At 43.0% G+C, this 288,358-nt stretch overlaps 1 protein-coding gene across 1 annotated transcript; it reads left to right on the top strand.

The window, feature by feature from the left end:
• The first annotated feature begins 109,822 nt into the window (after window positions 1-109,822).
• Window positions 109,823-253,989, top strand: NWD2 (NACHT and WD repeat domain containing 2). Its single transcript, XM_065405818.1, has 7 exons — window positions 109,823-109,973; window positions 163,695-163,783; window positions 179,573-179,689; window positions 245,309-245,512; window positions 247,751-247,895; window positions 248,557-249,146; window positions 250,054-253,989. Exons 1-7 carry the CDS (start codon window positions 109,823-109,825, stop codon window positions 253,987-253,989), a joined length of 5,232 nt encoding a protein of 1,743 aa, XP_065261890.1.
• Window positions 253,990-288,358: the final 34,369 nt, after the last annotated feature.

The raw sequence follows: 288,358 nt of genomic DNA, 5'->3' as shown, positions 1-288,358 counted from the left end.
GGGAAGTGCAAAGGCTGCTACTGAGTTGTTCCCTGTCACAGTTACTGGGCTAACTCCAATTCTGACCCCTCCTGGTCTCTTTGAATGCACCCCACATCTTGTCTCAGGCCTCAAGCCATCACCTCTTTCCTGGTCTAGAATTACATTATTCTCCCCTCGCCGACTGAGCCCTGGACTACAGTCCCCTACAATTAACCATGGTTATCTGACTTGCATGTCTGTCCCTTCCAGGAACAATGACACTGGTATCCAGTAACCAAACAGCCTTCTTAAATTAAAGTATTAATTATTTAGAATAAAGGTATTATAGAGAAAGCAGATCTTAAAACAATAAACCCAACTATTCATAAGAACATAAGAAGTGTTCTCTCTCCTGCCATCCATCTCCATCCTCTGACAAACAGAGGCTAGGGACACCATTCCTTACCCATCCTGGCTAATAGCCATTAATGGACTTAACTACCATGAATTTATCCTGTTCTCTTTTAAACGCTGTTATAGTCCTAGCCTTCACAACCTCCTCAGGTAAGGAGTTCCACAAGTTGACTGTGCGCTGTGTGAAGAACTTCCTTGTATTTGTTTTAAACCTGCTGCCTATTAATTTCATTTGGTGACCCCTAGTTCTTGTATTATGGGAATAAGTAAATAACTTTTCCTTATCCACTTTCTCCACATCACTCATGATTTTATATACCTCTATCATATCCCCCCTTAGTCTCCTCTTTTCCAAGCTGAAGAGTCCTAGCCTCTTTAATCTCTCCTCATATGGGACCCGTTCCAAACCCCTAATCATTTTAGTTGCCCTTTTCTGAACCTTTTCTAGCGCCAGTATATCTTTTTTGAGATGAGGAGACCACATCTGTATGCAGTATTCGAGATGCGGGCGTACCATCGATTTATATAAGGACAATATATATTCTCAGTCTTATTCTCTAGCCCCTTTTTAATGATCCCTAACATCCTGTTTGCTTTTTTGACCGCCTCTGCACACTGCATGGACATCTTCAGAGAACTATCCACGATGACGCCAAGATCTTTTTCCTGACTCGTTGTAGCTAAATTAGCCCCCATCATGTTGTATGTATAGTTGGGGTTATTTTTTCCAATGTGCATTACTTTACATTTATCCACATTAAATTTCATTTGCCATTTTGTTGCCCAATCACTTAGTTTTGTGAGATCTTTTTGAAGTTCGTCACAGTCTGCTTTGGTCTTAACTATCTTGAGCAGTTTAGTATCATCTGCAAACTTTGCCACCTCACTGTTTACCCCTTTCTCCAGATCATTTATAAATTAGTTGAATAGGATTGGTCCGAGGACTGACCCTTGGGGAACACCACTAGTTACCCCTCTCCATTCTGAGAATTTACCATTAATTCCTACCCTTTGTTCCCGGTTGTGACGGTTTACGCCCCTCGTCACAGGGCAGTACGGCCTAATGGCCATAGTCCAGGGAATTAGGCCTTGGCTACAGGGCAACATGGCCTAGTGGCCATAGTCCATAGAACAAGCCTGTGACGGTATACACCCCCCGTCACAGGGCAGCATGGCCTAATGGCCAGAGTCCATAGAACAAGCCTGTGACGGTTTACGCCCCTCGTCACAAGGCAGCACGGCCTAATGGCCAGAGTCCAGGGAATTAGCCCTTGGTTACAGGGCAGCACGGCCTAGTGGCCAAAGTCCATAGAACAAGCCTGTGACAGTATGCGCCCCTCATCACAGGGCAGTACGGCCTAATGGCCAGAGTCCAGAGAATTAGCCCTTGGCTACAGGGCATCACGGCCTAGTGGCCAAAGTCCATAGCATGAGCCTGTGACGGTATACGTCCCTCGTCACAGGGCAGCACGGCCTAATGGCCAGAGTCCATAGAACAAGCCTGTGACGGTTTATGCCCCTCGTCACAGGGCAGCACGGCCTAATGGCCAGAATCCAGGGAATTAGCCCTTGGTTACAGGGCAGCACGGCCTAGTGGCCAAAGTCCATAGAATAAGCCCTTGGTTACAGGGCAGCAGGACCTTACTGCTGGCTTAGCGGCGGGGGTGGTCCTACCGAAACACACTGAGGCTTACCGGGGGCAAGGTACCAGTCTGTCACACACACCCCCCCCCGGGTCGGTTCCTACCGGTTTGGGAGTCGGGGTCGCCCACGAATCCCAGGGTCCTCCGCGGGTCTCCAGGGACATCGCCTCCTCTGGTTCCTCCCCCGGTAGGGGTTCGTGCCGGTCAGAAGAAGCCTCCTCTCCGAGCGGCTCTGAGAGCGTCGGCTGGTCCTCTGCAGGAGCTGCCCGGTTACGTCCTTCAGCTGCCAGCCCAGACTGAGCTGAGTTCCCTCCTTTTATACTCACGGAGCATTTGGAGCATGCCCAGTATGGGCGGGGCGGGACTTCCGCTGACAGAGCTACCTGTCTGTCACTTCCGGGGCTAGTGCGGGGCGGAGCTGCCCTGTCACACCGGTCTTTTAACCAGTTCTCAATCCATGAAAGGACCTTCCCTTTTATCCCATGACAGCTTAATTTACGTAAGAGCCTTTGGTGAGGGACCTTGTCAAAGGCTTTCTGGAAATCTAAGTACACTATGTCCACTGGATCCCCCTTGTCCACATGTTTGTTGACCCCTTCAAAGAATTCTAATAGATTAGTAAGACATGATTTCCCTTTACAGAAACCATGTTGACTATTGCTCAACAGTTTACGTTTTTCTATGTGTCTGACAATTTTATTCTTAACTATTGTTTCGACTAATTTGCCCGGTACCGACGTTAGACTTACAGGTCTGTAATTGCCGGGATCACCTCTAGAGCCCTTTTTAAATATTGGCGTTACATTAGCTAACTTCCAGTCATTGGGTACAGAAGCTGATTTAAAGGACAGGTTACAAACCTTAGTTAATAGTTCCACAACTTCACATTTGAGTTCTTTCAGAACTCTTGGGTGAATACCATCTGGTCCCGGTGACTTGTTAATGTTAAGTTTATCAATTAATTCCAAAACCTCCTCTAGTGACACTTCAATCTGTGACAGTTCCTCAGATTTGTCACCTACAAAAGCCGGCTCAAGTTTGGGAATCTCCCTAACATCCTCAGCCGTGAAGACTGAAGCAAAGAATCCATTTAGTTTCTCCGCAATGACTTTATCGTCTTTAAGCGCTCCTTTTGTATCTCGATCATCAAGGGGCCCCACTGGTTGTTTAGCAGGCTTCCTGCTTCTGATGTACTTAAAAAACATTTTGTTATTACCTTTGGAGTTTTGGGCTAGCCGTTCTTCAAACTCCTCTTTGGCTTTTCTTATTACATTCTTGCACTTAATTTGGCAGTGTTTATGCTCCTTTCTATTTGCCTCACTAGGATTTGACTTCCACTTTTTAAAGGAAGTCTTTTTATCTCTCACAGCTTCTTTTACATGGTTGTTAAGCCACGGTGGCTCTTTTTTAGTTCTTTTACTGTGTTTCTTAATTTGGGGTATACATTGAAGTTGGGCCTCTATTATGGTGTCTTTAAAAAGCGCCCATGCAGCTTGCAGGGATTTCACTTTGGTCACTGTACTTTTTAACTTCTGTTTAACTAACCCCCTCATTTTTGCATAGTTCCCCCTTTTGAAATTAAATGCCACAGTGTTGGGCTGTTGAGATGTTCTTCCCACCACAGGGATGTTGAATGCTATTGTATTATGGTCACTATTTCCAAGCGGTCCTGTTATAGTTACCTCTTGGACCAGCTCCTGCGCTCCACTCAGGACTAAATCTAGAGTTGCCTCTCCCCTTGTGGGTTCCCATACCAGCTGCTTCATGAAGCAGTCATTTAAAGTATCGAGAAATTTTATCTCTGCATTTCGTCCTGAAGTGAAATGTTCCCAGTCAATATGGGGATAATTGAAATCCCCCACTATTATTGGGTTCGTAATTTTGATAGCCTCTCTAATTTCCCTTAGCATTTCATCATCACTATCACTGTCCTGGTCAGGTGGTCTATAATAGATCCCTAATGTTATATTCTTATTACAGCATGAAATTTCTATCCATAGAGATTCTATGGAACATGTAGATTCACTTAAGATTTTTACTTCATTTGATTCTACATTTTCTTTCACATATAGTGCCACTCCCCCCCCCCCCTGCACAACCTGTTCTGTCCTTCCGATATATTTTGTACCCCGGAATGATTGTGTCCCATTGATTGCTCAGTCCACCAGGTTTCTGTGATGCCTATTATATCAATATCCTCCTTTATCATGAGGCACTCTAGTTCACCCATCTTATTATTTAGACTTCTAGCACTTGTGTACAAGCATTTTAAAAACTTGTCACTGTTTATTTGTCTGCCCTTTTCTGATGTGTTAGATTCTTTTTTATGTGAATGTTTATCATCTGATCTGGCCCTTACATTATCCTCCTCCATCCTCTGCTCCTGACTATAACATGGAGATTCTCTATCATTAGACTCTCCCCTAAGAGAAGTCTCTGTCCGATCCAAATGCTCCTCTGCAGCAGTCAGCTTTCCCCCATCTCCTAGTTAAAAAGGTTGTAGAACAGTTTTTAAATGTTTAGTGCCAGCAGTCTGGTTCCACTTTGGTTTAGGTGGAGCCCATCTCTCCTGTATAGGCTCCCCCCATCCCAAAAGTTTCCCCAGTTCCTAATGAATGTAAACCCCTCCTCTCTACACCATCGTCTCATCTGAAGCTCTGCCTGCCTACCTGGCCCTGCGCGTGGAACTGGGAGCATTTCTGAGAATGCCACCATAGAGGTCCTAGATTTCAGTCTCTTCCCTAGCAGCCTAAATTTGGCCTCCAGGACATCTCTCCTATCCTTCCCTATGACATTGGTACCTACATGTACCACGGCTCCTCCCCAGCACTATACATAAGTCTGTCTAGATGCCTCGAGAGATCCGCAACCTTCGCCCCAGGCAGGCAAGTCACCATGCGGTTCTCCCGGTCATCACAAACCCAGCTATCTACATTTCTAATGATCGAATCTCCCATTACTAACACCTGCCTTTTCCTAGCAACTGGAGTTCCCTTCCCCGGAGAGGTAACCTCAGTGCGAGAGGATACCCCAGCACCATCTGGAAGGAGGGGCCCAACTATGGGAAGGTTTCCCTCTGCTCCCGTTGACTGCTCTGCTTCCCTGGGCCTTTCAACCTCCTAAACTGCGCAGGGGCTGTCTGACCAGAGGTGGGACGATTCTACAGTGTCCCGGAAAGCCTCATCAACATACCTCTCTGCCTCCCTTAGCTCCTCCAGTTCCGCTACTCTGGCATCCAAAGTCCATACGTGGTTTCTGAGAGCCAGGAGCTCCTTGCACCGAATGCACACATATGCCACCCACCCACAGGGCAGGTAATCATACATGCTGCACTCAGTGCAATAAACTGGATAGCCCCCACTCTGCAGCTGGGCTTCTGCCTGCATTGTCTCCTAGTTAATGAAAGGGTTGTTTAAGCAAGAAGTTTTGAATGTAGTTTGGTTTATAGGTTTTAAGGGGAATAAAGGGACCCCCGCTCCCTTCCAAACTCCCTTGCAAAACTCCCTGTTAGCAGCCCCTGGTCGCAAAAGCTCCCTGGTCGCTTGTGCGTTGCTTTATAAAGCCCTGGCCTGTGTGAATGCCCTGCCCACTGATTAAGGCTCAGCCAATTACCAGAGGCTTCTAGCTTTCAGACCTTCCTTTGAAGCTCACAGCTTCCAACTGCCAGCCACAGCACACGGTCCTTCAAACAAACAAACAGACTGACAAACACAAGCTCAGCACACAGCAAGTAACCCCCAAACACAAACAAACACACACTATAGACAGTCACTTACCCCAATGGTGCTGTATTGCTCCTCCTTCACCTGGAGGACTCCCTTGTGAAACTCCCTGTTAGCAGCCCCTGGTCGCAAAAAAAATGCTCACCTCTTTCTAAAACTTACCATTCCCTGGATCTAGGAAGGCCCAACTTCTTTCGACTCCTGCCACAGAGCCTCTCTGTGTGTGTCAGCCCGTCCCCCTAGTCAGTCCCCCAGTATGGATCCTCTCACCCCATTTATCTCCTGAGAGGGCTCTTTAACTTTACCTGGGAAGCAGTAACTCTGAAAAGGACTTGGGGAGCCTGGTATATAATCAGCTGAACATGAGCTCCCAGTATGGCCAAAAGGGCTGTGGATGTATAAACAGGGGGATCTTGAGGAGGAGCAGAGAGGTTATATTACCTCTGTATTTGGCACTGGTGTGACTACTACTGAAATACTGTATCCAGTTTTAGTACCCACACTTCAAGAAGGATGTTGATAAAGTAGAGACAGTTCAGAGAAGAGCCACAAGAGTGATTAAAGGATTGGAAAATCTGCCTTCTAGACAGATTGAAGGAGCTTGATCTGTTTAGCTTAACAAAGAGAAGGTGAAGGAGTGACATGATCACAGTATGTAAGTACCTACATGCTGAACATACATTTGATAACAGAGGGCTCTTTAATCTAGCACACAAATAGCTACCAGGATCCAATGGCTGGAAGTTGAAGCTAGACAAACTGAGAGTGGAAATAAGGCAGAAGTTTTTAACAGTGAGGGTAATTAACCACTCGAACAACTTACAAAAGGGTTGCTGTGGATTCTCTATCACTGGAGATCTTTATAGCATTTCTCCCAGCTATGTTCTACTTCAAACAGGATTTTTTTAACTCAGCATTATGTTAGCTATCCTCCATTTATCTGATACAGAGGCTGATTTAAGCGATAGGTAACATACCACCATTATTAGTTCTGCAATTTCATCTGAGTTCCTTCAGAGCTCTTGGTTGAACACCATCTGGTCTTGGTGCCTTCTTACTGTTAAATTTATCAGTTAGTTCCAAAACCTCCTCTATTGACTTCCCACTTCAATCTGGGATAGTTCCTCAGTTTTGTCACCTAAAAAGTATGACTCAGATGTGTGAATCTCCCTCAAGTCTTCAGATAAACAGACCCAGGGTTTTTTTTTAATCTCTCCTTAGGTGGAAGTTGTTCCATATCTTTAATAATTTTTAGTGCCCTTCTCTGAAGACCGATGCAAAGAATTCTGTTAGCTTCTCCACAACAGCCTTGTCTTCCTTGAGTGCTCCCTTAACACTTGGATCATCCAGTGGCCCCGCTGACTCTTAGGCAGGCTTCCTGCTTCTGTTGTACTTAAAAAAAAAATTACGATTAGTGTTTTTCTTTTGCTAGATGCTCTTCAATTTTTTATTTTTTGGCCTGCCTAAATATACTCTTACACTTGACTTGCCACAGTTTATGCACCTTTCTCTGTACCTTAGGAAGATCTGACTGCCAATTTTTAAATGATGTCTTTTTGCCTCTAACCACCTGTTTTACTCTGTTTAGCCACAGTGGCATACTTTTGTTCCTCTTACTATTTTTTTTTAATTTGGGCTATATGTATGATTTGAGTCTCTATTTCGGTGTTTTTAAAAAGTTTTCCTACTTCTGCAGACATTTCATTCTTGTGACTGCTCCTTTTCATTTCTGTTTAACTAGCTTCCTCATTTTTGTGTAGTTCCCCTTTTTGAAGTTTAATGCTATTGTGATGAGTTTCTTTGGTATTTTCCTCCCTACAAGGATGTTAAATTTAATTATATTATGGTTGCTATTACTAAGTGGTTCAGCTATATTCACCTCTTGGACTAGATCCTGCACGCCACTTAGAACTAAAGCAAAAATTGTGTTTCCCTTTGTGGGTTGCAGGACCAGCTGCTCCAAGAAGCACTCATTTATGATGTCTAGAAATTTTATCACTGCATTCCATCTGGAGGTCAAATGTTTCCACTCATTATGGGGATAGTTGAAATTCTCCACTATTGCTGGGTTTTCTGTTTTGGAAGCTGTGACACATGGCTAGAAAAGGTTAAACAGCTTGCAAGCTGAATGACCCAAAGCCTACCTTTAAAGTCATGTTAGAAAGTATGTGAATGATAATTAGGGCCATTCATGCTAAATAGGCTAGAACTTTGAAATGCAAACCTTTATTGTTAGAAGTAATACTAATTGTCTGTATCTTAGATGCTACCCATAAACAGACAGTTCCTGTCTGTCACTATAACTATTGATTCAGAGATCAAAAGGGAATATTAACATTTAGATGAATCTTGGGTAAAATAATGTCAATGTCTATATGTTTCTTTGAAGTTTGTAATGGACTGTCTAATGGATAAATTGCCCTATGTTAATTTGCGTAACTAATTACTGGTGGTGTTTAGAAAGCAAAAGGTTACATCAAAAGCCTATTGTTTAACCAGGACTGTGTGGTCAAGTGGATGTTAGAACACTGTATAAAAAGACCCTTGGGTCCTGATCCTGTTCATCTCAGATCTGCTTAGGCTTCATCAGTGGAAGTTTGAGTCGCAAGACTGAGGTCCCAGTTATGCTGGTATGCCCCAAATATGAGATTTGGACATTGGACTGTACCCTATGGACTATTTCTAAAAGAACTCTTTGCAGTTACAAAGCTCACCATCTCTGCTATGAATCTGCACCTAAATGAATTGAACTCATGTCTGCATGTATATTGATCATTTAACCATTCTCTCTCTTTGTTTTTTAATAAAGTTTAGTTTACTTTAGTTAGTAAGAATTGGCTGTAGCATGTATTTGGGTAAGATCTGGAATATTCAATAATCTGGGAGGTCATGTGTCTGATCCTTTAGGATTGGTAGAACCTTTTCTTTTATATGATGAAATAAGATTTACAGAAATTTTCATCGTATTTGATGTGGGTACCTGGATGGAGGTCTGAGGCTGGATCACTTTAAGGGAACTGTGTTGTTTGGACTTCTGAGTAACCAGTAAAGTAATAAAGAAACCATTTTATGATGGCTTGGTAAATTTAAGTATTGAAATATCCACCAATTTTATGGGGATTGTCTGCCCCAATCTTTGCAGTTCACCCTAATTGAGTGACCATAGCTGTCCCACACTGGGACACCAGTCACAAAAGCCTCCCTGAGCATTTCACGATCACTGTCACCCTTAGGGTTGCCAACCCTTCAGGATTGTCCGGGAGTCTCCAGGAATTAAAGATTAATTTTTAATTAGAAATTATGCCATAAAATGAAACCTCCAGAAATACGTCCAACCAAAATTGGCAACCCTAGTCACCATACTGGTCAAGTGGTTGGTAGCATATTCCTACTGCTATACTCTTATTGTTCAAGCACGGAATTTCTATTCATTGATATTCTATGGTACTGTTTGATTCATTTCAGATTTTTACTATGTTTTACTCTATGCTTTGTTTCACATATAGTGCCATCCCAACACCAGTGCAATCTCTGTCATTCCCATATATTTTGTACCATGGTATTACATTGATTATCATAATTCCACCAAATTTCTGTGATACCTATTATATCAATATCCTCACTTAATACCAGGCAGTCAAGTTCACCCAGCTTAGTATTTAGACTTCTTGTGTTTGTATATAAGTACTTATAAAATTTGTCAGTTTTTAATTGTCTACCTTCTTGTGATAAGCAACAGAGGGTCCTGTGGCACCTTTAAGACTAACAGAAGTATTGGGAGCATAAGCTTTCGTGGGTAAGAACCTCACTTCTTCAGATGCAAGACATCTGTGATGTAATTGAATTGGACTCTTTTTTTCATTTGACTGTTTTTCTTTAGTTCCAAGCTGTACTTTAGTAACATCTATCCTCTCCTCTTTACTAGGTTATAGGGGAGGATTTATTAAAGGGGATACTCTAAAGGAGGTCTCTGTCAAAACCATGTGCTTCTCTGCACCCGTCAGCTTTCCCCTAGCTCATAGTTTAAAAGTTCCTCTGTGACCTTTCTAATCTTACACACCAGCACTCTGATTCTGTTTTTGGTTTAGGTGGAGCCCATCCTTACTGCATAGGTTTTCCTATCCCACAAGGTTCCCCAGTTCCTAATAAACCTAAATCCTACTCTGAACACCATCGTCTCATCCATGCATTGGGAACCTGCAGTTCTGCCCATCTAATTGGCCCTACATGTGGAACTGGAAGCATTTCAGAGAAAGCTACCATGGAGGTGGTGAACTTTAATCTCTTACTTAGGCAGCTTAAAAGTAGCCTCCAACCTTAAATGGACCTCTCTCCAACTTTTCCCTAGGTCAGTTGGTACCTACCTATACCATGACCACTGGCTCCTCCCCAGCACTGCAGATAAGTCTGTCTAGATGTCTCAAGTGGTCTTTGCAAAGAGACAATCCTGGCAATTACAGGCCAGTAAGCCTAACTTAAGTACCAGACAAATTGGTTGAAACATTAGGTAAAGAACACAATTTCAGACACACAGACGAACAAGATATGTTGTGGAAGTGTCAACACAGCTTTTGTAAAAAGGAAATCATGCCTCACCAATCTATTAGAATTCTTTGAGGGGGTCAAACAAGCATGTGTACAAGGGTAATCCAACTGATATAGTGTACTTGAACTTTTAGAAAACCTTTGACAAGGTCCCTCAACAAAGCCTCATAAGCAACGTAGGCAGTCATGGTATAAGAGGGAAGGTCCGCACATGGATCAGTAACTGATTAAAAGATAGGAAACAAAGGGTAGGAATAGATGGTCAGTTTTCACTGTGGAGAGAGGTAAAGGATCTGCACTGGTACCAGTGCTGTTCGACATATTCATAAATGATCTGGAAAAAGGAGTTAACAGTGAGATGGCAAAGTTGTCAGACAAACAAAACTACTCAAGACAATTCAGTCCAAAGCTGACTGTGAAGAGTTACAAAGGGATCTCACTAAATTGGGTGACTGGGGAACAAAATGGCAGATGAAATTCAATGTTGATAATGCCAAGTAATGCACATTGGAAAACATAATCCCAACTATACATAAAATATGATGGAGTCTAAACTGGATGTTGCCACTCAAGAAAGATCTTGGAGTCATTGTGAATAGTTCTCTGAAAACAACCGCTGAATGTGCAGCTGCAGTAAAAAAATGCTAACAGCGTGTTAGGAACCATTACTAAGGCTAAGATTTTGTCACGATTATTTTTAGTAAAAGTCACAGACAGGTCACAGGCAACAAACAAAAATTCATGGGCCATAACTTTTACTAAAAATAACCTTACAAGCTGTGGCAGAGGTGCACAGCCCCAGCTGCAGCCCCCACCGCGGATCAGGGGTGCTCGCCGTGGCAATGGCCTCAAGCCGCGGGGCAGGAGCACACGGCCCCAGCGGTGGCCCTCGGCGCAAGCCGCAGGTCAGGGGTGCATGGCCCCGGCGGTGGCCCCTGGTGCAAGGGGCAGGGGCGCAGGGCCCCAGCGGTGGCAGGGCAGGGGCGCAGGGCCCTGGTGGTGGCCCCTGGCTCAAGCAGCAGGGCAGAAGCGCACAGCCCCGGCAGCGGCCCCTACAATGGGGCTATGTGGGGACCATAGCCCCGGCTCCAGCCCCAGCCATGGCTCCAGCCATGGCTTCAGCTGCTGACAGTTGAAGCTGAAGAAGTCATGGAGGTAAGGTAAAGGCATGGAATCTGTGACGGCCGTGACCTCCGTGACTAAATCGGAGCCTTAACATTATAAAAGAGATAGATAAGAAGAAAGTAAATATCATAATGCCACTATATAAATCCATGTCAAGTATCAGGGGGTAGCTGTGTTAGTCTGTATCCACAAAAACAACAAGAAGTCCGGTGGCACCTTAAAGACTAACAGATTTATTTGGGCATAAGCTTTCGTGGATAAAAAAACCTCACTTCTTCAAATCCATGGTACGCTCACACCATGAATACTGCATGCTGTCCTCGTTGCCCAAGTTCAAAAAAAAGATATTAGAAATGGAAAAGGCACAGGGAAGGGCAACAAAATGATTAAAGATATGGAACAGCTTCCACCTGAGGAGAGAATAAAAAGACTACATCTGTTGAGTTGAGAAAAGATATGGGGCGATATGATAGAGGTCTATAAAATCATGAACGGTGTGGAGAAAGTGTATAAGAAAGTGTTATTTACTCCTTCGTGTAACACAAGAAGCAGGAGTTTCCCAATGAAATTAATAAGCAGCATGTTTAAAAACAAATATAAGGAAATACTTTACACAATACACAGCCAATCTGTGGAATTTGTTGCCAGGGATGTTCTGAAGGCCAAAAGTATTACTGGGTTTAAAAAAAGAATTAGATAAATTCATGGAGGATAGGTGGTCCATCGATGGGTATTAGCCAAGATAGTCAGGGGAACAACCCATGCACTGGCTGTCCCTAAACCTCTGACTGACAGAAGCTGGGACTGGATCATTTGATAAATTGCCCTGTTTTGTTCATTCCCTCTGAAGCATCTGGCACCGGTCACTGTCAGAAGTGAGGATACTGGGCTATATGGACCATTGGTCTTACCCAGTATCGGCATTCTTATGTTTTTAGGATTAGGCTGTTGGAAATTAAGCTCCGGATCCAACATTCAGAAATAGACAGTTTTCATTAGTCACAAAGATGGTTACAGCAATGGCAATACTAATCTGACACTACAGAGAAATGGACACTTGTTATTCATTAAAACGTTTTTGACTATGACAGCTAATCATAGTAATAGCTGGATGCATATTTTCCCTGCATTTCCCTTTATTGTTATGATGAACAGAAAACTGAATTCCTCAGACATGGAAGCATCAATCTTGTAATTTCTGGCGCATTAGCAAAGAGATTACATGGATTAAGTGTTCAAATATTTAATGACTTTACTGTAGCTGACTCATCCACTTCAGAAGACTTAGGTAAAGCACTAATTCATTTCTCATTTTGAAGTGAAAATTTTTGCTTGTGAAGTAATTGCTCTGTAAGAAGAAATATAGTCTCAAACTGCAAAACTGATTGGATTTGTATTTGGAATATCACAGAGTTTGGGAGTGTCCAGATGAAGAGCTTTTATTTAGTCCATTATTCAACTGGAGGCTACCAACTAAATTCAGTTGTGGATTTGGGTTTAGATTTTGAAACATTGTGCTCTTTCTCCACACCAAAAATACTGTCAAGGCTGCTTGCATTTGATGGGGGCTTATCTCTACCTGTGATGAGTTTTTGTGGCTACGTCATTTTAGCCAGCAATACAGACAACATATTTTAAGTGCATTATTTCACAATAGCAAATACTATGGACAAGCACCAAGGGTTCGTGCTATGTACTACTAACATAACAAACCAGATCCAAAGCTGGTCTAAATTAGTGTAGCACAGAGATGGGCAAACTACATCCGGCCCGCAGGACCCTCCTTCCCGGCCCCTGAGCTCCTGGCCCGGGAGGCTCGCCCCCGGCCCTCCCCCACTGTTTCCCCTCCCCTGCACCCCCAGCTCCACCCGCCGCCGGCACAATGCTCTGGGCGGCGGGGCGGTGAGCTCCTGGGCACTGCAGCTGCAGAGCCCAGCCTGACCCGGTGCTCTGTGCTGGGTGGTGCGTGGCTGGGTCCAGCCGGGCGACGCGGCTGTAGCGCTGCCAGCCACCGGTGCTCCAAATAGCATGGTAAGGGGGCAGGGAGCAGGGGGCAGGAGGTGCGGGGGTTGGATAGAGGGCAGGGGAGTTCGGGGTGGTGCTCAGGAGGTGGGAGTGTGGATAGGGGTCAGGGCGGTCATAGGGCAGGGAACGGGGGGTTGAATGGGGGCAGGGGTCCGGGGGGGGCAGTCAGAAAGGGGGGGGTGGATGGGGCAGAGATCCCAGGGGGGCTGTCAGGGAACAGGGGGGTTTGGATGGGCCAGGAGTCCGGGGGGGGGCTGTCAGGGGGCCAGAAGGGGGATGGATAGGGGGTGGGGGCCGGGCCATGCCCCCCCTCCCCTAACCGGCCCTCCATACTATTTCACTGGTCTACAATTTTTGAGAAGTCGTCTGCCTCAGAGATAAAATGTGCTATTTATTATGTATTTTGATGTGCTGAATTCAAATATGACAATTAAAACAACTGATTGGCTACTGTTTCTAAGATATTTAAGTTTTTACATTTTATGTCTATGTATATTGTGTAGATAGTAGAGTTTTAATCATAAATTGTAAACCTAGGTCTTTTCATGTGTTTATGGTTGCTTTACATGATAATATTTCACCTGTCCTGTTTATGTAACATTTTAAAAATCAGCAAAAGGGTTATATAAATAAAATTTATTATGAAACAAAAGGCAAAAAACTATTATGTACATAGTTTAGTCCTATTCAGTGTCTACTCGGCGCTTCTTGGCTTGTCTCTTGTATTCATTAAATGGAGCATCTCTTGTCACTGTTCAGCAATAGTCTGCAAGCATTGATGGGCTCCATTTGCCCTGATAGCGTTTCTCCATTGTTGCAATGTCCTGGTGAAATCACTCGCCGTGCTCGTCGCTCACTGCTCCACAGTTCGGTGGAAAAAAATCTAGATGAGAGTGCAAAAAATTTATCTTTAGTGACATGTTGCAACCCAGGCTTTTGTATGCCTTGAGGAGGTTTTCCACCAACAACCTGTAGTTGTCTGCCTTGTTGTTTCCGAGAAAATTTATTGCCACTAACTGGAAGGCTTTCCATGCCGTCTTTTCCTTGCCACACAGTGCATGGTCAAATGCATCATCTCGAAGAAGTTCACGAATCTGAGGACCAACAAAGACACCGTCCTTTATCTTAGCTTCACTTAACCTTGGAAATTTTCCACGGAGGTACTTGAAAGCTGCTTGTGTTTTGTCAATGGCCTTGACAAAGTTCTTCATCAGACCCAGCTTGATGTGTAAGGGTGGTAACAAAATCTTCCTTGATTCAACAAGTGGTGGATGCTGAACACTTTTCCTCCCAGGCTCCAATGACTGTCGGAGTGGCCAATCTTTCTTGATGTAGTGGGAATCTCTTGCACGACTATCCCATTCGCAGAGAAAACAGCAGTACTTTGTGTATCCAGTCTGCAGACCAAGCAAGAGAGCAACAACCTTTAAATCGCCACAAAGCTGCCACTGATGTTGGTCATAGTTTATGCACCTCAAAAGTTGTTTCATGTTGTCATAGGTTTCCTTCATATGGACTGCATGACCAACTGGAATTGATGGCAAAACATTGCCATTATGCAGTAAAACAGCTTTAAGACTCATCTTCGATGAATCAATGAACAGTCTCCACTCATCTGGATCGTGAACGATGTTGAGGGCTGCCATCACACCATCGATGTTGTTGCAGGCTACAAGATCACCTTCCATGAAGAAGAATGGGACAAGATCCTTTTGATGGTCACAGAACATGGAAACCCTAACATCACCTGCCAGGAGATTCCACTAGGGTTCTTACCTGCTCCTTTTAGGATCCTTTTCAACCGCAGGTCCACATCCCGTATCTTAGCACCCGGTAGACAGCACACCCTTCTGTTCTCTGGGTCCGCCCTGGTCACAGGCCTGTCTAACCTCCTCAGTAAGGAGTCCCCAATCACATAAACCTGCCTTTGCCTGGTGACAGTGCGATCTACTAATCTATCCCCTGTTCCCTCTAGTTGCAACCCTGTCCGTTAGTGGCAATAAATTTTCTCGGAAACAAGGCAGACAACTACAGGTTGTTGGTGGAAAACCTCCTCAAGGCATACAAAAGCCTTGGTTGCAACATGTCACTAAAGATACATTTTTTGCACTCTCATCTAGATTTTTTTCCACTGAACTGCGGAGCAGTGAGCGACGAGCACGGCGAGCGATTTCACCAGGACATTGCAACAATGGAGAAACGCTATCAGGGCAAATGGAGCCCATCAATGCTTGCAGACTATTGCTGGACAGTGACAAGAGATGCTCCATTTAATGAATACAAGAGACAAGCCAAGAAGCGCCGAGTAGACACTGAATAGGACTAAACTATGTACAGAATAGTTTTTTGCCTTTTGTTTCATAATAAATTTTATTTATATAACCCTTTTGCTGATTTTTAAAGTGTTACATAAACAGGACAGGTGAAATATTATCATGTAAAGCAACCATAAACACATGAAAAGACCTAGGTTTACAATTTATAATTAAAACTCTACTAGCTACACAATATACATAGACATAAAATGTAAAAACTTAAATATCTTAGAAACAGTAGCCAATCAGTTGTTTTAATTGTCATATTTGAATTCAGCACATCAAAATACATAATAGCACATTTTATCTCTGAAGCGGATGACTTCTCAAAAATTGTAGACCAGTGTTGTCAGTGCATTATGTGAAGAAGTATTTCCTTATGTTTGTTTTAAGCCTGCTGCCTATTAATTTCATTGGGGTTGTGTGAAAGGGTAAATAACACTTCCTTATTCGCTTTCTCCACCGCATTCTTGATTTTATAGACATGTGTCATATACCCCTTTAGTTGTCTATTTTCTAAACTGAACAGTCCCAGACTTTTTAATCTCTCCTCAGATGGAAACTGTTCCACCCCCTTCCCCCCCAACCATTTTTGTTGCCCTTCTCTGTACTTTTTCCAATTCTAATATAACTTTTTTGAGCTGGAGCGACCAGAACTGCACACAGTATTCAAGGTACCATGGATTTGTATAGTGGCATTATGACATTTTCTGTCTTCCTATCTATCCTTTTCCTAATGATTCCTAATATTATGTTAGCTTTCTTGACTGCAGCTGTACATTGAGCAGATGTTTTCAGAGAACTATTCACAGTGACTCCAAGATCTTTCCTGAGTGTGAACAGCTAATTTAGACCCCATCATTTTGTATGTATAGTTGGGAATACGTTTTCCAATTAGCATTACTTTGCATTTATCAGCATTGAATTTCATCTGCCATTTTGTTCCCCATTTTTGTGAGATCCCTTTGTAATTCTTCACAGTATGCTTTGGACTAACTATCTTTGGTAATTTTGTATTGTGTGAAAACTTTGCCACCTCACCATTTACCCATTTTTCCAGGTAATTTATTAATATGTTGAACAACACTGGTCCCTGTACAGATCCTTGTGGGACCCAGTTATTTACCTTCCTTCACTATGAAAACTGATAATTTATTTCTACCTTTGGTTTCCTATCTTTTAACCAATTACTCAACCATGAGAGGACCTTCCTTCTTATTCCATGACTCCTTACTTTTCTTAAGAACCTTTGGTGAGGGACCCTGTCACAGGCTTTCCAAAAGTCCACATACACTATATCAACTGGATCACCCTTGTCCACATTTTGTTGATCCCTCAAAGAATTCTAGTAGATTGGTGAGGCATGATTTCCCTTTACAAAAGCCATGCTGACACTTCCTCATCATATCCTGTTCATCTGTGTGTCTGATAATTGTGTTCTTTAACTAATGTTTCAACCAGTTTGCCAGGTACAGAAAGTAGGCTTACCAGACTATAATTGTCAGGATTGCCTCTGGAACCTTTTTTAAAAATCAGTGTCAAATTAAGTTATCTGTCAGTCATCTGATACAAAGGCTGATTTAAGCAATTGGTTACTTATCAAAATTAGTAGTTTGCAATTTCATCTGAGTGCTTCAGAGCTTTTGGGTGAAAACCATCTGATCGTGGTGAGTTATTACTGTTTAATTTATCCATTTGTTTCTAAACCTCCTCTATTCACACCTTAATATGTGACAGTTCCTTAGATCTGTCACCTAAAAAGAACGGCTCAGGTATGGGAATGTCCCTCACATCCTCTGCGGTGAAGACTGATGAAAAGAATTCATTTAGCTTCTCCTCAACAGCCTTGTCTTCACTGAGCGCTCCTTTAGCACCTTGATCTTCCAGTAGCCACACACATTGTTTGGCAGAGTCCCTGCTTCTGATGGGCTTTAAAAAATTATGCTGTTAGTTTTTGTGTCTTTTGCTAGTTGCTCTTCAAATTATTTTTTGGCCTGCCTAATTATACCTTTACACTTGACTTGCCAAAGTTTATTGTCCTTTCTATTAGAGCATAAGCTTTTGTGGGCTACAACCCACTTCTTCGGATGCATATATGCATATATGCATCCGAAGAAGTGGGTTGTAGCCCACGAAAGCTTATGCTCTAATAAATTTGTTAGTCTCTAAGGTGCCACAAGTACTCCTGTTCTTTTTGCGGATACAGACTAACAAGGCTGCTACTCTGAAAATTGTCCTTTCTATTATCCTTACGAGGTTTTGACTTCCAATTGTTAAAGGATGCCTTTGTCTCTAACCACCTCATTTACTCTGCTGTTTAGCCATAGTGGCTTTTTTTTTTGTTGGTTCTGTTGCTGTTGTTTTTTTTTAAATGAGGTGTATACATATATTTTGAGCCTCTATCATGGGCGGCAGGTGAAACCCCGCTCTGGGGACTCTAACCTGCTGGCCCTGCCCCTTCCTCTGGAGGCCCCACCCCTGAGGCCAGAAACCCCAAACGACCACCCCTTAACAGGAGGAGCACTATGAGGCCCCCCACAACCGGAGGAGCCCCGGCCACACCAGGCTGCCAGCCTGGCCCCAGTGCTAAGCCAAGCCCTCCCACCCCCACCCTCCGAGCACAGGCTGAACCGCTGGCCCCCTATGTCCCTGAAACCCCCCAGCCTAGCCGCCGCCCCCCCAAGCACCAGGCAGCTGGTCCAAGCTGAGCGCCAGGCCGAGCCACCAGCCCCCATGCCCCTGAAGGCCCTCCCCAGCCGAGCCAGGCCACCAGCCCCCCAAACACAGGGCCGCCCCCCCATCCCTGAGCGCAGGCCGAGCCACCAGCCCCCCCTGCCTCTGCCCCTGAAGAACCCCCAACTGAGCCGCCACCGCCCCCTGGCCACCAGCCCCCCCCCCTCCCAAACCACCTGCACTGGGACAGCCCCAGTGCGTGGCTGAGCTGCCTCACTTCCCCACCAAACGCCCCTGCCTGCCCGCCGGCCACTCGCTGGCTTGCCATGTCCCTCCTCACTCCCCCTCGAAAGAAGAGGAGGAGGGACGCGGCGAGCTAGCAGCGGGGACTTCCAGGGGGGTAATAGAGTGGAGGGCAGGCAGCAGCAGGGGTGCCTTGGAGTCGGGGAAAGAGCAGGGCCACCGCGGCCCCCCAGGTGTCCAGTGGCAGGTCAGCTGCAGTTGTGCCATGCTTAGCCTTCCCTGGTCTAATATACCCGCCGCCCATGGCCTCTACTATGGTGTTTTTTAAAAGGTTCAATTCAGCTTTCAGGCATTTCACTTTTTTGACTGTTCCCTTTAATTTCTGTTTAACTTCCTCATTTTTGTGTCACTCCCCTTTTTGAAGTTAAATGTAGGGGTTTCTTTAGTATTTTTCCCCTATAAGGATATTAAATTTATTACATTATGGTCACTATTACCAAGCGGTTTAGCTATAATCACCTCTTGGACCAGATCCTGTGTGCCACTTAGGACTAAATCAAGAATTGCTTCTCCCCTTGTGAGTTCCAGGACTGGCTGTTCCAAGAAACAGTCATTAATTAAAAATTAATCTTCAAGATGCTGCACTGCGAAAGGTGACGTACTCTATAAGCGGGTTGGACGGACCCAGTGCTTAAGAAAACGGTGTCTACATTCTACAAAATTTGTTCCGAGCTCACTGTGAAGACATGTGCTACTCGACATCGCTTATGCAGATGAGCCCACCCAGATGATCATTCTAACCACTTTATTCGCTCTGTTTGGCCTATCAGAGAGCCTTGTTTCAGACAATGGGGCACCTTTTGTATCAAGAGAGTTTGAAGGCTTTCTGACAAGTATTGGTACAGTACATTATAAATCTGTTCTATACCATCCCCAAGGAAATGGGATAATGGAGTCACTGCATGGGAATCTGAAGAAAGATATAGTTTGTTGACCTAACTGGTTCATGGTTATTACATGTTTTGATTGAGAACCTAGCTGCATGTCTTGCTTCACTTTTTTTTGTGTGTTTTTGGATTGCTATTCTGGGCTGCATCGGAGTGTAACAGGCAAACAGGATACTTTACTAAGGCTTGGTCTACACTAGAAACGTATGTTGGTATAACTGTGTCACTCAGGGGTGCTCAAAATCCACACCCCTGAGCAATGTAGTTATACCGACCTAGCCCCCAATGTAGACAATGCTGTCAACAGGAGGGCTTCTCCCCTCAACATAACTACTGCCTTTTAGGGAGGTGGAGTGCCTATGCCGATGGGAGAATCTCTCCCATCAGTGTAAGTAGCTTCTTCACTGAAATGCTACAGCAGCTCAGCTACACCGGCTGCAGTGTTCTAAGTGTAGACCTGCCCTAAATGTATTTCCCTAAGTAGTCGAACAATCCAAAAGCTTTAATAGAAAAGATAAGCCACAAACACTCCCAAAAAAGTTAACAAAGCAGCCCTTGGAGAGACAACACACAGACTCCTAGTGTCTTTGCTCTCTGGCTAATTCTAAGTCTGAATAAACCAAAAGTATCCTAAACAAATCTACTACACTCTGGTGAGGGAAGGGGTTTAAATACAATCTCATCAAAGTGTCTCTGCTCGACCTCATTTATTTCACAGAATGGTTGAGTTTGATTTAATATGAAAAAAATCACTTCAGCTTTAAGTAACTGAAACCACATTGAACCAAATTTCTTCAAGTTTGACTTATTTTGTTGAACTGATTGAGATTTAGAAATCAAGTGGAGTTTGAAGAATGCATATACTTATTGTAATTTAATATCGGTAACATTGCATTTTATAGTTGATTTACAAAGGCTATATAGATACCATACTTTAAATATGAGGGGCAGAGTGAAGGTTTAACTTTCAACCTTAATTCTAGATTTTCTGGATTTTGAGTGGTGATTTTAGAGAGTTTTGCATGGAATAACGGAACATTTCTATTAATGCATGCTGGTCATGTTACATTTATAAACTCAGATCTGCAATGGTTTTTTTTATAGCTATAAGTTTACCAAAAACATTAATAAAACTTCATCAAGAAGAAAGTCCTCTAAAAGGGAAGAGTTTGTAATTATCTCAGAGCTTCCACATTTTAAATTTTAATTCTCACATTGTTGTAGACACTATTTCTAGATCATGCTTAATGAAAATAAGTACAGATAGCTGTCATATATTAGGTGGGCTAAATTTACCTGGTGCAGAAAACCTTGTCAAATAATTTCCCATTAGCAACAAAATATTTTAATACATATACTATAGCAGAGGTGGGCAAACTTTTTGGGCTAGGGGCCACATCTGGGTGGAAAAATTGTATGCAGGGCCGGGGCAGGGGGTTGGGGTGCATGAGGGAGTGCGGGGTGTGGGAAGGAGTGCAGTGTGCAGGAAGGGGCTCAGGGCAAGGGATTGGGGCAGAGGAGGGGTACGAGGTGTATGAGGGGGCTCAGGGAAGGGGGTTGGAGTGCAGGAGGGGTGCGGGGTGTACGAGGGGGCTCAGGGCAAGGGTGCAGGAGGGGTGCGGACTGTGGGAGGAGGCTCAGGGCAGGGGGTTGGGGTGCAGGAGGGGTGCAGGGTGCAGCAGGGAGCTCAGGGCAGGGTGCAGGAGGGGTGCGGGGTGCACAAGGGGGCTCAGGGCAGGGAGTTGGGGTGAAGGAGGGGTGCGAGGTACAGTCAGGGGGCTTAGGTCAGGGAGTTGAGGGGCGGGGTACAGGAGGGGTTCGGGCTCTGGCCTGGCGCCGCTTACCTCAAGCGGCTCCGGGATGGCAGTGGCGTGCACCAGGGCCAGGGCAGGCTCCCTGCCCTGGCCCTGGCCCTGGCCCTGGCCCTGGCCCCGGCCCCGCGCCGCTCCCGGAAGTGCTGCAGACCCTGGGGGAGGGGGGCAGAGGGCTCCGTATGCACTGCCCTTGCCGCACCTCCAGGTACCTCCCCCGAAGCTCCCATTGGCCGCAGTTCCCCGTTCCCGGCAATGGGAGCTGTGGGGGGCGGTGCCTGGAGGCAACACACGGAGCCCTCTGCCCCCCCCCCCGCACCTGGGGGCCGCAGGGACGTGGTGCTGGCGGCGCCGCGGGCCAGATCCAAAACCCTGAGGGGCCACCCCTGTGTTAGGTAAAAAGCAAGTCCTTACTCACCTCTCCAGCACCCGAGTTCGTGCGGAGTTGGTATGGGCTCACAATCTGTCAGAGACCAGACACCAATTCGTTGATCAACGGGCTCACACTATCCTTAGCTTAAAAGGCTTCAGAGTAATGTGGCAAGTTTATTAGGGGTGAGCATCAATATTTATACACAGAAGTAAACAAAGTGATTAACAGATCATAATGGTCATGCATAATCAATCAAGATTCTACAGGATAAAACAGGTTAAAACGTAGATTCAAAAAGACAAAAGGGGAGATGGCTACTTAAGGGGAAGAGGGTGTCATGAGTAGTTCGCAGGTCAGAGCTTTGATTAAAAGTTCAGACAGAGACATCAAGTCTGGGTTAAGTTTAAGCTCATCAAAAGTTCAGACTCAACATTCCTCCATTTGTAGCTTTGGGATAACTATTTACCAAAAGCTACACCCCATTTTAAGGAGCCAAGGGCCGCTTGGCAATTTCAGCCTGGGCCAACTCGAAGAGAGTAAGGCCCTTGGCTGAAGTAGGAAAAGAATAAACTGACCCACATGAGTCTATGAGGGAGGGGACACACTGAATACAGCAACACAGTATTATAAGGATTACTATGGCCCCAACAATACCCACCAAGAGTTTTTTAACCCACCCAAATCCAGGCAGCCAATTCCATAAGGCTCCCCACCAATCATAAGGTGGCTGGCCAGAGGAGTAGTTCTTAGCCATTTCCCTTAGATGTTTGGTACGTTGAAAAGTGTCAGAGTAGGTGTCATTTACAAAAACACAGCATTCTTCATTTATGAGGGCGCAAGTTCCTCCCTGGGCTGCTAACATTATGTCTAAAGCCATTCGGTTTTGCAAAGCTAACTGGCGCAGCTGGGACATTTCCCCGGCCTGATTCTCAAATAGGGTCGCAGTTTCATTGGTTAAAGATTCTAGTAGTCCCTGTAGACGGATGACACCACCCCTCAAGCTAATGAGACCAGCCCACCGCTGCCACGACAAACCATCACGGATATTAATATCTCTGAAGGTTTCACGGATGTTACGAACGTGGGGAAAATGAGGGGGAGTGAGGGAGATGCGAGAAGGCGGTGTTAGCCACGCTAAATAACATGACCCTGCCCAATCAGGGGAGAGAAAGTAATAAGCTTTGGGCCCGCACACCCAGTATGTTCCATACAATGCGTTTCGGGTATTCCATTGCTCAAAGTAGGAGGTAACCCACCACCCGTTGGACCATTGTTCCCCTGGTAACGCAGAGGGGTCGTTGTGCGAACTGCAGAGGCACAGTTTGGTAGTGGTGTTTTCAAAGGGCAGTGTAGTATTGCTTGAGCAGTTGTAGAAGGCAATCGTATATCCCTTAGCAATTAGTTGGACACCCTTGTGATCTGAGCAGGGCTTCTTAAAAGCTGACTCTGAAGGCTTGCCCACCCATGAAAAAGTTGGATCGGGGTGAGGGATCCACATATGGGATAAGTGGGATGCGCAAGGCTTGAAGCCAAGATTTTTACTAAAGGCGGTGCCATTAAAATACATGTTGCATTTACTTGTTCCCACAAAAGTTGACCCCTTTTCTTTAACAAAACACAGTGATCCTGTCTGATTGGTTACCCTGAGATATCTGTTAATTGGCACTCCTGTTTTGTCCCATGTAAGATTGTGTTGGACTGGATTTTTTTCTCTAGCCGGTGGCATCCAAGTCATATTAGCAGTGGTCAGGGGAATGGGTGTGAAGGGGAGTCCCTGTTCTGCATTTACTGGAAATTGAGTACATACCCAGCAATTACTTCTATTTCCTAAAATACGAGTTTTAACCTCGTGGGAATATCTAATAAAAGCATTATCTTCATAAGCAGAAAATAAACTAAAAAGGCATAATAAAAAACATACAGTTGTCAGAATAAAAGGTTCTCTCATTTTTGCCGAGTCAATTTAAGTCTGATGTCTGAAAGAGGTAAGCTGGTCCACTGGTCGGAGGCAGTGTCCTCAGTGGTGGCAAGAGCTGCTGGTCCGTCACTGTGGTCCACTACGGCTGGCTTGACGTGGAAGTGGTGGATCCAGGATTTGCGTCCTTCCAGGAACACTGCAGTCTGGGTTGTTAAAAGAACCTGGTGGGGTCCAGTAAACCTCGGCTGGAGGGTGTCGCCACGAACGAACTTTTTGGCCCAGACGAAGTCCCCTGGTTGGAACGGGTGGATCTGTTCTTCCAGCGGCACGGTCTGGGAAAACTGCGAGGCTTTCCAAAGGGTACGGAGGCGAGCCTGTAGGGAGAGAAACTGGCACGCGGTCATATGATCCCCTCCCAATAGTGAAACATCAGCACGTGGTAGCGCCCCGCCTTTGAAAGGGGGGTGTCCATAGAGCAGTTCAAAGGGGGATAATCCCAATACACAGGTTGGGCGAGTATGAAGGTGAAACAGGACCAAGGGAAGTACCTGAGGCCACTTTAACCCTGTTTCCTGACAGTATTTAGCCAATGTAAACTTAAGCTCCCTATTCATACGCTCAACTTTCCCGCTAGACTGGGGGTGGTAGGGTGTATGAAAGGAGTGTGAAATGCCCAGTCCTTGTTCTAAACGGCCAAGGACATGACCAGTAAAGTGAGGTCCGCGATCTGAGTCAAGCACGAGAGGGATGCCAAAACGGGGTACAATGTCTCTAAGGAGAATCTTCGCCACTGTGGCAGCAGTACAATTAGCAGTAGGAAAAGCTTCGACCCAGGAAGTCAGAGGGTAAACCAAAACAAGGAGGTACTTTTTCCCAAAAGCCTTTGGCATATCTGCAAAGTCAATTTGAAGATGTTGAAATGGAGCAGCAGGCGGAGGTCTTCCACCCTTAATTTTGTTAAGAGGCGGAGCAGGTCCATTACGCTGACATGTGCTGCATGCTTTCACTATTGACAGGCAGTAGGGTTGAATGCCTGGAGCATACCAAAAGCGAGCGATGGTGTCCACAAGGGCGTGCGTGCCGTAGTGACCCCCCTTATCATGGTGCCAGCGAACTGCCACGGGGTATGTGGAGCGAGGGAGGCAGGCTTGGCCATCCGGCATAAGCCAGGTCCCTTTGACCAGAGTGGCTCCGAGGCTCTCCCACGACTGTAGTTCAGCAGCGGGTACTGGTACGGGGTGCGGTGGAGTAAAGGAGGAGGCTGCAATAGCCAACGTGGGCATGGCTAAGGGTAAGACGGCAGCCGTCTTGGCGGAGGCGTCAGCCAAGGCATTCCCACGGGTGACGGGGCTATCATCTTTAGTATGGGCCCGGCAGTGAACTACAGCCAGGACCGAGGGTTCTTGGAGGGCGTCCAAAAGCTTGTGGATGAGGGGGAGGTGCTGAATGGGTTTTCCGGCAGCTGTCTGGAAACCTCGAAACTTCCAGAGGTGGATGTGACAATGCACAACTCCAAAAGCATACTTGCTATCAGTAAAAATGGTAACGGTCTTACCAGCGGCCAACTGGCAAGCTCGGGCCAGGGCATAGAGTTCGGCGGCTTGGGCTCCCCAGTTGCCTGGCAGTGAGGCGGCCTCTTGAATGTCCCATTCAGAGGTGACTGCATAACCGGTGAAACGCTTGCCATCAACATAGAAGGAGCTTCCGTCCGAGAAGAGGATGCAATCAGGGTTGTCCAGTGGCACGTCAAACAGGTTGTCCCTTATCTGTAAGATGCTATAAACTACTTCCACACAGTCGTGCTGATCCTGGAGGACTGGCAGGTCAGGAAGCAAGGTAGCTGGATTAAGGGGCCCACACCTTTCAAAAATTAGGTTAGTGTCTTCTAAGAGTTCGGCCTCTAGCTAGTGCTGACGATGGGCCGAAAAGACTTGGGTTGTGCCCCTACGCAGAAGGGCTGACAAGGCATGAGAGGTCCAAACCGTGGTAAAATGACCCAGGGTCAGGCTCTTTGCCTTTGTGATCAGCAGGGCAGCTGCTGCCAGAGTCCGGGTGCAGGATGGGGTTCCCTGAGCGACAGGGTCGATCTGCTGAGAGTAAAAAGCAAGCGGGAAATGGTGGGGCCCGCTCAGCTGGGTAAGGACGCCACTAGCAATTCCACCCCTCTCGTGGACAAAAAGGTGAAAGGGTTTGCTGTAATTGGGGGGGCGGAGAGACATGGAGGAGGCCACACTGTCCTTGAGTAACTGAAAGGCTTGGATCGTGTCCGGGGACCACTGCAAAGGGTCAGGAGCAAGGTTAGCAGTGAGTCGGTGGAGCGGTTTGCTTAACTCCCCGCAGGACGGCAACCAGGGGCGACAGAAGCCAATTAATCCTAAGAAACCTCGAAGTTGTTTCTTGGTGTTTGGCAGAGGGCAGTTTTGGATAGTCTTTATGCGGACTGGGTCCATTTGTCTCCCCTCTGGGGTTAATAGGAAGCCCAGATATCGGACCTTCTGTGAGACCCACTGAATCTTGTTAGGGTCTACCTTGTGGCCTCTGGTGTGTAGGTATAATAAAAGTGCCTTACCATCGATGCGGAGGGCAGCTTCTTCGCGGTTACCTAGTAGGATGTCATCTACGTATAGGACTAACGTGGATCCCTGCGGACTGGTGAAGCCTTCCAAGTCGTGGCGGAGGCATTGGCTGAAAATCGTGGGGCTGTCTCTGTAGCCTTGAGGAAGTCGTTGCCAGACATAACTTTGTCCCTCCCAGGTGAAACCAAAGAGATACTGAGAGTCTGGGTGCACAGGAATGCTGAAAAAGGCTGATTTTAAGTCAATAACAGTGAACCACTCAGCATCCCAGGGGATTTGGCTGATGATAGTAGCTGGATCAGGAACTACTGCATGAAGAGGGACCACATACTGATTAACAACCCGTAGATCCTGTACAAAGCGCCAACGAATAGGGTCTCCATCCTTTTTAGGAGGCTTTTTGACAGGCAGTATAGGGGTGTTACAGGGAGTGCGCTGAGGGCGGACTAGCTTTTGTGCAATGAATCCCTCGATAATGGGGCGGATGCCCTCCCGGGCTTCCAGCGACAGGGGGTATTGAGGGACTGACGGGGGGGTTAAGGAGGGCTTCACTTGAATCCTTACTGGCTCTGCCGAAAGGAGCAGGCCAACATCAGTGTCAGAAATTCCCCAGAGGGTTAAAGGCAAGTCAGTGAGGTCAGGGGAGAGAGAGGGGGGGGTTTCCCAATTACCCTGAGTTGGGGCCGAATCTCCTAACACTGTCATCAATAATCCTACCCCTTCAGGAGTGCAGGTTAAAGTAGCCTCAAGCTTACAGAGTAAATCCCGGCCCATCAAAGGGATCGGACAAGCTGGGGAAAAAAGAAAATGGTGAGAAAAACATTTATCAGCATAAATAACATTTAGAGGCAAAGTGAGTCCCAGAGACTGTGGGTTGCCCTCCACCCCAGTTGCAGTTTTAACCTCAGAGGATAGCCAGGGAGAGGGGGCATGATTTAAAAGAGAGAAAGTAGCTCCAGTATCAATGAGGAAGGAGACAGGCAGTCCTTGGACTGAAAGGGTTAGACGAGGCTCTTTGCTGGGAGGGGAGAAAGTGAGGAAGGAGCCGGCTAAAGACATTAAGGAAATAAGACCATCACATTGTTTGCCTTCGCCCCCGGGGTACCGTCATTGAGGAGGCTGAGTTTGCTGCAGCTGCTGCTGTTGCCCGTAGTTGATCCAGGCCTGGGGAACGGGCTGAGCTGGTGGTGCAGGGGTGTATTCGTCCCTGGTGTAAGTATCTGCGGATGCGACCGGACCCTCTGGGCGTCCCCAGGGGCATTCACGTTTAAAGTGACCGGGCTGTCCGCACTGAAAACAATTTCCTGGTGGCTGGGGTTGCCAGGACCCTCTTCCCCGAGCACCCTGAAATCCCCTGCCACGGCCACGGCCTCTGCCTCGAACACCGCCGCGAAAAGCTAAAGCCATCAACTTATATTCTTCCTTTTTCTCTTTCTTTTTACTACTTTCCCTTTCTTTCTCCCATGCAAAATCAGCTACGTCCAACACTGAAGTGACTGACTCACCTCCCCAACCAGGGCGAAACTTTAAGAAATAATCCCTTACAGGGGGCACTGACTGATTCACAAAAAATGAAATAAGAGTAGGGTGGTCTGCTTCTCTCTCAGGATCCATCTGAGTGAACATTCGGGCCCCCTCCAATAGCCTCGACCAGAACTTTCTGGGTGGCTCATCAGATTCCTGCCGAATCTGCATGAACTTAGCCTGATTAGGCGAGCGGCGAGCCATTTCTTTGAGTCTCTCTAACAATCGCTCTCAATCTGTTCGCAGCTGAGTCAGCCTTGGCTGATTCCAGTCTAGGGGATTCCAGCCAGCGGCTTGATCCCGCCTATCCATCCAAGTAGTATTAACCGCATCGCTATCCCCCCATGTCCTTTCTGCCATCCACAATCTACTACGTTCCTCTCCGGTCAAAACTCTACTTAACAACTGATCTACATCCGTATAAGTAGGATTATGACTTGAAAACAATCTTTCTAAAAGTTCTGTGATCTTTCGGGGATTTTCCCCAAAGGACCCTGACAACCGTCCCCACTCTTTCAAGTCCCATTCTAGCCATCCTTTATATTCCACAATATTAGTATGTTGTAACTGGCCATTATTGTCCACAAAAGGTTGGTCGTGCACCTGTAAAGGCATTTCTCTTACACCTTTATCACTCACAAAAGGTTTGGCGGAGGCAGCCTCTGGGCTATCCTCAGGGGAGGGATATGCAACCTGCTGCATCTGCTTGATCTTTTGCCTAGTAATTACTCCTCCCGAGGTGTGCCCTTCCATTTCCCCTTTATCCCTCTGCAGAGATTCCGATCTGGAGTCCTGCAGATTCCCCTCTGCACTCTGGAGAGAGTCCCCCTGCGGAGGAATAGGGGCAGGTGCAGTGGGGACCAACTGACGAGTCAAAACACGCCGTGGTTTACACCCTTCATTGAAATAACATGGAGGGGGTTCACTCTCGGGAGAGTACCTGACTGCCATAATTTTTAAAGATTTCCACAGCTCTGCTGCTGTGTCCCAACAAAACCAGTAACATAACTGTCCCGGATGGTCTTTTTCGATCTGGCTCCTTACTCCTCTTAAGGCAGCCTGTTCGAAAGAGCCATACGAAGGCCACCTCATCTCCGGGTCGGCCAATACCGCGGTATACCCAGTCCAATTCCTTACACACAGTGTGTACAACTTCCTCCTAGACATTCCTGTCTGTACTGGGAGTTTCCCTTCGTTCCATAACTTATTTACAATCCCCAACGGACTCTCAAGAGGCACGCTAGTCCCTTGACCCATGGTGTCTGACAGGAGCCCTCCAACTGGCGTTTATCCTGCTGTCCAGTACACGACCCCTCAATATTGAATTGGCTGGGAGAAATCTCCCGTGGCGCCTGCCAATTCGTATATGAGTGGTCTGACCACTGGACAGAGGCACCGCACCAGAAGGAAATCCCGGACGAGCCCCCAAATTGTTAGGTAAAAAGCAAGTCCTTACTCACCTCTCCAGCACCCGAGTTCGTGCGGAGTTGGTATGGGCTCACAATCTGTCAGAGACCAGACACCAATTCGTTGATCAACGGGCTCACACTATCCTTAGCTTAAAAGGCTTCAGAGTAATGTGGCAAGTTTATTAGGGGTGAGCATCAATATTTATACACAGAAGTAAACAAAGTGATTAACAGATCATAATGGTCATGCATAATCAATCAAGATTCTACAGGATAAAACAGGTTAAAATGTAGATTCAAAAAGACAAAAGGGGAGATGGCTACTTAAGGGGAAGAGGGTGTCATGAGTAGTTCGCAGGTCAGAGCTTTGATTAAAAGTTCAGACAGAGACATCAAGTCTGGGTTAAGTTTAAGCTCATCAAAAGTTCAGACTCAACACCTGTACTACAGTTATATAGAAAAAGTCAGTCTTGCTATACTTTACTTAAAGGTTGAACTGTATGAAAAATGTTTCACCTCTAATAAATTTGGTTGAGATTAATGGTTCAACCAGATTAGCATAAAGTGAAAATTTGGCCTTTTCATTCATTTTGTTTTCCATAGAAAAATAAGGCTAAGTGAATATTTGCCAACAGTGAAAGCAGGAAGATTTTTTTGGCACACAGAACACCCCCTTGGTTACAGAACAGTGAAACTAGCTAGGATCCAGCCTTTCATGTCCTTGTAGGCCCAAGCTTGGAGAAAGTGCAAAACACTTTTGCAGATTTTATGAATGGGATGTTTTCTACAAACAGAGGGCTAGATTGTGGCTGGATACAGGAATTGCCATACTGGATCACACCCAAAGTCTATCTAGTTGAGTATTCTGTCTCTGACAGGGGCTAGCACCAAATGCTTTAGGAGAAAGTGCAAGAAACCCCACAATAGGCAGATGTGGGATATACTGACTCTCACCTTAGGTTTCATCCTGATCTCTAATAGGTAGAGGTCAGCTTAAACCCTGAAGCATGAGGTTTAACATCCTTTCCAAATTTTTTATCAGCATCAACTATTTATCACTCTAGATATTGTTGTTATCCATATAAGTGTTATATTCTTATGCTTTTTGCCCTTGACTTCCCATGGCAATGAACACCACAATCTAATTCCTCATTGGAACTGGTTGCAAAGCTATAACAGGAGATGTTGCTTTGTCTGTGTGTGCGGTCTTCTTAAGCATTGTCTACATGAGAAAGCTGCACAGATTTAACATAAATCAGTTTTTAAACATTTTTTTGTTAAATTGGTGCAAGTCCCTGCATGGATATTCTGATTTCAGTTTAAAAGTGGCTTATTTTGCTTTAGCTTAAACCTGTTCCTAATACATTTAAGCACTGGTTTAACAAAATCAGTTTAAAACCACACTTTATTTATTATTTAATATTGGCAGTGGTAGTATAAGTATAGTATTGCAGGAGACCAAGGGACCCAATCATAGATCTGGACCCCTTTATTCAGATACTGTACAGATTGTAAGCTCCTCAGGGACTCTAAGTATAAGACAAGAGACAACATATGAGGGAAAGCACAAGGATACAATGAAATAATATCAGTCAGCATGAAAAGCCATGGTCACAGCACATCAGCTGCTACCAGTGTTGAGTTTTAGGTGTCATAGCAAAAGAGGGCTTTGAAGGAGGACAATGAGGTTGTTTCTTGGATGTTTACTGGGAGCTCCTCCCATGCATGAGGGTCAGCAAGGGAGAAAACATGAAGATGCTTGTTTGAAAATGTAACAAGTGTGCGACGAAGGCTGGCATCACCATCAGAGCGGAGGCGGGAACCAACATCTCAACAGTGTACAAGAGATGACAGATAGGATGGAGACAGGCCATGAAGGGTCTCAAAAATAAAGTCATTTGTGTTTCATGTGATGGAGAAATGGAGGGATACAAAAATGAGGTGTGAGATGGCCAAAGCAAGGAGCCCAGAAAATGATCTTTGCAGCAAATGGACCTAAGTGAGGTAAGATTGCATTTGTCAAGGGCAGAGGGGAGGATGTTGCAGTAAACAAGATGATGAGGGCTTGGACAAGAAACTTAGCTGCACAGACAATACGAAAAGGCCAGAACTTAGAGATGTTATTCAGGAAGCACTGACAAGATTTAGACACAGCCTGAATGTGAGGGTCTGGAGAGTGGGTCAAGTCAAAGATAACACCCAGGTTACAGCCCTTTATGTGAGGAAGCATGCCCATACTAATCTGTTAGTTAAACCAGTACAGCTTTCTTTTGTAGACCAGGCCTTAGGCTGGGACCTTTTGCTTTTTATATGTTGGCAAAGTGGCATGCGCTTTTGGATGCTATATTAACAATAATAAATAATAATTTATTAACTAACATTATTAACTATTACATAATTAGGTGTGGGGGGAAGGAATTGGAAGATCTAAATGTCTGTTGATTGATAGATGAATTCCCGATAACTAGAATAGTGGCTGAATTCCCTTAGCCCCAAGATACATTATGTTGTATCCTTTAAAGGAAAAGAGTTGTGGAGTATGTTAAAATAAATTTTAGTATTCTAAAAGTAGATTCAGATCTGGCCTGTTTATGATACTGTCAACCAAGGGTGCATTTAAGATGTCACTGAGACTGACAACTATGTTACAATGCATATTCTTATAACCTCCTTTGGTCAGGCATATATGACAGCTTACCTAGCAATTCTGTTGCTCTTTATAAGTTAGATATAACACATTCAGCTGTGAGTGATAGCCAACCATCCAAAAATCCAGGATTTTAACAAAGCTGACAGTTCTGAGCATCATGGGGTAGGAGGAGAGTTCAGATTTTGTACGTTTTCATTTAAATGCAGGTGATGACAATCTTCTTGTGGGCTGCCTTTTTATGTGCTAAGGCACAACAAATGTCATCAAATCGGCATCCCAACATCACTGAGTGAAGCCCTGGATTGAACAGGAATGGAAAGAGTTGCCCTGCACGAAAAATTATTCCTTCCAGAGCTACTTTGACAGAACTACAGGTTTATATGATAACACACATGACCCTATCAGGGCTGCTGAATAGCAGCGCAGAGCCATCAGCCATCCCACAGATCTGGGGTCTAATCCGCACAGAACCTCACACAATGTTACCAAATGAACACGTGGATTTCCAGCCAGGCCACAGCTGCACCAACCATTATTATAAGAAATGTGTAAATCTCATTCAGAAAATGACAGGAATGACCTGGGGAGCTGATGCAAAAACTCTCTGGACGTCTTCATTGGCTCTTGTCTACTCTACTGCAGAATACTACTCATCTGTATGGACACACAGCTCCCACACATCACTTGTCAACTCTCAACTTAACACTGGCATGTGGGCACAGTAAAATCAATGCCACAACTCTGGCTTCCCACACTGGTGCACATCTACTCACCCCAAATTCATCGCAACCTGATAATCCTTCAGAATTCATTGTATCAGAGGGACAAGGATGTTCCAATATATGAAGACCTAAACAACATATTGAGATTTCTACCCAAATCCAGAAACCTTTTTGGCTTGCAGTGCAAGAGCTCAAAGACTTGGGGTTGTCCCCAAAGATCAATGGCAAGCAAGACGGAAGGATGCCAACATCCCAAACAAACCTCTCATCAATGACCCAATCAAAGAACCCAGTGGTTTTTCATTCCCAGGGAAAATATGGTCCACTTTGAACTGCATCCACACATCATATGGATGATGCACCTACTTCCTCCATAAATGGAGACTGAGACCCAATCCTATTTGTTACTGCAGAAACACACTTCAAACTATGGAATGACTAATCAACTAATGTCCCAAACAAGTATAGCCTGGTGATATCTCTGCCATGTGCTCTGCATCACCTCAGACAATCAACTGGATTGCCAATTTAGACTTGGACAAGTAACATTGCTGATTTTAAGTAATACAAAAGAAAAAGAAAGGAGAATATGTGCAATATAAGTTTTCTGTTCTGACGCTAACTTTAATATTTGTTAAATAGATAGCCGCTTATTTTTGTTTTGAACATTTCCTTTTCTTTTCATTGGATAATAGTTTTTTTTGCAACTGATAATATAATATAATATAATATAATATAATATAATATAATATAATATAATATAATATAATATAATATAATCTAATCTAATCCAAGGATTAGAGTATTCAGAAAATTCCAATTACTGGGGCTCATGGTCAAAATGCTGCTTCAAAGCCTCCCTAATTCAAATAGCCTTCTCAACCCTCCCCCATTGAGCCCCTCTAATAGCACTAGTGTCTGACTGCTGAAAATCAGCAGCCAGGCAATCCACCTCAGTGCTCCCCGGGGAACTTTCCCTCCTTGGCTTCACAAATGTTATGCAGAGCACAGCAAGCTGCTATGACCATGGGAATATTTTCCTCACTGCGGTCTAACTTGCCAAAAAAGGCAGCACCAGCAACCCTTTAATCTGTGAAACACGCATTCTACAGTCATTCTGCAGCTGCTGAGCCTGTTGTTGAAGCACTCCTTGCTGCTGGCAAGGCTTCTGATGTATGCCCTTCTGGTCTGGAAAGAAAGTCCCTGCATTCAGCTTTCTATACAGGCCAGAGATCCTGAAGATGCGTGCATCATACATCTTCCCTGACCACTCCACATTAATGGCAGTGAAACAACTCCGGTGATCCATCAGCACCTGCAATACCATAGAGAAGAGGCCTTTCTGTTGATGTACTCTGTCTCAAGATGGTCTGGGACCAAAATAGGGATGTGCGTGCCATCTATCGCCCCGGCACAGTTAGGAAATCCCATTGCTGCAAAGCCATCCACTATTGCTCAGAGTCACAGTCCTTCATAGCAGGAGGTGATTCATGGCCCTGCACGCTTGCATCACCACAACCCTCACTGTCAACTTCCCAACTCCAAACTGATTCACAACTCACCAGTAGCAGTCTGGAGTTGCCAGCTTCCACACAGAATTGTCACTCGCTTTTCCAGCATTTGGGCAGCTCTCATTTTGGTGTCCTTGTGCTGCAGGGTAGGGGCGAGCTCTGCACACAGTTCAAGGAAGATGGCTTTGTGCATTCAAAAGTACTGCAGCCACTGCTCATCATCCCAGACCTGCATCGCAATCCAATCCCACCACTAGGTGCTTGTTTCCCAAGCCCAATAGTGACAGTCCACCCATGTGCGGCTGCTCCATGAATGTCAACATCAATCTTGAATTGTTTCTTTCCATGGCACACAGCAGGGCAGGCAGCATGTATTCCTGTTCAGATTCGCGGCTCATGAAATACTGCAGGATTAGCTGTGTTGTGTTTATAACGCTTATCACAAGACTGTCAGGATCCATGCTTTCAGGCAGAGGTGCCAGGCGCAAAGTTTACAGGGGCAGTTGAAAAATGGCACGAAATGCAGTCTGAAGCCCTTGGAATTATGGGACAGAGAAAACTGCATCATTGGGCAGTGATGCCGTCCCATGATGCACAGTGATCCATTCCCAGAATTCCTAGCAGGAGAAGGTAGCAATTTGCACAGTGGTGCAAGATGCACTGCTCTCTGTGTTGGTGCTAGAGCACCAACTGTGGATGCACTCTGCTGACACATTGAGAATTGTGTGGACATGCAAAAGTAATTTAATTACAACAGTTTATGATCATCAACATAACTTAAGTCAACTTAACTCTGTAGTGTACACATGGCTTGAACGTGCTGAAATCTACAACCTGACATGGACAAAAAGATCCAATGAAGCATCAGCTGGTCTCCTGAATCACACTGGACTGTCTGTGACTTACTTTTACTTGGCCTGTATTTGAGACCTGATCAAAAACCCATTGAAGTCAACAGGAGTCTTTTTGTTAACTTCAGTGGTCTGTGGATTAGGCCTGTAGTTGATAAAGGGGTCACACACAAAAGAGAAGTCTGTTAAATTATCCTGAAAGAAATTATTACTTATAGGAGTATACACAAACTTTGGTTTTCCCCCTTGACTTCATTGCTATGAAATAGCTGTGATATAGAAAACCATTCTGACTATTGTCATGTACATGAGCACATTGTGTCTCAGTTTGCTTCTTAAATTCTCAGAGAGTTCTAGAAGGAACAAACTCTAGAATTCTTAAAGGGAAAGAGTGCCCTTTTAATTTGTTCGGCAATTTTAAAGCCTGGCCCTAAAAATTCTTATTTGCCACATGTGCTGTATTCATGCTGCTGCCTCCAAATGTGGTTAGGTGTGGCCGGAATTCACATGGCAGCAATATAACCTAGGGTAACAAAGGCGTGGACTACAGCTTGCATCCAACAGAGTATGGTAGCTTCTTTCTGGCCAAATGTAGATGAAGGAGGGCTCTCCCAGTCACCGCTGCTAACTGATCATCAAACAACTAACTGGGAATCCAACAGTATCCCAAACTCTGAACTCACATAATGGATGGTTGGCACTTGCCCTGAATTTATATTAATTTGTATAACAATCCTTATTTTGTTTTTGTTGTATCCAAGTACTCAGAAGTTCCTCTAGCCACTGGTAACTTATTCTTTAGCAGTCTGACTAGTGATGATAACGAATACAGGACACTGGCACACTGTCTGTTTTAAAATTACTGAGATGGGCAGGAAAGCATCAAATGTCATCAGTAACCCTGGAGTGCTTTCATGCAACACTTTTTTTCTTGCAGTAAAAACTGTGTTGACTCTCCACACTATGTTAATACAGCATCATCAATTCTGCTGAGGATAAATGTGCCCTTGGACTGCTATGAAGCAACTGTCAATTTTCATTCTTTATTTATTTCCTTTCAAAATAAAATTCATTTTGTCAAGAGAGCCTAGCAGATGGCAGCGGAGGCAGATTTCATGAATGGCAGCTAACAAAGGAGATGTGCTGTGAAAGGCTGCTCTTGAAACCTATGTACATTGGGTTTTCTTTTGGAACACACTGAGTGGTTAATACTCTGATATAAGAGAATGAATGAACCCAAAAAAGGCTGTTGGTTTAAATGAAGAAGCTGAAGCAGTGGGTTAGCTGATTTCTAGGGTTTAAATCTCAGTTCATTCAGACAGTACAATGAGAGACTGGCATTTCCACAAAGGCAAATATCAGAGTGTCTTAGTGTAAAATTGACTCACATCATCCACAAAAGTTACTCCATAGTGTTCAAGCATCTCTTTTATGCAAGATCATTAAAACTCTTCCCACAGCAATATGTATCCTTTCAAATAAACCCTTGTAACCTAGTTTACTTTGCAACCCCTTCCAATGCTTTTTTCCCCAGCTGTGCTTAGTGAGGCTACAATATCTGTTTTTAATATTGGCCTCACTATAGTTATCCCTGCTTTTGTCACCTCATATTTGGTCTACTACTATGCACTCTATAGGGGGTCACACTTCAAGATGCTTCAGAATAATTCATTGGCTAAAATCCTGGCCTCATTGAAATTAATGGCAAAACTCCCATTGACTACAAGGAGGCCACATTTCACCTTTAGTATAGAAAGCAGTGCATTGCAGAGGACCTTACATTGGGGCCCTATAGTCTGCTTGGTTTCCAGTAAGTTTCTGGGTTGCATTCAGGATATTGGAATTGAGAATACTCATAATCTTTGTCAGGATTGTGTAGCGGAACCACAAAAGCCCTAAACAATTGGGTCCTGCCTTCCACAAAGACCTTTCCCCTGGAGTGATACCACAGCAGCTTTAATCAGTAGAGGAATTAATCATGGTCCTTTAAAAGTGAGGGCACATTTTCCATTAAGAGTCTCTTCATCTCTGGAACTCATTTCCACAAGTGATCCAACAGCGTCCAGAATGAAGACAGGAAATATAAAATTTTCTCTTACTTGATTCTCACCTTTACAATAATACCCCTTCACTTGACTAGGAGTTGAATCATATCAGCAATTCACATTCCTGACTCAGGCAAGACAGGGACATGTTTATTACAGTAAAAAAGGCTAATTGGATGCGGCATCCCTCTTCCTTCTGGTAAGTCAATTTTTATTCCCTCCAAGAATCTGCTAATCCATTTGCCTCTGACTTGACTTTCACACTGCTCATGTTTGTCCCTTACGGTATGTCTACACTGTAATAAAATACCTGTAGCTGGATAGTGTCATCTGACTCCAGCTACGGGGCTTAGGCTGCGGGGCTACAAAACTGTAATGTAGATATTCGGGCTCAGGCTGGAGCCCAAACGTCTACACTGCAGTTTTATAGCCCTGCAGCCCAAGCCCTGCAAGCCCAAGTCAGCTGACACGGGCCAGCTGTGGGTATTTACTGCAGTGTAGACATACTCTTAGTTTCCATCTGTGCTGAACACTGTGGGGCGACCTTGCCATGATGTTTATATGCAGATAGTTAGGTTAAGAAAAAGCCCCTGAGGCCAGGACATTGCCTTTAAAGTCCCAGGCAAATATCTAACTTCTGAAAGAGAGAAATCCTGTTTATATTAACTTTGTGCCTATGAGAAATTCTCCTCGTGGCATCACACTTTTATACTGACTTTTTTCAGTGTATGACCTTCACCACCACACCACCCATTTGCAGCACTGGGTCTGAAGACCTTCCAGAACTGATACCAATGCATTCACTCTCTAAACTGACCACTGGGGTCACCTTCCAAAGCCTCAGGCTAGGTCTACACTACAGCGGGGGTCCGACCTAAGATACGCAACTTCAGCTACGTGAATACCGTAGCTGAAGTTGCGTATTTTAGGTCGGCTTACCTAGCGGTGAGGACGCGGGAAAGTCGACCGCTGCCGCGCTGCCGCCGACTCCGCTGCCGCCTCCTGCCGAGGTGGATTTCCGGAGTCGACTGCAGAGTGATCAGGGATCGATTTTACCGCGTCTTCACCAGACGCGGTAAGTCGATCCCCGATAAACCGATTGCTACCCGCCGGATCGGCGGGTAGTGAAGACAAAGCCTTAGAAATATTGGAAATAGGAAGACAACTCTCCTAATGTTTGCTCGATCTTTCTCTTGTTTTTATTTATTTATTTTTGCTTTATTGCTAATTCCCTTTTCACTGCCATTGTTCCTTTCGCCCAGTAAATGTATCACCCTTGTCCTTTGTTCTAAGAATTCCAACCATACACACTTCATCTGATTCACTGAATGCTCAACCCACTTTTTAAGCCAAAGGGTGCTATTTCTGCAAGCAATCAGCACTGGCCCAAGTCTATTCCCACTGAAGTCAATTGATTGTATTAGTCAATTGATTAGCATTGATTGTATTAACTTCAGTGTGAGCAAAGTTAAGCAAAGACTAAGCACCTTTGAAAATTCCACCCATATCTTATATTGGAATTGCACTCAGAGGCAGTACATTATTCAATGTCTGAGGCTATGTCTGCACTGCACAGCTCTTGTGAAAACATAGGGTATGTGTAGCCGCGGCCAAACGCTGCAGTGAAAAGCACAGTGCAGGGTGCAGCTACAAGTCAGTGAAAGGCTCTGGCAAGATGAGGAAATGGGGAACTCCCAGAACCTGTCCCTGCTGCCTCCTCACTGCTACAGTCATTCCCTGCTACCAGGGTCTTTCCTTGTGGCAGGGAAAGATTCTGGCAGGTCCCTGCAGCGGGGAAAGGTTCCAGCAGTGGGGAACTGATGGAGATTTTCCCCACTGTCTCTCTGTTGCCAGAGCCTCTCTCTGCTGCCACAGTCTTTCCCTGATGTGAGGAAAGACTCCAGCAGCAGGGAGACAACTGTGGGACAATACATTGCTAAAAATAGCAGTGTAGACAGGGAGGCATTGCCGGGTGAGTAATGAGCCATATAGGGTAAATAGCCAGGTACCTACCCATATGATTCATGTCTTTAATCCACTTGCTTAACTAGTGCCTCACTGTTTACACTGCTATTTATACTTGTGCTAGGAGAGCATGTAGCGTATGTATTCTACATACCATCAAAAGGGATGTGCAGTGTAGTCATACCTTAAATGTATTCATGAGAGTGGGAGGCACTGGGAATCTAGTAGGAATGGATTTTATCCATTGATGAGAGAGATTTTTAGATGGACTAGTCATATCTATAAAGGAGAAAAGCATCTGCAGCTCCACAAGCTAAGATTAAATTACAAGGGCTAACTATCCTCATACTTCAGGCATAAATTCATCACACTAACATCAGGAAGAAATTTTCCTCATGGTACAATACCAGCGGTGCATTATAAGCAGGAAGAGTTAGTGCCTTACTCCAGGGGTTCTCAACCTTTTTTGAATCATGCCCCTCAACTTTTATTTAACGTGGAGCCCTCCCCTTACAAAATGGGACTTTCCTATGTAATCTTGATGGAACCAGAGCTATTAATATATTGATTCCAATAAATGGGATTCTATTTTAAATAAATCAGCCCTTTGATCCTGCTGTCTAACTGTGCATAGGATAGGAAACTTTTTAAAGCATATATTTCTCAATTTCAGCATCAAAGAGTACTAGCACCCCCCACACACACACACACACACCAGGTCGCAATGGCAGGTCAGGTGCAATGATGGAGAGGCAGCAGGGCCAAATTTGTGTTTGCACTGTTGCAACCCTGCAAGTGGGAAGGCCTAAAACATTCTAAAACCCAGGTCAGGCCCAATGGTGAATTTGTTTCTCCTCTCATCTTCACCTACTCAAAACTAAAACAAGCCAATAATTAGTTCACTTTTTAAAGCCTCTGGGACCTTTGGATTTATCAAAAAAAAAAGTAAATAAATTATTTATACCATTTCCTAAAGGTTTTTCAACAGGGCTAAAGTGCTTATTTTAATCTTTTTAATAGTAATAAATGAGTTGTTACACTCCAGAGGTAAATGTAAAAAAACCATGTCTTCACACACAGAATAAGGAAAAATGATCTTCTAAATGGAAAGGTGTAGCAATACATTTAAAACCAGGGATGAAATGTATTGTACAAATTATTGTACAGAAATCCTGAAAGACTAAGACTGAGATTTTCAGGAGAGTCTAATGAAGCTAAATGCCCAAATCCCCTTGGAATTCAGTGAGATTTAGGCACCTAATTACTTAAGCTCCTTTGAAAATCTCCACCTGAGGTCTGCCTTCAAATGAGATAGAAGCTCACTATTACTTAGTAGAAGGCTGTCCAAAGCACTTCCATCAAAAACTGTTAGACTTAATGTTGGGTTTTCAGCTAAACTATTTTTGGAGGGTTTTTTTGTTTTTGTTTTGCTTTGTTTCTTTTGCAGAAAGTGGCTACCTTCGGTGGAAATTTTCTATTTTTCACTGAAAATTCCCTGTGACTGGGTGCCTGGATAGGCCACACTGAGAATGCCACACTCATGGCAGGCTGCAAGAAACAGGGCAGATAATTCCCCAAAACTGGTGGTTTACTCTAAAATTAGATTCATCAAACCAGTATCAAAAGAATCATAGAAGATTAGGGTTGGAAAAGACCTCAGGAGGTCATCTAGTCCAACCCCCTGCTCAAAGCAGCACCAACCCCAACTAAATCATCCCATATTTGCTATTCTTTCTGCACATCAGGATTGTTTGTTCCTATGCCCTCAGTAAGACTTCTTTTAAATACAGCCAGCTCTCCTGGACTCCTTCCCCCGCTTTCCCCCTCATATTAGCCTCCCAGTGGATCCTGCCCATTAGTTCCCTGAGGGAGTCAAAGTCTGCTTTTCTGAAGTCCAGGGTCTGTATTCTGATGGTCTCCTTTCTTCCTTTTGTCAGGATCCTGAACTCGACCATCTCAAAGTCACTGCTGCCCAGGTTGCCACCCACTTCTACTTCCCCTATCAATTCTTCCCTGTTTGTAAGCAGAAAGTCAAGAGGAACACAGCCCCTACCTGGTTCCTCCAGCACTTGCACCAGAAAGTTGTCCCCAACACTCTCCAAAAACTTCCTGGATTGTCTGTGCACTGCTGTATTGCTCTCCCAGCAGATGTCAGGGTGATTGAAGACCCCCATGAGAACCAGGGCCTGTGATCTGGAAACTTCTGTTAGTTGTCTGAAGAAATCCTTGTCTACCTCATCCTCCTGGTCTGGTGGTCTATAGCAGATGCCCACCATGACATCATCCTTGTTGCTGTCACCTCTAAACTTAATCCAAAGACTCTCAACAGGCTTTTCTCCAGTTTCAGACTGGAGCTCTGAACAATCATACTGCTCTTAGATACAGTGCAACTCCTCCACCTTTTCTCCCCTGCCTGTCCTTCCTGAACAGTTTATACCCATCCATGACAGTGCTCCAGTCATGTGAGTTACCCTACCAAGTCTCTGTTATTCCAATCACATCATAGTTCCTTGACTGTGCCAGGATTTCCAATTCTTCCTGTTTGTTTCCCAGGCTTCTTGCATTCGTGTACAGGCACCTAAGATAACTAGCCAATTGCCCTGCTTTCTCAGTATGAATCAGGAGGCCTTCCCTGTTGCACCCTCCTCCTTGTGTTTCCTCCTGACGTCCCACTCCCCACTTACCTCAGGGCTTAGGTCACCATCCCCCAGTGAACCTAGTTAAAGCCCTCCTCACTAAGTTAGCAAGCCTGCCTGCGAAGATGCTCTTCCCTCTCTTCGTTAGGTGAATCCCATCTCTTCCTAGCAATCCTTCTCCCTGGAACAACATCCCATGGTCGAAGAATCCAAAGCCCTCTCTCCAACACCATGCATTTACCGCCACAATTCAATAGTCCCTACCTGGCCTTTTCTTTCAACAGGGAGCATGGATGAGAACACAACTTGTGCCTCAAACTCCTTTATCCTTCTTCCCAGAGCCACGTAGTCTGCAGTGACCCACTCACGGTCATTCTTGGCAGTATCATTGATACCCACGTGGAGAAGTAGGAAGGGGTAGCAGTCCGAAGGCTTGATCAGTCTTGGCAGACACTCCGTCACATCTGTCACAAAGAGCTTCTATAGTACCACGCTGGTTAACAAGAAGCCAAACACACTCCCCTTTAAGCATTCCAGTCCTTGCTCCTCTCTAGGTAAACAGGTCTCATATAGTGAGGGGTTATTGAAAACCCTGTTCACCATACTTAAAGCTCTACCAATCCCAATGGATCGGACACTTACCCTCGGGTCAATATATATTTCAGATCTTACCCAAATATCATGCTGTCGGCCAATCCTTAGTAAACTAACTAAAGATTTATTAATATGTAACTTTAGCACCTTCGTGGTGAAGATTGAGTCTGCTCTACAGGCAGTTCTGGCCAAGAGAAAGCGTGTGCAGGAATGCAGCCGGGAAAGTCCCTTCCACCCCAGGGGCACCTGTTCCAAACCCCGCAGCATGATCACACACTGGAAAAGTACAATGAATATAGGAATGGGAAATACTGTATTTATTTACACAGGGATGAATGGAGAAAAGCAACAGTGGGAAATATAGGGGGAGCTGGGTCTGCCAGTGTCATAGTCCCCAAAAAGTTTGTGGTTTTCACCTGAAAACTTAAATATTTCTGATGAAAAGTCTGACAAACTGAAATATTTCAGTTTAAATATGCCACCATTGTGCCTCATGGGAGATGTAGTCCAGTTGTCGCATGTCCCCATTCTCCTCTATGAGCTTAGGTTCCCATCTGAACTTCATCTTCTATCATTCACCATAGACATGCAACTTCCATAATACACTGCCTCCCCTTCCCAAGAGAGAAGATGGTCATTCATGAGTGTAGTCTGAAAGGGGAACACAGCCCACAGAGGAGAGTCCAGAACCACTACTCCCCTGAGGCACTGTTGAGGAATTTCTGAATCAAAAATATTTTGGGTTTTAGATAAAATATTCAGTTTCACCAAAAAGCTGGATTTTTTGTGGGGGCGGAGGGGAATCCATTTTCCAGCTCTACTCATTAGGCCTATAATTAGGCTGGAAGTCAATCTGAATTCTGCCCTGACAGCCAAAGCATAATTTTGTCCTATCTTTTTAGTACAATGAGCAGCTGAAAGCTAAACAGCAACAAAGATGACGAGGCCTGATTCTGCCAACTCTTACTCATTGTTTGAAATGTTGTTGTAGCTGTGTTGGTCCCAGGATATGAGAGAGACAGGGTTGGTGAGGCAATATCTTTTATTGGACCAGCTTCTCAAAAGTTTGTCTCTTCCACCAACAGAAGTTGTTCCAATAAAAAATATTACCTCAGCCACCTTATCTAACTCTTGCTCATGTGAGTAGTCCCATTAAAATCAATAGGAATGTCTGAGAAAGTAAATGTTGGCAGGATTATCCTTCAGCCCTGTCTTGCAATATGAGCACATTATATATTGACAAATGGGGAACTGGCAGTATAAAAGGCATTGTTACACCAGGTACCAAATATCAAGATACGTAGGAGCAGGTAACCTCAAAGCACCTAACTCACCTTGAAGATAATCTGAATAATGTTGGCATGGATGGACACCTTTCTTTTTCATCAGTCCTGGAAATTAAGATAGTGCTAGGATGAGGCTTCAGAGAAACAACCAATCAGCATCTTAGATGATGCAATGTTTCCCCAGAATTGCCACTCTTAGAGGCAATATTTGCTGGAAAGATGGAAAACTAATAGAGACTGGAAGTACTACAGGTGTCAACAGCCTGATCTATTCACAAGTTTCTAAATATCTGGATCAGAATTATCTACATTGGGCTGTATGTCAGCTTAGATCTGCACAGAGAAGTCCTGTGGTTCTAGGTTCATACATAGACTATTATGCTGAACCTGTTTGGAATCTCCAGTTAGACATCTGTACTCTCTCCAGCATTTTATTATTGATAGACTAAAATTAAGATCTGTTTCCTTTTCCACACTAGTAAAGACTTATTTAGAGCCTGATTCAACACCCATTAAAGACAATTGGAATCTTTCCAGTTTTTGGAAATTCTTTGCTATAGGAAGTAATCCTTTTTCTGATACATAATTGATATTCTGATGTTCAAAATGAGTATGATCTAATTTCTTATATCATATTGCAATACACAGAAGAAACATTCAACATTGTGATAGAAATTATGGGCTAGAACCACAAAAGGGACTTAACTATTAGGTGCCGCAATGCTGAGTTTAGGCACCTGGCTCTCTCTAGATTCTAGTGAAATCTACAGCCATGAGCTAGCTACCCAGGCTTCCCATACAATGAATGGGGAAGAACACCCTCCTCCTGGATTTCAATGCAAAGGCCAGGTCAGTTTGAGGAGTCCAGTGGTTTGCGCACTCAGCTGGGATGTGGAAGACCAGCATTCAAATTCCACCTCTGAATCAGAGGAGGGACTGGAACCTGGGTCTCCTACCTGCTATCTGAGTACCCTAAATCTAAAGGGTATTCTGGGGTATCTTTCTATCAATCTCTGCTGTTGAAGCTGTTCTATTTTGTATAAAATACTTGAATATCTATTGGAGCAGGGCCTGGTCTCCCAGGTAGGTATCCTAAGCTACAGTCACTCTCACATAATGGTCCCTTATGGACTTGGAATCTATGAATCTATTAAACTCTTTCTCTGACACCCCTACCGCTTCCTTCTCAGCAGCTGTTTTGTGCAGAACCCAATCTGTGAAGTTCTCTCAGACCACACTAACCGGATGGTGCCGTACAGGGGAGATGGGCATGGGAATGCCTAGTTTGAGGATTCTACTGGGGCTTAGATGTGAGCTAGACGCCAAGCAACTCAGTGGCATCAGGACTTCAGCAGCTGTGCACATGTCCACCAGCAGAAATGTGGGGCTTCAGGAACTTTACCAGTGGAAACTCAGATGCCTACAGTTTTAAGCAACAGCTGAACGGGGGTTGTGAGGATCTAAATTTTGGATTTTAGGTACCTAAAGTGGTAGTCGGGCACCTAAATCACTTTCTAGATCCAGCCCTCACTAAACTAAAGATAAGCTGTAAAGGTTCAGTGTGGAAAGCAAAGGCTATTTATAATAGGATAAAACTTATTGAGGCAAAAATACTTTCCTGTAGCAAGCAATGACAAAAGGAAATTTAAGAAGCACACAAGTTCGAATTGCTTTTGCTGCTTACCAAATTTGTCCAAATGTGGAATTCTAATGGATTTCAACCTAAGTTTTAATTCCCCCTGAAGCTAACAGTGGTTTGTACTATTTATACCAGTGCTATAAATACTCACTCCTTCAAAGGATATCTTCAAGTCCGTGGATGTGAAGGATTTTCTTCCAAAGCATGATATTCTTGGCACTGTTATACTGTGTACACTGCAGTACAATAAAGTGATTGTGTAATACTGAATATGTTGGTGATTAACCATTTTGCCACTCACTCCAACAGACACTTAAAAAGGGGCTCTTAAGCTTTTTTGCCTTGTAAATCATGGCAGTGTGTCGGAGAGACCAGTAAAAGCATCACACTTAGCAGTACAGTAGTTCTGCTCTCAAGGGCACACATCAGTTGCAGTCTTTAACTCAAAATGCAATACACTGAGTCTGAGCCTCCACTGCTTTGCACCTTGTGTGGTCACTTACACTTGTGCAAATTGAGTGTAAAGAGGGTGTGAAGTGTTGCCATATCAAAATGGCAATGGTTTACATCTATTCTGCACATGTGGAAATGACTACATGAGGTGCAGGGCAATGGAGAATCAGCCCCATGTTCTCTAGCTGTGCATACCTTTGGTTGTGCTATAATATTGCTGTATTTCCTTCCTTGTGTATTAACAGCATGTTCATGAAAGCTGAACAGGGCTCAGATTTCATCCTAACCCTCCTTCATTCATCTGTTATCTTTCAGGATTGTCACATCAGAGGAAAATCTGATCCGTGAAAAATATCTTCTCACATTATAAACTGTCAATGACTCCTACAGGGAATGACTCCCCTGCTCCAGTTTCTTAGATGAGTCCCAGTGGCATGCATTGTGCATAAATACTGCCCACCATTGTGCTTCACAGGCTGATAAGTGATGTCTGATTTTAAACAAAATGCTTCAGAACAGGCTAGTCTGTCACAGTTTCAATAGTGTATGGTATGTCTGAGCAGCTTAGAAATAGCATTAAATACCTTGTTCAAAGAAAGAAAAATGCAAAGCTATGGACTCATTAAGATTCCATGTACTTTAAAGGAGCTAGAAATGAGTGTATTGGATATACTCTGTTGCAGTGAGACACAGACAGCAATGCAACCTGCTACTCCCTGTGGCTAGAGAGATAAATGGGTTGGATGCCCTCCAATAATTTAAATAAGACTTAAGCATGATCATTGTCATGATCAGGCTAAGCTGACTAAGTTGGCTAGCTCCTGTCACTGAAGGGAATTCCTGCTGTGTGAAGGTGACTTTCCCTGGCCTGTATTTTTTTTTAAAACACAACTCAGTTAATTCTAACGAGATCTCTTTAAGGATATCTTTTATGGATCAAAGTGATATTTCTTCCACGCTGTCCAGTAGTGTTTAAATGGTCCAGTTTTAAAACCCTAGCCTAGGAGGTAGGAAACTTGGGTTCAAATCCCTGTTTTCCCATAGATTTCCTAGTGACCTTGGGCAAGTGATCTAGCCCCTCACTTCCCCGTTTGTAAAATGGGGGGAAATAGGGCTGTCATAAGGATAACTACATTAAAGATTGTGAAGTGATTTGAGATCTACTGATGAAAAGTGCTATATAAGAGCTAGAATTATAAATATATAAAGGAGAGTTTACATCTCACTAAGTATTACTACAGAAACTGGGATATACATTTTCTTAGGGCCTGATCCAATGCCCATAGAAATGAGTGAAAAGACGCCCTTGGACTTCACTGGGCTTTGGATCAGACCTTTATTTCCCCAGATGCATAATGTTACGTTTTCTATGGTATTCCCTATACCTTTGCAGCTAATGACGAAAGCTTGAAGAAAAGATTAAGTTAACTGGAAGACATTTTAAATACAGTTATTCAAAACCTGCATGGTTCCAGTTGAAAATTAAACTTGCATGTTACTCAGACATTGCTAGCTTGAGCCCTTGCCATAATAGAACACTTAAATCTTTGATGGAACAACACATCAGCATTTTTTCTTAATGTATAAATGCAGAACTTATTTTTATGGTGAGACAAAAAAAGTAATGTGGAAATTTTACTGTGGTTTTGGGCAGAGGTTGGCAGTGGCCAGGGAATAGACTGCCAGCTATTTCTTCCTCTGATACCAAGCACAGCACTGAAAATTTAATCACCGCTGCTGTTAATTCGCTTCCAAATGATTTTATGGTTAAAACCAAAACTATATCTTCTCTTTTCATTGAGTCCATTGGGACTAGCTGTTCATTTTAAAAGATAACATCTCACATTGTTACGGCTCTATACGATGGACCAGGTGTAGGAAGGCCATAATTGTTAAACAGCACACTTTGTGGCTCACACTAGTGGAAAAGGGAATTAAGAATGTGGGGGAATTTGCAATTTGCAAAGCTGGAAGGTCCTGGACCTTGGGCACCACATAAAATTAATAATTTGACAGTGCCAATTATGATTGCTGTTCCTAGATGGACAGGGAATCCTAAAGAATTGGTATATTTTAATAGTATAGGTCCCAAGCATGAAGACAGCAACACAAGGAAAAGAGGAAACAAACACAGCCTACAGTAAATAAATCAAGCACAGATGATTCTGTAAACATTCAGCATGAATGAACCTGGCCACAGTGAGGGAGGTTGGGCCCAACTAATCACTAAAGAGAGAGTAAAGGAGGTGGTATGGCTCAGGGACACAGTATGTGCTCTGGGGTACCACAACTTTTTGGTGGGGACAACCAAATGCCAGGGGAGCCTGGATGGATTTTGTCTGAACCTCACCTCTCTGACTCAGATTGGGACCCATGTCCTATGGCCAAGTGTGCAGATGAAGGAGAATGTGACAAATGCCATGGCAGACAGCACTGAATGGGAGTCTCTGGTGACCAATCTCTTTGCACCCATACCGCCCGGGGCCATTAACACCACTGATTTAATATAAAGGAAAATAAAGAAATCGGTACCCATTGCCCAACTAATAGCTGAGCAACAGAAAAGTGTGGACAATAGTGTATGGGCAGTGGAGACACCCTGGTGGGCTGTACCAGAGATGGGGAGCGTGCACCTCTTGGCTTGTACTTTAAGCTTAATTTTAATGGTGGTTCAACTAATTACATCTACTGTAGTCCTGGGAATGAGTCGATGGGCAATAATCTTGAAAAAGAAAGCACAAAAAACCAGAAATATAATGCAAATCAAACAAATGCTAATATAAAAAAGAAAAACAAAGATAGTGAAATGTTGGTAGGCTTGGCTTGACATGAGTAATTAAACACTTAGGGGGAGGCCTCATCCTTTGGACAATAGGATTAGGGAGATAAAATCATCATGCTGAAAATAGATTGTTTGTGCTAACTAAGGCTATGTCTACACTACAGACCTTACAGAGGCACAGCTGTACCGCCGCTCTAAGGTCTCCCGTGTAGCTGCTCTATGCTGACGGGCGAGACCTCACCGGTTGGCATAATGAAACCACCCACAATGAGCAGCAGTATCTATGTCAACAGGAGAGCATCTCTCACCAATATAGCGCTGTCCACACCAGCACTTTTGTCAGTGAAACATATGTCATGTCGCTCCAGAGAGCAGTGATGGCAGCTGCATAGGGAGGGAAGCAGGGATCTGGCGAGCAGCAACGCCAGCCACACAGGGGGGAGGGAGGCAGGGATCAGGTGAATGGCAATGCCAGTTCTGTGTGGAGTGGGAGCAGCAGGAGCGACACCAGCCCCAAGCAGGGAGCAGGCTGGGCTCGGACAAGAGCCGTGCACGTGGGGGAGGCAGGGCTTGGGCCAGTGATTCGGGTCGGCCCTGTGCATGGGGAGGGCAGGGCAGGGCAGGGCATGGGCCAGCCCCATGTGCAGGGGGGGGAAGGGCCGGGCACAGGCAAGCGGCTTAGGCCAGTCCTGAGAGATGTCCCATTTTCCCTTTGGGAAATATGGTCACCCTGTGTGCCCTGCATCCATCCTCACTGCATCTGAGTCTGATCAACACAGCGTAGCGTTGGTGTATGCCAAATAAAAATACCTGAGTGACAAAGGCTGGAGTCTGTCTGAGTTCTTTGGAAGCTGAGTGGAAAGAGGTCTCTGGGCAAACACTGACAATGCTATTTTGACCCTTTTGTACACTCACTCAAACAAATAATTTCTATTTACATTTAAACTTAAATTTCTATCTGCTACAAATGCCATTTTAATTACCAAAATACTTAGAGAAATGTTACTGGTTTACATTAAGAGAAATTGAAACTGTTTTGTAACTGGCTCTTTGGCAATGATGCTAACCAAAATGTTTAAGGAGAAAATCCTTAACAAGGGTTTAATATGTCTCTGTTCGTGTGTGCAGCTACATACACACATGAAATACAGTGTTGTCTGTGTCACAGTTTGCTTCTTTTTGTTCTCAGAAAGTGAATGTAGTGCTCTGTTCATCAAAAGCTCAGTGCTCATGTGGAGCAGCCAGAAGAAACTTAAGAAATACTTGATTCCCACCAGTCTCAGGAGTTTTTGGACTTCTGAATGTAGCATATTTTCCCATATATGCATTGATTTAAAGGAGAACGGCTTCTCTGGGTGTTCTGACTCTGAGTGAGGCTCTATGCCTGGTGCTGTGCAGAAGATCAGACTAGATCAGGGGTTGGCAACCTTTCAGAAGTGGTGTGCCGAGTCTTCATTTATTCACTCTAATTTAAGGTTTCGCGTGCCAGTAATACAATGAATGTTTTTGGAAGGTCTCTTTCTATAAGTCTTCAATATATAACTAAACTGTTGTACGTAAAGTAAATAAGGTTTTTAAAATGGTTAAGAGGATTTATTTAAAATTAAATTAAAATGCAGAGCCCCCCAGACCAGTGTCCAGGACCCAGGCAGTGTGAGTGCCACTGAAAATCAGCTCACGTGCCGCCTTCGGCATGCGTGCCATAGGTTGCCTACCCCTGGACTAGATCGTCATAATAATCTCTTCTGGCCTTAAAAACCTTTGAGATGGTTGGTAGGTTTCTATTCAATAAAATATCTAAAGTTTTGATACTTGGGGGGGGAAATGTCCAGTTGTGGACATTGATGCTATTTGGAGTATTTTTTTCTTCCTTTTTCTATCTGACTATTTCTTTTATGAAATATTTGCTGTGCATAATTGTCAATAATCTTCTTCTCTTGGCAGTGAAAGGTGAATTTTTTTAGATCCAATAGTAGCCTTTAGTACTGTTGACCAGGATATTTTGTTTACTTGCCTATAGACACTGGTAGAAGTCAATGGACTGGCAATGTTCCATGTGTTCCTTCCCAAGAAGTCCCTAAAAGTGGGACTGGACAATTGCTCATCTTCCCCAAATGTTCTCTTGTGTGGGTATGACCTGGTTCCATTGTATCACTCTGTGATGGGATGCTCTACTCACCACAGGATGGTGCCTCCTCCTAGACGTTCTGGGGATTAGCTCTGCACAGCTGGAACTCCTTCCTACAATTGCACTCATTCTCCTTTTCCCTCTGAGGCCCCTCTCTTGCTCCAGGAACCTTAGCATCCTCTTCGTGACTCAGCTCTCCAGCCAGGTCACTGTGTGGTTTCCCCTTCCGGGGATGTGTATCAAAGTCCCTGCTCACACACAGTCTCAGGCAGCCTCCCATTCACTGCCCCAGGTACCACTCTCTCAGTGGCTGGTAGGGGAACCCGGGCCTGCCCTCTACTCCGGGTTCTGGCTCAGGGACTCTCTAAACAGTAGCCAGGGAACAGGTGTGGTTCCCTCCTGCACCTCGCCAGCTTTCCCCTTGCCTCTTCCTTGCCTCCTGGCCTTCCCTCATCTGGGTTTGCCAGCCTCTCAAGTCCCAGAGAGTAACTGTGGGCTACTTATCTCTATACCTCTCCAAACACCTCCATCCTCCCAGGGAGTGACTGCAGACTAACTCCCTTCAGCCTCCTTTCTTCCAATTTTCTGTCTTTATATAAGCTCCACCTGTTCCCACACAGGTGAGCTCCCCTAATTAGGGCTTTCCTCCCAGGCTTAAGTCTCCCAGATTGCAGCCTAATGGACTGATTGGGCCCACTTCACCCAATTCAGCTCTTTCAGGACCAGTCTGAGGACCCCATCAATCACACACCCCTACCCCTACCATCACACACCCCTACCGTTCAACATGCATGGAAGGCCCCTAAGACAGATAATGAGATGATTTGGACTAAGGATAGTAATGTCTCATGTCTCTTTTCATCAGACCTGAATGGTGTTTCCCTGGATGGCTAAGAGGGTCCTGAATGAGAGAAAATTTACTTAAGCTCAGGCAAGATGGAGGTGATATTAGGAGGTAAGTGGAAGCCTCTGGAAGATATGGGGGTATTTTCTATTTCTCTGCCTGAGGGGGTGTGCTCACCATTTGGCCGTGAATTTGTAATCTGAACGGATCTTCAACCCCAATTTCTCAAATAGCTGAGAATTGCAAAAACGCCTTTTCATGCTCCATTTCATCAGACCTTTAAGAGCTCTCTGACCTCCAGGTTGAATTAGTGCAATGAACTTTACATGGAACTACCTTTGAAACCCTCTTGGAAGCTTCAGCTAGTACAGGATGTGACTGTTCACTTACTTAGACGTGTTGGTGGCATAGCACGTGTTGCACCTGTTCTCTCAACCCTAAATCGGCTTCCAGTTTATTTCTCATGCAATCAAAGGTGTCAATTTGTATCTATAAAACCTTACATGTTTGATTCCTAGCTAGCTCATGTCCCAATCCTGAAAAAGTATCCAAATGTGGCAATTCTTATGCTCACACAGACCAATGAATCCAACAGACTCACCCGTCCATACTGATGCTTTTGCAAGATCCGTGTCTTAAAGACTATTTTCCTTCTTATTTACCTGTCAGGCAGTTGACAGCAGCCGGTATACTCGTGCTATAAGTCTCCAGATTTTTAGCTCTGGAGACCCAGGCATAGGAAATTCTTGGTGAAGGGCTCTCACACCTGGAACTTTCTCCCCTTACTTTTGTGGAACTTCAGGAATGGTCTGAGGTTATCAGTTTCGCTTCAGTAGGATGGCTGTGGGATGGATTAAGGTATTTTGCAGGGGAGCTGATATTTTTAACATTTCTTCTTGTACATGGTACTAGATGTTTAATGATGGGCAGATTTTTTTTATTAATCACAAATTCAAATGTAATAAATAGTCATTTGGTAGGAAAAATTCTCCCCTTTGTAAAAAGGGAATGAGGTGGTAGCTGAAGCAATTTTATCACAATGCATTGAGATGCTTTACAGTGGACCTATTAAACATATTATCTTTGTTCTACCAGTGACAGATATGATGTCCCTTGTATTACAAGGGCTGGCCAGCAATGGGATGCCCTGCAGTTAGGCATGGCAAAGAGAAATATGTTTAAAATTTAAACATATTTGGAAAACTCAAAGTTAAACCATGGGACTTTCATGGAAGCAAATCCAGATGCCTAGGGTTAGAAAGGACCTAGAGCATATGATAGTAGGTCATCTAAATCAACACCCTGCTTTTCTTACAAACCTCTTTAAGACCATTTACTTTAAAAGACCATGTAAAGAAGAGTCCCGAGGAGAAAAATATAAGGTGGTTTAACCCACTGTATGTGACATTATGATATTTATTTACTTTTCACCAACCTACATGCTTCATATTTTTGAGCATTTTATTTAACTTCAAGTAAAAACTCCTTTCCCCTAAAGTCTGATCTGTTGGGCCAAATTCTGATATCATTAAACCAGTTTAAATCCATTAAATCAGAGTTACTCCAATTTTACGCCATTTAAGAATCTGGCGCTTGGCCTTTTATGACTGCATATTCTCCACAAGCAGCCACTTTCCCCCCAGCTGCTCCCCATTTCTTTTGCTACACCTTGAGTTCCAAGAAAAGCCTTATGGAGTAATAGATTGCTCTATTATAGCTTTTGCCGGTAGCAAAAGCTATAGTTAAGGCTGCCTATTCTTCTCTTGAAGCTATTTTTAAATCCACTTACCCAAACGTGAACATTACTCAGTTTATAGGATCCCCACAAGGAGTTATGCTAAAATGAGATTTTGTTCTGTATTACGTGATTGTGTCTTGTGTGAAATGCACTCTAGCCAACAAAAATATGTTTGTGATTTTAAGTAACTGAATATTATTCGTAACACTGGAAGCATTTGTTTAGCATGAATATGTATATCTATGGATGTGCGTTTGTGTAAAGCAAAGCAGACTACAATGATAAAAGGTCAAATTTCATGTGCTGGAAAAAATGCCTTGCAGCTCCTCAAAATGAGTTTGAGTTTTCTTCAAAGGTTAAGGTCATCATGACCTATTTCAATTTTCTTTCTAATAGGCCTTGAGCTTCTTTGAAATATCACTGCTTTAGGCATTGTGGGGAACTCTTAAGATTGGTACAAATTTGCCATTGTGTCTCTAGCCTGGTACAACTAAAAGTCATAAATACATCTTATAGCATATTATTTTAGCTGCACTGTCAGGAATTATTGTTTTTTCTATAACGTATTGAACATCTTTGCACAGCAAATTACAGATCCTTTTTTCCTTTGTAAATAAATAATATTTCCCAAAAGTATTTTTCAACCAGCTGTAGCCAGTGGCTGAAAAGCTCCTGAGTAAGCCATGGGGGATTGGCTCCAGTGACAGTTGTCATAGAATCCAAAGAAGTCCCTGAATACATTAGCGTGTCTGTGCTGATAGAAGCGACACCACCTGCCCCTTCCATGTGGCTGTAAATCCCTCTCCCTGGGACAGAATGACATATTGAAAACCCCACACTAAATTACACTGAATTTTTGATATAAATTTGTCCCTTACATGGGATGCCCAAGGCACGCTGAGGTCCTTTGAAAGAGTTAAAGGCAATTTCACTGGAATTCTAAGCCCTCCTTAACACTCACAAAGTGTTGTTTTCTATTTGCAGACTGGTTTGTTCCTCTGGTAGGGGACATGTAAACAGAAAAATCCTGCTCCATCTCTGCGAAGAAAATAACTTCCAGAAGAGCTAGGCTAAAGATAGTGTCTTCACTGAACAGCTGACCTGGACTTTTACACAGGTTTTATCCCAAACCTCCCTACTACCCACATAGAAAAATCTGACCGCAGTTTGGAGGTGCTTTGCGCCCATGCTAGCTTACCCAGCTGGGGGTGTAAGTTAGAAACTGGGCTCTGTTTTCACTAGGCAGGAACCCCCGCACACTTTGCAGTGAGATGGCAGGCAAAATCATTTGAGTGCTGGTAGTCCTCCAATGCCCTTCCCACAGCTCCCCCTGAAGAGCAGACAAGTTCTCCCACAATTGACAGGGAAAGAATGCTAGAGCATCTCAGCTCAAATGACCATGGGATATGCCCCCGGACACACAAGAGCAAGTGCAGAAAGAATGAGGCTGCAGTAACACTGGTAGGGCTGGTGGGAGCACTCACACCTGGGTTAAGCTAACCCAGGTGCCAATCACCTTGGTTAACTGGGCAGTGAAAACATATCCTAAGTGTGCAGATGTGATTAATTTCCCATCTACCTTGTATGATTATTATTCTCCTGTGACAGATGGAGCCACTGAGGTCCAAATTAACCGAGCTCTGCTTGCTAATTGTCTGTTGAAAGTCAATGAGATTTGTGGTGTTAGTGGTGAATGTTTATAGCAGCCACTAGGGGGCATAGAGCAAGTAAGAGTTTGCATAAACAGGAAATAAAGATGGTCTTGCATTCCCCCCATACATGCAGGATTTGATGTGTCTAAACCTTCTAAGACAGATAGCTATCCAGCCTCTTTTTGAGAACCTCCAATGAAGGAGATTCCACGACTTTCCTAGGCAGTTTGTTCCATAGGTTGTCCTACTGTTCTTACAGTTAGGAGGTTTTTCCTGAGATTTAATTTAAAACTGCTGTGCTGTAGTTTGAACCCACTGTCTCTTGTCCTGCCCTCTGTGGCAAGAGAACAATTTGTCTCCATCTTTTTTACGGCAGCCTTTTAAGTATTTGAAGACCACTATCATATCCCCCCTTAATCTCCTCTTTTCCACACTAAACATAATCTCCTCTTTTCCAAACTAAACATACTCAGTTCCTTCAGCTTTGCTCATATGGCCTGAATTCCATCCCTTTGATCATCTTTGTTGCTTGCCTCTGGATCCTTTCCAGTTTCTCTAAATCTTTCTATACATTGGTGACCAAAATTGGACACAGTACTCCAGCTGAGGCCTAACCAGCACCAAGTACTGAGCTACCTCTCCTCTCTTGACAAAGGGTCCTTTTTAATCCTTCCAGAGTCTGTTTATTCCTCCATGTTCATGAGCCTTTTCCTGCCCTGATCCAATCTGTAGGTTGATCGGAGACAGAGCAAAGACATAAAAGCTTATTGTTCTGGCATTGTCCCTAAATCTTAGTATTAGTATTAGTAAATCCTAAGTATTTGCTGAGAGGCAGCTATTAGAACTGGCTAAGAATGACAATTCTGTTTTGTGATAACCTGCAAGGTTTTGAAATTCATTTTCATTACACATTGGAACAAAACCAAAACCTTTCCAACATTTTCATGAAACAGTTGTGTCACAACATTCATTTTTGGATCAAAAAAGGCCAAATTTCTGTTTCAAGGTATCTCTGGAAGTGACTGGAGAGTCCACCTGGGCCTCAGGAAACTTCCCTTCAAATACTTCAAAATCAAAATGTCATCACAAAACATTTTGGCTTTGATGAAACAAAATATTTTGATGACAACACATTTAGTCAAAAAATGTTCCAACCAGCTGTAGTGGCTATCTTCAGCCATTCTTTCCCTTCCTGCCTGTTTTTCCAGGCAAGTTCCAGTTGAGTTAAACTAATATAATCATACAGACAACATCCCCGTACACGAGCCAACATACAATATTCGCAAAAAGAACAGGAGTACTTGTGGCACCTTAGAGACTAACAAATTTATTAGAGCATAAGCTTTCGTGGGCTACAACCCACTTCTTCGGATGCATATAGAGTGAAACATATATTGAGGAGATATATATACACACACATACAGAGAGCATGAACAGGTGGGAGTTGTCTTACCAACTCTGAAAGGCCAATTAAGTAAGAAAAAAAAAAACTTTTGAAGTGATAATCAAGATGGCTCAGTACAGACAGTTTGATAAGAAGCAAGTGTGAAAATACTTACAAGGGGAGATAGATTCAATGTTTGTAATGGCTCAGCCATTCCCAGTCTTTATTTAATCCTGTGTTGATTGTGTCTAGTTTGCATATCAATTCCAGCTCAGCAGTCTCTCGTTGGAGTCTGTTTTTGAAGTTTTTCTGTTTTAAGATAGCCACCCGCAGGTCTGTCATAGAATGGCCAGACAGGTTAAAGTGTTCTCCCACTGGTTTTTGAGTATTATGATTCCTGATGTCAGATTTGTGTCCATTAATTCTTTTGCATAGAGACTGTCCGGTTTGGCCAATGTACATGGCAGAGGGGCATTGCTGGCACATGATGGCATATATCACATTGGTAGATGTGCAGGTGAACGAGCCCCTGATGGTATGGCTGATGTGATTAGGCCCTATGATGATGTCACTTGAATAGATATGTGGACAGAGTTGGCATCGGGCTTTGTTACAAGGATAGGTTCCTGGGTCAGTGTTTTTGTTCAGTGATGTGTGGTTGCTGGTGAGTATTTGCTTTAGGTTGGGGGGTTGTCTGTAAGCGAGGACAGGTCTGTCTCCCAAGATCTGTGAGAGTAAAGGATCATCTTTGGGGACAATATATACCTTCAAGTCAGCGGCACTGCTATGGGTACCCGCATGGCCCCACAGTATGCCAACATTTTTATGGCTGACTTAGAACAACGCTTCCTTAGCTCTCGTCCCCTAACGCCCCTACTCTACTTGCGCTACATTGATGACATCTTCATCATCTGGACCCATGGAAAAGAAGCCCTTGAGGAATTCCACCATGATTTCAATAATTTCCATCCCACCATCAACCTCAGCCTAGATCAATCCACACAAGCGGTCCATTTCCTGGACACTACTGTGCTAATAAGCGATGGTCACATAAATACCACCCTATACCGGAAACCTACTGACCGCTACACTTACCTACATGCCTCTAGCTTCCATCCAGGACACACCACACGATCCATTGTCTACAGCCAAGCTCTAAGATATAACCGCATTTGCTCCAATCCCTCAGATAGAGACAAGCACCTACAAGATCTCTATCAAGCATTCTTAAAACTACAATACCCACCTGCTGAAGTGAAAAAACAGATTGACACCTTGTTAGTCTCTAAGGTGCCACAAGTACTCCTGTTCTTTTTGCGGATACAGACTAACACGGCTGCTACTCTGAAACAATATTCGTACATTATCACAGAGCAGCTCCAAATCTGTCACAGGACACAGTATAGAAAAGCAGCAACTCCCCAGCATACTCCCCATTCCTGCTCCAACAGGAGGTACTCCATGTATGCACTTCATCTACTGGACTCCTTGGCTGGGCTGAAGGTGGTGTGAGGGTGACAGCATCCTGGAGCTATGATGCTATGGGAGTGTACTGAAATATTATGTGCATGAGAATGCTGAATTCCTTGCACATTCTGCGGACAATACTCATTCCCCCAATGGAATGAGTTGAAGAAAACTCCAAGTCCAGTTTCCTATTCCCTAAATGGCTTTTTCTCAATGAAAGTCAGAATTTGGTCCATAGAGTTGACAGTATTGATAACTGGATGGGATAAGAGCTTGTGGGAGCTGGCTAAGCCAAAATACAAGATTGCCTTTAGAAATCACCACATTTTTCCCCACTGCAGTTTGTTATTCATGTATTAAATAAATAACTGTAAATAAGATTGAGCTACATGCAGTTGTCCAAGTTTTCAGTATTAAGTGACCTGAAAGGAAACAGGGGAAACAACTTTCTAATGCCTAATGTGTCCTGGCTGTCTGCTGTGCATTGTGTTCACAACTGTGCAGTGGAAGTTTTCCTGACTTTTCCTCCAGACCTACCATGATACAATGGAACCTTTTTTTTTTTTTCTTTTTTAGAAAAAGAGTTTCCCTGGTAACATAGCAACTACAAAAGAAATCTAGGAAGAGATTCTTGTATAACTTTTTAGTACCAATATGGACTCACATGGTGACACATCACATTCACTGATTTCTAGAGCACCAAATTTGTTCATCTCTGATTGCAGAAATGTCATTTGCACTATTTATTTATATTGCAATATTATTTTAAATGTCCTTAAGTGCTATGAACACAAGTGGGTTCCCCCCCCCAAATTAAGTGCTTTTTTGTGATTTTAGAGAAAATAGAAAAAATGTTGTACAAAGAATAGAGTTTTATAGTAATGTTTCTATTACTGGTGTATAATTTATGAAAATACATCTTAGGGCAAGGCAAAATTTTGGTGTAACTCATCTTTTAGCATAATGTAATGATAAATGGCATTGAACGAACACCTCTCTCTGGATAAAAACAACGAGGAGTCCTTGTGGCACTTGAGAGGCTAACACATTTATTTGGGCATAAGCTTTCATGGGCTAAAACCCACTTCATCAGATGCATGGAGTGAAAAATACTGTAAGCAGAATATATATCATAGCACATGAAAAGATGGGAGTTGCCTTTCCAAGTGGGGGGGTCAGTGCTAACGAGCCAATTCAGTTAAGGTGGAAGTGGCCTATTCTCAACAGCTGACAAGAAGGGGTGAATATCAAGAGAGGGGAAATTACTTTTGTAGTGCTAATGAGGCCAATGCAAGCAGGATGGCCCATTTCAAACAGTTGACAAGAAGGTGTGAGTATCAGCAGAGGGAAAATTACTTTTTGTAGTGACCCATCCACTCCCAGTCTTTATTCAGGCCTAATTTGATGGTGTCCAGTTTGCAAATTAATTCCAGTTCTGCAGTTTCTTGTTGGAGTCTTTTTTTGTTGAAGAATTGCTACTTTTAAATCTGTTATTGAGTGTCCAGGGAGATTGAAGTGTTCTCCGACTAGTTTCTGAATGTTACAATTCTTGATGTCTGATTTGTGTCCATTTATTCTTTTGCGTAGAGTCTGTCCGGTTTGGCCAATGTATATGGCAGAGGGACATGGATGGCACATGATGGCATATATCACATTGGTAGATGTGCAGGTGAACGAGCCCCTGATGGTGTGGATGATGTGGTTAGGTCCTATGATGGTGTCCCTTGAATAGATATGCAGACAGATTTGGCAACGGGGTTTGTTGCAGGGATTGGTTCCTGGGTTAGTGTTTTTGTTGTATGGTGTGTAATTTCTGGTGAGTATTTGCTTCAGGTTCAGGGCCAGCTCCAGCTTTTTTGCTGCCCCAAGCAGCGAAGCGAAAAAATAAAAATAAAAAAAAGATAAAGCTGTGATCTCTACCGCGCCGCTTCATTCTTCGGTGGCAATTCGGCGGCGGGTCCTTCCCTCCGAGCAGGACGGAGGGACCCGCCGCCGAATTGCCGCCGGACGTGCCGCCCCTCTCCATTGGCTGCCCCAAGCACCTGCTTCCTTCGCTGGTGCCTAGAGCCGGCCCTGTTCAGGTTGGGGGGCTGTTTGTAAGCGAGGACTGGCCTATCTCCCAAGGTCTGTGAGAGTGAGGGATCATCCTTCAGGATAGGTTGTAGATCCTTGATGATGCACTGGAGAGGTTTTAGTTGGGGGCTGTAGGTGACAGCTAGTGGCGTTCTGTTACTTTCTTTGTTGGGCCTGTCCTGTAGTAGGTGACTTCTGGGTACTCTTCTGGCTCTGTCAATCTGTTTCTTCACTTCACCAGGTGGGTATTGTAGTTTTAAGAATGCTTGATAGAGATCCTGTAAGTGTTTGTCTCTGTCTAAGGGATTGGAGCAAATGCGGTTGTATCTTAGAGCTTGGCTGTAGACAATGTATCATGGGATGTGGTCTGGATGAAAGCTGGAGGCATGTAGGTAAGTATAGCGGTCAGTAGGTTTCCAGTATAGGGTGATGTTTATGTCACCATTGCTTATTAGTACTGTAGTATCCAGTACATCTTGTGTGGACTGGTCCAGGCTGAGGTTGATGGTGGGGTGGAAATTGTTGAAATCCTGGTGGAATTCCTCTTCTTGTCAACTGTTGAAAATAGGCCAATTCCACCAGGACAGTGACAGTGATTGTGAAATTCTCAGGGAAATTAGAGAGGCTACAAAAACAGAAAACCTAATAATAATGGGGGATTTCAACTATCCCCATATTGACTTGGAAATGTCACCTCAGGACAGGATGCATATATAAAATTTCTAGACACTATTAATGACTGCTTCTTGGAGCCGCTAGTCCTGGAACCCACAAAGGGAAAGGCAATTTTTATTTAGTCCTAAGTGGTGCACAGAATCTGGTCCAAGAGGTGAATATAGCTTAACTGCTCATTAATAAATCAACCGTAATGCAATTAAATTTAATGTCATTGTAAGGGGGAAAATATCAAAGAAACTCACCACAATAGCATTTAACTTCAAAAAGAGGAAGTATACAAAAATGAGGAAACTAAAAGGAACAGTTACAAGAGCGAAATGCCTGTAAGCTGCACGGAAACTATTTAAAAGCATAATAATAGAGGCTCAAACTAAATATATACCGCCCCCCCTCAAAAAAAATAGTAAGAGAGCAAAAAAAAATGCCACCATGGCTAACATTACAATCATCTGCAGTTCCCTCTTTCCAAAGCCCGGAACACAACACACCTCCTTCCTTCACTTCATCCCCAGAGTGCCCTGCTTCATCAGCGACCTATGCCAAACAAAGGCAAGTAATTAGTGCAAAGGTACCACAAGTCCTGCTCAGAATCCAGCGATCTGTAACACACGGAGATCCTGCAAGCCTGTTCTGCAACTACCAGAGAGACTAAGAGGTCCATTTTCTTCTCTGCCATACAGTGGTGTAACAAAGCCCTAGAGGGCCCTGGTGCAAGAATAGGTTAGAGGCCCCCTTCCTGATTCTGAAAACTAAAATTTTGCTTAAGCCCCATCCTCACAGTCACCAGTATTCCCCATTCCCCCCAACTCACCCCACCATCCCCTCCAAAAGCCCCCCCACACACACTCTCCACTTGCCCCATAGCCCCATTCATCACCCCCAGGATCTTCCTGGCCACTCACCAGCACCTCCTCCCAGCTCAGCACTCTGCTCCTATGCTGGCCTAGGGTGGCTCCTCCTGATCCTGGCTACCCAGTGACTCTGCTCATTCTTATCACCTGTCCCCACTCACACAACGAGGGCCAAATTTGAATGATGATGTTGTGACCCCATGCTCCAAGTTGCTCCACCACTCACTCAAATTTGCACACATACACACACCCCTATCATGATGGAGGGGCAGATGGGCCAAACCTGAGTGGTGCTGCGACTGCCGCACACCTGGTCACAATGCCACTCAGATTTGGCCTGACCACCTCTCTGTCCGACAGAGGGGGCACAAATTTGAGTGAGTACTGTTGCAACTTGACCTTGGCGCAGCTGCACCACTTGCACTATTGTAGCTATGCCAGTGCATCTACAAAATCTTTCAGACAGTGGGTCACCAAATAAACTTCAAACCCAGACCCATCTGACTTCTCATGCAACAAGGGCTCATCCTATTTTGCGGGAAAGATTAACAGTATCTGAGATGATCTTGCTCAACCTGAGAAAAGAGAAGCAGATGAGAAAGTGGTGAACACACCACATTCCCTGACAGAGTTCAGCCCAATCATGAGAGATCAATGAACCGTTAGAGGAGAACATTAAATGCTATCGGAAACAGTGACCCCAGGGGATTTCAGTGGAAGTCGCTCACATACAATATTTGTTGTATCCGGGCCCTGGCTCTCTTTTTTAATTCAGAGGTTTCTCATTACTGAGATTTTGACCGAATTCTTCTTCTTTTTTTTTGGTAAACAATACCCAGATATAGGGATAGCTTCCACATTACGGAGATATATCACTCCTTAGTAAGACCCAAAACAATGTAGGCTGTATTCAACCAAGTCAAACTGATCTAGATTTCTTAAAAACATGTTTAGAAACCAGGGCCGGCTCCAGGCACCAGCCTACCAAGCACGTGCTTGGGGCGGCACCTGGAGGGGGGCAGCACTCACCTGGGGAGAGTGGAGCCACAGCAGGCTCGCCGCCCTCCCCCGGCGCTCCGGCCGCCGGGGAGAGTGGAGCCGCGGCGGGCTCGCCGCCCTCCCCCGGCGCTCCGGCTGGCCGGGGAGAGCGGGGCCGCGGCCGGGCTTGCCGCCCTCCCCCTGGCGCTCCGGCCGGTCGGGGAGAGCGGGGCCCCGGCCGGGCTCGCCGCCCTCCCCTGCCGTGCTCTCCGCCGGGGGGCGGGGGGCGGCGGGAGGCTTTTTTGCCTGGGGCGGCAAAAAAGCCAGAGCCGGCCCTGTTAGAAACACCAACATGCAAAAGACAGGAAGGCGCTTGCTGTACTTTTTTCAAATTCCCCTTTTAGTATGATCTCATAATGCCTCATACATATCTAAAAACACCTTGCTTGTGAAATAATTCACAAGTTCCCATCCAAAATTTGTCTATCCTTTATAGCTTCTGTACTGACACTCTGCCAAGTAACATCAGAGAACTAGCAATACATGCCCCATTCTAAGAACTCTTGCAGAAAGAAATATCATCCACAGCAGATTCCTTTGTTTTCTGTTTCTAAATACTTGTGTAAATTGTGGTTTCTGTGCATTCCTATATAGAATTGTCTTTATTTCCCCACAAAAACTTACATCACCTACTGAAAACATTGTCTTGGGAAAACAGTATAGAAGATACAGTTCAAGCAGCCTGTGACATTTCTGAATCAGGGGTATTGCTGACTAGTCTTCTTTTACTGACTGGACCCGGCTCCCATCCTGGAATTTTAAAGATTTATTAGCGAGATTCTGAATCTTGAGCTAACCAGAAAAGAATTCATACAGTAAGCCTTAATAGGAAAACTTGATGTGGAAGCACAGTGGTACATTAACTCCAGCCAAGACTAATCTTCCAGTACAGAAGGACTGACCCAGGTGATTTAACTCTTAACCCCAGCACATTGTGGTTTCAGCTCAATTATTACTTGGCAGTCTCGCTCTTCAGCTAACACAAGGCATTAAAAGGACACATTTCAATTTGCTCCCCCTCAAAAAACACATTAGAATGACAGGCTGACATTTGAAACAATGCTTAAGTTGCTGCTATTTTTTAAGTGCTCTTCAACTAACAAATATACAGTATTTAAAAATTCAACACTAGCGTTCATTAGCTGAGGTGTAGGATCTCTTCATAGCTGATAACATGGATTCGTTGATAGAAAGTGTAGCTATTGAATTTTCTTGAAATGCTGTGATGCCTAATCATGTGTGCACAAATGTTATCTGACTGCCAGCAAGTGGGAAAATATGCCAGTATTTTGATATCAAATAGAAAAGGGATCTGCAGGAGAAGTCTGTCGTAATTCAATATACTGTGCAGTGCAACACAAACATGAACATTCATTGCCTTGAAGTTTAGTGCAGGGAACAATGTGTCAGAACTGTCTGTCAATCCTGTCAATGGATGAGTTTCCCTTACAGCACTATCCCCCATCATGCTTTCTGTTCAGTTAATTCCATCCGCAAAACAGGCCGATTCCAGAAATGGAGTCCACTGAAGGACAAAAATAATCACAAGATTTTTCTAACCAGCCGTCAGAGCTTTCTGAGCACAGGGGCGCAATCTTAAAGTGGGAATTTGGGATGCAAGATCTTACTCCTGAAAGGAGCGAAACTCTAAGAAAAATCAGACCCCATCGATCTCAAATAATGCATACACAGAGTCTTTTCATCTTTGGTTCTGCTTGTGTTAAAGCTGTTTGGTGATGCATTAAGAACTGAACAACACATCCTCTGTTTAGATTCACCTTACTAAGTATCCCAACAGTAAGCTGAAAGCTTATAACTTGCTATAAACAGTGTCAGCAGAGGTCATAGGAACAGGGGATGAGTGTGGTAATCTAATGAGACATTTGCAGCATGCTCATGCTGCTGCATTATTCCTACAGCCACTGCTCCTGCTTCTGGGTCATCCATGCTGACTCCTTTACCCTTCTACTGATTCATCTGTGATTTCTCTGATATGGCCGCCAAACGAACAATTCAGATGTCAAGAATTGCTTACGACCAAGATAGAGACTGCTCACCAAGAGGTACTGCCACCCTTTTAACAGTGCAACTGATTGGGGACGTTATTGATCTGGCTTGACACGTGCTTCAGAAGGCTGCTGGAAGAATTAAATTGCAAACACAGCAGCATTACATCTCAATTCCATTTGGGTCACAGTGCTATCCCTAGTATGTAAGAGGTTGTGAAAATCAAAGTTGGGGCATATTTGGAAGAGGAGGCGAATTCATTTCATTGCTAACATAGTGACCGGTGCGGCCAGTATCTGAACCATATGGGTGAGCCACACAGAGGGGTTTGCCAGAGCCCACTTTCTAAAAATCATGTTCCAAAAAAGCACTTATAGGCTAAATTGCAAGTTGTATAAGGTCTCACAGCCCATCCCAAGACCAACTCACAAAGTGAAAAGACATTTTAAATTTGATTTTATAAATTTCCAAAACATAGGGGATCTCCTCCAAAGCACTTGCAATCCAAGATTGTGACTAGTAGCCACTGGGTCCCATTATACGACTACTAAAAGAATTACCGCTTTCTTCCAAAACGTAACTCCTTTTCAGCCAATGTGACTGTATAATACCTGAAGTTAAAAACTTTGATTATTTTTACTTCACAACTTGACAACTTAATTTTTTTCTACTCAAAGCCATCATTTTAGGGCCTGCTCTTTTGATAGTCAATAGCAAATCTTCCACTAAAAACAGTAGAAGCAGAATCCAGCCTTTAGGGGGGAAAAGCCAATATTTTTATTACTTTTTTTTTCTTCCCGTGTCCACGACCTAGAAGAATGAACACAGGGTTGGGAACCCAGAACTCCAGAAAGCTAGTCCCGTCTCTGTTACTGATTGGCCTCAATAATACTTTACAAATATCATTAGGAAGTTTTACAAAATCCCTGTGAAGTAGTTAATATCATTATACCCACTTTACAGATTAAAACAGGTTAAAACTGAGGTGCAGACTGGTGAAAGGTCATATGTATAGTAACAAAAACTGGGATTGTGCCCATTTTTCCTTCTTTGTGCTGTATAAACAAGGTTTGCAAGTTTCTCAAAAAGGGTGATATGTATTTGTTTTGTATATTAGATATTTCTGCCCTGAAGGCTCTATGCTGATTTTACAGCAAGTGAAAATACAACATCACAAGAGTCAGAGAGTGAAAACAGATCCGTTGAAAAGGGAAAGGATTTTCAGTAAGACTGAGAAACTCTTTGTTTTTATAAACACATATTTAACTCCAGGGTCTACTGTGAATTTAGAATTTTAAAAGTCTTTGTTAAAAATCCAAAACAACAATCCCTTTCTTCAATTAAAGTATGACAGCTCACAATAAATATCTGAGACCAGAAGAAGTCCTTAGCAGAACCAAGGAAGGCCAGACTTTATATTCTTGCTATTTGTAAGGTAAAAAAGAAGCAGAAAAAGATACTTAAATATAAAACTCCTATTGCCAATGGATCAGACCATTGTGGTGGCAAAGGTACACCATTCCACAGGATCTTAGATCAACCACACAAACCTTTTAGAGGCAGTGCTAGCCCATTGGGGGCCCTAAGGAAGAATATTCCACCCCCCAACACATACTAAAAAAGTGAGGGGGAGCCCTTGAGCGGCTCGGGACCCTAAGCAATTGCTTAGTCTGCTGATGCCTAGCGCTGGCTCTGCTTTTACATTGAGATTCCCACAATAACTCACCTAAGAGGGGAGGTGACTTTAAAAAAAAGTGCCGTTACCACATATACAGTCTCAGCGTGTCATGAAACAAAGAGGAGAGCAGTATTTGGGTGACAAGTATGTATGTTTTCATAATTATGATGCACTCAGATCCCATGCTGACTTGAGTGCATTATAAATACAGAGACAGATAGAACATGCACAAGTAAAACTATATTATAACAAGTGTAACAAAATATCCAAAACCCTATGACAAAAATCACAAGATTTGTTTGCAGTTACTTCTAATTTTATTAAACAAAAGCAGAGTGAGTATGTAATAGCACAAGAGCACTCAAAAATGTTAGGAGTTAGTTTGCCGTCTTGTACTTCTTATTGTCTAGAGTGTCCAAGTTTTTATGAGTCAACAGTCTCATTTCTCTGCAAAATTAAGGAAGCACAAAACAAATATGGGGCCTGATGCTGATTTCAGTGGGGGCCACGGAATCACAGCACCATTGAGGAGTTGCTCAGCATTTTGCAGAATTGGATCCCCTCTTTGCCCAAATCATTGTGCTTAGGTAAATTTATTAATTAATTGTTGTTATTATTAAATCACAACTGAATTCCATAAGATTTACAAAGCATTTTGTTACCAGATCAGCTACTTACACAACACTAACAATACTGGTGCAGCTTGCAAAAATTCTATAAATATTCTCCAACATACAATATTGTTTATGTACCACAGTGCATGACAAATGACTTCACGTTGCATGTGCAGACATGTCTGCAGGGAATTGAGTGAACGCTGCCACCTGTTGGTGAATTAAATACAACTGGGTGCAATGCTGGAATATAAATACGCCATATGCATTTGGTTAACATACTAATGAGAATTTTTTCATTTTCTAACAGATACTTTGTGTCATGCCTTTGTGTCCCATTGTTTAAACTGAAATATTTAGTGGCGGAAATAAGTACAAAAATACTTGTAGTTTGACACTGTCAGCAGCTGCTAAAATGCTTTAAGGATTCTACAGAATCTTCTGAAGTGTCCAGCATTATAGAATTTTCAAGGAGAAAGTTCTGTGCCCACAAAGGTTAAGCAGCATTGTCAACCTCTGTTCAGAAATATCTCCAGCACTGTCAAAAGACAACACTAGTTGGGATGACACCGTGTTCATTCGAAGACAATGGTACATCCTGGAATGACATCAAAAAGAGTGCCCCTAGCAGCTGTGTCTGTAGGTAGGTCAAATATCTCAGGGAATGGATATTTCGGTCTTGGCCCATCACTGTGAAGTCCTTTGTAAACTTTCTCTTAAATATAAAACACATTTGATTCCTGATAATGCTAAAGCCATGAAGAGATGTTACAGTGGAATCATATCGATAACATTTAGCACACACTGTCCAATACATCCTAGGTGTATTTTATTTATATTACACATTTTTCTTCTTTTTACAGGTGAAATACTGGATCATCTCACCCAAAGTTGTCCACCTCAATTTGATTTGTTTGCCTTCATTGCCTCTAATTTGAGTGTTTTCAGACTTCCTTGTTCCTTATTAAACCTGGGTGTTTGTGACTGCTAAAATCCCTGAAGCAGCAGTTGCAGCACTGCAAGGCTACTGCAGGTTTCCCCACCAGAGACCTTTACAGTGCAAACCCCACCAATCTAACGATGTTTAACACAAGGTATCATTATCAGTAATCATTTGAAATAATACATTTGTTTTATTATATATAATATATTTGTTTTATTTCTTTCATAAGTAATCTTAGCCCAGATGCTCCTTAGAGCTCACTAACACAACAGCTAACTGAAAGCAATAATAAGATATTTCATTATTCCTTTGGGCAAAACCAGCACACAGTTATTATACAAATGTAGTGATCAATGAAAATGCCAAAGATTTTTGTTTCTGTTGTGTTCCTGCATAGCTAGAAATTAGTAGGATTTATTCAGCCTATCAGCACAGGAAGACAAAACTAAACTGATAAGAGGAATCTCATTGAAACTTCTGTTATTCTGTCAGCAGGGGCACAACAGGTTTATTAGCTCCTTAACACACACCCCACCATACTATTTCTACTTAGGCTATGTCTACACTGGCAATTGAATGACAAAACTTTTGTCTTTCAGAGGTCTTAAACCCCACCCCCAAACCCCCCAAAAGACAAAAGTTTTGCTGCGACAAGTGCTAGTGTGAACAGCACGTTGTTGGCAGGAGCGATTTTCTGCCGACAACACAAACACTGCTCGTTGGGGGTGGAAGTTTTTTGTCAGCAGGAGATCCAGCAAACAGCAGCTACACTGCCCGACTTTTAGTGACACGGCTGTAGTGACACAGACGTTTCGCTAAAAGCTGTGTACTGTAGACAAGCCCTAACACTTTGCATTGCTGTAGCACATTTTATCAGAGGATGCCATGGGATGTAGGTTTATGCACCTTGTTAGGTTAAGACCATCAGAATAAATAAGCAAGAGGCAACAGAGGCTAGGGACACCACCCTGCTCATCCTGGCTAATAGCCATTGATGGACCTATCCTCCATGAATTTATCTAGTTCTTTTTTTAACCCTGTTATACTCGTGGCCTTCACAATGTCCTCTGGCAAAGAGTTCCACAGGTTGACTGAGCATTGTGTGAAGAAATACTTCCTTTTGTTTGTTTTAAACCTGCTGCCTATTAATTTCATTTGGTGACCCCTACTTCTTATATTATAAGAAGGAGTAAATAACACTTCCTTATTTACTTTCTCCACACCCGTCATGATTTTATAGACCTCTATCATGTCCTTCCTTAGTCATCTCTTTTCCAAGCTGAAAAGTCCCAGACTTATTAATCTCTCCTCATACGGAAGCTGTTCCATACCCCTAATAATTTTTGTTGCCCTTTTCTGAAACTTTTCCAATTCCAATTTATCTTTTTTGAGATGAGGCGACCACATCTGCACTCAGTATTCAAGATGTGGGCGTACCATGATTTATATAGAGGCAATATGATATTTTCTGTCTTATTATCTATCCCTTTCTTAATAGCTCCCAACATTCTGTTTGCTTTTTTGACTGCCGCTGCACATTGAGTGAATGTTTTCAGAGAACTATCCACAATGACTCCAAGATCTATTTCTTGAGTGGTAACAGCTAATTTAGACCCCATCATTTTTTATGTATAGTTAGGATTATGTTTTCCAATGTGCATTACTTTGCATTTATCAACATTGAATTTCATCTGCCATTTTGTTGCCCAGTCACCCAATTTTGAGAGATCCTTTTGTAGCTCTTCGCAGTCTGCCTGGGACTTTACTATCTTGAGTAGTTTTGTATCATCTGCAAATTTTCCCACCTCACTGCTTACCCCTTTTTCCAGATCATTTATGAATATATTCAATAGGACTCGTCTCAGTACAGATCCCTGTGGGACAACACTATTTATTTACCTCTCTCTGGCCATTTATTCCTACCCTTTGTTTCCTATCTTTTAACCAGTTACCAATTCATGAGAGTACCTTCCCTCTTATCCCATGACAGCTTACTTTTCTTAAGAGGGTGAGGGACCTTGTCTTAGGCTTTCTGAAAATCTACGTACACTATATCCCCTTGTCCGCTTGCTTGTTGACCCCCTCAAAGAATTCTAGCAGATTAGTGAAGCATGATTTCCCTTTACAAAAACCATGTTGACTCTTCCCCAACAAATTATGTTCATCTATATGTCTGACAATTTTGTTCTTTACTATAGTTTAAACCAGTTTGCCCAGTACTGAAGTCAGACCTGTAATTGCCGGGATCACCTCTGGAGCCCTTTTTTAAAATTGGCGTCACATTAGCTATCCTCCAGTCATCTGGTACAGAAGCTGATTTAAATGATAGGTTACAGACTACAGTTAGTAGTTCTGCAATTTCACATTTGAGTTCCTTCAGAACTCTTGGGTGAATACCATCTGGTCCTGGTGATTTATTACTTTTAGTTTATCAATTTGTTTCAAAACCTTCTCTAATGACACCTCAATCTGGGACAGTTCCTCAGATTTGTCACCTAAAAAGAATGGCTCAGGTTTGGGAATCTCCTTCAGATCCTCAGCCAGGAAGACTGATGCAAAGAATTCATTTAGTTTCTCCGCAATGGCCTTCTCGTCCTTGAGTGCTCCTTTAGCATCTCGATGATCAGTGGCCCCACTGGTTGTTTAGCACGCTTCCTGCTTCTGATGTACAGTACTTAAAAAAAAATTGCTATTACTTTTTGAGTCTTTGGCTAGCTGTTCTTCAAATTCTTTTTTGGCCTTCCTAATTATATTTTTACATTTCATTTGCCAGAGTTTATGCTCCTTTCTATTTTCCTCACTAGGATTTAACTTCCACTTTTTAAAGGATGCCTTTTTGCCTCTCACTGCTTCTTTTACTTTGTTGTTTAGCCACGGTGGCACTTTTTTGGTTCTATTACTATGTTTTTTAATTTGGGGTATACCTTTAAGTTGAGCTTCTATTATGGTGTCTTTAAAAAGTTTCCATGCAGCTTGCAGGGATTTCACTTTTGGCGCTGTACCTTTTAATTTCTGTTTCACTAACCTCCTCATTTTTGTGTAGTTCCCCTTTCTGAAATTAAATGCTACAGTGTTAGGCTGCTGAGATGTTTTCCCCACCACAGGGCTGTTCAAATTTAAATATATTATGGTCACTGTTACCAAAGGGTCCAGCTATATTCGCCTCTTGGACCAGATCCTGTGCTCCACTTAGGACTAAATCAAGAATTGCCTCTCCTCTTGTGGGTTCCAGGACTAGCTGCTCCAAGAAGCAGTCTTTTAAGATGTCAAGAAACTTTATCTCTGCATCCCATCCTGAGGTGACACGTACCCAGTCAATATGGGGATAGTTGAAATCCCCCATTATTATTGAGTTTTTTATTTTAATAGCCTCTCTAATCTCCCTGAACATGTCACAGGTTCTATTTAAACCTAAAGGGCCAGACCCAGGTAAATCACGGAAGTCAGTGAAGCTCCACTGACCAGATACTTTGGGCCAAAGAGACAAGCTGAGTAAATACTCAGACAGCTGTTTGTAGCCTATAGGCATTAAGTGTTTTAGTGGGAGCTAGCATTACTGGAAGTTTCTGCACCAGAATAAGAAGTTTTTACGTATCATTTATGTTAAATCCTGGGGTAGAAAGGAAAGAAGTCTGGACCTGCAAAGCCCCAGTGGAGGAAATGCTGAATAGGCCTATAGAAAGTATGGCCTATCCCTGGTCAAAATAATTGCTTTGATAAAGTTATGAGGCTTTGAAGGTGCCAAATTGAATCTATATTCATCACTTGTTGAGTTACATTAGGAAATGTGCCCCCAATTCTCTGCAACTTCTAACTGGAAAAGTGATACCTGGTCATTATGCAGTAAAGAAAAGCTTTTCATCTTATTGAAATGCGTAGCATGGTTAGTCTAATATGCTAGTATAAGTAAGTCTCCAAAGGAATAGGTTACTAGCCATACTTTGGATTAAGTAAAAAATACTTTAAAAAGCATGGCTGGTAAAGAGACATTGAAGAACAATTTCCACTACAGACATGCCTGGCCAAATAAGAAATGAACTAATCTACTCAGAGTAGAAATAATTGTGCTTTTACTACAGACAGCATTTAAACTGTACTGTGGGTTCTGGAACTAATATTTCAGAGAAGCTCTCTCTTGTGCAGTATGATTTAGCATAATAATAGCCAACTGGTCCACAATTAATTTTGTTTTCTGCACACAACTCCCATCAAAATTTGCAACTAGGTTATAGAATCACAATGGAAACACTGTCAACTCTCAGAGTTTAGTTTTACAACAGTAATGCTTTTCCTAGGAGCATGACACGTTCAAGTATCCTCTTGGAATTCTGCTTTCTGGACTACTGAGTATGAATTACTTCTACAGGCTGAATAGCTCCCTCAGCAAACATTTTTGCATTATTTATAGCTGACTTGGTTTGGCCTGCTAGATTTAGAGCTTACTCCAATGTAAGTTCAAGTAACAGACTTTCATGAGTTTATGCAATCATAAGCCTTTTCCAATAACTGGCCTCTGAGCATTAAGTATATCATACCTCTAAATTCACATGCACCTACCACAGCACACAGAGCCACCATGTACTGCCAGGCATTGGAACACTCCTGGAAAAATGTAACCGTGTCACAGGGCCAGCCACCTCCCACAGGACCCCGCATGGCTGGGGTACCTCTGCAGCACCCAGACTCCGTTTTCCCTCTTCAAGACTTAAGAACTCCACATAGTCTTTTTCATGGCTAATGCCATGACCCCTGCCTGGGGCTGGTGTAATAACAGTAACAGTTCAAAGCAATCCTTAAGCCCCCAAAATAAAGTCCATCACCACAACAAAAGGTTCATACTCAGCTATGGCATCTTCTATCACACCAAGAGCTCTTCTTCCGTCCCAGTTTGCTCTTCAGAAAACCACCACTCCCAGCCTTTCCTAGCTGGAGCTCAGCCTTCTGGCTCTGGCTTCCAGGACCCAACCCTTCTCCCAGGCAAGGTCTCCTGCTCACCGCAGCTCTCCTCTGCCAGAGCTTCCTCTTCCTGTTTCCTTTGCCTTTGACATTCTTTATTTTTTGGCATAGCGATCTCATTATATGAGGTTATGTCCACCACTTTCGTCATTCATTTTTAGCCAAAGTGTGTGTGTGGTTTGTTGGTTTGTTTTTTATGATCCTTTCACTCACTTTAGTATCCTTAAGGAAACACATCAAGTTTTGTTTTGTTTTGTTTTTGCACTACTGCATTTCCCTTTAGGGAAAAATATTTGATTCCAAGCTGACTCCATTTTTCATAAAGAAACTTTCTTTCCATAGAATATTGCCCACAATGCCATAGAACATGATGAACAGTTTCTGTGGTTTTGTACACATTACACATGTAACCCTTCTGTCAGGTGAAGCCAGCAGCAACAAGGTCGGGTTCAATATCTAGGGGTTCCTTTTCAACAATACAACACAGAACCGTCTTGAGCCCCCACCCAGTGACCGGGACAATTACACACCGCCCCATGGGCACCTATAAGAGGCAATACTTCCCCTCTCACAAGCACAGAGTATGAGTGTAGCAAAAACTTGTAATAAAAAGGAAGGAATTAACTCAGCATTCATTTGTGAAAACACCGCAATTAGGGCTCATAAACACAAACCGTGAGCAAAAGACCCACCCCCAAATAAGTTGGGCAGTGTCCTTTTCCCCTCAGGGTCTTAAGTCCAGTAACCTAAAAATCCCTTTAACGTGCCCGTCCCTTCTCTGTACCCCACTCACAGTTGCTGTCGTTGGCCAGTGCAGCCCCAGAGTTCAGAGGTTCATCCACAGAGTTCACCTCCCACCCTGTGTGGAAGGGGGAGGGGTAAGGAGGCACCTTACATGCTGCACTGCTTGGGCACTCGCTCGTCGCCCCAACAGCTGATTGCAGGGCTCTGCTCTGGCCCTTTCCACCAGCTTCTCTGCCAGCCGCCTTGCTGGCCATGCCTCTCCGCCAGCCGCCCTGCAGGCCACGCCTCTCCGCCAGCCGCACCTCTCTGCCAGCCGCCCTGCTGGCCACTCACCAAGATGTCTTCAGGGCCCCTCCCCACTTGACACAGCTCTCAGTGATTTCAGCTGTTAGTGGGGGAGCCTCACTGCTGGTGCACACTGGGCAGTTTCTTGCAATAGAGACACTGTCCCAAAGCAGGTCTACTACTTAGACCTAGGTATCATTGATTTCAGCTCTGTAGCATGTAATAAGACTCCCAGTTGAGTCTAAATTAGCTCTTTTATTATACCATGGAGATAGGAAGGGTCAAATGGTGTCTAGGACCCTTAAACAGGGCCCACACCACCAGGTACAAGTACCTGTCCCCACCCTCTCTCAACACATTGGGCTTTGGAACCCATGCCCCCTGCTTAGCAAGTGCCGTTCAGTTGAGCGTGAGTCCCTCCATTGGGGTATGCCACATACAGTTCTGCTGCCCTCGGTTCACACAACAAGGATAACAACCCTTTATTACTCCTGCCCCAATAACAAGGAGACTGGGGATCCAACACCAGCCACAAGTCATCATTTGGGCAAGCAATTCCATCATGCTGAGCACTTAGGCAGGGTGGCTGTGTCCATGCAAACGAGATCAGCTTCTGAAGTCTTTTTCCACAGCTCACTAGTAGATGACAGGGGAGAGCTCATTCAGACTCTGCTTACACACAGCCCATCTTTATGTCTTTTTAATAAGTTTAACTTATCATTTAAGGTATCATACATCGTAGAAACTTTGTCCTTTTGTTTCCTTAGCCCATAGTTCTTGCCATTCCTTCTCAAGCTCCTGCATGACCAGACTTTTAAAGTCTTGTCTATCTTACTATCCAACTCCTCATTTTTGTAGAGCATGTTTTGTTGCTTTGTCAGCCATTTCATTTCCAGTTATTCCGATATGTGCTAGAATCCATGCATTTGTTACACAGATACCCGTTTGCATTATTTCCATAGTTAGGAACATTATTTCACTTATTTATGTCATTTCTGCTTTCCGAAGCCCCTGTTCTAGTTATCATTATGCCTGACAAGGAATAAGATAAAATTATAACTATAGCCAATTGTACATCTCTTATCTAGGTTAGTACCAACATTACCCTCATTAGATTAGCTCAGTGTGTCTTGTTCATATGTGGGATCTTATCACTTCTGGAACCAGCTGATGTGAAGTTTGGGAGGTCTGGATTGCCTTTAGCAGGTCAACAGGTTCCTAGCTGGAAATGCAGACCATTTGGGATTTGGTACACAGAAACTACTTTTATCTTTGGAACAAAAATGAATTTTCAGTGTAGTAACAGCAAAAGCAAATGTATCTTTCAGATCTGGTTAGGTATTAAAATGTTATCCTTCTGTGACCAAGCCAGGTAGCAAAAGTAGCTCAGTTATATCAGGCCATGCTTGCCCAGTACAATCAGAATCACAGAAGATAATTCTGAAATACTCTTATCTATATTTTAAAGTAAACTAGCAAGAAGCAGAGCAGTAGCTATAGACATTGTCATCAACAATTTGTGGAGTCCAAATGGGTTAGCAAAGCAAAGCCAGATGGCAATGGAAACTTCAATATAGAACTGCAATATATTTCTTTAGAATAACTACAGCTGCCTAAAAAAAATTATTATAAAATTGATTTTCAGGGCCTCAGGGAAGCATTTTTTGGAATTATTGGGTGCCTTATTTATAATTAATCCAAACTATAATGATCCTTGTTCATGAACTACGCTCCAAATAGTGGAACACTATCAAGTTTTACTATTGGGAAATTCCAAGATACTTTTATTATAAAAGTTGCATTTAATTTTAACTAGATTAATGCAGCTAAATCAGTCCATTGCCCATAGAAGCTTTCAGATATATAACAACTTGTGAGGATAACAGTCTATCCTCTCAAGTAGGTAAGTTAATTATATGACCCCTCTATTATCAGTCTCCATGAGTATTATCCACTGTTCTTGGATTTATTTAATATTCTCTTTTCCTGTGCTTTAGCCTGCCATGAACTCCCCATACTGCAGCAGAAGGGGAGGATGTTAGGTCAAGATGCAATGTCTTTTTAAAAAATATGCTTTACCTCAACCAGAATTTATGGCCTTGATGCAAGAATCACCTGAAGGAGTTCTATGGCCTGTGTTATTCAGGAGGTCAGACTAGATTACAATAATCTCCCAGTGCTTAATTTATGCCAGGGTTTGCCACGGCTGAGCCCTGGCACCTCTTTTATTACAAATTAAGCACTGTAATCACCCCTTCTGGCCTTAAAATCTGAAAAGATGGTCTTGTGGTAAAGACCTTGGACTGGGATTCAGGAGAGCTGGATTGAATTCCCATTTTAGCCAAAGACTTTCTGTGCAAACGTAAGCAAGTCAATTAATCTATCTTGTGTCTCAGCTCCCCCCATGTAAAAATGGAGATAATACCCCCTCCACCACATGGGTGTAATGAGGATAAAATCCATTAATGGCTGTTTCAGGTCAAATGCTATGACACTCAGGGCCTATAAATGTTGAAACAGACAGATAGTGCAAGGTCCTTTCCAGCGTGAGACACCATATGAAGTATTACATACTCTATCTTTAAAAGTTATCAATATCAGTGCTGTTTTATTAACTTTCTAAAATGTGTCCACCTAAAACTTTATCATAGTAGGCAAATATGAATTTCTGATTAAGGGTAAGATATATCAGCTTCTGAGTATTGTGTAATTTAGTTGCTCTTCTAGGGACAATCTTGTATCCTCATGCAGGCACTACAATGGCTGTCTTTCTTAGTTATGATCATTCCTATTTACAGCTGCAAGAGATTAAAATGGCAAAATAAAAAACAAGATTAGAAGAGAAAACACGTGACTGAAGTGGTGATGAAAAAAAAGTTACACAAAAGGATATAGTTGAAAGGACAGCTGGCAAGCTGCCTGAGCAATTATAGATCAACTTTTGTTCCTATTTCATCTTCAGAATCACTGCAAGTTCACAATGTATTTCTTTACATTGTCTATCCCAAGGTCTAGACATACTCCCCGTCAGTACCCGGCCTGGGCCCGGGTAGCTAATGATTCAACCAGTGGACCAAATTTGGTGATGAATCCTCGTCACATGCCACCTGAGGCAGGCTGTGCATACACTACGAAGAAGTAGTCCTTCTATTATACCTGCCTCCGGACTTTCTTTCAGACAGTCCCCTATGTCTGGAAAACCCCTTTCTGGCCACATCCATCATTCTTCTGAGTAAGCATTGCAAACAGGAGGGGAAGTCCTATTGCTAGCAGTGCTCAAAACAGGACTGTGTCCATGCACCCTTCTACATTAACTAGCAGACCTGGGCTGCCATTGTGGGAAAGTAATGCTACAGCCAGAGTCTCCAGGCCAAATGCCTCCAGGAAGTGCTTCTCGGGTGTGTTTTGATTCAATAAAGCACGTGAGCACATGATTAATTTTAATGTGTTTAAGTCTCATAAAAGTGCAAAGCTTAAAGTTAAACACATGCTTAAGTATTGTCCTGAATTTAGATGTTTTTTTGAATCTGGACCATGATGCACCTGTAACGCTCCTGTGTACCCTCTCCGGTATCTGATGTTCCTGCCTCTGCTCACTGTCAGCTCTGCCCTGCTAATCCCAACACGTCTCTCCTTGATACCCCTCCATAAACTTTCTTTCGACTTACATTGCTTGTTACTGGTCTCCTCCCTCCCCTTCATCCTCATCCGCTCTCTCTCTCATTTGCTCCTTCCCTTCAACATACAAGTATGTACTTGTATTCTCTGTCTTCAAAAAAGGCCCTTAACTCCCCCTCATTCTTCATCTACCATTATTATTGTTTATTTGTACTGCAGTAGCACCTAGATATGATGGTCCCATAAGAACATAACGGCCATAGTGGGTCAGACCCAGGGTCCATCTAGCCCAGTATCCTATCCTGTCTTCTAACAGTGGCCAATGCCAGGTGCTTCAGAGGGAATGAACAGAACAGGTAATCATCAAGTGATCCATCCCCTGTCGCCCATTCCCAGCTTCCAGCAAACAGAGGCTATGGACACCATCCCTGCCCATCCTGGCTAATAGCCATTGATGGACCTATCCTCCATGAATTTATCTAGTTCTTTTTTGAACCCTGTTATACTCATGGCCTTCACAATATCCTCTGCCAAAGAGTTCCACAGGTGACTATGCGCTGAGCAAAGAAATACTTCCTTTTTGTTTGTTTTAAACCTGCTGCCTATTAATTTCATTTGGTGACCCCTAGTTCTTGTGTTATGGGAAGGAGTAAACAACACTTCCTTATATACTTTCTCCACATCAGTCATGATTTTATTGAGCTCTAGCATATCCTGCCCCCCCCAGGTGAAAAGTCCCAGTCTTACTAGTCTCTCCTCATATGGCAGCCATTCCATACCCCTAATAATTTTTGTTGCCCTTTTCTGAACCTTTTCCAATATAACTTTTTTGAGATGGGCTGACCAGATCTTCACAAAGTATTCAAGATGTGGGTGTAGCATGAATTTATATAGAGGCAATATGATATTTTCTGCCTTATTATGTATCCCTTTCCTAATGATTCCCAACGTTCTGTTAGCTTTTTTGACTAACGCTGAACATTGAGTTGATGTTTTCAGAGAGCTATCCAAAATGACTTCAAGACCTTTCTTGAGTGGTAACAGCTAATTTAGACCCCATCATTTTATATGTAGAATTGGGATTATGTTTTCCCAATGTGCATTACTTTGCATTTATCAACACTGAATTTCATCTGCCATTTTGTTGCCCAGTCACCCAGTTTATTGGGTCCCTTTGTAACTCTTTGCAGTCTGCTTTGGACTTAACTATCTGGAGTAGTTTTGTATCATCTGCAAATTTTGCAACCTCCCTGTTTACCCCCTTTATCCAGATCATTTATGAATATGTTGAACAGTACTGATCCCAGTACAGACCCCTTCAGGGCACCACTATTTACCTCTCTTCATTCTAAAAACTAACCATTTATTCCTACCCTTTGTTTCCTATCTTTTAACCAGTTCCTGATCCATAGGAGGACCTTCCCTCTTATCCCATGACAGCTTACTTTGCTTAAGAGTCTTTGGTGAGGGACCTTGTCGAAGGCTTTCTAAAAATCAAAGTACACTATTGTGACGGGTTGGATCACAGAAACCCCCTTGGGAGCTGCCAACTGATGTGCCAAGGCTACCTCTGCTCCTGTTTTCCCTGCCAGCTCAGGACTCCAGCACCCTGTCTTGCTGAGCCAGACACTCCCGTCTGCTCCAACACAGACCCAAGGTCTGAATTACTTGCCCCAAAGCTGCAGGTTTACCTGAAAACAGCTCACAGAAGTGTGCTTGTCTTTAGCACTCAGATGCCCAACTCCCAATGGGGTCTAAACCCAAATAAATCCGTTTTACCCTGTATAAAGCTTATGCAGGGTAAATTCATAAATTGTTCGCCCTCTATAACACTGATAAAGAGATATACACAGTTGCTTGCTCCCCCCAGGTATTAATACATACTCTGAGTTAATTAATAAGTAAAAAGTGATTTTATTAAATACAGAAAGTAAGATTTAAGTGGTTCCAAGTAGTAACAGACAGAACAAAGTAAGTCACCAAGCAAAATAAAATAAAATGCGCAAATCTATGTCTAATCAAACTAAATACAGATAATCTCACCCTTAGAGATGTTTCAGTAAGTTTTTTCCTCAGACTGGACACCTTCCAGACCTGGGCACAATTCTTTCCCCTGGTACAGCTCTTGTTCCAGCTTAGGTGGTAGCTAGGGGATTCTTCATGATGGCTCCTCTCTCCTCTCTCTGTTCTGTTCCACCCCTTTATATATCTTTTGCGTAAGGCAGGAACCCTTTGTCCTTCTGGGTTTCCATCCCCCCTCACTGGAAAAGCACCAGGTTAAAGATGGATTCCAGTTCAGGTGACGTGATCACATGTCACTGCAAGACTTCATTACCCACTTGCCAGCACACACATATACAGGAAGACTTACAAGTAAAACAGAGCCATCTGCAGACAATGGTCCTGGTTAATGGGAGTCATCAAGATTCCAAACCACCATTAATGGCCCACACTTTGCATAATTACAATAGGCCCTCAGAGTTATATTTTATATTTCTAGTTTTAGATACAAGAGTGATACATTTATACAAATAGGATGATCACACTCAGTAGATAATAAGCTTTGTAATGATACCTTACAAGAGACCTTTTGCATGAAGCATATTCCAGTTACATTATATTCACTTATCAGGTTTTTATAAAACTATTCCAGTTACATTATATTCACTTATTATCATGTTTTTATAAAACCATATAGACGGCACAACGTCACAACTATATCCACTGGACCACCCTTGTCCACATGCTTGTTGACCCCCTCAAAGAATTCTAGCAGATTGGTGAGGCATGATTTCCCTTTACAAAAACCATGTTGACTCTTCCCCAATAAATCACGTTCATCTATATGTCTGATAATTCTGTTCTTTACTATAGTTTCAACCAGTTTGCCCAGTATTAAACTTAGGCTTGCTGGCCTTTAATTGCCGGATCACTTCTGGAGCCTTTTTTAAAAATTGGAATCACATTTTAGCTATCGTCCAGTCATCTGGTACAGCAGCTGATTTAAATGGTAAGTTACATACCACAGTTAGTAGTTCTGCATTTTCACATTTGAGCTCCTTCAGAACTCTTGGGTGAATACTGTCTGGTCCTGGTGATTTATTACTGTTTAATTTATAAATTTGTTCCAAAACCTCCTCTAATAACACCTCAATCTGCAACAATGCCTCAGATTTGTCACCTAAAAAGAATGGCTCGGGTTTAAGAATCTCCCTCACATCCTCAGCCATGAAGACTGATGCAAAGAATTCATTTAGTTTTGCCGCAGTAGCCTTATCCTCCACAAACATATATCAAAAAGACAGTCTCTGGTTCCTCTCCAACTCTAAACTCCTTGAAAAGGGCATGTACAATTACTGCCCTGATTTCCATTCCTTCAGATTCTTCATGGAATACTTCTACAGCACCTGTCATTTTGGTATTGGAATGCCACTTAATGTTACACCTCCCTTTGACTGAAGCATAGCAAGTAAGTGTAAATAGCTGCATATTGGTGTCGAAATAAATAATCCAAATTATGGCTATTTTCCTTGGGATGTTGCATATAAGCCTCCTTTCAACAGGATTCCTTGCATTTTTAAACCCATTTTTTAAATATTTCATGGAGTTATGAGATGCAAAATTGTTGCTAACGAATTCCAGTCCCTGTTCTCACATACAGCACTTGCCCCAGTATCATAATTAAACAGTTCAGAAGGGTGAATCTTAATGGGAAGAGGTGCTCATAGTCACTATCAGCACATCATGGCAGACAAGTTGAGAAATGTACTTTAGGCAGACTTTTAATGTGTTCCCTTTAAATTATGGTGACATATACATTTATAACTATCTTGTTGTGCAATCTCTTTGCTGATGCTTAACAGATTCATCTCCATGCTAGGAGCACTGTGTGGTCATTTATCTGAATGACATAATTGGGTCTAAAGTGGTTGATTTAGATAATAAAAGAAGAGCTTCCATTTTTGTAGGTTAAACTTGCATGTGATAGATATTATGACTGAGTTGAACAGTATTCTGCAGTATTACAGATCTGTCTCCTGCATATACAGAAGCAGAAGACCACTTGAAAAAGACACTGAGCCACATCATCCTCTTCCTAGAAAAATCATGCAGACGGGGGATAATTACTTGCAAAACTATACCTGGTTGCAGGGGTGTCTCTATGTATTTTGCCGCCCCAAGCACGGCAGTCAGGCGGCTTTCGGCGGCGCGCCTGCGGGAGGTCTGCTGTTCCCGCGGCTTCGACATACCCGCCACCGAATTGCTGCCGAAGCCGCAGGACCGGCGGACCTCCCGCAGGCATGCCGCCGAAGGCTCCCTGACTGCCGCCCCCACAGCGACCGGCAGGCTGCCCCCCGCGGCTTGCTGCCCCAGGCATGCGCTTGGTGCACTGGTGCCTGGAGCCGCCCCTGCCTGGTTGTAATCATGCCCTAGCGGTAGCACCCTGCCCTTGTGAAAGAGGCTTTCTAACCAAGCCGACATTGAGGATTCTACAGGGAATCTTGGCCCCAAGCCCATGGATCTCAGAATACCTTTGCAGCAGAGGTGATAATGGGAAAGGGGGCAGAGTGAGGGCAGTCGGCTTCAGCAGGGTTACTGGGCATGCTCAAGTGCAAGCCAAGCAGCAAATTGGGGGGAGGGAGAACTTGACCCCACATGTCGCCTCTGCAAGTTTGCAGAGTGCTTGTCTCCTACATGCACCACCCTGACCTCCTCCTCTGGAGCTGGCTTCTCAATGGTGGTGTACAACCTTTGAGGGGGTGATAAAAGCTGGGCTGTGGAAGTTAGTGCTGCAGAAGGAGACATAAACTTGCCTGTGACGTATTGTATAGAGCTTTTGGCCCTGTAATCACCCCACAACTCTGAATAATTTGAACATGCTGAGTTGCTGTGACAAGAGCTGCTGACTGCTACACAGTGGCGGGTAGCATGTCATATAGCCACTACCATCATCGTTGCATGCTCCTAAGCCAGAGTTCACTGTAATTTAGACATTGATCTTTTGCCTACTGAGATTTTGGCACAGAGAGAAAAAAACAGGATATGATTATCAGAAGGGTATCCCACTGGCAGACTTGTGGTTCTTTTTAGTCTCTCTCCCTATTTTTAGCGGAAAACACATCATTATTTTTAAAGTCTGTAAGAGAGTCACCATCCCAGAGCTCCCCCTCACAGCAAGGCCTGGCATTGCAGCAACTTCACCCCATCTCCTCCTTCAGGCTCCAGTGGTCTGGTTTGGTGACTTAGCCTTCCAGCCATGTCACATGTGGTTCTCGGTCTTCTCTCCTTTAATTTCAAGCACTCTCCTGCCCAGGCTCTGGGCTCAACTTTCACCCTCCTCAGGCTCTTTTCCATCTCTCCCTTCAGTCCCTCCTGGGCTCCTCTGGTTGCTCCCTGCTCTTTCCTGAGCCTTCCTACCTAAAGTCTTCCACAGGCATCTGTCTGCCTTGTGCTCTCTGCTGGCTCCTCATAGCCTTGTGCTCTCTTCTCCTCTCCAGCCAGCTCTCAGCAACGGGGCTTCCTTCCTCTGAAGTCCAACACAGAGCACAGATGTAGCAGGGAAGAACTAACTGAACAGGGATGACTGGCCCAAGATCTCCTGGCTCTTAAAGGTACAAGTCATCGCTGCTACAAGGTCCTTTTAAAAATCCTTCCTAATCAAGTTTGCTTAAATTCAGAGTATGTTTCTACCCAAATATTTTATATCCATGATGCTATTCCAGATCTAAGTCATTGTGAGAACAAAATTTGGCCCCGTACGTTTCTTCATATTCTCTTTCACTGAAACTGCAACAAGGCCCTTCTAATTTGTCTTGCTTTTCCCCTATAGCTTTCACTACCATGCAGTTTTACATTGCCACTCAAATCAACTTATTTGTAAAATATCATATTATTTCTATTCATGTGGAAAAAACCCTCATTAACCCCAGTGGAATGCCATTCAACACTTTATTTCTCATATGAACACAATTCTTCTTATAACAGGATGTTAATTGAAGAGCTACATTGTGTCCTTGCCATCTTAAGCAATTCAACCACAGTCTGTCATATGGCACTGTATCAAATGCTGACTGGAAACTGAAGAAAATGGCTGTAGGTTATCCAGAGTGCCGGATGAGAAACAAGCCCACAATTTCTTCAAAAGTGAGAGAGGAGAATTATGCAAATCCTCTTTCACATCCATTATGAGAATATTAAATATGAAATGTCCAATTATCAATAAGACAGAAAGCTATAGCGAAACATATAGGACATGTAGATTATGGCCAACATATTGAAAAGTATTCCTTTATTTTGGATGCCTCAGTTTTTGGGTGCCCAACTTGAGACACATGGGACTCTCTGAATATCAGCACCAAAATGTTTCAAGTTTGACATCCAAAATCACTGACCACTTCTGAAAATGCGTGGGGCCCCTTGTGGAGGTCACAGTGCTCATGACTTTATTCTGCAGACAACAGGGCCTTGTTGCCTTTAGCAGGCAGACCTCATGAAGACTGCTGTGCAATTTCCCTCAGCTAATGAACTATGATTTGTGCTGGTTTAGGGTATACAGGCTGGGTTTTGAAACCACACCCCCATATGTCTGAGAAACTGGTTATCTTGCAGGTGTAACGATGTGCTGTGGAACAAGTTAAGATGCAGATTTTTCACACAGATTTCTGCAGATGTTGATACACTTTTTTAACGTGAGAAGTGCATCATAAAGTCCATGAATTTCACTCTACAAATGGTAAGACAGCCCTCTCATCTGGGCAGGCTGCCCAGCAGTGAAGCCTCTCTTATCTGGTATAACTAATGGCTGCCTCTGTCACCTCTTCCCTTCAATTATTTAGGCTTCCCCCACACTTACTGGCTTCCTGCTGACAGTATTGTGGACTGTGTCTATTAATCATTAACTGTCACTGTGCTTTAAAAAAAATTGCTCAGGTCCAAAAATAGAACATTCTTTTTTTCCTGCCGAAAAAATGAGAACTATATGCTACAAGACTTTACACAGATATTCAAAAATGCCCTGGTAGACATGCACATACAGTACATATGAACTGAACATATATGAACATTCAGACATTATTGCAGAGGTGTCACCAGTAGCAATTATGGTTAAAGTTGCAAAACAGTTTCCACTATAACTCCTTGTTTTCACTCACAACATTCTCCAAAGTTCATCTTCGAAAATAAAATTTTTGTGCCTACCTTTTCTTAAAAAAGAAAAACTCTTAGGAAAAATCCCTGTTGAGATTTGAGACAATGAAAAGAGAATGTGTGTTTTTCTGATTGTGAAAATATTATGACCCACTGGGAAGAAATAGAATACTTTCCCAGTATTTGTGCCTCCATTTCCCTGAAAACAATGATTATCAATGAGCCAGCAGGGTGAGCTGGCACTTTTGAATCTCCACACAAAGCAAAAAGTTTTCCCTTTCCAGGGAAAAAGAAAGATCCCAAACAAACAAAACTTCCACAGACAAGTTCTTCAGCCCCTAAATGCAGGTGCTCCCAGTTTTTCCCCTTTTATCAGGCATTGAACAGGGTCTCTGTTGTAAGGCTTTGCAGTTCTTTGCCCTCTTTAGGCTTAACAGTCTCTCTCTCCTCAGGTCAGGAATTTCTGCACCATCTCCCTAAGAGGCTTCATGGTGGGGCAGAGGGAAGGATATGATCTCTCTCTGCTACAGGCATCAGCCCTGGAATCCTAAACCATCAGGAAGCAATCTGCCCTAAACCCAAATCTGGCCTGCTCTACTATCTCTAAGGGTCATTTCCTACATTGTCTGTTCTGGGTCTGGCCTTTCCCCTGGTCCTTTCCCAGGCAATCCTGTTCCAAACCTCACTCAGGCTCCTTCCCTGGGTCCCTCTCTACAGAGTACCCAGCACAGGTCCCACCCTATCACCTTCTCTCTCAGAAGCCCAACCGTTGGCTCCAAAGCTGCCCTTATTCTGAGCACTTGGAGCTCTTCTGTCTCATTTTCCCAGAAGGCCTTGTTCCCTCTCAGTCATGTGCTCCATCACTGAGGGCTACAAATGTCCTGAATGCTCAATCTTAGTAAAGCAAGCACTGGCCAGGCTCTGCCCTTAAAGGACCCATATATCTTGTTATGCCAACTCAAAAATAACAGAATACTGGTGCTTCCAAATCAACATATAAATAGCCCTTCATAATACAATTGCTTTGCCCCTTAACAACTTAGAATTCACAATAAGCAAGTCATATTAAATTGCTTATGTCCACTGCACACTCGCCTGGCTATTATAATCAATCTTACCACCAAACTTGATCCTACTGCATCCATGAATAACCCCTGGCAGCTCTCACCCTGATCTTTCTCCAAATGCTCCAGAAAAAAAACCAAAACATGACCTCTACCAAGTTATGAACATCTGCGCATTCATAGTGGAAAATGCCATTACATTCTCAACTGTGTAATTTCTGATAGACACAAAGGCCAGCTCTCCAACTGGTGTGAGTACAGCTCAAATGACTTTAATGGAGCTATACCAATTTACCCCAGGGCCCTCATCCAAAGCCGATTGAAGTTGATGGAAAGACTCTCATTGATAAGTTTTGCTCATTAAAGGCCAATTTTATGAGGCCCAACAATAAAAAGGGGGTTGTAAAATTATTCAGAGATAATGCATCTGCAATTCAAAAAGGTTAAGCAAAACACAAACAGCGGCCCTAGAAAGAGGCATAGAGCTTGTGACTGTAAATACATTAGCAAAGGAACGGGGAAAATGCCAAATTTATGAGCAACTGAAAAAGTGACTTAGAATGGATGCTGAAACGCAACCTTGATTATACCATCTGCCACCAGCAACTCTTTGTGTGTGTGTGTGTGTGCATGCGCATATAGTACCTGTGTGTGTGTGTGTGAATCCATGTATCTATATGTAAGTGTGTATATGTATTAGGGCCATCAAGCGATTAAAAAAATTAATCATGATTAATCGCACTGTTAAACAATAATAGAATACCATTTATTTAAATATTTTTGGATGTTTTCTACATTTTCAAATATATTGATTTCAATTATAACAGAATACAAAGTGTACATTTATTTTTTATTACAAATATTTGCACTGTAAAAAACAAAAGAAATAGCATTTTTCAATTAATCTAATACAAGTACTGTAGTCTACGTTCCCTGTAAGGTGCGCAACCGCGTCGCAATCTGCTTAGCGCCGCGCAGGCGCTCAGGAAACCGGCCTTAGAGGTGGCTGCATTTCAATTGTGTTCGTATTAGTTTGGTTGTAAAAGTGATCTGAGACCCCCACAGTGAAACATATCCCTGGCCCTTTTCAATACTCATTTGTCTGTTAAGTGTAAAGTGATTGTTTATTTGCTGGAAAAAAATAACTCAAACATAGTCATGTAGATACCCATTAAGAAACTAATTAAATCATACCATAGGTATGCTAACTAATTAATTCCTACCTACGGGGAGGATGGTTAATTAAATCAGACTTTCTCTGGAATACACATGAAATTAAATTTCTCAGACTGAGAAAAAGTCTCTCAATCACTCAGACTAAATTTTGCTGAAAACACAAGAAGATTCTGGAATGTAACAGCTGCAGCATCCCACCTATTTCTAAAATTACTGCAAAATATTATAGAAAGCTCTCAGCAATGCAATACAGCAGCAAATAGTTATGTGCATTTAACTCTGATAAATAATCAGTTATGAATCATATTTGGATGTTATAATTCCCAGTAATTTTCAACCATTGCAGTATTGTTTTCTCTTACAGCCATGTTTTCATTGCCTTGCAATCTTAGCTGAGCAGACATAGCAAGCTATTTGCTCAATGGATCGCTTGGCAGTGTGCACTGTCTGAGCAGTTCGGCTGGCCTCCTTCCCTGGAGATCAAGCAAACAGCCTCTGTGACATCACTAGTCTGAAGAGTGAGACTTTAATTCATTCCTTAATTCAAGCCACCTGCCTTTCAGGGCACAGAGCACCTCCACTCTACTGACTTGCCAAATTTGCATCACATTACTCAAACAAAAAGTCCCACTGAAGTTTAATAGGACGACTCCTGAGTAAGCGGATCACAACTGGGCCCATAATGTTTGAGGTTTGTGTATTATACAAAAAAAGGGTGATAAGAAATGTTAAGTCTTTTCGTGTCTGATTTTAAACTTGTCCATACACAGTGTGGAAAAGCAAAAATAAAAATGGATAAGTAAGTAAACAAACATAATGCCCCAAGCAGCGACTTGTAAGAAATCACTAGCTAAGCAGAGTTATGGCTGTTTAGTACATGGACAGGAAAACCCAGAGTACTATAGGTGGTGATTTTTGTGACTCATTAGGTCCCAGGCTTCTCTCAGTCAATATTGAACTGATACCGCAGGATAAGTTAGCATTACTGTGCTGTTGGAGGTGCCGTCTTCCACATGAAACACTAAATTAAGCCATAACCACTTGTGATCATTAAAATCAGAGCAATTTTGGAAGTGTAGGGGCCGTTAGCTTTAGTGCCTTGGCCATATTTTAACTTGGCAAATTAGATTTTTCCAATTTGCTTAATTAAATTCTACTTTCTTAAGTGTCAGATCAGTCTGAGATATGCTACTGACTCAGATGGAAACAGGGTTCTAGCTATGGAGAGGGTACTTATATGAACCCTCCCAAATCACTATGGTAACTGAGCACCTCACAATCAATGTTTCCAGCACCTGTGAGGAGCTGTTGCCTCCACTGCTTACAGATGGGAAACTGAGGCAGAGAGAGACTAAATCAATTGAAATCAAGGGGATTAGTCATGTTATTAAACTAAGCATGTGCTTTATCACTGATCCTGAATATGGGTAATAGTAAGCACATGCTTAAGTGCTTTCCTGAATTAGGGGCCTGCTTGGGAGTGATAAAATGTTCTCAGTTCAAATTACATTACAGAAGGAGAGGAAGACTGTTCTTGGAGGTAAGGTACTCAAATGGGACTCAGGAGATCTGGGTTTTGTTTATGGCTGTACAAAGGTTTGCTTGGACAAATCACTTAGCCTTTCTGTGCCTCAGGTCTCCATCTGTAGATTGAATGCAACAGAAATGCCCATGAATAAGAGCACTCCCTAATGTTGGGGAAACAGCTGGGTTCAGGAAGGAGAGGTAATTTACAGTTTTCATTTTTCATGCAGGCAGATGTTCTCTTTGAAAGTGTAACTTTTCCTTATAAAGGCACCTGTATAAAAGGTCCAACCTGTAAAAGTTGGCATCCAGTTTAGAGGTAGGTGGTTTCTGTTTGAAGCTGAGCTGTCGGTTGAGGAGTGAAACTTCAAAGAAGTGCCTCACCCAATGGACAACACAGCCAATAAAGTATGATATTAATAAACCCAAGTACTATAGATCAGAAAGGCACATCTGTGCAAGCAAGATGGGTTTTTTAAAGGTCAGAGAGATAGATTCACTCAGATTCTGCTACCCTTACTCACATTGAGTAGCACCTCACTCTGTGAGTAGTCCTATTGAATTCAATGGTTCTACATACTGAGTAAAGTACTACTTAACATGAGTAAGGATGCTAGGATCCGGCCTGAACTATTCTTGTTTACAGAGACAAAACTATTAGCACTATGAAAGCAACAACCCAAGTGATTTTATTGGGAGATAAGGATTATTTCAAAATAAAAAATTTGCACTCCTAGTCATGGCAGTTATTTTCAGGATCATTGAATGAATGTTTTTATAGTCGGGCTGCCTCAGGGCCTTCGTAACACTTCAGAGCACAGTGCTGGGCAACTGTGGCACAGCAACAGTTGCAAAACATGTCCATGATGGCATTTGGTAATAGGGTACTGCATGCTCCATCAATTTACAGAAATCACTGTTAGATACAGTAGACTAGAGACAGAAATCTACTGACATAGTTTCTGCTGTAGATTCATACAGTGAAATTCCCTTTTGCTCTCAGTCATTGTCTCCAAGATTAAGTACATTGTTCCAGATTTGGAACAGGTGGAGAGCTTTATTTTCCCCAAGCACAGCTGCAGTATCAATTTGTGAGCTGGATAAAAAATGCTGACACGCACTAAATGAGACTAAAAAATTGACAGCTGTTTCTTTAGAACCCCTGCAGGTAAAACAAAGCTTAGCAAGTCTTTATTTCCCCCTAGCATAGAAATAGACAAATCAGAGTTACTATTATAATCTCATTCCTCTGGGACTTCTTAATTCCAAAACAAACTTGCAGTGATAAATCCTGTAAAACCACATTAAGAGTGGAGTGTAAATGCTGTCCATCTCCTCTGATTAACACAGACAAATCAGAGAGCAGTGATTTTATTTTTCAGTTAATGTGCACAAATAATTCTTTTAGAATGAGAATGGTGGGTTGTACTCATCGGCAATCTTGCAGCACAGGGATATTGACTTTTCTATTTCTGATTTAATTAACCTATGTACAGCAGGTGTAGCTCACTTACTGGAGGAAAGTACTGATAGTATTCTGCACAATAGATGGCTCCCTCTTAACTTTACTGCAGGCATGTATAAACTCACTAGAGTCAACATTTCCCTAATTGCTGTTTCAAATCCTATTCCAAGATTACTTGCCATACAATTTATGCAGTAAGAATGACACAGAAACACTGAGTAGACGCATATGGAAATAGCTCAAACTTTTCTTCCTTTCATTTCCCCTGCTTTTACTGGGCCTTCATTTCCCCAGAGACAGTATAATGTGTATCTGCTTCTTTTCTGCACCAAGCATTTTTGCACACACAATAGCAATTAGATAGATCCCAACATTTATGGCACTGGGATTTTTCAGAACCTATCACCACTCACAGTATTGCTCCCACTATAGTTCAAGTCAGTTATCTTCCGAGATTGAAGCCTACTCTTGCTCTTCTATGAGGATTGTCTGCAATTTCCATATAGCAGCTAATATGGGACCTTTTATTTAACATTGGGACTTTTAGAGAGTTTCTCCAAGATTTCAAGAGTGACTGGCCTCAACTGTTGGGTACCCAAATTGAGACACCATAAGGTGAGCCTAGTTTCTGGAATGCAGGTATTCAAGTAGTTTTTGAAAAATCAAGCCCTTTTTATTCCCAGGGCCAGAAGGAAAGCAAGAGATTGACTCTATAGCCTGGTAGCTAGGGAACTCGAGAAACAATACACCCAAGTTCAAATCCCTGCTCCGGTGAATTATTATTTATACAAAATGGAACAGCTTGTACAGGAGAGAGTCCCACCTCATCATTGCCAGCTAATCAGGACACTCAGCTGAGATGAAGGAAACCCAGATTCAAGTCTGTGGTATGCAGGGGCAAAACAGGAACTTGAACCTGCGTCTCCTACAGCCCAGATGGCTGTCCTGATCACAAGGCTATTGGCCAGTCTGTAATAGCTCTCTTTCTCTGGTTTTTTCACAGAAACCTTCAAAAGGTCTCAGTTTCATCCTGATGCAGAACAGAAACATTTCTGAAATCACAAAAAGTTTTGTGGGATGGGAAAACTGTTTCCCCCCCAGCTCTTGTAAGGAGCACAGACTTAGCACAGGAATTTCTAAAACCACAGTAATTATTCTTAAAGCCTACGAGACGTACAGATCTTTAGGGACAAGAACAGCAACCAATACACTCTGTCCCCTAAGTCTGTGCTCACCCCTTCTGTAAGTCCTTACATCCAGCCTCTGTGTCAGATGGGTAGTCCCCTTCTGCCCTCTACTTCCTGCAGTCTTTCTGCTTCCCAGCAATGTTCAGCCAGTGAGAGAGGTAGCTGGACAGGAGCAGATCCTGACTGTAAGGTTTCTGTTCCCTCTGTCATATGACTCACTGAATAGATACAGCATCTCAGTCAGGTGGCTAAAGTCCAAGCCCTCTCCTGGAGGCAAATTGAGAGAACCAGTTTCCTCTAACTTGGCCACTCTCTTTAGAAAACCTATTGTTCTGACAGTCACCATTGATCACTCTTGTATTAGCACTGGAGTTGTTCGGCATCACAATAAGCTGCTCTGGTTTGTCCTCATCACAGCTACACACTCCACATACAAGTTATACTCTTCAAAATGGCATTCACAATGTCAAGGGAAGAACACACTTTGATACACGCTTGTGCAGGCATACTGATCTACCATATGAGGCACCCAAAATCACTAGCCACTTTTGAAAAATCTTGGCCTAGATACTGGGAGAAGGTTTAAAACAATGCCCAAAAACAAAAGGCCAAACTTTTAGTTTGCAGACATAGCCTGCTTTTCATATGTCTAGTACCCACAGCTCCCACTGACCTCCATCATCTAAGTTAGATTGAAAACTCTACAGCAAGAGCCACTTACATTTTCTGTAATGTGCCATGCACGTGTAATACTACATACATAGTAATGTGTAAGTACCAACTATTATTCTGTCTTAGAGTCACCACTGGTAGTGCCACCTATTGTCAAGGTCAACTTAAACTTCCCATTATAAGACCCTGTTTTCAATTATTTATCACTTTGCTAAACTTTAACTGACTGAAATTTTCCATGCCAGAATACCTGCTCATTAAGTTAACACCATTCATTTTGTGAACTGAATAACACTGGGTTCCTGTGGAATAAATAGTATGTGATTATGTAATTAAAGATTGTATTATAATGCATACACGCAATGGGGCTGAATTAAGATGGCACAGACAGCCCTAATTCTGGTATTTCCTAACTTCGGAGTTCTTAACTTTGCAACCTTAATAATTTTCTTTTAACATAGTTTGTGCATAATTATCAATAAACCTGCTGGGGGCAGGGTGTGCGTGTGTGTCTGTATGTTTGTGTGTGAGAGAGAGAAACAGACTTTGTGCAAGGAAGCAGATTTTACTTTCAAGCTTCCAATGATTTATTATAAAAAAACAGAGACAAAAACTATTCAAACACCTTGATTGTGCTCTTTTAAAATTGGAGGGAACCTTTCAAGGAAGCAAGGAATAAGGAATGAAAATAATGATGTGTTGGAGCCACCTACCCTTCCATTTTAAGAGAAAAATCACAAGCTTTTGCTTATCTATCTGAAAAGGGGAATTAAGAATTTCTACAGAGCCTCCTCGGAATACTCGATTTCAAATCTTACCAGCACTGCTGCAGTTACAGAAGATAAGACAGGTGTTTTGGTTGGTTTTTTTAAAACTTGAAGATGAAATAACATTCCTTGCACTGATGCCAGCTGGCAGAGTAGACAGGAGCTTGGAGATGACTGTGTAATATCCCTGTGCTTGCATACATACAATAGCAGCCAAGATTGCAGGCAGTATCATTTCTTTGTCTGAGTCGATAAGCTTTCTGAAATATTAAATAACCTGTATATTTGTAATTGTACTGCTTAATGGCTCCTTAAAAGATTGTTCTTAGGTCTCTACATAGAGAATGCCATTGAAGGGAGAATCTTTTTCTGAAAAGCCTCCTCAGATCCCATGAAAGCCAGGGAGTTTGAAGGCTGCACTCTGGATGTCACTAAGATAGCATGGTACTGGGCACCATATAAGAACAGAGATAGATTGTGACCTTAAGAACAGCCCAAGAGCAGGGGTGCTGGCACGGGGTGAGGTCAGGGGGCCATGCCCCCCCACTTTTTACCAACTGTAAGGGTAAGAGCAGGGCCAGCGCTTCCACTAGGCAACCCTAGGCGGTCGCCTAGGGCGGCAGGATTTGGGGGGCGGCATTTTGCCGTCCTCGGCTGCATTTCGGCGGTGGGGGTCCTTCTGCGCCGTGTCTTTGGGGCGCTTCGGCGGCGCGTCCTTCACTCGCTCCGGGACCCGCCGCCGAAGCGCCCCGAAGACGCGGAGTGGAAGGACCCCTGCCGCCGAATGCTCTGAGGAGGAGCACTGCCACCTAGGGCTGCAAAAACCCTGGCGCCGCTCCTGGGTAAGAGATGGGGGGATGGGGCAGAAAGGAGTGAGGGGGGGATGGGGTCTTGGGGGGGGGAAGAGGCAGCGCGGGAGCGGGGCCTCAGGAAAAGAGGTGGTGCGGGGGTGGGGTCTTGGGGGAAGAGGCTGTGTGAAGGCGGAATCTTGGGGAGAAGGGATGGTGCAAGGGGGCAGGGCCACAGTTTGAGTGCCTGTGGGACCCCCCCCACACACACACACACTTTTAGGGTGCTTCCGCCGCTCCTGCCCAAGGGCAGAGGGCAAGGGGCACCCAGATATCTGGTAATGGCTTAATCTGTTCAAGTGTACTCCAATTCTTTAGCATCATGAAGAGTATCTGATAAGTGTCATGCAAGGTACCAATGAAAAGCTCATGACTCACTGGTTATTAATATCATCGCATAATGTAGGTGCAAGCAACTGATGCAAAGTTATGGACAGAAACTGAAATTATAATTCTTAAACTGTGTTTGTCAGCCAAACAGGAATTACCTCACCCAGGGAAAACAATACGGTTTCCCCACCTGGGGAGTTACTTCCAAAGTGCTTTGAAAGACAATGGGAATATAGTTACATATTTTGTAAACAGACCCATCAAGCTAACAAGGGATGGAGGAAAACTTTACACTATCATGGCAGGGGAGGAGATTGACAATCACATGTCTAATGTTCATTCACTTGCACTGGAGGAAGTAGGAACTAAAAAATTTTCATTTTAGCAGACAACTCCAGCAGGGAAGAAACAGCAGGAAACTTCCTTCTAGACAGGCTCCATGTTCCATACCTCACAACTATAAATAGATGTTTGTCTGGAGGTATCTTTCAGAAGAATCCATTTCAGAGATTCATTGGACTATAAAAGAGAGGGGCCAAGAAACCCCAAATTATCTGTCTTTCACCTAAGAAGACAGTTTCCAGAGGAAAGGTCCCAGCCCTTTCACTTTTGGTGTGTGGGGGGGGGGGGAGTAGATCCTAACCCAGGAGTTTGGTCAACCATCTTGATGGAAACAAGTGGGGAGGGATTTGATCTTGAACCAAGTCTAGCTTGTTACGTTTTAGCTACTAGAAAGTGTTTTATCTTTATGTCTCTTGTAACCATTTCTGACTTTAATCCTTATGTTTGTACTCTTAAAATCTCTCTTTGTAATTAAATAAACTTTGTTTTATTTTTAATCTAAACCAATCCAGTGCTGTGTTTAAACTGAACTATTTGGTAACTCCGGGTAAAATAACAAATTTGAATATTGACTCTTTAAAGGAGCAACGGACTTTAACTTTCCTCTGATTGTTCCAGGACAGGGCTGGACAATTCAGAACACACATATTTGGGGCTGGGACGAGTGTGGGGTCACCTTCCCAGCTGCTAAGCAAGGTTAGTGGAAACCTGTGGAAGTCTGTGGTATTGCAGGCAGGTTCCAGAATCCAAAGCGTTGGACGAGGGCTGCCCAACACATAGCTAGAGTAGCAAGGCACTCGGGGTTATAAGGTAAGATGTAACATAACTCTTCACTGGTCTGGATTGCACCCCAGAACATCACATAAATCCATTGAAGGCAGGGCCGGCTCCAGGCACCAGCCTGGCAAGCAGGTGCTTGGGGCGGCCACTCCGGAGAGGGGTGGCACGTCCAGCTATTCGGCGGCAATTTGGCGGACGGTCCCTCACTCCCGCTTGGAGTGAAAGACCTCCCGCCGAATTGCCACCGCAGATCGCAATCACGATCGCGGCTTTTTTTTTTTTTTTTTTTGGCTGCTTGGGGCGGCCAAAACCCTGGAGACAGCCCTGATTGAAGGGATAACACTGCCATTCCAGGAAATATTGTGGAAATTCTACCATAGCAAGTAGTCCACATAGGGGATGATATGACCCTTAAAATCTTCTGTGCAGCAGGAAATATAATATCTCATGGTGCCAGCAAAAGAAGATCCAGAATATTCTACAGCTCAGTGCCCAGAAAGCCTAATTACAGATGCCTTCCTCATTCATTTACAGAATTTTGCCTTTGGGCTTCTTTGTCCTCATTTAACATTTACCTTCATGTCAAAAATCTAAATCCACCACAATCTATGGATCTACAATCCACCAGTAACAAAACTGGACAGACTTCACTGAACGTGCTCATGAGTCCACTACTGTCATTCAAAGCAGCGCAAGACTCCAAGTTGGTTGCCGTTTAGTCTAAGAGTATCTTAAAGGTGACCTGAAATGCCTTAAAAACAACAAACAAATAAGAAAATGATTTAAGAACCCAAAACATTTAACATGCTGTATTGTTACCTTTTTAATTATTTTCCAAAACATAAAAGTATGGTGACATAAATATTATTTACAAATACATAGATCTCCATGTTCAGAATAATCAAGGGGGAAATGACGTATAAATACATTTGAAAACCCCCTATGTGAAATATCTATTTTTCTTTATTTACATGCCCATTCTGCAAGCAATGTTAAGAGTACCAGAAAGACAGACAATAGACCCAGTGTTGCTCTCTCTGAAGCAATAACAAAATTCTTCTCAACTTCAGTGGAAGCAGAAGGCATATTATCATTTCATATCACTCCTTGGCATCTTAAAAAGTATACAAAAATTGTATTCCATTCACATTCTTAAAGGCCCTTTTTCTTAGTTATGATGATATCAGCACTGACTCATTCTCTCAACATGATTGTTCTTAAATTTCCTTCTTATAATACTCATGTGGGGCTTAAATCTACTCTCAGTCAAGTCTATGGAAAAACTCCCATTGACTTAAATGATGCAGGATCAAACCTATAGAGCATTCTTACAAAAAAATCACGTTATTGTTCCTTTTCCACTTAATTCCTTGTAAAATTCAATCATCTTTAACAGCTGAATTGGTTTCAATAAAATATGGCCAAAACTTACCATTTGAGTAAATTCAAATTTTTTAAGAGGTTTGTCATAATTTGAATAGCTTATTTTGTTACTGATACTCTTGTGATTGACATGAATTAACTCATTCAGACTCAAACTATTTATCATTTTTCATTTTTGCAAGAGCCTCAGCTCTTCCTAGTTCTGACTTAAGGTGATCACGGTAAAATACCAAGAGAAAGGCTGTTGTCTTAGTAGTCACTGCAAGACTGAAAATACAAATACCAAAAGTCTTATGAGAAAGTCTATTCTCATCAGTCATCCAGTCCAAAGCCTACTGGTACAAACTTATACAGCTCTCAAAAAATGAACTGTGTTCTCTGTACTCTAGAGAAAGTTCTATTTCTATATAAGGTTACAGTCAAGGTGGGAAGAAAACGCCCACCCTGGAGCCTATAGTTATTGAGACTATGTACATTCACTCATTGAAGTCAATTGGCAAAATTCCCATTGATTTCAACAGGGCCAGGATTTCCCCTTCAGTTTGTGGTTCAACTAAAGATGGTTGTATTTGTTACCAGAAAATTATGTACAACATTTTACTTAAGTACTAAAGGCTGGATCATTCATCCTTTATTCACAAACACCACTAGTTTGATGTTCTAGGGACCAATCCTGCAAAACTTCAGGCACATGGACAATTTACATGAATACTGATAAACGCCAAAATAACGCGTGTGCCTAAGGCAGGGGTGGGCAAACTACGGCCCGTGGGCCGCGTCCAGCCCGTCAGACGTTTTAATCCAGCCCTCAAGCTCCAGCCAGGAGTGGGGTCAGGGGCTTGCCCCATTCCGCACATGCTGTGGCTCCGTGCAGCTCCCAGAAGCAGTGGCATGTCCCCGCTCTGGCTCCCATGCAGAACCATGGCTAATGTGAGCTGCAGGGCATGCCACTGCTTCCAGGAGCTGCTTGAGGTAAGCGCCGTCCAGAGCCTGTACCCCTGACCTCCTCCTGTGCCCCAGGGGCTGATCCCCCTCCCACCCGCTGAACCCCTCGGTCCCAGCCCAGAGCACCCTCCTGCTCCCCAAACCCCTCATTCCCAGCCCCACCCCAGAACCCGCACCCCCAGCCGGAGCCCTCAACCCCCTACACCCCAACTCCCTACCACAGCCTGAACTCATTTCTGGCCCCACTCCAGAGCCTGCACCAGCAGCCGGAGCCTTCACCCCCTCCTGCACCCCAACCCCCAATTTCATGAGCATTCATGGCCCGCCATACAATTTCCACACCCAGATGTGGCCCTCAGGCCAAAAGGTTTGCCCACCCCTGGCCTAAGGCTTAGCAGGTTTGGGCCCCATAAAAAGCAAAGTGATTTGTTTTCTCCCCTCAGACCTGTGTAATTTTGTAAGATCCGTTTTCTTTTAAACAGGAATTAATTTATAATATATATAATTTATATTGTAGATTCAAAAATAAATATTACAGTGCAATTTTTTTTAACTTTTTAAATTGTGGGGAAAACATGAAGGGGTTAGAGGGATTTCATCAGGGACTTACCAGCAGAAAACTTTCCTTGGTCGGCAAGGAAAATAGGAACATTAGAACTGCCATTCTGTATCAGATCCAAAGTTCATCTAGTTCAGTACCCTATCTCCAACAGAGGCCAGCATCAAATGCTTCAGAGGAAGGTGTAGGAATCTTACAATAGCCAGATGTGGGATAATCTGCCCCCACATGGGTCTCGTCCTGATCTCTAATAGTAAGAGACTGATTTAAATCCTGATGCACGAGGTTTAATTGTTATCATTAATTATAACAACTTTGGATAGTCTTGTTATCTGTACCCATTTCCAGTCCCGATATAAATCTTGTTAAAGTTCTTGCCCTCAATGACTTCCTGTGTCAGTTAGTGACCCAAGCCATCAATATTTGCAGAATGTGTGCTTATAGTTATAAGAGAAACATTCTAAATATGAACCTAATGTGAACCAACTGTGATATCTCCCAGATTCTGCTGCTACTCAAGCAGAAGAAGAGCTTTTCCAAGGAGAAGAGTGAAATTAACAAAACTCTGAACAGTTTCACTGTTCCTATGCCCTGAGCAGGGCCAGCTCCAGGCACCAGCTGAGCAAGCTGGTGCTTGGGGCGGCAGATTGTTCGAGGCGGCATTCAGCCCAATCCTAGGGCAGCACGGCTGCTTTTTTTTGTTTGTTTGTTCTGCTCCGGCCGCCCCCTAGGGGGCGGCGGCACGAGGACCGGAGCACCCTGCAGCAAGCCCGGCAGGGCAGTCCTTGTCCTTCCCTCCCCGCCGACCGGAGCGGAGCCCTCCCGGCAGGCGGCAGGCGGCAGGCGGCAGGAGGTGGCGCGGCGGGAGGGGCCGGATGGCAGCGCCCCCGCTGTAGCCCTGGCCGCCCCCCTTCTCTCTCTCTCCCACCCACTCCCTCCCCCTCCCTCCCGCTAGCCGGTCCCCCTGCATCCGCGCTCCGGCGGCGCCGCAGGTTTTTTTTTGCTTTGCCGTTCTGGCCGCCCCGGTTTTTTTTTTGTTTTTTTTTTTGGCTTGGGGCGGCCAAAAAGCCAGAGCTGGCCCTGGCCCTGAGACTGACAAGAATGAGGTCAATTCTTCCCTCACCCCACCCCCATCAGCAAAGGTAGATGCTGGCATTATTCACCAGGAGGGAGGACCAAACAATGGCACCTGGAGAAGAAGAGTAAAGTAGTGGGGCTGATTGCAGCTGCATGGAAGCTGTGGAAGGGGTAGAGTAGTGGATCAACCCAGAAATCTAGAGGTGTGGGACTGGGAGCAGAGAGAGAGGGAGGAAGGAAGGAAGGAGGAAAAAAGCTCCTTTTCAAAAGATAAAGGTAGATGGAGAGTGGGAGCTTTAAATTTATCAGACACTTTATCAGAAATTTCTCAGAAACTGATATAAAAGAAGGATTGGAGGCCAGGGACAGCACCATGGTAAGACTACAGATGCATATGTTATTCCTGGAAATCACAGTTTCAAGGCAAACTATAAACCCAAGGAGCCCAACAACCCTTCAGTAAATATTGTGACAGATCCAGACCAGTGGGGTACAGGAGTCTGGTAGAGGGCAAATATACTGGTCACTGGATGAGTAGTTTTCTGTTCCCTGAGTGACCAGAGCAGGGGCTGCACTAGAGTAATCAGGAACCTGCTAGAACCAGTTAAGGCAGGCAGGCTAATTAGGACACCTGGAGCCAATTAAGAAGAAGCTGCTAGAATCAATTAAGGCAGGCTAATCAGGGCACCTGGGTTTTAAAAAGATACTCACTTCAGTTTGTGGTGTGAGTGTGAGGAGCTGGGAGCAAGAGGCGCAAGGAGCTGAGAGTGAGAGGGTGAGGGTGTGCTGCTGGAGGACTGAGGAGCACAAGCGTTATCAGACACCAGGAGGAAGGTCCTGTGGTGAGACTAAGGAAGGTGTTTGGAGGAGGCCATGGGGAAGTAGCCCAGGGAGTTGTAGCTGTCATGCAGCTGTTACAGGAGGTACTATAGACAGCTACAGTCCACAGGGCCCTGGGCTGGAACCCGGAGTAGAGGGCGGGCCCGGGTTCCCCCCAAACCTCCCAATTGACCTGGACTGTGGGTTCTTCCAAAGGGGAAGGTCTCTGGGCTGTTCCCCAACCCACATGGTGAATCTCTGAGGCAAGAAAATCCGCCAATAAGCGCAGGACCCACCAAGATAGAGGAGGAACTTTGTCACAATATATGTGGACAATGAAAGGTAAACATTTCATTTGACGAAACGATGACCCAGGGCATAAGAAACGATATATAGAGCCTTTAACCTCAACTGCACTGATTCAAGACTCATCCATGTCTATACTGAATGCTTGTTACTATTTGACATCTTATTGATTGCATAAAGACCTGATCCTGACCTGACTCAGCCCTTAAGTGAAATAAGATGGCACTGTTAGTCCAATTTTTCCTTACAAAGGACACTCTCACGATTGCAACTAATTGATAACAGAGACAGTAGCGAAGGCAAAGACTGAATGAGCTGGACTACCCTAAGGGCTATAAACCAAATGTGCAACTGTAAGAATCGCATAGCTTTAGAGTTGCTCCTGTGAGTGGACAAATGGTGTCATTACTCAGTGAAGTGATTCTGCTCCACACAGTATTACACTGGGATCTCTTCTTTCCATGTGGAAGAGGGTGTGAGAGGGTCTGCTACCACTGCAATACTGTCCACACATCCCCAGAGCTGCAAAGAGTACTTCCAGCATCTCAATGGGAAGTTATTGGGAATTTTGGATGCCCAGCACCTTTCAGAATCACATCCTTAAACTACTGTGAAATATTGTTGTGGATTATTAAATAGCCACAATCTACTGTGTGGATGGCTGTATTTTAGTGGAGGTAAGATGCCACATAAACTCACATGTTATTATTTAAAATGCAAAACCTCAGAGATGAGGTTTGCTCTAAGCAACATGAGCCCATTATGTCCACAAGGTGGGATTTCCAAAAGTCTTCGGCATTTCTCCAACTCTGCTTCAGCTAAGTCAATGACAATGAGTTAAACCAATGTGGAGCTCTTTTGAAAATCCCAGACATATACTAACTATAGCATTAAATTTAATCTATTAAACATCCACAACAACACAAGTTTAGCTTGCAGTGGGAACCATAATTTTAAATCTCCAGACTTTTGTGCAGTTAAATATGAGCCGTAGCATTGCATTTAATTTATCACACAGGTTACTATCCAAGCTTTAAATTCAATTAGAGTTGATCCTTATTCTTCATTTCTTCAGTAAATAAGATTTAAAGTGATGTGTAACTCTCAACATATTCTTTTTCAACTGTAGGACCACGTTGCACGTACTGGCCTTGATTCAAATCCTATAGCAACCAATAGGAGTCTTTCTATTGGTGTCAGTGGGCTTTGGATCAGGCTCATTGAGTTGTAGTTTACATCTTGAAAAGTCTTACTGATTTCAATAGGACTACTCTAAGAGTAAGATGCTACTCAGTGTGAGCAAGGGTATAAGAATCAGGCTCTCAGGTAATACCTTGAATCTATTCAAGATATGCATTTTGTAATATTATACCTAATTTACAGATTAGTGTTCTATGCAGTTTTGTTGTACCTGTGTCAGTCCCAAGATACTAGAGAGACAAGGTGGGTGAGGAAATACCGTTTTTTGAACCAACTTCTCTTTGTCCAATAAAAGATATTACCTCACCCACCTTGTCGCTCGAGATTAGTGCTCTGTCGGTTATAACCATTCTTTGAAAAAGACATTACCTCATCTACCTTGTCTCTTTGAAAAAATGCATTTAGCTGAATGATAAACAAGAGAGGTACAGGAAGAGGGGAAAGGGAAGAAAGAAATATGGAATTAATTAAACTCTAGTATTATGTTTAGAGGAAACTTGGGTAGGTTTATTAAACTAGTGAAGAAATATTCCTAAAAATGTCTTTTAGAACTAAATGTGAAAACAAAAAATATTGTTCAGCTGTAAGCATTTAGGGCCAGATTGTCTTTCATTTTGTGACACTTTGGCCTGAATAAAAGTAACAACTACTCCCCAGTGTGGGTGAAGGGAAGGGTTCCCAATCTGACACGTAACCAGTGATGAACACACGTCAACTGAAAACCAGGCATATCAACTAATATTTAAAACAGTTTTTTAGAACAAAGAAAAATAGTCAGGATATAAAAATGTAGAGATAATGGAAATCTTTTAAATACATGAAATTCTACCTGAACCTGACTTGTAAAGATATAAGATGTATAAAGCACAAAAGGCTGCAGAGAAAATATCCGCTTTTTGCAATGTTCTACTTTGATAATTTTTTGTGTAAAAGGTATTATGTTCTTATGAATCTGAGTGTTCTAATGACTTCAGGAGCATTTAGCCAAGACAAACTACAGAATAGGATCAACATATATTTTAACATTTGGATGTAGTTAACATAGGGCTCATTCATTCAAAACCTATGCAGGTGAGTAACTTTAGTCACATGAACAGTCCCAGTACTCAGAGATTACTCACATGAATAAAGTAATTTACTGCTTATGTTTTTCCAGGATCAGGCTCTTAGTCATAATGTTTTATATCAAGTCACTGGTGGAATGAGAGCCTGCTTCTATTCCCATTGAATTAAATGCCGAATCTCCCATTAACCTTAAGAATTTAGGAAGAACTGGACATTAAAGGTCTGATCACAAACCCACTGAAGCCAATGGGAGTCTTTCCATTGAATTTAATGGGTTTTGGATCAGGTCTTTAGGCCCAGTCCTACAATGAGCTCCATGGGTGGATTCTTGTGCCTATATGGAATGCTGCCACATGAGGGCAGGGTCTCCATGTGTGGCAGGAATGAGGCCTAAAGATGTAGCTTTGTTCTAAAACCTAAAAGCAAATTATAGCTTGCTCCACATCAAAATTTGCCAAATGTGTTAGTCTACTGGGACTTTCAATTAATGTTTTATGATTGACATAATACCCTATTTAGACTTCATATTTCAATTTACATGACATCCCTTGGTATCCTGTTCCTTTTATTGTTAGCTTAACATATTAAAACTTAAATTATTTAAAGAAAGAGTAACTAAATACCTTCTACATTAACTCAAACTTGTTTTAATATTGATAATTTCTGACAAAAATCAAACTCCTTTTTGCCGAACTGCTCACTCCCCCACAACGTACACACATGTCCTCTTTTTCATATCAACATCTGTCATTTCACTTCATTCCCAGTGCTGCTCATGAGCACTTCACAGGAGCAGAATCTAAGACAGTTAGGACGTGATCCTATTCCTACTAAGGCAAAATCCCCAGTGAATTAAAATGAGACAGCCTGGGGATCTTAATTAGGTTAAAATGACTGCCAAAATCCATCATAAAATGCAACACATCATGGCTGAGGTAGCCAAAAGCCATAGCCATGAGATGAATCTCCTTAAGAAACTCTCTTAGGAAACTGTTTATGATGGGTTCCAGATCAACTGTAACATAAAAAGGCCCAGCATAAAGTAAGGGCCCCCATGCACCCCTGAGGAGCTGCTTCCACTGTTGCAGGAATAATCATGACTTGCCCTTGGCTCCATGCTATCTTGTTACAGCTGGAAAAAAAGCAGCAGAGGGTCTAGTCCAGCTAAGCATTAACCCTAGTAAAAGGCATAAGATGTAGCCCAGGCTGTTCCACAAATCACTCATATCTCATTAAGGCCTGGTCTACACTATGAGTTTAATTCGAATTTAGCAGCGTTAAATCGAATTAACCCTGCACCCGTCCACACAACAAAGCCATTTATTTCTAAATAAAGGGCTCTTAAAATCGATTTCTGTACTCCTCCCCGACGAGCAGAGTAGCGCCGGAATCGATATTGTCATTTCGAATTAGGGTTAGTGTGGCCGCAATTCGATGGTATTGGCCTCCGGGAGCTATCCCACAGTGCACCATTGTGACCGCTCTGGACAGCAATCTGAACTCGCATGCACTGGCCAGGTAGACAGGAAAAGCCCCGCGAACATTTGAATTTCATTTCCTGTTTGCCCAGCACAGGAGAGCACAGGTGACCACAGAGAGCTCATCAGCACAGATAACCATGCAGTCTGAGAATCGAAAAAGAGCACCAGCATGGACCGTACGGGAGGTACTGGATCTGATCGCTATATGGGGAGAGGATTCAGTGCTAGCAGAACTTCGTTCGAAAAGACAAAATGCCAAAACTTTTGAAAAAATCTCCAAGGGCATGATGGAGAGAGGCCACAATAGGGACTCAGAGCAGTGCCGCGTGAAAGTCAAGGAGCTCAGACAAGCCTATGAGAAAACAAAGGAGGCAAACGGTCGCTCCGGGTCAGAGCCGCAGACATGCCACTTCTACGCTGAGCTGCATGCAATTCTACCCCACCTCTGACCGTGGATTCCGAGGCGGGGGTTATCTCATCAGCCACGCCTGAGGATTCTGCGGATGGGGAAGAGGAGGAGGAGGAGGACGAGGACGAGCTTGCCGAGAGCACACAGCACTCCGTTCTCCCCAACAGCCAGGATCTTTTTCTCAGCCTGACTGAAGTACCCTCCCAAGCCTCCCAAGGGACCTCAGGTGAGTTTACCTTTTAAAATATAAAACATGGTTTAAAAGCAAGCGTTTTTAAATTATTAATTTGCCCTGAGGACTTGGGATGCATTCGCGGCCAGTACAGCTACTGGAAAAGTCTGTTAACGTGTCTGGGGATGGAGCAGAAATCCTCCAGGGACATCTCCATAACGCTCTCCTGGAGGTACTCCAAAAGCCTTTGCAGAAGGTTTCTGGGCAGTGCAGCCTTATTCCGTCCTCCATGGTAGGACACTTGACCACGCCATGCTTGCAGCAAGTAATCTGGTATCATTGCATGACAAAGCCTGGCAGCGTATGGTCCCAGTGTTTGCTGGCATTCAAGCAACATCTCTTCTTTATCTCGCTGTGTAATCCTCAGGAGAATGATATCGCTCATGGTAACCTGGTTGAAATACAGGAATTTAATTAAGGGGACAGAGGTGGCCCTTCCTACTGGGCTGTTTGCCTGTGGCTGAAAAGAAATCCTTCCCTGTAGTAAGCCAAGCACGGGGGGTGGGGGGATTGGGCGCTGAGCTTTTCATGTGTGGCTAGCAAGGATCTTCCCTCATATCAGCCAAGTGGTGGGGGGAGGGATAAAGCGATCATCCCAGAGAATTGGATGGGGTGGGGGGTTAGTTTGTTTTCTGCTGCTGAAGGTTAACAGGAAAACGGCAGCACTCAACGGGCTTTGCTTGGTATGTGGGAAAGGAGGACGCAGAAGCCGAAAGAAAATGGCTTACCATGGCCGCATGCAAGCCGAATTCTGTTGCCCGGACCTGCGTCTGTGATCTCTAGCAGCAAAGCCACAGGCACTCAATATTAAGAGGCAAAATGCGACCTTGCACAGAAATCACATGTGCTATGTAATGTGAATAGTGTTGTTCACCGTGAAAGAGTATAAGCATTGTTCTGTAAAATGTATCTTTTTAAAAAATTCTCTCCTTTTTTCCCTCCCTCCAGCAGCTGCAAATTTTTCAAGACTCCCTCCTCCGTCCCGAAGACTATCTCAGATAAGGCGTCGGAAAAAGAGGACGCGAGACGAGATGTTCGCGGAAATCATGGAATCCACCCGCAATGAAAGAGCTCACCTGAATGAGTGGAAGGACATGGTTTCAAAGTATAGGAAAGATGCCAGTGAACGTGAGGACAGGAGGGACCAACGTGAGGACATGAGGGACCAACGTGAGGAGAGACGCTCGAGATGAGAGGTGGCGGCAGGAAGATCAGAGGAGGCAGGATGCAACGCTGGGGCTGCTGCGTGAGCAAATAGACATGCTCCGGCGTCTGGTGCAGCTTCAGGATCACAGACTGGCGCTACAGCCCCTGTATAACCCCCCTCCCCTCTCACCATGTTCCATAGCCTCCTCTCCCAGACGTGTAAGAACGAGGGGGGGGGAGGCTCCGTGCACCCTCCCATTCCACCCCAGTGGACAGCCCAAGCAAAAGGCTGTCATTATTTTAACCTTTTTTTAGTGGCCTTTTCCTTCCCTCTGATCCTCCTCCCAAACCTCAGCTGGGCTACCTTGTCAGTTCTCTCCCTCTTTTTATAATCAATTAATAAAGAATACATGATTTTTAAATGATAGTGACTTTATTTCCTTTGAAAGCAAGCTGTGATCGAAGGTTTAAAACAAATACAAGGAAGTTCTTCACGCAGTGCACAGTCAACTTGTGGAACTCCTTACCTGAGGAGGTTGTGAAGGCTAGGACTATAACAGCATTTAAAAGAGAACTGGATAAATTCATGGTGGTTAAGTCCATTAATGGCTATTAGCCAGGATGGGTAAGGAATGGTGTCCCTAGCCTCTGTTTGTCAGAGGATGGAGATGGATGGCAGGAGAGAGATCACTTGATCATTGCCTGTTGGTCCACTCCCTCTGGGGCACCTGGCATTGGCCACTGTCGGTAGACAGGATACTGGGCTAGATGGACCTTTGGTCTGACCCGGTACGGCCGTTCTTATGTTCTTATGTTATGAAGGGGGAGGGTGGGTTGCTTACAGAGAATGAGTCAATAAAGGGGGCGGGTTTTCATCAAGGAGAAACAAACAGAACTTTCACATGGTAGCCTGGCCAGTCATGAAACTGGGTTTCAAAGCTTCTCTGATGCGCCGCGCTTCCTCGTGTGCTCTTCTAATAGCCCTGGTGTCTGGCTGCACGTAATCAGCAGCCAGGCAATTTGCCTCAGCCTCCCACCCCGCCATAAAGGTCTCCCCCTTACTCTCACAGATTGTGGAGCACACAGCAAGCAGCAATAACAATGGGGATATTGGTTTGGCTGAGGTCTGAGCGAGTCAGTAAAGTGTGCCAGCGACCTTTTAAACGGCCAAATGCACATTCCACCACCATTCTGCACTTGCTCAGCCTGTAGTTGAACAGCTCCTGACTCCTGTCCAGGCTGCCTGTGTATGGCTTCATGAGCCATGGCATTAAGGGGTAGGCTGGGTCCCCAAAGACAACTATAGGCATTTCAACATCCCCAACGGTTATTTTCTGGTCTGGGAAGTAAGTCCCTTGCTGCAGCCGTTTAAACAGAGTAGTGTTCCTGAAGACGCGAGCGTCATGAACCCTTCCCGGACAGCCCACATTGATGTTGGTGAAATGTCCCCTGTGATCCATCAGTGCTTGCAGCACCATTGAAAAGTGACCCTTGCGGTTTATGTACTGGGTACCCTGGTGCTCCGGTGCCAAGATAGGGATATGGATTCCATCTATCGCCCCACCACAGTTAGGGAATCCCATTGCAGCAAAGCCATCCACTATGGCCTGCACATTTCCCAGAGTCACTACCTTTCGTAGCAGCAGCTCAATGATTGCTTTGGCTACTTGCATGACAGCAGCCCCCACAGTAGATTTGCCCACTCCAAATTGATTCCCGACTGACCGGTAGCTGTCTGGCGTTGCAAGCTTCCACAGGGCTATCGCCACTCGCTTCTCAACTGTGAGGGCTGCTCTCATCCTGGTATTCTGGCGCTTCAGGGCAGGGGAAAGCAAGTCACAAAGTTCCATGAAAGTGCCCTTACGCATGCGAAAGTTTCGCAGCCACTGGGAATCGTCCCACACCTGCAACACTATGCAGTCCCACCAGTCTGCTTGTTTCCTGGGCCCAGAATCGGCGTTCCACGGATAGAACCTGCCCCATCAACAACATGATCTCCAAAGCGCCGGGGCCCGCGGTTTGAGAGAATTCTCTGTCCGTGTCCATGTCCTCATCACTCTCGTCGCCATGCTGCCATCGCCGCCTCCTCCTTGCCTCGTTTTTCTGGTCCTGGTTCACCATAAACTGCACGATAATGCGCGAGGTGTTTACAATGTTCATGACTGCTGTCTTGAGCTGAGCGGGCTCCATGCTTGCCGTGGTATGGTGTCTGCTGTGTTCACCCAGGAAAAAAGGCGCGAAACGGTTGTCTGTCGTTGCTTTCATGGAGGGAGGGGTGAGGCTGTACCCAGAACCACCAGCGACAATGTTTTTTGCCCCATCAGGCACTGGGATCTCAACCCAGAATTCCAATGGGTGGGGGAAACTGCGGGAACTATGGGATAGCTATGGGATAACTACCCACAGTGCAACACTCTGGAAATCAACGCTAGCCCCGGTACATGGACGCACACCGCCGAATTAATGTGCTTAGTGTGGCCGCATACATTCGACTTTATACAATCTGTTTCCAAAATTCGAATTCTGTAAATTCGGATTAATCCCATAGTGTAGACATACCCTCAGTGAGCTGTCAGCAGCCTCCAGGGGCTGCTTCTAGGCCTGATCTACATTAGACAAATTATCAGTTGCTGACAACTAGAGCTAGCAATGGGTGCAGCTGAACCACTGGTGAACACAGGTGCACAAAAGCGAGGCAGGGGGCAGACAAAGAAACCCTGGCTTTGGCAGCACTTCAGTAAATGACCAGGTTTTTACTTCAATTTCTGAAACAATGCTGAACACTTGCAGCTAAACCATAATCCAACCCCACTTCAGCTTCACCTGTTGCTGACACTCATTATTAGCAACAGGCCATTTTTCCAGCATAGACCACATGAGAGAGAGCTAAAGACTAGTACCTGAGGCGGGGAGAAAGACTCCCTATACTGCTAAATACCAGGCAACCTGCATATAGCCAGTGCACTGATTTTGGCCCCAGGGAGAAAAGCTCCATGTATGTGGATTTGTAAAATGCTAAGGCTATATTTACTTAAATGTATCATATTCACCTGTGTTACATACAGTAAATAAGTTTATTATGTATCATTTATTTACCATACAGCCTGTATGCATATCACATGTATTAAATATATGTATATATATGTATTATTATATATGTACCAAGAAAGAAATATCTATAAAGAGAGAGACTTTGGAATATACCAAGATCCCTGTATACCAGCTGGGGGAAGAATCTCCAGTTTGTTTCAAGAAGGGATCCAGGAGTCTGGGACTGGGAGTATCATATAAGGGCCCGGGTCTAGCCCCCGCCCATCTGATGCCAGGTCCCTGCCTGTCTCTCTCTCTGGGAGGTTTCTAAACTCTGCAGATTGTGAAAGGTCCGCCGCCTGCTGCTGCATCATAGCCTCTATCTCCCGCTGGGACCAAACCTCCTCTGCCTGGCTCGCGGGCTGGGGCCAGGCAGTCCAGCGCCCCCCTAGTGCGCGCGCGCGCGGCTTTCTCTCTGCGCTGCTCGGCCCTGAGCGTGTCTAGTGAAAGGTTTCCGCCGGATCAGCAGGCGGCGGCCGCCCAGCCAGACGCCCCAACCTTTCTGAATATTTCATTGGTGCTGCCCGCCGGGGATTCCTGGCCACTGACTGCTGCAAAGAAGAGCGAGCTCCCGCAGAGCCGCGCTGGCCGCTTCCTGCCCCTTGCAGCCTCTCAAAGCGGGCTTTGAATCCTTCTTACAAACGAGTGACTCATTTTGGAAATGAAACCCCTCTGCTGGAGCTGACCCGCTGGGGAGCCTGCCCAGATGCAATTAAAACAACAAAAAAACCTCACATCTCTGAACTCTTTAGTGGCCAGAGGATGAGCCAGGAGCAGCTTTCCTATAAAAATCCCCGCCGGGGGCTGTGAAACAGTTTGAGGAGGGAAGGGACTGGAAATGTTGCTGGAGAAGAGTTGCAGAAGGGAAGGTCCCTTTTTGGACGCCGCAGCCCTTAATACATGAGAAAAATCAACCAACCAAGAGACTTATTATTACAGTGTTTCAGCTGTGACCAGGCTCTCCTGCACCCGCCAGGAGCCTGCTGAGACTGGCCCCCGAGAGTCAGAGCTGAGGCTCGACCCCCCTCATCCAGAATCTCTCTGCAAAAGCCCCGCGCGCTCTCTTCCTCTGGAAGTCCTACAGGAGCAGCTGATGATGCGTTGTGCCTCCCTGGGCAGGTGTGGAGTGAGAGGGGGGCCACAGCCCAAGGCGCTGGGGGTGGGCTCGTGGACCAGACTGTGAAATCGCCCACGCTTGTGCCAAGCTAGGGGGGAGAGGCGCGCACTGGCGTGGTGGATGCCCGCGGAGGTGCCCCCCCGCATCCCCGGGCTGGCCGCAGTAGCCGAGCTCTGCTGTGCTGCACCATCGCTGGCGCTCGCTGGGTGATGGGGCCGGGATTGTGGAGTCATCGCTGACCGCCCAGCAGGGAGCCGGGAAGAGCTCAGCGCACAAAGTTTGTTTCCACCCGCCACCTGCTTCTGCAGCCCCTCCTGCTGCCTCGGCCGTGGGGCTGGGGCTGCCCTCCGCCTTGCACGTTCCCGGGGCCGGGGGAAGCTCAAGCCCAGCTGCCTCTGCCGCTGATGACCTCCCGCTGCCGCCCGGTGCTGCTCTGAGGACACAGGAGGCGGCGGCGGCAGAAGAGGAGCCGGGGAGCCCGTATGGCAGCTCCCAGCGAGCAGGTGGCGAGCGCGGCTGCTCCTGCTGCCACTGCGGGCCGGGGGCTGCTGTGAGCCCGGGGTGGGAGGGGGGACTGCGGCTGCCTCGGAGCTTCTCCTGCGGAGCACTGCGGGGCCGAGCAGGCGGCGGCGGGAAATGTGGCCGGCGGGAGCGGCCGGCCGGCTGCCCTGTCCGCGGGACTCGGCGCTCCGGCGGGCGGCTTTCTCCGGGAACCTCTCGGCTCTGCCGTCTCACCTAGCGCCCAGCGGCAGGAGCGTCCGGGTCTTCATCACCGCCAACCCCGAAGGTAACTCGCCTGCGCGCGTTGGCCCGTGCACCGGCCGCTTTCCACCCCGCGGGGGACCCGGGGTGCCCCTGGCTCTGCAGCCCCGCGCCCTCCCTTCCGGGGGCTGCCAGGCGCGGCTCCAACGGTCTCTCCCCAGGGCCCCTATGCGCACCTCCCCCCCCCCACTGATGCCGGGCATTGCCAGCCTGGCCCCTTGGATCACAACTGAGAACAAGCCAGTGGGGCCTTGGCAAGCTCCCAGCTGTTCTGCACGGGGTGGTGTTGGCAGAGGTTGTTACTTGTCTGCCCACATCTCCCCCCGCCCCCCCGACATGTCTCTGCTTGAGGGGCTTGCCTGGAAAGGGCACCAAAGCGGGCACAGCCAGCCAGCTCCCTGTTGGCAGCAGCAGCTCTTGCTCTTCCTTTCTCTGGGCTGTTCTTGTGATCGCGCCTCCTGGGCAGAGGCACAGCGGGGCGAGCCCTCTCCAGCTGGCCTGCGGCTGTGGGGGAGCAGTGCAGGGGTCCCGGGAAATGCTGGCGCTCAGGCCGTCCCGCCCAATAAAGAGAGGAGGCGGTTCCGCGGCTGCAGTCGGGTCAGCTACCCGGGGAGCTTCCGGGCACGTGCGGTTCACTCCTGCCCTGGGGGAGCAGGGCTCTCCTCCTGTACTTACTGCTGCAGCCCCTAGTTCTGAGCTGAGCTGCTCAGGGCGCCTTCAGCCCAGTGTCACAGCCACGAGTCGCCAGTTTCCCAGCCCTGAGGACGGCTGGCATCGGATGACTCTATTTCTCCCCTCTTCAGCCCACTAGCCCGGTCAGCTTGCTCTTGGGCGGGGGGGCCTCGGGTCTCAGCTTTTCCCCCGTGGTTGTGAAAACAAACTGAAAAGGAACAACTCGGGTAGCTGGCTCTTGCTCCAGGATCGTGCTGGGATCTGTTATTTTTAAGGGTAAAAGCTGAACAAGAGGCAGCTGCGAGAACTAAATGTCCAAGAGCAGTCTTGCACCTAAGTTGCTGGATCGTGTATTTCACTGCCCTAGGTTACCTGAAGTTTAGCTCTGATTTTAGGAAACGGGCCATTTCACATAAATATAGGCTGTGATGTACTCAAATTTTGCTACAGCCCCCTTCCTGAAGAGTAATACACAGAAACTAAAATCACAGTATCACCAGCTATGTATATTTATAATAAGGTGAATCAAATATACCAGGGGTAGGCAACCTATGGCACGTGTGCCGAAGGCGGCACGCGAGCTGATTTTCAGTGGCACTCACACTGCCCGGGTCCTGGCTTCTTAAACATTTTAAAAACCTTATTTACTTTACATGCAACAATAGTTTAGTTATATATTATAGACTTTTTGAAAGAGACCTTCTAAAAACATTAAAATGTATTACTGGCATGCCAAACCTTAAATTAGAGTGAATAAATGAAGACTCGGCACACCGCTTCTGAAAGGTTGCCGACCCCTGAAATATACTATGAGCAAAACACAGTGAAGTGACCACTCAAGGCAACAACAAAAATAGGTAGTCTTCTAATGAAGGTGCAGAAGAAAGTGCATTTTACTTGAGGATACTGTATAGGGGTCTCTTAGTAAGATTGCCTGATAAAGGAGGTCTCGTACAGATTTCACAATATATTGCAATTAAGTGTACCTCATACACAGTGATTAGTCTGAAATAGAATTTAAGGGGAACTTTTTTTCTCTATAGGTATTTCGGAGAGCTGAGGACTAAAGTTAACACAATAATTTGATCTTAATCCTTGTCTATTTAAAAGGAAGAATTTCCATTGAAGTCTACAGCCTTGATTTAAAAACACTGCAGCATCAGGCACTTTATTAGAAGTCCTTGAAACAATTAAGCAGCCTATTCTTAGAAGTACAAAATATTCTGCCTTTAGAGCTGAAGAATTTAGCATACATCCAGGAGAAGGAGTTATTCCCATTCATAAATTTAGTTAATTTAGAATTAAAGTTGCTCAAGTCTATTTCTTTACAAAAATCCAAACAGTGAAAGTAAGGAAATCCTAGATTAAGGCAACATTCATACTGCTTACCAAGAAACAGTGCACTAATTTTACCATACTCATTCACATCAACCCCCTAATGCCTTCCCTAATACGCTAATTTAATTCAACAATACTGTCACCTTCAATGCACATAACAGAAAGCTGAAAGTCACACTTAAAATGACAAATTAATTTGATTTAAAAAAATGACAAATATCAGAGCATAAATAGACATGTGGCTATGACTAATAGAGTACAGAAAACAGATTGGCACAGTAGTAACTTTTTCCAAGCTTTTTTGAATGCATGAGTCAATTTTCAACTCCCAAATTTGGGAGATTTTGTTGCTAGAAGGATTCTTAAAGGTAGAGTCAGCAAAATAAAATTAAAATAATGGTCATTAAAAATGTTTATAATTCTTAAACTATTTAAAAGATTAATGTAAATCTACAAGATATTAATTCTGTACAGAAAGAGTAAGTGCTGCAAATTTGGGGAAGATACATAATTGTATTCATGCATAAGTACCAATTTAAACCTTGCTGGAAGCGTAAATGTATTCTTAACTATGGAGTCACTCTGATTGTGACGCCTTCATAATATTTGTCATCAAAGCTGTTTGTCATCACATCCATGTGTCATATTAGCTAGATATTTCTGTTAAAATGCTCAGCAATCAATTAGTTTAAAAAGTTAATATTTAGGCCCATATCTCACAGTTAGCAGGATTGGTTCCTTAAATTGTTATTTTGAGATATCAAGTATCAGGGGGTAGCCGTGTTAGTCTGTATCTACAAAAACAACAAGGAGTCTGGTGGCACCTTAACGACTAACAGATTTATTTGGGCATAAGCTTTCGTGAGTAAAAACCTCACTTCTTACTCACGAAAGCTTATGCCCAAATAAATCTGTTACTCTTTAAGGTGCCACCAGACTCCTTGTTGTTTTTGAGATGAAGGGAGCAGTTTTGCCTCTCAGAGTGATTTCTTTCAGGCTGTTTACAGACTCAGGAAGACAACATTGCATTGATTTACCTTTGGTTCACATTTCCAAATTTTTCTTCACAACAGTAAGGCGTAGATACATTCTATTTTTTAAATGAAAGCCTGAGACAAGGTTTTCCATAGTGACTAGTGATTTTGAGTGCCCAACTTGAGATACCTAAAAGGAGTCTGATTTGGAGAAAGGTAAGGTGTGTGGCATAAAAATCCTTTAAAGCTGAGGTGCCCAAAATCACTAGTCCCTTTGGAAAATCTTGGCCTTGGAGTCTAGAGAATCCTCTTGAGGACAAATATCCATCCATGAAAATATTTTTTGATGTTTCTTGTGACATAGACAGAAATAACTATTACTAACAGTGCGTATAAATAAAAAAAATTATAAACTAGAAAAAGTCGCCTGTGCCTTGGATTTAACTATAATCTAGAAGTTAGTTATTTTCATATCTTAATAAAATCAGGAAATTATTTTCTAAAGAGCTCCCCCCAAAAGTGAATACAAACATAATTCTGAAAAAGAACCCATTTGAAAATGTTTCAAATTCACTAACTAACAGATTTAGGACCTGATCCTGTGTGTGTTTGTAGGTTCAAAGCCTTACTTGTTAATTCTCACAACATCCATTTGTGAACTCTGGGCTTGATCTTTCTAGTTTCTCAACCAGGAGTGGATTTACCGTGAAACAAACTGTGTGGTGGCACAGGGCCCCCAACGACGGGGGGCCCCCCAAAATGCAGCACACATCTCATCTGACAACCTGCTCCCAAGTCCTGGCAGGCGGCGCAGCAGGGCTCAGGCAGACAGGCTACCTGCATGCTGTGGCCGGTGGCCCCATGCCACTCCCGGAAGCAGCCAGCTGCTGGTATGTCTCTGCACGCCCCTAGCGTGGGGTAGATGGCTCCGCATGCTGCCCCCGCCCTAGGCAGCTCACGGAGACCCGTTGCCCCCCGCCCCCCAAGGGGCACGCAGAGACATGCCAGCATCAGGGCTAAGGTGGCTCCCTGCACTCTCTGCCTCCCTCCCTCCACACTGGGCCGCTCCTGGAAGCGGCCGACATGTCCCTGTGGCCCCTGGGGGTGTGTGTCTCCACGCGCTGCTCCCGCCCCAAGCGAACTCCGCAGCTCCCATTGACCGGGAACTGTGGCCAATGGGAGCTGCAGGGGTGGCGCTTGTGGGCGGGGATGGCGCCAGTGGGCAGGGGCACATGGAGACCCCCTGGCTCCCCTGCCTAGGAGCTGCTGCCAGAGGGGTGTGTGTGCCAGTTGCTTAGCGAGCTGTGCCGCCTGAGGTAAGCGCCAGCTCCTTAACTCTCTACCACGCCCCAGCCCAGAGCGCCCACCCGAACTTCCTCCCAGACCCCGACCCCTCACCCCTCCCGCACCCCAACCCCCTGCCCTAGCCCAGAGCCTGCACCCCTCACCCCCTCCCACATCCCAACCCGCTGCCCAAGCCCAGAGCCCATACCCAGCATCCAAACTCCCTCCCAGAGCCCAACCCCCGCACCCCCTCCTGCACCCCAGACCCCTTCCCCAATCAAGGTACCAGTCTTTATTTTCATTTACTTCCCAGTACTTATAATAGAGGAGGAGGAGGAGGAAGAAAAAAAAGAATGAAAAACTGGTGGGGGGGGGAAGATAAGAGAGAATGTTTTTTTTCTTGGCTGGGTCCCCAGGGGCCCCCCCCTGAAAAATAAGCTGTGCACAGGGCCCCATTAACTCTAAATCTGCCACTGTTCTGAACATTCCTGAAATGTGCTGAGTGGCCTCAACTCCCATTGACTTCAGTAGGAGTTGAAAGTGTACGGCAGTGGTGGGCAACCTGTGGCCCAGGGGCCACACTCAGCCTGTCAGGGTAATCCGCTGGTGGGCTGCGAGACAGTGTTTACATTGACTGGCTGCAGCTCCCAGTAGCCGCAGTTTGCTGTTCCCGGCCAATGAGCGTTGCGGGAAGCGGCGCGGGCCGCAGGGACGTGCTGGCCGCCGCTTCCTGAAGCTCCCATTGGCCAGGAACAGCGAACCACGGCCACTGGGAGCTGCGGGTGGCCGTGCCTGCGAATGGTCAATGTAAACACTGTCTCATGGCCTGTGGGCTGCAGGTTGCCCACCACTGGTGTACAGCATCTCACAGGACCTTGCAGGCCAAGCCGTCAAATAGTAAGTGCTGCGAATTTAGGGACACTGGCCCAGGTCCTCGGAGTTTTGGGGGAATCTAACACCAATTAGACTTTTGAGGATCTGGGCCACTCTTTATTCTGGTCCCAATCCAGCAAAGCCCATAAGCAATATACTTAATTTAAAGCACATAAGTAGTTCCCTTAAATTACCCGTGTCTATTAAAATTGGACACATACTTAATTACTTTGCTGAATCAGGGGTTTATTCCCTATTTTCAGTGCAAATTTCAATATAACCTTAACCCTGGAACTCTTATGGCATCTCCACAATACAGTTAACATAATATGCTGCATGGTTTCTATTTTACAGCTAGAAAAGATGTTACCTTTCAAATTTCTTGAACACTGTTACACTGAATAATTGAACAGTAAACAACAATCATGGGTATGGCTAATTAGAAACAATAATGATCTATAGAAACTTTTTTTTCTAGCTTAGATAAGTGAAAATATTTTTCTCTAGTAGTTGATACTAATAGTGACCCTTGTTTCTGAAGTAGCTGATATTAATTAATTGAACGTTTTAATGTAGTTGAAAATGATTGGTCTTCTAAAGCAAATTAAAGCTGCTTTATTATTTGAAAAAGAAAGCCTTTTCCTACATCAATCAAGAATTTTAAATAATTTTAAAATGCTGAGTCAAAGAAAATTACATCCCTTCTTATTATCTAATTAGAAATATCTTTATATAAAGGGGAAAGTTAGAAAATTGTGTTTTATATTAACCTCAATTTTATCAAGAATTTTTGGTTGTTTTAAAGTGATAAGGAAGTAAATTCAATTCTCTCAATATTTGTAATAAATTATTTTACAATTTTATGTAGAAGAAATCTGTACAAAATGACAGCTTTTTTAATATAGAGTCTGCTTCTGTAAACTTTTACTTACATCAACAGTATTAACTCCAGTGTCTCTTCCTTCTGTTAACACACAGCTCACATTAACTATAACAATAGTTAGGTCTGAGCTCTAGGAAGACTATAATTATTGAATGAGAGTAGATGCTGAGATTCCAAAAGTTAAATATTTATAACTGTTAAAACATAAATTGTCAATATCACATGTCAAAATATACAAAGTAATGTCCTTAGATCAAACTCTAATAAGTTCTCAGGCAGTATTTTGCTTACTTTGTCTATCTGTAAATTTTAATTATTATTGATGGAAATATTTTTTCATCAGTTTGTGTGTATATAGTGAAATCAATGTTTACCTACATTTACTGATTAAAAATCTAATCCTTCCAAGCCTTGTTTTATAAATTACAAGGATCATAAAATAGATCCGCTTTAACTCCTTTGAACTCTTAAACTAGGCCTTGATCTAGCAAAGCACGTAAGTCATGGGGACTTGTTTAAAGTTAAGCACCTGCTTGTGTGCTTTGCTGAAGCAGAGCCCTACTGACCTTAGTTGCTTTCACTAGAAAATGAAATTTGTACTGTACTAGGGAAGTAATTTGTGTTAGTTTGTAATGACAAACATTTATTTTCACCTCTAACAAGGATACTGAAATCCCACTTATTTGAAAAAAATCAGTGTAACCTTAACTATGGAGCCATAATGTATGCATATAAGAATGTTAGGTAATATAATTTATAGTTTAATATAAAGATTTCGGAGGCTTTGCTAACATCAAACTAAACACCTGGAACTTTATCAGTCTCTCGCAAGATGACCAAAATGGGATTTCATTACATTGTATCACATTGTTATATCTTATTTTTATAATATAATGCTAGAATTATTCTATTTAAAATGTTTTCCATTTACACTGAATATTCCAAAAACATTTGCAACTTTGCTCATGATATTATAGTATTTATTCAGGTGATTAGTTCCATTGAGTAGAATAGGGATATTCTTGTGATAGAAAGTTGCAGAAATGGATCTTACCTGCATTACTATGTTTGGACTTCTTTGTCTGCTGTTTTTGAGAAATTTTCTCTCCTGTGTAAGACAGAGAAAATGAAATGGAATATGCATTTCTGTGGACATGCCATAGAACATTTACTGCCACCAATGAGCATAAGGCTGGCAACGCACAACTGATGAAGAATTACGATTGCTCTAATTATGGTGTTCTTGCCATATGTGGGGAGATAAAGATACGATGTTTCCCTTCTGTAGCATATTCCCACTATACTACTTTATTTTTACTTGAAATGTTGATTTCCTTTTGAAAAACAAACAAACATTAAATCAGTGAATAATCAAACACACAGAAGTCAAGAAAATGCTTGTTAAAGCAGTTAGCTCTGGTCCATTATGCTTCTTCCCCAAAATACTGCATGGTCTCATCTTATATGAATTGCATCATAGGAATATCTTATTTATAAAGATAATTTTATGTAATCTGGAAGGAATTTATTTCTTGTGTAAAGGCAAACACAGATGTTCAAGTGCCCGAGATAACAAGGAAGGTGTTGAGATGTGGAGACAACGCCAGACTTTTTTACGTTAAGTGTCAGTTCCTGTTACCTGAAGTTGTACCTGTTACGTTTTTTTGTGGCATTTATTATTGAGGTGCAGGGCCACTGTAACCACTAGGCGAACTAGGCGGCCGCCTAAGACGCCAAGATTTGGGGGCGCCAAAAAGCGGTGCCCCCCAATTTTTTTTTTTTTACACTATTGCTCCCAGCGGGAGGACAGGCCACTCGCAGCCGCGTTAGCACCTACCTCTGCAGGCGTCCTCTGCAACCGCGGGCCCCGCCACCTCCCTCCGCCGCGCCCCACAGCACTGCATGCCTGTGCCCCCCCTGCCAGCCCGGAGCCATCTCTTCCCTGAGCCCTCGGGCTGCCATATCACTCCCTAGCCCACTCCCTCTGGCTCTGGCAGTCCTGGACCCCCTGCCACAGCAGCGGCTGCTGCCCAAGGGCTGCTGGCTGCAGATCAGAGCGGGTGACATCAGCCCGCCTGCAGCTGGCCCTATTGACAGCAATGCAGCAGCGAGAGGGAGGGGCGGGGGTGGGGGAAAGGAAGAGGAGACCGTGGCCACTGGTCCACCTGCGGGGGTGGATCATGGCCCTGCCAAAGGATACAGGGTTAAAGAGCTGCAAAAATGTAACCATCCTCAGCACGTGCCACCTTCCAAGACTTCATCCCCATCCATTCCTGCAGCCCTGTGGAGCAGGTAAATAGAGCCCCATTTGGGGGGAAACTGAGGCAGAGAACAGGGACGTGACGTGCCCAAGGTCACCTGGGAAGTCATTGTCGGAATCCTTCTTTGAACACAGGAGATCGAGGCTCCTAGTTCTGCGCTGGCTCAGATCATTAGACCAGAGGCCTTCAAGCCCTGAGCTCTGCACCTGCCCACACAAGGTATTAATCTGGGATTCAGGGGCAGCACACTGCAAGTTTTCAGTGAAGAAACACGGCTGTCTCGAGCCCTTAAGGCTACAAGGAAAATCTTCCAAAGTGATGGGTGACTAGCCGACACAGTTCTGTCTGCCTGAGTCTGCAGCCAGTGTGGGACAACAGCTCTAGGAAATGCGGCAGTAAGTGTTGAGTCTAATTACTTCACCGTCAGAGCCAGATTTTCATGTAACATGGGTGACCAGTTGCGTGGTGCACAATCACTGCAAGTGTGCGAGCAAATCAGGTTAAGTGCAGCTGAACCCTGGGCAGGCTGCAGCACCCAAGAGATTTTTGTTCTCCCACTGAATGACAGCAGATGCACCAGTAACTTTACTAGGTAGAAGTTTAGTGACCACATTAGGGCCATATCCTCCCCACTCCCAGCATTGAACCAAATGCTCCTCATCATTCTCCTGATTGCTTGTATTGTTATTGATGGGAGTTCTGCTGTGGATTGAGGGGTGTATATGGACCTCCCTTTGCAGGCTCAGTCCTGGCCCAGCATTTGAAATAAATTGCCCAGATTTTCAGAAGTACTGAGAACTCTGGAGTTCCCACAGACATTGGGGGAACCGCAGTTGCTCAGCATCTCTGAAAATCAGGCCCAGAGTGACAGTGACGCCTCTGCCCTGGGCCAGAGCTCTCTGAGTAAGGGGCTTCAGCAGCGATTGGCATGGGGCAGAGTAAAGCAACCAGGACAGTCATGACAGAGGCTGGAACTCTGTCCTCGCCTCACACCTGTGGGGAAGACAGGCCTTCAGACACCCCCTCCTGCCTGCATTGCACTTTCCAGCCCAGGAGCAAGGAACCATTTCACACCTTAGCGCTGGGGGGAGCTGAAGCCCAGAACGGTGATATAGAATTATTCTACTTAACGGCCAGGAGGCAAATTTGTCACGTACACATGGGAAACATGTAGTGTCAGCTATAGGTTGTCTTAACTCAGGAAGTTCCTTGGAGAGGAAATGTAGCCAAACTCCAAACCTATAGACAATGGAACTCCCTGTGCCTGTATCCTATAGATAACTAACCACTTAGTTTGCAAAATAAGCAAGGAGGGGGCAAGTAAATGAACAATAAGGGGTCACCAGAGGGGCAGATATATGTAACTTGCTAATTATGTATGGTAATGATAGCAAATTTTGACCAATCATAGAGCGATAGATTATCATAAGCAACTGCATATAATGCTTTGGTGTAAGTGTTTTCTTTGTTCTTGCTGACTTATGAGCTCGAACCCAATTGCAATTGAAATAAACGGATCGCCCCTCCTGGGGCTCCTTGCTTGATTAGCTGTGTCCGTCTCTCCTTATTCCTCAGCTGGAACGGACAGAAATTTCTATGACAACGGGGAAGTAACTTGCCTGAAGTCATCCAGTGAGTTGGTGCCAGGGTGGAGAATAGAAGCCAGATCCCGACTCCCAGCTCTGTGCTCTGATCCCCAAAATAGCCCTTTCCAGATCCATGGGGTGGGAGGGGCAGGAGGGACTCTAGCCATGGGCAGGAGACTCAAGGCCATTTATTTTCATTAAATATGTAGACTAAATAATGAAATTAATAAATTTTCAAGCCAAATGTGTATTAATTCTAATGAACAATGCCACATTATGCAGTATTCATTTTTGAAAGTTTATAATAAGCGATGCTCCGGAGGGAAGGGAGGGGGAGGGGGAGCGCAAGGTGGAAGTTTCGCCTAGGGCGCAAAATATCCTTGCACCGGCCCTGTTGAGGTGTCTAATAGCTACAAAACAAACTACATTTGAAGAAGAACAGTTGAATAGTTTTAAAGTTATGAACTTTTAAAGTTCAGTGATCTAGAGTCTGAGATGGTGGCAAACTTCAAATAATCTTTTTTAAAATAATCTCTAATTTGAAACAAGTGCCCATTTCAGGAGGCTCAGAGGTTGATAAGATCCAGCATTCCTGCCATACAAGGCAGGACTCAGTCTAAAAAAACTGAATGAAAACGTTTCAGCTTGCTGTTTGTTGTGTCTGTGGGGCCCTCTCCTCTGCGGCTTCAGAACTGATGAGTTTCTGCTGCATCAGTTGGTGACGGGAAGGTTTTGGGTGTGTGTACACCTCCTGCAGAATGCAGAACCTTGTTCTGTGTAAACTGTAAGTTTCCTGAATAGCATGATGGGAAGGACTGTTCCAGAAGTGGCACGAAAGGATCCATGGCAGTGCAGATCCGTTGGTGCTTGTTTCCATTGTGGAAAGTGCTCATTGAGCCACGGAAGAGGGTGCACTGGACCGAAGTAGTTTCCGTAGGGGCAGCTGTGGAGATGCTCTGTTGGGAGAATTGCTCCTCATGACCTCCTGTGCATCTGCTGAGTGCTCAGGCCACCGAACTTGGTGACTGGGCTAAGGATTTGGGTCTATTTTGAAAAATTTATAAATGGAACAATGAGAAGTTTTTCGTTTGTTTAATTGATGCCAGAAATGGCTGAACAGATTTTGTTGATGTGTTTTAAGTGCAGAAGATCAACTGGAAAAGCAAAAAGGTGTTTTGGGACTTTTATAGAATTGCAAAATATTTAGTTCCTCAGCTTTGTTCATTCTCCTACATCTTTAGGAATGAACAAAATTACCTAAAACCAAGCCATTTCCCTGCTCTGCACAATTCAAAAATAAAAGGAATGTGTTTGAGAAAGTTAAGAAACTTGAAAGTGGGGAGTGGGGGGACGATCATAGAATCATAGGACTGAAAGGGACCTCGAGAGGTCATCTAGTCCAGTCCCCTGCACTCATGGCAGGACTAAGTATTATCTAGACCATCCCTGAGAGGTTTCTCTAATCTGCTCTTAAAAATCTCCAATGATGGAGATTCCACAACCTCCCTGGGAAATTTATTCCAGTGCTTAACTACTCTGACAGTTAGGAAGTTTTTCCTAATATCCAGCCTAAACCTCCTGTGCTGCAATTTAAGCCTATTGCTTCTTGTCCTATCCGCAGCGGTTAAGAACAGTTTTTCTCCTCCTCCTTGTAACAGCCTTTTATGTACCCTCTACCTCGATACAACGCTGTCCTCGGGAGCCAAAACATCTTATCGCGTTATAGGTGAAACCGCGTTATATTGAACTTGCTTTGATCCACCGGAGTGCGCAGCCCCGCCCCCCCAGAGCACTGCTTTACCGCATTATATCCGAATTCGTGTTCTATCGGGTGGCATTATATCGAGGTAGAGGTGTACTTGAAAACTGTTATCATGTCCCCTCTCCATCTTCTCTTTTCCAGACAAAACAAACCCAATTTTTTTCACTCTTCCCTCATAGGTCATGTTTTCTAGACCTTTAATCATTTTTGTTGCTCTTCTCTGTACTTTCTCCAGTTTGTTCACATCTTTCCTGAAATGTGATGCCCAGAACTGGACACAATACTCCAGTTGAGGCCTAATCAGCGCAGAGTAGAGCAGATAATTACTTCTCGTGTCTTGCTTACAACAGTTCTGCTATACATCCCAGAATGAAGTTTGCTTTTTTTGTAACAGTGTTACTCTGCTGACTCATATTTAGCTTGTGGACCACTATGACCCCGAGATTGCTTTCTGCAGTATCCCTTCCTAGGCAGTCATTTCCCATTTTGTATGTGTGCAACTGATTGTTCCTTCCTAAGTGGAGTACTTTGCATTTGTCCTTATTGAATTTCATCCTATTTACTTCAGACCATTTCTCCAGTTTGTCCAGATCATTTTGAATTATAATTCCATCCTCCAAAGCACTTGCAACCCCTCCCAGCTTGGTATCATCTGAAAACTTTATACATGTACTCTCTATACCATTATCTAAATCATTGATGAAGATATTGAACAGAACTGGACCCAGAACTGATCCCTGGGGGACCCCACTCGTTATGCCCTTCCAGCATGACTGTGAACCACTGATGATTAGTCTCTGGGAACAGTTTTTTCCAACCAGTTATACACCCACCTTATAGTAGCTCCGTCTAGGTTATGTTTCCCTAGTTGGTTTATGAGAAAGTCATGTGAGACAGTATCAAAAGCTTTACTCAAGTCAAGATATACACACAGCTACCACTTTCCCCCTATCCACAAGGCTTATTACCCTGTCAAAGAAAGCTATCGGGTTGGTTTGACAAATCAATGCTGACTGTTACTTATCACCTTATTATCTTCTAGATGTTTGCAAATTGATTGCTTAATTATTTGCTCCATTATCTTTCCGGGTACAGAAGTTAAGCTGACTGGTCTGTAATTCCCCAGGTTGTCCTTATTTCCCTTTTTATAGATTGGCAATATATTTGCCCTTTTCCAGCCTCCTGGAATCTCTCCTATCTTCCATGACCTTTCAAAGATAATCGCTAATAGCTCAGATATCTCCTCAGTCAGCTCCTTGAGTATTCTAGGATGCGTTTCATCAAGCTAGACTTGACTTGAAGACATCTAACTTGTCTAAGTAATTTTTAACATGTTCTTTCCCTATTTTAGTCTCTGATCCTACCTTATTTTCACTGGCATTCAATATGTTAGATGTCCAATCACCACCAACCTTCGTGGTGGAAACCAAAACAAAGAAGTCATTAAGCAGCTCTGCCATTTCCACATTTTCTGTTGTTCCCCCCCCCCCCCTTGAGTAACGGGCCTACCCTGTCTTTAGTCTTCCTCTTGCTTCTAATGTATTTGTAGAATGTTTTCTTGTTATCCTGTATGTCTCCAGCTAGCCTGAGCCACCAAGCTGGGACCCAGACACAGACTTCTGCAAAATTCAAGGATATATAGAGTCTGGGTTTTGTTTCAGCCTAGTCAGGGGTCCTGCAGAGGAGTTTGCTTTGTATCCAGAAGTACACATTACCCAAAGTTCAGATTGTTTGGATCTTCAGTTTTGGTGCAGGTCCATCTTGTTACCGTCAAAGAGGGGGAAAAATCACAACATGGCAGAGCGCATCATTTTCTTTCTTACCACAATAACTGTTTAAATGTTGCTTTATATCTTCACAAGTATTCGCATACCAATCTTGGCTCCTGATAGTCTGGTCTTTATACATATGAGCATATCTCTCATTGTTTGGTTTAGAAGTTCAATGCCACTGAGAGTCTGTCCTTTTCTTCTTTTTGGTTTTTGGTTTGTAGGAAGGGATTTGAGCTCCATACATTTGATTATAGTTTCCAAGTATGGTTAGGGAAGATGAAATTTCCAAGTGCAGATTCTACATTATATTAAACTATGGGCTGAAAGATGCATAGTTACAGTATTGATTCCAATCCCTATTATCTCACTTTCTGTTTCAAAGTAAACAACAACAAAGTCTTTGCTCTCCAGCTAGATGGGTGACTAGCACTACAACACATTTAGCAATCAAGAACAGGAACATCACCACTCTGCATCGATCTGAGCTGGGAGAACTCATACCCCCCAAGTTTGTTTTACATAAGAAGATGAAATGGTGGCCTGAAAGTCAGTCCTCTGTGGCTCCTGCACCCCAATAATCCCTTCAGCCTCAGCATGGTGTGAGGACCTAGCTTGTGATGGGAAGATGTAATGCACAGGGAGATAGAGCTGCTCAGGGAGGAGAGTTTAACAGCTATGGAGTTGCTTCTTTCTCCCTCTGGTCCAGTGTAATGGGTTGACCTTTCTGTTTAACGATTGTCCCACTGTGATGCCAACTAATTAGGGCTTGAGGCTTCTTATCTGGCAGGGCTTCAGTCTTTAAACACTGAAACAGTCTCAGTCCCATGTAACAACAGTAAGAGAGGGATTAAATAAACCATGTGTACTGCTTGTGAGACTTTTACCGGGCCATGGTGCTCACCTCATCTTTTATTCATTGTAATGGAGAATTCACACCCTTTTGTGCAGTTACTGCGGCAAAGCAGCCTTAGTAATATATATAAAAGACAAAATATCTACATTAAAATGTAGTAAAGGTTGCTACAAATAGCATCCTATATTTAATTCTAGCCCAGGATCAACATGGAATATTTGTAGCACCTGTAAGTTTAGTTTAGGTCTAGTTGTTTTGTAGTTTCATCTGAGATGGAAAAAATATTCTAACTTAGACTACATTTATGGTCTTATTGTAGATATCAGCATGGATAAATATGTCGCAGATAATGAGGAAATAATTTAAAAATTAAATATGAAAATTTTCATTGTATTTCTGTGGCATGAGTCAGTTCTGCACACAAATTTCATTGTACTTAATGATACACATTGTTTCCTGTAAGATTCTTTCCTCCTGTTCCTCTACATTACCATTGTCAGGATCCAGTTCAGTCCCAAAAAGCACCCAGTTTCCATATCTCATAAATTCTTGGAAAACTGACTTTTGACGTTTCTGCAGTGTAAGAATAGGATGGTGTTTTGCTAAATTGGAACTACCAAGAAGCTTGTTCATTCTATGCCACTTTGAGATACTTGCATTAATGTACTTGTTTAAGCAACAATGCAAATATGTAATTGTCTTCATGACAAACTGTATAAATTCACACAAAAAGCAAGCCTGGTAAGAACTTTGGTAGTCAGTTTCTTTTTTTTAACTACTCCATCTCACACGACTGATTTTTAAGAACTCTCATGGACTTCGGTAAGAGTTCTACTTCATAACTGATAGCATGGTATGAGCCTTTACAATTCATTATACCTCATGCATGAGAAATATTGGTAGAAAAGATACCCTGAAGGTAGCAATTAATATCTAAGTATTGCATGGGGAATTTTTAAAATCTTTGACATTGAAAGAAATCTTCAGAACAAGAGATGGCCATACTATAATTATATATATATATGAGGACATTACTTGAATGACTAGTTTCAAGTTAAGAAATGTATCAGATTTCCTTGATTTTTCTTATGCTGAAAAATATACAATAATAACTCTTGAGACATGGCATGCGTTCAGGTATAACAAAAGCATTTACAATGTATAGGTCCCAATAAGATTTAAATAGACTGAAAGTGGTAGAAATAATTGCATTTGTTGCTGTTATATTAGTTAATTCCAAATAGTCATATGCAGGGAGTATAGCGAGGTCTGACAATTTTTCCTTAATACAGGCACTGTTGTTCAAGACAGCTACTTCAACCCTTGTCTAGGATTTTAATTAAGGAAGGATCATAAAGGACAGACTTTAGAGGACTATATTTAATCATACGTAATATGTTATACCAATGTAAATCTAGAATAACTCCACTGGGCATGATACTGCTCTCACTTGACAGGTTTACAACAGTGTAACTCCATTAATATCAGAAGCTTTACTGTAGTTTGAAGGAGAGCAGAATATGGACCATCATCTAGAGAATGCAGTCATCTTTAGGGACCAGATTGTGCCTCAGTGTTCCCTCTAATTTTTTACATCCATATGTGGAATGAATTTTGTTATATTGGTGCACATGACAAAATTCATGTGGTGGGGGTGGGGCTGAGGGGTTCAGAGTGTGGGAGGGGGCTCAGGGCTGGGGCAGAGGGTTGGGGTGTGTGGGGGTGAGGGCTCTGGCTGGGGGTGCGGGTCTGGGAGTGGGGTTGGGGATGAGGGGTTTGGGGTGTGGGAGGGTGCTTGGGGCTGGGGCAGAGGGTTGGTGTGGGGGAGGATGAGGGCTCTGGCTGAGGGTGCAGGCTCTGGAATGGGGCTGGGGATGAGGGATTCGGGGTGCAGGAGAGGGCTGGGGCAGAGGGTTAGGGTGCAGGCTCTGGGGTGGGTCTGGGGATGAGGGTTTGGGGTGGGTCTGGGGATGAGGAGGGACTATTCATGTTAGAAAGTTATACACACATAAGTAGGGCCCTACCAAATTCATGGTCCATTTTGGTAAATTTCACGGTCATAGGATTTTTTAAATCTTAAATTTCACGGTTTCAGATATTTAAATCTGAAATTTCACAGACTTGTAACTGTGGGGGTCCCAACCCAAAAGGGTCACAAGGCTATTGTAGGGGGGTTGCAGTATTGCCACCCTTCCGCACTGCTGCTGGTGGTGGCGCTGCCTTCAGAGCTGGGCTCCCAGCCAGAAGCCGCAGAGCTCCCTGCAGCTAGGAGAGGTTCACTGAGGTGGGTCTGACCTGGCCCCAGGAGCAGCCCATGCTGGAGAAGAGGAAGTCCCATCCCTCCGCTGCCTGGTCAGGACTAGCAGCTGTAGTCTGTTGCACAGTAGGAGCCCCCAACCGGGGCGCGTCCAGCCCTGCCCCTTCCCAGTTCATGGCACCCCCATGACCACAGTACCTTGGGCAGTTGCCCATGGCACCCACCCAAAAGGCCAGCCCTGCCCCCGCTCCAAAGTGACCCCCCCCCCCCAATATCATGCCACACTCACCTCTGCCTTGCTGCTGGAAATGGTGCTACCTTCAAAGCTGGGCACCCACCCAGCAGCCACCAGGCATCCAGCTCTGAGGGCAGTGCAGAAGTAAGGGTGGCAATACTGCGACCCCCTTACAATAACCAGATTTCACGGGGAAGACCACATTTTATGGTCCATGATGCATTTTTCACAGCCACAAATTTGGTAGGGCCCTACATATAAGAGTATCCAGTATCATGTCATATATTAGGTCAAAAAGAACCCCAGAAACTACTTAACATACCATCAGTTTGTCACTAATTTGTGGTTTTATTTATAAATAATAAAGGTTCTGTAAAGTAAAATTTATAAACTCACAGGAAACTGTAATGAGGAAAACCCAGTAAGCAACTAAATATATGTTAAAAACCTAGCCTCCAGTTTCTGAGTAATAGGTATCACAGTGTTTATCCTTATCCAGGTAAATTGATGGTACTGAAAATGAGTAATAGTATTTCTTGTGGGGCTGATCATGTAATAATATTTGTTAATTTCTCACAGTTTATGTATGAGTGTCTGGAGAAATCTATCCACTTTGGGAGACACGATCCCAATAAAGAAACAATTATTTTTCCAATTGTAAAATCGCTTCCCATTGTTTTATGAGTTTTTTGTAGGGCTGTCAAGCGACTGAAAAAAAATTAATCACGATTAATCGCACTATTAAACAATAATTTAAATAAATAGTATTCTATATTTTGGATGTTTCCTACTTTTTCAAATATATTGATTTCAATTACAACAAAGAATACAAAGTGTAGAGTGCTCACTTTATATTTATTTTTCATTACAAATATTTGCACTGTAAAAAAAAATAGTATTTTTCAATTCACCTAATACAAGTATTGTAATACAATCTCTTTATCATGAAAGTTGAACTTACAAGTGTAGAATTATATACAAAAAATAACTGCATTAAAAAATAAAACAATGTAATATCTTGGAGCCTGCAGGTCCACTCAGTCCTACTTTTTGTTCAGCCAATCACTCAGACAAACAAGTTTGTTTACATTTGCAGGAGATAATGCTGCCCGCTTCTTGCTTAGAATGTCACCTGAAAGTGAGAACAGGTGTTCTCATGGCACTGTTGTAGCTGGCGTCGCAAGATATTTACGTGCCAGATGCGCTAAAGATTCATATGTCCCTTTATGCTTCAACCACCATACCAAGGGACATGTGTCCATGCTGATGACGGGTTCTGCTCGATAACAGTCCAAAGCAGTGCGGACCAATGCATGTTCATTTTCATTATCTGAGTCAGATGCCACCAGCAGAAGGTTGATTTTCTTTTTTGTGGTTCGGGTTCTGTAGTTTCCACATCGGAGTGTTGCTCTTCTAAGACTTCTGAAAGCATGCTCCACACCTCGTCCCTCTCAGATTTTGGAAGGCACTTCAGATTCTTAAACCTTGGGTCGTGTGCTGTAGCTATCTTTAGAAATCTCACATTGGTACCTTCTTTGCGTTTTGTCAAATCTGCTGTGAAAGTGTTCTTAAAAGGAACAACATGTGCTGGGTCATCATCCGAGACTGCTATAACATGAAATATATGCAGAATGCGGGTAAAACAGAGCACGGGACATACAATTCTCCCCCAAGGAGTTCAGTCACAAATTTAATTAATGCATTATCTTTTTAACGAGCGTCATCAGCATGGAAACATGTCCTCTGGAATGGTGTCCAAAGCATGAAGGGGCATACGAATGTTTAGCATATCTGGCACGTAAATACCTAGCAATGCCAAGTACAAATGTGCCATGCAAATGTGCATCTCACTTTCTGGTGACATTGTAAATAAGAAGAGGGCAGTATTATCTCCTGTAAATGTAAACAAACTTGTTTGTCTTAGCTATTGGCTGAACAAGAAGTAGGACTGAGTATACTTGTAGGCTCTGAAGTTTTACATTGTTTTGTTTTTGAGTGCAGTTATGTAACAAGAATTCTACATTTGTAAGTTGCACTTTCATGACAAAGAGATTGCACTACAGTACTTATATGAGGTGAACTGAAAAATACTATTTCTTTTGTTTATCATTTTTACAGTGCAAATATTTGTAATCAAAAATAATATATACTTTGATTTCAATTACAACACAGAATACAATACATCTATAAAAATGTAGAAAAACATCCAAAATATCTAATAAATTTCAATTGGTATTCTATTGTTTAACAGTGTGATTAAAACTGAGATTAATCGCTATTAATTTTTTTAATTGTGATTAATTTTTTTTAGTTAATCACGTGAGTTAACTGCAATTAATCGACTGCCCTAATTCTTATGGATATGTAGGCCTAGGGTGCACTAACTACATTTTGAGTAGCATGAGTAGAAGCACACCTGTCTACATCAGGTCTAATTTGGCATATAAAAAAACTGGTCAAAATTTGTTGTGATTTACATTGTTATAAGTTGTTGACGCAAAAAGATCAGAAAATGGGCATAGCAAGAATCCATCATTTCCTGGTGTTCAAAATGAGTGTAAGTGATTTAAATGCAGTGGGGCTTAAAGAGGCCAAACAGGAGTTCAGACTATGTTCTAATAAACCTATATTGTTGTTGTGCAAATGGCCCCAAAGCACCTAATAACAGAATGTGCAATACAGCAGCCTTTAAAAACCACCTGGCCCACAACTGACATCCAGAGCACTACCAGCAAAACACAGAGACCCACACAAGAATTGGTGTAAACTCTTGTCAAGGCCTAATAAGCTAAAATTGGGAACACCGTTAAAAAACACTTTAAAAAACAAATGAATAAAAATCACCCATTTAATCTTCCTCACTCAGAATGGGTTTGCAGCAGCTTCCAGTAGCTAGTTTTTTGCTCCAAGCCTCTATATTTCTGGCTGTTTGTCCAATGCTTGTACATTCTGAGGCAGAAAATCCATTCCAAGAAACACACCTGCATAGGCCAGCCAAATAATGGCATGAATAATGTAAAGCAGGATGTAAAAAATGCCTAAGTAAACATAACGCAGAGTCTACCTGCAATCAAATTCATTTGTAATGATGACTTTTAATTTTCACATTTTCCATAATTAAGCCATCTATAATTATATAATGTGGTATTTTTTTGCTGTGCAGAAATGATATTCCAATGCAATATCAATATCGCCTCCTCAGTTTCACATATGCTATAATACACCTTGTGACAGAGATGGCAATTTCCTGCATTATTCTGGACAAACTTTATTGAATTAAGTTTAAGTATTTTAGGAGTTCATTACATTAAGAAGGCAAATGTTTATGTATTATTTTGGAATAGTATGTAACTTCTTTGAGGAGGAGACATGGCTAATATAAACCCTGGGAAGTGTTACAGAGCTTCAAAGTACTCTTTGTAACAATATTCTTGACAAACAAACTTAAATGGTATTCCTAGGACATACTTGGGTAGTGGGGAATACAAATTACCCACATCTGTATCCATTCTTTTGAAGCTGTCTCTTGAGGAGAAAACCCATTGTCTGGCTGATTACTTATTCGTGGTCTCTTCAAAGACCCAAAGTGGATAAAAGAATGACTTTCAGATTCGTGGGTGTGCTGGTTCTGAGCCAAAGTGGTTACGAACTGGTAACCACAGAAAAACCCTTTGGGGTGGTTTTGGAGGACTTTTCAGCAGTCAGAGCCCTTGCTGGCATTGGGTTGATCTCTGGTAATCTCACTGGCATGCTTGCAGGTTCTTTTATTGTTTTAATATGTTTTCTCTGTAATGCTTTTACCGTAAGAATATAGGTGCTTGCTTATAAAGGGCTGCAAGGCAGTCTGGCCTTGCTGGGGAATAACATAGTGCAGGCAGGAAGCTGTCCAGCCTGGCAATACCCCAGACGGGTGAGAGAGAGACATGTGTTTCCGCCCAAGAAGGGTGATGGCTGGGGAGCTGGAAGCTGAAGATTAGGTGCCCTTGCTGGGCCATAAAGAGGGACTACAGATGCAGTTGCCCTGAACTGCAACACATCTTAACTACAGTTGTGACACAAATCAGAAAATATTTATAGTGAAATGAACAGTAGAATAACAAAATGAATTCCCCTATTATGGGCTAGATTATGGCCAGATACCAGAAGCTTCACATATACTCTCACAATCCCAGAGCAAGGGACAGGCACAACTACTGTCCTTGGTAAGGACTGAAGGTATCTACCACTGGTGGTGGTACTAAAAACCCAAAAAGAGAGTGGGGGCTTGACATTAGGTGGCCGTCATCTCCTTGTATATTACCTAACAGAGCATGGCCGGCATGAAGAGAGCACATGCCACATTCTTTCATAGGCTATTGAAGCTTCCACTCCAGCATGTGCTCCCCATGCAGAAGCATTCTGGTTAAGCCACTATGCTCCTGGAGACAGGGCTGGCTTTAGGCCAATTCAACCAATTCCCCTGAATCGGGCCCCACCCCTAAGAGGGCCCCGCGCCCAAGCCCCGGTATGGCGTACCGGCAAGAGCCGGTGTGCTGTACCCGGATGGCCCGACTTCCCCAGGGGGCAATTTAAAGGGTCTGGGGCTCTAGCAGGGGCTGGAGCCCCAGGCCCTTTAAATTGCCACCAGAGCCCCACTGCTGGAGCCCTGGGGTAGGGCTGCGGGGCTCTGGGGGCTATTTAAAAAGTCCGGGGCTCCCGTTGCTTCTACCGCCCCGGCCCTTTAAATAGCCACGGGAGCCCCGTCGCTTCCCCAGGGCTCCCGCAACTATTTAAAGGGCCGGGGCGGTGGAAGCAGGGGAGCCCCAGGCCCTTTAAATAGCCCCCGGGCTGCTGCTGCTGCTGCTACCCCGGTGGAGGAGGAGGCACTTACCGTACAGGGTGGGCTGTACCCGCACCCTCTGCCCGCACCAGCCCCGCACCCCCTGCCCTGCCCGCAGCCAGCCCCTGTCTCCAGCCAGCCCCGCACCCCCTGCCCGCAGCCAGCCTCTGCCGCACTCCCTGCCCGCACCAGCCCTGCACCCCCTGCCCACAGCCAGCCCTGCACCCCCTGCCCACAGCCAGCCCCTGCTGCACCCCTGGCCCTGTCTCCAGCCAACCCCTGCCGCACCCCCCTGCCCGCACCAGCCCTGCACCCCCTGCCCTACCCACACCAGCCCCACACCTCCTGCCCTGCCTGTAGCCAGCCCCACACCTCCTGCCCTGTCTCCAGCCAACCCCTGCTGCACCCTCCTGCTTGAAGCCAGACAGTCCCACACTCCTCTGTCTCCAGCCCTGCCAACCCATGCCGCACCCCCCTGCAGCCCTGCCTGAAGCCAGCTAGCCCACCCCACATACCCCTGTCTCCAGTCAGCCCCGCACTCCTTGCCCTGCCTGCAGCCAGACCCTACCTCCAGTCAGCCCCTGCCCTGCCTCCAGCCAGCCCCATGTCCAGTAGTGCCCTGCAGTTCCCAGGGCAGTAACCCTGCACACCTTCAATGAGGGGGGCAGGGAGCAGCTGGGACCCACACATGTGCACAACTAGGGTGACCAGACAGCAAGTGTGAAAAATCAGGACAGGGGGTGGGGGTAATAGGATCCTATATAAGAAAAAGACCCCAAAATCGGGACTGTCCCTATAAAATCGGGACATCTGGTCACCCTAGCACACCCGCAGGGAGTGGTGGGGACCCACACATGTGAAACGGAGCTCATTTCTAGTTCAGGCCCATCTTTTTAAAAAAGAACTTTAGGTAGGGTTAACATACATCCATATTTTCCCAGACATGTCAGGTTTTTTGGTTCTTAGATCGCCGTCGGGGAGGAATTTTTAAAATTTAAAATTTAAAAATTCCTCCCAGGAAAATACGGACGTATGGTAACCCTATTGGTACAAAAAATGTGGCACATCCCTTAAATCAGAACTTTTTATAGGGAACTGATTGCTAAGAAACAAAAGGCTTTTTTTAACGTTTTTTTTAGTCATCTCTGCCGGGGCCCCCCCGAAAATGTTCAAATTGGGCCCCGCACTTCCTAAAGCCGGCCCTGCCTGGAGACTCCTGCTGCTGGGGCCTCCTGCAAAGCCACTGAACTCAATGGGAGTCTTACCATTGACTTCAGTGAGCTTTGGATTAGGATCCTGCTGTATTGTCCTTCTACACACCCTGTGTGATGTGGATTGTGATTTAACAATTTATCAGATTATCTCTGTGTGCAAAATGTAATATTCAAGTTCAAATGTGACACAGAAGAGTTTAATGGAAAACGTGATATAAAATAGGCAACTACATAACTATGTGGTTTACTTCAAATGTGATGTACTGTGCTATATTCTGATTATATTATCATGTATTACTGTATATACTATGTTCAAAATATAATCGTATTTATATATAACCAAAGTATATTGGGAAGCCAAAACCTATAAAACCATGGAGGAGGTTTTCAAAGGTGGGCATTGGATATCCAACTCCCATTGACTTACAGTGGGACTTGGGTACTTAAACTGAGCTATGTCCCATTATAAATCTATCCCCTATATTTATAGTAAACAAATGCAGGGCTTTGGAGCTGTGCTCTGGCTCCACTCCAGCTCCAGGCAAAAACCTGCAGCTCCACTGCTCCAGAGCTGCTCCGCACTCCAGCTCCGGGTTCCGCTCCAAAGCCCTGAATTGTACAGAAAAATCCAGATCACATGTACTATGCTACATGGAAAGAATAATACTTAATGTTTTTATTATCATTATGAAAAAGGGTTGGGGAAGGAAGCTACCATGACTCATTGTTACAGATAGCTGCAGTACAGAGAGTCTTTAAAAATATTAGACTATTTGGAAGAGATACTGTAATTAAATCACTGAATTGAATTGGGCATTCCAGGGCTTGGAAACTCTTTAAGTATTATCTTCTCTATAGCATTTGTCTATGGCATTTACTAGTTGTGAGAAACAGTACTCAAGAGTTTCATTTGCATCTGCTTCTCAAAAGTGGTTAATAAATTGTGTGAATTCTGGACTACCAGCAGGGCCAGATTAAGGTTATGAGGGGCCTAAGGCTAATGGGAAGGAAGGGACTAAGTATGAATTACATATTGAAAAAAAAAATTACGAAATCATCAAACATTTATCTACATACATATTTACATACTATTTATTTATGTAAAATTAATGTTTATTCTACTCTCACTACACTCAATTATTCAAAGAGATACTTCTGAGTAAGAGGTAGCACGAGGGATGCTACACTGTCCTTCTCTTAGGCCTCCTTCCTCCTAGGTAGTGGAGTGCTCATCTTTGAGGATGAACACTGCAACATTCCCCATCCTGCTCACCCCTTTCAACCTTGTGCTTCTACTCTCAGCTCTCCACATGGTACAGTGCAAAGCCAAACCCTGCAGGTGTTTCCCCCAAGCTTTGGATTCTACACCACATACCCTATCTCAGTCTGACTGCAGTCTGGGAGGCAGCCAGCTTTTATGTAAAAGAAAACCACTCAGGTGTAAAATCCACGGAAGTAGAGGAAGTAGTAGTGGGAAAATACATGGGGTGGCATTGTATTTTAGGCGGTCTTGCTCTGAAAGCTGCCTATCAGGGTTGCACTGGCTGAGGACAATGAATTACTGTTTTCACATTGAACCCAAATATTATTTGTGGGGTGATACCCAGTTTGTGTAGTTAATCTCCAGTGATTCACCACATCAGGCCATTCTGTCACCAAGCTCTTCCACAACTAGAATCATAGAATAGAATCATAGGACTGGAAGGGACCTCATGGCAGGACTAAGTATTATCTATTCTAGAATGTGTGATCAGCAGCTCTGACATGAGGTTTTCTAAGCATGAGTTCTGTGTGACCAGCCCCCTACAGTCTGCATTTGTTTTAAGCTTTCTGTAAGAAAAAGGTAACAGCTAGAAGTGACACAGGTCTTTAGATGGTTGCCCAGTCATAATATTTAGCACTTCTGTACTATGTTAACTCTTCAAAATCACTGTACAAACATTAAACAAACTTATTATAATACTTTTAGCTTTTGAATGACTAGGAGTTGACAAAACAGAGCTATTCCCTGTTGTGTTCTCTGCCCCCCTGAACAAAAAGACTTAATTGAAAATCAGCATCTTAAAAGAATCATTAAGGATCTTTCAAAAGAACAGTCCAACCAAGGCTGCTGTAGTGACACCCTTGTTACATCAGGTCTCATGTTTGTTTAAGGCTGGTGTAGAATGAAGGGAGAGCTTCCTGTTCGTTTGCATGTGTAAATCAAGCAAACCTTGCTTATTTTTTTCCCTTAAAGTGCTCAGAGTTTAGGGAAGGAAAGTGAAAGAGATTCTGCTTATACCAGGTGTGAAAAAGCAGAAGGGACCAAAATCTATTCTTGTGCAAAAATCTGTTCTCCCTGAAGTCAATAAGGCTACACAGGTGTAATTGTCAGCAAGAATTGGCCTGTGTTCTCTCTTTCCTTTCTTAAATCACACACATTCCATGCTTACCCAACATTTTCCACTTGGGAAAGAAGTTAGTTTGAGTTGGGGCAGAAAAATGAGGACTAACTTCAGGTTTATTTAGCTTTAAATTTTTGGAATGAAACTCAACAGAAATCAAATGTGAGGTACCTTTATGATGGATTGAACTGCTAGAGAACCAGCAAATGGACAGAACCTGCCCTATTCAGCCAGTCTTTCTATCATAGCCTGCTAAGAAGTGGATTTAAAATCCTTGAGGGAGAAACCTACAACATTGTGTGTTGAGCTTCCTCCAGTGCAACTGCGTAAAAGTACAAAGATGCATTGGCCTGTGGAGCTAGGCTGAGCATAAGGAAAGCACTTGTTTGCCTGTGCATCCCAGTACAGAAAAATACGTCAAAGAAGAAAATTGGATTTCTTTGATTATTAGTACATTTCAATACAGTATTGAACACAGTGCATCATAAATCTAAAGCCCCTCGATGGAAGGTACTGTAAAAGTTAAAGTACTGGTATCCAGAATGGGATGTTTTGTTTCGGTTTTCCTACTAATGTGTGGGAATTCGTTCCTTATACATGGGAGGGCCAATAGTTCTGTCTGGAGCTGGATAGAGTGTATGCAGGTTCTGTGAAAGCTTCCCACCCTACTGCTCCGGTACTGCCTCTTCCCCCCACCCCCACCCTCTTGCTCTGCCCCCCCCCCCCACAGGCACTCACCAGTTGTCCAGAAGTGGGACCCAGCACACCCAGAAGATGACGGTGACGGGCACTAGGACCCAGGAGGTCCTGGAGCTTCCTGCCAGCCTAGTGGAGGAGAGGGACAGAGAGAGCTTCTTCCCTCCCTGACAGCTAAGCAGAGCTCCGGAGAAATCGAGAGTGGGGAGTGCTGGAGGGGGACAACAATGCCTGCTCAAACTACACCCATGGCTGGCATGGCTTCCTGTGATAACCAGATTTTTTGTGTCCAGTCACCAGTGTTAACTGGATACCTGGCAGTGCGTTCCTGCAGTGCGGGGAGACGCAGATGGGAGGGAGCGGAAGCAGCAGGCTGCTGGCTGAGCTCCTTCCAAGCCACAGGGGGCTGCTTTGCCTTTCCTGCTGGCAGGAGCACTCCAGCAGGGCTGCGTGCATGGCCAGCTTCAGGCACCAGCTCAGGAAGCAGGTGCTTGGGGCGGCCAACGGAAAGGGGCGGCACGTCCGGGTCTTCGGCGGCAATTCGGCAGCGGGTCCCTCAGTCCCTCTCGGAGGGAAGGACCGGCCGCCGAATTGCCGCCAATGAATGAAGCGGCGCGGTAGAGCAGCCGCCGAAGTGCCGCTGATCACGGCTTTTTTTTTTTTGCTTTTTGCTTTTTTCTCTTCGACGCTTGCGGCGGCAAAAAAGCTGGAGCCGGCCCTGGCTGCGTGAACAAGCTTGATTCCCCTCCCCCGCTCACCTGGTCCCAGCCGTGTCCCTGCCTGACAAGTAGGGCCTAAAAATAGGAGGGTGTAAGGCTATAGCCTTATTAACCTCTGGGTTAATCCGGCTCTGACTACCAGCTATCCAAAGATTGTTGAACCAACAAACATACTAGTTCTCTTAGTACTTATAATCAGGTGGATGGGGTTAGCAATCAGAAGAAATTGGGCCAGGGGTAAAATAAGGAACAGACAAAAAATCTAGTTAAAATGAAAGTACCAACACCACAAAAACAAACCAACAAAAAAACAACCCAAGGTATATATTAAGCCCCTAAAAACACATACATTGGAAAACACATAAACAGTAGCCCTGTAGATAGATCATACAATGTTCATAAAGAAGACATTCACACAAATAATAAAAATTGGAAAAGGTTAGGGAGAGAGGAGGAAAGATAAACTACTTCTTTGTACGTTTGTCATTGTTTTCCTTTCAGACATGACATAATCCATTAAAACAGGCCATTTTTGTCAATGATTTGGTCTTGCTGAATAATTTTTAGCTGAGACACCATCTGGAATCCTCTCTTCTGTATTTTACTGAGAAATACAGTATTGCATTACCTACATGTGGATGGTTTTAGATAAGGCTAAGATTTTTGTCACAGATATTTTAAATAAAGGCACAGATCATGGGCAAAAAAGAAAAATTCATGGAAGCGGTGACCTGTCCGTGACTTTTACTTAAAATATCCGGGACAAAATGGGGATCTGCGGGACTCCACATTGCCTGAAGCAGGGCAGCTGCGCAGGGGCTAGGAGCCGCCTGCAGCAGCTGGGGGGTACCCCTGCCCCCTCAACTCCAGGGGTCCCCCAGTTGCCTGTGGGGGCCAGGAGCTGGGGGGTGCCCCCGCCTCCCATGTCAGCCAGGAGCTACGGGGTATCCCCGCTGCCTGCAGCTCCAGGGGCCCATTGTGGCCAGCAGCTCCGGGGGTTCCTGTGGCGACCAGGAGCTGCGGGGTACCCTCACCGCCTCTGGTGGCCCCAAGAGCTCCCAGCCCCCATGAGCTGCAGGGGACCCTGCAGCTGCCGACCACCACAGGCTGAAGTCACGGAGGTCACTGGAAGTCACAGATTCGTTGACTTCCGTGACCTCCATGACTAAATCGTAGCCTTAGTTATAGATGAATGAAGTAATTATACAAATAGACTATTGTGCTTCTTTTGATTAGACAAGGAAAGTTTAAATTCCTGATTTCCCCTCCCTCCCATATTCCTGCCGTCCTGGGCTTTTTGCCCTGTTGCTGCTGCTTTGTTGCCAGTGGCACTTCATTTCTTCCTCTTTGTTAATTATTTCTGCAGCAGGCAAGTACTATTCTTAATGCGGAGTGATGTAATTTAATAGCCATCTCAATTTAGTTTTAAAATACAGCACTGCAAAAAAAACCCTGCTACTTGACGGCTGTAGATATACTGTCATTATTACAGGGCTAGCTGCCCTTCTGTCTCCTTTCTGTTTCTGAGTGCACCCCCTTTACTTCTCCTGGCATGGGATTCCACAATTCTCCCACTCTTGGACCAGGCCCTGGGCTACAATACTGTGTATCAACCACGCTTACCCAGCGGGCCCAACTGAGTTCAGTTGTCTATGATTCTTCCCTTCTGGAGTCTCTGACCAGTGGTATACAGTAGCAAACCATTCAGTAGGAACAAAACATTTGGAAAGAGGATTTTGAAACCACAAACAGCCTACATGCATGTCTATCTAACCTAAAGTTTTACCATCCTCTGATGGTAACCTAAGCAGGCCTAACTTCTTTAGACATCCAGCGGGTCCCTGTGTGTTAGTTCCTCCCCCCGAACAATTCCTCTAAACAACTGCCCTCTTCTTGAAATAGTGCTCCTTTAAAATTCCCATAATCCTTTTGATCCTCTGGTTCTCAGATGTTGGCCCTGCTTATCAAAAACAGTTCTGGCAGTTGGCCATAGCCAGGAGATAGTTTTGAAAATTCTAACAGTTTGAGTATTGTCTTTTAACAACCCATAAGTTTTTTTTCCCAAGGTTGGCTTATCTTAACCCATTATTTCCCTTCCTGTTTGCTTGTCCTGACAATCCCCTTATTAAAGTAAACTGACATATTTATTCATACGGTAAACATCCAAATAATCAGGTAAACATACAATATTCATAAATTGTTATAGAGCATTTCCACTTCTGTCACACTTAATACAGTGAATTTCTTAGAACATTTTCAGACTCTTCAGTGGGGAGAGGCTAGAGGAGGACGAAAAACTTCAGGGCAGTAGGAACATGAGAAAAAGGGGAAGCTGCTGTTCAGACTGAGCGAAGTCTATTAATTATATTGGAGAGAGGCATGAACCAAAATCCTGCATCTGATCATCTCTATGGAGAAATTTAGGATCTGAATCTGAACTTCCTGGGTAGCCCCTATGTTTACAATGACAGAACCGAAATCCCAGGGAAAATGCAGCTCTAGATCCAAACTGACCAGAGTAGGAAATTTATTCAAGTGATGCTTGTTTTGTGCATAAATGGAGATATGGATCAGCAGAGCTGTTGATCTAGTTCCTTTTATAAGCACAAAATTAAGTTTGAGTGAAATCCTTAAAAATAACAGGAGTATTTGTATTTTTGCGGATACAGACTAACACGGCTGCTACTCTGAAACCTGTCAGTGAAATCCTTGTGACCCATGCAAAATCTATCAGTGAAATCTATGGGAGCTTTTCCACTGATTTCATTGGGCTCAGGATTTTACCCAGGTACTATAAATAGACTTTGCAAAGCTGCTGTGGTCATATTACTGTGCATCCCCACATATGATGCAACAATGTACCATGCTGGTTGTTGCTACAGCCTTATGTGGGATTTTTGACCAGTGGAGTCGGGTAGATTTTTCATATGAAGACAAAACTGTTTTTCTAGCATGAAAAGAATAGTTCTAAATAATTAGGGCCCTACCAAATTCAGGGTCCATTTTGGTCAATTTCATAGCCAGGGGGATTTTAAATTAGTCAGTTTCACATTTTCACATGTTTATATCTGAAATTTCAGTGTTATAACCGTAGGGGTCCTGACCCAAAAGATGGTCAGCGTGGGGTGTGTGTGTGTGTCGCAGGGCTATTGTAAGGGGGGGGGTCATGGGATTGCCACCCTTACTTCTGCCCTGCTGCTGGCAAGGGCACTGCCTTCAGAGTTAGGCAGCCACCCAGTTCTAAAGCCAGCACCACTGCCAGCAGCAGCGCAAAAGTGGGGGTTGCAGGGTATGGGGGGTGGGTTACCATATGTTTGGTTTCCCTGACACCATCGGGAGGTGACAGCTCGAGCCGTGCAGCTTCCTGAAGCTGGGAGAGGTTCATCGAATCATAGAAGTCCAACCCCCTACTCAAAGCAGGACCAACTCCAACTAAATCATCCCACCCAGGGCTCTGTCAAGCCGGGCCTTAAAAATCTCTAAGGATGAAGATTTCATCACCTCCATAGATAACCCATTCCAGTGCTTCACCACCCTTCTAGTGAAATAGTTTTTCCTAATATCCAACCTAGACCTCCCCCACTGCAACTTGAGACCATTGCTCCTTGTTCTGTCATCTGCCACCATTGAGAACAGCCGAGCTCCATCCTCTTTGGAACCCCCCCTCAGGTAGTTGAAAGCAGCTATCAAATCCCCCCTCACTCTTCTTTTCTGCAGACTAAATAACCCCAGTTCCCTCAGCCTCTCCTCTTAAGTCATGTGCCCCAGCTCCATAATCATTTTCATTGCCCTCCACTGGACTCTCTCCAATTTGTCCACATCCTTTCTGTAGTGGGGGGACCAAAACTGGATGCAATACTCCAGATGTGGCCTCACCAGTGCCAAATAGAGGGGAATAATCACTTCCCTCGATCTGCTGGCAACGCTCCTACTAATGCAGCCCAATATGCCGTTAGCCTTCTTGGAAACAAGGCACACTGTTGACTCATATCCAGCTTCTTGTCCACTGTAATCCCCAGGTCCTTTTCTTCAGAACTACCGCTTAGCCAGTCGGTCCCCAGCCTGTAGCGGTGGATGGGATTCTTCCATCCTAAGTGCAGGACTCTGCACTTGTCCTTGTTGAACCTCATCAGATTTTTTTTGGCCCGATCCTCCAATTTGTCTAGGTCACTCTGAACCCTATCTCTACCCTCCAGCGTATCTACCTCTCCCCCCAGCTTAGTGTCATCCACAAACTTTCTGAGGGTGCAATCCATCCCATCATCCAGATCATTAATGAAGATGTTGAACAAAACCAGCCCCAGGACAGACCCCTGGGGCACTCTGCTTGATACTGGCTGCCAACTAGACATTGAGCCGTTGATCACTACCCGTTGAGCCTGACAATCTAGCCAGCTTTCTATCCATGTTATAGTCCATTCATCCAATCCATACTTTTTTAACTTGCTGGCAAGAATACTGTAGGAGACCGTATCAAAAGCTTTGCTAAAGTCAAGGTATATCACGGCCACCGCTTTCCCCATATCCACAGAGCCAGTTATCTCACCATAGAAGGCAATCAGGTTGGTCAGGCATGACTTGCCCTTGGTGAATCCATGTTGACTGTTTCTGATCACCTTCCTCTCCTCCAAGTGCTTCAAAATGGATTCCTTGATGACCTGCTCCATGGGGATACCTGGGTTCTCCTCTTTCTTTTTCTGGAGGTCACATGGTGGAGGTGGGTCTGACCCACCCCAGGAGCAACCCCTCCAGGGGAAGAGGAAGTCTGGGACTAGCAGCTGGGAGTCCTGGTGCAGGGTAGGAGCCCCTGGCTGGGCACCAGATTTCACGGGGAAGATCAGATTTCATCGTCCGTGATGTGTTTTTCACAGCCGTGAATTTGGAAGGGTCCTATATATAATCTTAGAAAAAATTGTCCAGATTGCTTAAGATTTGAAACCAGGAGTTCACAAGAACCTAACCCTACCTCACAGGAGTGCTGTAAAAGTCCATTAGTTAATGTTTGTACTGCTCTTAATATCTTCTGAGAATGGTGCTGTATAAATGTAAAGAATCATTATATTAGTTATTTGGATTTCTTGAATATGATGTGGATCATATTGGAGTTTCCCTCAGCAGCAAACAATTTCCTTTCAGCATCTTTTCATGCAATTCACTCATTTCAGCAACAAATGCCTTGTTACAACTGTCTGATTTTTTTTTCTTTTGAAGTTGTTAACTATCACGTACACAGTATTGTATATGTGATTTTATTTTAAATGCACTCTTACGTTCATTTTCACTTATTTTTATGTGGTCCTCCTGTGCTTTGTGTCCGCTCAAACTATCAGCTAAAGTATCCTATTTCTTTTGCTTCCACTACTTTGATATGTAGCTTAGTTGGGAGACAAAATGTCTGAGATAGCCTGTGGTTTTATCGATTGTCACAGATTCAGTGCCCCTAGTGGTTCAGTAGCATGTCCTGGTTGTTTTTCTTTGTTCTAATAGTGCCAGAAAAACTACTAGAATTGCCAGAATACACATGAAATAATTGTTAAAATATTTTCCATTTCTCTATTTGTTTTTTAAGTGCAATGCCTTAACTTTTTTGAAGTATGAATTAATATATTCAGATTCATTAATTTTCATGGAATTCTTTGCATACATCTGCTTGATAGCCTAGTATCGGTCCTGATGATAATTTTTATGTTATAATTTGTTTTGCACAGATCACCCAGGAAACCTACTCTAGGTTCAATAATATGTTATTTCAAATTAATTTTGATTACAGTAACAATTCTTGTCATTGCAGACTTTGCTATTTGCTCGTGTTTAGCTGTAATGAGCTTTGGTCTTCTGTAGAAGTAATTTTCAGACTTAATTTTGGTGTCTGTAATGTGCTTTGTCTACAGATTCTTCCTTCACATCATTTAATTGTATGACAATAATTGTTTGTAAATTGTCTTGTTTTCGAGACCTTTTGCTAGTCTGCTTTATCAACTGAAAGAAAATTGTCTTTTTATTGAATTAATCTCTTTCTGTAGTTTACAGAAGGTGAAATTAATGCCACTGCAGAGATTCTGCTCATGACCTTACATCCTGTAAAACACCCACACTGCTTGTGCACATTCCTTGCCCCCAAACCTATGCATAGGGGATGTGAGGGGCAGTGACTGAGGCAATGTAGTTGCAATCTAGAGGTTTTCACACACAGCCTGTTCAGGAAGGAATTTTGCCCCAGGTCAGATTGGCAGAGATCCTGGGGGGTTTTCGCCTTCCTCAGTAGCATGGGTCACGTGTCACTTGCAGGTTTAAACTGGTGTAAATGGTGGATTCTCTGTAACTTGGAGTCTTTAAACATGATTTGCAGACTTCAGTATCTCAGCCAGATGTTAAGGGTCTATTACAGGTGTGGGTGGGTGAGGTTCTGTGGCCTGCAATGTGCAGGAGGTCAGACTAGATGAGCATGATGATCATCTGACCTTAAAAGTCTGTGAGTCTGAATGAATTTAACCATGAAAGATTGATGCATTAAAATTATCTGGTGTTAGGTTATAAGCACAATACAGGGGATAAAATTCTGCGTTAGGATACTCACATGCCACACTCATTGGCTTTAATGGGAATTGTTTACATCAGGGGTAGGCACGCAAGCTGATTTTCATTGGCACTCACACTGCCCGGGTCCTGGCCACCGGTCCGGGGGGGCTCTGCATTTTAATTTAATTTTAAATTAAGCTTCTTAAACATTTTAAAAACCTTATTTACTTTACATACAACAATAGTTTAGTTATATACTATAGACTTATAGAAAGAGACCTTCTAAAAATGTTAAAATGTATTACTGGCACGCAAAAGCTTAAATTAGAGTGAATAAATGAAGACTCGGCACACCACTTCTGAAAGGTCGCTGACCCCTGGTTTACATTTATCTGAGGGCAGAATTGGACTCAAAGGACTTGATCCAAAGCCCATTGAGGTAAATGGAAAAAACAACTGTTGATTTCAATGGGTAGTGGGCTTATATGGTACAAATTTAGGGCCTAGTCTAAAGCCCACTAACGTCATCTGGAGACTTTCCATTGGCTTCAACGGGCTTTGAATCAGGCCTTAAACTTGTACCATATTAAAAATATTACCCTTCGAATAAAAATTGTGAACTTTCAGAAAACAAAGTCTCTTTTAAATTGGGAACATAGAAAGTTTGAGTATACATGGATCAAGTAATTATTTATGTTGAAATTCTGTTGAGTATGGGCACATGGGGACTGGTTCTCCAATCTGTCACACTAGTTTTATGCTGGTATCTCCTAAAATGCACAGTTCTGTATTTTAACACCTCACTTCACCATAATACCATCCTATTTTCCTGTGTGTGGGTGTGTATGTGATGTCTAATGATATTGATGTCTAATGAGAAATAAAACCTACTACATTTAAATCTTTTTATTTGCACAATTTGTAGTAGGGAATTTAAATTAACATTTTAGAGAAACAGAATGTCTACATTTTAAAGTTTGTTCATCGTTTTAAATAGTGTTATTCTTTGGTTTTGGAGACAAGATGTAAAGTTGATTGGTACAAATAGAATTATCGGGCTTACAACTAAGACCTGACTTTTGAATGCTATGTTATGTTGTCAGTGTGGCTTTTGTTTAATGTTTTCAAGTGACTTATACATTTACAGCCATATCCTGTCATTGAATTGTCTTGTGAACATCAATTGTCTTGTGAACTTTGGGAGAAACTTCAGAGCTGTATATTATTGTAGGCATATCAATCTATTTACCTTTAATGACAGTCATGTGGTTAAAATAGGAGTTAACACTTGAAATTTTAGGGATTAAATCTGACAAGTATACTACTAAACAAAGCAGCATCATAACTGTTTTTTTCCCTACATATAGGTGCCTTAGTAAAATATAATCACATAAAGAAAAGAAACCTTTATATATAAAGTGTGTTCATCTTGGCCCCTTCAAAATGCATTGTTCTGAAACTGGTCACAGAATGAGGCAGGCAGCTAAGAACAAGCCTGAGCAGAGAGGCTTTCACCTGGGAGAGGGAACACTAAGTACAGAAGGGCCTGAGCAGGGAAGCCTTAGCCCTAGAGACTTAAGAATTCCTGTTTGCGAACGCCATTATTCTCATAGTGTGTTTGTCCTAGGGGTGCCCTGGAACCCAAGGCGATTTGGACTGCCCTAGCACAAAAGCTCTCATTGTTAGTGACTGACTGTTGTTGGATGTATTCATTGTGTTTATATCTAAGTATGATTTAATTCTATTCATTTTTAACTCTTATTTGATTAATTTACACTGTCCTTGTCAGAGTGCAAATAGGCCCTTGTTGATTTTTGTGATCACTGCATGCATGTCATTCCTGGATGAGCCCACCGAATGTTGGATGCCCATGTGGCTGTAACAATTGGAGATCCCGCAGCACTTGCAGATTGGAGAACATTTTGCCCTAAATCTTTAAATTTCACAGACTTGCAGGTTATTTTTACGATGCATCTGTCTAAAGCCAGGGACATAAGCGTGTTCCATCTCTATGGTGAAACTATTCATTCAGAAACAATATCACTGCCATAGGACCTCACTAATTCAGAAGGAACCAAATTGAGTGTGGCCTTTGCAACATTCTTCTTTACCACTAGGTGTCCCATTGAAGTTTCTTACAGGAGTTTTTATGTTGATCCTGCTTCTCTGGTCCAGGTGCAAGCTTGGTTTTATTGCATTCTGCCTGACAGATTTCTCCTACAATTTCACTGCAGCACGCCTTAACTCCTGTGCAAGGTAATGTATGTAAAACATGGGTTTATGGAAAATAGGTCCTGTCAAACTAAGGATATCTTTTTTGATAAGATTACAAGTTTGGTTGATAAAGGTAATAGTTTTGATGTAATAGACTTAGATATCTGTAAGGCATTTGACTTGTTACCAAATGACATTTTGATTAAAAAACTAGAATGATACAAAATTAACATGGCACACATTAAATTGATTATAAACTGGCTGAACTGATATGTCTCAAAATGTAATTGTAAACAGGGTATTATCATAAAGTGGGTGTGTTTCTCGTGGGGTCATGCATGGAATGGTTCTTGGCCCTATGCTATTTAACGTTTTTATCAATGACCTGTTCTGCACCCCAATACCATTCATTTTTATCCTCTAAGAGTTTTCTCAAAGCCACTGCTTTGGTAGATAGATTAGGTTTGAATTTCCAAGATAATTAACCATTCCCAGGAACTGTTGGGGACGTGGCACCATTTTAATGGCAGAAATCATCCTCTTACCAGGTTTTACACCTTCATTGGAAATAATGTCCCCAACAAAAGTCTGTTATGTAACCCCTAAAACGCATTTCTCCCTATTTAGTTTGAGGTTTGCAGCTCTCCTTGCATCCAGGACTTCCTAAAGTCTACAATCATGCTTCCTTTTGTTGAGCCCCAGATGATGATGTCATCCACTGAAGTGTCAACACCATTAACATAGATGGTTCATAGATCATATGTATGGTTTTGTGGTACACTTCTGGTGCTGAAGCTATGCCAAAGGTTAAGTGTAATTGTGACATGTCGTTCCATATTCTTTATGAAAATATGCTTCTGATATGAATATATCTGATATAATTGAGATATACGTTATGCAAGATGACACATGAGATATCCTTGGAAAGGTTATGATTTACTGAATATGATTATCCTATTTGTGTGCATGTATCACTTCTGTATCTGAAGTTAGGAATATTGACTATGTATCTGTATTTCAACTATGCTACTTTGGCTGATGCCCACTACTAACATTTCAGGTACAACAGTGGAAAAGCCAGACAGGTCGGATAGCCCATCAGCAAGGAAAATAGACTGTGAAAAGCTTGGCCTTCCTGTGGATGCTCCATACTGCCCCTGACTCATGGACGCTGTAATCTTACAGAGTCAGGTGGTCTTGTCACCTGATACTAAAACATTACCTGGGACTTCTTATAACTTTCCACTGTAAGGGAAGGGTGGGTCAAACTAGGAAACAAAGGACTCCTGCCTTATGCAAATCCTATTTAAGGGTGGGGAGTGAGGTAATCCAGGTCGTCAGTTCTCCCCTGCTATCCCATCCAAGATGACTGCTGGAAACAATTAAGACTGACCTGGGGGAAAGAACTGGACCCAGGCTGGAAGGGCATCTGGCCTGTGAAGAAGATTATTAGAACCACATTTAGGGTGAGAACTCACATGTAACCAGTTTCTTTAATGTATTAAGCTTAGTTTGTGTGCTCTGTTTTATTTGCTTAGTAATCTGCCTTGTTCTGTCTGCTACCTCTTTAACTACTTAAAATACACCTGTTATAGTTTAAATTAATTTTTGGTTTACAGTATAACCCAGTTTATGTTTATTCTGACTGGGGGAGGGGGGGCGAGAAGTTGTGCATAGCCTCCTCCACATTGAGGGAAGAGGTGAAGTTCATATAATTTTGGGTTTGTACTCGGGGCGGGGGGAGGTGTAGACATCTTGGTGCTGTGGCAAGTCCCTGAAGCTGAGTCTTCCCAGAGCTGATCTGCAGCTGGGTGTGGCCCTGCCTGTGTGTGTTAGAGGAGGTTTTAAGAGCCTGGCTCAGCAAGACAGGTTAAAGGGGGCCCCTGCTGGCAGAACAGGTAGACTCAGTGGTATCTCAGCACATCAGGTGGCTTCCCAAGGGGTCCAACCTGTCACAGTAATAATCTGTATCATCCAAATGGGATATTAAATGTGCGTAGTGTTGAGCTTTCTTCAGTTAATTTTAGCTGCCAAAATCCTGAGGATGCATCAAATTTACTGAAATATTGAGCATTTGCATATTGAGTCATAATTTCTTCCCTCGATAGCTTGAAATGTTCTCGTTTTATAGCCTCGTTGAGGTCTCTCAGATCTAACCATATGTGTAATTGGCTGTTACTTCTCTCCACAATGACTAGGGAGCTCACCCATTCTGTTGGCTCTTCAATTTTTTGTTTACTTGCATTGCTTCCATCCTTGCAAGCTCAGTCTTGAGATTATCATGGAGTACAAAGAGCACCTTTCTACATGGATGGATAACTGGGGGGACCTGCTTGTTTATCTGGATTGTATGTTCACCCTACAAGCAACCCATTCCTTGAAACAGGTCATGATATTCCCAAATGAGTGCCTCGTAGCCAGGTTTGGTATGATCTTGTAGTAAAAGCACCAGTTTTACCAGACTGAGTCTTTCACATGCAGCAAGGCCTAAAATTGGTGTCACCTCCTTTGGCACCACAATGAATTGGAGCCGGTACATGGTGTTTTTGTTGTTGATAGTAATGCACCTCCCGTTCACTAGTATATTTGTTCCAGAATACTCACGTACCTTTATTTATGCTCAGTTTTGGTCTTATTTTCAGTCTCTCATAATCTTGTTCAGACAGAATATTAACCTGAGCTCCCGTGTCCAGTTTCAGTGGAATAATTGTTTCATTCACTTTCATTGGCAGTATCCAGTCCTTCTCATCAGGCTTTCTTGAGAGTGGAGTAGATGACCCATCTGAGAGAAGGGAGCAGAAGGAGACTCCACCGATTGGAAGGCAAAAGATGCACTGTCCTAGGGATGGGGGTTCCACGACCACCACTCCCAAGAGGAGGAGGAGGGGGGTGGTGGTCGGGGACTCCCTCCTCAGGGGGACTGAGTCATCTATCTGCCGCCCCGACCGGGAAAACCGAGAGGTCTGCTGCTTGCCAGGAGCTAGGATACATGATGTGACGGAGAGACTGCCGAGACTCATCAAGCCCTCGGATCGCTACCCCTTCCTGCTTCTCCACGTGGGCTCCAATGATACTGCCAAGAATGACCTGGAGCGGATCACTGCAGACTACGTGGCTCTGGGAAGAAGGATAAAGAAGTTTGAGGCGCAAGTGGTGTTCTCGTCCATCCTCCCTGTGCAAGGAAAAGGCCTGGGTAGAGACCGTCAAATCGTGGAAGTCAACAAATGGCTACGCAGGTGGTGTCGGAGAGAAGGCTTTGGATTCTTCGACCATGGGATGGTGTTCCAAGAAGGAGGAGTGCTGGGCAGGGACGGGCTCCACCTAACGAAGAGAGGGAAGAGCAACTTCGCCAGCAGGCTGGCTAACCTAGTGAGGAGGGCGTTAAACTAGGTTCACCGGGGGAAGGAGACCAAAGCTCTGAGGTAAGTGCGGAAATGGGATCCTGGGAGGAAGCACAAGCAGGAGAGCGCAAGAGGGGAGGACTCCTGTCTCATACTGAGAAAGAGGGACGATCAGTGAGTTATCTTAAGTGCCTATACACAAATGCAAGAAGCCTGGGAAACAAGCAGGGAGAACTGGAAGTCCTGGCACAGTCAGGGAACTATGATGTGATTGGAATAACAGAGACTTGGTGGGATAACTCACATGACTGGAGTACTATCATGGATGGATATAAACTGTTCAGGAAGGACAGGCAGGGCAGAAAAGGTGGGGGAGTTGCATTGTATGTAAGAGAGGAGTATGACTGCTCAGAGCTCCGGTATGAAACTTCAGAAAAACCTGAGTGTCTCTGGATAAAGTTGAGAAGTGTGAGCAACAAGGGTGATGTCGTGGTCGGAGTCTGCTATAGACCACCAGACCAGGGGGATGAGGTGGACGAGGCTTTCTTCTGGCAACTAGCAGAAGTTGCTAGATCGCAGGCCCTGGTTCTCATGGGAGACTTTAATCACCCTGATATCTGCTGGGAGAGCAATACAGCAGTGCACAGACAATCCAGGAAGTTTTTGGAAAGTGTAGGGGACAATTTCCTGGTGCAAGTGCTGGAGGAACCAACTAGGGGCAGAGCTTTTCTTGACCTGCTGCTCACAAACAGGGAAGAATTAGTACGGGAAGCAAAAGTGGATGGGAACCTGGGAGGCAGTGAACATGAGATGGTCGAGTTCAGGATCCTGACACAAGGAAGAAAGGAGAGCAGCAGAATACGGACCCTGGACTTCAGAAAAGCAGACTTTGACTCCCTCAGGGAACAGATGGGCAGGATCCCCTGGGAGAATAACATGAAGGGCAAAGGGGTCCAGGAGAGCTGGCTGTATTTTAAAGAATCCTTATTGCGGTTGCAGGAACAAACCATCCCGATGTGTAGAAAGAATAGTAAATATGGCAGGCGACCAGCTTGGCTAAACTGTGAAATCCTTGCTGATCTTAAACGCAAAGAAGAAGCTTACAAGAAGTGGAAGATTGGACAATTGACCAGGGAGGAGTATAAAAATATTGCTCAGGCATGCAGGAGTGAAATCAGGAAGGCCAAATCACACTTGGAGTTGCAGCTAGCAAGAGATGTTAAGAGTAACAAGAAGGGTTTCTTCAGGTATGTTAGCAACAAGAAGAAAGTCAAGGAAAGTGTGGGCCCCTTACTGAATGAGGGAGGCAACCTAGTGACCGAGGATGTGGAAAAAGCTAATGTACTCAATGATTTTTTTGCCTCTGTCTTCACAAACAAGGTCAGCTCCCAGACTGCTGCACTGGGCAGCACAATATGGGGAGAAGGTGACCAGCCCTCTGTGGAGAAAGAAGTGGTTCGGGACTATTTAGAAAAACTGGACGTGCACAAGTCCATGGGGCCGGATGCGCTGCATCCGAGGGTGCTAAAGGAGTTGGCAGATGAGATTGCAGAGCCATTAGCCATTATTTTTGAAAACTCATGGCGATCGGGGGAGGTCCCGGATGACTGGAAAAAGGCTAATGTAGTGCCCATCTTTAAAAAAGGGAAGAAGGAGGATCCGGGGAACTACAGGCCAGTCAGCCTCACCTCAGTCCCTGGGAAAATCATGGAGCAGGTCCTCAAGGAATCAATTATGAAACACTTAGAGGAGAGGAAAGTGATCAGGAACAGTCAGCATGGATTCACCAAGGGGAAGTCGTGTCTGACTAACCTAATTGCCTTCTATGATGAGATAACTGGCTCTGTGGATGAGGGGAAAGCAGTGGATGTGTTATTCCTTGACTTTAGCAAAGCTTTTGATACGGTCTCCCACAGTATTCTTGCTGCCAAGTTAAAGAAGTATGGGCTGGATGAATGGACTGTAAGGTGGATAGAAAGCTGGCTAGATCGTCGGGCTCAACGGGTAGTGATCAATGGCTCCATGTCTAGTTGGCAGCCAGTTTCAAGCGGAGTGCCCCAAGGGTCGGTCCTGGGGCCGGTTTTGTTCAATATCTTCTTTAATGATCTGGAGGATGGCGTGGACTGCACTCTCAGCAAGTTTGCAGATAACACTAAACTGGGAGGAGTGGTAGATATGCTGGAGGGTAGGGATAGGATACAGAGGGACCTAGACAAATTAGAGGATTGGGCCAAAAGAAACCTGATGAGGTTCAACAAGGACAAGTGCAGAGTCCTGCACTTAGGACGGAAGAATCCCATGCACAGCTACAGACTAGGGACCGAATGGCTAGGTAGCAGTTCTGCAGAAAAGGACCTGGGGGTCACAGTGGACGAGAAGCTGGATATGAGTCAACAGTGTGCTCTTGTTGCCAAGAAGGCTAACGGCATTTTGGGCTGTATAAGTAGGGGCATTGCCAGCAGATCGAGGGACGTGATCGTTCCCCTTTATTCGACATTGGTGAGGCCTCATCTGGAGTACTGTGTCCAGTTTTGGGCCCCACACTACAAGAAGGATGTGGAAAAATTGGAAAGAGTCCAGCGGAGGGCAACAAAAATGATTAGGGGTCTGGAGCGCATGACTTATGAGGAGAGGCTGAGGGAACTGGGATTGTTTAGTCTCCAGAAGAGAAGAATGAGGGGGGATTTGATAGCAGCCTTCAACTTCCTGAAGGGGGGTTCCAAAGAGGATGGAACTCGGCTGTTCTCAATGGTGGCAGATGACAGAACAAGGAGCAATGGTCTCAAGTTGCAGTGGGGGAGGTCTAGGTTGGATATTAGGAAACACTATTTCACTAGGAGGGTGGTGAAGCACTGGAATGCGTTACCTAGGGAGGTGGTGGAGTCTCCTTCCTTGGAGGTTTTTAAGGCCCGGCTTGACAAAGCCCTGGCTGGGATGATTTAGTTGGGAATTGGTCCTGCTTTGAGCAGGGGGTTGGACTAGATGACCTCCTGAGGTCCCTTCCAACCCTGATATTCTATGATTCTATTATTTCAGTACGTTTATGAAAAACCCCTCAACCATGTTGTCTTCAACAGAATGCACTTGAGTTTTCTGAATTTGAGATCTGCAGCATTTTGCACAATTATTTTCCCCACATTTATGACAGAATTTCCCAGAGGCAACACACTGTTTGGGGCATGCTGTAATCCACACCTTCCCCCTGATTGTCTGTACCCAGTCTTCACCCCTAGCAGTGGTTTTCATAGCAAGTGGTTCTGTAACCCACACACCTCCTGGGTGTGGTGTTCAGTCCCATCTAGTGGCACTGAGACCACTTAGAGAGAGATTAATGAGTCTGCTCTACAGCCTTAGCTAAGGGCCATATGGCTTTTAGCTCATGTGGTAGAGGCTCATGCACTAAATTCTAGAGGTCCCAGGTTCAATCCTGCCCGCTGAAGACCATGGTCTGTTAGCAGTACAATTTTACTTTTTTACTTGACCTATTTTGGCTGTATTCTTTTGTACTTAGTACACAGATAAACCCTTCTGGTGAATTCAGCTCTTTGGTTTGTGCTTTCACAGTTTATGCTGCCCCTATGGTTACTAAATACAATTCAAATCTCTGTCTGAATTTTTCCCAGTTCTCCGCAACATTGCCTGACAATTGCAGACTGTATGGAGGTTGCAACACATCCATTTTTGGCTATTTCTCCTTTCTTAAGCTAGTCAAGCTACTATTGTCCTTATAAAAGTACATACAAAAGCCTTTATTCTTCTCTGTTTGCTGTTCCATGCACTCTCCTTCCCTCTGCTTTCAGCTGCAAACACAGGAGTTAACTTCAAAATGACTGCAATTTTCTTCTCATTCAGCACTTCTGACACCATGTAATGATCTTGGGGTTCATTAAACACCAAACCAGTGAATGAGAAAGGAATACAACTTTTAATAAACAAATTAGAGAGCTTCTGTGGTGAACTGCTGTACACAGCTACATGGTGTTCTCAACCCCAGCTTCCAGGGCACATCTCTAAATTCCTGTATTCAACAATGCCCCTCTGCCATGTACATTGGCCAAACCGGACAGTCTCAACGCAAAAGAATAAATGGACACAAATCTGACATCAGGAATCATAACATTCAAAAACCAGTAGGAGAACACTTCAATCTCTCTGGTCACTCAATAACAGACCTCAAAGTGGCAATTCTTCAACAAAAAAACCTTCAAAAACAGACTCCAACGTGAAGCTGCAGAACTGGAATTAATTTGCAAACTGGATACCATCAGATTAGGCCTTCAAAAGTTATTTTTCCTCCCTTGGTATCCTGCTGTTAATTGATTTATCTCGTTAGACTGACCTAACACTTGGTAAAGCAACCCCCATCCTTTCATTTATTTATACCTGCTCCTGTATTTTTCACGTCATGCATCTGATGAAATGGGTTCTAGCCCACAAAAGCTTATGCCCAAATACATTTGTTAGTCTCTAAGGTGCCACAAGGACTCCTCGGTTTTGGGTTTTTTTTGCTGATACAGACTAACACGGCTACCACTGAAACCTGTATTCATAATACTATCCCTTATTAGGGAGTGTCTCTAAATTATAATCTTCCATAACCCTATCTTTACAGCAGGGAGGCTGGGGAGTTAGCTGGTTCAACGTGTCCCCTTAACAACTTACCCTAAATGGGCTTTTGTGGAGCTTCAATTGCTAATTCCAATTGGTCCCTGCTCACGGAAACCCAAGGGAGGGAGAAGGCAGCAACGCAGCCTGCCCTCTTTCAGTGTGAATTTCTCCAGGGGCTCCGGGGTCCAGAGTAGCTCACGGACATGTAATTTTCATCTCTATGTGCCAGTTTCTGTGAATCTAGCCTGATGTTTGTAAAGTGCTCTGAGATTCTCAGATGAAGGGCACCATAGAAATGCAAATTACTGTTATTATTATGGTATTATATGCAGAGACAAGGTTTCCATAATATTTAAGGTTTGAGAACATTATTTTCCTATTGATATTCAAAAGCTTTTAGTAACACGAGTAATACAAAGTGATATTGTGCTAAATGGGGTAAAAAAACTGCTGCTTAGTAGGAGTTGCTGAAAAGTCTAAGGTGATGTGAGCATCTTATCATTATTAGGTATGGAAGTAGTGCCCTTATTCAGTATTGCTACTAAGTAATGTTCAGTATTATTTTCACCACATACTCTGCTATTTCTAGCAGAGTTTCATGGCAATGAACAGAAAATTTGTACAGATGGCCAAATAAAATGCACACACGTTATAATATTGTAGAGCATAAAAATGTTCTCTGTGCCAAGCATCTATGCTACCCATGGGCGGCAGGTATAATAGAGTAAAGCCTCCCCTAAGACAGCCCCTGGCCCTGCGCATGCTCTGCCCTCTCCCCCAAGCCGGCAGGAGCTCAGCTCTGCTGCTGGCCGGAAGTCAGCAGACTGGTGGTGAGGCCAGGTGGCGGCCCGGTGCTGGGGCCGGTGCTGAGGCCAAGTGGCGGCCTGGGATGGTTCGGCCAGGGCTCCTCTGGCTGCAGGGGGACGGGACTTAAGGCTCCAGTGGATGTGGGGGAGGGCGCTCAGGGCTCCCACAAATGGGGTGGAGGGCACTTGGGACTCCCGCAGATGGGGGTAGGGGTGGGGCCTTGGGCGGAAGAGGCAGGGCTGTGTGGCTAGCCTCCCCGAAGGGGGGGCTCACGTGCCGTCCATGATGCTACCTACCCCAACAAAGCTAAGTATTGTATTTATACCATGCTCTTCAGTGCGGTTTCTGAATGGCTATGCATTTAGGGTTAGATCAGGAGAGATGCCCTTCGCTCATGCAAAGGCAGAGGTGCCAGCAAAATGTTCCCCCCCACTTCTATGACTGTACAAGAGCATCTAATGATAACAATGCCTGTACCTCCTGTGTTCAAAAGAGCACAAGTCCTGATCACTGGGGGGAGTAAGCTAGAAAAAAGGGGCTATAGAAGAGGCAGGGCCAAAGCCCCACCACCTCTCTGCGGTTGCCCATGGAACAGGGCTGGCACACTGAGGATAGGAAGAGAGAAGTCTGCTGCATCCATTATGATAGAGCATGTTGCTCACCCCTTGTGCACAAGGAGCAGCCCTGGAAGAAATGATCAGTGTTAATGTTGTGGACGGCTCTGGACTTTGTGTGACTCTGTATAGAAGGGGTAGTCAATAGGCGAACCGTGAGCCAAATCTGGACTGCCAGATGCTTTTGAACAGACCTATATATATTTTTATTTACTTATTATTGTTTTGTTTTCTCTGGAGTTTGGACCTTGATTACCTTGACCAAGAAATTTGGGCCTTGACAGAATGACTACCCCTGCTGTATAGCATTCATTTGTGTGGTGGTCTCAGCAGCTGCAAAGGCTGCTTTTTTCTCTCTCTCTTGGTTCCAGGTTTAGCTGCCTGCCCGTCACAAATGTTGTCTGCTGTGTCAGTCAACAGCTTTCCTACTGTCCTCTGCGAGCCAGGTAGCACAACACTCCTATCCAGTCAATCACATTGTTATGGCCCATACAACTGCTGTGGCTGTGACTTTCACTGCAGGTAATCATTACATATGTGTATCAGTTACATTAATAGGCTGTAAACTTAAATGTTCTGTACCTTTGAAGACCAGTTTGGATTTGTAAACAATTTGTGGGATTAACCTCTACAAATTTTCTCATCCCCATTGCCAAATTTGGGCCACTGTGGCTGCTGGTGTGTCTCAGGGAATAGTGAATAGTTGTGTAGGCAGGATTGTTATGGCAGAAGTGTTAGTGATTGCAAAGAGTTGATTGCCTACAATTTTCCTTTTTAACTCCCTATTTTCATTTGCTTATATCTTTCTGAAACTTTCATTGATTGGACAGAACTGTTCCATGTCTGGTATTAGTCAGAAGGTGAATGGTTTTGACAAGTTTGAGCCAATACGATTCACTCATTTTCAAATCCAAGAATGTAAAATATACACTCTTCCCATTATATATATATTTTTAAAACTACTAACAGAAGAGCTTGCATTCAAAAGTTAAAATTTGGCATGGGAAATAGACCACTCAGAGAATCAGTACACTTGATTATTCTGATGAAAACTGGCTGTGATTTGACTTAGCTATGAGCCTTCAAAAAATCATACGTCACATAAACAGTGATCACCTATCATTTGGGAGGAAGGTGGGCCACATGTGTATATGGCTAATTTATCTGCATCATCAAAAATTTACTGAAGGTTTACTCATCAAATGAGGCAGGGCTCTATAAGCATCCTGCATCATACAATGTGCATTTTCTAATGTGACCATCAGGAGCTCTGCTTCATACATTGCAAAGTAAAGTGCATGCTATCTTGATCCACAGCCCATTGAAGTCGATGGGAGTCTTTCCACTGATTACAGTGGGCTTTGGTTCAGACCCTGAATGAGGCAGGGCATTTTGTAATGATTCAAGGTGTGCACTCAGGGAAGTAGTGATCTGCAGGAGTTGCTGTTCATGGGTAATTATTCATTCAGGGAGGCTGTGTCTGACAAAGGACGCGGTGTTCTGTTGGTTTGATATCTATATCAGCCCTGAATTTTAAAAAAGTCTTAACTCATCCTCCACTTTTGCAAATACAATTTTGTGACTACAGTTTATCAAAGCTTTTGAGTCTATCATTTGGATTTCAGAGTACTTGATTAACATTAGGATAAAATACTCTTCTGCTGTTGCCACCACTTCATTCTGGCAGCCGGAAGAATGTCATTTAAGTAATCTCTTCGTCTGCAGCAGCCTGTAAGTTAAAATTTGCCTGTCTGTGACATTCCCAGTTTTTAGGAACTTGCCAACCTCACAGATTTTCTGTCAGTATGACTCAAGTTAAACTGGTTTAATTAAATAAAATCTATCTGTCATCCATCCTAATTACTCTGCCCCATCTTAAATTACATGCCATTCCATTTCCAGAAAGACAAGCTTCATAAAGTAATAAAAAACAGGAATTCTTAATTGTTCATTAATAAAAGTACCAAAACTTCTGAATTAGTGAGGTCCTACGGTAATGATATTGTTTCTGAATGAGTAGCCTCACCATAAAGGTGGAACATGCTTATGTCCTTAGCTTCAGACATAACCTGCAAGTCTGTGAAACTTAAAGATTTAAGGCAAAAATTTCCCCTCCAATCTGCAACCACCACAGGATCTCCAACTCTTACAGCCACATGGGCCTCTAACACTTGGTGGGCTCATACAGGAATGACATGCATGTAGGGATCACAAAATCAACAAGGGCCTCTATTCCCAGTCTGACAAGGACAGTGCAATTTAAACAAATAAGAGTTAAAATGAACAGAATTCCAGTTAAACAAATGCTTTATCTTTTTCCATTAAGATTTGTAGACAGGAGTTAAAAATGTAGGGTACCTTGTTGCAATACCAGACAGAATTCCAGTTAGACAATGCTTTAGCTCTATTTGATTTTTGGAGAGTTAAAAAATTCAGGACTGTTCTGTGTGATGAGCTGGATTTATTTCTCTTTCTGAACTAGATTCTACCACCCTCATCACATTGAGGAGTACTTAATTCCAGAAGTAATGCCACTGAAATCACACAACCTGAGTGAGGGTGGCAGAATTGTACTCTCTATATTTTGTTCCCCAGACCAAAAACGATCATGGTTCACTCCATATTTTTGCCCTTCAGTGGATCTTTACTTTTGTTCCTCATTCTAGCTTTTCAATATAGAGACTATTTTGTCTGCTATGATATTGGTCATTTTAGTAACTGTGGATAGCGTTAGCCAATTAAAACTGTTTTTCTGAATGCTCATGTCCCAACGGCTAGTTGCTTGCTTGTAAGAGACAATGCTATTTTTACACATTTTGGAAAATAGGAAAAGATCATTTCAGTCTGGTTCAGGATTCTCCATTGAGTAATGTGTAGAGCTTCTGAATTTCCAGCAAAATATATTCTCTACAGTCACTAAGACACTTGATGCTACTACAGGTATGTATTTTTGTAATCAGATAACAGTTGATGGCCAGCCATCATTTAAATGTTTTTCTTAAGGAAACACTGCATTTCTTAAGAATATGAGACTTTCTATTTTTGGTAGACTGTTTCACACCAAAATTATCCTAGCTCAAGGCAAAGGACATAGAATATTTCATCCTGGATCAGTGACAAATTTGAAGTCCAATACTTCAATGGCTATAAGTGTAGAAACTGATACTGTAAAATATTTTTGATAAATTAAACACATTTCTGATATACTCATAGATTAAGGTCAGAAGGTACCATTGTGATCACCTAGTCTGACCTCCTGCACGTTGCAGGCCACAGGACCTCACCCACTCACTTCTGTAATAGACCCCTAGCCTCTGACTGAGTTACTGAAGTCCTCAAATCATGATTTAAAGACTTCAAGTTACAGAGAATTCATCATTTACATTAGTTAAAACCTGCAAGTGACCTGTGCCCCATGTTGCAGAGGAAGGTGAAAACCCCCCAGGGTCTCTGCCAGTCTGAGCCAGGGGAAAATTCCTTCCTGACCCCAAATATGGTGATCAGTTAGACCCTGAGCATGTGGGCAAGACCCACCAGGCAGATACCCAGGAAAGAATTCTCTGTAGTAATTCAGAGCCCTCCCCATCTAGTATCCCGTCTCTGGCCATTGGGGATTTTTGCTACTGGCAGTTGCCAATGAGTCACATGCCATTGTAGGCAGTATTTCATTCCTTAGTAGGCTATTTTATGTTCTGTTACTGTAGTATCTGAGCACCTTGTAATCTTTAATGTATTTTTCCTCCCAATATCCTTGTGAGGTAGGAAAGTACTATAATCCTCATTTAACACATGGGGAACTGAGGGACAGAGAGACTAAAAGTGACTCGCCTGGGGTCACACAGGAAGTCTGTGGTAACACAGGGAATTGAGCCTGTGTCTCTCAAGTCCCCTACCACCCTAACCACTGAATCTTCCTTTCTCTCTTTAATACGTTAAACATAATTTAAGATGTCAGACCATAAATTCATTATGTATAGAAAAGATATTTAACGTAATGTATTTTAGTTATATTTTTTCTCTCCACCAGAGATTTATGCAGAAAGAACCTATGGTACTAAAGATAGCCTGACTTTAATATGTAGATATATTTAAAAACCTTTATAGCACACTTTTTTCAGTTTGATGCAGATTTCATAGGCTTGAAAGAAAATTGTGGGGAATGGGAGCATCAGAGAAGCTTGGATCTTTTGATGGTGAAGAGATAGTGAAGGAGTAAACAGAGGGGAGGGAAACTGGAGAAATCCAAGAAGACATCTTCCCTCAAAAATATTGTTTCTTTCACAATGTCTGGGAGCAGAAAAATCAATTCATTGGTAATAGATGATAATAAAATAAAATTAGATTTTAGTTTAAATTAGATAAATATAATAAACAAAACAAACCAATACATTCATTGATTTACAATAATAAATTGTGATAATACCTCATACTTATATAAAAAGAACAGGAGTACTTGTGGCACCTTAGAGACTAACAAATGTATTAGAGCATAAGCTTTCGTGGGCTACAGCCCACTTCTTCGGATGCATATAGAGTGGAACATATATCGAGGAGATATATATACACACATACAGAGAGCATGAACAGGTGGGAGTTGTCTTACCAACTCTGAGAGGCCAATTAAGTAAGAGAAAAAAACTTTTGAAGTGATAATCAAGATAGCTCAGTACAGACAGTTTGATAAGAAGTGTGAGAATACTTACAAGGGGAGATAGATTCAATGTTTGTAATGGCTCAGCCATTCCCAGTCCTTATTCAATCCTGAGTTGATTGTATCTAGTTTGCATATCAATTCCAGCTCAGCAGTCTCTCGTTGGAGTCTGTTTTTGAAGTTTTTCTGTTGTAAGATAGCCACCCGCAGGTCTGTCATTGAATGGCCAGACAGTTTTTGAGTATTATGATTCCTGATGTCAGATTTGTGTCCATTAATTCTTTTGCGTAGAGACTTTCCGGTTTGGCCAATGTACATGGCAGAGGGGCATTGCTGGCACATGATGGCATATATCACATTGGTAGATGTGCAGGTGAACGAGCCCCTGATGGTATGGCTGATGTGATTAGGTCCCATGATGATGTCACTTGAATAGATATGTGGACAGAGTTGGCATCGGGCTTTGTTACAAGGATAGGTTCCTGGGTCAGTGTTTTTGTTCAGTGATGTGTGGTTGCTGGTGAGTATTTGCTTTAGGTTGGGGGGTTGTCTGTAAGCGAGGACAGGTCTGTCTCCCAAGATCTGTGAGAGTAAAGGATCATCTTTCAGGATAGGTTGTAGATCTCTGATGATGCGCTGGAGAGGTTTTAGTTGGGGGCTGAAGGTGACAGCTAGTGGTGTTCTGTTATTTTCTTTGTTGGGCCTGTCTTGTAGGAGGTGACTTCTGGGTACTCGTCTGGCTCTGTCAATCTGTTTTTTCACTTCAGCAGGTGGGTATTGTAGTTTTAAGAATGCTTGATAGAGATCTTGTAGGTGCTTGTCTCTATCTGAGGGATTGGAGCAAATGTGGTTATATCTTAGAGCTTGGCTGTAGACAATGGATCGTGTAGTGTGTCCTGGATGGAAGCTGGAGGCATGTAGGTAAGTGTAGCGGTCAGTAGGTTTCCGGTATAGGGTGGTATTTATGTGACCATCGCTTATTAGCACAGTAGTGTCCAGGAAATGGACCGCTTGTGTGGATTGATCTAGGCTGAGGTTGATGGTGGGATGGAAATTATTGAAATCATGGTGGAATTCCTCAAGGGCTTCTTTTCCATGGGTCCAGATGATGATGTCATCAATGTAGCGCAAGTAGAGTAGGGGCGTTAGGGGACGAGAGGTAAGGAAGCGTTGTTCTAAGTCAGCCATAAAAATGTTGGCATACTGTGGGGCCATGCGGGTACCCATAGCAGTGCCGCTGACTTGAAGGTATATATTGTCCCCAAATGTGAAATAGTTGTGGGTGAGGACAAAGTCACAAAGTTCAGCCACCAGGTTAGCTGTGACATTATCGGGGATACTGTTCCTGATAGCTTGTATATAGCACTTCAAAGATATGTGTGAACATTAACTACTTAATCTAACTAATTAAATTATGCACCCAAACTCTCTCTCTCTCAAACTCCAGATTGCGAAAATGGACCTCAGAATCAGCATTCATATGTCAGTTATGGCACTGGTAAACATGGCATATTGTTTGATTTGTGTGGACATCAGTAGCTTACAACATAAGAGGATTGTTAAGTCAATTTTAAAATGGCTCCTTTAATGTCAAAGCAGTTATACAAATATTGCTCAAACTGCCACAGCTCTACTTTATCTTTCATAAATGAATGCTCTGTTACTTTTCATTTTATGGCACACAGACCCAGTCGTTCACAAGCATAATTTTATTTCCAATAATAACCTTGCACTGACAAAATCACTTTGTGCCTTTCCCCAACCCTTACTGACTCGCAGAGTAGGTGTCGTTCCATAACAAAATCCGATCCACAAACCTACACCTTTTTAGGATTAGATTGAGAGGCTACGAAACATGTTTAACATGTTTGCAGTGTAGGTGTAGCCGTGTCCCACTTTCTGAGGCTATGAAACAGATTACTTGAGATAGCTCTTGATGAACCATCTAATTTAGCTCTAACGTGTCAGTACATTTCTTCAACAATTAATTATAAATAAATGTGTCCAAAGCTACTTTGGATAGATAGTATTTTAATAAGAACTTTGGTTTCATAGTGTGATGACTTGGGGTTCTGTCTGCACAACTTATAAATTCTGATTGATATTGTGAAGTTGTATTATGAAAAGCTGCTCTTTCCTGAGGGCCTATATGTATGTGGATACACTATTGTTCACAGAGCCTGAAAGCATTACTCCAGGGGGAATTCTGTGCCACTGCGAAATGCACATTAATTTCTGCAAAATTCTGCGCGCAAAATTTCCTTTCCCCACAAAAATGGGCTGCAGTGCTGCTAGCCGCCACTAGGGGCCACTGGACCTGGCAGAGCCCAGCTTGCATATAGAAGACACTGCTGGGGGGGGGGGGAGCTAGAGGGTTCCTGGCAGCTGCAATTCCTAGCATGCCCTGAGGGAAGGAGAGGACGGTGCACAGGAAACTCTGCTTAAGCCTGGGACCGAACATCAGATTGTTTCTCCCTCTGGATCCCTGGGCTCTGGGGGAGGGGAGGGGATGGGTGTCTGAGCAAGGGGGGGCACCACAGCTGGGAGCTGGGGGGGAGGAGTTGTGGGTCTCTGACCGCCAGCCTGGACTCTGGGGGTGGGGGGGGAAGGGGTCAGAGAAACAGGAACTGGGTTGTCATCGAGGTTTCTTTAACACTCTACTCCTGGGGGAATTTTTGTGCGTGTCTGTATTGTTACAAACATACTTGCATAATTTATTTTGAAATAAATTACCAAAATAATTGAAACTGACATAAAGCGTATATACCCCAGACAGATAGAAAGGTTAAGGTTAATGACAGTACTTAGATCTCACAACTGTTATGCAAAAAAGAAGCTGCATCCTTAGAAAAAACAGTTTAGCTGTTTCCTCTGGAAGGAAAGTTGGAGCAGTGGAACAGTACCAGGAGGAGAACAAAAGAGACCAGGTGGCCAGAAAGGGTTTAAATGAGGTCAGAGTGCCCTACATACTTTCCTGAGCCCAGCTGGCCCCCAAGGACTCTGCAAAATCCCGGGAACTCGGACCCCAGCTCAAAGAATGCCCTGGAGTGGTGAAGAAAGTGAGGCAGGGACATGCATTTAGTGTTTGTTGTTTTGTATGATCAGTGCGCTCCTATGCTTTACCTGATTAAGTATAAAAGAGGATAAAGGCGTTTAAAACTGTGCAAAGTGTTTGTGTATGTATGTGTTGACTGCTTCAGAACTGCTGTGTGCCCCTGAGAGAGGTAAACTGTAAACAAGAAACTTTGTACCCCTGGGGCAAAGTTTGAATAATCAGGGTATCTCTGGGGTCAGTGCTGGTCTTGGAGGGCTACGGCAGGTGGGCTGAGAATCCACATTTCCTAGAAGAGGAACAGACAGACAGAGTCAATGCTCAGGAAATGTGTCAGAGAAGCCACGGGAGGAACCAGTGCTACAGCCTGCTGCAGCTCTAAAAGCTTGAAACACACTGGGAACATAGACCAGCAGAGGCTTGGATTCCCCTCACAGCAGTCCCAGTGGGTGGCTGACAGAGAGCACTCGCTAGGATCTTTGATACTAAGGCTACATCTATACTAGAGGTGTTATTCCCAGTTCATGTAGGCATACTCTTGCTAGCTCTCATCTGAGTTAGGATGCTAAAAATAGTAGTGTAGCCATGGTAGCATGGGCAGTGGCGGCACTGTACTAGCCGTCCTGAGTACAAACCTGCCTGAACCCCCTGGGTGCTGCTGCTGCCTGCGCTACTGTGGCTACAATACTATTTTTAGCGCACTAGCTCAGATGAGAACTACCACAAGTATGTCTATGCGAGATGAGAATCAAATCCACAGTTCCAAGAACAGAGGTAGCCTTAGTAATCTTCTAATATTTTTTTATTATGAAAACAGGCCTCTGGGGATCTGCATACCCAGACTTGTAGGCCACATGTGGGTGTCAGGATTGGTGCATTTTGTATACTTATTTCAATGCTCCTCTTTTAAGAGACTACAAAATTAGAGGGGGTGAAGATATGATGGCAGAATTTTGCTCTTACTGCAATGAAACCTTGATTTATCTATGGATATTCTGCTATACCTACCTAATCTTTGGTTTGTCTCTTTGTTCTGGAGGTTTTGCTAATCAGTAAAATTCAGCTCCCTGAAAATTAAATAAAAGTCAAGTTGACATATGACTGCTGACTTTACAGGGTCAGTTCAGTCATGTTTTACAGAAGCGTACTAGTAAAATATGTATTAAGATGGATGTATTAAATATCATAACAAATTTACATTAAACATAACATCCAGGGACATAAAGTTTGGGTATTGAAATCCCCCTATTAGATTTTCACTCATTTTTTCAAGACTTTTCCTCCATAAATCTATATATATCATAAAAATATAGAGTTAATATAAATATTGTTAACAACATACTTTTTTTCTATCACAGATACAGTAGCAGAAAGAAGTACACTAAGAGAACATGTTTGTCCGAAGCTGAGAGAATTCTGCAGGGAAAACTATGGGCTGGAATTACAGGTAGATTTTATCACATTAATTATTCAATTATGATATATAATTAACCTTCCTATTTTTGAAAATATATTTGATTTATATGTAAAAATAGTGTAATTATTGATAAATCTGGCACAAAGTAGAAGCCTATACAAAACAAAACAAAGTACAAGTAATATGATAATTTTGTCAAATTGAAGTGCTGAAAGCATCACAAGTGAAGACTGCTGTTATTAATAAAAAGACAACTAGGAAAAATCCACTGCTCTATGTAAGAGTGTTTACTGGTAAATAAGAACAATACAGTAACAAATTAATAACATTTCCTCTTGAAAATTATGCATAATGAAACTGTCTGTTTTAAAAATACAAAACACCTAAGAGGAAATAATGTCACATCCAAGTTATGGTACTGTCTTTCTAAAAATTAAAGTCACATATAGTTTCAACATTTGGGTTAATGTTAATCACATCATTACTGCTTTTCTTTTGATCATCATTTAAGTTACCGCATCTTCATATTACATATAATAATTACTGCTCCAACTACAATTTTGTCAGCAGTAACACGGAAATGAATTTGATAGGCAGATTATTGAAGCCTTGATGACTAATGAAACAAACTCTGAACATTTTTTTTTTAAACTATCCCATGTGTTTGCAGAGTCATGGCCAGGTTTGGAAAGATATGGAGTAAAATCCTGGCTCCATTAAAGTCAATGGCAAAATTCCCACTGATTTCAGTGGGACTAGGATTTCACTCATGAACTTTTTTCACCTTGTATTTTACAGTAACTCGGTCATTTCCATACCTTTTGTGGAACAATATCAGTAATGAATATAAAAGTCATTCATCATCTTACAGTTAGCTAGGCATGTGTTTAAGTACCTTCCTGAAGACTCTGGCAATAGAAAGCCTCCCATTGGGCCCAGCTGGCAGCAGTGGCGCAGGTAGCGCATGGTGATGGTGCTGTCAGGACAGAGCATGGCCGCCATGCTGGCCACCAGCCTGGAGTTGGTGTTGCAGAGCTGGGGCAATGCCAGCTACTTCTTCAAGATCCTGGAGGCAGCTGAAGATGCCACTATCCTTTGCACCATCAGACCCTGTAGCCAGTTTGGGGCACTGCTAGAGTGGGGGGAGCTGTTTGTAGGCCAGCTGCTTGACCAAGAGTCCTCTTTCACAGAGAACTGCAGTGCAAAAGGTAAGTACAAAATATGGAGGAGTTGTGTCAATTGCTTGGCGGAGCTGATGGGCCATGAGTCTTTTCAGGTCAAGGAATTATCACAAACTTTGATGAGTTTGAAGGGAAATACCCTTTGGTCAAGGCAGAATAGGAGTTTCAGTTTCCCTCATGGGCTTTTAAAATTATTTGTGGAGAACTGTCATAGGGTCTGCTTACCGCTAGTGAGCGTCCTCCTGGTCGCTCTGGGGATTAGCTGATTCCAGGTCCGACACATCCTTTCCACCTCTCGCTGCACGCCTGCCTTCTCTTCCTGGCCCTCAGTGAGGCAAAATGCTCCATGTTCCTGGCTTGGCCCTCTGGCCAAGTCACATGTCCTCCTCTTCTGGGGTATCAAAGTCTCTTCTTATGAATGGGCTCAGGCAGTCTTCCCATTCACTGTTCAGCTGGTGCCACTTCTCCAGTGGCTGATAGGGGAAGCAGGGCCTGCTCTCTGCTCTGGGTTCCAGCTCATGGACCATCTAATCAGCAGCCCCAGTCTGTTCCATTCTTTATCTTACTACCTTTTCCTTTAGCATTTCATAACCTTCTGGCTGCTCCCTCCCCCCGCCCCCAGGTTTGCCAGCCCCAAAACTCCCTCCTCCCAGGGGGTAACTGCAGGATACTTTGTCCGTGTAGACCCTAAACATACCTCCCTTCTCCCAGGGAGTGACTACAGACTATTTCCCTGCAGCCCTCCTCTGCTAACTTCCTGTCTTTATAAACCCAGCCCAGCTTGTTCCTCCTCAGCTGGGCTTCCTCGTTATTCAGTCAGGGGATTACTTAAACTGCCTGATCCCCCTCAGCTGTGGCCTGTCTGGTTAACTGGCCCCCTTCTTAGCCTACAATAACCTCTTCAGAGCAAGTGTGGGGTCAATACCCCGTCACAAGAACTTAATCTCTTGAGAAGAGAACTCTTCACTCCTGACCTCGCGTTTCCAAAAATACCTGGATTATGATGACATTTGTTACTTTGTGATGAAGGCAGCTGCTGAAGACATCAGACAAGTCATGCAGAAGACAAAAGAGTGTATCACTTTACTAGCAGAATGTATTTTTCCTCATTTCGTCCATTAGCATGCCAAACAAAGAAAATGAGGTGGCTCCACTTCTGTAGTGGATGAGGTGGTCCTGCCGCAGGTGATCTTAATATATGGCTTGTTCTATTTCTTCTTTTATATGGCATTTAAAAAGCAACAGGCTGGAATTAAAATTGAATATTGAGATTCAACAGCCATTCTAATGCTTGTAGGGTAGCTAGATGGATGCCCCTTGTGCCACTACTGTAAGTGTGAAGGGGGCAATTGTCTGTAATGTATTGCATGGTTTGTACCCAGTCTTCCCCCTAGCAGTGGTTTTCATAGCACAGTTTGGAGATTCTCCGATTTTCCATTTGTGGAGGAGATATCCACACCTTCCATGCGTTGTCTGAATGCAGTTGAGTGCAGGCCACTGCCTATGGGGAAGGCAGAATCCTAGGACTTCTTTTGTTGGATCTTCAATCAGGTCTGCGTTTGGGACATCACAAAGGCCCATGATTTGAGCCAGTGAATGCTGGTGTTCTTTCCGCTGGCCTGTAGTGTTGTGGTCATGCAAAAGAGGCAGACCACAAAAGTCCACTTTCAACAGTACTTTGGCCTTGTAGTTATTCAAATGGAAGGCATAGACAAGTGTTTTCAAAGCATTTGGTTTCAATTGCCAAGCATTGAAATACATCTCAAGTGTCCAGAGGCCATTGTTCATGACCTTTTCTGTGGCCTCCAGAGAGGACACTTGAATTGCTAACACAATGTCGTCTGCATAGATGAATTTATAGGATAATGTGATAGGAATATCATTGGTATAGAGTTTGAATAGTGTGGGCACTAAAACAGATCCCAATCTCTGTGATTTACTGGCAGATTCACCAAGGTGTACGGTGAATCTTCCATCACTCAGCATCTTGGTGATGAGTCTGATTGTTGATTGGCATGGGAAAGCTAATGATAACTTCAGCAGGAGACCTTTGCACCATACAGTATTATATGCAGAAGAAAAGTCAATGAATGCTGCCACTGTTTTTAATTTTTGCTGGTAGCCAGATTTTATATAGCTGGTTAAGGCCAGCAGCTGGTCTTAGCAGGTGCGACTGGTTCTAAGGTGATGCCTTGCAAATATGAGAACATTTCTGTTGATCTTTGCATGGTGGCCTTCATTCTCCAGGTGTGTTTCTTGTAGCACTAGGACATCAACGTTTTGAGTCCGCAAGATGATTGCAATGTAATCACATTTTGTGTTAGGCCCTCGATAAAGAGCTCATAATTCGCAGCAAAGGTCCTATTTGAAGGAAGGTTTGGCCCTGACCGGGCCCATTCTGTCACCAATTTGATGACCTCAAATATATGGCTTGTAAACTGGTGTCAGGTGAATGACACTGTAGCCATAAATGTCTCCATATATTTGATAAACCTCAACTAGTAAGAAAGTAGTTTATTCAGAGAAGTATTATGAAATTTTACATATTGGTTTTTGGCTCCTACGTACGAGGCTGAAAGAACAGACTTGAGTTATCAAAAGCAGCTGCTCATGAATGACACTAAGTAACTCCATCTACTATGTGTTACCAGTGTTGATTGGACCAAATTCTTGCATGCAGGTCAGTCACTTGGTACAAAGTTGCCTTAGCAGAAAATTGCCAAAGGCTAAATGTCTCCTGCCTTGAAAATTAGCATGATCTTGGTGATTACTGTGGCTAGATGCCTAAACGAATTTCAGTGGGAGGCAGTGCTTCTGTGACAGCTGCTTAATCCTGGATATTATTGCCAGAGTGGTGAGAGTAGGTTAGACCTATTTCTACTTACAACTTGGAGGAGGAGGAACAGGGCAAGTGCAAGCCTGAATGCCGGTCAGGATTTAAATAGTGTCTCTTCACTGTTTGATGTAGCCAGTTGAATGGTTTGGTAAAGTCCCAGACTTGTATTTCCAGAAGCAATGAAGAAATTTCCTTTTCTGTTGACTTTGGTCTTGGATCTTGCAAGATGTTGAGTGTGCAGCCCTAAATCCAGTTAAACACGTACTTGACTTTAAGCATGAGAGAAGTCCCTTTAAAATTAATGGGAGCCAATCACCTTTAACAAGTTGCTCTTGTCAAGTTAATTTTTAGCTCTGTCTGGCAACAATTTGAAAATAAAATGTTTCTCCATCTCCCACAAGAAACAGGTAAGCATGGCAGAGAACAGAGCTAATTTTGGCAAGGGGTGAGAAGACAGAAGTAGAAATCCCATTACCCTGCATAAATTGGCACAGAATACATCCTATGATAGTGTCTTCTCAAGATGTCCAGCTTTACATCTTCTCCATCTATTAGGAGTGAAATAAACATAAGTAAATTGCCAAGGGCCATATACAAGGACTTAAATAGACAGTTTCTTTTGGTGGCAATGAGAGAGGTGAACCTAGTTCCCAGAGTGCCATGCTGAACTCGTGTCTTGGGAAAACAGCACCTCAGCTGTTTTCATTTCACATAAACTTCCAAAGTTTTAGCTGGGCTATTCAGTGGATCTTTGAGGAATTGGTGCTCAATTCCAGATGAAATTCAGTATGAGTTGGGTACCTAACTTCCTTAGGTTCCTTTGAAAGCCCCCTCCTTCCTTGTTAGCCTCTCATTTGCAAGAGCAGGACTGTGTTCTCATCAGCCAGTCTGCTTTGCCTCTGCTCCCTGTCTTGTGGTGGAAGGATGATGCAGTGCTTATGATATTAGCCTGACTTGGGAGTCAGGGATTCAAGCTGCCTCTGTTCAACATCTGTAAAATGGGGGGATAGTACTTCCCTATCTCACGGGGAAGGATAAATACATTAAAGACTGTGAGGTGCTCAGATACATCAGTAATGGGGGCCATGTAAATACCTAAGATGTTCTTGAATAAACTTGTATTGCATTTAAAAAAAAAAACTCCCATGGACTTCACTGGGCTTTGGGTTAGACTCTCAGAGAGGAGGAATAAATTCAGTATGCAATATTGTAAAAATGTAACTTATCAGAAAATTCTAATTCTAAATCTTCCGGCATTCCTCCCAACACACTAATATTACACGTCTTTGCATTGCTTCCCCGTAACTCAATTTTATGAAATAAAGAAGCATTGTCTTTAGTGATAACAGTTAATGTCTTTAAGCTATCATTCTGCATCTAAAGTCCTGCATCACTCTTGATATGCATTCATCATCAGGTTCTGATTGTTGTTGGGGCTTTTTCTTAGAAAATCAATATTATTTGAATTAAGAGAATCAATCTTAGATCCCCTCGAATCAAATGGAGTTGGAAAGCCTGTATGGCAGTAGAGATAGCATCCAATGTGATTTTAGACTGTGTTTATGAAAAATCTTGATGTGAGGGTGCCAGCTGATCAGCTGTTTGGACAGTCTCTATAGCAATGCTGCATGGGGAGAATGCAAAGGGGAGTATAAAATAATAAAACCAGCTTCTCTTACTCTCCTGTACTATTCATGAAAAATTCTGATATCTTTATCAAATTCCTTTATTTTCCTTATTCTTCAGTCATTTCTGAGGAGACATCTCAAAGAAAGGAAAGAAAGAAACAGTCTGATGTCTCCTTTAGACATAACACTATGCATTTAATCCATAATCGGGAAGAAAACACACTCTGAGATGGGCTGTAGTATAAAATGGAGAAAGACCTCAGTTCCTGCTTTGATGATGATATATGAATAGCCTAATTGAGGAAGGTTTCCCTCATAAGTATTCACAAAAATAAAACTATTTTATTAAATAGATTCAACTATTATCTGAAGACCGAGTGACATAGGCCTCAAAACATCAGGAAATTCTTCATGTAGATGGAGGTGAGATGGACAGCCCCACCAGCGCAGAGGCAGACGTTAACTATTTTACTTACATGTCCTGAAACAATTGGGGATCCATAAAAGGCAGTGACTAGTCAAACCTAGTTTTGACTAGGGATGTCAAGCAATTAAAAAAATTATTCGCGATTAATCACACAATTAAAAAAAGTAATCATGTGATTAATCGCACTGTTAAACAATAATAGAATACCATTTATTTAAATATTTTTGGCTATTTTCTACATTTTCAGATATATTGATTTCAGTTACAACAAAGAATACCAAGTGTATAGTGCTCACTTTATATTTATTTTTGATTACAATTATTTGCACTGTAAAAAACAAAATAAGTAGTATTTTTCAATTCACCTAATACAAGTATTGTAATGCAATCTCTTTATTATGAAAGTTGAACTTACAAATGTAGAATTATGTATAAAAAAAACTGCATTCAAAAATAAAACAATGTAAAACTTTAGAGCCTACAAGTCCACTCATTCCTACTTCTTGTTCAGCCAATCGCTCAGACAAACAAGTTTGTTTACATTTGCAGGAGATAATGCTGCCCGCTTCTTGTTTACAATGTCACCTGAAAGTGAGAACAGGCGTTCTCATGGCACTGTTGTAGCCGGCATTGCAAGATATTTATGTGCCAGATACGCTAAAGAGTCATATGTCCCTTCATCTTCCACCACCATTCCAGGGGAAATGCGTCCATGCTGATGACAATTCTGCTCGATAACAATCCAAAGCAGTGCCTGTTCATTTTCATTATCTGAGTCAGAGGCCACCAGCAGAAGGTTAATTTTCTTTTTTGGTGGTTCAGGTTCTGTAGTTTCCGCATCGGAGTGTTGCTCTTTTAAAACTTCTGAAAGCATGCTCCACACCTCGCCCCTCTCAGTTTGGAAGGCACTTCAGATTCTTAAACCTTGGGTCGAGTGCTGTAGCTCTCTTTAGAAATCTCACTTTGGTACCTTCTTTGCGTTTTGTCAAATCCGCAGTGAAAGTGTTCTTAAAATAAACATGTGCTGGGTCATTATCCGAGACTGCTATAACATGAAATATATGGCAAAATGCGGGTAAAACAGAGCAGGGGACATACAATTCTGCCTCAAGGAGTTCAGTCACAAATTTAATTAACACATTATTTTTTTAGCATGGAATCATGTCCCTTGGAATGTTGGCCAAAGCATGAAGGGGCATACGAATGTTTAGCATATCTTGTACATGAATACCTTGCAATGCCGGCTACAAAAGTGCCCTGCAAATGCCTGTTCTCGCTTTCTTGTGATATTGTAAATAAGAAGAGGGCAGCATTATCTCCTGTAAATGTACACAAACTTTTTTGTCTTAATGACTGGCTGAACAAGAAATAGGACTGAGTGAACTTGTAGGCTCTGAAGTTTTATGTTTTGTTTTTGAGTGCAGTTATGTAACAAAAAAATCTACATTTGTAAATTGCAATTTCATGACAGATTGTTTGTACTACGGTACTTGTATGAGGTGAACTGAAAAATACTATTTCTTTTGTTTATCATTTTTACAGTGCAAATATTTGTAATAAAAATAATATATACTTTGATTTCAATTACAACATAATACAATATATATGAAAATGTAGAAAAACATCCAAAATATTTAATAAATTTCAATTGGTATTCTATTGTTCAACAGTACAATTAAAACTGCGATTAATTTTTTAAAGTTAATCGTGTGAGTTAACTGCGATTAATCAACAGCCCTAGTCTTGACATTAGTATACAAGTGATTTTATCAGGTTTTTTTGGCTCAAGTGGGAAAGGTTATATAAAAATTACAAAGGGAAAGTGAGAAAGCATTCTGCAGCAGCTCTGAGATGGATTTTTCTCTCATAAAAATATCTTTTTCTTGGCAGTCTGACCTCCCACTATTTTATGGTTATTATGGGAAGCATGTTTTAATACAAAAAAATCATTATTATTAATTATTAGTTTGCAGTGATGCCCATGAAGTGCTAGGCACTTTTCAAACATACAAGAAGGGACATAGCTTCTTCCTGTAATAGAGTATTTGGGTGGATGAAAGGGGAGTACTTTACTTTTTATTCTTTATATGTGGTCCTCTACTTATAAGATCTGATCAGTGTCTGGCTACCATGAAAGCCACATACTGTAGAGTATCCTCAAGTTATCATGTACTTGATAAATCGTGACTTAACTTAAATTCATTTTAATATATTCAGTGCTCCAGTTTTCTCTGAGTCATCTGGCTCCACCGATAACAGGGTCTCAATTGTTGCAAAACATCAGATCTGTCAGGCTTTCTGTGTTGACCACTCCTGTGGGACATAATTACCATATGTGGGGAAATGTGACTGAATACATTAATTCCATCTCTGAATTGGTTTAGGGTAGACTCTATTTGTTCCATTTGTTTTCCTTTGAATCACGAAAATGTTTCTGAAAAACATGTATTTTGATTTGGACTGTTATAAAAATAGAGATAAAAAGTATGTTAGAAAGGATATCTCCAGAACACATGATATTTTGAATTTTTAAGCAGCTTGACATATATCTGTTTCTCTAGGTTTCTTTTAAACTGAGAAACTAGTTCATAATGGAAACATTTTCTCAGGATAATTAGCAACTCTTAAGTGATTACAACATAGTTGGTGTATAGTTGGGGAGGAAAAAAAGATATATGATAAATGGAAGAAAGAAAATCCAGTGTGCACAAGAAAATGAAGGCATCCAGATTCAAGAAAAAAAGTTCACGTATACTGTTAACAATTTACAGGTTTTTTCTGCTTAAAGGGCTCAACAGGATAATGCACCCTACAGAAAGATATGCAAAATAAAACACTAACTTCTTTTAATTAATAAGAAAAAAAGAATGACCTATAAAGATGATAGGAGTTGTTATGACAGAAGCTGAGGAAAGCAAACAGAAAACACTGACTCATGAGTGAAAAGTTTAAAAAAAAGAAATCAGATGTGCAAGTAGTCTAGCTTGGGCAGTCAGCTCTTACACAGAGCGTCAGGTTGGCAACCCACCTAGGCAATAATACTGAGTAATATTTCTATTAGGGTGGACATTGGTTGAGCAGTGTCTCCAATTATAAGTACAGTAAAGCCTCACTTAACGTTGTAGTTATGTTCCTGAAAAATGCAACTTTAAGTGAAACAATGTTAAACGAATCTAATTGTCCCATAAGATTTAATATAAATGTGGGGGCTTAGGTTCCAAGGAAATTTTTTTGGGGCAGACAAAAGGCATTATACTGTATACTGTACAGTACTGTACTGTGGTTGGGAAGTGCCCCGGCTTACCCCACACAGGCACAGCTCGTTGCAGGCAAGGATGCTAGGAAGCACCTTTGCAGCAGCAGCGGCAGTTTCCCCAGAGAACAGGCTCGGATTTTGCCAGGAATGCTCCTGGCCCGCCTCTTCCTGTTCCCGCTCCACTCCAGGCCCACCTCTTCCCACCCCCACTCCACCTCCTTTCCGGAGCACGCCACATCCCTTCCCCCCCCCCCAAAGTCCTAAGCGCCGCTAAGCAGCTGTTTGGCAGCGCTTAGGACTTTCTGTGAGGGAGGGGGAGGAGTGGAGACACGGTGCTTCCCCGAAAGGGGAAACGCTGGGAGGGAGGGGGAGGAGACGGAGAAGTGGAACTTGTGCAATGCTCCCTTGTAAAGTCGCTGCTCTTACACAGACTCTTACAAGCAGGCAGCCAAACGATGTTATAAGGGAGCATTGCACAACTTTAAACGAGCATGTTCCCTAATTGAGCAGGGACGTAACATTGAAACGTTAAGTGGGACAATGTTAAATGAGGAGTTACTGTAATAAATATGCTTTGACATCAGTCACAAGCATCTTCTTGTTCCGCTGTATCCCATATACTCCTTCTTTCTAAATTCTCAGTGTCCTTCATGCACATATAGGTTTGACACCTATATCAGCTTGCTGGGCAGGGCAAACTTCTCATGTCATCCCATTGTGACAGTTGATTTTTAATAGCCTGACACTGAATCACCACATTGCAATGCAACATCATGACATCAAGATGCAGAGTCATCATGTTGTAACACAATGCTATGAGGTTGTGATGCAAGATTAGGTCATGATGGTGTAACGCCAGTCCTGACAGATATTTTTTGAGACATTACAGCCAAATTTTCAAAAGTGGCCTCTTATTTTTGTGCACACAAAGTTGTGCAAGCATGCCTGTTTGGATATGCAGTTACTAGGCACAAAATTACAAACCACTATCAAAAATTTGGTCCATTGTTATGTAGGATACAGGAGAGCTCATGCAAAATTGGGATGGAAGCATGCTTATGAGCAATAAAGCATAGGGATTTATCCTAGAATTATTTCTTTTCTGTGTCTCTTTATGGGTCTTGAATACCCCTACGCATAGGCGCCGACTTCCTCTCAACCCCCCTCCACCCCAGGCCTGCCCCCACTCCACCCCTTCCTCCAAGCCCCCACCCCTGCCCTGCCTCTTCCCGCCCCTGCCTTCCCTCAATGCCCTACCCCCACCCTGCTTCTTCCCACACCTGCCCCACCTCTTCCCACCCCTTCCACCAAGCATGTTCCATCCCTGCTCCTCCCCTTCCCTCCCAGCGCCTCCTGTATGCCATGGAACAGCTGTTCCAGAGCATGCAGGAGACACTGGGAGGGAGGGGAGGAGTTGATCAGCGGGGCCACCAGCGAGTGGGAGGCACTGGGAAGAGGAAGGGAGCTTGGCTGCCGGTGGGTGCTAAGCACCTGCTAATTTTTTTCGGTGGGTGCTCCAGCCCTGGAGCACCCTTGGAGTCAGCACCTATGTCGCTAAGATTTGCTTGCCAAAGCGTGTTTACTAGTGCTAAGTGAACTGTAGCTGCAAAAGATTCATCATTTGTGTTGCAATAAATTGCCTAGAGAGATTGTGGAATCACTCCATCACTGAGATTTTTAAGAGCAGATTAAAAAAACACCTGTCAGGAATGGTCTAGAGAATACTTAGTCCTGGCATGAGTGCAGGGGACTGGACTAGATGACCTCTCGAGGTCTCTTACAATTCTCTGATTTAATAATGTTGCCCTTAGCCTGAGAGGATAGCCAATATTTGGGGCCTTACAGGGTTATTTCCATTAGTAGGAGAAATTGATGATAGAATCAGTTAGTTCTTTGATGCAATCCTGTTTATTTACAAAGACTATATATACAAAGTCTTTTCCCCTGAACACAGAAGCAGGAAGCAGTTTCTTTGTTCAGAAATCTGTGCTCACTTTCCTGTCGGTCCTGTGTCTCAAGGAGTTCTGTTTCTGTTCCCTCTCCAAGCTATGCTATCATCTGCTTCTCTGGCTGCTTTCTGCTCTCGACCAACAGACACACACACGTCCACCAATCAGTTCTTCAGCCTCTGCATTTTCAATCAGTCCCAAGGACACCCTTCTTATTCTCCCTGAGTTAGTTCTTGTTCAGCCCTTTCCATGCTGGTCTGTGCCTTCAGCAATGGTTTCTATTGTTTCAGCTGTCCCTGAACAAATGGGCATTTAATTGCTCCTTCATTTAGCATGAATGAAAGGTGGCTAGTGCATCCACCAGCTTCAGCAAGATAATGTGATTGCCTAAAAACTTGCTGGCCTCCAACAACATCTTCTAGTCTAGCACAACAGTAATAATGTATTTTCCACATGTTAGTATCGGGAGATCCTAAACCTCACTTTCGAGCAGAAAGGAAAGATTATTCACCAGTAACTGTAGTTCTTTAAGAGTGCTGCCTCTGCATTACCACCCCCATTCATGTCATCTTCAGCATTCTACCATCATCGGGCTCTGAGGTTTCCTTGGAAGGGACTGAGGCAGGTGGGCCCCAACTACCTTTTTACAACCATTGCTCCAAGCATTCATTTCCAGCATCCTAATGAGCCCTACTTTTGAGAAAGTACCTGAAGCTACAATAAAAATAAAGCTCATCTATGCAGGAGACAGAACTTACTCAGGGGCCAGCCCAAGATTGTGGAATAAACGCCCCAGCAGCTAAAGACCATCACAAACCTCAGCTCCTTCTAGTGTAAGTGCAAGGTGCATTTCTTTGACCTTGCCTTTTCTAACATAAATATATAATGTGTGAGTATATAATATATTGTATTGGATCAACTTCTGTTGGTGAAAGAGACAAGCTTTTGAGCTTACAGACTTCTTCTTCAGATCTGAAAAAAGTACTCAGGTCTGGGCTAAACTACAGACTTCTATTGGTATAACTACGTCACTCAGGGGTGTGGATTTTTCACACTCTTGAGCGATGTACTTATACTTACCTAACCCCCCATGTACACAGCGTTATGTCAGCAGGAGAGCTTCTCCCGCCAACCTAGCTGCCACCTCTCAGGGAGGTGAATTAAGTATACTGACATGAGAGAGCACTCTCCCATTGGCTTGGAGCGTCTTCATGAAAGCACTACAATGGCACAGCTGCATCGGTGCAGCTACACCCATGCAGTGTTTTAAGGGTAGACTTGCCTACAGAGTGTGTCAGCTAAAAACAAGGTGGAACAGATTGTTTAGCATAAGAAGTTAACACATACTGTAAGAGACCTTTCAAGGTATAGTGCCCAGTTAACATCTCTGGAGTCATAGAACAAAGAAGCAGGGAGAGGGGGGAAGTTAGTGGGTTACAGATTGTTGTAATGAGCCATAAATCCAGTGGCTTTATTAAGTCCATGATTTTTAGTGTCTAGCAAAGTTATGAATTTAAGCTCCCAGGCTCGTCTTTTGAAGGTGTTATGCAGGTTTCCTTTGAGGATGAGGACTGAGAGGTCAGATATAGAGCGATCACTTTGTGAGAAGTGTTCACCCACTGGGGATATGGTGTTTTTGTCTTTTATCACTTTCTTGTGTGAGTTTATTCAAGAGCCTAGCGATTGTCTCATTTCACTCACACACTTGTTGTTGGGGCATTTAGTGCATTGGATGATGGACATCACATGCTGTGATAGCTGTGTTCAGGGGCGTATTGACCACCGTACCAATAGAGATATATCTACAAGTTTTGCATCAGTTGTTACGGCGGAGTCTGGTGCTGCTTTGAGTTGGTGTGTCCTGGCTTGCTTCTGATGATGAGCTTGGCAAGGTTCGGGGTTGTTTGAAGGCAGAAGGGGGGCAGGGTTGGGAAAGATTTCTTTCAGGATGGGGTCCCCATCAAATATGGATTATAATTGTTTAATGATACCCTGTATGGGTTCAAGTGTGGGATGTTAGGTGACAACTAGATATGTGCAGTTAGATCAGATTTTTTTCCATATTGAAGCAGATTCTCTCGGGGTATTTGGGTAGCCCGTTCCATGATGCCATCTAGTTCTGAGACCAACATGGCTACAACAACACTGAACAATAACACACACACTACAAAACAAAACACTGCCAACTACAAACACTTTTCCACCTGGGGAGAGGATGAGAGAACAAATGTGACAGACGTTAGTCCCATTGCTCTGTGCATTAGTGGAAGGTGCTCAAATACTACAGTGATGAGCACAGACTAAGAACCTGAAAAGAATAGAAAGTCAGTGGCACCAGGTATTCACCCTACAAGAAAAAAATTGTGAAAATGTAGAATTCCTTGTCAGTCATCTTTCTTTTTTGTCAGTAAAGAAAGAAGTTATGACTTAGAAAACACCCAAGGAGAAGTTTTTTGAGAAATCTGACATTTTTACTTAGTCCCATTTCTGGAGATAATCACATTTTAATAAATCAGAATGCATTTACCATGTGTACAAGGCACAAAGTTTGATTCATAAGGTAAGAAGACAATAACAATAAAATCATTTAAACATAAGATACTAGGTTTTTCTCTATCCAACTGAAATTTTGCTGGGCGATTTTGTTATTAGAAAGATACCTTCTGACCTTTCATAACACATAGAGGAGAGGCACACAGCATGCTAGAAAGTCAGCCCTTGACACAGTGTTCTCTCTTCTGTCCTAGCTCAAGTTCTCTGACTTCTGACTGGTCAATTAGAGTAAAAATTTCCTTTGATGCCTGAGAAAATTCTTGAGTAACATAAGTTCATCTGGCTGCAAATTCAAATATCTATGGAGCTGAGAATATATGACTGAATTAGTTAATTTCTGTCTAATGCAATTCTAATATTCAGGCATCTGATGAAAACAACACAGAGTTCAATAATAAATCCATAGAGAAATAATAGGAAGGAGAAAGAAATAGGGAGAAAAGAAATATTTTCACTTGTAAAGAGAAAAAGATCAATGAAACAGAGAGATGCAGGAAGGCTGAGATGGCAAGAGCTGCAAAGAAGAAGTTTCTTGCTCTAACAGGTGTTTGGGACATAGTTTATGTAAAGTATAAATGTATAAAATTATTCTCTCTGACATTATTCTCTTTTGTTCCACTTTATAATGCACTTCACGCTTTGGGCTGTTTCACCACATGTGGTCTCTTACCTCCAGCGTGTAGTGCCTGTGGTCCCAATCCTGCAAACAGTTACACATGTGCTTAACTTTACTATGAGTACTCATGGCAGTAAAGCATGTGCATAACTGTTTGCAGGATTGGGTCTTATAACCCATCAGTCATTGTTACCAGAACCTTCCTAAGATTTGCCTGTTTCCAAGTGGGTTAACTTGACTAATGCATCAACCATATACATTTTAGATGGTAAGGTCTTCAGTGCAGGGACTCTCTCTTACTACTGTGTTCAGACTGCATCAAGCACAATATGGTTCCATCTTGATTGAGGCGTCTAGGTGCTATTACAATACAAATAAATACGTAAATTAAATAATGAAGGTATGTTCCAATACTGTTTTTTAATTGTGCAGTAATGACTTCTTTATAATAGTATCACATGGTTGTATTGAAAGCTGATAGTAGCATAAATAAGCAAATCGCAGCAGGATATATCATCAATTTACTTTTTAAAAATCCTGAGACATTTGGACAGATAAACGACTCTGTTCCTTTAAATAAAATGTCCTGCAATAATGAAACTTCCATCCATTAACAGTTAAAATATGTAGCGAAACCACGCTTCATCACTAAATCTCTTTAAATAAATGTAGCAACCTCAACCAGCTTCTTCCATGCATTTGCTTGCATCTTATTAGCATTATAAAACTGAATCTATAGCAACAGATGAAAGTCTGAACAGCAAGCCATCTGCTATTATAAATTCATGCATTTTTTGCTTCCAGAGCAACAAAACATTAGGGAACAAAGGAATAGTGATATTACAATATCTAATCCAATACTGTCTTTCTTGTTCATTTTAGCACAGGATAGTTTGATCTCTGGTGGGTCAAAAAGTCATTGGGTGAAATCTGAGCTGTGTTGAAGTCAATGGCAAAACTCTGACTTCATAGGGGCCAGGATTTTGACCAGAGTCTTAGAATTATTATTATTCATTTATTATTTGCATTACAATAGCAACTAGAATCCCCATCTGAGATCAGGGCACCAATGTGCTAGGTGCTGTACAAACATATAGTAAGAGGCAGTCCCTGCCCCAAAGAGTTTACAGTCTAAATAGAGAAGACAGTGGGAGGGGAAACAGAGAGGTAAGTTGACTTGCCTTCATCACAGAGCTGGTCCATGTCAGGACTGGGAATAGCACCCAGTTCCGCCCACTGCTCTACCCGCTGGCCCACATTAACTCTTAAAGATAAAAAACAAATCTCTTAATTGAGATCTTGTTCATCTTGTTATGTAGGAGAAGCTTAAACTAATGGATAAAACTAACAGTGTGTTATACATTGATTTCCAGGTCATAGACTTATACTGGGGAGTAGAAACAGAAGAGTGGGACAGTCCTGAGCTCCAGAAGACTCGTATGAAGCTGTTAGAAGATTGCTTGAAAACTTCTACAGGTCCATGTTTTGTTGTGGGTATACAAATAATGCTTTACATTAAAACAAAAATACATTGATAGCTATCCTAGCATCTGTAGTGCAGTTAAAGGCTTTTTTCCTAGACAAATGCATTTTCTCTTTTACTTCTAAAATATTTCTTGTATACTTCTTACTATACATTTAAAATATCAGACTTGAGATTTCCCAGACGGTGCTGTAAATTGACAATGGATATTTGACATCAGTAAAGGAGGACTGGCCCTTCACAGCCAGCCCATTTTGGGGGGTTTGGTGCCCCCACTTGGAGGGCACTGTGACTGCTGGCCAATGGCAGCACTCCTTGGTTAGGGAATTAATTCTCAGTACTTCTCCCAAGTTCTGGTATTGGCAGGCCAACAAGGGCTTGCCTATAAAAGAACAGCAGCAGGCAGAGGTTATCCTCTTCAATCCATTCTCTGCTGGTGTGCCTGGCAGGCCAAGGAAATCGTAGGATGCTATTTCGATCTGAACATCAAAATGGGAGATGGTCAGTGACAGCCTGGGAAGGCTGTGGCTATCCTCCCTCTCTCACACACGTACGCAAAACACCCATAGTTCACTGCTGCCAGGACAAGTTGCTTTTAGAAGGTACTTCAAGGTTCAATAACATTGTAGACACCTGGCAAAAAAATGATAATTCCTCTGTTCATCCTCACTGGCCCTCCCATCAACTTTTGTAAAAGTGGCATACATTCTCCTGTATAATAGGAGTAGATATTTGTTAAGGTTGTAGCTAGTATCTTACCTGAAGTTCAAGAAAAGATCTCCTGCCATAGAATCATAGAAAAGTAGGGCTGGAAGGGACTTTGAGAAGTCATCAAGTCCAGCCCCCTGCACTTAGGCCATCCCTGACAACGTTTGTCTAACCTGTTCTTAAAAATCTCCAATGGTGAGAATTCCACAACCTCCTTTGGAAGCCTATTCCAGAACTTATGATTAGAAAGTTTTTCCTAATATCTAACCTAAATCTTTTAAGCCCATTATTTCTTGCCCTACTTTCAGTGGACATGGAGAATAATTGATGACTGTCTTCTTTATAACAGCCCTTAACATATTTGAAGACTATCAGGTTCTCTCCTCACTCTTCTTTTCTCAAAACTAAACATGCCCAATTTATTTTAACCTTTCCTCATAGGTCAGGTTTTCTAAACCTTTTATCTTTTTTTTATTGCTTTCCTCTGGACTCTCTCAATTTATCCACATCTTTTCTAAAGTGTGGCGCTCAGAATTGAACACAGTACTCCAGCTGAGGCTTCACCAGTGCTGAGTACAGCAATTACCTCCTTTGTCTTACATATGACATTCCTATTGATACACCCCAGAATATTAGCCTTTTTCACAACTACATCACACTGTTGACTCATATTCAAATTGTACTATACTAAACTATAACCTGCAGATCCTTTTCAGCACCACTACTTCCTATCCAGTTATTCCCCATTTTGTAGTTGTGCATTTGATTATTTTTTTCCTTCCGAAGTGTAATGCTTTGTACCTGGCATTACTGAATTTCATCTTGTATTAATTTCAGACGAGTTCTTTAATTTGTCAAGGTCATTTTGAATTCTAATCCTGTCCTCCAAAGTGCTTGCAACCCCACCCAGCCTGGTGTCATCTGCAAATTTTTTAAGCATACTCTCCACAGCATTATCTAAGTCATTAACAAAAATATTGACTAGTACCAGACTCAGGACTGACCTCGGCAGATACACCCTTCAAGTTTGATAGCTTGATAACTGCTCTTTGAATATGGTCTTTCAACCAATTGTGCGCCCATTTTATAGTAGTTTAATCTAGATGGCATTTCCCTAGTTTGCTTATGAGAATGTTATGTGGGACTGTTTTTAAGGCCTTACTAAAATCAAGATATATCATGTCTGCTGCTTCACTCACATCCACCAGGCCAGTAACCCTGTCAAAAGAAGAAAATTATGTGGGTTTGGCATGATTTGTTCTTGACTAACCCATGATGGCTATTTCTTATAATCCTATTATGCTCTAGGTAGTTACAAATTTATTGTTTAATAATTTGTTCAAGTATGTTTCCAGGTATCAAAGTTAGGCTGACTGGTCTATAATTCCCCAGGGTCATCTTTGTTCCCCTCGTTAGAGATAGCTACAATGTTTGCCCATCACAATATCTTCAATTCTGAATTTATGGCGCCAAGTCAAATGTTAATTTGAGCTCAAGTATCAGAGGGGTAGCTGTGTTAGTCTGGATCTGTAAAAAGCAACAGAGTCCGGTGGCACCTTATAGACTAACAAATGTATTTGTTAGTCTATAAGGTGCCACAGGACTCTTTGTTGCTTAATTTGAGCTCAGTAACTGAAAGACACAGGAGTAGACTGCATCGGTTAAATTCTGCGAAATAAGAATCCTCTCTTTTCAGTGAAGCATATGCACTAAATGTTGCTGGCAGTGGTGTTATATTCATTATATGGTGCAGAATAGACTTGTAAGTGTAAAGTTTTATTTCCCTTTCCCTTAGAAAAATTTGTGCCTTGCTTTAATGAGCACATAGGTAAAAAATATTGAAAAATATTTTTGGCACATCAGTATGTGGCATATAGACTGTATTAATCTTAAATATTGATTCTGGACAAAAGTTATCATTCTCCTGCCAACTTTTTAAATAAGGTGTTCCTTTTAACACTTTCTGGGTAGATTAAGGTAACTAATGAGGTTGGATATACGATGACAGAGCCAGAAATCAGTATTTGAGCAATTTAGAGGTTAGCACTGATATCTGAAACAAGATGCACGATGCAATTTGGGAGGCAAGTGGATTTGTTTTGTTTGTGTGTGGAATATGTATGGGCTGGGATTCTTTGTGAGTAAGGTGAGCAAGGCTATTTCACTGGAGATGTATTCTGCCTGGAAGGAATTTTTAGTCAGACTGTTATTTGTTGGGGTTTTTTTGTTTTGTTATTTTTTGTTAACACCTATCTAACTTCAGTGAATAATAAACACCTGGGAACATAGTCTTTATTAAGGATTCTGCACCCTGCTCTTTGGTTAGGGAATGAGAAAACACCCAGTCAACACCTGAGACATCGAGTAATCCCTCTGAGTCCTACTCATGACATTCCATCTATTTCTAAGTAAAATTAAATAAAAAATTTGTTTCTTTGGAAAACACCTTCCAGCCCTTCATTTTGCAATAAAAAGGCACATTAAGTTTCACAGACCCCATAAAAAGAAATCTTAAGCAGGTCATCTGTAAAGGATGTGTGAGTTTGTTGTCAGTGTAATGAGAGGAAAAATAAAATCAGTGGCAGCAGCCAGCATATCCAACTTCTACAGTTAATAAGCCATGTACCAGAGTAGCATTCAGGACATGTCAGCGAATGAAGACAGACACAGGGACAGATTTTAAGTGTCAGGCTGCAACTTTATTAAACTTAACCAAAGGAGGTCCTGTCCTGTCAACCAGACTCTTGCATACCAGGCATTTTAGGTGGTTCCAGTGCAGCATAACAAGGCTCCTACTGCATAGCCCATAACTCAGACTCTCCTCAGCTTACCCCTTACCTCAGCTCTCTCATCTGAATCCTTTCACTCACAGCCACACACCCTGTGAGGTGGACAGAAAGTACTGAAATGTGACGGGGGGAGGAACTTGGCCCGTGCATGCCACAAGGTCTCCCCCCTATCCCCTGGGCATAAAGCCCACCAGCAAAATCCCAGGTCTTTTACTTCTGAGAACAATCCCTGCCTTTTAACCACACTGGAAATTGGCTGCAAGTTGCGACAAACCAACATCCCTACCAAGTACTACCACTGATTACTAAATCTTATTCCTGTTTAACCTAACTGTGCCTCCCGACTGCTGCGAGGAAGGCAAAAAATCCACCAGGGCTCTACCAATTTGGCCCCAACAAGGGATCAGTCAGCTCCCCTCCTACTCCAGCTGGCCAGTGGACAGAGTAGTAGGGGCCACCCTTGCATTCCCCCAGTGTGTGCTCTCCTCCCCACTTCTATAGGGGCTGTTCCAGTCACCTCCTGTCCCATAAAGTTTGCCACCTGTTGAGGCAGGTGGATGGCAATAGCAGAGGAGGAGGGTGCAAAATTGGTTTCCAAATCTCTTTTAAGGTGTCCTCGTCTTGGGGGTGTTTTATGTTTTCCCAGACTCAGAAAAAGTATATAAGACCAGGATTGCTCTGTCCACTGACTGCTTGCAGTTGCAAGGAGCCATTCTGGCCACCAAGGATCAACATGGCAAGAAGGCACTTTGACCATGCTTCATTTTTTTTTACCATGCCCCCTGCATTGGGTTCAGGAGGGAGATGATGTAGAAGTTGCAACCCAAATATTCCCCCTACCCCTCCAATGCCAGGGGAATCTTCAGAGAGTCACTTAAGATGGCTTTAAGTCTGATTAGTGCTGCAGGAGCCATGCAAAAGCGATTAAATGGAGCAGAGGATCCAGCCCAGTATCCTTGCTCTTAAATCTACAAAACTGGTTTTAAAAAAATCCACAAATATGTCTCTTTCACTTTCCTTGTTAGAGAAGTGTCTAGAGATGTGATATTGTGGAATTACTACAGCAAGTTGTTAACAATAAGCAGCAATTGCTTATCGAGCAGAACCCAGGTCATTGAGAGAAGACATGCAGGCCCAGAGCCTCAAAGATATTGAGAAGCTGGTTCCTACTGAAATCAATGGAAGTTCGGTGCCCAATTACCTTTGAAGATCTGTGCCTCAGTATTTTGCTATCATTACCAGAATCTGCCAATTGATGTGAAATTCTGCTCAGTAGAAGCCAGAAAACCTCTGAAGATTTAAAGGAAGAAAATAAAGATCTTAGTATAAAAGCCAATTATCTTTCAAGATAATTGCTAGTTTAAAAAAAGGACTATTTTTTTTTGTTTTTTTTCTTCTTCTCAGAATAGCAAACTGCTATAGCTAGGTAGAGCCAGTTACATATGGGATAACAGCCCAGCCTCATACACACAACCTCCCAATAGCCCTCAGTCAATATAACTTTTTAAACAAGTATTTTGTTGGGTTTTTGCTATTGAAGAGATGTTTCAGACACTGTATTAAGGCTTCTCCTCCCTCCTGGCCCTGTCAGTTGGTTGCGATATTTTCTCCATCTGTACCCACCATTTGTGTATCAGTTTTACTTCAGGGCCCCATCTTAGCAAAATCAGTAAAGTTTCCTACATCATGCTGATGTTTAATACAAAAGTCTCCCCTATGGGGTTTCATTTATTGTTATTAAACAAAATATATTCAGCTGTTCACCCTGTATCAAGGCTAATCAACCAGAGTTGGTTGAAGTTATTTTTAGTCAGAGAATGGCCTTCTTTCAAAAACAAAATTTGTTCAGTTTTTATGGGGCGGGGGGGGGGAGATTGTGCATCTTTTCAATATTTTTCCAATTATTTATCAAAAACATTATTAAAATGCTTATCAAACTTTTCAATTACCAAACACCAGGTTTTTAGTAAATACAATTTCTATCACCATTCTGATGTTTTCAATAAAAATTCCTGCAACATTTGTGATTTTTTTAAAGGGTTAATTTCAAACACTTTAAACAAGAACTGTTTTGCAAAAACTAGGATTTTGTTTTTTAACCAGTTCTGTCTCCATGTTGTTTTGCCCCTCTGGCACGGCTTCAGAGTCCTTTCAGCCCTTCCCGAGAGTTTCATAGTACTTTCCCCCTCACTGCAGGGGTGTTGCTTTCTCTTGTGTCAGGGGCCAAAACACAGTCCCTGCTTCATGGCTGTGTTGTCCTTTCAGTCCCTTGTCTTCAGGAATTCTCCACAGCCCTCCTCTTAAGGACTGTGAATAGATCCAGTCTTTCTCTGGCCCCCCTCACTGGCTTCTGATCACAGCTCCTTTCAGGTTCTTTCCCCAGGCCTTTACCAGGAGAGACCAAACAGCACCCGGGGTAAAATCCTGACACACTTAAAATCAGTGTTTAAAATCCTATTAACTTCATTAAGGCCAGGATTTCACCCAGTTTCCCTCTTCGGGTCTCCCAGTGGAGAAACTCCCTAGTCCCACTCAAAGTTAGCAATAGAACCTGTTTTTTATTTCCTGCCTCTTCTACCCGCAGCCCATGCTGTCAGCCAAATCACATAATCAGTCACTTTCTCCTTAGTCAACTGATTCGGTGCTCCAAGTCCTGGCATAGAGGGGCATCACTGGGGGTGGCATGGGCATATCAGGGGTGAGGCTGCAGCACATAGGGCTGAGGAGACTCAGAGCAACTCAGGGAGGCTGCTGTTAGACTCTCAGGGCTCTCTAAATTACACAGGGAACTCTCCAGCCCTCAGAGCAGCCAAGAACTCTGAAGGCTTTAAACCTCTTTAGCCTCTCCTCACCACCCCCACTACAACAGAGCTGTGAATTCTGAGCTGAACCGCTGAGAGGTACAGTACAAAGTCTCATCCAGTGTTGCCTATGTTACAGTCAGACAATCTGAAAAGGTGGTCTGTATAAAATGACAACTTAGAATCTCTCTCTATAAAGATATTTAGACTTTGTGGTTTGCGAGATGAAAACACAGGTAAATTATGCATTCTGTTACTACTGAGAACAGTTTTGTAGAACTACAATAATGCTACTAGTGGAATTGCTCAGCAGACTGGTTCAGATTCCATCAATTCTCTTTGATGCACAAACACTATAAAAGCTTTTTATTTAGATTCACAGATATAACTCACATGGCTTTCACATAAAATGTTTGTGGAAGATAGAAGATCTGTCTACATCGTAGAAATTTGCACCAATATCATTACACCAAAACAGATTTCTCTTAACGTAGACAGGGCCAAAAGGCAGAATATCTGACTCCCTATCCTTCAGCCCAGGTATTTTCAACTGGATAAGATTAATGCCTGTAAACCCAATTCTGTAATTCTTGCACTTTCAATAGTTAAAGTTTTACTGGGTGATTTAAGATCTGAAAATGAAAACACAATGTTTTCCTTTATTACTGGTGAACTTTTTTTCCCCTCTGTTATTTTCTTATTGCAAATATCAAGTTAATGGAGGTGCTTGTTACAAGACAACACAGGACACCAACATCTTTCTTCTGAGATCTTCATTTACATATTATAATATATTGTAGAAGATTCCTGTAAGGTCCAATCAGTTGCAGAATATGTCCCCATCCACAAGTCCTGAAAGGTCATAATAAACATCCAGATACCCAATTTTGCCTGCAATCACAAAAGTGGAACTGAAAGCCTAAGGACTGAAGAAGTGATTAGAATAGCTCTACAAGGAACAAACCATTAGGTAAAATCTATTGTTAAAGTGAAAAAGCCATGCTGGAGTCACTGCAAGTTACTAGAATGTAGAGAGTCCTGAGATCGGTAAGCTGAAGACACTTAGGAGTAGGAACATGCAGACAGTGAGAAAGTTTGGGGGGGACTAACGTTAAATTAAACAAAAATAATCTTTGCTATTTTGTTAGAATGACAGTTTAAGGAAAAGTTTATAGAGAGTTTTCAACAGAGATTACTAGGGCGTTCGTATCTTTTACTGAGCTCCATTTGCAACATGAAAAGCTCAGATTCAGGAAACTGGCTCCTTGGGGGCTTGAGTTGCCATAGTTGAATGCACTGGAGAGAAGCAGTGTACATGCACTAGTTTTTGTAGAAGGCCTTTTTACGATCACTTTTTTGCCATCTCCAATTCTGTCTAAGGTTTTAGCTGCATAGAGATTCACTAGTGTTCCCTAAGAAAAGTTGGCTAAGACAAATTTCACTTTGATTCTCTAAATGCAGATAAAGAGCTGAAGTTTGAGTCTTATACCTGTCATACCGAAATGGCAGATGCTACTTTAAATGGAGAAGAGAAGATTTTTGAGGAAAGTCCTAATCTTAGATTGTTATTAAGGAACAAAAGATGAAAAGGCTAAAACTATTAACACAGTTTTCTATATGAACTTGAATGGTACAAAACAGCCTGTGACATGGAACCAGTGATCTTCTGGAACCTATCGTTTCTGTGGTGCCTACGGTTCCCAATGTGTGGCACTGGTTAGGCAAGTAGTGAGCTATGACTTCTACTTTTCTGAAAAAAACATTTTATTGTTATCTCACTCTTAGAGCCCACCCTCGCTCATTTGTCAATTTCATCCACCTGTTGCATCCTGTCTGTCTTGTAGATTGTGAGTTCTCTGGGGCAAAGACTGTTATTTGCCTGTATAGAGCCTAGCAAAATGGAGCCCTAGTCCTTGATTAGAGTTCATTGCTACTGTAACACTTAAATGTTGTCTCAAATCTCTAGAGAGCTGGCTTCCATCTATTTCTTCTTTTGCTAAGAAACCTGGACCTAGTCCAGTTTTCTGGATATATTTTTATGACTTTTCACTTTTTCTTTGACAAAGAAACCAAGCTTGCAGGGTAGATATTTTACAACATTTTCTTGTAGCCATGGACTTGAAACAAATCCTATCATCCCCAGATGTCTCTATGGAACATAAAAAACATCTACTTACGCTAACATTTACCTGAATATTTTATGAACTAAGAATTTTGAAACTGTTTATAACTGGCATTGCTGCTGAAGAAAAAATGGAACTCAATGGACCTGAAGAGATAACTGGACTTGGTAGTCCTGTCAATACTTATCCCTAGAGAGATGCCCAAATCCGCCACAGCACAGGATCTCAAATTCTCGCCTGCTCTTTACTGAGACTAACCCTATCAATACTCTTCCAATGGCATTTCAGTGTGATTATAGCTCCCACAAATCTTCCGGCTCCCATTCACTAATCCAAGGACATTACATCAAATATGTCTTTGGTACCCTCCCCTGAAATGTTCATATTCATCCCTGCTCCCTCTTATTTCTTCTACCTTCCTTGACAGCTCTTGAGTAAATGCTGGTGACATAGTTATCAGATTGGAAACAAACAGGTATTCATACCATCCTGTATCGCAGTACCTGACTGATTTAAATCCAGTCATTTCAACTGATGCAGAAGGAGTTTACCAGGTTAATCATCAAGCTCCAAAAGCTAGGGTTTTTAAGTAAATGTAATGTTCGTCAGTGGAAATGTGCTGGACTGACAGCACTAGAAGTGGAAGTTCTCTTACAATCACTCTCCTCAGAAGAGATACAAGCTTGGGAAACATTAGTTTAAGGTTCTCCAGTACCAATGTACCTTAACTCTTCAGGGAGCTCGCCTCTTAAATGTAGTGATTAACCAATTCAAGAAAAGTATGAGAATGTTTTTGAGTAGAAGAAATGTCTGGGGCAGATCCTATTCACCTTTTTATTTTCCACAGAGAACAGGCTTAGCAGACTCACCTGATTCTACCTTATAACCACAGCTTTTTAGTATACATGAGTAACTTGGTTAGTAAAGGGTAAAGTCCAGGAAAAGCATATCAGAGAGGAATATGCACAATTTGGTAGTAATAGAAATGGAATTTCTCAGTCTGAGATATAACAAATATGAATGTCAGATTCACTGATAAACAAATCTTTGATTGCAGGAATATGAAGAAATTTCCTGTGTGGGTATGGTATTGAATAACTGCCTATAATGGAGATCGTACTATTCTTGTAGCATCTGATACTTGCTACAGGCAGAGGTAGGACCTTGGACTAGACAGGCCATTGGTTGATCACATATAGCAATACCTTTATTCCTATGGTATATTTTCATTAGCAATTTGGCAAGTGGAAAAGAACTACACATGACCTAATTCCCTTCAACTTTATACCATGAGACACAGAAAGATCAGATCAAGGCACTTGCTAATTTGTTCTAAAGCACCTTACCTCTATGAGAGTTTTAATGGTTTAAAAATACATATTTAAAAAATAAAACTCATCCCCCCCCCAGCACCACTGACAACTGAGCAATACTTCTTAAAGTGGTGTCAAAAAATCAAGCCCCTCAAACAGTGAGAATGCTGAGCATTCTTGGATTTGTTACAATATTCCTTTATATTAGGGGTATTTTGTTCTTCAGGTGAGAAATTAGCCATTGTCAAGTATGCAAGAAGCCATTTCCCTTCATTATAGCAAAACTAAAACCAAGAATGTCATAAATGGTATATTTAATACTTGTATCAGTTCTGCCTTATAAATAGCAAGGGCAAGTCAAAACTACAAAATTAAGTTGACTTAAGTTACGTCGACATACAGCCACCACAGTAATTACATTGGTTTTGCATGTCCACACTATGCTCCTTCTGTCAGCGGTGCGCATCCTCACCAGGAGCATAGTTTAACTGTCAGTATGGAGCATTGGAGGGCACTGACCGCACGAGTCCCACAACACGGGGCTGACAGGACAGCGGTCCTCAGGCTGTCAGCCGCCAGGGACTGACATAGGTAATGCAGTGTCTACACTGACACTGCGTCGACCTAACTACATAGAACTAAGTGCTACGCCTTTTGTGGAGGAGGAGTTATTAAGTCAGGGTAATGGGCAACTTACATCAGCAGGAGCAACATTGTAGTGTAGATGCTTACAGAGTTAGGCTTACGCCAACCTAACTCTGTAGTTTAGACCAGGCCTAACATATACCACTTAAGGTTTAAGGTGTACAGTATGTTTTAAGTGGCATATTCTTTCAATATGCATTCAGTTTATGCATGAAATTCACAAGGCGGTCTCGGGAAAATGACAAAATCCCTCTCCATTTACAGTTCATTACTATGTTAGGTTTTTGGACCAGATTGGCAAAGTTACAGAAGGCTTTTCATGTGTCCTTGTCTTTTTGCCTAATCAGAATTCAGTGGGCCAAATTCTGCTTTCCTTTACACCAGAAGCAAGCAGAGTTGTTCTGGATTTACAGTAACATTAACTAAAAGCTGGTTGGCCCTCCGGTTGTGGCTAACTTCAATTTCTTAAGAAAATGGTGCAAGCTGTGTTTTTTGGGGGGGGTTGTTTGTTTGTTTTTTTAGTTTAACTGCAATGTGTACATACCATAGCTTTAAGTCATCCTTCCTTTCTGTGAGTTTTACTTCCACTGAGCTGGTCCCTTGCAATAATGCCTGTAACCTCCATTAGGGAGGGTTTTTCTTCATAGTTTTCAATCACATCTTTTTTCTTCCTGTCCCCTCCAAACATTCTGAATTTGGGATTAAATCTTGTTAAACTGAATAAACTACTGGGTTTAGCTTGATTTTATAAATTGCTTTTTTGTGGCATTGTGTGCTAATACTGTGCTACGAGTGTGAGAAAAATGAAATGTCAGTTCTTAAATCAGCACAGGGCAGTAACTTAAGAGACCTAAACTTTTGTTCAAGCACAAATATCAAGGTCTTACCTGGAGACAAAAAAAATAAGTAAATCCTGAAAAAGATGTGAAAGAAGTCCTCAGTCTGTGGCACCTTCTTTGTGAAAGTACAGTACCCCACTTTCCTCCTATCAGAGTAGGATTATATATCAGTTCCGGGGAAATATCCTTGGGATGAGTAGAAAGTATACCTGTAATTTGTGATCTTTTTAAAAACCTTAGCTTTACTGTATAACTGTAATGGTACACATGCTAAATCAAAGTAATACAGTATGTGCTTACAAAGTTTATTTATTAAAAATAAGTTTCTCCTTTTGGGAGGGATATTTTCCCTTTGAGCTTTGCATGAAATTCTTATGGTCATCAGTGGAAGTTCCACATGAGGAACAAGGGTAGAGTATGCTCCTTAATTTATAAGTTATTTAAATGCTGCACTATATACCTCATACCTATGGCAAAACATACTTTTGGTGCTGCTCTGTGTGCCTGCTATTGTACAATCACACAGAGGCTGTAACAGAGAACAGCAATGAAAGGGTTATGTTTTGGTCAGAGAGGTACTTGGCACTCACTTTGGCCTGGTCCCCACTAAGCCCCCACTTCGGACTAAGGTACGCAAATTCAGCTACGTTAATAACGTAGCTGAATTCGAAGTACCTTAGTCCGAACTTACCGCGGGTCCAGACGCGGCAGGCAGGCTCCCCCGTCGATGCCGCGTACTCCTCTCGCCGAGCTGGAGTACCGGCGTCGACGGCGAGCACTTCCGGGATCGATCCCAGAACATCGATTGCCTGCCGCCGGACCCTCCGGTAAGTGTAGACGTAGCCTTTGACTACACAGTGTGGAAGGCACTGTATTTTCAAATGCCCCCACTTTTTGATAGAATGAAGTAATTTCCCCATACTTTAAAACACTGCGGTATTGCCACACTAAAGGTTAAAAAAATCTTGAGTCTTGCCCTTAAAACTCATGAGATTGCTTTAAGTTATGAGATTTTTTTAAAATAGTAAAATTTAGGTTCTTTGTTTGCCTTCAGCTTTTTGAGCCTTTAAAGTTCATCTTGTCAAGTTTTTCTCCATATCCATGTGGGCTAGAAACTTACATTAAAAAAAATAAATTGAGATCACATAACTCCAGGAGCTGGGCCAATATCGCAAGACTAATGATAGAATTGTGAGAATTGGCAACACTGATACTATGTAAGACTGGCAGATTGTATTAATATCACAAGGGAATGTTATTGACCGTGTCTGTTTAAAAACTGTGGTAATGCTATGTTGGTTCTGAGTGGAATGAGATCACTGACCTCTGATGTATCACATCTACCATTCTACTTTCAGCCCATGATTGAACATTCCCTAGTGTAACATGAAAGTGCCCATGAACAAATATGTAATCTTAAAACATACCCTGAAAGTTACAATGTGCAGGCAGACTCCTGTGTCTATTTAGAGCCACACTGATATCAGCGGGGATCTGTTTGGACTCAGAGGTCTTCCTGAACTGTTCCTCTCACGGGATCGGGTCCTTAAACAGCAGCTTGCATCATGGAAATGACTGTAATGTTTGTAATTACCCAATAAATAGATCTGTGGAAATTTCTGGGCTAAAAATCTGATTAAACAGGTCAAATCTCATCTTGCACTAATGACCTCAGATGACCTCTCTTTCTCCAAACTAGAGCCTCACACCCAATATGACCGCTCATAGTAAGTGTTAATGTAATTTTTATGAACATAATAACCATGTAAGGGCACTTGCATTGTTGAAATCCAACAAAAGTGACCAATAATTTAGTGATTTTTACTAGAAAGGTCAAATTTCAAATACTGGCTTTTTGGTTGGATTTCTTTAATCAACAGCCCAGAATTAATGATTTTACCAAATTTCAAGATTCTAGCTGAAAGATTTCAGAGTAGCAGCCGTGTTAGTCTGTATCCGCAAAAATAACAGGAGTACTTGTGGCACCTTAGAGACTAACAAATTTATTAGAGCATAAGCTTTCGTGGGCTACAACCCACTTCTTCGGATGCATATAGAGTGAACCATATATTGAGGAGATATATATACACACACATACAGAGAGCATGAACAGGTGGGAGTTGTCTTACCAACTCTGAGAGGCCAATTAAGTAAGAGAAAAAAAACTTTTGAAGTGATAATCAAGATGGTTCAGTACAGACAGTTTGATAAGAAGCAAGTGTGAAAATACTTACAAGGGGAGATAGATTCAATGTTTGTAATGGCTCAGCCATTCCCAATCCCTATTTAGCCCTGAGTTGATTGTGTCTAGTTTGCATATCAATTCCAGCTCAGCAGTCTCTCCTTGGAGTCTGTTTTTGAAGTTTTTCTGTTTTAAGATAGCCACCCGCAGGTCTGTCAAAGAATGGCCAGACAGGTTAAAGTGTTCTCCCACTGGTTTTTGAGTATTATGATTCCTGATGTCAGATTTGTGTCCATTAATTCTTTTGCGTAGAGACTGTCCGGTTTGGCCAATGTACATGGCAGAGGGGCATTGCTGGCACATGATGGCATATATCACATTGGTAGATGTGCAGGTGAACGAGCCACTGATGGTATAGCTGATGTGATTAGGCCCTATGATGGTGTCACTTGAATAGATATGTGGACAGAGTTGGCATCGGGCTTTGTTACAAGGATAGGTTCCTGGGTCAGTGTTTTTGTTCAGTGATGTGTGGTTGCTGGTGAGTATTTGCTTTAGGTTGGGGGGTTGTCTGTAAGCGAGGACAGGTCTGTCTCCCAAGATCTGTGAGAGTAAAGGATCATCTTTCAGGATAGGTTGTAGATCTCTGATGATGCGCTGGAGAGGTTTTAGTTGGGGGCTGAAGGTGACAGCTAGTGGTGTTCTGTTATTTTCTTTGTTGGCCCTGTCTTGTAGGAGTTGACTTCTGGGTACTCGTCTGGCTCTGTCAATCTGTTTTTTCACTTCAGCAGGTGGGTATTGTAGTTTTAAGAATGCTTGATAGAGATCTTGTAGGTGCTTGTCTCTATCTGAGGGATTGGAGCAAATGCGGTTATATCTTAGAGCTTGGCTGTAGACAATGGATCGTGTGGTGTGTCCTGGATGGAAGCTGGAGGCATGTAGGTAAGTGTAGCGGTCAGTAGGTTTCCGGTACAGGGTGGTATTTATGTGACCATCGCTTATTAGCACAGTAGTGTCCAGGAAATGGACCGCTTGTGTGGATTGATCTAGGCTGAGGTTGATGGTGGGATGGAAATTATTGAAATCATGGTGGAATTCCTCAAGGGCTTCTTTTCCATGGGTCCAGATGATGAAGATGTCATCAATGTAGCGCAAGTAGAGTAGGGGCGTTAGGGGACGAGAGCTAAGGAAGCGTTGTTCTAAGTCAGCCATAAAAATGTTGGCATACTGCGGGGCCATGCGGGTACCCATAGCAGTGCCGCTGACTTGAAGGTATATATTGTCCCCAAATGTGAAATAGTTGTGGGTGAGGACAAAGTCACAGAGTTCAGCCACTAGGTTAGCTGTGACATTATCGGGGATACTGTTCCTGATAGCTTGTAGTCCATCTGTGTGTGGAATGGAAAAGAGGGCATGGAAATCAGTTGTTTGCTTGTCACCTATTACTATTTTCTCTATTATATACGTTTAGATTTGAGCCTATGTAACAGCTAGTTATGCAACATTCACTCTGCAAAGCTTGCCTGGAGCAGAGAGTCTCCTGCAGCAAGCTTTTTTTTTTTTTTTTTTTTGCTAGCCATTGCATAGTTAAGTAAAGTAAAACTAAAAATTTTGCTGCCTGAGCTCTTAAACTTCACATGGTTTGTCACACTGTTTAATTGAAGGTATACTCTGACAGACCCTGGCCCAGGACTCTGGGCTAGGACTTTGGAACTCCTCTCCTGTTCCAGCTACACCCAGCACTCCCCCTCAGAAGAAGCAGGCAGGTCGTCTTATCTTGCCTAGTGGTTCCTGATTGGCTACTGCTGCCTAGTCCTGGCCCTTCTAGCCACCGGAACATCAAGTCTTGTTAGTACTCGAGCCTGAGTGGCTTTTCTAGGTCAGAGGTGTCAGGGTGGCAATGCCTCCAGCAGAGGGCACAGGAGGCCTGGTACACCCTGTGACACACCAAAAGTTGTGTTACAGCTCATTGCTAACACCTTTCCAGTCACATATCACACTCTAAAAGATTTCAATTTCAAAACTCCGTGGAAAACTGGATATTGAGTCACAGCATTGAAAGAATACTAATAATGCTGTTCATTCATTTTTTAATCTCTAAAATTTAAAAACAGCATTTATAGCTTATGAAATCATTTTCTGATCTATTCAATGGAGTCTCAGAAAAGGTTATAGGCAACAAGCTTCAATTATAAAAAGCATGCAGGTGTTCTTTTCCATTGTCCAAAGAGACATACTTAATGGATCTATGTTCTTTGCTTATGATTTAGTTTTTCCAATTCAAATGATTGCAAGGCCCTCTTCCAAGATGCAGCAAAAATGCTTGGAAACCAATTGAAATTATTACTTTATTCCTAGCAGGAAATGGAGCAAAGGAATTCAATAGATCAGTGTCTTAACTGAATGCCTGGCTTTCAGTCATTATGGTCACCATAATGGAAGGACCAATATGTGGACATAAAGAATCACATTTCAGCCAGCCTCAACCTGTACTCTAAAATTTACCTATGTATATTTTGTGCATGTAATCCCCACATTGCAGTTCCATACAGGTATTTGGGCATGCAAATTGGGATGTCAGCTGCCTAATTAACTGATATGTGGGCACAAATACTCATTTGTATGGGCATAATAAAAGACCAATTCTTGAAAATGTAATACAATACAGTTAATTTAAAATGAAATTATTTTTTGTATTAATATAAACCACCATAAATAGCTAGTTTTCCCCAAGGGAAATGTTCTGTTTTATCCTACATTTATGCTACAGGTTAAACTTTACTCCCTTGAAATGACTGGTCACTTTCATTCCCATATTAGACCGTCAATATGATTCTATACTGCATATATAGAAGCATCACATCATGGAACGGGGACGTGATAGACCCTTTCTTGTATAGCTGTAGTGATGCCATTTGGAACACTATGTTCTGTGCTAAGTACCTGAATAATATTGACAAATTTAAGTCAGTTTGAAGAAGACCAATAATAATGGTATGGGACTGTTGATATAATCAAGGCAGTTGGAGATACTGGCATAAAGTGGCTTCACAGATTACTGTGTGTTAGCTTGAATCAAGCAAGGATACCAGAGGAGTGGAGAATGGATTGATTATGCCTCTCTGGAAGGGTAAGGGTAAGGCAAATGATCAAAACACCTATTGGGTCATGACCCTGTTAAGTCAGCCTTTCAAAATCCTTGACAGAATTTTGGAGGCAAGACTGAGGAAAATATAGGAGAGGAGCAATGTGGCATCAGGAGGGGAAGGCATACTATAGACACAATATTTGCAATGCAACAAATGTTTGAAAGAATGATAAATGTAGGTGTAACTGCTACATAACATTTATTGAGCTTGAGAAAGCATATGATTTGGTTCTGCAGGAGCTGGTATTTGGAGTATTGATGTAGATGGAAGAGGACTTCAACTGAAAATGATAAAGGAATTGTATTGAGGGCAATAGGTAAGGTGGTAACAATACATGGGATTTCTGAGAGTTGAGATGACGGTGGGATTGAGACAAGGCAGTATGCTGAGTCCACTTGTTTTCATGATAGTTATGGGGTTAATTAGTAGGAGAACCGAGCCTGTGGAGACAGAGAAAACTACTGTATGCTGCTGATCTAACCCTTTTGGCTGACAGCAAAGGTAAACACAAAGACAACTGAAGTAATGCAAGTAAGGAAGATGGGAGAAGAGTTGTTGATTGAAGTTTCAGGAGAGAATCTGAATCAAAAGAAAGAATGTTCACTTGAGCAGTACACTAGTGCAATCAGAGAGAGATCTGGAGAACAGAAAAGAACATCCCAGTGTGCATGGGTAGAAGTGAAAGAGGTGGCAGGAGTACTGTGGACCATCAATTAGTAACAAACTGAAAGGCAAAGTGTATGCTGTGTTTGCCCCTGCTTGCTCTATGGTTTGGAAATGGGGGGTCTGATGGAAATAGAAGGAAAGCCTACACAAGTAGAAAATAATAGAGTGCACATGGAGGAAATTAGGGACAAGATGAACTTGAGACTCAGTGATTAATAGGCTGGAGAGCACATGTTTGAGGTGAGCTGGACATATGATAAGAATGGAAGAACAACAACCAGCAAAGAAAGCATGTGAGGAAGAGGATAGCAAGAAAGGATGTGGAAGAATGAGGAGATGATGGAAAGATTCCGTAAGAGAAGTTTGAAGAAAAAAAGGCTGGAACTCCAAGGCCTTTGCCATGGACCAGAAGAAGTGGTGAAGAACTGTGGGCACCTCAGGTAAGCAGGAAAAGGAGTCAAGAATTGAAGTGAAGTGGACGTTCAGGATTAATTTATGAGTCAAAATTAATTGACCACTGAAAGGGGAACCTGATAATCACATACACAAATTTGAGGGGTGTTAATACCAAAGATGAGAAGAATGACTGAGGCTAGGAGTAACTCAAAAGTGTTTACATTATCAGCAGAGAAAAATTTCAAATTGTAAAATCTGAGGTGAATAATCGGCTAAGTCAAAGGTGCGTCCTGTGGGACATTTAAGATTATTCTGGCTAGGAAGTAGATTGTGAGGATTAGCTTCCTCTGGTGTTGGGAGCAAATTTAAGAGGCTTCCTCCGTCCACTTCTGATTTCTGTTATTCAAATCCATTGCCCCAAATAGTAATGGAAACATGTTCTCTATGTCCCTGTACAACAGACCTGGTAATGTATCATTATCAGTGTGAAATTATTGACAGCTTGTTAATTTGAGCACTATTGACAGCAATCAGACAAGATCTGATATTAGGAATTTAGGAATCTGGTGGGGTTAAGAAGAGTATTTTAATGATCTAAAAATCTTAGACACATTTTTAAGTCAGCCTGCAATCATCTATGGTGTATAGTAAAATATAGGAGTGGATTGGCTTTTACATCTGCTGAAACTTTTGTTCCTATGGTATAATGCATGCTTTAATCATGCCACAAGTAGTAGTATTTTCTTGATATTGCTTCAGATTACAATTTGGTGATTAATTCTGGACACATTTTGGCTCAGAGAAAGTTCCCAAATCGTATTACTCCAATTTGTCGAATGTCCTTTAACTCCCAGTTCAGTTTTGAAGTGATTTTAAGAAATTGAGTAAAGTCTCTGGAGTATCTGAGTTAATCTTTGCTTTTGCTCTCTTTGTAGCATTTCAAGCTTGGTACCTAAAATCATGCATCTAAATCTATGTTTAATTCTCACTTTTCAGGGGGTGCCAAGCACCTAGAACTGCCACTGAAGTCAGCATGAATTGTGGGGTTCAGCACATGTCAATATTTCACTCTGTAGGATGGACTAGATTTAGAACTAGATTTTCAAAATTATTTGAAGGGATAAAGGAGAACAAAAGAGGGAAAACAAGGGAGGGAAAGTCCACCCAAGTTCAAAATGTAAGTCTTAAGTAAAATAAAAAATATCCCAGGAATATAACCCAATTACTAAATCTCCTCAACATATCAAGCTTGATTCTCTCCTCACTTAGGGTCTGATCTGAAACCCATTCAAGGAAAGGGAAGATTCCCATCAATGTCAGTGGGCTGTGGATCAATCCCCTTATCTCATTGACCTCAGTGGTGTTCACTGATGTAAAACTGATGCAAGTGTGAGGAGAATCAAGCTGGGCTAGAATGATTGAATGGTGGGCTGTGCAGAAGAAGATTCTCCAAGAATGTCAAAGAGAAACAAACAACAATGGATTCTTCAAAATAGTTACAAAGAAATGAAGTCAGTGACCGGAGTGTGGGAGGGATTTTAAATTCCCTCCTCTGATGCCATTTCCTGTGGCATTGGAATCAGGGTCAGATGGCAGCAGCTCTCTCTTACCCTCTCTGCGGAAGGCCAAGTAAGTCTTGAGGTGTATCCAAGGAATTAACAAGTGAATCTACCAGCGACAATTATTTTTTGTAATGTCATGGGGAGATATTGGAAAAGAGCAGGTGTAATAATACCAGTCTTCAATAAAATCTTTTTCTAGAGAGGTCCTGGCAATTACCATCTGTAAAATAATGGAACAAATATGAAAAGAAAAAAAATCACTGAACCTCAAGAGTCAGATTATCTACATTAGATACATGTAGATTTTATGTGCACCTAATTTATACATGAAGAGACTAGTAGTGCACATGTAACCCACACATCTCCTGGGTGTGGTGTTCTGTCCCATCTAGTGGCACCGAAACAACTTAGCGAGAGTTAAATGAGTCTGCTCTACAGCCTTAGCTAAGAGCCAGTTGGCTTTTAGCTCATGCGGCAGAGGGTCATACACTAAGCTCCAGAGGTCCCAGGTTTGATCCTGACGACCGAGTCTGTCAGTGTTACACACACACACAAATGATATGCTTAAAGGACCTCATGGAGAGTTAGAAACCTAGGCCCACATCCACAGAGGTACTTAGGTGGCTAAATCCCAGTTTTAGGCATGTCTACACCCCACAAAACCCCCACTTTGCTGTTGCTTAACACTGTAGGCATTTAAACTCTGCACCTAAATGTCCACTGTAAAAGTTCTCTATGCCCCTATGTTTCTGTTGGGTGCACACACGCTGCTGCCTCACTCTACTGTCTGAACACCTATCCACTGCCTAAGTCCCAGTGCAATCCACAAGCCAGGGGAAGATAGGTGCACCTCTGCTTATCTCACCTGTGGGTCCTGATCCGGTAGGCATACTCAGAGGCCACCTACCAGATTGAGTCCCACTCAGAATCTGGGAGGAGGAGGCACTCACCTTATAACTTTTAGGTCACTGGTTACAACACTCACTGAGGAGGATGTGGGTGACCCAGGTGCAATACCCCCTCTGCCTGAGGAGGGGGCAAGAATTTGAAAAGGGGTCTCCCACCTTTCAGGAGAGGTACTCTAACCACTGAACCATGAGATATTCTGAAGTGGGGCTCCCTCACTGTATCCTTTAGAAGCTGTTCCACTTTGGCTAACTAAAGAGTCATTGGAGCAGGGGGACTGGGTCCTGAGTCTCATACCTTCCAGCTGGGTGCCCTCATCACCAGGCTACAGAGTCATTCTCACTTTGCCTGGCCCAATAACTCTCTATTTAACTACAGTGAAATGGCTTCAACAGGAGACAGTGAGGGATCCCCCCACATCAGAATTCTTTTCTCCCCCTCAGGTAAAGGCGTGATTGAGCCTGGGGTACCTGCATCCCAGGTGAGTGCTTTCACCACTGGGCTAGAAGTTAAGGCACCACTTCCTCCTTCTCAGGTTTTGTGTGGACTGAGGCAAGCACCTAACTCATTTTCATAAGAAACAACTTAGGCGCCTACGCCTCCTGGTTCCAAGAGAGGGGTTCTCACTTGTGGATTGTTAGCAGAGCTAGGTGCCTACATCCAGGCCACAGAGAGATGCCTATCTCTGTGAGAGGGGTGGGGCTTCAAACACACTCCTCTCAGCAGCATCTCCATTGGCTAATTGAGGCAGCTCCCTATCTAGCATGTTGGGCTTTTGTGGATCCAATTCTAAGGCGCCTCTCTCTCCCCACATATTGCATAGGGAATCTAGGCACCTAAAGCAGGCTTTGTGGATTCCACTGTTCCAGTGATTCCTAGGTGCCTAAAAGCTAGGAGTTGCAGTGTTGAGCATCACAACTCCTAAACCCCTTTGTGGATCTAGGCCCTAGCTGCTAATCTGTACATGGAAAATAACTGATTTGGACAAGCACATTTATCTGTTATTTGCATGCATAAGTTAGACTCCTGGAAATATTTGCTTGTATGTAACTTTGAAAATCTGGCTTCTAGAAGATAACAAAGCTATGAGCAATAAGCAGCAGAGGCTTTCAAAGGACAGAACTTGCCAGGCAAACTCGCTTTCTTTTTATAGAAATTTCATTGCGAAATAAACTAAAGGGAAAACGGTAGATGGAATATATTTCAGATTTTAGCAAAAATGTGATTTTATCTATCATCCTTACCTTTACACAGGGCATGTCTCCTGTGTGTTTGAATTTGTAATTTTTATTATAGAAATTGAAAGTGGTCTGTTATTGAAGTGTGTACATATATACTTTGTTCTTCAAAAAGGCTCAAAATCGCAATTCACGTAAATATTCCCTGTGCAGGATATTGCTTTCTGATCCTTGTTCTAATCCTATCCCACTGAAGCATTTGAGCAACTGCAGGGAATGACTAGGGCTTTTTCTGCCCTAATTTAAACTCAAAATTAAATGAACCACAAAACCCTGAAAGACAAAAATATAAATAAAATCTGGGAGTGCATGGTTCAAGGGGCTGCTTAAAGGTCATGAAGCATTTCACCTCTAGGTTACAGTATGAATGCAGTAGAGAATGATACTTACTATCTTGTCATGCTGTTTAGTCACTTATGTGAAATGGGCTGTTTGTTTTCATTTCCAAGCGGACAGCAGCCCACATCAAAAATGGCACCTATGTGGAGAATCCCCACAGAGGGTCCATGGACTGAATGAGTCTAGACTGCACTAGTCACTAACAGAGATGACCCCTCCAGTTCAGACTAGATACGTTGGGTGTGCAGTGTGAGGGGGAAGGCGTATATGGCTGCTGCCAATGCAGTAGCTGTTCTGGGGTCCTATCCTGGTCTGAAGGATTTCTGTCTCCCCAGCTGTCAATCCAATATTTTTCACTGCACTAAAATTAACTTTAAACACTTCACTACGACATTTGTACGCTCATGGTTTGCAGAATATTGTTATTCTGCAATGGGCTGACTAGCCTCAATGTACATGTAAAGGTAATAAATAGCAGTCTAGATGTACAGATTATGTAGAGTCAGTCTTTTTCTATAGGAACTTGTCATCTCACTTTTTGAGACCTGTAATTAGAACTGGGCAGGAAAAGGTTTCCTGTCCCGTGAGAATGAGATTTTTGAGACTTGTCCCAATCCCGCATCATAACAGAGTTAAAATCTAAAAAAAAAAAAATGTTTCAGATCAATTTTAATGTTTTATTTTATTTTTAACCTTTTTAATATATACTATGTTTGTTTAGAAATTTTATGTTAAGTCATTTCAACCCCAAAAATGGATTTTTTTTTTCATTTTTGAAATATCAAAACAGGATTTTTCAACAAGTTCAAAACTTTTCTTTCAACATTTTTTGGAACAGGAAATTCATTGAAACTGACCCTTTCCCACCAACAGTTTCAATGTGGCATTTTCTGGTAAAAATACATGTAGTCAAAAAACTCTGACCACCTCTGCTTCTAAATTTATATTCTTTATTGGGGTAAATCCAGAGCCTGGCTAGGTAGCTGAATGAGGTGCAAGCCAGATACTTGGATAATGGGAGCTCCCCCACAGAAGCAAAAGCAACCCAATGGCTGAAGTTGTCTCTGTGAGTCTATAACTAGGCTTCTGCTTTGTGGGAGTTTTTCCCCAATAAAGGGTTTACCCCAATAAAGAATATATTTGGGAGGATCCCAACCCAGTGGTGGAGCTGTCCCTGTCCCCTGTGTGGCTGCCCTATCAGGAGCTCATACAGAGCAGGGCCCAGCCTGAACCCCTTGCATCCAGCACTGTCCCAATTCCTTTCCCTGGGCAGCTGCAGAAGGGACATCTGGATCTGCCCCATTGTAATGGCCTGAAGTATAACCAGGAAATTGGTATTAAATCTTTCTTGGCATTACTAATATAGATGCTTTTTAACACACACACACCCCGTCATAAGTCTCAATTTGTTGAACCTATTGTAACTCCATTTTATTGCTGCCTTCCCCACTCCACCCCCAAATCAACAGACAAATAAAGTCCTAAAATTGCTGCCAATGATATTAACTCCTTACAATCACTATGGGCCAGATTCTGACACCTTTACTCACATGGGATAGTGCCATCCTCCACAACTGAGTTGACTGAAATAAATAGGAGCACCCGTTGTTTCTGCCACTCTTATTCTCATCAGGTAGTAGCTTACTCTGCAAGTAGTCACATTAATTTAAATGGGACAATTCATGGAGCAAGTTACCATTCAACATAAGTAAAGATAGCAGAATCTGGCCCTTTCTCTGTAATATTGCATCCTGCCTTAGACAGTGCTTGGCTCCTCCTGATGGAACACTCATCATTCAATTCCTCCTTGATACAGACAGACATGCAATGAGTAATCCCTTGTTTTGATAAAAAGTCATTTCCAAAACTGAGCACAGAACCGGAATTTGCAATCAAAGACATACAGCAGTAGGATTCTTCTTGGCATGCTTGGGCCATCCTTCTCTGGCAGTCTCCAGACTATCAAGCAGTGGAGTGTATTTTCCCTTGCAGCAGTATATGTCTCTTGGCAAAGTAGTATAGGCAGTTGAACTGAGAAGCATGCAATGATGCCTCTGGCTCTGCCATGTGATTAAACTGCTGTGGGTTCTTTGGTCTGCCTTAATCCCTGGAATGCATTTTCCTTTGAATGACCTTTGAGTCTGAAATAGTTATAAAGGTTTATGCTTTTGTGAATATGTTCCTTTGAAATTGCCCATGAGGTTCCTTGGCAAACTTTTGTATGGTACTTCAGAACTGTATGTTTTCCATGTAATATTTGAATTTAATCTTTAAATTGCCCCCATCCCTGTAACTCATTTTACCAATATAGATTAAAATAACCACTTTTTTGTGTAAGTGACAGTTTTGGGGGCTTACTTTTGATAAGGGTTCAACAATGTGTATAAAATATATGATTGCTAAGGATGACATTGCATAAAATTGGCAACTGCATAGAGAGGGATTGTATTGTAGTGTGTGAATTGAGAAGGAAATATGCTGCCTAAGGTGTCTGAGCACAGTTTTCTGTATCTTATTCTCTCCTGGGCCTCAAAAGGCTATATGTGTACCTTTCATTCTAACCTGTCCTCCCTGATGTGACAAAACCCACCGCCTAGCTACAGCTTGTGGAGTAAAACGCTAACAGTTTATTCTCTGTATATGTATGGAACTCCCAATGAGATCAGAAAGCCTAGATCAAGATCTGCTGTGTAGAACTGAGAAAAGACTATTAGCCTTAATCTTTACACCTCCTCTTTTGTGTTCTCCATCACTTTCCTGTATGAAGCAGGCAATTAATATTTTTCAGAGGGAAATGTTAATCTTAGTGCTAGTATAAATCTATACTATACTATAAATCCTTCCTTTCCCAAAATACAAAGCATCACTTTTGGGAATGCTTTGCTTATGATGGTCCCAGGAGTAGAACTCCACCATAAGAAACAAAATCCAGCAGTCAGCTCAGGTATCAGGCTGAATTATGTTCAATCCGCTTGATAATCATTGGACTTTTTTCAATAAAATAATCAGAGTGAATCATTTCATAGGATTCTAACAGCCATTAGGAAATCACTTTTTTTTATGGTAACCCAAATTCTTGCTATTACTCTTGCTTATAGTATTAAACAGGGTCACTTTTGCTCAAATAATTTCTTTAAATTTCAGTCAAAATCTTTCTTTTGTGAGGGATTAAGCTTTGTCTATGGAATGTTTTAAAATCTGTAAATACACCCTAAACTGTCTGCTTTTATTACAAATGATTTCAAAAGTACTACCACATTACTCAATGAGAATATATAAAGTTTTTAAAGACTCAGTTTTCTGAAAAGGAAACTTTTTTCCTTCAACAAGGACACTAGAACTTGCAAAAGTAAAATAGGAAAATACACTGCTATTTACAGAAGCAGGTGATGAAGTTATTATAGATCCATACGTTTTCCTCTGTAATGTAAAAATACTTGCTTTCAATGTGAGGTTTTTTTCAAATTCACTGTTCTGTTAGAGTGCCATCAAGTGGCTAAATATCATATGCCTGTTTCATTCATTCCTAGAGAAATTAACATGCCACATAACTCAAAAACACAGCAGTGAACATTTTGTTTAAAACTCTAAAGAGAATACTGTTATAAGTAGCTGCTGTTTTTTTCCTCTTTTCTGAATATTTTGCAGAGCACAGAAGTTACGTAAACTAGTTCATTAAACTGTTAAAAATATAGAATATTGGTACCACCTATTAGCTGATAGTATCAATTGGCAATACTTCTGGTTCCATGAAACTTGTGCTAGCTTCTCAAGCATGGCATTGCATGGGACATAGTGTTTTAATTAGTATTAATTTCTCAACCTGTTCTTTTCCATTCCTCCATGCACTTCCCTGGGAAGATGCTACAGAGATTTGCATCAGTGGGCTGGTGGTCTGGCCTATTAGTTAATGGATGCATAGTATTTAAATATTTCCTAGTGTATGTGGCCATTATATTTGTCAATTTTTTTAGTTAATGAAACAAAAAGTAAAAGCATGAAGCCATCATTGCAAACAACCTATGATATCTAACATACTTATTTTGATTTATTTCACTTTTAGGAGGGATGGCAATTGAATGCTAATAAAAGCTCTGTAGAGGTGTTAGAAATATATCTGGAGTGAATTAATCTTAATAAAACACCAACAACAGATGGTGTTGAAGAACAATTTAAAAAACTGGTAATTCTGAAAGTAGGGCTACCTGGCTGCTTGAAGGGATGGTTTAAATTAATGACATTTCAACATCTATCTGTCATTGGTGATGTGAACTGACAATAAAAGACATAGAAGAAGGTGCTCTGAATATCTGAAGTCATCTCTGAGCTTCATAAGCAATATCCATTATCAAGTGTGAAGGGTGTGGATTATGAAGCACAGGACCGCTTTAATCTAGTAGGGCAGGTCTGCACTGACAGCACTATAGCGGTACCAGTGCAGCTGTAGAGTTTAGTGAAGATGTTACTTACGCTGACAGGAGAGCAACTAAGAGGCAGTAGCTATGTTGACTGGCATTGTCTACACCAGGAGTTAGGTTAGTATAATTACATCACTCATGCGTATGGATTTTCCACACCCCTGAGTGACGTAGTTATACCCAACATAAGTTTTTAATGTCGACCAGGGATACGATATCACAATTTTCTTGCTTTAGTCTGTCCCTTTTTAACTGGCCTCATTGTATCAGAAGACAAGTGAAAACAACAGTAAACAAATATACAAATGCCTGTGTTTAAAATGCCAAACTGAGATTTTTTTAAATTTACAAGTAAGTTTAGAATTTGGAGTGGGGTGGAAAAATAGGAAAGAAGTATTTAAAAGATTTTTAAAAACCCAAATAGTGCTTGTGATACAATTTCTGAAAGAGAAATACCACAAAAACACTTCTACTTTATTAGTGGAGTGATGCAGGAGTCTGTCCTGGGTCAGGTGCTGGTCAACATTTTCATTGACAGATAATGGACTGCAGTGTATACTTAATTTGCAGATGACACCAAAATTCAAAACACCTTTGGTATATTAAAGAATGAAACAAGATAAAATTCTACAAAGACAAGTGTCAAGCATTACACTTAGGAAGGGGGGGGGGGAGAGAACCTAATGCACAACTACAAAATGGGGAATAATTGACTAGGCAGTAGTACTGCTGAAAAGGATCTTGGAGTTACAGGGGATCACAAATGGATGATGAGTCAATGATGTGATGCAGTTGCAAAAAAGGCTAACATAATGCTGGGGTATATTAACAGGAATACTGTATGTAAGATATGGGGAGGGTAACTATCCCACATTACTTGGTATAGGTGAGGCCGCAGCTGGAGTATTGTGTCCAGTTCTGGGCCCCACATTTCAGGAAAGGAGTGGGCAAATTGAACAAAGTCCAGAGGACAGCAACAAAAATGATAAAAGGTTTAGAAAAACCTGACCTCTGAGGAATAGTTTAAAAAGACTGGTCATGTTTAGTCTTGAGAAAAGAAGACGGAGGGTGGATCTGATAACAGAAATGTCTAGGGCTGTTATAAAGATGATCAATTTATTCTCCATGGCCACTGAAGGTAGTACAAGAAGTAATGGGCTAAATCTGCAGCAAGGTAGATTTAGGTTAGATACTAGGAAAATCTTTCTAACTAGAAGGGTAGTTAAGTTCTTGAATAGGCTTCCAAGGGAGGCCAGGAAATCCCCATCACTGGAGGTTTTTAAGAACAGGTTGGACAAACACCCATCAGCAGTGGTCTAGGTTTACTGGATGCTGCTTCAATAGAGAGGGCTGGACTAGATGACCTCTGGAGGCCCCTTCCAGCCCTACATTTCTATGATTAAGTTGTGGGCAAAATTTTCAAAAGAGGCCAGAGGCACTCTTGAAAATGGGACTTTGGCTTCTAAGCCACTTAGGCCCTTTTGAAAGTCTTACTATTTTATTTATACAGTGACATAAGTACATAAAACATTGTACAGTAGCTGATCCTACTATATGGGATTTCTAAACTTAAAGTACAACAGTATGGTTCAGTAAGAGTCAGAAAAATTCAGTGTGACCATCACAGTCTGTCTGTTTTATGGATTAGGTAGATTTCAAAAGTTTTTTTGCAAGGGTAGGGGGACCAGCTGCTCTAGGCATAGAGTGCAGCCTAAGAAGAACAGAAAGGAGATGGAAGAAGATACTTACTTAGTGGTTCGCAGTCTTTTCAGTTTATCCAAATCATTCTGAAACCATGTGATAATCTTGCACCCAGTGGTTTTGCTGTATCAACGGATCTAACTTTGTTTTTGCTCACCTGTACATTGATTTATCAGTCTTTACATCATCTGACCCTGTCACACTACCATGGCAAAATTCTTTCTGGAGGCTGTTTGCAACTCATCAAGCTGGATGAGCTAGTCTTATCACCCAAAGTTCCTAATTACCTTCTTTGGCAGTTGCCAAATGACAGCTTCACTAGTTGGTACACTGCAGAGGTTGCAAAACAGTTTCACTTATAATAATCCCACTTTTATTCATCAAACCTTCCAAACAACAAAATCTCCTTTATGGCTAAAATGTTCCATGCTTGGTCTCTGACCAAAGGCAGACTTTTGGGGGAAGCTTGAGAAATTTTTTTTGATGTATATTAAAAAAAAAAAAAAGGGATACTATATAAACAAAAGTCAGATTGTTAGACAAGCAGAATGCTCAAACGAGGCACTTCATTGATCTCTTTCAGGAGGGCTTCTATAATAGAGCCTGAAAAGAGTTAGTTGGTAATTAGGAAAGGTATGAATATTTGAAAGTTGTGGATTAAGTCTGTGGATTTACACTTCTGCAGAGATGCACTCGGTGTGTGCGCAGTTTTTGAGAAGTTCATCCTTTTCATGTTACTAGTTACTGACTGAAGCTTCTGAACTAGGCCTCTGAACACTTACTCTGTTCTGAGACCATTAACAAACTGTCTGGATGGTGGGAATGACTAACTTTTCAGGCTCCAAAACTTGAGCCAATGCATTTATTCAAGAGACATGTTAGAAGGAGCTCTGCAGTACTTTTCCATTCAGCAACAACAGAAAGTGTGCAGACCAATCAACTGGCTCCTCCAACCACACATCGACTGTGTCTTGTGCCCTCTTTCTGCCTCTGTTCTGCTTATCTTTTCCTCTTCCCACTCCTGTAGTTGTCTCCAGTCCAGATTGTTTTATACCTGCCAGCAGCCTCCAAATCTGTAAAAAGTGTAACGATGGTGCATGGGGCTGCATCCATAATGCTGTGAAAATTGGGGATTGCGTGTGCATCGAGTTTGCAAACATGGTTTACAGATGCATGCAAATGTGTGCACATGCTCATGAAAAAGAAAGAAAAAAAATCTAGCTCATTCTGTTAAAAAAATGCCTGATACCTTTCAGGCAATTCTGCTTTTATTGAGCCTACTATGATCCTAATTGGCAGCACTGATTTTGCCACCCTCTTACATCAATGACTCTGCCACCAACAATTAGGTCTTATGCAACTATCCATCTTATCCTTTCCTTTAGCAAACCATAGGTCAAGAAGTTTGCCTTTCTGAAGTCAGTGTTTCCAGTTTTAAAGGTATTCTTGTTTTGCTCATGCTGAATTGTTTTGTTAGGATGTTCTGAATAAATGTCGTTTACATTGCTATAGATAGCAATGCTTGATGACTTTATAATCACTGTTTTTTTCTATTCCCCTTCTGCCCATTGATCATCCCTGAAATGAATGAAATAAGTGCATCCTAATCTGGCAACATGCTATAAACAAATTTGTACAGTAATTCCTCATCTCTACTATGCATGTGTGACTTCTGCTTGGATCAAGATGGAACATCACAATCTGGGACCCACATTCACCATGGGCTGCACCTTCATATAAAAGATGATGGCTGCAGACTGCTCCATTTCAGTCCCCTAGGCTCCCAGCAAATCTCCACTGCAGCCCCCAGTTGCACTTGTGTTCCTTTATTGGATAGATACCTTCTCACTGAAGAGACCTGTGACTTCTACAGCATTCTTTAGTATCAAAATCCTCTCTGAATCCCAAACCTCTCCCTCTAAAGAACATTTCCATCAAGTCACCTGAATTATGCAATGCATAGCATACAGCACATTAAAGTAAATCATTCATCCTTTACTTCTTCGTTTTAGTTCCTCTCTCAAATCCATACATCATTTTATGTTTAAACTTCAGTTCCACCTCCTTAAACCATAGGGTTGGCAGGTCTTTTTTTCGTGAAACAGGATCCAGCTTTGCTTTGGGGCCTTCAGTTTTACTACAAAAAGAAACAGTTTGCCTTTCCCTGACCTGGATTCTAAGAGTCTCACTCCTTGCCCATACTTTTCTTCGCTACTTACTGTCTTTATGGAGATGAAATCTCTTTGGCCACACCAGCAGATTGCAAGGCCCATTTTTATTTACCTTGAGATGGATGTTTTTGAGATTCTTGAGCTCAGTTACCATTTTAAGAGTCACAAATGCCACTCAGACTAAGCCGTTCACCTACAAGGATGCAGTACTTTAATTAGAGAACTGGCTCTGCATCTCATGTCAGTTTAAAACATTCAGTAAGCTTTCACTGCAAACCCAAGTGAAACACTGCTTCTTCCAACCGAAGGATTGCATCTGCTGTTTGTTCCGCTGTTTCCTGGATATTTAATCTAGGCTCAGGCAGCCTCAGGCATAATACCAGATACTGCAATTTTAATAGTCCTCCTAACAGAACTTTGTAGTGGATTACTCTGCTCGTGTATCCATATACATTAGACAACGATGCCCAATATGACATAGTATATTACAGCCAGTAGAATATGGAATAGATTTCATTTAGTCACATCATGATGTAGGTTAAAACCATAAAGTTGTCTGCCCATCTCATATTATTATAATAATAATCCTTTTGGTGTGTTAACTCTTCTGGCATATATATATATAGCTGTTGAGTGATTAAAAAATTAAGCGTGCAATTAATCCTGCTGTTAAACAATAATGGAATATAATTTATATAATTATTAAATGTTTTCCACATTTGAAATATATTGATTTCAATTACATCACAGAATACAAAGTGTACAGTAAAAAACAAGAGAAATAATATAAGTACTGTAGTGCAATCTCTTTATTATGAAAATTGAACTTACAAATGTAGAATTATGTATAAAAAAATAACTGCATTCAAAAACAAAACAATTTAAAACTTCAGAGCCTACAGGTCCACTCAGTCCTACTTCTTGTTCAGCCAATCGCTCAGACAAACAAGTTTGTTTACAATGTCACCTGAAAGTGAGAACACGCATTCGCATGGCACTGTCGTAGCCGGCATCGCAAGATATTTACATGTCAGATGTGCTAAAGATTGATTTGTCCCGTCATGCTTCTGTCACCATTCCAGATGGCTCTGATCAATAACAATTCAAAGCAGTGCGGACTGATGCATGTTCATTTTCATCATCTGAGTCAGATGCCACCAGCAGAAGGTTGATTCTCTTTTTTTTTGGTGGTTCGGGTTCTGTATTTTCTGCATCAGAGTGTTGCTCTTTTAAGACTTCTGGAAGCATGCTCCACACCTCGTCCTTCTCAGATTTTGGAAGGCACTTCAGATTCTTAAACCATGGGTTGAGTGCTGTAGCTATCTTTAGAAATCTCACATTGGTACCTTCTTTGCATTTTGTCAGATCTGCAGTGAAAGTGTTCTTAAAATGAAGAACATGTGCTGGGTCATCATCCGAGACTGCTATAACACGATATATATGGCAGAATGTAGGTAAAACAGAACAGGGGACATACAATTCTCCCCTAAGGAATTCAGTCACAAATTTAATTAACACTTTTTTTTTTTTTAACAAGTGTCATCAGCATAGAAGCATGTCCTCTGGAATGATGGTTGAAGCATGAAGGGACATATGACTCTTTAGTGCCTCTGGCATGTAAATACCTTGCAATGCCAGCTACAAAAGTGCCAGGAAAGTGCCTGTTATCACTTTCTGGTGACATTGTAAATAAGAAGAGAGCAGCATTATCTCCTGTCAATGTAAACAAACTTGTTTGTCTTAGCGATTGGCTGGACAAGAAGTAGGACTGAGTGGACTTGTAGGCTCTGAAGTTTTACATTGTTTTGTTTGAGTGCAGTTATGTAACAAAAACAAAATCTACATTTGTAAATTGCACTTTCATGACAAAGAAATTGCACTACAGTACTTGTATGAGGTGAATTGAAAAATACTATTTCTTTCATTTATCATTTTTACAGTGCAAATTTATAATAAATATACACTTTGTATTCTGTGTTGTAATTGAAATCAATCTATAAAAATGTAGAAAAACAATATTTAATCAATTTCAATTGGTATTCTAGTGTTTAATAGTGTGATTAAAACTGCAATTAATTTTTTGAGTTAATCACACAAGTTAACTGCAATTAATCGACTGCTCTTTGTGTGTGTGTGTGTGTGTGTGTGTGTGTGTGTGTGTGTACACACACACACAAAGAGGGGTTTAGTACTGATTGAAGAGCTTGGAATAAAATTTCATTTCACTAGATCAGCCTACAATGATTGCACATGTTCTTAAGCCTGTGTTTTATGCCATTCCATACTTCCTCTGTGAGACAGCCTGACGCTCTATAGCAGTGGCTCTCAACCTTTCCAGACTACTGTATCCCTGTGACGTTGTGCAGTCTACATGGTTTTATAAAAACATGACAATAAGTGAATATAATGTAACTGGGATAGTTTTATAAAAAAATTGATAATAAGTGACTATAATGCAAATGGGATATGCTTTGTGCAAAAGGTCTCTTGTAAGGTATCATTACAAAGCTCATAATCTACTGAGTGTGATCAACCTATTTGTAGAAATGTACCACTCTTGTATCTAAAACTAGAAATATAAAATGTAACTCTGAGGGCCTATTGTAATTATGTAAAGTGTGGGCCATTAATGATGGTTTGGAATCTTGATGACTCCCATTGTCTGCAGATGGCTGTTTACCTGTGAGTCTCCCTGTATATGTGTGTGCTGGCAAGTGAGTAATGAAGTCTTGCAGTGACATGTGATCATGTCACCTGAACTGGAATCCATCTTTAACCTGGTGCTTTTCCAGTGAGGGGGGGGGGTGGAAACCCAGAGGGACAAAGGGTTCCCGCCTTATGCAAAAGATATATAAAGGGGTGGAAGAGAACAGAGAGAGAGAGGAGCCATCATGAAGAATCCCCTAGATAACACCTAAGCTGGAACAAAAGCTGTACCAGGGGAAAGAATTGTGCCCAGGCCTGGAAGGTGTTCAGTCTGAGAAAAACTTACTGAAGCATCTCTGAGGGTGAGATTATCTGTATTTAGTTTGATTAGGCATAGATTTGCGCATTTTATTTTATTTTGCTTGTGACTTACTTTGTTCTGTCTGTTACTACTTTGAACCACTTAAATCCTACTGTCTGTATTTAATAAAATCACTTTTTATTTAGTAATTTACTCAGAGTATGTATTAATACCTGGGGGAGCAAACAACTGTGCATATCTCTCTATCAGTGTTATAGAGGGCGAACAATTTATGAGTTTGCCCTGCATAAGCTTTATGCAGGGTAAAACGGATTTATCTGGGTTTAGACCCCATTGGGAGTTGGGCATCTGAGTGCTAAAGACAAGCACACTCCTGTGAGCTGGTTTTCAGGTAAACTTGCAGCTTTGGGACAAGTGATTCAGACCCTGAGTCTTTGTTAGAGCAGACTGGAGTGTCTGGCTCAGCAAGACAGGGTGCTGGAATCCTGAGCTGGCAGGGAAAACAGAAGCAGGGGTAGTCTTGGCACATTGGGTGGCAGCTCCCAAGGGGGTTTCTGTGATCCAACCCGTCACAATCCCTTTCAGGAGTCTGGTTTGTCTTGCATACCCCCAAGTTTCACATCACTTAAAAACTACTTGCTTACAAAATCAGACATAAAAATACAAGTGTCACAGCACACTAGTACTGAAAAATTGCTTACTTTCTCATTTTGACCATAGAATTATAAAATAAATCAATTAGAATATAAATACTGTACTTACATTTCAGCATATAGAGCAGTATAAACAAGTCATTGTCTGTATGAAATTTTAATTTCATATTCACTTCTCAAGTGTTTTTATATAGCCTGTTGTAAAACTAGGCAAATATCTAGGTTAGTTGATGTACCCCCTGGAAGATCTCTGTGTACCCCCAGGGGTAGTCATACCCCTGGTTGAGAACCAATGCTCTATGGAATACCTAAGGTTGTACCTCAAAGGTACAGTCCAACTGACTTGTCTTGTTAAGAGAGACTGGTGTCAATGGGGTTTGGTTCAAACATATGTCTTCCCAACTAATAAGGTCAGAATTATTGTTATTCTTTGTTTTATGGTAGTAGCAGCTAGGAACCCCAGTCAAGAATCAAAGCCCCGTAGTGCTAGATGCTGTCCAGACAAACAACAAAGATGATAGTCCCTGCCCTAGAGTTTATAGTCAAGATTTCAGTAATAATTTGTAGACATTGCAGCAGAGGTGAAGGAGGATAAGGTGGTGATTGATGGAGTGTTTTCCTCCATGCATAGGGAACAGCATGAGAGAAAGCATGGAGCTCTCTCTTCTCTTTTAAGTAAGGTGACTCCAAGAGATGCCGTGAGAGGAAATGCTCTTACTTATGATGCATATATTAGAGGACAGTAATGATAGCATTTATTAATACTATTCACCAAGCTGAAATCATACAACAGAGGAGAAACAGGAAATGAAAACAGACTATATAGAAACAAGTTTATTAAAATTGCCTAACAACCTATTATTCATGCTTTTGGAAAGCTTTGCAATAACAACACATATATCACTTTGAATGTTCCAAGTACTGTAGAAACATTAAGAAAGATAAGCCAAATAAAAAATTTTAATGTCCATTCTTAGACTCCCCAGCCTGACTTCCGTCTTGGGACCGGACATACCTGTTTATCAGAGGTGACAGAACTGGGAGGAACTAATGGACCTCTTTGTTCTCAGCTATTTATCTCCTTAGGTTTCATCCCTTTCTCCATCATTCATTGGAGGAGGGCGATGAAGATCAGCTCTCAGCAGACCATCCCACAGATTCATTTAAACGTACCATCCTTTTTGCATAATCTGACAACCAGTCAGTATGGCGGGGGAGAAGAGGACAGGACAGCAAGTACTAGGAAACTGGCATAATAGTCTGCCTTTTGCTGATGTCCCAAAGTATAAAGGACCCCCATTGGGCCTTTTCTATCCCAAGTCTCTTTAAAGGGAGTTTTAGCCTTGTTGTTGCACCCTACATAATAATCACCTCCAAGTCACACAAGGCTCATTAGACTCATAGACTAAGGTAGGAGGGACCATCGTGATCATCTAGTATGACCTCTTGCACATTGCAGGACACAGAACCTCCCCCACGCACTCCTGTAATAGACCCTTAACCTCTGGCTGAGTTACTGACATCCCCAAATCATGATTCAAAGACTTCAAGTTACAGAGAATCCACCATTTACACTTGTTTAAACCTGCAAGTGATCCGTGCCCCATACTGCAGAGGAAGACAAAAAAAACCCAGGGTCTCTGCCAATCTGACCCGGGGGGAAATTCCTTCCCGACTCCAAATATGGTGATCAGTTAGACCCTAAGCATGTGGGTAAGGCCCACCAGCCAGACACCTGGGAAAGAATTCTCTGTAGTAACTCAGAGTCCTCCCGATCTAGTGTCCCATCACCGGCCATTGGAGATATTTGCTGCTAGCAGTCGCAGATCAGCTACATGCTTTTGTAGGCAGTGCCATCATACCATCCCCTCTATAAACTTAGCAAGCTGAGTCTTGAAGCCAATTAGTTTTTTTGCTCCCACTGCTCCCCTTGGAAGGCTGTTCCAGAACTTCGTTCCTGATGGTTAGAAACCTTCATCTAATTTCAAGTCTAAACTTCTTGTTTATATCCATTTGTTCTTCTGTCCACATTGACGCTTAACTTAAATAACTCCCCTCCCTCCCTGGTATTTATCCCTCAGATGTATTCATAGAGAGCAATCATATCTTCCTTCAGCCTTCTTTTGGTTAGGCAAAACAAGCCAAGCTTTTTGAGTCTCCTTTCATAAGGTAGGTTTTCCATTCCTTGGGTTATCCTAGTAGCCCTTCTCTGCACACCTGTTCCAGTTTGAATTAATCTTTCTTAAACACGGGAGACCAGAATTGCACACTGTGATGAACTGGGACTGTTCTTAATGTGGTCTTTGAATGCTGAGTGGGAGGGGTGGCTGAAGGGAGAGTTTCAGGAGCTGGCTGGTGGAATGGCTGGGAGGCAGACAGCGCTCTGACCTCCCAAGGGGGCTGTGGTGCCCTGGGACCCCAAGATGGACCTAACTGGGGGGGATCCTGTTGTCTGTGTCTGCAAGACCTGTCTTGGACTGTGTTCCTGTCGTCTAAATAAACCTTCTGCTTTACTGGCTGGCTGAGAGTCATGGTAAATCGCAGGAAGCCGGGGGTGCAGGGCCTTGTGTCCTCCCACACTCCGTGACACACATGGTATTCCAGATGAGGTCTCACCAGTGTCTTGTATAATGGCACTAACACTTCCCCATTTCTACTGGAAATCTCACCTTATGCATCCTAGGACTGCATTAGCCTTTTTCATGGCTGCATCACATTGGTGGCTCAGTCATCCTGTGATCAACCAATACACCCAGGTCTTTCTCCTCCTCTGTCAGTTCCAACTGATACGCCCCCAGCTTATAGCAAAAATTCTTGTTAGTCCCTAAATGCAAGTCCTTGCACTATTAAATTTCAGTTTTCAAGTTCATCCAGATCTTGTATGATATTCCAGTCCTCCTCCATATTGGCAATACCTCCCAACTTCATGTTATCTGCAAACTTTATTTGCACACTCCCACTTCTTGTGCCAACATCAGCAATACATATGTTAAATAAGATTAGTCACAAGACCGATCCCTAAGGAACTCCACTAGTAATCTCCCTCCAGCCTGACAGTTCACCTTTCAGTATGAGCCACTGTAGTCTCCCCTTTAACCACTTCCTTATCCATCTTTCAATTCTCATTAATTCCCATCATTGCCAATTTAACTAATAAATTCATATGTGGAACTGTATCAAATACCTTACTGAAGTCATGGTTGATTAAATCTACAGCATTTCCTTTGTCTAAAAAAGTCAGTTATCTTTTTCAAAGAAGGAGATCAGGTTGGTCTGACACAATCTATCTTTTGGTCATTGATGACTGTATTATTCCACTCAGGTCTTAGCATTTAATTAAAAAAAAAAAAAAAAAAAAAAAGTATCATTCACTAGCTCAATGAATTGCAATCTATTTAGCTCTTAGAAGAAGAAAAAAAAACAGCAAAGAGAAATTAGCCAAGAAGTATCATACATTAGATATTCCAAAGTCATGGGGTTTGTTGGGGTCTTGCATGCAGTGATTTCATAAATGTGTATCTGTCTATGATAATGCCTGTTAATTAACACTTTCTGAACAGCAGCACAATGTCTATGAATTACTGAGAAAAACAGCATTATGCTACTGAACAGCGTAAAGGCTTAGAGTTTGTTTCTTCCTCACCACCACCACCAGCCTCCACTAACTGAACTGTTAGAGGACCTGCTAGAGAGAGATAACAAGAATTTAAGGGCTTGCAGTAGGAATTACGTTCAAGGCATTGAGTTTTACATGAATTTTTCCTATCACATGCCAATCAGACAACCTCCCACACACTTGCAGAAAAGGATAGACAATGTGAAAATGACTCATTTGGTGAGATGAGGATGGAAATGAGTTAGTGACTCAATTGCAGAGTCTGATAGGCAATTAGGGCTAGTTCCACCAAGGGATTTAAGTACATAACTGCCACCTTAGACACCTAAATTTTGTAGGGATCTAAGTGTATGCCAGTTGGCATGTGCAAAGCCACCAAAGTCCTGACACCTAACTCATGCCTAGGCCCCCATGGGATTCTCAAACGAGGCATTCCCACCAATCTTGCCTCTGGGGCCCGATCCAGGAGGCATACTCAGACACCACCTTAAAGCACCCTACTGGATTGGGGCCTGAATAAGACACCACGTAATATTATCTCCTCGCAACCTCCCAGATGCCAAACTTTGTTAGCACACTTTGCATTTTACAGTTTGCCCTTTGAACATTGTTCCTTTCTAATGACTGGTTGTTTGCTGCACCTTCCCTCTCTCTCTCATTTCCTCCACATTATTCTCACTGCCCTCCGTGTTCCTCTGCAACTATCCCTGCCGCCTCTTCTCTTCCTTCCCCCACCCTCAGTGTCCCTCTTTCCTCTCCTTTTACCTATGTCCTTGCTCCTCTCAGCTCATCCTCTCTGCCAGTTCCCTGCCCCTCACCCTTGCTCCCATAAGACTTATGAAGGCTCCATCAACAGCAATTTTTAAGTCAAGATGGGATATTTTTCTAAAAGACATGCTCTAAAGTTCTATAGCCTGTGTTATATAGGAGCTTGGACTAGATCGGGGTGGGCAAACTTTTTGGCCCGAGGGCCACATCTGGGTATGGAAATTGTATGGCAGGCCATGAATGCTCACAAAATTGGGGGTTGGGGTGCCAGAGGGGGTGAGGGCTCTAGCTGGAGGTACGGCTGGGGATGAGGGGTTTGGAGTGAAGGAGGGTGCTCCGGGCTGGGACTGAAGGGTTCGGAGGGCAGGAGGGGGATCAGCCCAGAGGCATGGGAGGAGGTCAGGGGTGCAGGCTCCAGGCAGCGCTTACCTCAAGCAGCCCCCTGAAGCATCAGCATGTCCCCTCTCCAGCGCCTACATGGAGGCAAGGCCAGGCGCCTTTGCACGCTGCCCCATCTGCAGGCGCTGCCCCCACAGCTCCCAGAAGCAGCGGCATGTCCCCCCTCTGGCTCCTACGCAGAGGCGCAGTGGTGGCCAGATGGCTCTGTGCACTGCCCCGTCTGCAGGCACCGCCCCGTCTGCAGGCACCGCCCCTGCAGCTCCCATTGGCCATGGTTCTGCATGGGAGCCAAAGGGGGGACATGTCGCTGCTTCCGGGAGCCGCATGGAGCCAAGGCATGCGCGGAGCGGGGCAAGCCCCCGACCCTGCTCCCAGCTGGAGCTCGAGGGCCGAATTAAGACATCTGACAGCCCAGACATGGCCCGCGGGCCATAGTTTGCCCACCCCTGGACCAGATGATCACAAAGGTCCCTTTGGCCTTGGACTCTCTCTCTATATATATATAAAAAAAAACCCCAACTTTATGTCGTATCCCTTTCCCCCTTTTCTCATGTCTTTTAGACTATAAGCTATTTAGGGCACAGATTGTCTCTTCCTATGTGTCTGCACAGCATCTAGCACATTTTGGACACTACTGTAATCAAAACAACAACAATCATCCCAAGTGACCCCTGCTGGAGAGAAACCAAATGCAAATCCAAACATCTGTACGCCAGATAATGCACTCATCAAAACTGCTGGAGAGCCCTCTCTGGTCTACCTGCAGTATGACAATTGCTTTACTTAGCGTGCACTAGGATATCCGCACAAAGACCGCTTTGGGAGGTGTGTGTAAGAGTTGACTTACCATTGGAGCATCCCCTTATAGCTCGGCATGAAGTAGCAGGCACCCGCTGCTGACAGCCACTCCAGCCCTATTGTCTGTCTCTTCTCATGATTCTACCCAAAAGGGGTACATGCTACCTGACAATGGTTATCAGTTGGAGGGTTTCCACCCTTCCAGGGCTCCTCTTCCATCAGAGTGGCCCAAGAACTTCTTCCTTGAGTCTTTTAAACAAGCTCAAAAGCAAAACACAAGCCAAAACGAAAGCAACTTCTGCCCACTCTCTCAGTGTTTTAGATCATTCTTAACCCCTTACAACAGACGCCTCATACCATCTTCCCAGCAGCAGTTAGGGAAACTCAGGCCCACCCTCTACCTTGCCTTCTAGTCCAGTGACCCTAGAAACTGCAGCCAAGGTCTGCTCCATCAGACACCTGGCCACATCCTGTCCTTTTGTCAGGGCTCACCACCACCACGTGCTCTACCCGATGGTTGCTCTGCATCTCTCAGAGACCCACCTTCTGTTACTCAGAGAGGAGCTGCAGAGTTATTTACCTCTCTCCTTATACTCCTCACCAGTGGGCTTCCTCTCTTTATAGAAACTACCCACCATCTTCCCCAGCTGGGCCTCATCATTAATTAAGCCTCCATTTCCCTCCCTCTCATATGCAAGGTGCAACTACAAGGTGCAGCCAGGTAGAGTAATTGAGCTAGCCAGCTCCATTTAACCCTTTCATCACCTCTATGGAATACACACCCCATCACAGTTCCTCATTAGCTTGTCAATGGCATTTTCTACAGAAGGTGGTTAGTGATTTAGCTAACTCAGATTTGAAGCTGATTGAGTTAAATCATTGCAACCTCTTTGTGGGGACATTATTATATCCATTTTAAGGCATTGGTCCCCAAACAGGAGGGTGTGAAGAAATGTTCAGGGCCTGGGCCAGCCCCCACTGCGGGTGAGGAGGGAGCACCACCCAGCCCCCTTGGTTCCCACCTCCAACCCTTCCCCCAGCCACAGCTCTACTCCGAGTCCCAGCCCTGCCCCCAGCCTTGGCCCCTGCCTGCGGCTCTGCTCCCAGCAATGGTTCTGCTCCTGGCCTCAGACCGACCCCCAGCTGGGGCCCCCTTACCCCTGTCCACCACCAGCCCCAAGCCGCTGCCCCGCTCCTGGCCCCAGTTCCTTGGAGGGGAAGGGGGGGCATGGGTAGGATGGGGGGGGCGTGATGTGAAAAGTTTGGGGACCACTGGTTTAAGGGGGACCTTATGTTGATGCACTTTAAGTCAGTAAGGAATTGACTTAAGCTAAATTGACACACCCTGAGTCTGTATAAGGCCTGGGCCTCATTGTTTTTATATACATGTGAAAGGAGAGTTCTGAGGAGGCTATATATATGGCATGCATATATATATATATATATTATTGTGCATATATAATGCTCTAGTTTCTGTATGTTGTTGCTTTGTAAATCAGAGATACAGCATGGATTTCCTATGAAATAAGCAAAATAGATTTCTATGGTGTTTGATGTACTTTTGGATAGCTATCTCCTCCCTTTCTCTGTGCTGAGGAATCACCTTTCATAATCTCTAATCTAGCACCACTGTAGGGAGACAAAAGCTTTGAGAAATGGAAATGTTAAAATGCAGGTAAAGATTAGAGATGAGTGAACTAGTTCATTCAAAGAAGAATCACCCCGTACCTTTATCATTATCCTGAACCAAACCCAGATCAAAATTTCTGAAAGTTTGGTAAAAGATCAGAACCATCCTACCACTACTCTAACCCCTTACCTAGTGGGGCAGGAATGGTACTCATATGGCACAGGGTTGGAGGGCTCATTTCTCCTTTCAATCTAGGGTCTTCCCAGGAACTCTGCTGCCTTCTCCAGTCCAATCTGATTTCCTAGGATGTAGTTCAGCAGCTAGCTTTCATCTTTGGTGCAACGGAACCCAAACCTGTCTTATGAGTCCACTGATCTGATGTTCTTGAAATACAAAGGCATATGACATCCACACCAGGTACTCCCTGGAGGCACTCCAGGAATAAGGAAAGGAAGAATTGTACATGTTTCTGGATTAAATACTATGCAGTGTGCTGTACAAAATAATTTGTGGATAATCACGAGTGCCTTTAAACGTTAACACCATCAGATCAATAGGCTCAATTTTAATAATACTTAACTCTTATCATTAGTAGATATCAAAGTACTTTCTGAAGGATCGTTATCTCCATTTTGCAGATGGGGACACTGAGGTACAGACAGGCACAATGACTTGCCTAGTGTCACACATCAGACTAGTGGCAGAGCTGGGAAGAGAACCCAGGTCTCCTGTAGCTGAGTCTAAGCCCAGTGTCCAGTAGGCCGTGCTGCCTCCTCGGTGGAGCAGCAGCAAAGTTACCGCTCGGTTGCACTGCTCTGAAGACATGATGATATGTAAATCCTAGAAATCTAGGGATATAACTTTTCTACCTATTTTTTAAGCCATCTGATGGTAGCAGTTTTGGTGGGTTTTATTCAAGGGCAGCAAACTGCCTTCTCTCCAATTACCTTTGATTGCTGCCATTAACAGCCAGAAAAGCAGCTAAAAGGGTCTGTTCAGAGAGCACACTATTGCTTCATCGATCAGGAGGCCAAGGTGCAGTACAGCAGTCTGTACAGCTCTTCACATCACCACTGCTACCTACATAGCTGAAACAAAGTAAACCATGTTCATAACATCTCTCAGCCACCACTTGTGTTACTTTCATCTTCCCAATATTTGGTTTGGATGAAGTGGCTTGGTACAATTCTCTGCAACATGGTTTCAGCTAATGTCAGTTTAGTAGTTTGTGATTGACCCTTAAAAATTGATGACAAATGGGTACTTTACTGAGCTCCTCAAGTAATTCAAATATTTATTTTGCTTTTACTGTGATCATTAGTGCATTAAAAACAAATTTAAATTTAAATAAACATTTTATTCAAAGCATTTGCTATTGTCTAAGGTATTCGCATTTCTGTTTTGAGGTCATAAAGGAGCAGCTATTGTTCCCTTGAGGAATAAAAAAATGAAATGTGCTTTTCTGTTTGTTTCTCATAATAATTAAACTCAACAATGAATGTGTCATTTATTTTGGAGAAACAAATAAGACTGTCAGACTCTTTTTTTTTTTCCAAATGATTTTTCCAATATCTGAAGGATTATAAAGCATCAGGAATTTCTACAGGATGCATTTAAAGTTATAACATATCAGAAAACCAAAGAAATCTGCTAGCTTAATGAGGTAGGGTTTCTTTTGAATGGGGGGTTAAATAGCATGCCTTTATTATAAAATTCCTTATAAAGCTGAGATCCTGACCATTTGTGGTCCAGACTTTAAGAAAAGCTGCCTGATTTGTCAGTGTACCTGTTAACGTGTAAAATACATATTTGTGCACACAAATGGAGTAAGTGCATGGATAAGAGTCAGACTGTACATTGCCATAACTGACTTGAACATGCAACCTATAGGCAGTTTTGCATATGCAAATGTAGGTTTTGCACACTCAAACATGAAGTAGAAAGTGGTGTTTCAAGTTGTGCACCAGTTAATTTTATCCCCCCAAATTACTAAAATTTATAGTTTAGAGAAACAAGAAATGGTAAATCAAATCTGAATTGTTTTGTTTAGTGCCAATTCAGGGATGTGACGCCCACTATTTTAGTCACATGGGGTTCTTTCCATGCCTTAGGACACTACAATTAAAGACAAGCAAAGTAATTGCAATGATTAACTATGACTATGTTATTATTAAAAGAAAGAAAATTAAAAACAACAAACACCACAAACAAACACTGATTACTTCAGTTACAAACTCTTCTGTATGCCTCTCTGTGGAAAGCTGTTAACAGAGATTGCAGTTTAAGAGTAAATCTACCCAGCGCTCTTCTCTAGGTAAGAGAAGACCAGAGTTTATATTTTCAACATCACAGAGTCCTATTTTAGTGTATTATAGATAACTAAAACTGTTTATAGATGGGCAAGGCTTTTGTTTAAGGATAGGTGAATCCTGTTTGGTATATCATGGATAACCAACAATTTATAAATGGGCAAAGGCAAGTGATTCCAAGTAAAGTATTTAAATTCAGTTACTTAAAAAGCCACTCCAGGAGCTGTCTTAAGACAAACAATTAATCAATGTAAGTCTCAAATTAAATTCCACTATTTCTTTCTGTTTACCAAGGGGTTAACTTATGTCTCCTCTCTAGGAATACATGGTCTAAAAGCCATCTGGTGTTTTACAAGAGAAGCTGCTAATATCTTTAATTACAATATCATTTTAATATCCCCATAGAATGTTTTTTTTTACTTGAGGGGCAGGGAACGGGGGGAAAAGGGATGATAAGAGGCTCCTGACCTAGCTTTTGTGTCCTTGATAAACCAGGTGCTACACATCCCTTTTCTCTGAAATCCTAGAAAATTTCCTTTAACTAAGGGAAGGTGTCTGGCTCTTCAAGACAACACTCCTGTTAGGTGTTCGCTTTTAACCAGACAGTTCCCAATGTTAGTCTACAGTAGCTTCACTCACAGTTCACAATTAAAAACTCCTACCAGACCCTCTATACAAAAACAAAAATCACAATAACTAATATTCAGATAGCACTAACATCACATAAAATAAACTACCTAGAATATTACAACAAAATAGTCATTGAAAAACTGCATTCCAGAATCTGCAATTGGACATGAAAGTGATAAGTATTAGCTATTTGGCCAGGGGAGGAGGTCTCCTTGAAGCTTTTCATGCCTCTTACTAATTGGGAGAAAGCAAAGATTTCCTAGGAGTTTCTTTAATTGGCTTGAATATTTCATTTGGTAAAATAAATAGCTAAAAACATAAGCATAAGAACTGTTATTTTCCAAACACCACATGTGTGCACATGTATGAATTTGTAATTACAAAAATCTTCTAAACTTCAGTAAACGCAAAGGCAGATTTACAATTACCAAAAACTATCACAATAAATTATAATTGTATTAATAACCATTTTTGCACCACTGTTGAGGTTTACCCGTTTCCCCCACACACCCCTGGTGATGCCAAGTAATACGTTTTGATTGCACTGATGTTTGTAAGGCTGTCTGGTGATAAATAAGTGAGCATCATGATAAACATCAGTGTAATCAAATCATATTTCTCAGAGCAAAATGGCTACTTGACACAAGATTGTTGTTAAAAGTATTATTTGCCTTTAGATAATAGGAAGATTATAAAAATGAACCAATTATATTTGATTCCTCCAAGTATGATTTCTTAGAATAGTATCCCATAAAAAAGTTAACAGTCTCCATGAAAAGAGAGCCAGAAACCATGATATTACTGTGAAAAGAGACACAGTCAACCAGTGGAAAAAACTAATTGTGTCCATTTTCAGTGCCAAATTCAGAGCATCATAAAGACTGAGAGCCAGCCCTGCTACTTACCTATAAGGTCCAGCAAAAGATCACCAATTTTAGCTCCTGTTCCAATCCATCCAACATTAACAAAACTGGGTATTCACTGAATCTGCCACTTTCTCTTTTAGTAGTGAAGCAAGGAATTACAGTGTTTACAATAAATAGTACCTGAGATTACTACACAGATCATGGGGAAACCTAGCTTGTTAAACTGACTTGGTTTGCAGGTCTTACTGCGTCATTTCCTCAAAAATTAAATGAATGAAGCTAATTAGTAACTGGTACAACTTCCTGTGACATAACAGTTCTTATTAAACTTTATCATGAAGGATCTCAGGGAACTGCAAGTTAACCTAAAAGTCACACTGATTCTGCATTCATAAAAGCTGCTAGTATAAATGTCTGCGAACATTTTGGTGATGAAGTGTCTGAAATAATTACACACATGCACTGTGAATCTGTCATGACTGAAGAGCAAACCCAAATCATTTCAGTTTTGTTCCTTCTGTTGTGAATAGGAGTGTGTCTGTAATGTGAGTATATTCATACACTATGTGGAAGGGGAAGAAAAACATTTCCCATCTGGATCTAAATAATAATTGTTTAATCTTCCTTTAATGGTCGCTTTGGCCCCAGGCTTAACAAAGCTAACAGAGATACTGCTGAGGTTGTTCTTGGCATTATATTACAGTTTATGTTAATTATGCAAACCCCAGCTAGATACAATTGGTTGCTGAGGGTTTTATGCATGTTGGTCGCCCTGGTAATATTAAACATTTCAATCACCTCCAATCACCTCCAATTTAATGATTCTGTAATTTGTTGTTTTGCTATTAAAAGTTAATGAGTTATCGTGTGGGAGATTTAATTCATGAATCTGCATATCAAGCTGCCTCCTGGTATATAATGTAGGACAAATATTCTTGGTAACGTTTCCCTTTAAAAAATACTCATTTTCTATAGTTGTCAATCACACAAAACACTGTCGTATCAATACTGTAACATGTATTGTTTGGATCATCACAGGGGTTGTCAATGACTATTCCTCTTTTCTTTTCTTTTTTTTTTGGTGGACTTAATATGAGGAGGCATCAAACATAAAAAATCTTTTTCAAACTATATTGATTTATTTTCATATTTGTACATATGGTGTAGCATTAGATTGTATTTATATAGCCAGATCCTCAGGTGGTGTATCATAGAATCATAGAATATCAGGGTTGGAAGGGACCTCAGGAGGTCATCTAGTCCAACCCCCTGCTCAAAGCAGGACCAATTCCCAACTAAATCATCCCAGCCAGGGCTTTGTCAAGCCTGACCTTAAAAACCTCTAAGGAAGGAGATTCCACCACCTCCCTAGGTAACCCATTCCAGTGCTTCACCACCCTCCTAGTGAAAAAGTTTTTCCTAATATCCAACCTAAACCTCCCCCACTGCAACTTGAGACCATTACTCCTTGTTCTCTCATCTGGTACCACTGAGAACAGTCTAGATCAGGGGTCGGCAACCTTTCAGAAGTGGTGTGCCAAGTCTTCATTTATTCACTCTAATTTAAGGTTTCGCGTTCCAGTAATACATTTTAACATTTTTAGAAGGTCTCTTTCTATAAGTCTATAATATATAACTAAACGATTGTTGTATGTAAAGGAAATAAGGTTTTTAAAATGTTTAAGAAGCTTCATTTAAAATTAAATTAAAATGTAGAGCCCCCCGGACCGGTGGCCAGGACCTGGGCAGTATGAGTGCCACTGCAAATCAGCTCGCGTGCCGCCTTTGGCACATGTGCCATAGGTTGCCTACCCCTGGTCTAGATCCATCTTCCTTGGAACCCCCCTTCAGGTAGTTGAAAGCAGCTATCAAATCCCCCCTCATTCTTCTCTTCTGCAGACTAAACAATCCCAGTTCCCTCAGCCTCTCCTCATAAGTCATGTGCTCCAGCCCCCTAATCATTTTTGTTGTTCTCCGCTGGACTCTTTCCAATTTTTCCACATCCTTCTTGTAGCATGGGGCCCAAAACTGGACACAGTACTCCAGATGAGGCCTCACCAATGTTGAATAGAGGGAAACGATCACGTCCCATGATCTGCTGGCAATGCCCCTACATATACAGCCCAAAATGCCGTTAGCCTTCTTGGCAACAAGGGCACACTGTTGACTCATATCCAGCTTCTCGTCCACTGTAACCCCTAGGTCCTTTTCTGCAGAACTGCTTCCTAGCCATTCGGTCCCTAGTCTGTAACAGTGAATGGGATTCTTCCATCCTAAGTGCAGGACTCTGCACTTGTCCTTGTTGAACCTCATCAGGTTTCTTTTGGCCCAATCCTCTAATTTGTCTAGGTCCCTCTGTATCCTATCCCTACCCTCCAGCGTATCTACCACTCCTCCCAGTTTAGTGTCATCTGCAAACTTGCTGAGAGTGCAGTCCACGCCATCCTCCAGATCATTAATGAAGATATTGAACAAAACCGGCCACAGGACCGACCCTTGGGGCACTCCGCTTGAAACTGGCTGCCAACTAGACATGGAGCCGTTGATCACTACCCGTTGAGCCCGATGATCTAGCCAGCTTTCTATCCACCTTATAGTCCATTCATCCAGCCCATACTTCTTTAACTTGCTGGCAAGAATACTGTGGGAGACCATATCAAAAGCTTTGCTAAAGTCAAGGAATAACACATCCACTGCTTTCCCCGCATCCACAGACCCAGTTATCTCCTCATAGAAGGCAATTAGGTTAGTCAAGCATGACTTGCCCTTGGTGAATCCATGCTGACTGTTCCTGATCACTTTCCTCTCCTCTAAGTGCTTCAGAATTGATTCCTTGAGGACCTGCTCCATGATTTTTCCAGGAATTGAGGTGAGGCTGACTGGTCTGTAGTTTCCCGGATCTTCCTTCTTCCCTTTTTTAAAGATCGGCACTACATTAGCCTTTTTCCAGTCATCCGGGACTTCCCCCGATCGCCATGAGTTTTCAAAGATAATGGCCAATGGCTCTGCAATCACATCCGCCAACTCCTTTAGCACCCTCGGATGCAGCGCATCCAGCCCCATGTACTTGTGCTCATCCAGTTTTTCTAAATAGTCCCGAACCACTTCTTTCTCCACAGAGGGCTGGTTACCTCCTCCCCATACTGTGCTGCCCAGTGCAGCAGTCTGGGAGCTGACCTTGTTTGTGAAGACAGAGGCAAAAAACGCATTGAGTACATTAGCTTTTTCCACATCCTCTGTCACTAGGTTGCCTCCCTCATTCAGTAAGGGGCCCACACTTTCCTTGACTGTCTTCTTGTTGTTAACATACCTGAAGAAACTCTTCTTGTTACTGTTAACATCTCTTGCTAGCTGCAACTCCAAGTGTGATTTGGCCTTCCTGATTTCACTCCTGCATGCCTGAGCAAGTCACTCCTGCTTTCCTGAGCATGTGTAGAGCTATGTATGTTTATACCAGCTCAGGATCTGATTTATTATACAATATTACATCCTGGTAGGGCAGAAGAATAATAAGTTGGATTTTTTAGAAAGTAGAGTGGGGGTATTTTTTGTGTGCGTCTCATTTTGGTGCTTAAGGAAATTGAAAGACATCATTGGCTAAAGTTAGGCAAGGTGCAGGCAAGTAAAATGCAAGCTTCCAGTCTACTGAATACCTGTTATAGTCCTTGGACTTTCTTTAGCAGAGACTGCTGTTTGTGCTAACGACTACAGTGGATCATGAGCAAGGGTGTCACTGTGGAGAAATGTCCTATAGGGACTTGGATGAGGCCACCAAACTAATTTTTGTATGTGACTTAATGCAGCATTTGAACCCCATTCTCTTTACAAGGCTATGCATTGTACTATCTGCTCCTCATATTGGGATCTGACATTTGTTTCTTTAAGAAAAATGATGTCAGTTATTTATATCATCCTTCAGAAAATGGAAGAAATGTTGTTTTCAATGACTCACACTGTCACCATGAAATTTATTGTCTGGAAACTGGATTGTAGACTCAGACTAGTTTGGAGTGATTAGAAAACATGCTCTTTACCAAACAATGCTCTTTATCTAGAATTTTTTTTTCAAGTGGACACTTGGAGCCAGGTATTGATACCACACCATAGCTAGCCTCCTACTGACACCTTGGCAAGAATTTGGCTATTACATAAGGTCTCAGGGCCTTACACATTGCCCTATCCTGAAATGATATGCCTAGAAACTGAATACCAGTTTTATGGACCTCTAGTTCTCCCTGTATTTGGCCAGTTCACTCTTTGCACCTTTCCAGTCTCTCTCTACCCCCTTCTTAGGGTATGTCTACACTACAGGATTAATCCGAATTTATATAATTCGAATTTTGGAAACAGATTGTATAAAGTCGAATGTATGCGGCCACACTAAGCACATTAATTCGGTGGTGTGCGTCCATGTACCGGGGCTAGCGTCGATTTCTGGAGCATTGCACTGTGGGTAGCTATCCCATAGCTATCCCATAGTTCCCGCAGTCTCCTCCGCCCATTGGAATTCTGGGTTGAGATCCCAATGCCTGATGGGGCCAAAAACATTGTCGCGGGTGGTTCTGGGTATATCCTCCCCCCTCTCCAGGGAAGCAACGGCAGACAACCGTTTCGCGCCTTTTTCCTGGATGAACAGTGCAGACGCCATACCACGGCAAGCATGGAGCCCGCTCAGCTCAAGACAGCAGTCATGAACATTGTAAACACCTCGCGCGTTATCGTGCAGTTTATGCTGAACCAGAACCTGCAAAACCGGGCGGCGAGGAGTAGGCTACGGCAGCGCGGCGGCGAGAGTGATGAGGATATGGACATGGAATTCTATCAAACCGCGGGACCCGGTGCTTTGGAGATCATGCTGTTAATGGAGCAGGTTATAGCCGTGGAACGCCGATTCTGGGCCCGGGAAACAAGCACAGACTGGTGGGACCGCATAGTGTTGCAGGTGTGGGACGATTCCCAGTGGCTGCGAAACTTTCGCATGCATAAGGGCACTTTCTTGGAACTTTGTGACTTGCTTTCCCCTGCCCTGAAGCGCCAGAATACCAAGATGAGAGCAGCCCTCACAGTTGAGAAGCGAGTGGCGATAGCCCTGTGGAAGCTTGCAACGCCAGACACCTACCGGTCAGTCGGAAATCAATTTGGAGTGGGCAAATCTACTGTGGGGGCTGCTGTGATGCAAGTAGCCAAAGCAATCACTGAGCTGCTGCTACCAAAGGTAGTGACTCTGGGAAATGTGCAGGTCATAGTGGATGGCTTTGCTGCAGTGGGATTCCCTAACTGTGGTGGGGCGATAGATGGAACCCATATCCCTATCTTGGCACCGGAGCACCAGGGTACCCAGTACATAAACCGCAAGGGGTACTTTTCAATGGTGCTGCAAGTACTTGTGGATCACAAGGGACGTTTCACCAACATCAACGTGGGCTGGCCGGGAAGGGTTCATGACGCTCGCGTCTTCAGGAACACTACTCTGTTTAAACGGCTGCAGCAAGGGACTTACTTCCTGGACCAGAAAATAACCGTTGGGGATGTTGAAATGCCAATAGTTATTCTTGGGGACCCAGCCTACCCCTTAATGCCATGGCTCATGAAGCCATACACAGGCAGCCTGGACAGGAGTCAGGAGCTGTTCAACTACAGGCTGAACAAGTGCAGAATGGTGGTAGAATGTGCATTTGGCTGTTTAAAAGGTCGCTGGTGATCGTTACTGACTCGCTCAGACCTCAGCCAAACCAATATCCCCATTGTTATTTCTGCTTGCTGTGTGCTCCACAATCTCTGTGAAAGTAAGGGGGAGACCTTTATGGCGGGGTGGGAGGCTGAGGCAAATCGCCTGGCTGCTGATTACGCACAGCCAGACACCAGGGCGATTAGAAGAGCACACCAGGAAGCGCTGTGCATCAGAGAAGCTTTGAAAACCAGTTTCATGACTGGCCAGGCTACAGTGTGAAATTTCTGTTTGTTTCTCCTTCATGAAAACCCGCCCCCTTTATTGACTCATTCTCTGTAAGGAACCCACCCTCCCCCTTCCCCCAGCTTGCTTTCAAAGGAAATAAAGTCACTATCGTTTAAAAATCATGTATTCTTTATTAATTGATTATAAACATAGGGAGAGAACCGACAAGGTAATCTGGGTGAGGTTTGGGAAGAGGATAGGAGGGAAGTAAAAGGCCACTGAAAAAATTCAATATAATGACAGCCTTTTGGTTGGGCTGTCCACTGGGGTGGAGTGGGAGGGTGCATGGAGCCTCCCCCCCCGCGTTCTTACACGTCTGGGTGAGGAGGATATGGAACATGGTGAGGGGGGAGGGAGGTTATACAGCGGCTGCAGCGGCAGTCTGTTATCCTGCTGCTGTTCCTGAAGCTCCACCAGACGCCGGAGCATGTCCGTTTGATCACGCAGCAGCCCCAGCGTTGCAGCCTGCCACCTCTCATCTCGAGCATCCCTCATGACCTCACGTTCACTGGTATCTTTCCTAAATTTAGATACCGTGTCCTTCCACTCATTCAAATGAGCTCTTTCATTGCGGGTGCATTCCATTATTTCCGTGAACATCTCGTCTCACGTCCTCTTTCTCCTCCGCCTTATCTGAGATAGCCTTTGGGATGGAGGAGGGAGGCTTGAAAAATTTGCAGCTGCTGGAGGGAGGGTTGTAAAAAAGGAGAGAAGTTTTTAAAATGATACATTTTACAGAACAATGCTTATACTCTTTCATGATGAACAACACTATTCACATTACATAGCACGTGTGATTTCAGTACAAGGTTGCATTTTCCATCTTAATATTGAGTGCCTGTGGCTTTGGTGTTAGAGATCACAGACGCAGGTCCGGGCAACAGAATTCAGCTTGCATGCGGCCATGGTAAGCCATTGTCTTTCGGCTTCTGCGCCCTCCTTTCCCACATACCAGGCAAAGCCCGTTGACTGCTGCGGTTTTCCTGTTAACCTTCAGCAGCAGAAAACAAACTAACCCCCCCCATCCAATTCTCTGGGATGATCGCTTTATCCCTCCCCCCACCGCGTGGCTGGTATCAGGGAAGATCCCTGCAGAAACCAAACTAACCTCCCCGCCATCTCCCCTCCCGCCATGAATTATCTGGGATGATCGCTGTACCCCTCCCCCCACCGCGTGGCTGGTAACAGGGAAGATCCCTGCTAGCCAAAAGCGAAAAGCTCAGGGCCAATTCCCCCCGCCTGCGCTTGGCTAACTGCAGGGAAGGATTTCTTTTCAGCCACAGGCAAACAGCCCAGTAGGAACGGCCACCTCTGTCCCCTTAATTAAATGCCCGTATTTCAACCAGGTTACCATGAGCGATATCACTCTCCTGAGGATTACACAGCGAGATAAAGAACGGATGTTGCTTGAATGCCAGCAAACACTGGGACCATACGCTGCCAGGCTTTGTCATGCAATGATACCAGATTACTTGCTGCAAGCATGGCGTGGTCAAGTGTCCTACCATGGAGGACGGAATAAGGCTGCACTGCCCAGAAACCTTGTGGCAAGGCTTTTGGAGTACCTCCAGGAGAGCTTCATGGAGATGTCCCTGGAGGATTTCCGCTCCATCCCCAGACACATTAACAGACTTTTCCAGTAGCTGCACTGGCCGCGAATGCATCCCAAGTCCTCAGGGCAAAGTAATCGTTAAAAAACGCTTGCTTTTAAACCGTGTTTTATATTTTAAAAGGTAAACTCACCTGAGGTCCCTTCCATGGGGTCATGGTCTTGGGTACTGGCTTGGGAGGGTACTTCAGTCAGGCTGAGAAAAAGATCCTGGCTGTTGGGGAGAACGGAGTGCTGGGTGCTCTCCGCAAGCTCGTCCTCCTCCTCCTCTTCCCCGTCCGCAGAATCCTCAGGTGTAGCTGATGAGATTATCCCCGCCTCGGAATCCACGGTCAGAGGTGGGGTAGTGGTGGCGGCCCCCCCTAGAACTGCATGCAGCTCGGCATAGAAGCGGCATGTCCGCGGCTCTGACCCGGAGTGACCGTTTGCCTCCTTTGTTTTTTGATAGACTTGTCTGAGCTCCTTGACTTTCAGGCGGCACTGATCTGAGTCCCTATTGTGGCCTCTCTCCATCATGCCCTTGGAGATTTTTTCAAATGTTTTGGCATTTCGTCTTTCCGAACAAAGTTCTGCTAGCACTGAATCCTCTCCCCATATAGCGATCAGATCCAGTACCTCCCGTACGGTCCATGCTGGTGCTCTTTTTCGATTATCGGCCTGCATGGTTACCTGTGCTGATGAACTGAGCTATCTGTGGTCACCTGTGCTCTCCACGCTGGGCAAACAGGAAATGAAATTCAAATGTTCGCGGGGCTTTTCCTGTCTACCTGGCCAGTGCATCCGAGTTCAGATTGCTGTCCAGAGCGGTCACAATGGTGCACTGTGGGACAGCTCCCGGAGGCCAATACCATCGAATTGCGGCCACACTAATCCTAATTCGAAATAACAATATCGATTTTGGCGCTACTCCGCTCGTCGGGGAGGAGTACAGAAATCGATTTTAAGAGCCCTTTATTTCTAAATAAATGGCTTTGTTGTGTGGACGGGTGCAGGGTTAATTCGATTTAACGCTGCTAAATCCGAATTAAAGTCATAGTGTAGACCAGGCCTTAGTTTGATTTTTTTAAACCCAATGATCACAGAAGGAAGCCAGAGGAATACAACACCATTAGTATAGTTATTGTTATTTATTTATATAACAAAAAGTGTACTTATTTTCTAAAACAGAGAAAGTGAAGAGAAGACAAACAGCAATACAGATGAAGAAATAATGACTTATCTGGGATTGCAGTACTCTCTTTCCACCACTAATTGGCAATGTTGCTAAATATAGATCAGGAGCACTCCCATTCCCACACTTTAAAATGGTGTCATCTAATAGTAATCCAGTTCCGCCAGTTTTTTTCAGTGTGCCTGTACCACAAAGGAACCCTGAATTCCACAGAGGATTCCCTTTTTCGACAACAACATGCCCTCCCTTTTAAAAATATTCTGTATTATAGTGGGCAGAAGAATAGAGGAGCCTAGTTCTACAGTGTGCACTGCAGCTGGTTCCTGTTCCTCCATCTCCTTGAGAAGACCTTGGGGAAACATTCTAAGGGAAATGGGGTACCCATATGGGTTTACCCTTAAGTAGCTCCCTTCCACCCTCGGCCACCTCCTCTTAAGTGATGGAATGTTCATTCACACATAGTCTCTTCACACAGTGTGTGGTGTTCACTTTTGTTGTTGCCCTATAGCTGTTGGCTCCAGGTTATCCTAAATACAGAACATCATCAAAGCCAGCCCTGTTGTCCTAGGCTGCAGATTTTCACCATGCTGTAAGTTCACTCAGATTTCCCTTTCCTTCTCACCCCCCAACTGCTGCTACTTTCGTGGTAAATTGCATTGCTCTCTGGACAGAATGCATATTCTCTTTTCAGACTAACTTTAAAGCTTCTCCATTATTCAGCCAATGCAGCGGGTAGGGAAATGCTTCTACAAAGAAAGCTTGACTTCACGCAGAGTGGCACAAACTTTCTGTTCTTGTATGCTCATTTAACTGACTGGTCTCTATCCCCATAACAGATGGGGGGATGCTCTTTTGTATGTACATTTTGGTGGGCAAATACTATTCCTTCTCTCCTGTGGCTGTTTTTTCAAGTGACATCAGTCACATAACTAGTGTGACAGGGTCAGGCCAGATGGCTACAGGATAGTGATAGACGGTAGATATATTAGCCTCAGATTAAGCAGGTCCCTTTTCCCTGAGTAAAATAATGGGCTGTTCCAGAACAATCAGGAAGTTGCTAGAACCAATTAAGGCAGGCTAATTAGGACACCTGGAGCCAAGTAAGAAGCTACCAGAATCAATTAGGACAGGCAGGCTAATCAGGGCACCTGGTTTTAAAAAGGACCTGGGAGCTGGGACCAAGAGGCGCAAGACGCTGAGAGTGAGTAGGCATCCTGCTGGAGATTGTGAAGTACAAGCATTACCAGACATCAAGAGGAAGGTCCTGTGGTGAGGATAAAGAAGGTGTTGGGAGGAGGCGATGGGGAAGTAGCCCAGGGACTTGTAACTGTCACACAGCTGTTACAAGAGACACTGTAGACAATTGCAATCCCTACTTGAGACAAGAGGAGGTGACCTGGACTGTGGGTCCCACCAGAGGGGAAGGTCCCTGGCCTGTCCCACAACCCATTAGGTGGGTCAGCAGAGACTGCAGGGATCGTTCTCCTCCATTTTCCCCATGCTGGCCAGTGATGAGGTTAACTGAGTGAACAGCAGGTTTGAGCCACTAGCAAAAGTGGCCAAACTGAGGGCTGCCGTGAATCTCTGAGGCGAGCAAATCTGCCAATAAGTGCAGGACCCATCAAGGCAGAGGAGGAACTTGGTCACACTAGGTACTGACAATGCCATCCACAGAATAAAGACAGGCAGCAATAAATATGTGTCCCCTCTACTGTATTAGCGTTCAGTTAAAAATAATTTAAAAGCTTTTAAATAAAATCTGTGTATGCCTCAACTTTATTAAAAAGCCATTGCTAGAAGTCATTCATAACCTATCCACACCCATTCTATTTGTGCTTTGCTCCACTAGTCAGAATGATGATCTAGTGATGCATGACTGTTTGGGTAATGTCCATTGCAATGATAGCTTTAGATAAGATATAGAATAAAGAATCTGCCTCCTCATCTTAAAAGACTGCTTAATTTTTTTATTTACTTCCAGTGCAGTGGAAACATAACAATACAGACTGTACCAGAGAAGAGCAAAGTGTACAGATTCCATTAGGAAAGACTCTTTAAGAATAACTTTAATTAATTAAGGTTATTCTTAACCTTGATTAAGTTGGCTGCAGTAATTGGCATATAAGGCTGTATGAAAGTTACCGTTTTGGTTCAAAAGTTGCAGCCACAGTTTGCTACAGTTGTGATTTTGGTGCGGTCAGTTCAAGTGCTATAAAAAAATGTTTAAAAACACAAAATAAAACCCTTGACAAACACAAATATGAGTGATATTGCGACCCAGTGCCTCAGGTCACAATGCTACTCACTGAAATTTGCAGCAACTATGAAAAGTGGCAGTGTGTGTTAATGGCTGCAGTTTCTGCAACAAAATCATGGCCTGTGATTTTCTTACAGCCTTAAATAGAACATAAAAATGCAGCAGACACTTAGACATTTTAATATTGCTAATGAAAGGCCCAATTCTACCATCTTTGCTCAGGTAAAACTCCTCATTGAACTTACGGGGCCCAAATACAGAAAAAAGTACAGCCCTAGTCATTTCATTTAATAATCGCCATAGAAAATAACTGCAAAATCCATACAGTGGAGTTCTGCAGAGGGTGAAATTCACAAGGCCTATGCACCACCTACGCTGGACTTGAATAGTGCATAAGCTTTGTACTGGCCATCTGCACAAGGCTGAATTTCACTCTGACAGAGAAAAAAGTTATTTTTTCCTGAAGCAGAAGCAGCAGCAGCAGAAGAGGAAGGGTTATTATTTCCTGCTTAATCTGTGTATGACGCTCTGTACCTCGGGGGAACACCCAGCACCCCCATGTTCATCCTTGTAAAATGATTGTGTGGTATCCAATGCAAAGTTTGTCATGTCTGGTGTCTTCAGAAGGCTCATGATGCACTAAGCATTGTTGTTATAGTGATGTTATAGTAATTGTTGTTACAGTAATGTTATAGGTTATAATTTCACGTATATGGTTATGAGGCTGAAAATGTGTCTTCATAGCTTAAAATAAGCCCAGTCAAAAACTCTCCAAGAGCAGAGAGTCAGTTCACACCTCATCAGGGAATATATGGGACAAACCCAGCCCAGCCTCACAGGAACAAAGGACGCTGGCCTAGGTAGCAACCAAAGAATCTGTTGGACTCTTGAGTGAGTCACCCCCCTTCCTTTGGTCAGTTTGGGATTGAAATGAGATAATGTTCACCTAACTCTGAAGGGGGGGGCCAAAACCAAGAGGGAAGAAAGAACATGATAAAAGGGAGAGACGTTTGCCATGCTCTTCCTCTCTCTTCCACCTTCATCTACAGACACCACACCAAGCGACTGACGCGCTGATTAAAGGGGAGAGCCTGGCTGAAGAGCAACCAGCCAGCCTATGGTGAGAAGCATCTAAGTTTGTAAGGGCATTGAAAGTGTTAAGATCAGCTTAGAATGCGTTTTGCTTTTATTTCATTTGACCAAATCTGACTTGTTATGCTTTGACTTATAATCACTTAAAATTTATCTTTGTAGTTAATAAATTTGTTTGTTTATTCTACCTGAAGCAGTGCATTTGGTTTGAAGCGTGTCAGAGACTCACCTTGGGATAACAAGCCTGGTACATATCAATTTCTTTGGTAAACTGACGAACTCCTATAAACTTGCAGCATCCAGCAGGCATAACTGGACACTGCAAGATGGAGGTTCCTAGGGTTGCGTCTGGGACCGGAGATATTGGCTAGTGTCATTCAGTTGCACAATCCAAGGAGCAGCTTACATGCCAGAGGCTGTGCGTGAACAGCCCAGGAGTGGGGGTTCTCATAGCAGAGCAGGGTAAGGCTGGCTCCCAGAGTTGAGGATTGGAGTGACCTCCAGATCACCGGTCCAGATAACACCAGAGGGGAACGTCACACTGTGCAGCTGCAGAACTACAGAAAACCTAGGATTCTAAAAAGTAGATTAGGAGAATGAACTTCTAAACTTTGCCATGCGTTTACCCCATTGTGGGAAGAGATTTGGATCTTTCTAGGGAAAAGGGCTAATTAGAAATGATCACAAACTAGAGAAATTTATATAATCAAAACATTCTCATTTCATCAAAATGATGATTATTTAACTCTTCTGACTGAATAAGAATGACTTCTCCAACCAGCTTTCTATCAAACCAAGGCTGATGATTTTAAGGTACCTGCCCTTAGTGGGTCTGCTCCCCAACTCCTCCAGCCATGGGCAGCACAAGCACCCCCCTCTAGGCCTCAGTTATTCTACAGGCTAGCTATTGGCACACTCCAACCCTCAAGCCCTCCGAGTGTCCCCCTGAAATGCCCAGTCCCTGGTCCACTGGACACTCAGAATTCACAGATTTGCTGCTTCCAAAAAAGCAAGTATACCCCAGCTTACCAGTTCCACCTCAGATCACTGCTCAACTTAACATACAGCACCTACGTAAGTTTATAGTGAAATAAAGTATAAGTTTATTTAACAAAGCATAGAGATTCAAATAGTAGCAAGTAGAAGTATTGGGAAAAAATGGTAACATAAAATAAAATCATAACATGCTTTCTGGACCCTAGGCTTAATTAACAAGATACTCTCTCAGGCCTGGTCTACACTACGAGTTTAGGTCGACTTTAGCAGCGTTAAATCGAATTAAGCCTGGACCCGTTCACACGACTAAGCCCTTTCTTTCGACTTAAAGGGCCCTTTAAACCGGTTTCTTTACTCCACCTCCGACGAGGGGATTAGCGATAAAATCGGCCTTAGCGGGTCGGAATTGGGGTAGTGTGGACGGAATTCGACGTTATTGGCCTCCGGGAGCTATCCCACAGTGCTTCATTGTGACCGCTCTGGACAGCACTCTCAACTCAGATGCACTGGCCAGGTAGACAGGAAAAGCCCCGCGAACGTTTGAATTTCATTTCCTGTTTGCTCAGCGTGGAGAGCACAGGTGACCACGCAGAGCTCATCAGCACAGGTAACCGTGATGGAGTCCCAGGATCGCAAAAGAGCTCCAGCATGGACAGAACGGGAGGTACGGGATCTGCTCGCCATATGGGGAGATGAATCAGTGCTAGCTGAACTCCGAAGCAGTAAACGAAATGGCAAAATATTAGAAAAGGTCTCCAAGACCATGAAGGACAGAGGCCATAACAGGGACGCACAGCAGTGCCACGTGAAAATTAAGGAGCTACGGCAAGCCTACCACAAAGCCAGAGAAGCAAACGGAAGGTCCGGGGCAGAGCCGCAAACATGCCGCTTCTACGCGGAGCTGTATGCCATGCTAGGGGGTGCAGCCACCACTACCCCAACCGTGTGCTATGACTCCCTCATTGGAGAAACACACAGGGAAGCGGGTTCGGGGTACGAGGAAGATGAGGATGGAGATAATGTAGATAGCTCATAGCAGCAAGGTAGCGGAGAAATCGGTTTCCCCAACAGCCAGGATATGTTTATCACCCTGGACCTGGAACCAGTAACCCCCGAACTCACCCAAGGCATGCTCCCAGACCCTGAGGGCACACAGGGGACCTCTGGTGAGTGTACCTTTGTAAATATTACACATGGTTTAAAAGCAAGCGTGTTTAATGATTAATGATTAATTTGCCCTGGCAATCGCGGCCAGTACAGCTACTGGAAAAGTCTATTAACGTGTATGGGGATGGAGCGGAAATCCTCCAGGGACATCTCCAGAAAGCTCTCCTTCATGTACTCTCAAAGCCTTTGCAAAAGGTTTCTGGGGAGGGCTGCCTTATCCCGTCCGCCATGGTAGGACACTTTACCACGCCAGGCCAGTAGCACGTAGTCTGGAATCATTGCATAACAAAGCATGGCAGCGTATGGTCCTGGTGTTTGCTGGCATGCAGACAACATCCATTCCTTATCGCTCTTTGTTATCCTCAGGAGAGTGATATCATTCACGGTCACCTGGTTGAAATGGGGCGATTTTATTAAGGGGACATTCAGAGGTGCCCGTTCCTGCTCTGCTGAACAGAAATGTTCCCCGCTGTTAGCCACGCGGTGGGGGGAGGGGTGAAGTGATCATCCCAGAGAATTGGGGGGGGGAGGGGGGTTAGTTGGGTTTGTGCTGCATGTTAACCCGGAAACCGCAGTCCCTCCTTTTACATTGCAAACCCATTTTAAATGGCCAACCCAATGGGTGCTTGATATGGGAAATGAGGGCGCTGCTGTTTGAAACCATTCCCACATGTTAAGAAGGTTAAAAAAGCCAAAAGACTGTGTCTTACCATGGCTGCCTGCAAGCCGAAATCTGTTGCCTGGCACTGCGTGAGTGATCTCTCACACCAAACCGGCAGGCCCTCAATATAAGAGGAAAAATGCGACCTTGTAACGAAAGCACATGTGCTGTGTAATGTGAACAGCAAAATTTAACGTGAAAGAGTGTACCCATTGTTCTGGGGTCCTGACTCCTGTCCAGGCTGCCTGTGTACGGCTTCATGAGCCATGGCATTAAGGGTAGGCTGGGTCCCCAAGGATCACGATAGGCATTTCAACATCCCCAACGGTTACTTTCTGGTCCAGGAAGAAAGTCCCTTCCTCCAGCTTTCGAAACAGACCAGAGTGCCTGAAGACGCGAGCATCATGTACCTTTCCCGGCCATCCCACGTTGATGTTGGTGAAATGTCCCTTGTGATCCACCAGGGCTTGCAGCACCATTGAAAATTACCCCTTGCGGTTTATGTACTCGGTGGCTTGGTGCTCCGGTGCCAAGATAGGGATATGGGTTCCGTCTATGGCCCCACCACAGTTTGGGAATCCCATTGCAGCAAAGCCATCCACTATGGCCTGCACGTTTCCCAGAGTCACTACCCTTGATATCACCAGGTCTTTCATTGTCCTGGCAACTTGGATCACAGCAGCCCCCACAGTAGATTTGCCCACTCCAAATTGATTCCCGACTGACCGGTAGCTGTCTGGCGTTGCAAGCTTCCACAGGGCTATCGCCACTCGCTTCTCAACTGTGAGGGCTGCTCTCATCCTGGTATTTTGGCGCTTCAGGGCAGGGGAAAGCAAGTCACAAAGTTCCATGAAAGTGCCCTTACGCATGCGAAAGTTTCGCAGCCACTGGGAATCGTCCCACACCTGCAACACGATGCGGTCCCACCAGTCTGTGCTTGTTTCCCGGGCCCAGAATCGGCGTTCCACGGCATGAACCTGCCCCAGTAACACCATGATTTCCACATTGCTGGGGCCTGTGCCTTGTGAGAGGTTTATGTCCATGTCAATTTCCTCATCACTCTCGTCACCGCACTGCAATCACCTCCTCGGCTGGTCCTGGTTTTGCTTTGGAATGTCCTGGCTCTGCATATACTCCAGGACAATGCGCGTGGTGTTCATAGTGCTCATAATTGCCGCGGTGATCTGAGCGGGCTCCATGATCCCAGTGCTAGCTATGGCGCCTGGTCTGAAAAAAGGCGCGAAACTAGTATCTGACGGACCAGGGGAAGGAGGGAGGGAGGGAGGGGCGAGTGACGACATGGCGTACAGGTACAGGGAATTAAAATCAACAAAGGCGGCTGTGCATCAGGGAGAAACAGAAACAACTGTCACACAGAATGGCCCCCCCCAAAGATTGAACTCAAAACCCTGGGTTTAGCAGGCCGTTGATTTCACGGAGGGAGGGGGAAGCTAATGAATACAGAACAAATCTATTTTTTACATCTTAAGCTGGCAGCCGACGGTGCAGCATGACTGATAGCCACTGCAGTACGATGACGACGGATACCAGTCGTAATATACCATCTTCTACCAAAAGGCAAGGGGCTGCTGCTGTGTAGCAATGCAGCCCCACGTCTGCCAGCCCCACATCTGCCAGCACCCAGATCGCCCTCGGCCTTTTCTGGGTGCTTAGCAGAAAATACTGGGCGCTTGGCAGAAAATAGCATACTACGACTGATAGCCATCATTGTCAAGACAGTTCAATAGGACTGAGCATGTCTGCCCAGGTGCCTCTGATCGAACCGCAATATGACGACGATGGATACCAGTTGTAATATACCATCTACTGCCAAAAGGCAAAAGGCAAGGGGCTGGTGCAATGCAGCCCTACGGCTGCCAGCCCCACGGCTACCAGTCATGCTGCACCGTCTACCGCCAAAAGGCAGTTAGCTGCTGCTGCTGTGTAGCAATGCAGTACCACGTCTGCCGGCACCCAGATGACATATGGTGACGGTGAGCTGAGCTGAGCGGGCTCCATGCTTGCCGTGGTATGTTTGCACAGGTAACCCAGGTAAAAAGGCGCGAATCTATTGTCTGCCGTTGCTCTGACGGATGGGGAGGGGCCTGACGACATGTACCCAGAACCCCCCGCGACACTGTTTTGCATCATTCAGGCATTGGGATCTCAACCCAGAATTCCAATGGGCGGCGGAGACTGTGGGAACTGTGGGATAGCTACCCATAGTGCAATGCTCCGGAAGTCGACGCTAGCCTCGGTACTGTGGACGCGGTCCGCCGACTAGAGCACTTAGAGCATTTTATGTGGGGACACACACAATAGGCTGTATACAACCGATTTCTATAAAACCGGCTTCTATAAATTCGACCTAATTTCGTAGTGTAGACATACCCTCAGAGTATCCTCAGCACTTTACAACCAGGCTGGCTAGGACCCTCCTTTCATGAGACAAGCATGCTTGTCAGCTTGCCTTTTCAGTGAAGGACTCAGTGTGTCACTTCGCACTCCAACATATATCAGAAAAATCCTTTGTCTTTATTCATAAACAGGAGGACCCCCCACCCATCCACCCACCACTGTTTGCTTATTCTGTAGATTTTCTCTCTTGCAGATTTTTCAATCTCTTCTTTTGCCTGTGATTCAGTATGCAAATAGGCATACAGTGGGAGGTATACAATACACAAATGACTGAACAGGGAGATTGGTGTCTGTCATCACCTGCCTGAAAGGAACATTTCTGAGGTATGTCACCTCCTGGTGATCTACCTTAACTCTAAGACCTTAAGAACATAATTTTCCATATAGATACATAACTCCTTAAATATCGTCCATTTGGGTAGAGACCTCACATGCCACCTTTGGTGAAATATTATGCAGATATCCAATCCAGTGATCCCTGGAAAACCTGTGTGCGTGCGCGCACACACACACACACACACACACACACACCGTGCCCTCTGTCAGTTGGCACTCGGGGTCACAACTATATACATGTACATTTCTAAGAAAGTATCTGCATAAGGATTCCTTAAATGAGAGTCATATCAAATTATGTCTGTTTCCCTCCCATTAATTTACTCCCACTCTTTAACCTCATTGTATTTACCTCAAAATCTTTATTTACGTAAACTAAACACTAAAAGAAGATAAATCAAACATAGTATACAGGGTAAAATCCTGGCCTCACTGAAGTCAATGGCAAAACTCCCACTGACTTCAATGGGCCTGGATTTCAATGGGCTTGTTGTGTTTGGATTTAATAAGATATGATGTCAAATAATTAACTCCATTGAAGGCTTGTTTAAGTATGACAGTCAATCAATCCTTAATACAGCACTATACAGAAAACAGAAAGGAAACAAACATGCCAACTCTCTGTAACTGGAGAAGTGATGGCAGCTTTACTTCAGTTCTCTTCTGACTAACTCCCTCAAACTGACCTATTAGATACTGTTCAGAACAAAGAAAAATCCTCTCTCTTGCTTGATCTTATTTTGAATCAAAAAGCCAAAGATATTTCTAACTAATTTATCACTACTGGGACCACTTGTGACCACAGTTAGCTCTTAATGCTTAGCCATTAATCCATGCATTAATGTTTTGCTGATACATTGATTATAGAAAACATCTGCTGTACCACATGTTCCTTGTCCATTTTGTCAATTACTAATTTTATTAGGTAGAGCATTTATGAGCATCCCTTATCAGTTACATCACTTTGTTCACTACAATATGCATCTATAACTGCAGTCATCTCTTTATATACAGTACTATGTGAGTTTACAGAAAAGAAACACAGAAAATAACCTATTGGCCAGGAACTTTTTTTCATGGTATCTGGTTCACACAATTGATAAGCTAAAACATTTGTTCAACCATCCATTATTTCATTAATTGAAAAAGATATGTGTAACCAAGTCATTATGAAAGAAATAATCTGCTAGACTAAATCCTGATAATAATCTGTCGAAAGATACTTTTAGTTTATCTTAACAATCACAGAAAACATCTGCCCCGTATCGGTTACAATCAGTTCCTTCCTGGACATGTGGACACATTTCCCTAAGGGTCCAGAGTTAAAGGACACACAATCCATTATTTAATAATATGCTAAGGTCCAGCTAAAGCTTACTGATAACACACGAGAGTCTGCTGAATTTCAGAGTAAAAACAGAGTGTATAACTCAGAATAGGCCTGCTAGGACGAAGACATTCATTTGTCCAAAACAAAACCTCTTTCACATAAGAATTTAACCATCACTTTTGGCTAACAAAGAAAAGATTTTAGGACATTTGGCCAAGAAATCATGAGTTTACTATAGAAATAATAATAAAATATTAATATTTACTAGCAACCCATAGTGTCCAAAATTAATCTCAGCTAGCTGCAGATTTGAAAATCTCTATTTGGAGCTGTATCTCCTATATGATTATCCAACCAATGCTCATTCTGTAGAATACTGGTGAGATGCTACCTCCAGGAATATATTATCCAAAAGAGTTATAACCCCATCATGACCCCTGTAACAGAATTTAACTCCTGAGTTACCACAGTCTCAGATCTGAGATTTTAAACAATTCTTCTCCTAATACAGAAAATGGGTGCACCTGAATATTTGTTAGTTTTGACCAGTTTCTCTTTCTTTTCTTTTTTTTTCATTCGTTCATTCATCAGGTGGCTATTTGGATAAATATGTTCAGCATTTTCTGCTAATGAGAGTTCTCAAGGCAGTGAAGCAGCTTGTGTTTCTAAAGTTGTAATCTGGGTAATTGTTGCTGTTACTAATATTATTAAATATTTAAAATGTGGCTATATGGTTATCAGGCTGAATATGCCATGTGAGAATTTTCATCAAAATGAAAACATACATTCAACTGCCGAAAATAAGAGGAAGGCATAGAAGTCAAGGAGGCCATAATCCAGATCTTCACGCTTTATGAACAACATTAAGGATGACAATGCTCAAAAACAGGAAGAAAGTTACCTTAAAATACATGTCTATAATGACTGACTCAGTCAAAATGTTTGAAAACTTTAGATTTTTGTGTTTTTAGATAACATTCATTGTTTCTAAGAGAGGCTAGGAGCCAGATTCTCCAGTGCAGTGCAGCTCCTTTGTCCCACACTGCCATTGGCGGAGTCTGGCCATAAAGCTGGCATATCCAGCCCTGGCATGATCGCTGTAGTGGCACAGAGCTGGCTGTAAAAGGAAAAGATTAGTACTGCTTAGAGTTCAGCTCTTCACCACTTTGAACACCTGGAGTACTCAAAGAGCAATGTGGCTAGTAACCGATTATGCTGAAAAACCTGATGCTTCTTTTCTACCTAGTGCAAACAGAGGAGTTTTCATTGTCACTGCCACACAGGATTTTCATGGCAACCTGTGTTCTGTGCCATCATATCATATGAATATATAGTTGGTTCCCTAATAAAATATATTTTGAGTATTTTTTTTCATTTTCAGAATTTCAGTGTCCCTGATCCTCAGGTTTTTCTGTTAGCATTACTTATTGAGAAAGATACTAAATATCCAAGCCCTTACAACCAAACTGCAGTTCAATACAATAGTCCTAGTAAGAATTCGTCTTCTGCTATATTTAGGCTCGGAAGGAGTTGATTTTTATCAGTAAATGTCTGTAACCGTTGATTTCACCATACACACGCAAACTGATGGAAAAATATTTGTCTAGATAATAGTAATTTACAGAGAGGCAAAGTAAGAAAAATGCTACTGAAGAACTCAGATATTTACTTTGTATGTATTGATATGAGATTGACAGATTGTGTTTTAACGGTTATAAAGCTTTAACTTTTGAATCTTCATGTCTATTTCATTAAATAATTATTGTCTATCACCCCCATAATTTCCCAGAACTATGAAAATTTAAATAGATAAAAACTGGAAAAAATGCTTTAAAATAAACATTGATATTAGCCATCAAAAGTATAAAAAAATAAAAATCCAATTCTACAAAGCCTAACTATATTTATTTACTTTCCTAGTAACTTCAAAGTGATAGAACTGCTGTTAATGCCATGTTGATTCTTATGAAAGTATCTAGCCATATCCTGACTAGGGTTTTAGTGTCACTGGAAAGGAACACTAAACCCGTACTTTGTTGCAAATACACAGGGCCTGTTGGGAGAAAAATATGGGACCATCCGAATACCTGGAGAAGTTGAATCATCGGAATTTGAAATGATCCTAGATGCTGCTGTGGAGGCAAAGCTAGAGACAAGGATTTTGGAAGAGTGGTACTGTAGAGATGAAAATGCAGTGCCACCAGCATATTACCTCCGACCAAAATCTGAAATGCTGAAGAACAATCATAATACGGTAAATTACCTTCATGTCCTTAATAAAAAAACCTACATAGATTGGTCATAGTGCATGGAATTCACCAGCATCATTTGAAAACAATCTAGGGGTCATAATGATTTGAACCTCTACAGTCTATGAACTCTTTGCACACTGCAGAGGTTGGCTCTGTGATGGTCCAGTCTGGTGGGTCATGAAGGAGGAAGTGTGGGACACCACGGGGAGTGATGGGCCAAGGCTACTGGGTCTAAGAATGGTCCACTGGTCACAATTGTTGCCTTTATAGGTCAATGATAGTGGGCTGCAAGCACATTACAGCTCATGAGCCTTCTGCAGCAATTGAGGAATGGCTGCATAGGTGCCTCTATCCATCCCTCTTGTTGGAGTGGTGAAGATTCTCTCTCTCTCTCTCTCAGCTCTTGCATGGGGCTCTCATTAAAAGCCCATGAATAGGACTTACATGGCAAATGTGAATTTCTCCCCGACCCCAAGTCAGCAAAACACTTAAGCACATGCTTAAAGCTAAGCAAATGATTAAAATTAAGCACACACACAAGGACTACCCTGAATTGGGGTTCATATTAAAAAAAGTTTCTTGGTAAAATATTTTTGAACAGTCCCACTTATTCTCATCTCCCATATGTGCACATAACTTTGTCTGACCATAGCTATGTATGGTACAGGGCCCAATTCTACCCTCACAGCAAGAGCCGTTTTATATCCAAGGACAGAATTTGGCCCTCCAAGAGGAGAATAAACCCTTTAATGTAGAGCTATATCCCAAAGCAATATCAAAATGTCACTTTATTTTAGTGCATACTGACTGTAATTATACTACAAAAGGAAATTAAACCACTATATAGCATGCATTTACCATGTTACAAAATGTAATAACCTCCTCTGTTGCATAAAAAAATGTTTGAGCAGTAAGGACTTAAAAGAGTTCAAGAAAGTGTAGTGCAGCAGAGTCTGAAATATTTATCACTGGGGGGAAAACAACAACTTACATAACATCCCCCCCAAAGCCCAAAATAGCCCTTTAAATATATCTTGAAGGTTTATTTGTATTTTTGTTTATTAACATTTTATAGATTTCCCCAAGCTACCGTCCCACAAGGGTAAGCAGAAAAGGTTCATATAGCAACACTAGTGCAGTCTTACATCCAGTAAACAAAACAGAAGTAACAGACAGAATATAAAATGATCTGCAACTCTGAATTTTCTGTGGGAAGGGCTTTGTGAGAGATTGTGATTCCCTGGGGCAGCACAATGAGGCACTGCCCCTTTACTCTGGACTAGATTGCAAATTGACAATCTAGCACTAAATCAGAAATAATAATAAATTACTTTGTACTTAAACAGGGCTAGCCTGTAATCTTAAAATCTGACGTGAATAAAGGGGCCGTGCTTAGCTGTGCTGCCCCAGGAACAGAACAGGGACAAAACTGTGACTCAGAGAGCTACAATTTGGTCCCTGCCTCCTCCACATGGGGAAGTAAGATGGGCCAGCTCCTTCCTGGTACAGTTTACTCCCCCCTCTGCACCAGCTCAGCTGTGCTAGCTGGCATGCAGGGCATAGAAGGAAAGCCAAAGCTCCACCCACTTCCTGCCTAACTGCCACTGGGCTGCTCTCTCTCCTGGTTACAATCTGGCCCACAGGAACTTTCCTCCAGACGTCTCAATTTACTTTACAAAGATGAATGAATTTAGCCTAACACCACCCCTTTGAGGCAAGTCAGATTATGATCACCATTCTGCAAAGGAAGACTTGAAGTACCATCAAATAAAATCCAATATTTTCAAAAGTGACACCTAATTTGGGGTGCTTAATTTGAAATTCCTTGTGCCTAATTTTCAGCTTTGAAATCCCAGGATGAAAGTTAATCTAAAAATATTATGATTATTCCCTAATAGTAGTACTCCGGGTCTGACCCAAAACCCCACTTTCTCTTCATATTTTACCAGTTAGTCTCATTTACTCCTGAATAATGTTGTTTACATTTTAGTTTTGTCCACTATGTCAGGAAGTCTTATGTTTTATAGTCAGAACAGAGCAACTTATAATGTAAAATTATGATTTGTCCAACATAAAAGGTTAAGAGTGAATATATTGGAGTTTTTTTAATGTATGAATTATTTTATTTACTGTATTCTCCTTTCTTGTATATATCATTACCTTAAATATTAATCCTTTGCTTTCTGAAGTTGTAGAAACTGATGTTACAGCTACTGTTTAACTATGAATATTTTTTAAAGATGGAATCATCTTCAAATTCTATGAATGAGAACAAATGGAAGGACATATCAGAAGAGATTAAGAAGATTTTTAAGACTGCTGTGAAGTTGCTGCATGAGAAAGGAAAAATGAAACACAGCCAAGCAAAGAGATATCTTTCCTCTGGTAAAGTTCAGAATACATACACAAACTATTCTATATCTATGCACCCATTCATAATCTAGCCTAGCAATATTTCCACAATTACCAAAGTATTTTTGATAGTCATTTCTCACACATAATTTAATTTAAAAGAAAAAAGTAAATTTATAAATGCTTAAGCCTGAGCCCTGTATTATAGCTAGTACTAAATAAAACTGCACCTGATAAATTTTGCATACTGTATTTTTTGTTTGCTTGTTCATCTAGAGCAGGGGTCGGCAACGTTTGGCACGTGGCTCGCCAAGGTAAGCACCCTGGCGGGCCAGGCCAGTTTATTTACCTGCTGACGTGGCAGGTTCGGCCGATCACGGCCCCCACTGGCCGCGGTTCGCCGTCCCGGGCCAATGGGGGCGGCGGGAAGCGGCGCGGGCGAGGGATGTGCTGGCCGTGGCTTCCCACCACCCCCATTGGCCCGGGACGGCGAACCGCAGCCAGTGGGGGCCGTGATCGGCCGAACCTGCCGCGTCAGCAGGTAAATAAACTGGCCCGGCCCGCCAGGGTGCTTACCCTGGCGAACCACGTGCCAAACGTTGCCGACCCCTGATCTAGAGGGAACAGAGATTTTTTTCCTGTTTATTTTGAAGGAAGTTAACAGTTTTCCTATATTCTTTTTTTCTCCCTTCAGCTGTTGAAGATGAGCTTGATTTTGCTTTGGGAAAACAAACACCAGCTTTCCTGAAGAAGTGTGTCTGTTACATTCGGAAAATTGCCAACATTGAACGTTTTGTTAAAATTCCAGAGATGGGAAAATACATGGATGTAATTCACATAGGTGGAAAGGTTCTGCGGGATCCAGAAGCTCATGAGAAACTGATCAAACTCCGGGATGAATTTATTCCTACTATTGTTGCAGCATCTAATCTCAGAGTGTACACTTCTGTTACTCATTGTGACATGAAACTTGGTTATTCACAAGAAGTGGAGAACCACTACATTGAAGGACTTGGTAAACAGTTCTACGAAGACATGATTGATATAATTCAGGCAACAGTACAACAGAATTTTGACACCGAGACAGACTTGCTTTATGATGAAGTCCTTCAACACTCTTCACTATGTAAAACGTACTCCTCTTTCTATGAGTACAGGTGTGAGGCGCTAAACATAGTTCATAAATACATTCTGCACAGCAAAACAGGACATATTAACCCTCTTATCATATATGGAGGACCATGCACTGGAAAAACCCTTTTATTAGCTGAAGTGGCAAAGAAGGTAAAAAATAAAAACCAATATATTTTATAATATGCTAATCTTAATAGCGGAAGTAAATGTAGACCAAATTAATTCCCATTTTCCTTATTGTGGTATCAATAGATCTAAGATTAGTCTTTGATACAGACAATAAATCCAGTCTTCTGCACATTACTGGATATTTATTCAGGAAAGAGGCAGTGTACATCCTAGTAGCCACATCTCCATCTCATATTTCCAGCCAAAACATAATTGTTAGTAGAGCTTTTTAAGGAAATGCGAATATTTCATCTGATTCCTAGACCACTGGTAAGAATGAATTTATTTGAGAAATAAACAACTTTACAAATACACCATCGTAACATCATTAGTCCCTCCCTTCTTGTTTCCTGGCGTCATAAGGATGTGATACCATTTAATGATCATATGGTATCCATCTTACAAGTAAAGCATGTTTCCAAGACATGCTAATTTGTTTCATATCCTCTTGAAGAATTGCTCCAGAAGTTCCATGATTTGTGTTTATTTCAAAATTTCAGAAGTCATTTAGTTCACCTATGCCTTTCCAATCATTAACTAGATTATCATGGTGAAGTGTGAGGAGCACATTTCATACTTCTGTGAACTTGTCTCCATTGAAAATCGCAGCTCCACTGCTGTATTAATAAGTGCTCTGGCAGTATTGCTTGAGTTAAAGATGACATATAATCTAATATTTCATTCGCGACATATAATATTAACACATTCGATAACCCCGCTATTAAGAACATTTCCACTCAGACAGGAACACTTCAAAAATAAACTTATGTTTTCAAACAAATTAATACTGTTTATAAAACCATAAGTAAAACAATTATGTGCTCTGTTATTGTGCTTCATTTGGCTCTGTTAATTTAGACATTAACTAAATTATGCTTCTACATTATAGGCTTATACTTGGCTGCAGGAAGAGATGGGACCAGAATCTGACCCTGTGGTAGTTATAAGATTTTTGGGATCCACAGAAATGAGTACAGATCTTAAGAATCTGCTTCAAAGTATTTGTGAACAATTAGCAATTAATTACCGTTGCCTAGTACAGAGTTACCCTAAAAAGATTCATGATCTTCGGGACTTGTTTATAAATCTGTTGAATGAGTCTTCATTTCACAGACCACTGGTTATAATATTTGATGCCCTAGAGCAGCTTTCAGATAACGATGATGCTAGGAAACTATGGTGGCTCCCCATTCACCTTCCCCGTTCAGTACGGATAATCATGTCAACACTGCCGAACAAACATGGTATCCTGCAAAAACTGAGGTGCCTTATTCATGAAGAGGACAACTACATTGAGTTGATTTCAAGGGACAGAAAGATGTGCAGCCAAGTACTGAAACATCAGCTGCTGCGTGTTAAAAGAAAAGTAACATCAGGGCAACAAATTTATGTCAATGAAGCTTTTTCAAAGTGCACACTGCCTATGTTTGTAAACTTAACCTTCAGAGAGGTTAGGAACTGGAGATCTCACAAAGATGTTGATGAGTCCTCCCTTTGTGTCACTGTTCATGAAAGCATAGAGCAGTTATTTTGGTCATTAGAAAACAAGTGTGGGCTGAAGCTGTTGTCGAGAGCACTGGGCTACATCACAATGTCCAAATCTGGCCTGAGTGAAATGGAATTGGAAGATATTTTAGCTCTTGACAACAGTGTTATGTATGAGCTAAATGAGAGTATCAGGCAATGTAACCCATTGAGGGTACCGTATATATACATTGCAAGGCTTAAGGAGGGCTTAAAGGGATACTTGATAGAGCGGCAAGTGAAAAATGTAACACTTCTTGTGTGGGCAAATAGGCACCTGCAGCTTATTGCCCAGAAACTGTATCTCCACAGTGAGGAAGATGTACATGAAATGCATACGATCATGGCAGAGTACTTCCTTGGCGTTTGGTCGGGTGGAAGAAGGAAATCTTTTTATAACGAAGATCAATATTTGAATGGGTGCCTTGACAATAACAGTAGAAGCGTGAATGATGAGGAGAAGCACTGTATGGATCTCACCTCTTTTGACAGGCAAGCACCTGATCAGCCGTGGGTCTTCCAATGTAATCCATTAGAGCCTGACATCTTTTTTGTCAATCACAGAAAAATGACAGAACTTTTGCATCACTTGACAAGATGTGGAAGATCAGACGATCTGCTGTATGGTGTTATTATGAACTTCAGCTGGCTGTACACAATGATTAAAATAGGACAGTTTGACAAAGCACTTTCTGACATAGAATTGGCTTATAACTATTCACAAGAAAAGGAGCTGAAATTTCTGGCAAGTACCCTTCGCAGTATAAAGTTCAAAGTAACAAAATATCCAGGTTCACTCTCTGCTGAATTGCAACAGAGGCTCCTTCCAGTTGTCAGCTCATTGCCTAAATTGAGACACCTTCTTTTAGAATGTGACAGAGATGGACCCAAATACTGCTCTATCGTTCCCTTGCACTCCTCCATGGATGTGACTTACAGCCCCGAGCGACTACCCTTGTCATCCAGTTGCATGCATGTCACTGAGATCCTGCCTACTTTTAATCCAAATACAGTCATTGCTGCTCTGGAAAATGGCTCCATCAGTACTTGGGATGCAGAGACTCGCCAGCTATTAAGGCAAATTACAACAGCTCAATCTGTTATTTTAGGGATCAAACTTACGAGTGATGAAAAATATCTTGTAGTGGCTACAACAAAGAACACGCTTTTGATTTACGATAACCAAAATTCCTGTCTTTTGTCTGAAGTAGAAATTAAGGGATCAAAACATTGTGGAATTGGGGGAGGCTCAAATTTTATTAATGGATTTACACTGTCCGTTAATCATGCACTTGCTTGGCTGGAAGCCAGCAAAGATGTTACTGTAATAGATCTACTTTATGGGTGGCCTCTTTATCACTTCCACTGCTGGTATGAAGTGACTTGTGTACAGTGTTCTCCAGATGGAGTCTATGCATTCTGCGGACAGTACCTTAACACCACCACTATATTTCATTTAGGAAGTGGAGAGAAACTGTCCACCGTGACCTCCGAATTTTCAGGTGGATTTGTGAAATTTCTTCTTGTTCTGGACACTGCTCAAGAAATGGTGATGGTGGACAATGAGGGTGGCCTTTCAGTTTGGAATACTGAGGAAATCACAAATCCCCAACTGACAGATGACTTCGATTGCAGGAAAGAAGACAGCGAAGTTGTCAGCATTGAACTTTCTGAAGACCAAAGTGCAATTTTAATTTGTAAGGCACTCAGTATAGAACTTCTCGACACTGGCATGTGGAAAGTGGCTGAAAAGTTCAGAGCAAAACACAATGAGCGCTTTATATCTGCTGTGTTATCCAAAAACGGCGACTGTATAATTGCTTCTATGGAAAATACCTCAGCCATTTTTGTTTGGAGGAGAGATACAGGACAGTGTATGGCAAGCTTACAGGAAATCTCAGGAACCATAGTCAGACTAATTAAATCCAATCACCATAACATGCTGCTAACCTTATCCACCAGTGGTGTCCTTTCTATCTGGGATATAGATATCATAACTGCTATGTCCAACATTGACAAATCTGGCAAACCCATCCAAAGACTGGTGTTGCCAACCAGAGGTGAATTAATTTATACACTGGATGGATCAGAATCTGTACATAAGTGGAACTTCAGCACTGGATTCATTGAAGCTGTGTTCAAGCATGAAGGTATTGTTGAAAACTGTGTGCTGACCTCTTCTGGAGAAATAATGATTACATCAGATGACAAATGTAGCCAATATGTATGGCACACCATTACTGGCGAAAATATCTTCCGCATTAATGGACAAAGGATATCTCAGCTGATGATTACACACAACGATCAGTTTGTCGTTTCACTCTGTGAACAAAATGCCTCTAGAGTTTGGCGACTGGCCACGGGACACAGAGTTTGCAATATTTTAGTTGCCTTACAGAATGCATTTATAACCACTGCTAATACATTTGTAGTTGGAATGACAAAGAATAAAGTGTTGGCAGTAAGTCTCTGGACAGGAAGTATAACCAAGAAATTTTGCTGCGATGATGGTGCAACCATTGTTAATATTAAACTGATCCCAGACTGCCCAGATATTGTAGTGTTTATAACATCCACTGAAACAGTGAACATCTGGAGTCTTACAGAGGAAGTAATCTGCAGGCGTGTACAACTGCCTAATAACTTCTTAAAAGATTTAGAAGACTTTGAAATATCCCCCAATGGGAAGCTAGGAATTCTATCCCGTGGTGATGAGAACATCAATGTGCTTGATTTACACAGCGGCAAACTTCGTGTGGTTCATGCCCCTGGCATTATCTGGCGACAGAGGTTGTCCCGTGATGGCCGCTATCTTGTGTACATCTGTTTTCGTAATGAAGAGGACGATGACAATGGTGCCATCTCTAGTTTAATTGTAATGAGACTGGCTGACGGTAAAAACATTGGTGCTTGTTCCCTTTACAAAACTCCAACCTTTCTTTCTCTCTCACAGAGGCATTTGAATATTATTGTTGGCTTTGATGATGGAAGTATAGGTACTTACACTGTAGTGGATCGGGTAGATGCAGCACTGAAAATTAAAATTGCTACTTCAAATAGCCGTCAAATTTTCAGTAATGCATCACAAGTGATTAGGCCAAAGTGTCACAATTATAGCTTCAAGGTGAATGCAGACTGCATTTGGAGAGAGTCTACCGAGGTGTTTGCAAGAGATAGCCCCATCACAGTGACAGACCCTGAGACAAGTGAAACAACAACACCCAAAAAACACAACTACTGTTATGACAAAGTGTGCGCAGCCATAGATTGCAGAGGACACAGTTTTGCTGCTGATAACTGATTATAAACATGGACTAGTTTTCCTGAATACATAATACATGTGCATAGGCTAGTCTTCTGATTCAAAAGTAAGTACCAGTGCATTTCTTGAAAGACAAAGAACAGCAGAGGGTAGGAATGCTGTTTTTCTCAACAAATATTCTTACATTTATGTGAACAAAAATAAGCAAAAAAAATCAACCAAATGTGAAACAAACATTTATCCAATGGGCTGCAGGGTTTTTTAAATTTTGGAATACAAGGTTTAGTCCAAGGTTAGATCCAGGGCCTTGACTGACAATTTCTAGCAATACTATTACAATTGTTATACCATTACAGGAATTAGAAAATCTTATTTGGGGGTTGACAAAGTTTTAGCTAGAGACAAAACTCCATTTATTGTTGGAGAGGAGGCAAGACACTCTTTTATAATCCAGATAGCCTCGTTGTGGACAAAGCTAGGTCAACTGTTACCCTAAGTTTATACCCACTTGCAAAAATGTGTTTTTCTGCTTGATGGTGCAATGACAAGATGTCACCTGCCAACCTGGAACACTTGATGCATTCCATCATTTAAAGAAATAGCTACTTTTTAAAAAAAAATTGGGATTAACATTTGGGTTGAAAGGGGTAGAAGCCAATCAACATCAAACACATCTATGTGTGAGGTAATAAATCAGTCTTCATCTAAATGAAAGTACTGAAAGTTACAAACATTGCATGCAAGGATTTTTCTATAGTCTGATAAAAAAGAAAAACTAGTTATTACCTAGGTCATAAAAGAAGTTTAACACTGAAATTGTATTGTTTTTCTGTCTCTTTCACAGTGCATATTAGTACTGGATAAAACAAATACTTTTTCAAAGAGAAAGGGCATTAACATAAACAGTCAAACACCTGTTGACTTCTCTCTTTATGTTAAAAGGTTACTTATTCTCTCTGTTGTATAAGTTTGGAATATCTCTTAAATCCCTACAGTGATCTTAATAGAAAGCTTTCAGACATGCCATGTATTATTCTTGATAACGTTTGCCTTATTACTACCATTCCTGTTCTTTCCTGTGTTCAACACAGATCAGATGACCAAATACTCTGGGACTAACAGAATATGCCTGTATATGTGCTGAAATATTCCATAAAATCTAAAGGCTGTCCAAAGGTTCTTTACTGTTCCAATTTGTAATGAATTTCTTACTTTTACATACTGTATGTATGCTCCTTTATGTTTCACTTCCTGCTTTAAGACTGTTCTGAGCCTTTTATACAGTTTTATCAGTTTCAAGGCAGAAATTGTGAAATATCATCAACTATTTTTTAAAAAACAGTTTCACCTAACTAAAAGAAGTGGCTATCTGTATCTAAAGGGTGAAAAGGTCCCCCAACCCCACCCTTTACTTATCTTAAACATGGCATGTCCTTGGCAAACTTTTCAAAGAATTTAAACAAACCACCTTTTTTCTTTTTGGGAAGTTGGAACTCCATGCCACTAAATTTCCAAGAAACGAATGCCAACCTAAGGGTTAACATAGTGTGTGAATGTTCTATGTAAAAGCCAATATAGTATATCAAGTGACTTGAATGACTTTTCCTAACTTGTTTGCAACTAATAGATCATATTGAATGTTTTTATGTAAACTTTGTATTGTTGGGAAGAATTACCCAATCAGAGATTTATATTTTCATAAATGTTAAATTTAGTTAAATTTTGTTACAGAGTTGTTAAATTAGAAATCTATTGCAGTCTTCAAACAATATACAGTCTTGTGTAATCATTGTTTGTATGAATAAACTAAGTAAATAGACTACTATGTGTGTGGTTTTAATTAGTAAAGAAATTTCTGAACGGGGAATAAATTTTTAGGGCCAGGTCCTCAGCTGGTATAAATCAACAAAGTTCCAATAGAAGCTAAGCATTATTTTGAGGCCACAAGATATAAGTGATGCACAGGTTTTACACTGGCCCTCTGCATAAGGATGAATTTCATTCTGACAAATGGCAAGGACCTGAGAGGTGCTGAGTGCTTGCAGCTCCCATTGATTTCACAGAGCCCAGTACAGTACTCCTTGCACAAAAGCATTTCCATTGACTTTTATGGGAGATTCTCCTGCACAAGGAGTACTGAATGGGCCCATACTCAAACTAAATAAAAACTAAATATCTAAATTCTACTGTACAAAATGAAACAAAACAGTTGATTTGCCTATGAACCCGTAACATACCAAACACTGGATGAGCTCGCTAAGCTACTTTTTTCCTAGGATTGGTGAATACCTAGAAGCATTCTCTCAATATCTGTGACCTGCTAATTAGAAAAATACAGTGACACCAGAAAACTGAGTAAATAACAGAACTTAACCCAGCCTGGAGAACATGGATGTTTAAAAAACAACAAACAGCTATCAAGATTTTAAACTGAACCAGTTCTGCCCAGTTCAGGAGCCAACCTTGAGTTTTGGCCCACAGAAGCTTGGTAGAATGGCTGAGGCCTACAGTTTCCAGATTTGCTGCTGATTCTTCAGGAGAGAATGCAACAATTTACTTTCTCATTGGTAGCACAATTTACATCTCCAGAACAAACTATCTGTTTCTCCCAAACTGAATGGCTTGATAAGTCTGCTTAGAAGGAGTCTCTCATTTAAATTTTAAAGGGGAATTAAGCTGAAGTGTGAAGGTGGAGTCTTCTTTGGCAGACAAAGCTAAGCCTGAGGTCAGCCACAGAGGGTATGTCTACACTGCACTGTAAGCTTAGAGTTAGTAGAACTTGAGTTAGCAGACCCTGGGTTTGTTAACCTAGGGCTTGAGCATTTACACTCATTTGTAATCCTAGGTTAGGAATTTTTGAACTCTGGGTCTCAACCTGGGGCTGCAGCATCTATATTATGTGGGCATGATTCCAAACACCTATATCCCAGACTTCCTAGCACCCTCCCAAAATGTGTCTAGCCCTTTGTTGGTGCAGTGTGGAAAAACCTGACTGTCCACTAATCTTAACTTTCCAGAAGACAAAGAAAGTCAGCCCGTGGCATTGTGGGTTACTTTTAGTGGACTTCCAGAGCACAAGTCCATGGGCTGTGTCTAACCTAGGTCCCAGTGTGACTCAAGCTTGGCATTCACCCCCATGGGGGTCCTGGGACCTTGTGCTCCGAGCCCTGAGTTAGCACGATATGTGTGTAGATGGAAGGGAAATAGGTTTGAGCCTGAGTTGAATCCTGGGCTTACACTGTAGTGTAGACATATCCAAAGAGAACATTTAATACCAGTTATTTTCCTCAGCCTGTTCTCTGTGGAAGACTTCAGTAACGAAGGCAACATGAAATCAAAAGGTTATATAACAATCTCCAACGAGAAGAAATACCTTCCTACTCCTCAACACTTGCAGGTAACTTTTCCTGACCTCACATTTGTGACACTTCTCAGGGCACCCATGGCTGTGAGTCACCTTGTTACCGCTGCCTCCCTTCGCCTGAGTCATGGTTGGGTGTCAGCTCCCTAATACAACCAGCCTGTCAGCCACTCAAGCAGTCTCCTCCAGGCTACACCAGCTCTGCCCAGACCCGCCAACAGCAATTCCGGCCCCCAGGGCAAAACAATCAATGGCCCCCCTAGAAAGGGAATGCTGAGGTTTACAACACTACTTTTTATCCTACTGATAACACATTAGAACCCACTATGCATAAGTTGTGGCGTTGCTTGATCTAGTTAACTTTTTTTTTTCCAGTTATAGCACCAGTGTTAAACAAATTGTGAGCCTAAATATAAGATGCAGAATTTGTTATTTTGAATTATATATTTAAATTAAATAAATACATTATGGAATGAAATTAATTAATAGATAAACCATTTAAAGAAGCACAAAGTAAGAACACACCTAAAGTATCAAGTAGGCTAATTAAACACCTAATCGTGATTCATGTGTAATCTAAAGACAAGGAAAAAACGGATATACAAGATGTAACTGAATATGACCAACAAAGTTAAAACATACAATACAATACTTGTGCTGCTGGTGCTGTGGGACATCAACACTCAGAGCAATGAGGAGACAGCAGGTATGGTATGCCACATCTACTGGGAGATCTCTGAGGAGGCGGCCAGGGGCGAAGGCAGAGGGAAAACCTGCACCTCGTTCCCTGGCTGAGCAGTGGAGGGGGCCCCTCATCCTGCGCTCGTGATAGCGGCTCATCAGCCAGTGCTAGCAGCAGCGAAGGAGGTCGGGGGGACTAGCCCCAGCTGCCTCTCGGCAAACTTAGAGAGGCTCGATTGGGTGGCTGAACTTGCTGGATTGTGTCTGGCACAGAGCTGCAGCCCCGGGGGAGGAAATCTGGTAATGCAGAGGGAGCTTGTTCCTCTTTAAAGTATCCCTGTCCTCAGCCCTGCAGTCAGAGAGCCAGCACGGAGGAGGCAGCAAGCTCCGCAGTTCCCAGGCTGCTGTTGCTGACGCTCTACCAGACTGCCAGACCACCAGGGTGCAGCAGAACTCTGGCAAACCGTTACGGTCACAATGAGGGACGGCGCTCTGTACAGAGCAGCAGCAGCAGGAAACCAGATTTCTATTTTTTTAATCTTTATTATTATTAAAAAAATACATATCTATCTCATCCGCCTGGCCCTTTTAAATTGCCAGACCCCTGGGCAATTCACCCCTTTGCCCCACCTGTCAGTGGGCCTGACTCTGCCTTTGCCCTGCAGGTTAAATATAAATGTACACCAGCCCCCGAATCCCTTCAAAGTAGCCCTGTGGTAACCAGCCCCACATCACTGGATACCCACAGAAATCCCAGATCAAAGGAATGGTGAACCCCCATTTACCAGTTTTACCTTTAATCACCGTTCCTGTGTACACACAGTATTTAAATTCAATTATAGTAAAACAAAAGAAATTTTAAGAAAAAATAGAGCTTTAAATAGAAATGGGGGTGAGTGATGGAAACAAATGGTTACATATAAAATAAAATCATAAAATGTGAACTACGGCCTAAACTTATTAAGAGTTACCTTCCCTATCTAATAAAGTAGTTTCTCACCCCAAAAGTTCCCAGATCATTCCTGTTCACTGCCAAGTGATTTTCATGTTTGTAGTTTGATGGTTTTCCCATTGACTTTTCTGTGTTGGTGGGAAATTGAGCAATATATGAAATAATCAGCTAGCAAGAGAGGGGTGAAAACTCCCTCCTATCTGAATGGGCCATTGCCAAGACTTATGATTCCTTGGTGACCAAATTTCGTTCCAAGACCATAATGGCATAATTTTCAGTATAGTCACACTGTTCCTTAAATATTATCAAACACACATATTACAATGTTTATGAATATCAACAGGTTACAGGCTTCCAGTGAAACCTCACATGCTACCCTTTATGGATAAATACCATGAAAGTGGTGTATTAGGTGTAGTGAGTCTATCAGGACTGAGACAGGAGTAGCTTGTAATGAACAGTGAATCCTTTGCCAATTGGGACCAATGGGCCTCCCTATCACAGCACTGAAAGACATGGCAAACCAGTTTGCAGAAAATTACTCCAGCCTAGGAAAGCACAAGTTTGAAATGCCTCCAGCGTAAGACCTCTGCACGCTCATTCCCCTAGTACAGGCACAGCCTAGGGCAGTGCTTAATTTGTAATGAAAGAGGTGCCGGGGCTCAAGTAATTTTTTTACATCCATAACTGATGCAGCAAGCCCAGAGGTGCCAGGGCTATGAACTGCCAAACCTGGAGGTGCTGGGGCTCAGCCCTGGCAAGCTATGGCACAAATTAAGCACTGGCATAAGGCCCTATGCTGCCCTCCTTCCCAAGCCCCCGTGCAGAGGACATATTGGGGGACTTGCTATGGGGACTCTGGGCTGCTCCAAACTGCAGAGCAGCCTACAGGCAGCCCTCAGGAGGCTGTTGTAAATTGGCGCACCCCTGCTCTAATATACACTGTGAACTGCTTCCAAAATAACAAGGGCACAAAGCTGGCTTAAAGCACAGAATCTTAACTGTTATCTTAAATTAGATTGTAAGATCCTTGGAGTAGGGATCATGACATCTAGTGTTTGTGCAACACACAACACAAAGAGACTGCAACCCTCACTGGGGCCATTGGGCATTACCAATGCAAATAATAACTCAAGTTATTAATAGTCTGAATACAGCCTGTTCAGCAATTATTCAGGTCACGGGTTAGGAGAGTGAAAGGGCAGCATTCTGAAAGGGCCTTTCATCGATACACTTTTCTGAGTTCCTGTATCTAGAAATGCCAGCTTGATTTTTGACACACTGTTTTTCAGGTAATCAAACCAAAATGTGTGCAAGGCCCTTTGGATAGTTTTAATGAAGGATTCGTTTATCAAGTATCACTGTCAAATATTTAGACTGCAAATGTGACCCACTTTAAAGTTGTTGTAATCCACTGAGGAATGTACTCAAGATTATTGGAATAATTCTTTCTAGAGTACTGAGTGGCTGAAGAAGGAGGTAATAGGGCATAGAGCTTCTCACCTTTAGGTTACCTTTCAAATGTGGTCACTTTGATAGTCACTGAAAGTCATTCATTACCATTTGACTGCAGATTAGTGGCCATGTGAAATGAATTGAAGGTCTCAGACTAGGTGTTTCTAAATCACAATGTCCACCCTCTCAATATAGAGAACATAGAGACTAGCCCTTTGGTTATGAGCCCTCCAGGAAAAGTGTTGAACCATCTTATTAGGAACAATAGTAGGAAGCTTCCACTGCTGCAGCCATGCAATGTCTGTGCTGTAAGGAAACAGAGACCTTTACTATCCTGGACTGTCAGCTTGGCACTGAATTCACCTAAAAGCAAAGGCCTCGATCCTGAATTGCATACACGAGCTCTGCCCCAATCCCACTGTCACAACCTTCCACACACTAGTACTGATATTATTTTGGCACAGACAAAAAGTAGTAGGTCTCTGCTCAAGTGGTTTACATGCCAAGGCCTTGATCCTACAAACATTTCAGTACATGCTTCACTTTAAAGTCCTACTGACTGTAATGGACCTTCTCACATACTTAAAGTGATGTGTATATGTGAAAGTTTCCAGGACTGGGGCTTCAATGATAACAACAACTGAGGCCTCAATGATCATTCTAGGAGCATTATGGCATAGATTAAAATGCAACATCCCAGAGGATGATGATGTTTGGAGATCATTTTTGTCTATATATTTTAGGCGGGGCCAGTAGTGCCGCCTATTATTAAGGTTGCCCGACACTTCCTATTATGAGACTGTTTTCAAATGTTTGTAACTTTGCCAAACTTTAACTCTTTGAGCTGAAATATTCCATGCCAGGTGTCTGCCTCAGACTGATCTTTTTTGGAAAATTTCAGCCAAAATGGTTCAGCTGTTTCTGAGAAAGAGGTTAGGGGAAAATAACTTGTTTTGCCCATTTTAAAAAAAACAGACCTGCTGAGGAGTGGGAAGAGGAATCAATTGGGACAAGGAGCCTGTGGGGGAGATGGGGACTGGAAGCTAAGCAAGGGGGAGAAGGAAAACTGGCACTGAGAGATGGGATGAGGGAGGAGACTGGGATTAGGAGCCAGGGCAGAGACTAGGACTGGGAGCCCTGGAGAGAAATGGGAGTGGGGCCAGAAACCCAGTAGGTGGGGGGAGATTGGGATTGGCTGGGCAAGGAGACTGGGACTGAGAACCAGTGGATGGGGTAATGGGGAAGAGGGGGGAGGCAGATCTGATAAGAAGTCAGAGTGCAAAGGAGAGAACTGACACTGGGTGAGCAAAGGGATTGGGACAAGGAGCTGGGAAGGGGTCACACTAAAATTGATGGGGAGCTAGTGTGGGAAGACTGGGACAAGGAGCCATTGGGGATGGGAAACGTGGGTGGGAAGGCAGAGGTGACTGGAGGCTAGGGAGGAGGAGAGAGACAGATTGCATAAGGAGTCAGGAGAGAGAACCAGGGACTGGCTAGACAGGGAGACTGGGACTGGAAATGGGAGAAGACTGGTATGGGCAGTGCAGAGGGGCAAACCTAGGATTTGCTAGGCAACAAGACTGGGACTGAGATAAGAAGCCTGAGAAGTGGAGACTGGGCCTGGCTACATGAAGAGAATCAGACTGGGATGAGGAGCCAGGGTGGGATAGGGACAGGGACAAGTTGGAGGGGAGAGGCAAAAGAGGTCAAGCTTGGGGAGAATGGAGCAGAACAATCTGTGCCCACTAGAGGACACTCCCCTCTAGAGCCTGGAATGGAACCCAAGGTTCCGGAGTCTCACCATTCCTCTGCTGTTAGCAAATATCTGTGAATCCCAACAACAAAATATCTCATCCCCCTCAAATGCTGGTCTACAGGATGCAATCTATCCCCGCTGCTCTCAATTATTCTGTTAGGTTAAGTGGCAGAGGTTTGTGTCATGAATCTAAAGGTTCCAAACCTGCTGATGAACAGTGGGTGGGGGTGTCAATATGATGCCACATAATGGAATGTGTGTCTGGGTTTTTTTTCAGTTTGCTTTTGTAAAAACCTAGGAAATTATACACAAAACAATTATGTTAAAAGAACATAATTAAGATTGCAACGTTAAGCGCTCAAAAGTTAGGAAGTGCCAGAATAAAGTTTGCCTGAGCAACCTTAATTCTGTCTCTTTAGCCTATGTATTATGATACGTTTAATTACAGAATCACATATTATTATGTCCTCAGAACCCCAGCTTCATAAAGTGCACAAGATGGAACTGCTGTAAGGATGAATCAGGGCTGTGCAGTGAAGAAGGTTGTTGTCTGTATGACCTCTGCTACATTTATTAGAGAAGATGGACAGTGTGTACAATTTGAAGTAATGGAAACAGGAGGGTCTAGGCCCACCCAAAATTAAAGGCCCTCCAGTCAAGGCTGTATCCCCACTTTGAACTTTAGGGTACAACTGTGGGGGCCTGCATGAAGACTTCTAAGCTTAACTACCAGCTTAGATCTGGTCCGCTGCCACCATTCCCAAAAATCAATTCCCTTCCCTGGGAAGCTTTGAGAAACCTTTCACCAATTCCCTGGTGAATACAGATCCAAACCCCTTGGATCTTAAAACAAGGAGAAATTAACCATCCCCCCTCCTTTCTCCCACCAACTCCTGGTGAAATACAGATCCAACTCCCTTGGATCTAAAAACAAGGAAAAATCAATCAGGTTCTTAAAAAGAAGGCTTTTAATTAAAGAAAAAGGTAAAAATCATCTCTGTAAAATCAGTATGGAAAATAACTTTACAGGGTAATCTAACTTAAAGAGCTCAGAGGACTCCCCTCTAGTCTCAGGTTCAAAGTACAGCAAACAAAGATAAACACTCTAGTAAAAGGTACATTTACAAGTTGAGAAAGCAAAGTAAAACTAAGACGCCTTGCCTGGCTTTTTACTTACAAGTTTGAAATATGAGAGACTTGTTTAGAAAGATGGGGAGAACCTGGATTGATGTCTGGTCCCTCTCAGTCCCAAGAGCGAACAACAACTAAACAAAGAGCACAAACAAAAGCCTTTCCCCCCCCCAAGATTTGAAAGTATCTTGTCCCCTTATTGGTCCCTTGGGTCAGGTGTCAGCCTGGTTACCCGAGCTTCTTAACCCTTTACAGGTAAAAGGATTTTGGAGTCTCTGGCCAGGAGGGGTTTTTAGTACTGTACACAGGAGAGCTGTTACCCTTCCCTTTATAGTTATGACACCTCCCCTTCAAATAAGGGGAGAAACCACAAAGTCCAGGCTCCAATTGATTACAGGGTACAACAAAGGAGAAAAGAGGAATAGGAGGGAGGTCAAGGGCAGAAAATCCAGGAACCAGAAGGAAACACCTGAGCAGAGAACCCCGGATAAAACCCAGTGCTCTTCTAAAGCATCCCAGAAGTCAGTGGACACCGTCCAGAGGAACTCTGCACAGAGATGTAACTGAACAGCTGTCAGGGATGGTCTAGATAATACATACTCCTGCCTTGAGTGCAGGGGACTGGACTAGTTGACCTTTTGAGGTCCCTTCCAGTCCTACGATTCTATGAACAAGGGAACAGAAATAGGCCCCAGTCACAGAGTACCTGCCCCTCCAGATTCCTATTTTTGGTGTGATGGATGGCCATCTTGGCCAGCACCAGGAGGAGGCTGACAAGAAGGTCCCATGACTTTATGGGGCCATGGCTGGGGTGTGCCAGGATCAGGAGGTTTGGGGGGAAATGCAGCCAGAACCTCAGTAAAAGGTTCTGGAAAAGCCAGAATACAGGTGGCAACCAGATGCACCCTACATAGACGCGTGCCAGGGTGTCCCTCTCACTGCAAAAGGGACAGGTGTCAGGGAAGTCGTGAACTGCGCTGGGTACTTGCTCATGCTCACAGCTCCATGAAGGAGCTGCCAACTTATATCCCCGGTGGGCCATGGAACCAGTGTGGGGTACACACTGGCCCACTAAGGTTTCTCTCCCTCCTCAGGTGGCGCAGGTCCCGCCACCTGGTCACAGAGATTAGCTTTCAGATCCTGAGGAGGTCCTGGTAGAAGACCAACAGCTCAGAGAGGTCTCGGAGGACCTCTTGGGTGGAGATAAAAGAACTGCCAGTCGTATCAGAGCCCTCAGATGTGGCAGAGAAAAGAGTGTGCCAGCACGCTCCAGGCTGGACTATCTGCACACTGTAAAGGGGTCTCTGTAGGGCCTGAAGACAGAAGGCATGGACCTAACTGCAGATGCAGACCAGGCCCTGTCCGCACTCCCACAAGATGCATCCGACGAAGTGGGCATTCACCCATGAAAGCTTATGCTCCAATACATCTGTTAGTCTTAAAGGTGCCACAGGACTCTCTGTTGCTTTTTACAGATCCAGACTAACACGGCTACCCCTCTGATACTTCTTTGAACAGTGTGTAGTAAATGAGGCAGGGGATTGCAGGAAAAGAAACAACAGTCTCATGGTTAAATCGGTTTAATGCTGCCCTATAGAACTAGATTCTATCCCTGCCTGTGCCACAGAGTACTTATGTGTTGCCGGGCAAGTCATTTAACCCAAATTTTACACTGATGGTCACTAACTGTGTTACACTCATTTTCTGGGTACCTGACTTGAAACCTTAGGGTCTGATCAGCAGAAGTGCTGAGCACTCACAGCTGCAACTGAAATCACTGGGAGCGGTGCGTTGAACATACAAAGTGCTATATAATGTTAAGTGCTCTGAAAAATCAGGTCCTAGGCATCTCAAATTGGACATCCAAAATTAGTGGATACATCTGCCCACCCCTCCTTCAAGTCTCTCTGTGTCTCAGTTCCCCATCTGTAAAATGGGGATAATAATACACTCTGATCTCACAAGAATGTTGTGAAAATAAGTTAATTAATATTTGTGAAGAACTCAGATACTATAGTAATAAGCGCTGCAGAAAATCCCATGAGGAAATTAATAATTCTGTCTTCACAGCAGGGTGTGAATAGTGTGCAGTAAACAAGGCCTGGGACCAGCCAGTGAACAAATGAGGAGAAAACAAAATATTGAATGAAGAGAGCACCATCTATGCTGTGCACTGAATGAGGCAGGGTCCTGTGGAAAAAAATAGTATGTGATCATATAATTAAAGTTTTATCATAATGCATAGACACAGATAGGAGCTAAATTAAGGTTATACTGGTAACCTTAATTCTGGCGTTTCCTAACTTTTGAGTGCTTGACTTTGCAACCATAATAATGTTTTTAAATGCAGTTTTTTTGTATGTAATATGTATATGTAAAATAAAGACAAGAAGTGATTAGAACAAGAAGGGTCAGATTGTGAACTCCTTACCATCTTGGTAAGCACCAATTCAGAAGGACTACTTGGGTGAATAACTCCACACCAGTGTGAGTAGCGGGTCCACAATCTGGCTCAAAAGTTTTAGGTTAAATAAAGACTAGTAATTCCATGTGTAGGGCCAGATCCTGCCATGCTTACTCATGCTGAGCACACTGTTCACAGGTAACCCATTGAAATCACTTTCAGATCAGACTCTGGTTCATAGTGAAGGTTATAACCTGTCACCTGCTCATCTCACTAGGCTGAATCCTGATCCCACTCAAAGGCAAAGTAACATAAATGGAAGCAGGAGCAAGCTCATGGGCCCAATTCTGATTTCATATCAGTGTAAATCAGGTGGAAGCAATGTAAGTGTGATAAGCATGCCACACATGCTTAGGTGCTGCCTGGGTAACAAACAAGTGTGGGTATCTCAGAGTATACTGGCTGTCTCTGTGAAGTCAGGGTCACTTAGGGTACATGTACCCTTCCAAAAAAACACAAAACCCACAACCCTGCAGCAGCAATTCTCAGAGCTCAGGTCACCTGACTTGGGCTTTTGGGGCTCATGCTATGGAGCTAAAATAGCAGTGTAGCCATTCGGGCTCAGGATGGAGCCTGTGCTCTGAAACCCACTGAGGGGGTAAGTTTCAGAGCCCAGGTTCCAGCCCCAGCAGGAACATCTACACTGATATTTTTAGCCCCATGGTGCATTCTGGAGTTCAGTTGACCCAGGCTCTGACACTTGCTTCCACAGAGGGGTTTTTTTCAGTGTCGAGGTATCTGCAAGAGACTGATGATTCCTTACAGTTGCCATCAGAACCTTGAAGTTGAAATCTTCATCATAGTTTAATGTAGGCTTTTTTTAATTTAAAATGTTCCTTATTCTTTAAGCCTATTTTCAACAATGCTAAAAACTTAGAAGGAAGAAATAAATGTGCCAAACAGCTACTGTAGAAGTTATTGGAGTTAGCATGCAGTCTGAAAGCTCAGCTATGCTTAGCCTTTAAATAACATACTTTCTCTGTTTACATTAAGCACATCCAAAGCAATTTTTGTTAATTTGTTTACTTGCATCTTATGTTTAGCCTTTGAATATGTAACTAGAGAAAGGGGAGCTGTAAGAAACTGAGGCTAGGTGGCGCAGTTGTTTTACACATTAATGTTTCATCTTCTAAGCCTGTGTCCAGTTTACTGAGGCCACAAGTGAAATGTGTTCTGAAATCTATACACTCCATAAGAAAAATCACCATGGGACAACTCCTGCTCACTCTGCATACATGAATTGTCAATAGGATTCCTCACATGAGTAAGGCAATCAGGATTTAGTGCCACATTTTTTAGCATGATCAGTGTTCTCTTCTCACAGCGAGGACAAGGACTGCAGTAACTGGTTACTGCTACTCAGATCAGAGGTATGCTGGCAAAGTTGTATAGTCCCATACATATAGTTATTGTATTTTCTAATGCATGATAGCAATGCACCCACCAGTAGAGTAGCAGTACCCAATACTATTAGCCTCATTTTCATAAGCCCTAAAACAAAAACAAACAAATAAAAAGGATTTAGTAGAATATTTCCAAAATCTCATCTGGTTAGAGAAAAGTGTGTGCGCAGTTTTGAACCCACAACTCTGAAACAACTGACAGGGATTATACAATGCTGTTGTGATGCAGCAAATTCCTTCCAAGACTCAGCCTACAATCTCCAGGAATATCAAGAATCAGTATTTTAACGCATATGAATGGGGAAAATTTAATTTGACTGGCTGCCTGCAGGAATCTCCTAAAATCTCTCTTCTTACAACTAGGCATTCTCTCCTTCTTACAACTAGGAGTGGGACAAGTAAGCACTCTCCTTTCATATCCTATCTGGAAGTAATACCACACCCAGAAGGCAGCTGTTCCAAGAAAACCAATAACTTTTATGGACAGCTCTGATGTCACCCTGTAGGCATACATCTCAGCTGTAGGACTGAAATCTGAGCAGCAGCACCCAACATGGTGGTGACTACAATTCAGTGCCAGGTAAAAATACCTGATCTGAGGGGGGGGGGGGCTTAGTTTGTGACTTGGGAGAATCTAATATATAGAATACTCAAAATGCAGCGATAGTCTGTGGGTACATAAATTGCATTGGAGTTTTTTTAATACATCTTACTGTCCCATAGAAAAGAAATAAGATGGCACATTTTCTTTTTTTATCCTGACCATAAAACAACAAGGTTTGTCAGGTTTCATATCCAGCTTGCAGGTAAAGGGTTACAGATTCTAGGAAGTATTAAATTCAAACTTTAAAGGATTTTATTTTCATCTACAGTCACATGATACCTTTATACCCAATGACACTAACTACAGTGTCTCATTAAGAGGTCATGCAAACTCACAGGCTAAACAAGGCATTCTTACATATTTAACATTCAAATGCAGAAACCAAGCTAAGCCATGGGAGATTGTAATCAGAAAAGAGCAACACTTCCTGACCAACACAAAAGCTGCAGGTAGGAAACGTTCTTGTTCTTTTACGTTTTAAACTTCCAGATGTTAATTGTACTTTCAAGAGAAATTGTTTACTGGGCACTTACTGCACTCTGTTTAGTTTTAACTTTTAGAAAAATCTTTCTAATAGTTTTGTCCTGAAAATATTTGACCTCGATGTTTCACCTGTTGCAGAGACAGTATTGTTTTCCAGACAGAGACACAGACCACTTAGTAGAAAACCAAAGCAGATCAGATAGCTTTTTTTTAAAACTACCTCTGACTAATAAAAACCTAAACCTAAAAAGATTTTTAAGTTAATTTTTTTATCTAACTGGTCATGTTAGCAATTATTAGGGTGTATTTTTAAATAATAGTTACTACACTCTTTATGCCTGAAAACGGAGGATTTAGGGAACCTCTGACTTTATTTATGCCTCCTGTAAATTGTGTATTGTTTGAGTCACTTCAGTGAAACTCTGGTTTAGTGGATATGACTCCATTAAAATTATGTGAATCCAGTTTTCTGCCTTCTAGAATTTGGTGCACCTTTGTGAAAACTTACAAGATAAATAAGAGGCAGGTGGACGAGGGGGGGCTTCAAAATCTAAAGTCAGAGCAGAATCTATAAATGGAGGGACGCAAGTAGTGATTATAATACTTCAGTTAAAACTTGGGAAATCAGGTATGCAAGTTACAGGAAACCATATTAACTTTAACATGGAATGGCATGAGGTTTCACTGACCTTGTCAATATCATGGAGGGTCATATTTTCACTTTTGTTGAAGAATTTTTCTAGTGTGCAATGTTAGGCAAAAACAGAGCTCGTTCTCTCTGGCTTGAAGATCTCTTTCCATCTATGTTTTCCCTTAAACATCATAATTGTTTCAGATAATGCACTATCCACTCACCATTATGTTCCTTCCACAGGAATGCAGTACTCAGTCTTGTTTGACAATGGTAGCTCTATTTTCCATAATATTGTCCCCCTTGGAGATTCCTGTTGCTTCAAACAAATTAGTGTTTATTGATTTACTCAAACTACAGTAGTTTTGTTGGAGAGGTGGTGGGTGCAAGGAAAGTATTTTTGTCATCTTTCTGTGTAAAGTATTCTCTTGTCCCATCTACTATCAGCAGGTATTAAAAGCAGAGGGGAATAACAATACTTAGGACTACGTTGCATTCTGTGGCCAAGCTTTCAAAGTGCTCTACAAAGGAAGCTATTGTCACCCACATTAACAAATGGGGAAACTGAGTACACAGGGAGGTTATCAGCTACATTTTCAGTTCACTTTGTAGGTGCCCAATTTGAGACATCTTGGGCCTGATTTTCAGAAGGGCTCAGGTGAAGTCAGGCCCAAGATGTCTTAGTTGGACATCCAAAACCTATAATCAGCCAAGATGGTGTTCACTTATGAAATTCTGTCCAGAAGTGATCGGTATAAGGCCACATAGTGATTCCGTGGCAGAGCCAAGAACAGGATTCAGCCAGGTCTATTAAGGCTGTGGGGCCTATCAGTGTTCTGAGTGTATATTACCCTTCAGAGAAGGACAGCGGGATTTGCAGGATGGGGCCTTTGAAAACCACCATAAGCATGATCTTGCTGTCCTTACCCAGGAAAAACTCCCATTGACTTCAGGATTAGACTTCAGGTTCCCACAGAGGTCCTACTGCTTTAAAATTGGTTAAATGAAATACATAACAATTAAATAGTGATAAGCAAAGGGAACGGATTTTTAGCATTTTCAAGTACCCATCTTACTTAGTAAAATTAATCTCAATAGTGACAGCTGAGACCAGGACAAAGTTCATGACAGGATTTGATGCTGTCATATAAATATTCTATCCTGTCCAACGACCTTTCAGAGATTAGTGTTTGTAAAGAAGAAAATTTTATGTTTAACTGACCCTACCAAAGTCTATTTGTTTTGTTTTAGTTAAGGGCTGGCCTGCAGGTAGTCAATGAAATCCTGACTAGCTTCAACCAACTGTGTATGTGTTTTATTCAAACCTCCTTCTGGAAATTAGGAGTATTAGCATAACCATGATGTCATTAAGACAGCAGCACCGTGCTATATAACACCACGCAGGAGTACTGGTTCCATACTGACTCACAGGCAGAGTCCCACTTCCTGAATTAACAGCACCCAATCCAGCAGCACATGGATTTTCTCCCATCTAAACACTGGCCAGGCTTAATAATGCTTACTTAGCTCAGGGGAACTCTGAAGAACACAGCCCAAAAGTATGGCTGCAGGCAACAATGCCAGTGGACAGAGAATGGGTGATATTGTTGTGCTAGAGAAAGCAAGCACTGAGAAGTTAGAGGAGATAGGATTGAAGCATAGAGCGTTTTTCCTTGCTGAAAGGCTGATGTTCAAGTGGGCATCAAGACAGATTTGGAGGAATGGTTGAAAAGGATGATTTCAGGTCATAGAGGTGCCAGTGATGTTGCCACAAATACTAGCAATATTTCTGGGGATTGAATCCAGCATGCTTTCATTTGGACATGTGGAAGAACTCATATTTTGTTATGAATTGATCACATTGTTTGGGAGAGTATGAATTAAATGCGTAAGCAGTAACAATAGAAAGCAGACAAACAAAAAGCAGAAGTTTCTCTTAATGGCTGACCTTTGTCTCCTCCACTTTTTCTCCAGCAATTTATTTAATTCCCTACCCCTCATATTTGCCATATTTGCCATAAATAATTGTTGTGGAAGTGCAGGTGCTTTTTGTCCTGGTTATAAAATTTTATAGTCTTGTGTTCTGTTGTAAACTGACATGTAAAATTATTTTGTGGTTCTGGGGGAAAAAAGAGGTAGGAGGCTTCTCATGTCTCACATTATTCAGTGTCACTGTATGGCCACTTTGGAATCCTCCCCATTCGTTTAAAAGAGATGTGTATTTTTATTAAGGTAAATAGTGGGCCAAATTAGATATGTTGTATGCAAATAAGGCTGATTCCTTGCTGTAGCAGACCACTCCAATTGACCTCTATGCTTGTTCCTCAACTTCTGCAGTGGAGAATCAAGCTCAAAGACGAAGGCAAAGTAGAGAGTTCTTGGTCTTTTTTCAGTCACCCCCTCCTCACCCTGAGAAGCAGTTAAGATTTTATCCTACCCCACTGAAGCCAACAGGAGTTTTGCCATTGACTTCAGTGGGAGCAGGATCAGACCCTTTAACAGCAAGGGGGGAATGTACGGTGTACAGCCAGACTCCATACAGCCTTGTGGACTGTCCTAGTGCCATCACAAACGCCACCCAACAACCAGCTGAAAGGAGAAACAGAGCTAGAGCAGAGATCACTGCATTGCAGCAGCACATGCTTGCCCCTGTGACTCAGCTCCACCATAGCTATGGGACCTCTGTGCATCTCCCCTGGCTACCACTTCTCCCCATCCCTCCACCACTGCTATACCAAGGGCCCTATCAAAATCACAGTCCATTTTGGTCAAATTCACAGTCATAGGATTTTAAAATCGTAAATTTCATGATTTCAGCTATTTAAATCTGAAATGTCAAGGTGTTGTAATTGTAGGGGTCCTGACCCAAAAAGGAGTTGGGGGCGAGGGGCGGGTCCAGAAGTTTATTGTAGAGGAGATTGAGATACTGCTACCCTTATTTCTGCGCTGCTGCTGGCTGTGGCGCTGCCTTCTGAGCTGGGCAGCTGGAGAGTGGCAGCTGCTGGCCGGGAGCCCAGCTCTGAAGGCAAAGCCACTGCCAGCAGCAGCACAGAAGTAAGGATGGCCTGGTATGGTAGTGTCACCCTTACCTCCGTGCTGCTGTCTGCAGAGCTGGGCCCTCAGTCAGCAGCTACCACTCTCTGGCTGCCCAGCTCTGAAGGCAGCAGCACAGAAATAAGGGTGGTATGGTATTTTGCCACATTTACTTCTGCGCTGCTGCTGGCAGGATGCTGCCTTCAGAGCCTGGCCAACAGATAATGTTTCCCTGCTGCCCGGCTCTGAAGGCAGTGCAGAAGTAAGGGAGGCAATATTGCGACCCCTGTAAAATAACCTTGCAACCCCCTGCAACTCCCTTTTGGGTCAGGACCCCCAATTTGAGAAATGCTGGTCTCCCCTGTGAAATCTGAAATAGGATAGGATAAAAGCATACAAAAGACCAGATTTCACGGGGGGAGACCAGATTTCACAGTCTGTGATGGGTTTTTCCATGATCAAGAATTTGGTAGGGACCTAGCTATATCACACTCGGGGGGATAGGTGCTATTTCCGAGGTGTGGCATCTGGATGCCAAGACACCTTGCTCCTGGCAGATTGGCAGGTAAGATCAGCAGCAGTGTGCTCACTTGTGGGATCCCTCGTGCTTGCTCTGAAGTGGCCACACCAGCCATGTAAACAGAGGAGTGTACTAAGGCTGACTGGCATGTGTGGAGTCACATTCCCACACCTTTCCATGCACCTTTAGGCTGTCGATACCTGACCCCTCTGGCAGCTGGTCGACCCCTCCCCGGACAATACTATGGTATTTGCTGCTCTTCTAAGGCTGACCCTTCATCCCCCCTACGAGCCATTTTGCAGCATTGGTTTGTCAGCAGTTCCTTTGGGGCTGCCTTACTTGGTGCACTTGTTAATGCCTGAGCTCTGTCGATTTCCTGCTCCCAGTTTTGGGCTGCCCATGCCCTTCTAGCAGCTGTACTCACCAGAGCAGTGCTGCCTGCCCATGGGAAAGCTGGGGGCAGACTAACTGCAGTGCAGTTTCCTAGCAAGGGCCTTGCATTCAGTGCAGCAGATGGTGCGATGAAAGGGTCCAAAGTCCACAGCTCTGCTGCCTACTGCACTTTTTATGCTTCTTAGCAACTCAACGTTGCCAGTTACTTAATGCAGTTTCTTTCAGCATATTCTGTAAAATGTTATCGGCTCTTAACTCCTGAGCCTGATTGTGATCTCACTTGCACAATTCTAACGGCATTGATTTCAAAGGAGTTACTCCCGTGATATACTCTTGTGAGATTAGCATACAGCCCTGTAGATTTCAGACTCTTGAAGTAAACTGAATGCACTGCACCTTTATAACTCAATGGAAAATGAGGTTACTGTGTCTTTAAAACTGAAGAAGGCTTTTTCGTTGTCCTTTATGCCTCTATTTTTGGTTTGACTGCTTTGGGTGGGGCATGGAAAAAACAATATTTACCTGCTGTGTAGCTCTATTCTTTGCGTATTTGTTTTTGTATTATCTTCCCTCATGTGAATTTAGCAGATGTCGCATGGATTGATGTCAGCCCATCGCTTCAGTTGTCGGAATACGTGTTCGTCTCTACTAAACACTAGCAGTCTAATAGTGAATAGGTTATGTCTGTGTGGTTAAGGTACACATTGAAATGCCAGCAACAGACTCACAGGCAAAGATGCTCAAAGAGCAAAATATGGTAGGAGCTAAAACTACCAACCCCAAACAGGGCCTCCAGAGGCACAAGGAGCTACCGTCATGTACATGTACAATTTCCATTCTTAAAATCTTGTTTAATTGAAAACATTTGGAAACATTTTCTGCTTGGATGAATATAATCAGTTTGCTAGCATTCGTCTAGTTCAAAATGTTAAATAGCAGGTGCAATGCCAGCAGTTTAGCAATGTGCTTAAATAAAAGTGCCGTAGCCCTTATAGATTACTTCTATATAGAGCACAAGCTGCTTACTGATTCTCTAAAGCACAGAATCGTCAACCAAAACACAATTGTTTCACAAAATGCCTTTGAGTCTGATCCCACTCCCATTAAAGACAATGACAAAACTCCCACTGACTTCAACAGTTTTTGATTTTGATTTTGAAAATCAGGCCACTTATTTCAGGTCTTTGATGATTTAGAACCTATTATTAATTATTAAATAAATTATAATCAACAAATAAAAAGTAAAAAATGTAGGCTCCCAGTTTTTTCAATTTAGCCTAAATTAACGTTCTCTGCTTTTGCTGTCCACCTGTATACATAACTAGGTGTTGCATTTACAGCTGCATAGCAGTGAGGGATCACTTTCCTCTAACTTGAAATGTATTGTGCAAAATGAAACCCAGACCCAACTAATTAGATTACTGTTAACTGAACCTTATTTATTGATGTAAAAGTTAGAAAATAAACAACCTCCATTCAGTCAGAAACCAATCAGTTCATTAGTGTATGGTATAATTTTCCTGAATAAGATGATTTCTAAGAACAGGACAAAGTGTACAATAGAAGCTTTGATAGCAGCTTTGCTGTAAGAGTCACTGTCTTGTGTTGCACTAACTTACGTACTTTGGAGCACTGAAATCTACACTGCCTAGTTCTAGGCTAAGTAGCGGTGATGCTGCTTTGGAGTTTGGAAAACATAAACCTCCGTGTATATGCAGCCCACCTCTCAAGTCAGTTTCAACAGAGTTTGTGAGATGGAGCATGAACAGTGCAATGGTCTCTAAGAAAGCCAAAGTTCCAAACCAAGTAGGACTTTGTAGTTCTATATTAATACTTAGAATTGTACCCAGAAACAAAGTGGAACCCTTCAGGGCTGGTTGAAAATTTTGCATCAAAATTTGGGTTTTCAACTAAACAAAGGAAAATGTTTACTTTCCTAGAAAATATTAAATTTTTCATCCAAAACCTGAAAGTTTTTGGCTGAAAAACAAACCAAAAAATAACTAGTTTTTATGGTTTTGGCTTTTCAACACAAAGTTGAAATTTTCTGAGGAAAATTTCCAACCACCTCTAGAAGTTTATGGGAGTAAAGGTGTAATACACTGTTAGGGCCTGATCCAAATACCACTGAGGTCAGCGGAAAGACTCTCTGATTTCAGGTATCAGAGTAGCAGCCGTGTTAGTCTGTATCCGCAAAAAGAACAGGAGTACTTGTGGCACCTTAGAGACTAACACATTTATTTGAGCATAAGCTTTCGTGGGCTACAGCCCACTTCATCAGATGCACAGAATGTATGTTCCATTCTAAGTACTCCTGTTCTTTTCTCTGATTTCAGTAGGCTTCAGATCAGGCCCCATCCAGGAAATTCTGCTAAGTAAGTTGTCAGCCATGTTCTGCATTCGTTGTGTAGTCTTCACATGTAGCCCCAAGTAGAACCCACTGTAGTAATCCTGCCTGGAGAATACTCATACACTAGTGTGATAAAATCCAGATCAACCAGGCACATGGAGGGTTGGAAAAGTCTCTTGTCTACTCCTGCTACCTGGAAATAGTGGCAGGAATCTATCAAGACCTGTAGATTGTGAACCTTGTTAATAAAAAGTGGGCATATGCCCTCAATGAGGGGAGTAAGCAAACTTCCCATTGAAGTCAATGGATAGTACAAGGACAGCAGGATAAAGTCTTTTAATAAGGTAATGCTACTTTGGTAATTTATTGAATTAAATCATACCAGCATACACTAAGAAGATGTAAAGCAGAGTTTATGCGCAACGTGCCTCAAGTGGCACGTGACCAGGATTCGTCACCGAATTTGGTCCACTGGTTGAATCATGCTTTGGGGATTTACACTGGCATCATTAAATCAATTAAGTTAGACAGATGCAAATTTATCTAATGAAGATAGGGCCTAAGCATTTAATAATAATATCTAGCACTTTTCATCAATGATCTCAAAGCACTTTACAAGGGAGGTATCATTATCCCTATTTTACAGATGGAGAAACCAAGGTACAGAGAGATGAAGTGACTTACCCAAGTTCATCCATCAGACCAGTAGCACAGCCAGAACTAGAACACAGGCCTCCTGAATCCCAGTCCTGCACTCTGTCCACTAGGCCACACTATCTCAATAGACACAGTTTTCAATTCCAGCTCAATTTCTTATCATGAAAAAATACATAGATGTTACCAATAAACTGTCCTTGCTCTTAAGCAGGGGGGATCTGCCACGCCAAAGAGCCACCTGAAGCACATTTTTACAGCCAAGATATAAACCCTTTGAAAGGAGGGTTTCTACTAGAAATGCCAACACAATAGTTACTAGTGTATAGCATCATGAGCTACTTCGCTATAAAAACAGTCCCACATGTCATACTTAACTTTGAAATTCTGGTTGATAACTTTGGTGAATAGAGCCTATTCTCTGGAAAAGAAATGGATTAGTTGGTTGGCTCGATTCCAAACATTAAGTCTCTTCAAGGAACAAATGTTCTTCTATAGCTTGGAAGCATTGTTCCAGTTTGAGACTAAAAAAAACTGTAAATATAATTAAGATAAGAAATCAAGCACATTACAATTCAATAGCACAATTGAAATGCAACTGTATTTCACTGCCATCTCACAATTACAATACTTGAGCCACATGTGGATGGCTATCAATACTATGATCAACACTATGGATTTGCCATGTGCATGAGAAATAATTACTCTAATTGCAACATAAAGACCCTTTATTCTTATTCTCCAAGTCATTGTGACCAATCATTCTCTTAACCATCTTCTCACCCCACCATGTCTTTAAGGGAAATTGCTTTAAAAAAATCAATTGGGAAAGTTCACAGACTCTATAAAATGATGCAGATTAAATTACCCTATGCTTTACACAGTCATTCAAATGATGTAAAAAAAAAAAAAAAAAAAAAAGACTGGGTCAAATACGGTACTGGAGTGGGGGTAAAATAATGGCACATGAAGGCATCTTTCCATAAGCATACACGGTATACTATAACACAATAGGATACACACACTCTCAGATTCTACATAATTGTATTCCTCACATCTATTAGTGTGTTTGTTTTTTTAAAAGACAAAATATAAGGAAATGGAGTTGGGTTTTTTGAGTGCCTACCTAATATGTCCAAATGCCAAGTCTTTTCCTGCAGGATCTTACTGTTGGCTAGCTGCCGCTCCCCTACCTGGCCACATAAAAACACGAGCACAAAATTACTAGAAAGGCAAAAACAACAACAGCAAGAAAAGATCTACAAGCATTATGTCAATTAAGAATGTTCTGTGTTTTAATTTTGATTATTTGATCCTTCTGCATTAAGGATTGCTCCAACTTCCACTGAAGTCTTTTTATTGATTAAAATAGGCGTAGGATCAAACTCAAATGTCCTAGAACTCCAATGTGATGAACATTAGCTTTAGTATGAATTGAGGGCAATCAACCCCCCACAGAATCTGTCTCTAAGTACCTAGGAACACTACCACACTACTCAAACAATAAACTGTACTCCTCCTCTCCATCCATTCCAAGCCTAATATTTCAGTCGAGGAAGGAATCTTCCTGAAGAATCCAAACAGGAAATAATATCCCCAACTCTAACACTGTTTATGCCCAAATCCCAACACAAGCTGTAACAAGTTTTGCGTTACTTAATCAGATTTCTTCTTTGTAATCCTACAAAATACCAGCAAGGATAAGAAAATGTAATCAATATTTATGTTAAAATAGACACTTTCCATTCTGATTTCTAGTGTCTATAAAGACCAGATGTGGGCAAACTATGGCCCGCAGGCCACATCCGGCCTGCGGGACCGTCCTGCCCGGCCCCTGAGCTCCCGGCCGGGAAGCCTAGTCCCCGGCCCCTCCCCCACTGTCTTCCCTCCCCCGCAGCCATGCCGCCACGCGGGCCGCACTCTGGCACGCCGCTCCCGCTGGGCAGCGTGGGGAGTGCAGCTGGCTCTGGCCAGGTGTCGCGGCTGCGAGCTCCTGCTGCTGGTAAGGGGTCGGGGAGCGGGGGGCGTTGGGTAAGGGAGTGGTGGATCCTGGGGGGCAGTCAGGGAGCAGGGGGCGGTTGGATGGGGCAGAGGTTCTCAGGGGGCGGTCAGGCGATGGGGAACAGGGAGGGTTGGGAGTGGGAGTCAGGGGAGAGGGAGCAGGGGGGGTTGAATAAGGGGATGGGATCCTGGGGGCAGTTAGGGGTGGGGGGTCCTGGGAGGTGGTGGTCAGGGGACGAGGAGCAGAGGGTGGTTGGATAGGGGGTGGGAGTCCCAGGAGGGGGCGGTCAGGGGACAAGGAGCAGGGGGGGTTGGATGGGTTGGGGATTCTGAGGGGGGCGGGAAGTGGGAGGGGGTGGATGGGAGCGGGGGCCAAGCTGTTTGGGGAGGCACAGCCTTCCCTACCCAGCCCTCCATTCAGTTGCATAACCCCGATGTGGCCCTCGGGCCAAAAAGTTTGCCCACCCCTGATAAAGAGGATGGTTGGCCAGGTGTGTGGGAAGAGCCTGGGCTTGGGTTTTACTAAGCTAGGCTGAGTCTGATTGTTGTTTAAAGTCAGAGGGCAGCTCATCTTCACCAAACATCTTCCCATTGTGTGTAGAGGCCCTTTTTGCCTACTTCTTCCAGCCCATCCCCTCTATTCATTTTTTTCCCAGGCACACTGCCCAGAGAATATACTCTCTGCATAGCCGTTTGTCAAACATTCTAGCCACCATGGGCGTGGGAGAAGGGCAGTTGCCAAGTTATGGTGCTTTCTCCTTCAAGCCTGCCAAGCACAGTTCTTTTCTGGCTTGAGCAACAAGTTTACAACACATATTTGGGGGGGTCACATCATGTCTCCTTTGCAGGAAGCACAAAGACCAGCAGTAGCAAACCAGGGATGTAACTTCACCCTCTTGCAGACTCTAGGCATTTATAAATATGTTCCAGGAACTTTTCATTCTGTTTACATTCCAGCTTTAAGATGATCGTTGTTTACAACCCACCCAAAAGTTTTTCCAGGCTGGCAGCCATGCAAATGTCATCTCTGTTATCTACCTAAGTCCCCTTTGAAATAACAAACCAACAGAAACTCATTTTTCCCTTAGATCCTATTTACTCTTCAAAGAGCTAGGAATTTTTTTCCCCCAAAAAATCCTGTTAAGTCTCTTAAAGGCCATCTGAGGATTTTGGAGTCTGTAGATCGTTAATTCTGTAAATCTCAGGACACTTAGCTCCACTCACCGTATCATTCAAGCCTGATGTGGAACAGGTGCTAAATTTGCAACAAACAAATTGGGTTTCATGTGGCCAGCACCAGAGATGAGCACCTGAAGCCGGTACAGGCTTATCTGAGTGTCTGTGATTCGCAGCACTCCTAACGGTGGCAATAAATAAGTATTTGTTACTGAACTTCTCTGAAGCAGGTTTACTGCAGATAATCCAGCAGTGGCATGCTCTCCCTGCTACAGGGCTGGTATTGTTATGTACTGTTCCATGAAAGAGCCTAGATTTGTATGTTCTACCCTCAGCATGAAATAAAGTTAATCATAGCCTGAGAATTCTTTGTTTAGTAAAAACAGATCTTTCTGGCCAATTCAATTCCTCTTTGTTTTATCTCTCACTCTCACAGCATGCAATATTACTCCTCTCATTGAGCCCAATGTGCAGAATAGTATTTGGACAATTTAACAAGTCACCTCTGCAGTTAAAATAAACTCTAACCTAACTCACCAAGATTTCATCAGAGGCCATTTTTTATTTCAGTTCAAACAATCCATCCATGTGAGATTGTGAACTGTTACCCTCCATAACTTCTACCGTGTTGGGGATAGCAGAAAGACCCAACAGCATCTATGGGGCATGCTCAGGGGAAGGGGAAACCAGTCTAATGCTGGCAAGGGCAGCATTAGTTGATGCCAAAAAAACTCCCACATGGTTTAGAAAGAAACAATGGCACACAAATCCCCTCCCACCTGGCACAGGGAGCCCAGTTTCCAGGGAAGTTCCCAGAGAGGCTTCCCTAAAGTTGAGAAAAAGGTGTTGGGAATGAGCTTGTTGCTAAGCTGCCATCCCTCACTCCCTTCCACCTTCCTGCAAATACAGATTTTTTTGCTACCCTCCACTCATGGAAGGAGAGGGAAAAAATACCTGTGAGCATGCTATCAACTAGCTTTGGAGAAAACAGAATGCATCTGGGGCACAGCACCATAATGCCTGAAAAAGCCTATTCAAGAATGCTTCATTGAAACCATCAGTTTCCTTCCAGTAAACAGCACTCAATTGCTATTCCAAGAAAAAGTAACACATACAACCCAGGAAAGGGCCAGCATTTTCATCAAAGGGGCTTTGTCAAAGGCCTGTGGACAAAGGTCTGTGCTAGACCTTTCTCTGTCCTGTGTACGCGTTCCTTTTGCTCAGAGTAAGGATTAAATATCTCTTAATGGAAGTAAAGACTGTAATTGATTCCAATGAAGCTTTAATATATGGCCTTTTTTGAGGCATTCCCGTGAAGTGCCTGAGGCTGATGCTGGGGCTTTTTGTAATTCACAGTATTTATTTATTGGGGTACATTCTGTCCTGGGGTTCAGTGCCCTTCCAGTCCTGCCTCCCAAAAGAAAAGGAAGAAACTCACTTTATGGAGCTGGGATTTGGGATTTTTTCCCCTTGTATAAATAGGACTGGCTGTTCCCATTCAGCTGGGCTTGCCAAGGACACCACAATTATCTTTAGATTTATAGTATTTCCTTACTTATTTTTATTTGTACTATGTTAACATCTATAGGCCCCAGCTGAGCTCAGGGCCTCATTGTGCTGGGTGTAGGGTGACCATATTTCCCTATGCTGAATACGGGAAACCTAGTAAAATTACTTATATTCAAACAACTTCAACGGCAATCAATCAGAACTATGCAGTACAAATGTTCAAATTAACATCAAGTTGACTGCACCTCCATTAAAAAGAAATCCTGCATAGCTGGATTCTTTTTATTTACCTTCTTATCTTTAAGGCTTTAGGGTTCTTCACACAGGGAGAGGTGTCACACACACACACACACACATATTCACTCCCGTACACCCCTCTCACACGGAGGGGTGGGGGTGATGACGGACCGACCCTCCCCTCCCTGCCCGGCGCTCTCTGCCCTCCATGCCTGGCTGAGTCCCCGGGATGAACCCGCCTTTCCTGGTACCTGGTGCTGTGCCTTCCCAAGGCAACACATGGGGCTGCTGCTGGCCACTAACATAACGCAGCCGCCACCTGACACCCCCACCCCCCGACTACAGCACAGGCAGGAAGGGGTTAAGCCCTAAGGATGCACTGTGCAGCAGGGCCCAGGGAATCTGACTGCAGGGGCCTGCCCAGGGGGCTGCTGTGGAGTCTGCAGGTTCAGGGTGTGAACAGGCTAGAAATCACTCTTCCCCCCGCCACTCCACAGCTTAGCTGAGGGGCGGAGAGGCTTTCCTGTACCAGCGCTGTGTGGGGCTTTGGCACATACAGAGCTCGGTTCCTCCTGGCCAGCGCCCCGGGCCTTGGGCTTTAGTGGGGCGCTGGCCTAGCCAGAGGCAGTGGGGGAAGGAAGGAGCCTGCCGGCCAGGCTGTTGATGAGCTGAGCACTCCATCCAGGAGCTGGTTTTCTGCACAGCGCTGGGAGCGGGACAAGCCCTGCTGGGCAAGGGGGGGATATGGAGGAGCAGCAGGAGTGGGGGGATGATGGGGCAAAGCAGGGAGAGGACAGTGAGAGGGGAGCACGTAAAGGGCCGATGGGTGGGCAGAAGTGGCGACACATAATCGGCCACCGCTTGGCACCTGCCCACACTCATCAGCCATCGCAGCTTGCAGCGCGCAGCCAGTGCCGGCCGGAAATGGGACGGGGGAGCGGGGCCCTGCTGGCCGAGAGCCAGCAGCTGATGGACCAGCAGGGGGACTGGCCGGCCCAGTGTGCTGTAGCTTTGCCCCGCCACCAGCCTTGCACACCTTGGTATCCTGCTGTTAATTGATTTATGTCATTAGACTGACCTAACACTTGGTAAAGCAACCTCCATCCTTCCATGTATTTATACCTACTCCTGTATTTTTTACTTCATACATCTGATGAAGTGGGCTCTAGCCAACGAAAGCTTATGCCCAAATAAATTTGTTAGTCTCTACGGTGCCACAAGGACGCCTCAGGTGTTTTTTGCTGATACAGACTAACACGGCTACCACTGAAACCTGCCCTAGTATTGTCTGTCTCCCACTCTAATCATCTAGCCTTCTTCTATGCAGATGCCCTTTTCCTGACCTAATCTTCCAAGTTCCACACGTCTTTCAGGTCTATAAAACCTACTCCTCAAATCGTTCACTGTGAGCACAGGTGAATCACCTGTGGTGATAGACAAATCAAAAAACAATGACCTTCCAGAATAGTTTGCACTGACTATCAGTGCTTTGTGTTGATCTGAAAACAGAGCGATTCTTTCCCAGAAATGACTTTCACTCTCCTTTGCAGCAGTCTATAACAAAAGCTGGGGTTTAAGGTAATCTCAAAAGAGGGTAGGAGTTACAAATTAAACTATGATTTTGCTTTGCAAAAGTCCTGTGTTGTTTAGATGGCAATTCAGGGTCAATGAGCAAGTAGACTAGTACATTAGGTTCAAAAATATAAAAAAGAACTATATTGTCTCTGATACTTTCCCTGGCCTCTCAAAACCTCTGACTCTCAGCTAGCTCCAGGTAGTCATTCACCTGTGTTCAACGTCTGTAGTCCTTAGAGTGGCACAGTAATGGAACATGTGCCCAGGATGTCGTGGAATGAGATAATAGTTTCAACAGGTACTGGGGACTATGCTTCAAAGGCTCCACCCAGCTAATGGGGTCAGAACAGCCCTGTTTCCAGTGGACTGGTTTTCTTTTGGGTATTTTGGTCTTCTGGAAATCCTCCAAAAATACACTTTTATATAGGATGAAGGCAAACAAAGTGATGTGGTAGTTACAGCTTTTTTTAAGGCTATATCATACAGCCGAGGCTATCTGATATAAAGAGGAATCTATGGAAATTCAATAGTTAAGTCTGCCTCATAAGACGTCATTTGTGGTGTTAGAAAGTTTTGTCACAGAGGAAATATAAGCATAAACGTAAACATGCATTTCTCAACCTCATGGCCCGCTCTGTGTCTCATAAACTGGCAGGGCTGTTCATCCAGTGTGAGCTAGTGTCATTCCCCTTTCTAACTGTCAAAAACGTTTCCATCTCATCAGGCCCGTTCCTCCCTCCCTCCCCCACTTCACTAGAGGACTGAAGGGTGCAACCTGACTAGCCATCCTGTTAGGTTCACTTAAAATATAGAGCTGGTCAGAAAATTTTCGATGAAACTTTGTCAATATTTGTCAATTCATCAACATTGAAATGTTCCACAAGACTGGATCTATTTTGATGAAATTCCCTCAGAAACCTGTCTTGCCTGTCTGGATCCTTGGCAGCCTGCTTGGTGGGCTGATGGAGCTGAATACCTAGAAGCCCAGATTTTTGGGCTTCCACCTCCTTAGCACCTAGAAACCCTGCGAGTCCTAGCTCTCAGGCCCCTCTGCAGGCTGCCAGGCAGGCTTCCTCTGAATCTGGACTTCCGGGCTTCCAGGATGCCCTGTTCTGTGGTAGCCCACAATGCAAATTGCCCCGGAGGCCGGGATCCCAGTAAAGCTGGGTGGAAAAGAATAATTCCATTTGGCCGAGAATTTTTAAAATGTTAGCTTTCATTCCAAACCGGAACAAAACCAAATTCTGAAATCACAAAATCCTCCACAAAACAGAATCACCATTTCCGTTCAGCACTATTAGAATATATTATTCCTTACAACTTATCTAGCTTACGTGATTCGCTTTTGCTTGCATATTACTAGAGAATTTCTACTCTGAGTCACTGTGAGCTAGTGTCAGGAAATCTAAAACACTAGGACCCCAATCCTGCACTGGGGTCAACTAGAACAGACCCCTATGCCTGCAGAGTCCCAAGTCTCCACACAGGCACAGGTGCCCATAGTAGCAGATCTCAGTGCAGTATCAGGGCCTAACATTGGACCTCTGCCGACCTCAATCACCTGGGAGAACACAGTCATTTGGGGTGAAATTCATCTCAACCCACACTAGGCCCTGTAGATCACTTGAACACTGAATTAAAGCTGACCTGCAAAGGAAAAACAAATTGTTCTTTTTGGCTTCATGATTTATAAAGGTCTATATATTTTTTCAAGGTTCCCCCCCGCCTTGGGTTTTACTTTAGAAATTCAGCTCCTCTCTAGCCTGGAAAATTGCAGTATAACTGGAGAAGTAGTTAAAGGATGAAATCACAAGACTGAAGGCTCAGTAAATGAAAGGAAAGGGGATTTTTAATCAGACCATTAAAAACTCTATTTTAACACCTATTTAAACTTCAGTGACTCACGGCATGTCTTCACTAGCCACGTTAAAGTGTAGCTGTGTAGTCGCGGCATAGCGCTGGGAGAGAGCTCTCCCAGCACTATAAAAAAAACCACCCTCACGAGGGGAATAGCTACCAGCACTGGGAGCTACACTGTCTACACTGGCACTTTACAGCACTGAAACTTGCTGCGCTCAGGGGGGTGTTTTTTCACACCCCAGAACGAGAAAGTTGCAGCGCTGTAAAGTGCCAGTGTAGACAAACGCTAATGTACATTTTAGAGAAAGGAAGCCTTTGTTAAATACTCAACACCCCTGCCCCTTCAATTAAGGTGTTAGAGCTTATAATACATATGTTAGGAGACATCCAGGAGGTCCTCCTGCAAACCCAGGGAAGATCAGAATTTACATTCGTGGTATTGTCTATACTAGAGTCCTGTCCATGCACACAAATTGCACCCATTTAGCTTAACTAAGCTAAACCTGAAAAGGAAAAACAAATTGCCTTCTTTGCTTCATGATTTGTAAAGAAGGCCTAAAACTAAGGGCTTGTCTACACTGGCAATTTACAACGCTGCAACTTTCTCGCTCAGGGGTGTGAAAAAACACCCCCTGAGCGCAGCAAGTTTCAGCGCTGTAAAGCGCCAGTGTAGACAGGGCACCAGCGCTGGGAGCCACGCCCCTCGTGGAGGTGGTGGCCATGCACCATGACCATACAAGGCATGTTAAAACGCTGCCGTGGCAGCACTTAGCACTGCCAGTGTAAACTAGCCCTAAGCTAAACAAATATGTCACTCTCAAACTGAGTGAAGAGTCTCCCGAAATCAGAGTTGTACTGATTTAACTTCAATGATTTAACTACAGTGGTGCAACTTCTGCATGTAGACCAGTCCTTAGGTCCCAGTGGATGCCTGCACCTATGCAGAGAGCCCCAGAGAAATCAATGAAGCTTTGTGATGGTGCAGGGATCTGCCCACAGAGAACACTTGCAGGATCGGGACATTTATTCCTCTCCTCCCCAAGTAACTACAGGAGGAGCTTTAGTGACTCTGCTGCTTTTGGGAAACTTGTCTCTGAAGCTGTAAATGGACAGAACCACCCTTTCACACTCTCTCAGTCCTGGGCTACACACGACAGTTGCACCAGTTTAACTAAAGATGTGATGTTGCACTGATTTAGTTAAACCAGGGCAACTTTGAGCATGAATACTCTGCATTGGTTTAAACTTTGCTTGCACTGGTTTATTTCACCCCTGTTTTTGAACAGCGTGACTTTTGTATGCTCAGACTCAAATGGATGCTTGAACTGCTTCAGTCTCATAGGATTAAAAAAATAAAATTGAAGACAAGATTGCAGGGAAAAGTCATTTCCTGCCCCACTGAGAAACTTAAACCAATCTCATATTTCAATGGCTCATATACCTTGAACCATCACATCATAATCTTATCCAAATGTCTGTCATCAATGCATTTTCAGACAGTTTTTAGTTACATTACATGAGGAAAACAGATGTTGCCAAAACAGTGGCCAGTAGTAATTGCAATTTCCAGATAAAATCTGCTCTAAACGCAGATTTAATTGTGTTGAGTATGGGATGAGGTGCACATGATTGAACTTACAGATGTTCAGGTAGACTTTTGTTTTGTTTAACGTGCCACTAAGCAGTCAGCACAAAAGTAATGATAGAAATAGAGAAGGAATGGATGTGTGGTCTCTGCTCTCTTTAATAAGAGCCAATATATACAAATTACATAAACAGACACAGTAGCATTCACTTCCAGCTGCACCAGTGTTTACTTTTACAAAGTAAGGCCCTGTCCATGCAGGCAAGAGAAGTGCTTTTTCTGTTAGTTTAACTTGAATGAACACACGCACCTATGTAGGCACAGAGTTTAACCCCTTTAACATGGTTTTAGTTAGTCTGGTGGTAGCCTAGGCATCCCACTTTACACTCCAAGTGATTTTCAAGATGCTAAACTGTATCTACATGTGTGTTGGGGGTGAGGGAGCAGGGAAGGAAGGGTTCAGTCAAGTTAAACTAATTCAATTGAGCTCACTTGGTTGGTAAAAAAAGCCCCCATTCTGCCCGTGTAGATAGGGCCTGTGATACTACGAGGGAGGTGTTTTCATTCTCAAAAGTCTTCAGCCTTGTTACCATCCATTCGTAGCTCCCATTTTATTATCGCATGGCAGACTGTAGATGCAGCATCCTCATAAGCTTTGATTTGGCTGGAAAATACCAGCATTCTAAGAGTTACGACTAGGATTTTTCAGAGGGGCCTAAACCACTTGTTTCAGTGGGAACTGGGGACCAGCTTTTTAAAGGTATTTAGGTGCCGAAAGATGCAGCTATATGCCCAGTGGGATAATAAACAACAAATTACAAGTAGTAGTATTGCAGTAGCTCCTCAACACTTTAAAACACTCCTCACTTTAAAATGCAGGATGCAGTGTTTGGACCATACCTGCTAAGCCAGTCCTTTGATTTTCTGTAACCTTCAGAGATATACATTTATTACTTACTGTCAGTCTAATGGCAAAATCTTTTAATGTGAAACCAAAGGGCACTGTACTTTTTGTCTAAATCTCTAATCTTCTGAGTGAAGGGATTACAGGATCTAATATTTTCCCTTCTGAAATTGTCTACTCTGAGCTTTTTTATATGGAATCAGCCTGCAATCTCTATATTTTCCAAGCTATGACCCAGGGTGAAGGATGATAGAGGAGAGAAGGGACTGGGAACCAGAATATCTCAGCCTGACAGGAGTGAATGGGAGGGAAATACCACTTCTGCCACATTGCTCCTCCTACTCCCTTGACCCCATAAATGCCCCTCGATGGGGCTTCATGGTGTGGGAGGTGTGAAGCTGGTGGGAGAGCTGAGGAGAATGTATTCTACTCGGCTGAAACCTGTGGGACTTTTGAAGGTAAATTAATTCTTGCCTTCCCAGCATTAACTTACTCTCTTCTCCTCTCTGTGATTTGCAACCTTCTTTTGGGGAAGCTCAAGGGGCACTGAAAGAGGAGTCCCTGGGAGCACTACTGCTGGAGGAGCCATGTGCCTAGGGGTCTAGAGAAGGCAGAGCCACTAGGCAGAAACACAGGGTCTCCATGCATCCCGTGGATTCAGGGAGTGGAACCCCATCAGTTCTGTGATGAGAAGAAAGGCATTCTGCCCCTCCAACAGAAAAATTCAAGGAAAACTACATGAGCCCAAACATGTGACATTTCTTGGACATAGCCCACCTACTACTATTTATTATTATTTGTATTGCAGTAGCACCTAGAAGCCCCAGTCAGGGAATAGGGCCCCATTGTGCTAAGCATTGTATAAACATGCAGTAAAAAAATAAGTCCTTCTCCCAAAGAGCTCATAATCTAAATGACTGACATGATGCGCCAGGTGGAGGAGACAAGCAAACAAGTAGGGGCAGGGGACAGTAATGAATGCTCTGCCTTCAGTTTGTTACAAAATGGCAATAAGCAACCCCACCTTCCTCAGCAAGAACACCCCAGTCAGCAGAGCCTATGGCTGTTTTCTTCAGAGTCCAGCCGGTGCAACTGCCCCATGCTGGGATTTCACCCTGGGAATGCGGTTTGACCTGCTAAGTAATGGAGATGACTGGACAAGAAAATCCATTTAATCTGCAGAATCACTACCAGGGCCAAGACCTGAGCATTAGAGAGTTACACGAAACGTTTACAGGATAAAATGTCTCTCGGTGCTTCAGCGATAGCCTTCATAATAAAATAAATTAGCAGAGTCTTTTGTTTTAAAGCTGTTGAATACAGAAGAGTTAGTTGAAACATTTAGATTGGGACTTATTGAACGTTCTCTCATAATGAGGAGCATCCAAACCAGCCAGTGCTTTGATGGCATTCTTTGTGAACTTTCACATCAAGAAATACCAGCGTCAGTATTTAAGTTAGCAGTTACAAATGTGTCCAAAGGTTTAAACTTAGCAATGAAGATGTGCTCTGGGCTGAAAGATGTTACCCAAACTCTCATTTTTGTACCAGATTTGAAAAGATCCATGTTTCCTTTTACGTTATTAAAGTTACTGAAAAATGGAGAGAGAGGTTTATTGGATTAAAATGTGTGGTTTGCACTGGTACAGCCCATAATTATTTATCCATATGCCCCCATCATGAATATCTG

The sequence above is a fragment of the Emys orbicularis genome, chromosome 5 (assembly GCF_028017835.1).
Source record: "Emys orbicularis isolate rEmyOrb1 chromosome 5, rEmyOrb1.hap1, whole genome shotgun sequence".
NCBI classification, from domain to species: domain Eukaryota; kingdom Metazoa; phylum Chordata; order Testudines; family Emydidae; genus Emys; species Emys orbicularis.
The sequence above is the reverse complement of the archived record's forward strand: the minus strand, read 5'-3'. Positions and strand labels throughout refer to the sequence as shown.

Excerpts from the sequence above, each read along its gene's own strand:
- NWD2 (XM_065405818.1), top strand. The coding sequence starts at position 109,823 with ATGTGGCCGGCGGGAGCGGCCGGCCGGCTGCCCTGTCCGCGGGACTCG. Across the intron at positions 179,690-245,308 it reads CTACAGGTCCATGTTTTGTT|GGCCTGTTGGGAGAAAAATA; the intron begins GTGGGTATACAA and ends GCAAATACACAG. Across the intron at positions 249,147-250,053 it reads TAGCTGAAGTGGCAAAGAAG|GCTTATACTTGGCTGCAGGA; the intron begins GTAAAAAATAAA and ends TCTACATTATAG.